Source organism: Leptopilina boulardi, unplaced genomic scaffold (assembly GCF_019393585.1).
Source record: "Leptopilina boulardi isolate dan_hultmark-lab unplaced genomic scaffold, ZJU_Lbou_2.1 LbouV2_262, whole genome shotgun sequence".
Lineage (NCBI taxonomy): Eukaryota > Metazoa > Arthropoda > Insecta > Hymenoptera > Figitidae > Leptopilina > Leptopilina boulardi.
Window position 1 is genome coordinate 123,444 of NW_026137821.1, and position 263,212 is coordinate 386,655.

General features: G+C 29.7%; 6 protein-coding genes and 1 long non-coding RNA gene across 11 annotated transcripts; 4 read left to right on the forward strand and 3 right to left on the reverse strand.

The window, feature by feature from the left end:
• The first annotated feature begins 28,285 nt into the window (after positions 1-28,285).
• LOC127281050 (uncharacterized) lies at positions 28,286-37,398 on the forward strand. Its single transcript, XM_051304534.1, has 2 exons — positions 28,286-28,646; positions 36,064-37,398. Exon 2 carries the CDS (start codon positions 36,078-36,080, stop codon positions 37,356-37,358), a length of 1,281 nt encoding a protein of 426 aa, XP_051160491.1. The 5' UTR covers positions 28,286-28,646; positions 36,064-36,077; the 3' UTR covers positions 37,359-37,398.
• Positions 37,399-99,861: 62,463 nt separating this feature from the next.
• LOC127281051 (protein kinase C-binding protein 1) lies at positions 99,862-132,089 on the reverse strand. 5 transcript variants are annotated; one of them, XM_051304539.1, is made up of 8 exons: positions 131,978-132,089; positions 131,533-131,793; positions 114,608-114,724; positions 111,094-111,457; positions 105,479-105,803; positions 104,472-104,652; positions 102,325-104,037; positions 99,862-100,943 (listed from the first exon to the last, which is right to left on the reverse strand). In XM_051304539.1, exons 3-8 carry the CDS (start codon positions 114,684-114,686, stop codon positions 100,579-100,581), a joined length of 3,027 nt encoding a protein of 1,008 aa, XP_051160496.1. In that variant the 5' UTR covers positions 114,687-114,724; positions 131,533-131,793; positions 131,978-132,089; the 3' UTR covers positions 99,862-100,578. The 5 variants fall into 5 exon arrangements, with proteins under 5 accessions (XP_051160496.1, XP_051160493.1, XP_051160492.1 ...); XM_051304536.1 differs by having other exon boundaries at positions 131,908-132,061; XM_051304535.1 differs by having other exon boundaries at positions 131,900-132,047.
• A 2,056-nt stretch (positions 132,090-134,145) lies between these two features.
• Positions 134,146-139,608, forward strand: LOC127281055 (probable Golgi SNAP receptor complex member 2). The gene is made up of 2 exons (XM_051304544.1): positions 134,146-134,455; positions 138,838-139,608. Exons 1-2 carry the CDS (start codon positions 134,316-134,318, stop codon positions 139,334-139,336), a joined length of 639 nt encoding a protein of 212 aa, XP_051160501.1. The 5' UTR covers positions 134,146-134,315; the 3' UTR covers positions 139,337-139,608.
• A 3,096-nt stretch (positions 139,609-142,704) lies between these two features.
• LOC127281053 (myotubularin-related protein 9) lies at positions 142,705-149,869 on the reverse strand. The gene is made up of 7 exons (XM_051304542.1): positions 149,432-149,869; positions 146,397-146,562; positions 145,615-145,907; positions 145,418-145,521; positions 144,644-144,948; positions 143,363-143,686; positions 142,705-143,291 (listed from the first exon to the last, which is right to left on the reverse strand). Exons 1-7 carry the CDS (start codon positions 149,591-149,593, stop codon positions 142,891-142,893), a joined length of 1,755 nt encoding a protein of 584 aa, XP_051160499.1. The 5' UTR covers positions 149,594-149,869; the 3' UTR covers positions 142,705-142,890.
• A 1,037-nt stretch (positions 149,870-150,906) lies between these two features.
• Positions 150,907-193,177, forward strand: LOC127281052 (mediator of RNA polymerase II transcription subunit 16). The gene is made up of 14 exons (XM_051304541.1): positions 150,907-151,098; positions 155,881-156,027; positions 182,839-183,037; positions 183,602-183,848; positions 184,413-184,568; positions 184,669-184,838; positions 184,958-185,282; positions 186,547-186,754; positions 186,833-187,007; positions 187,102-187,248; positions 187,348-187,561; positions 188,703-188,812; positions 189,491-189,636; positions 192,893-193,177. Exons 1-14 carry the CDS (start codon positions 151,037-151,039, stop codon positions 193,014-193,016), a joined length of 2,430 nt encoding a protein of 809 aa, XP_051160498.1. The 5' UTR covers positions 150,907-151,036; the 3' UTR covers positions 193,017-193,177.
• A 467-nt stretch (positions 193,178-193,644) lies between these two features.
• Positions 193,645-225,342, reverse strand: LOC127281054 (thioredoxin-like protein 1). The gene is made up of 4 exons (XM_051304543.1): positions 225,114-225,342; positions 202,648-202,915; positions 198,767-199,050; positions 193,645-194,412 (listed from the first exon to the last, which is right to left on the reverse strand). Exons 1-4 carry the CDS (start codon positions 225,209-225,211, stop codon positions 194,199-194,201), a joined length of 864 nt encoding a protein of 287 aa, XP_051160500.1. The 5' UTR covers positions 225,212-225,342; the 3' UTR covers positions 193,645-194,198.
• Positions 225,343-229,563: 4,221 nt separating this feature from the next.
• Positions 229,564-231,742, forward strand: LOC127281057 (uncharacterized). Its single transcript, XR_007842924.1, has 3 exons — positions 229,564-229,656; positions 230,176-230,425; positions 231,512-231,742. It is a non-coding gene; the product is annotated as an uncharacterized LOC127281057 (long non-coding RNA).
• The last annotated feature ends 31,470 nt before the right edge of the window (positions 231,743-263,212 follow it).

The following is a 263,212-nucleotide window of genomic DNA, read 5'->3' on the forward strand; positions in this document are numbered from 1 at the left end:
GATTGAATTTTTATTATCAAAGTATTGTGTTAAAATTTACGAAAGTAAATTTCAGCATAATACAAAAAAAAATTAAATTTTTAGGTACCACCGTGACAAAAAGATAACTAATTAATTACACGTTTTGACATTTAGATCATTAAACATTTTAAGTAAAAAGAACACACACATATATTACATGTAGCATATAAGAGATGTTACTAAAGAGATGATGATAAGTTTCTTATTTGTTGAAATAGAAATGTATTTAATATAAAAATCGTTCCTTCGCGAACATTCTATTCCTTTGTTTATTTAATACGTGACTTTTCAATGTTTTGTGACTCGTAGTAGCGTCTGGTCGACACATGTTTTTATTCTATTGTTATTGGAAAAGGTCCAGAACACTAGAAGTGTTCTGGATCCCATAAAATATTGACATTCTTTAGAATTAGGCTTTTCTTTTTATTGCTTTTAACGTACTTTCAGAGATATTATATTTCTATACACTCTCCAGTTAATTTACAACTCAATCTTAGAAAAAGTCTGTAGTGTCTGGTTTCCGGACCAAGAGTTTATTTCACCATTTTTTTATGTGGTCATAAATTAAGCATTTAGTTATAGTGTGACGAACTGTAATATGACCCTTTGCTGATATTTTTTGCTTTTCTGACTTTTGAATTTAATGTTTTCCACGGTTTGGAGTCTGTATTTTAATTTGTGTATTTTCCGTAATTGTAGAATGAATAGATTTATTTCAAATTATTCGAGTTGATATAAAGTGAATCGATATCTCGATTAAGAGTCGAGCGAGATAGCAGTCGCTCGTTACAATTTGTTGATTGCAGTGGAGTAGAAAATCAAGAAATTAAGTGAATATTTATTTTCTGTGAATTATCGGAATAAGTATTTATTAATTGTGAATATTTTGATAAATTTTAAATTAGATAATTAATTAATTTTAATTTTTATGAGTTTGTAATTATATTGTATATAATTTTGTTATATATTTATTGTTATGTTATAGTTATTGTAATAATAAGTAAGAATGGTAAACAAACAGATGCGTAAACTATATGTAAAATTTTGAGGTTAATTGTAATTGTTTTTATAAAATAAAAGAATAAACAGTAAATAATTTATAATATAATAAAAAAGGAAAATGTTTTATTCTGATTATTTATATTGTCAATAAATTATTAAGTCTACTTATTTAGTTTAAATGACTTACATTATCTTTTAGTGATATAAAGAAAAAAATTTCGAAAGTGCCATTAATAGAGCTCATTATAATTGCATTGTAAGGTATTTGCTTTATTAATTTGCTTTATGCACTTTTGATAATATTATAAAAATATATATATATATATATATATATAAATGTTGAATTGATCATGGTTGATAGGTGAGTCTAAATTTTTAAATATTGACATAATTAAATGTCATAATATTTATGTCAGTTTTTGGTAATTGTATTTCAAAAGAGTTGGAAACTGAAAATATATTCCTTTTAAATTTTAACCCACATCTGAGAGAAAAGTAAGTAATAATAATTAAACTTTCATAATTTTGTTTTGTAATTCCTGCGTAGTCTGATGATAATAATATACGTGGACTCGGTATAAAAACATTCAACTTTTGTAAAGTAAAAATTTTTAATTTATACGTTCTGCTGGCCTTTATATACCATTAGTTTTATGTTTTTTAGAACATAACATTTAATTCCGTTAATTTATTATTATTCGTACAAAAACAACCAGAAAATTTAAACTTATAAGAAAAATAAATTTCCTACTGTCAGATTATTATTTATAGTATAATTTATTTTTTACAGCTCATACAAGACAATTTAATTTTTAGTAATAAATTTAATTTTAATAATTTTATCATTTATTTAGTGAAATATTCGTTCCAGCGATGTCGATCAGCTAACTTCGTTAAATCCTTTGACAATTTTTTTGTAGACACTATTGCAAAGGGCTTATCGCTCGAAAAAAAATTCCCAAGATGACTATATATTTATCGTGTCCTATCTGGTCAATGGGAACGTGTCGAGAAGAGCATTGAAATCGGAGTTGAATCAAAAAAATGCTTACCAGATTAATCATTATCTAGACACAAAGAGAAATGAATTGAAAAACAACCCAAAAAATTGTTTTCAAAAATAAGACTATAAAATTGCGAATTTTATTTACCAAATTTTAATTATTTTTTTACTTACGATCAACCAAAATATTAGAATATTCTTGTTTCTTGAGAAACATTATTGATTTCCAATAACTCTTCAATCGTCCCAGACGAATATGATCTCTGCGTTCTATCTCCTAGAATATCTACTTCTTGCATTTATTGTTTTCCGCCTTCTCATCTTCTGTAAAGAAAAAATAATTTCTCAATTGTAATGTAATAAATTATAAATTTCAACTAACACATTTACCATTTTTATCTGTTCTAAAAATATATCTATTCTTATTTCCTTACGAACAAAATGTCCCACGTATCTCTTTTGCTCTCGGGATTCATTCCAGACGTTAGTTCGTCCACTATTATAGAGTCTAAAAAAGTTCAATTATAAAAAACGATCAGATGATTTAAAATTGATATATTTTAATTGAATTTTTACCTTTCTTTATACTTTTATTTTTAACTAAAAAACAAAATTTAATTATTTCAAATTGAAAAATGTAAGAAATTCAAAAATTTTGTTTTTACAATTTAAAAATTTGATAATAGTAGAGAATTGATATAGAAAGTAGTACAACCACCATTCCTTCCGTGGGACTTCCCTTACGAAAATGTATGATAGGAATTTCATGATAGGATTTATCATTATTTTCCTATCATTTTTTCGCGACGATAGAAAAATGATAGGAAAAATGACAGAAATAATGACAGAAATAATGATAGGAAAATGATAGAAATAATGAAAGGAAAATGATAGAAAACACGTTTACAAAAAGAAGGATTTGTTGAATAATATAAAAAATTAATTTGTCACAGATTAAAAGTGAATAAAATTTTTTTATTGAGGAATTTAAAACTAAATTAAAATTAAAAATGGTGAAAAATATTCTTTTTTTTAAGTTTTTAGAGTTTTGAACATTTTTAAATAAAAGTTGTTGGAAAATATTTATAATAACACAGACTATAATCTTTTATATGCGGATTGTTTAAAATTTGAATGGAAAACATTTTTTAAAAATTAGTATTGATTTTAAACAACTCGAATGCAAAAGGCCGCTTCAACCACAATAATTTTCATTTTGCATCGATTTGGGTCAACTTTTCTTTTTAAAAGAATATTTTTCACCATTTGTAAAAATTTTATTACCTTTCAATCATCGAAAAATTTATTTTTTATATTATTCAACAAATCCTTCTTTTTGTAAACGTTGTTTTCTATCATTTTCCTATCATTTTTCCTATCATTTTTCTATCATTTTTCAATTGTCGCGGAAAAATGATAGGAAAATAATGATAAATCCTATCATGAAATTCCTATCATACATTTTTGTAAGGGTTAACAATCCTGAAAACAAAATTGATATTTAATAGTGAATATTTAATTCAACAATTAATCTATAGTCTTTTGAAATCATTTTATAAAATAGTAGTTTTCATATATAACATTTATTATTCAATTAACTTTTTGATATAAACGTTTCAGTTTCTATTTGCAAATTGTTCATATCGCTTACAAGTTTCACACTGACACTAAAAAGTATTTTAAGGGAAATAGGGGATTTAAAATAAAAATATATGGGACTTTTAGTGGACATTGGAAATTATCCAAATGAAGATGAATATATATATATATATAATTTGATTATAAGGAGAGAAATTTTTTGATTTTTGTATACTCTAAAAAAAATGGCAAAATTTTTTGACAACTGAATATCAAGCAAATCCATCGAGGGAGTTTCTACTATTTTTGAAATTTCTCGAAAAAATGTCGAAAATTTAGACAAAATTCATTTACAAGCAAATTCATCCAGGGATTTTCTAGTTTTCTTTACATTTTCTTGAAAAAACTAAAAAAAATGTAGTTACAAGACAATTCATCATAGAATTTTTGAGTTTTTTATTTTTCGACAAAAAATGGCAAAAATCTTCAACAAAATTCAATTACAAGCAAATTCATCGAGGGGTTTTCAAGTATTTTTGTATTTTCTTGAAAAAATTGTCAAAAATGTACTGATTCTCAATTTTGTCAATGTTCATTGTATGAATAAAACTTTAAAAATTAGTGAATTTGTTTGGTATAGGTGTGTTTCATGGCTTAACTGACTTTTATAAACATTAAAAACTTTTTTAAAAAGTCTATAGTTTCTTCTTTCCTTACTTATGTGAGTCACAATACATTTGTGTTCAAGTTTATTGACTTGGTAAAAATTTATTTAATTTTACCTATTAATTTTTTTTCCGCAGATGTTTTTGTTTTTAAAAATTTATAATGTTTTTAACTTAATTTTAAAAAGAAATAGTTATAGTTATTTGCACTATCTAATTTCATTTTAGCAGTACACCTAAGAATTTGCTATTTATATAGCAGCTAACGTAATTTTCTTCGTGAAGCAATATATTACCAGTATTTTAATGAGATTGTAATAAAAGTCTTATTTAAAAAAAGTATAATAATTCAAATTTTTAATTATGAGAATTGAAGATTTTCAAAAATTAAATTATTGGATCCAAAAGACAGAAAATAAAATATATCGAAAGATTTTTTGAAAAATCAAAAGTATCAAGGACAAAATTTTTTTCAATTTCGTATTCCATTTGTAAACCGTAATAAAACTGAATACCTCGTTTCTGTGATTGTAAATCTCTTTTTCGCCTAAATACATAACTCCACTGCTCGAAGACTCGTCGCCGGTTATCATTTTAAAGGTCTGGCTTTTTACAGAACCGTTCACGCCTAGAGCATTTAATTGGATTAACGGAAAAATTGATTTCCTTGACGGCCAGCAAAAGACCACCGAATTTACTTAATTCATAAATCAAATAAATAGCGTCATTATCCATATCCATATTATCATTATTCCATATTACGCATTTATTCCATTGGAGTATGTAAATAATTAAAAGTAAAAATTAAATTAGATAAAATTCACACAATAATTTTAGAAATATTCTTTGAATTTAGAATCTCATTGTTATTTATTACCAATTGTTATTCTGAGATAAAAATTAACAAATTGACAACTTACTCGCGGGGGATTTAATTTACTCAGCCCAAGAAGCGACCGCCAATTTCTCCTTTTCCACCTGGTCGTCCATCTCATTCACACAACCTTTTGGCTCGTTTCTCTTGATTTTCATCAAGATTAAAGGTGTTACTTTTTGCTCGAACAATCCGAAAATTGTGAAGTACAATAACCGAGTCCAATTCATGTAAAGCAAGCTTTCTGTGAGATTTATGTCCCCCTTGAAATTATAAATTTTTCCCACTTTCCATTATGACACTTGGGGCCTGAAAATCGAAGTCCGCATATTAAAATATAGTAAATAATGCTAATTTTTTATTAGCAGAGAGATTAGTCTCACCACAACATTTGCTTTCTACCAGATAAGCAACATCCAAAAATTGCTGCGGCGATTGACGACTATGCGCGTTTTGAACCGCCGTTTTAAAGACCTGACCGCTGGCAGTAGAAGAAACTTGTGTACGGAATCATCAAGAAAATCTTCTTTTGCATTTCCTGCGTAATCTCAATATAACTATCATGTCACTTATGTTTAACATCAACATGTGGAGAATCATTTCCATTGCAACTGAAAGTCCAGTAATTAATATTTAATTTAATTCAATTTATTCTTTAAATTAATTTAATATTTAATTATTAAACTTACTATTTAATTTCATTTACCATAACAAAATAATTTTTCCAGATTTCCTTGCTCTAAGTATTTATTGCAAACAATACTAGCAATAGCACAAAATATCAAATCGTTGAAAAATCAAATTCCGTTAGATTTTAAATTTCCATTAAAACGATAATAATTAATAAAATATTATTATTAAATTTCAACTTTTTAATTAATTAATACTTAAGCAGTCTCACCTATTTCCCTTCCGTAGAACTTTCGAATATCGAATATGTGATCAATGTTGTAAAATCCAATCAAGATGAAAATGATGGACACGAAGAAAATGGCGAAATCAAATAGGAAAAGAGTTCCGACCCGGGATTCCAACTATTCCCTAAAGTTGTTTTACCTCGAACTTATCATATCTTGTGTCTCTCAGCAATCTCACTCGTTTTGTACATATTTGCGAATTTCTGACTCTAAACATTAACTTCATATAATCGTCACCGGCCTTATCGACTTCAATGTTTTTATTTATCTTGTATACTATATATAATAACAATTTTTCAGCTCAAATAGTTAAAAAAAATAATAATATTTAAAATATTCAAAAATCATTAGGTTGAAATGTATTTAATGTTGCCTGTGTCGCTTTTTTGACGATCTTCATTGTCGCTGAAAAAAGAATAATTGCTAATTATTATCGTTCAGTTGAATTAAGAATAATTAATTTTTCTAAGCGTATAATATATTGAAGTTTTACCTGTTGATCCTGACGGGGTGCGTACTTCAGTTTTTGAGTCGGCTAAAATAAGATGAGTTACATATATTCAGTATAATGTTCAAAAAATTAAATTCTTACATTAGAAGATAAAAAGGGAATGAAAGAAATCAATAATGCGCTTTATTTTATTCTTACTTGACCCTCCTTCAGGAAATTTGAGAATCAAAATTTTCTTTGCTGGAGGAACTTTAGAATACATGATTCTTTTTGACGGTTTTGTTATCTCCACGATTTTCGGACCACCTAATGACCTGGTTTTTTCTGAAATAAATGCAATTAAATCTATGACATAAAACAATTTACATAATAATATTCTTAAAACATTCACATTAGATTAAGTTTGTAAATGTTATTATATATTTAATTATATAAAGGCAACTATTAGGTTTTAAATTTTTTTTTACTTTCCTGTTTTGAAAATTATAATAAATCGACAAAATCGGACGTTTTCTTTTTTGTTAAAAAATCAATGAAATAAAATTTTTAATATGTAAGAAAAAAATTGTGTCAGGTACATTTTTCGAGAGGTAAGACCTTGCAGATTGATTTAAAAAACTAAAAAAAAATTCAAGATTTTTCATAGAATTTAGTAAATTGCGATTATCTTTCATTACGCGAAATAGTAGAATTAAATTTTTAAATTTGGAAAAAGAAATTTTATAGATATCGTACCTGAATTTTCTGAAAAAAGTTTATTTAAATAAAGCTTCGTAGCTGGCCTTCTCTCAACTACTGCTTGCTGTTTTGACGATTCAGATCTTAACGGCGTTTCAACTGCCGACGATATTGAACTGGTCGTAAGATCTGCTGCTAAAATTATTAATAGACCCTAATTAAATATCTAATATATTTTACAGATACGTTATTTGGAAAAATAATCCCTATTATATATAAAATGCACACATTAATTGATAACGTTGAAAAAAATTAAATTAATGCTCAGTTTTTTGTCGGGAAATCAGCCCGGATTGTATTCCGCTCGTATTTCCAGACGAAAAATTGTTAATGGCCCCTCGGATTTCCAGGCGAATTTTCTGGGGGTATATTTTCACCCAGGAAGGGATAATACAAAAAATGTAATTTTATATTTTTTAAGCTGTTATACTTAATTTTTCTTTCATTACCTTCTCGTGTAGAAGTAGAAGCTTCAATCCTCGCTGTTGGTAATAGCTTCTTTAGTTTCTCAGAAGTTGCCGCCCATTTTTTAAGTTTATATTCTATTTTCTTTTCTTTGCGGCTTTTTCTTGTTGTCCCTTTAAAAATTATTTTTATAAAATTTTTGATTTTTTTATATATTTAAAAAATGTTAAGGGGTCAGTCCACGATCAAGGTATTAGAAACCCGTATTTTTTTTATTTAAAAAAAAGTGAACCCTTATCACGCATATTTTATGCCTTACCCCTCATCTGCTGTAGGTTTTGGTTTGGATATAAAGTAATAAAATTTTGAAAATTTTTTAAAAATATTAAGCAAATGTGTGTCGTGTTCCTAAAAAATAAGGGACCTTGTATAATAGCAATCATTTGAAGGCTATGTTTGCAATAATTGGTATCAAAACTCGCAAGGAAGATTAAAATAACATATTCTACATTTTTACATAATGTTTCAATGTTATAGTAATAGTACTCAACTTGTAAGTGCTATTATGTTATACACTTTATTTATAATAACGGTACCAGGCATCACAGTGACCCTAAAAAGTATTTTAGGGGAAATAGGAGATTCAAAATATAAAAATAGGGGACTTTTAGGGGACATTAAAAATGCTTTAAATGAAGATGAATATATATAATTTAATCATAAGGAGAACAAATTTTTGATTTTTGTATACTCTAAAAAAGTAGCAAAAATTTTTAACAATTGAATTACAAGCAAATCCATCCATGGTGGCCACTAAAATCAGTCGAAAAAATTTCCTGATTTTACCCTGATTAATTATAAAATTCCATGACTTTTCCCAGATTTCGATGACCAGATTTTCTCCCCCTGACTTTTCTCCGACTTCCAGGTTTTCCCTGATCAGTGGCCACCATGTTCATCGCAGGATTTTCTATTGTTTTTGAAATTTCTCGAAAAAATGCCGATAATTTAGTCAAAATTCATTTACAAGCAAATTCATCCAGAGATTTTCACGTATTTTTGCATTTTTTTGGACAAACTGAAAAAATTTTTGAAAAAATTTAATGACAAGGTAAATCCTCACAGGATTTTTGAGTTTCTTATTTTCTAGAAAAAATGGCAAAAATTGTCGCCAAAATTCAATTACAATTGAATTCATCTAAGGATTTTCAAGTATTTTTGTACTTTTTCGAAAAAATGGCAAAAATGTACCAATTTTCAGTTTTATCACTGTTCAATGTATGAACAAAACCTTACAAATTAAGATTTTACAATGACTTTGTGGAAAAAAGGGGAAAGTTTCAAAATAGGGGACTTTTAGGGGACCAAAAGTAGAAAAGGGTACTTTTAGGGAAATAGGGGACAGTCTCTGAAGCCTGCGGTACTCAAAAAATGTTTCGAAAATTAGTTGTCGATTGTATGGACAGACCCCTTCAGCAAAATTTGTTTCTCTTACTTTGATATCCTGAAGGAGGTTTTTGCACTTTAGGATACTTGTCCTTCCTTCTGGCGGCTATAAGTTGTAGAATATAATAAGAAATTTAAATATAAATCTCAAAGTATTTTAACTCTGTCACGTTGTAATTAAAAGAAAATAAACAATTGACTTTTTTTATATACATTAAAGACCATACGTTTTGTAAAATTATATTTAAAGACCTTACGACGGAAACCTACTGTAAGAAAATAAACCCCCACAGCACCGAAAATTTCCTGAAAATTTCCTAAAGATTTATTTGCAAACTTCGGAAACTTTAATTGCAAAGTTGAGAGAAAATTGTATAAAGATTTAAATGTCCAAAATGAGTAAATGTTTGGCGTAAAACTTGACGGAAGATTTAAATTAAATTTTCCAGAAATTTTCGACGCGAAAATTGAGTAAAGATTTAAATTAAAGTTTCGTGAAATGTTTGGCGTAAAAGTTGACTAAAAATTTTAATTAAATATTTATTAAAAATTTATACCGAAAGTTGAGTGAAAATGTAATTTAAATATTCAGTCAATTTTTGTGACGAACATTTCCTAAAAATTTAAATTAAATTTTCAGAAAAGGTTGGACGAAAATATTTGTAAAAAATACAAAAATAATATTTAAGAAGTATTAATATTATTATTAATATTAATGTAAAATAATAATAATACATAGATAGATAGATAGATAAATAGATAAATAGATAGATAGATCTTTATTATTATTATTATTATTATTATTATTATTATTATTATTATTATTATTATTATTATTATTATCAATGAAAAAAATTTACTATCTGGGATTAAAAATAAAATAAATAATATACAAACATTGTTGCTCTGCTTTGATTCACATTGAATCAAGCACTGCATGCTTGTTGAGCAAGAACTTTTGAAAACAAATTATGGGGTGCTGGGGATTGAACCTACATTCGCCGCGCGCTAGCTAAAGACCCTAACCACTACATTACAGATATCTGGCTGAAAAAAAAAATCTTCCACACACTCTACAACTTACTGATAGACAAGTGATCCTACTTATCGACTAAAAAGTCGATAATATAAAGTTGTAGAGTGTGTGGAAGATTTTTTTTTCAGCCAGATATCTGTAGTGTAGTGGTTAGTAGTGTAGTCTTTAGCTAGCGCGCGGCGAATGTAGGTTCAATCCCCAGCACCCCATAATTTATTTTCAAAAGTTCTTGCTCAACAAGCATGCAGTGCTTGATTCAATGTGAATCAAAGCAGAGCAACAATGTTTGTATATTATTTATTTTATTTTTAATCCCAGATAGTAAATTTTTTTTATTGATAATAATAATAATAATAATAATAATAATAATAAAGATCTATCTATCTATCTATTTATCTATCTACCCAGTAAAAAAAATAATTGGAAGTCACGAAAAATAATTGGGAGTTTGGTTACTGTCTATTCGTTTTGGCGTGTAAACCGTGTAGGGACGTTACGGCCAATTATTTTTTCTTACCCTGAATTCTTTTCACCTGGATTGTTTGAGTTGATGTACATTAGCGCGATTTAACATTGTAATTGAAAAAAGTGATTGTTTTGAAGTGTCAAAATGCCGATTACGAACAGGAATGACGAAATTTTGTCTAAAAGTGAAAAAGGTAAATATGACAGGCACGAGAGATGTTACCACTGGATTGAACGTGGTACGGAATGCATCCTTACAGTCAAAATGTTACTAGGAAGAGCGGCAAATTCAAATAGTCAAATTAAATTCAAATGAATATGTAATAAAAATTTTAAATAGTGTTTTATTTTAAATCAACTATATTATTTAAAATAATTAAATATTGATATTAAATAATTAATAATAATGTTGAGAAAGTCACAAAATATTTTTTATAGAAGTTATAAATTTTCAAATAGACTGATTTTTAAAAATAGGAAATTAAAATATTGAACACAAATCACCAGTAAAAATTCGACATGTAATTCAGTAAAGAATTTATTGATGTGATATACACATAATTTTTTTTATTTAAATTAAAAATATACGTTAAATGTTTAAATGTAAAAAAACTAAAAAATATAAAACTTTAAAAATAATTTTCTTAAAGTTCTTTTATTGTCCTTCCTTCTTCTTTGTTGCATATCAAATAAGAGTGATGTTTGATCAATCATATGTCCGTCCTGAAAATCATAAATATTAAATTTTTTTAACTTTTTGTCAATACAAACAAATAATAATATTAATACATCTAAAAAATTTAAAAACATTTGTATTTTTAATTTGAATTAAATTGTAAATTAAATTAACAATAAATTTTATAAACAAAAAGTTCAATTAAAAATTTAAAAAACCTTATATTACGTAACATTTTTTGAAATTAAATTTTTATATTTTATATACAAAAAAATTAATTATATTTTTTTTTAAAAATAGTATAAAACAATCTTTGGATAATTTATATTAATAAAATTAAAATTTTGTATGTAGGTATATTGCTCAGAATTCTAAATTTTTAACATTATTCATTATTTTAAACAACAAGAATGCAAAATCAATCGCAAATGTCTTCATCGATGAAATTGAATCGTTTCATTTTTTTTATTATTTGTATAGTCTAAATTAAAATTGTAACTTTGCTATTTTAAAAAATCTTATTTTGGACGGAAGATATGACATTTTAAAAAAATTCCAGAATTCAATTTTTTTTAGTTTTGTATATAATTTTGCTAATTTTTTTTAGCTATGGTTTTAACCCTTTCGTGCCTCCGGTACATATATGTACCACTTACAAAATTTGATATAACTCTTACAAATTTAACCCAATCAGTAATTCCAATGGATAGTTTTATTGACAATCGTTATTACTATATGTTAAAAAATAGAAAACAGTATAATACAGTTATAATTATTTTAAACAATAGGTACAACATTGATAAAAAATTAACAAAAGTTATATATCAATAATGTTAAGTCATTCATTTAGGCTTCATCCGTTTTTAACAACACATTGACTCTTAATATTTTCGAGGTCGCTGATTACGAAACTGGAGTCAGATTTTCAAAATGCAAAATGGCGGATCCAATATGGCGGTCGAATATCCAAAATTTTATCTGTTCTCTTCAAATTCGTCACTCGGGGGTTTTTGGGGTCGCTGATTACGAATCTGAAGTCAGATTTTCAAAATTCAAAATGGCGGATCCAATATGGAGGAATAAATTTCAAAATTTCACCGATTTCCCTTAAAACTCATCACTCGGGGGTTATTAAAATTATTATTTTATTAAACTAATTATATTGAAATTAATAATTTTATTTTAATCACCATCTGAAAATTATATTTAATTAATTTCTTTTATATTAATTGAACAATTTTTTGTATTTTGTTATATGTAAAGCTTACATCGAATTTGAAAATTCGCGAGACTCACATGATAATGAAATTCATCCACCTTGTTAAAATAGGGTTCTTGGCGAAGGTTTACTGTAAAAAAAACCTAACGCGCCTTATTCGGAACCTCTTAGGTGGTGTGGAAGACCGTCACCGCTGCAAACAATTGATTTGAAAGTGAGAAAAATTTAAAAATTTCTAAAAATTTTTTGAACAAACTTGATCCGTCATTTAGAATTTTGAAAATCTGACTGCAGATTCGTAATCAGCGACCCCAAAAACCCCCGAGTGATAAGTTTTAAGTGAAACCGGTGAAATTTTGAAAATTAGTCCGCCATATTAGATCGGCCATTTTGAATTTTGAAAATCTGACTTCAGATTCGTAATCAGCGACCCCAAAAACCCCCGAGTGATAAGTTTGAATGGAAACCGGTGAAATTTTGAAAATTAGTCCGCCATATTGGATCCGCCATTTTGATTTTTGAAAATCTGGCTTCAGATTCGTAATCAGCGACCCCAAAAACCCCCGAGTGATGAGTTTTAAGGGGAACAGATAAAATTTTGAAAATTTGTCCGCCATATTGGATCCGCCATTTTGAATTTTCGAAATCTGACTTCAAATTCGAAATCAGCGACCCCAAAAACCCCCGAGTGATGAGTTTTAAGGGGAACAGATAAAATTTTGAAAATTTGTCCGCCATATTGGATCCGCCATTTTGAATTTTGAAAATCTGACTTCAGATTCGTAATCAGCGACCCCAAAAACCCCCGAGTGATGAGTTTTAAGGGGAACAGATAAAATTTTGAAAATTTGTCCGCCATATTGGATCCGCCATTTTGAATTTTCAAAATCTGACTTCAAATTCGAAATCAGCGACCCCAAAAACCCCCGAGTGACGAATTTCAACAAAATCTATAAGCTAGGTTGCCCGGAAGCACGAAAGGGTTAAGACAGATTAAACATATATTAACTTAATAATTGGAAAAATTAAAAAAATATTTTAAATTAAAAAAAAATTTTAATTAAAATATTTTTCTAACGTCTGATTTAATTTTAAAGTTATTATTCGAGTTATTTTTAAAAAAATTAGTAATTATTTTTAATTAATTATTTTTTAACTTCTTATGTAATGTAAATGAATTCATAACAATATACAAACAAATGTGTTATTTATAATCAAGGTATTTAGCAATTTTTTAGTTCCCAATTTCAGGTTTTTTCATAGTTTTTAAAAAAATTTACGGGAAATTTTTGAACTAAATTAATTAACATAGTAATAAAGATTTCAATGTTTTTCAAGACAACCTATTAAAAAATAAAAAATTGAACAATTAATTTAATACATACCACATTTTATTTGTCCATTTGGACTAATTTCAGTTAGCGGCAAATTTTCGCTCAGCCCATATAATTCATAATCATGCAATAGGATGATATGAAAATAATTTTTGTTTACAAAAAAAATTTTGTATTTAATTTATAATTTTAAAATATTGCACAACAATTATTACCTCTTAAACTTTTATGTTAACATAATTATTAACTGAGATTATCCTTCTGCTTCTTTCTCTTCTTCTCCTTCTTCGAAATACACCCATTCTTCTTCATATTCAAATTCTGTTCCTTCATGATTACTGTCATTCTGTTCCTCATGAACAGTATTTTCTTCTTCGGACGTGAATCCTATATTTTCGTTTGAAATTTTTTCTTCAAGATTCATATCTTCTTCGGGTTTATATTCCAAATCTTCTTTTGAATTCTGTTCCTCGTGAGTATTTTTCTCTTTCTGCATGGATCCTACGATTTCATTGGCGTCCTGGTTTTTATTAATGCTGTCTTGTACAGGCATGTATTCCGAATAGGGGTTTGAATTTAGTTCCTCATGAGTAATTTCTTGGGAATGCATGACTCCCAAAATCGGCCTTGACTTTTTGTTTCCTTTTTTGACTGTAAATTAAAATAATATAATTTTTTGCAGATATTGTCGACAAAAAAATTTGTACAGTTTCTAATAGTATACCTCTCTTTCTTGGAGGACTTTTCATATCTGCAATTTGTTTTGATATGTAGCCCAAAGTTTTATAGGCCTCCATATCTGCCGAATCTCTCGAGAATGATTTGTCCTTTTGCAATGCAAAACTGTAAAAATCTAAAGAAAAAAGATCAATTTTTATTTGCAATATACAAAAATTAACATAAATTCATTTTGTTAATGTTAAATAAAGCATATAGGTGATTTAATATGTTAAATTAAATCCGACATAAAATCACCCATATATACCTCTGATTGCAAGCAGTTTTGCAGCATTTAAAGGTTTCGTCGGTTTCCTTGTCGCTTTACTGCGATTGCTGGTGTAACCAGTAATTGTGCTAGATTGCAGAACGTCTTTTCCAAACATGTCAAGCGATAAACGCTTGACAATTTTTGGAAAAGATTTTACTGTTGACATTATTTCAGCGTAAGTTTCCGTTTTGATCCACTGTTCTCTTCCCATGTACATGTGTGAAAAGTACATATTACAGAACTATTTGTATCCGTGCATAAATTTTGATCAGGGCCAGATCCGAGGGCTTTAACTATTTATGAAACAAGGAAACAAACCGGGGCCACAGGAAAAGTCTCTGCTTTAATCTAATTAAGACTGGGGCCCGGTTGCCAGACCGGGTCCTAGCCCCTGTTTCAACCAGGTGAGGGCCAGATGTGAACATTTTTACATGGGTGTGTAAAAAATATACATTACAAAAAATATCCTTTAATTATTTTTCGATAGTAGCTCTTTTTAGGAAAATAAAATAAACAATTGGATTGAATTTTACTAACTTTTGAGTTGTCTTCATTGTACATTCCAACAAGAGCGTCGAGCGATTTCTCCTGCATTTGCATTGCCTTACTTTGAATTTTAATAGTTTCTGTAATATAAAATAAGATTAATATAAAATATATATAATATAAAATATTTTGTACTTGGTTATTAAATTTTTTAAGATTTTTTAAAAGAATGAGGTCAACTAACTTACCGTGAATAACGTCCAATTTTTGATTGACCAAATGCTGAAGATTTCTGTTAAGATTTCTTAAATCTTGGTTTTCTTCGAGCACATTGTTAAGTTGATTCGTTAATTCTCTCAACTTTTCTTTCAAGTCCAATGCATTTTCTTTGCTTTCTTTTAATTTTTGATTTGCAAATTTTAATTCTTCGTCCAAGTTTTGAAATTGTCCCTTATAATTCTTAACAATATCACTGAAGGAGCCTATTCTTGCTTTACCTCTATTATCTGAATAAATAAAAAATAGGCGTAGAATTTTATTTTAAAAAAATTTTGTTTTACGTTAAATAATTGTAAAATTTAAATTCGGTCGCCAATAAAAATAAATATAATATAAACTGAAAAATAAACATTATTTTTACCATCTTTTTTTGGTGAAAATCAATTTTTCCATTAGTATGAGTCAATGGATTGTTGCTTCGTCTTTGATGTTGCTCAATGCCTGCTCGAGATTTCGAAGACTTATTAATCATAACAGGTGTATCTACTCTCTGCATTTTTTTTTCCTTGTGAGATTCGGCTTTTCCTGCAGCGAAGTTTTCCTTAGGTTGATCATAATCTACGTCCATTAGCGGTGAAGATGTTATCAAAGAATTATCTTTTGTAGTCTGATTGTAATTCTTAGATGGCACATTGGTGTAAATTTTTATGAAAAAAAGTTTATATTTATAAGAATAATAATATAAATTTGTCTACATAATTTTTTATGTAATATTGATGTCAAGTATTTCTTGCAATATTAAAGGTAGAAATAAAAATTTTTGCTTTGAATTTCAACTACATTTACTAAGTTAAAATAAATCACGAGTTTTCAAAAATTGAGAAGTCCATATTTTGTATTTTTAATAAATTGGAACAAATGTTCAAATTTAAATATAATGTAAAAAAAATTGTTATATATTATTCAAGTAAAAATATATTTCTAATTTTAGACGTTCTGTTTTTATTTAAAATATATTATTATTGACCTCATCACAATAACACCATTATAGTTGCATTAAAATTAAAATTTTCAGTAATATACCTTGACAGAATTTTCGGGGCGGTACAAATTGCCCACAAATAAACTGTATACGAGAAAACTGCACACAGTAGAAGTGTATACAAGCTGTTAAAAAAAAATTTTTTTTAAATAAAAATTATAAACTGTATACAGTTAAAGTGTACACTGTAAAACTGTATACGGCAGAACTGTATACAAGATATTTTTAAAATAAATTAATAAAATTTAAATTAAAAACTGCATACATTTAAACTGTATACCGATAAACTGCATACATCAAAACTGCACACGAATAAAACTTATGACATTTTTATTTTTAAAAAGTTTGGAAATAATAGCATACAGTTGAACTGTATACGGTAAAACTGCACACAGATTAATTAGAAGAGAATTAATCTTAAAAATTAATCTGTGTGCAGTTTTACCGTATACAGTTCAACTGTATGCTATTATTTCCAAACTTTTTAAAAATAAAAATGTCATAAGTTTTATTCGTGTGCAGTTTTGATGTATGCAGTTTATCGGTATACAGTTTAAATGTATGCAGTTTTTAATTTAAATTTTATTAATTTATTTTAAAAATATCTTGTATACAGTTCTGCCGTATACAGTTTTACTGTGTACACTTTAACTGTATACAGTTTATAATTTTTATTTAAAAAAAATTTTTTTTTAACAGCTTGTATACACTTCTACTGTGTGCAGTTTAGTGTGTGCAGTTTTCTCGTATACAGTTTATTTGTGGGCAATTTGTACCGCCCCCAATATCTGAAATAGATTTTTCTGATTCTGTTGTCTCGCTAAATAAATCTTCTCCAAAAAAAATTTTTTCAACTACTTCCTCTTCTTGTAGATTTATCGGCGGTGCAGACGTCATCGCAGACTTTTCTTGTATATCTGAATTCATGTGGAGAGAAACCGCACTGGTGCAATTCTTTGTGCAAGAGAAATAGAAGATTTTAAATGAATTAAGTTTTTACAATTTATAAAAAAATTATATTATTTTATAAAAATAATTTTAGAAAAAAGTTGTGACTTTTTAAAATGTTGAATTTAGAATCATAAAATCATAGTTATTGCAATTATAAATTCGAATATTCATTTCATGTGTTACAATATATGCTTCCATGTTAGAACAACTTATTTTAAACAAATTTATTTTACATTTCAAATTATTGGTATAAAACACTTTTTATTAAAAGTAAAATCATTTAATAATGATTGATTCATTACTTATTTATATTACATTATCATGAAAATTAAAAAATTATTTTATAATATAATTGCATGGGGCCCCTACATTAATTATATTACAATTTAATAACCTGAGTTTCATAGAAATATAAATATCTTTTATTACCTCTAAAGACTTTTCATGATCTACGGACGATCTTACAGATTCTGGTGGCATAGGTGACTCGTTTCTTCTTACAAAAATATTTTCTGTAGGTTGCTTAACTATCACACCTCTTTTCGATTTCGATATTTGCCACAGATTTGGCTTTTTCAACTGGATTTGAATTCTTAGAATGCACATTGGTGGTAACCTTTAGACAAATAAATGTATAATTATAAGAATGATTATTATTTAATTTAATAATAATTCTGCTTATCAAATAATTTACATTCATTTCTTTGTCTTTATTTATTATTATATGATTTTGAAAAATATTTTTCATTTAAATATATTTTTAATACCTCCTTCAATGGCGTCCTGATTTCTTCATCTTCAAAGAGCGAATCATGATTCACAAATTTTAATCTTTCTAGAAGATGAGACTGTATTTGTTCTGCTGAGTAGGGACTCTATATATAAAGAAATTTTGTAATTTACTTCTCCTATCAAAATATAGACATTTAGGCAGATTTGTTAATTATCAATATTTATTTATTATTAGTCAATCAAATCAATAAAATTTGTCTAAAATAATTAAAAATTTTTTGCAAAAGAATTAAAAAATCTTTATTATTCTTTTAATAGGTTTTACCATAAAGAAAAAAATTTCGGATACATTGTATATTGAATATTGTACATATAAGTGTCTATATTATTATAATTTGAAAATTATCCAATAATGAATAAAAAGTAATAATAAATTTTCTAAAAAATTATGAATATCTTCTTTTATTATTATTTAAATTTTTAAAAAAATTGAAAAAAATGTGAAATTAAATAAAAGATATTTGTATATTGTTAGTTTCGTATATATGTGTGCCTGTACCTGTCTGCAGGAATATAATTATATTTTAATTTTGTATGGATATTTTATGCGAAAATATTACCCTCCGATTGCATTTTGGTTTAGATTTTTTCTTAGATTGCAAATCATCATCTGTGGAGTTTTCAGTTGCTGTTTGAACTAATTTTCTTGGTGGAATATGTGTTCTTTTTAATCTTTTGACTTTCAACTCATTCTCTGTTGCTGTTATACGTACGCCGAAAAAAATAATAATTTTTAACTGATGTAAAAAATGTAGCAACTTTCAAGTTGTTTTTAAATTTATCGTAAACATGTTAAGATGTATTTCTTTTAAAATAGAAGATAGAAATAAAGATAGAATGATTGCATAATATTTTGAAAAGAGGTATATGTATTTATTTTTTTATGGCAAAATTGTATAATGTATACTTTAAAAGTTAACTAAAAAATAATTTTTCAAAATAAATTTTTTTTAAATACTCAAACTCATAATTTTTTTCATAAAAAAAGTGTCAAAATAAAATACATTTTGATTTAAAAAATAAAATTAAAATTATTCTGAAACATGATTGTCCTCAAAACAAAAATTTCTTTCTATTTCTTATTTCATATAAAATAATAGATTTACAATTTTTCAATTAAGCTCATATAATTTGTCACATTTTTTTAAATAAGTATAAGATTTTCCCCTTCCCTGTTGAAAATTCCTATGTGAGAACACATATGGGATCCCATCCAGGATCTCTTGTGAGTTCTTATGTGGGTTCCCATACAGGTTCACACATAAGATCCTGTATGAAAAGGTTCCTGGGATGAACTTGCGTGAGATCAAGCGCACGATCTTATGTCTCTGTAAAAGCAATAACACAGGATCCCATGAGGTTTCCTGTGTAGGTTCCTATTGGGATCTGACATGGGGGCGGGGCCTAAAGCAATATGGCGTAAATTGGGTAACACTTTTAGTGAATTTACATGGGAATAACATGGGATGCATGTTTAAAAATCGTTTTTAAAATCGTTTAAAAAATATTGCTTAATTTAATAAATGTATAAGGGAATTTTTTTAATACAAAATTACTATTTACATTCCTATTTACAAACATGAATAAAAATATAAAAGAAATCTTATTTTTATACAAATTATTTTCTCAAATCCAGCGATACTTGTGCAAGAATAGTATTGTATTTTCCTTTATATTTCATGTAATTATATGAAAATTTATAAATGTATGTATTTCATTTTTCATTGTAAAAGTCTGTTAACAAGAAGTGAAAAAAAAATTTATTTATCCGTTTTTACAGTGATAAATTAACTTTCAAAATGTTCACATGCACGGGTAATATGAAAGATTATATAACCTCCAAATTCTAAAATATTAAACTTACATGGCAAAATGTAATCACTTCTTTTGAAATGCAGAGAACATACTCTCATAGAAGGCTTTATACTGTTTATTTTTAAAGCATTTTTCCAGGCCTTTAATTGATCGACTTTTTCAAAATTATCGAACGTATTTTTCACATCCACTACTCGTTGTTTTGGTTTCGGAAATTTATGGAAAATTACGCTTAAATTTTTCGCTACAGTACTGCCACAGCCTCTCACAGAACACTTAATTCTGCAGGGCGGTAAAAATGTAGCTTCATTCATAATGATAAAATAATTAACAATGACAGCGGAACTACAATTGCAAGTGACACAAACAGTTATCCAAAACTAGTTACATTTTTCAACACCAGATGGCATGTGTACGAATGTCAGATCCCAATATGAACAACACGATAAATAGGAACACACATGGGATCTTATCCGAGATCTTGTATGTGTTCTTACATAGGTTCTCACATAGGTTCTCACATATAAGAAGATTAATAGCAGCTTAATAAGATTTTATATAAAATCTTATTAAGCTGCTAATAATCTTCTTATATGTGAGAACCTATGTAAGAACTCATACAAGATCTCGGATAAGATCCCATGTGTGTTCCTATTTATCGTGTTGTTCATATAGGAACCTACACAGGAAACCTCATGGGATCCTGTGTTATTGCTTTTACAGAGACATAAGATCGTGCGCTTGATCTCACGCAAGTTCATCCCAGGAACCTTTTCATACAGGATCTTATGTGTGAACCTGTATGGGAACCCACATAAGAACTCACAAGAGATCCTGGATGGGATCCCATATGTGTTCTCACATAGGAATTTTCAACAGGGTTAGAATTAATTTCTTATTTTCTTCTTCAAAAATACAACATAAAAACTATTTAATCTACTTAAAAAATTGTATATAGTATTTCAACGTGGAAAAACATTTCTTAAAAAAAAATTTATACAATTTAATAACCATAATAAAAGAATAAATTTATTACTTTCATTTTAAGAATAATCACATATCCTTTAAGGATGTGTATTAAATTTAAATTTCCGTACTCTCTAAATCTGAATAAGTGAATATTCACTTATGCATGTTTCAAAAGTCTTCCACGTAAAAATAAGTGCATATACACTTCAAATAAGTGAAAATTCATTTACTCATAAGTGAAATTCCACTTATGAGTAAGAAAGTAAGTATCAATACGCCCCTTTTTTCATGGAAAAATGCTTAAAACGTAGAAAATAAGAATGTCAAAAATTTTTTGTATTTTTTTCCTGAAAGCTGATGAAATTATGAAAAAAATGACACCTCCCAGATAACAAAATGATATGAATATGCGTCGCATATTGCTTGCATTTATGACGCTTCTTTTCGCACACGTGCCTTCACTGGTGCAGACAGATGCGTCCTCAATTGAGACGCATTACGCTCGCATGCCATGAAGTTGCACACATGAGGGTGAAATGCGAGTCTCGTTTATTTTTTGCAATACATACAGTGAAAAATATAATATCAATAAATATGAAACTGTAGCTTAATTTAAAAATATTTTATTAAAACTTTTATTTTAAAAACATGTATTTTTGGTTTAGTAATACAATCGGGTGAAAGAAAAAATTGAAAACTTAGGTAACTAATAAAATCCTAATAAAGAGTTAATAATACTAATATTCTTCAAAGTTTTAGTTGTAATAATTAAATTTTTCAAAATATAAATCTTTGTCTAAAGCTCGTCATCTCCAAATGACGAGTCATTCTCTAAATTACCCTCTGAATTATCGTCCGATTCGCTTCTTTGGGTATCTTCTAACTCACTGATCATCCTTTTCAACTCTTCATTATTGAGATCATCACCATTTTCTTCGATGTCTTTTTTCTTGAAGTTGCGAAACCTTTGTTTCGTTGATCGCAGAACCTCCAACATTTCTGATTTATAATTTAATTTGTCATCTGGACCACTAAAATGCTTGCATTTTCTGGCTGCCTCTAAAAAGAAAAGAAAATTTTAATCATTTAATATATTTTAATTTGTTTATTGTTATTCGCGTAAAAAATACTTACGATACAGAGTATTTGATACCCTTGTGTCACCGAACTTTTGATACTTTTTTCCACCCAGCCATGAAAATTTGCAAACTAGTTCGTCAGTCATAGTCTCTTTTAAAACGCAGTTTAAAAATGCTCTTAGTTTTGACCCTCCCAAACAAACCAAATGGTTAAACTAAAAAAAATTTGTCTGATAAGGAAAAAAGTTCTTTCTGAGCCCAGGCGATTATATAAATGGAGATAAATTACATATATTTATTAGTTTTGGACTTCAAAAAAACAACCTCTTTCACTTTGGTCGTATTAAAAATGCAACAAATGTGCGATGAAAGTTACACATCTTTTATTATTATTAAAACTTCGATGATTTCATTCTATATGTAAATTTCATTACTAAAGTTGCACTTTCAATAAAAAATGCTTAAACAAAATATGTCGAGGTTGGAAAGTCTGGTTATTTTTAGGCGACCAAATTGAAAGAGGTTGTTATTGAGGTCCAAAGCCAGAGTGGTTTGATTAGCTGTCAGGTATCGATATTAATATGTATATTAATTTAATATATAGATAAATGAAAAAATATGTAGTTAATGAAAATAAGCATATATTGCTCAGATAAATGTATTTTGTGTAAATGAAAGAGTAAGGAATGCTTTCGAGTGTGTTTATATTTTATAAACCAAAAGTTACCAAGATTTGGCGTTTTTCAATATTGTCCTCTGCATTCAATTCTTCAAATTCTTTAATGGTTTTCAACGGGAACCCAAGCAGAGGTTGAAAAAGTCTTTCAGAAAATACATTGCCACCCATTTCCTTATTTTGTGAAAGTTCTGTTAAAATTCGACCTTGATTTGCAATTATTATTTCATTTTGTTGTTCCAAAATTCTGAAATTTAATTAGACATATAAAAATAATAATAATAATTTGACACGTTCCTAGATAAGTATATTTTTATATCTCTATAACCTATGTAACTTTAAATCTGAGAATAAAAAAGAAATATGGAATTATAATTTCTGTTCCGTTTTAATTGAAAAAATTAAATGTTATATACTAAGGAAGATATTATTTTTTATATATTTTGTTTTTAACATAAGTTAAAAATTTTAAATGAAATTATATAATTAAGTATTTTAAAATTATTTTCTACTTGACTTACTCTAATTTCTGCAGATTCAAGTCTAATTTCTGGTGCAAACTATTAATTTCCGAAGATTGGCAAAGATCAAAGACTTCGTCGAAATTATTATCGTTATCTAAAGATGGTTCTTTAGAACAATTTAATTGAAGTTGAATTTCACTGACGAAAACAGAAGAATTTACTTCTTTCGTTGCAGGATTCTTGAAATTAGTTTCAGATTCTTCCACCGACTTTTCTACAAATGCAGCAGGATTAACAACGGACTTCTCCTTGTCTATGTTACTGGAATAAAGTAAATGAAATACTTAATTTAAAACAGACTAATTGTTTAAAGTTGTATATAACATTTTGTTTTAATTTCGTTCTAATTTGTTTTTTAAATATATAAATTAAAAAATATTTTTCTTACGAATTTTCATTCAGAGTATGATTAGAAGAGACTGAAATCCGAGAACTGCAAGCTGTAATAACCGACGTCGACTTTGAATTCTCATTCTGCGTTTCTAGTAATTTATAATTTACAGTATCGACCTTTCTTTTTTGTTCAATTTCTTTAAGGCGTGCCTTCAAAATTTGCAACTGATTTTTAATATTTCCAGAAGACTTAATCTTTTTTAATTGCGGACGATCATCCTCGGAAGACGTTGGCAAATGCCGTTTTGGAGTTTTAATTTGTCTTCCTTTGCTTGTTACTTTTACTTCTTTTGTGGATTTTTTGCGAGAATTTTCCATGATGAACTTAAAAAAACGATAATTTATATTGTTAATAATTCCAAATTGCAATAAGTTTATTATAGTAATAGATACATTTTGGACCTCCAGTGGGCACGGACACACAAGCTGACTTAAAGACGTCTTTAGGACATTTTCTTTAATGGAAGATATTTTGATATGAAATAACCCTTGTTTTTTACTTTTCACAAAAATATTTGATTTCTAAGATTGGAAATATTTATCTTTAAAATCAAGTGATGAGTTTTTGTTATAAAACTAGATTTTGATCCACAAAAATCTTAATTACTTTCTTTAAAGTACTTAAAAAAGGTAATCTTCAAAAATTTTAATTTTCGAATTCATATTCTTTTTAATAAAAAATTCTATCCATGTAAATGTTAAGCACCTGCATTTACTCTCTTTGAGTCGGTAAAATTTTAGAATTTAAGGAAAACTTTGTTAAGTCAATACTTAGTTTTTTATTATTCTCAATAAACCGTCACTTCCAAAAATTCATTTTTATATTTATCTGATCTCTAGTTCGTGGAAATTTGTGTTAAATTTTTTGTTTTATTCTGATAAAATATGTTTCTAATGTAAGATTATTGAAATATAAAATTAATTTCACTTTAATTCATTACTTACTCGCTTAAGGGCGATTAATACCTTTTAGATAATTTCAATAATGAATGTCTACATTGTCGGGCACTTCCAATGGTGATAACAATGAAGCACAAATATATTGGTTTTCTAATACAATTTCTTGCCGTCCTTCTATATTACTCCATTTTGGCATTAGATATACTTTGTCTTTTACATCTGTAAATGGTACTACTTTAAGTTCAGGCATTAAGTTTGTGCATTCATACACATCAACATAATCTGACGTCAGATTAACGTCGTAGATTGCACGTTTAGATTCTATGTTCTTTATTATGCAAATTTTCGTGTTTTTCAGTTTGCAACAGCTGTCACGCAACGCAATAGCAAATGTGAATCCCTCAAATTTTAGATTTTTAAATTGCTTGCAAAGGTGGATAGGAATATTTCCAGGGACAGGTCCATCTACGTGTTTTTGTGATAAACGAAGGCCAGTTTCGCTGTTTAAAGGTTCTGGAGTGAGACCTTCTTTTTCAGAGATTCTTTTGTACACTTGTTGAAGTTTCATTTCTGGTTTTCTAATATACTTTCGTACTTCAGGCATATTATTTTCAAAACAAAATGCGCTAAATGATTCTAATGGACAAAGCGTTGCAACGTCTTGTACAATATGTGTCAGGCCATGAATATTGTATGAGAGAAATTGCTCACCATAAAGATGTGCACAGGAATCTACGAAAGTTTCTAAAGATTCTTGACAGAATGGATATATATCGCGTGGAGTATCCTTCAGAATAAGTAGACGCATTACGCTATGTAATGTCATGAAATGAAGATAATGGTCCTCTGAAAAAATATCTTTTAGAATAGGGGCTGAAGTATACAGCAAAAATTGTCGACACTCAGTTGCTTTAAACTTTCCAAACTTACTGAACGCCTGTGGACGACGATTGAACTCTGAAGAACAATAAGATTGAAGCATTACCATTCTACCGTCAAGAATGTCTAATTTTCTTCCATTCAATTTCAATAATCGAAATCCAAAGTTGCCATGGATATGTGCAGACATCACTTTTTTACAAGCTCCCACCCAGACAAGATGCATAGGTTCGAAAGGAACTTGAGTAACCAAACCCAGTAAGCGAGATAGAGGACTTCCTCCCTTATGGTGATTACACAGCCCCACAAAAAAAAAAAAGTGTCGTGCGCGGCAGACCAGACTAGTCATTTCCCATGTATTTTGACGCGCTGCACACGAATCCGAAGTCCGTTTTGCTCCATCACGTCAGGATTTTTTTCTAACCTCCAAAAACCTGTCGGATTTTGAGAGGTAGGCTATTTTTTTTAAAATTGATGGATTTACTTCAAAATTGGTATCTAGGGGTTTTTTGGGTCGCTGATGACGAATTTGAAGTTAGATTTTCAAAATTCAAAATGGCGGCTCCAATATGGCGGATGAATTTTGTAAAAATTGATGGATTTACTTCAAACTTGGTATCTAGGGGTTTTTTGGGTCGCTGATTACGAATCTAAAGTTAGATTTTCAAAATTTAAAATGGCGGCTCCAATATGGCGGACGATATCGACCCTTCAAAGGTGATAATTCCGCCCTTACACACGAAACTAGGAGCAATTAAACAGTTTGTCAAAGCCTTAGATAAAAAAGGAAACTGTTTCAAATACCTGGAACAAAAGTTTCCAGAAATCTCTGATGCGAAACTAAAAGAAGGGGTTTTCGATGGACCACGTATTCGCAAATTGTTAAAAGATGAGCAATTTATCACCAAGATGAATAAAAAGGAGAAAGCCGCATGGCTTAGTTTTAAAGCAGTTGTCGAAAATTTTCTGGGTAATCACAAGAGTGAAAATTGGGAGCAAATAGTGATATGATTAAAACCTTTGGTAAGTTAGGATGCTTAATGAGCATAAAGTTGCATTACTTAGACTCGCATCGGGATCAATTCCCTGAAAATTTGGGAGATTACAGTGAAGAACAAGGAGAACGATTCCATCAAGATCTGAAAGAATTTGAGCGTCGTTATCAAGGAAGATGGGATGTAAATATGATGGCCGACTACTGTTGGATGCTGAAAAGGGATATTGTACCTGGAGGCACCAATTTGAAAAGAAAACCATTACACAAATCCTTTGAGGACAAAAGAGTGCGCTACCATAAAAAGACGTGAATACCTTACTTATGTATATAAGAATTTTCATTTCTAGTTTTGAAAATCTAACTTCAGATTCGTAATCAGCGACCCAAAAAACCCCTAGGTACCAAGTTTGAAGTAAATCCATCAATTTTTACAAAATTCGTCCGCCATATTGGAGCCGCCATTTTAAATTTTGAAAATCTAACTTCAGATTCGTAATCAGCGACCCAAAAAACCCCTAGATACCAAGTTTGAAGTAAATCCATCAACTTTTACAAAATTCGTCCGCCATATTGGAGCCGCCATTTTGAATTTTGAAAATCTAACTTCAAATTCGTCATCAGCGACCCAAAAAACCCCTAGATACCAATTTTGAAGTAAATCCATCAATTTTAAAAAAAATAGCCTACCTCTCAAAATCCGACAGGTTTTTGGAGGTTAGAAAAAAATCCTGACGTGATGGAGCAAAACGGACTTCGGATTCGTGTTCAGCGCGTCAAAATACATGGGAAATGACTAGTCTGGTCTGCCGCGCACGACACTTTTTTTTTTTTGTGGGGCTGTGTTATCATCTAACAAATTTTTGGACTGATCATCATTTCTAAGTTCGTGTCCAACGCCTTCGAAAATTGTAGTTCTTTCAAACCCCACTTCTGTACGATGTCCTTCTACTTTGCACTTAGAACAAGCTGAAGACGAATTATGACTGTAATGATTTAGCACTAAAGCCCTTGCCGGTGCATCGGCAATTAGGGATCGTCCATAAACTACGTAGCCAGCTTAGGGGGAGGGGGGGGGTCCAGCGAAAGTCTACGGTTGACTACGTGGGGGAGGGGAGGGGTTCAAGCCATGACTACGTAGTTTTATATCTTATTTTTCTTTTTTTTAAATAGCGCGGGTAATTTTAAATTCGAACCTACCTTCCCGAAGCGAGCCAAATCTAGGGAAATTGTCTCGAATCATGTTTTTCCCTTTACCCTTAAATTGCGTTCACAGCTTTCACTAGCCAAAGGAATAAAAAACATGATTGGTCGGTTCTACAAGAAAAATTGAACTTGCTGTTAGAAAGGACAAATCATGTTTTTTATTCCTTTGGCTATAGTAAAAGCTATGATCGAACCTTTACTGTTTGTCGGCATGTTTATGTTTACATCCGAGCTCAAGTTTAAACTTGAAACGCCGGCATCTCCACGTGAACTTATTCTATTCATTATTTTGTAAAAGTGCAATTTTTATCGAAATATAAATGTCGCTATATCATAAATTATTCGAAGCGTATAAAAAGTGTTATAGTGGAGAATTTTCAAAGTTGAAAATACAGAATGATGTTAATGAGATGTGGAAATGTCTAAAACAGGATAAATTGACATTAACTGAAAATACCGAGAAAAAAATAAAAGAGTTGTTGCAATTGTAACGAACCAGTTTGTTACTAAAATAATATTCGCTGCCCTTCCGGGTGATTTTCCCAAACAATATATAATTTAAATTTGAATACTTTTCCCGCGCTATTGCCAACTTAAATATGCTTAAGTGGTACGCGTGAAAATTAGCAGACGACAAACGCACATGTGTCCGGCGACCGGAAATTAATATTCAGAGAGAGAATAGCGTTCTCCCAGTTCAGTCGTGCTAATCGAAATTATTATATTAATAGTTGTCTCTGTGAAAACTTAATAATTGTTAATGAATTTATAAGAGAAATCCAAGAATAAATAAAGAATACATAAAAATATTATAAGCGCAATATTCTTTCGACTGGGATAAAATAATAATAATTCATAAAAGAACCATAGCGCAAATTTCTATTTCCACACAAAGAAATCAAGGTAAGTCCAATTTGATTATTCCTTTTTTGAAGTGGTTATATTCTTAATTAAATACTCTCTCAACCGTCATAAATAATGATCAATAGTTACATTTGCTAGTCCCGGAAAGTTCTTAACTTTGTGCCATCCGTATAAGTCGGACTCCATTCTTAAAATTAATTCTTATATGGTTTGCCACAATTTTTGGCGCCCAACGTAGTTTTTTCTAATCAAGCCAAAAATTGTAATTTTTATTACAATTTTTGGCGCCCAACGTGTGTTAATTGGCGAATTAACATATTCACTAATTAAGCCAAAAATTGTAATTTTTATCACAATTTTTGGCGCCCAACGTGTTCAAAAAAAAAAGTTTTTTTTTGGAAAGCCAAAAATCGTGCTTTTTTGCACAATTTTTGGCACCCAACGTGTTTTTGTGAAAATTTTTCTTTCTTTGTGGAAAGCCAAAGATCGTGCCTTTTGCACAATTTTTGGCGCCCAACGTGTTCTTATAGAAAATTTTTGGAAAGTTAAGAATCGTGCCTTTTTGCCACAATTTTTGACACCCAAAATGTTTTTTTTATAAAAGAAAAATTACAAAATTAACGAAAAATCAAGTTTTAAAATAACCTAAAAATCGCCATGTGCTCGACACTTCTCTCGCGCGAAATTAATTGTGTTATAAATTAAAACTTTAAAAATAAATCATTTCCAATATTTTTTTTTATTTTCAAAAAATATATATGAAATAAAAACTCCTAAAAAGAATTTTTCTGGATTGGCAATTGTGACTATATATATATATATACTCGTACGCATTTACAAAAAGTCTCCGCGAGTTGAGAACCGCTCTCTCGCAAGGTCATAGCCTATAGAGACTACAGTATATTCGCTTCTCTCTCTCACTGCTGTAGAATTGTCGACTCTCTTTTTTATACATTTTCGCTTATTCGCCTATGCTACGCTTTGTATTTATATTATTTCTACGCATTGCTAATTGCTTCGCTTTATAATTTTTTAATTTTTATGCCAAATAACATGCTTCGCTTTATATTTTTTAATTATTTTTGCGCTTTATTTAAATAAACAAATAATGTAATTTTCATCATTATTAGCTGAACAAATTACTTCTGCTTACTGCGCATGAACATTATTTCAATTTCAAATGTCTTTTTACATGACAATTATTACAAAATGGTATTTTTACAATTTAAACAATATCTTTTGTGAACAATTTTTCTTTATTGAATGTTAATTACTCTGAAACATTGGATAATGACTACCATGGAAATAAATTCCATTATTTAATTTCCAAATATATTGAAATTTTTTTTGCTTTTCAAGTCACATTATCTCCAACTTGAATAGCAAAACCAAAACAATAATATACAAGTAGTCATACGCAATCAACGATTTTTGCTGGTTTTAATCAAAAATTTTTTTTTTATTGAATTAAATTAAATTTAATTTAATTAATTATTAAAAAAAAAAAAAACAAATTGTTATAAAAAATTTTTTTTTATTTTTTATTTTAAAAAAAAAAAAAAAAGAAAAAAGAAAAAAAGAAGATTTTTTTTTCTCTCTCTTCTTCAATAAACAATTTGTTTTATCAAAATAAAAATCAATCAATGTTTTCTTTTTATTAACAGTTAATTATGACCAGGAAAAGTCATAAAGACAAAATTACAAATAATATTCAAACTCGTTCTCAAACGGAAGCATTCAAAAAATCAAATAAAATGATCAGAACACCAGAAACTAATAAAAGCGAATCGGTTAACCCTAACCAACCCCCCTCACCAACTGAAAGTCTTAGCTCAATTGCTAACGTTTTCGAAGAAGAGAATTTCGAAAACGATAGCACAGCTATGACTCAAGATACATCTACCACATTACCTAATACAACAGGAGCAATTTTAAAAACATCATTTCAGCGCCGCGGTCGAAAACCTAAATCAGCAAAAACACCAATTACAACAACACAATTAAAAACATTTTATTCACGTTTTGAAAATTTAACGTCTACTCAAATAGACGAAAATAATAAATTTAAAAAACAGATTCAGCAATTGTTCGAACGCCATCTTGAAGATTCGCAACAACAAATGCTTAATCTATACAATGATAATCACCGCGAAATAAATGCGCTAAGATTAGAAACTAATAATTCTATGGAAAAACTTCGCGTCGAAATTGCAGATAACATTAGGGATCTCACAACAAAGGTGTCACAACTCCAAACGAAACATGCGCAATCTCCATGGCATGATTCTCGTTGGGAATATGACGTCAGTGGCGATCACATCGCGCTAAAAACTTGCTTACCTCCCACTTCAACCACTAATACGGTTACATTTACAGGTATCACCTCGAGTACAACTCAACGTGCAACAACAGTTACAGCGCAAATGTACCCCCACTCTCGTGCACAACACCTTCGCGACAAGTCCCTCCTGCTAATCGTACTTTGCAATTTTCTGAACCAACAAATTCTATATCACAAGGAAATTCTAATCCAAATTATTCAAACAATCGCGAATTAAACAACCCTCCTGTAAATATAGCCCTTAATGCTTCTTCCGCGCATCGAACACAAGTTCCAAATTTGCATAAAATTATCAAATCCTGGGAACTAAAATTTCCTGGAAAGTTAGATGCTAACGAATTTCTCGACGAATTCGAAAGAAAAATGAACGCATCAGCAATAGATCCTGATGACGCGCTTCCAATTTTTTCTCAAACCTTAAATGAAACAGCTTATTCTTGGTTTAACATGTTTCGTCACAAACGGACAACATGGACCGAATTTTCAAGATCGTTCCGCAAAACTTTCAGCGATGTAAATGATGACAATCAAATTCTCAATAAAATACACCGCGCGGTACAATTAGAAAATGAACCGGGAATGGACTTTGTTTTAAAATTAGGTGCACTTTACAGTAAATTGAGAAATAAAATTCCAGAAAGTAATCAGCTTGATAAAATTTATTTAAGCCTTCATTCTGAATTAATTTCCCTTTTCGATCGCGATAGCTTTTCGACTTACGAAGAACTCTTAGACCAGATACGCAAATATCAAGAGAAAATCGAATTCATGCAACAATCAAACAAGTTACGCGAACAAGACTCTAAACGGTCCCGTAATTCGCGCAACAAAAATCAATTAAATGCAATTGATTCGCAAACATCTCAATCTAAAACCCCTTCCGTCGAACCTATCGAAACCGAAACTAGCGTTGAAACAAAACCAAAGCAAGCGAAAAAAGGTAAACAAAAAGCGAAACCCAAACCTGAACAAAATTTAAACAAAATTGACATGTACAAAAAACAATTTGAGTCACTAAAACAAAAATTAAATATTAATGATACAGACAATTCTAAGCCATATAAATCGAAAAATGCAGTAATTGCCCCCACCACTTCTTCGTCTTCTCATCGGTCGCGCAAACGCTCAACTTCTACCTCTTCTAGCTCCTCAGGCTCCGCCTCGTCGCAGAAAGGGGGGGAAAAGCGTAGATCGCCTGCGCACAAAAAACATGACAAGCACGAAAAGTCACGAAACTATAACGGTCGTGGAAACGGTCGAGGCGGCAATAACCAAAATAATCGTGGACGCGGTTACAAAAATGGATGGAATGGTACCGGTCGCGGTTGGAACTACAACCATGATTACTACCATAACTCCCCCCACTCTTCGCAGTATTGCCAGCTTGACTGCCAGTGCAGCGCGCAACCTATGCGGCCATCTTTTCCTCCGCATGCGCCTCCACAGCAACCAATGCAGCCACCTTGGCACGGTAATTATAACCGCGACTTCCCACCAAATTTCGGTCAAAATGCGCCTAATGATTCTCAACCAAAAAACGGCAGAGATGCCAGGAGAGATTAGATCTCCCTGGCGAAATATCAATAAATTCAAGCGATAAATTACCGAAAATTATAAAAATAAATAATCCTGACGAGATTAATACACGTTCAAACTCAGAGAGCATTCCTATCGCTAAAGAATCAACGTATAATCCTCAAATAGCATCAACGCTAAATAAAGCGCATGCAAGTAGGATTGATACTAGTGATTCTGAAAACGATTACGACGATTGCTTCTATTCTGAATCCGAGACGGAGTACTACGATTCTGAGGAAGATTGCCCCTCCACAGTAGGCGCGCGCATATCTTCACTCAAATCATTGCCCTTGGCAAATCAGTCAAACAATTTATTTACATTGACTGATAAAACTAAGCCCAAAGTACACAAAGGGCCCGCATTGCCCTCACCGCCTCAGGAACGATGTACAATTTCCACTACAATTAAAATCGGTAATGAAAAAATAATCGCGCTTCTTGACACAGGTAGTGATCGTACCTTTATGTCAGGAGATCTTTATGATAAAATTAAAAATTTAGCTAACGGCGATCCGATTAAGGATGCAATAACGCGCGCTGGCGTACAACTCGCACAACGCGACCACGTAGCCGCGCCTCGTCATTCGGTAAAATTCAATATAGAGTTAGGTAATTGCCATGGTGAATTATGGTTTGCTGTTCTCGACGGCCTAACCACACCAGTAATATTAGGCATGGACTTTATAATTAGTTGGCAAGTTGTCATTGACGCATGCCAAGGTTATTGGTCCATGAAAGGGTCATCTCTTCGACACCCTTTAGGCTCCCGTTCTAATACGCGCAGCTTCCTAAATTCTGCTCAATTAATTGAATTAACTACAGAACAAAGAAAAATATTAGATGAGTTCTTAGATGATAAATTATCGAAATTTATTTCTGGGACCGGTGTTACTGATTTAACCACGCATGTGATCGAACTCACCGATCCCACACCTTTTAAATTAAAACCTTATCGCCGCAGCTTAGAAGCAAATAAAATAATAAACGATCAAATTGATAAATATTTAGATAAAAAGTTTATAATCAGAAGCAATGGACGCTTCGCTAGCCCGGTAGTGCTCACTTATCGTAAGGATGGCAGGCCCAGAGTATGCATGGATTTCCGAATGTTAAATAAAAACACAAAGAAATCAGCTTACCCTCTGCCACGCATGGATACGATACTTGACGCATTATCCGAGGCCAATGTTATTAGCACTATAGACTTGACCGATGCGTTTCACCACATTCCTATTGACCCGAAGTCGCGCGAGTATACCGCCTTCGTTGTCCCTGGTCGTGGGCAGTTCGAATGGGTCAGAATGCCCTTCGGACTCACAAACGCGCCGGCCACCTTTCAAGCGCTAACCGATCGACTAAAAGAAAAATTTATAGAGTATATTCGTGCTAATAATTTACCGGAACGTTACTCTGAACAAGTTCATGCTTATCTCGACGATTGGATCATAATATCCAAAACTTTCGAAGAACACATTCTGCTTCTTGACATAGTCCTTACTATTTTAAAAGAAGCAGGATTGTCTATTAATCGCGAAAAATCGTACTTCGCCAAATCGTCGGTAGAATATTTAGGTTTCATCCTTGACAAAGACGGATTAAAGCCTAACCCCAAGCGTGTTGAACCGATCCTCGAGCGCACAACTCCACGAAACCGTAAAGAGTTGCGCCGGTTCAATGGTTCGGTAAACTGGTATCACCGCCACTTGCGCAATATAGCAAAAGTGCAGGGACCGCTCAATAAACTAGCGAGTCCTAAGGTACCTTGGAACTGGACCGAAGAACACGAGACCGCGTTCATAGAAGTCAAAGAATCTTTGAAAAAGGCTTTGCCTTTAGTCGCGCCTAAACCTGGTTTACCATTTTTCTTATATACTGATGCAAGCGACACCGGTATTGGTGCCATTTTGACACAGCAAGATGGAGAAAAAGAATACTTAATCACATGCTTAAGCAGACCTTTAAGAGGTGCTGAATTAAATTACACCACCACAGAAAAGGAATGCTTAGCTGTGATCTTTGCTATCAAAAAGCTCCGCTGTTACCTAGAATGCGCTGAATTTACTGTGATCACAGATCATTCCAGTTTAATTTGGTTGCAAGGCCTTAAAGACCCAAAAGGTAGGCTTGCGCGATGGGCTCTCGAGTTATCCGCAAACAATGTCAAAATCGAACATAGAAAAGGTACGACCAATGAAGCGCCTGATACTCTTTCAAGACTTTACGAAGACGTTACACTTGACGAAAATTCCACAGAATTAAATCTCATTCAAAATAACGCCTGGTACAATAGTATGTTAGAAAAAGTTCAGAAAGATCCGACGCGCAATGAAAGATATAAAATTGACTCGAACAATCAATTATATTACTTTAAACCTAATCTGGTTAAAGAAACCATAGGCGATAATAACGCCTGGAAGAAAATCCTTAAGGAAAATGAAATTTTACCAATCATTACGGAGCATCATTGTACTCCTCAATCTGCGCATCAGGGAATTAATAAAACTTATCTCTCTATAATAAACCATTTTTATTGGCCCGGAATGCGTGAAGATATCAAGCGTTTTGTTAATGAATGCGAAATTTGCCTAAAGTGTAAACCGAAGAATTCTTCACCACAAGGCTTAATTTATCCGCGCAAAATTACAGAACCTTGGGAAACAGTGTCTCTCGATATTGTAGGTCCCTTACCTCGATCGAAATCAGGTAAAAATTATATTCTAGTCTGTGAAGATACATATACTCGTTATATAGACTGCTTCGCGCTTTCCAAAGCAGACGGTCCTAAAATCGTTAAATCTTTAAGCACCCTCGTTAACCGATGGGGAGCGCCTAGAATAGTCATCACCGATAACGGTACAGAATTTGTGAATCGCAATGTTACATCATTTTTACAAAAAATTGGCTCGTTACAACGAACTACACCCGTTTATCACCCTCAGGCAAACCCTGTCGAGCGCATAAACCGTAATTTAAAAACGATGTTAGCAAGTCTTCTTGGTGAGAATCAGCGCGAATGGGATATTTTACTCGAAGATATCCAATTCGCCTATAACACCACAGTCCACACCTCCCTTGGTGTCACGCCAGCTTTCTTAAATTTTGCTCGTGAACCACGACGGATAGGTGAACCGCTACGCGACACAAACACTGACATTAACCTAGATGAAACAATTCACACTTGGTTAGATCGTATGAAACACATAGACGCCTTACGCACAAAAGTTGAACAATTTATGATTAAAGCTAGCAAAAAGCAAGGTAAATTATACAATAAAAATCGAAAGAATAATATTGACTTTCAACTTGGAGATTTAGTGTTCTATCCCAATAATACATTATCCAACGCGACTCGTGGTTATAGTTCTAAGCTTGCTCCTCGTTATAAAGGACCTGCCATAATTACTGAGAAGTTATCTCCCATGGTGGTCATTATCAACGATAATAATGGTAAAAGACTTGGTAAATATCATGTCAACGACCTAAAGCCTGCACGAAAAAATTTACGATCGCGATCTACGATGTAAAATTTATTTTTAGATCTGTCAATCAACATGGACAAGGCAGAAAGAGTCATTGAGGATCCATCATCGGCAACATTGCCGAAAATTCCCGTTTTGCGCATACAGTTGACCTCTGAAAGGTCAAGCGATGCCATCATCACCAGCGAATCCAGTGACTTAGTCGCAGTCAATAGGGCAGATTTTGAGGCCCTATTGTCAGAGCGAAGCCATTTGATGGAAAAGTTGGCTGCAACGCGCAAGGAATTATCGATTCTGGAGGAGGATACTAGACCTAGTGCTACTCCTACATCAAGATTTGAGGCCGATCTCGGGGACCAATACAAAGCCCTCCTAGATCTATTAAAAGAGCGCCACGATCTCTCTGCCCAAATCGCCAAGATTACTGAGGAATCTGATGATCTTCGTGCCAATTGCGCAAGGATGAAAAAAGACTTGAAATCTTACGAAGAGGATTACCATCACTTATCGGAGGATTATTCCTACCAAGAGGATTACAGCAACCGTTTGCGTGAATTGTTCCACCGAACAGTGTCGGAGGTTTATCATGCGCATGCCAATTTACGCGAGCCAAAACTTCGACCAAAAGTGCCAGAAGGATGCCTTAATTGCGGAATACCAGGGCATAGCTTCCGCTCTTGTCACAAAAAATACTCAGGTAAATTTTGCCAAGTCTGCGCGCATCCTGATTTCACAACCAAAGAATGTCCCTGGCCACACTATCCAAACGCATTCACCAGCATCCCCGAAAATCGCAGATGCAAGTCATGCTGGCAACCTAAAAATTTGCCTAATCCACACTGCGTTGACTGTCGAAGACGGATGATCGCTGAAGGTATCATCAAGCGCAACAAATTAGCGCAAGAATTGGAAAATTCGGCACCCAAGCAGCAATCCATCGACGAACCAAATTCCAGAGACCAAGCCTCTACTTCAGCTCCAAGAAGCGCAGCAGCTTCACAAACAGGAGAAGTACATGTGTCGTCCATCGCTATTAATAATTCAAGAAGTGACATATCTATACAGTCACTTCCTTCAACATCCAAGGCTAGAGCACCTCGATCTAACCAAGAGACTGAACCGGTAGATTCAACTGCGCCATCCAAATTTGAGCCACCACTCGACCAAGAGACCGCCGCTAAATTGGCCGCTTTACCAATCAGTGGTCACTCACGTATTGCGCAAAACTTCATCTCTCCACGCGAATCAGAGGAAGATAATATCACTCTGTGGGCGAATCTCAAGGACGCCTTAGGAATTGGTTTAGACAAGGACGATGAGAAAGAACCAAATTCTTTCCCCTTTACGCGCTAGATGTTTTGTAGCATCAGTCAAGTCGCACTTAAAAAAAAAATTTTTTTATTTTATTTTCATTATTTCTATTTTTTTATATTATTAATAGTTAGACATTAGTCTTTATAGTTACAACCGTCGCTTAATCTTTTTCTTTTCATAGTTATTATGCGACAAAGTATTATGTAGAATTAAACAAAATACTCATTTTTTTATTATTATAATTATAATTTCTTTTTATTTACTTTTGAATAGCAGTATTACTATTAGTTAATCAAAGCTATCATTCCAAAGTGCCAATTGCGCCAAAAAAAAAAAAAAAAAAAATATATATATATCGTTAAAAATTTATATATTTTTGTACTTAATTGTTAAAATGTTTAAATATGAACGAAAACTACCTCAACGTTGTATGAGCAATCGCTTCGATAGAAAATAAAAATTCATGTTCAATACTTCTACTTATTATTTCATAGTATCACTGTTCGAAGAAGCGCTATGGTTCCAAAATGACAGTTGAGAGATACAATTATTTAATCTTTACCTAAAGTTTTATTTTTTAAATTTGTTTGACATAATTGTTTAATTAAAATACTTTCTTACTTTCATTTAGCATTTAAAACTTTTTAAAAAGGCTATATAACCAGATTCAGTGGAATGGTTGATTGGACCTCACAAATCGCAGAGGAAAAATTACTCGCAACGGCAGTTAAGAAAGGGGGATTGTAACGAACCAGTTTGTTACTAAAATAATATTCGCTGCCCTTCCGGGTGATTTTCCCAAACAATATATAATTTAAATTTGAATACTTTTCCCGCGCTATTGCCAACTTAAATATGCTTAAGTGGTACGCGTGAAAATTAGCAGACGACAAACGCACATGTGTCCGGCGACCGGAAATTAATATTCAGAGAGAGAATAGCGTTCTCCCAGTTCAGTCGTGCTAATCGAAATTATTATATTAATAGTTGTCTCTGTGAAAACTTAATAATTGTTAATGAATTTATAAGAGAAATCCAAGAATAAATAAAGAATACATAAAAATATTATAAGCGCAATATTCTTTCGACTGGGATAAAATAATAATAATTCATAAAAGAACCATAGCGCAAATTTCTATTTCCACACAAAGAAATCAAGGTAAGTCCAATTTGATTATTCCTTTTTTGAAGTGGTTATATTCTTAATTAAATACTCTCTCAACCGTCATAAATAATGATCAATAGTTACATTTGCTAGTCCCGGAAAGTTCTTAACTTTGTGCCATCCGTATAAGTCGGACCCCATTCTTAAAATTAATTCTTATATGGTTTGCCACACAATTAAAACTTACCGACGTTTGAATGTAAAAAATATATCTTATACTTTTCTTTTTTTTGCAATTTGTTTTTTTATATTAGATTCGAGAGGCACCAGGAAGGCCCCGGCTTGAAAATAATCAGCCAGAGTTGCTGAAGGCTATAATTGACATCGCGACATTTGGCGGAGGTGCTGACAATCGCCGACGCACAGAATTAGTAAGAAGTTGCACGACCTTGACAGACTTGCATAAGGAACTTGAAGCTCAAGGTTTTACTTTATCACGGAGTGGTGCTTATCTTAGACTTCTTCCTAGAAACTCTCGTACAGCAGAGGGAAAAAAGCATGTCATCACTGTGCCAGTGAAGCTATGCAGGGCGCAAGCAGATGCAAGAAAAGAGCATTTTGACGGGAAATTTTGTACCGCTTCAATAAAGTAATTAATCATTTACTATAAATTGATACTATTTTACATGTTTAGCTACAATACTATTTTCCTTTACAGGTCTGTAGAGCAATTAATATCAATATTAGGTGATAAACAAGTAGGCGTTATCTCCCAGGATGACAAAAGCAGGGTACCTCTTGGTCTAACTGCCGCAAAAAATCAGGCACCTATTCTAATGCATCTAGAATACAAGATAAAATTGCCAGACCACGATTGGGTGGTAGCCTCTAAACATAAACTAATACCTAGTGTTTATGCAGGTATTAAAATCAAAAATGGCAAAATTGGCGATCCTAAGACAGTGACTTATTCTGGGCCCACGTATATTTCGATTCGTAGTGCGAAACATTCATCTAGCACTGCAGAATCACATGCTTTTGATTTTCAGAAACTTATGAATTTAAAATCTTTTAACGATATTCTTTATGGTAAAATCAGTTTAAATGCAAAAATTCGTTAAATAAAAAAGTCGATTTTAGTTAAATTATTTTTTTCTTTCAGCCGGAGAACAAATTAAGCCTGTGATTGTAATACTGTGCGATGGTGGACCTGATGAAAATCCCCGCTACCAAAAAGTAATTTCACATGCGGTACACCATTTTCAAGTTTACAATCTAGATGCACTTTTTTTAATAACTAATGCTCCTGGGAGAAGTGCGTACAATCGCGTTGAAAGGCGTATGGCGCCTTTAAGCCGGGAATTATCTGGGTTAATACTCCCTCATGATCATTTTGGGACGCACCTTCATAATAATATTGTAGTTGACAAAACCTTGGAGTTAAAAAATTTCGAATTTGCTGGAGAGACACTGGCCAATGTATGGAGTAATTTGATTATCGATGGGTACCCGGTACACGCGGAGTACATCAAGCCAGAATGTAGTGCTGCTCAAAGTCCAAATACTGTATCACCTGAATGGTATAGTGTGCATGTGCAAGAGAGCCAATACTTTTTACAGGTTTAAGTCCACATATATCTTAAAATATATATTGTTTTTCATCTTTAATTAAGAAACAAAATTTATAAACTTATTTTAATAATTGCAGATCGTTAAGTGCGCTGATGAAAGCTGCTGTGGCGAGTGGAGAAGTAATATAAAAGATGTTCTTCCCATGAGTAATGGTTTTCTACCACCGCCTTTTCCTTTGCGTAGGACAGATCAAGGAAAACTCATCATTCCTCCCCCCGAAGATGTCAAGGAAAGTGATAGTTTTCCGGACCTTTGCCTACGCCAGTCTATTGGATTAAAACCTGTCACTACAACAGCTTCTCCTATTCCATACGATTTTTACTGTCCTTCAGTGCGTTATGAAATCGAAGGTATAAATTAAAGAATCATTAGACACACAGCCGAAAAAAAGTCATAACCTAAGTCCGTCATTTTGACTGTATTTATAAATATAAACAATTTGTAAATTTTTCTTAATTTTCAGGAAGAACATGTGATTTTTGTGGTGCTTATTTTGCATCCAAAAAGCAAAAAGGCATCCACAGTAAAGCCGTACATGGTCGTAGCACCAGCGCTTGTGAAAAACAGCGTGTAAACAAATTAATCACAAAGCGGGGAACAGAAGTATTATGTGAAATCGGTACTTTAGAGCCCGTAATAGAGTGGCTTGAAGAAGAAGAGATTCAAATAGGCTCGCTTGATGTTCCTAATGACGAATCAGACGAAAATGTATTTCCGGTCATAACTGACCTACATGATTGGTTGATCTCATTATTTACAGAAGATTTTTCTTAAATATTTATATTTAAATTAAAAATATTAGTCATTTAAGTGATTTTTTATGTTGATGTTGAAGATTTAACATTTTATTCAATTTTATTTCATGTTCAAACGAAAAAAAGATTAATAAAGTTCATGTTAAAAGATACGTTTGTTGCTATATGCAAAAATGAAAAAAAAATGTGTTTTAATTGACATGTTTCTATTTATACTATGTTTTTATGAATAAAAATGCATTTTTATAAAATTGAAAAAACTACGTTCTACTGGACGGGGGGGGGGGTAAACCGAAAACTACGCTGGTCTACGTGGGGGGAGGGAGGGGTCAAAAAGTGACAAATTTGAGACTACGTAGTTTATGGACGATCCCTTAAACACCGTATATTTACACACAGATTTCGACCATTTATTGTTATTCCGCCTTCTTCGCGAATTGTCACTAATTCTTGAACTAACTATTCATAAAATGCAAATATATCAGTTGATTTTTCTTTACCTTTATAAATTCCTACTATAAGAGGCTAACATTTAGAAATATTGATTATTCTGAACTGATGTGGCCAAAACTGACATTCTCCCTTGTCCACTTTTGCTCCATCAGTACTCAAATCAATTACCACCGTTTCTGGTAATTTATCTGGAGGCAAACTTTCTAATTTTTTAACGAGAGTCTTTCTGAAACCAATATGTAGGTATTCCCCTCCTTCAATTTCTGTAATTCGTGAAGTAGCAATAACTGTTGGAGTATTCAATACAGTCCTTGAGTCCTTAGGTAAAGAAATTAAATTAAAAGGAAATTTCCGTAATGTTTTTAAAATTATGTTCCCCTGCTTATGATTTATATTCGCATTTAAAATGCATTCTTCAATGCCGCCCGTTGTAAATCACTAATATTTTGTGGAACATAAATATTTGCGTCTTCATCTTCTGAACCACTTGGTTCGATGACATTTGCTTCTTCATCCGTATTCATAGAAATATTACTATCATCATTACTATCATATATACTTTCATCATCTTCTGCTGAAAAACTTTCAGAAACTTCATTATCTGATGACTGTTCCTGATATGGATTTGGTAAATTTTCTTCTGGAACATTTTCCAATATTGCTTCTTCGACTTCATATTCATCTGAAGTAGATTCCTGTTTATCTATTCTATTATTGCGAATTGTAGATAAACGTCTCCTTTTTTGTCTTGAACTTAAGTCAGAAAATCTTTTAAATTTTTCAGACATTTACTTGATTTATGATTTTTTTCCAAAGCAGGAAAATCTCTGTTAATAATAAATTTCAAAATATATGTATTTATATGAACGCTATAGATGTTTCAATTTACATCCACAAAAATCATAGGATTAAATAAATTTTTATAAGTAGTTATTTTAAAAAATATTATTAATTACAGCAATTAACTATCTTAATTACAATAAATTATTTTTTAGAGTTTTGTTAAGTAATATATATATGTAAAATATATTAAATTTGAAAAATAATCTCTTGATAATTGGAGGTTTAAGAAATGAAATACAATGTGTTTACCTTGAAATTAAATCCAAATTATAAAGACAACAATTTTATTTCAATTTTGTATTTTTTACAATTTAACTGTACTATTTTCTTTTAAGTATTATTATGTAAAGTAAAAATATTATTACCTACTTAATAAATGTTGAATTTCTGTTATATTACATACCTAACAGCATCTGAATATTTGGGATATCCTGAAATTAGGATATCCATAGAATGTTTCAGAGAAAACCATTGATATCTTAAGGATATCCTAGAGATATCCTAATTTCCGGATACGGCTAGGATGTCCATAGGATATCCTTCAATATCCATTGCTGTTAAAGATTCTCATAACATGAGAAAGTATTAATTTTCTCCTTAAGAATTGAGTAATATTGACCGTGATTCTTTAAAAATTCAATTTCATTCACAATTTTTATTATTTTACCTTGACAATTTTTGGAAAACTTGTCTCATTATTATTGACAATTATTTATAATAGATTTAAAAATTTTTTATTTGTTATTTAAATAAAAGTTTTAAAATGGTTAAAAAACATATTTTTCCATTTAAATAATATAGAATAACTTAAGATCGTAAATAGTGAAAAATATTGTCATATTTCAAGAACGTAAATTTTAAAGGTTTTTAATTTCAATAGACCCCCTCCTTAAAATATGTTAAATATAAATACGAAATAACATAAATTTTTTAAAACGTCTAAAATTGAAACCATTAAGTAAGAAAATAAAAATATATACAACTTAAAATAACTTAATTGCTGACAACGTAAATTATATTTTATTAAGGGGATTGTTGTACAATTGTTTATATTGTCTTAGAATAATTTAAATTATTCTTGAAATTTGCAATTTTTTATATGCAGAAATATTATAAGTGATGCGATAATTCGTTTTAATTTTGAGAGATCGTTTTTTTTAATGCAAAAAATAAGTTTCCTAAAATGTTGAATAGCTATTAAATAAAAATAAATGTTTCACTATCAAAGAAAATAATTAACATAAATATACGATGAATATACAATAAAACACTTGAATACAAAGCGAAATAAAATTTTTCAAATAATACTTATTTTAGCTATTAAGTTATATTTTGAATTCAATGGTGCATTCAATACTGGAGAAAAATTCTTGACAAAAGTAAGAATTTAACTGATTATAACCTCTCTAAAGTTTTAATAAAATTAGTTGCGGAAACGAAAAGTTTTTATCATTATAGAAGTATATGTATTCGAGGGTATACAATGTACAAGTGGATAAAAATTATAGGTTAAGTTAAATTATTTAGATAAAAGATTACTTACCACCACAATGTAGATGTGAACTATCAACAAAACATAGAAACCACTGAAAAAACTCAAGGTTAATCTCCTTCACTGCTAAAGAATGACTTAAAATTCAATATTTAAAACTCTAAATATAAAATCAAACGACTGACTGACTGACATCACTGTGACCGCGAATATTCAAAAATTCAAACATTATATTTTCCTGCATTTGGGATGAATGGGCTTGAAAAATCGAAATTAATTCTACTAGAGTTAAAAAATATTTAATTAATTTAAATAATTATTTAATTAATAATATTTATAACTTTCGGGGTTGCAAATAAATATGAATTTCCGAGATTTAAAAAATAAAAAGTTCAAAACTTTAAAGAATTTGAATATTTCAACGTCAATTTTTTGAAATGTTTAAACTTAAAAGTCTTTTAATAACATTGTATTAGAAGGATTCTTATTAAAATAATATTTTTTTTTCATACAATATTGTATGAAACAAAAAATTTAAGTATAGAAAATTTTTAATTAATTCAAGGTATGCAATTTATATTTTTTTGTCATCTGCATATGCGAGAGTAACTTGGCAAGTAGGAGTAAATTAAGTCCACATTTTAAATTTAGTCAAACATATTTCTTTTTTTCTTCATAAAAAAAACGTATGGAAATTTTTTTATAGGATGGACAAATTTTCGAGTTAAGAATTTTCAAAACTTTGGTTTTTTAAAAATAGACTTATTTTCAATGACACACTCTAAAATTATTGAATTTAGAATAGTATCAAAGAAGGAGAAGTGTAGTTTTTTCTCGATCTTTGAACAATGTAATTAAAAAACATATTTATTGCTATTAAAATTATAATAATAATAATATTTAAATCTCTAAATGTAATATCGCCCAGTTTTAATATTTTACAAAATAAAATTAATAATATTTAATAATATTTTACAAAAATTATATAGATTTATATACAATATAAATAAAAACGTAAATAATTAATATCTGTGTATAATTATAAAATAAATATACAACAAAATTGATAATTATATGTTTTTAAACAAAAAAATTATTTTTGTAATCTTTTAATACAATGTTATTCACAAAATTGAGTTTCTGAAACAATCAAACTTATGAAACTTGAAAATCGTTTTAAATGACAAATTTCCAATCTTAATTGAAGAACATTTTTATAATGTTAAATTTAAAAAATTATAAGGTTTTAAAAACTGTTCCTACATCAAAAATTCTGAAAAAGTTACACTTGAAAATAACTGATTTGTAGTTAGATAATATTTGAAATAAGATCATTTTAAACATTTCAATAAATTTACTTAAAAATATTTCTAAAAGTTAATTCGAAAGATGGCTTTTATAAATTATTGTTAAATAATAAATATTTTGTTTAGTATATCATGATCGCACACGTGACAGTGCAATGCGTCTCATTAAGCACGCACGACGTGACTCGCACGTTATGTGCCCAGTGTACGACGCATGATTGTTATCTGGGCTGAAAGAAGAATTTTCGTTGATTATTCTGTCAGATACAGAATAAGTGTATATATTGCATGCTTTTTGTAATTTTGTAATTTCTCGCAAACTAATTAACTTTTTTTAGCGTTATTGGTCTTGTTTTAATCTTTTTTCATTATAGAATCTCATTTATTAACTAGTATTGTGAAATAAATTTGTAAAAAAAATTGAAAAATTGAAAGTAGGATCAAAAAAATTCCAAAAATTATCATGAATATTATAAAGTGTCAAAGAAATAATTATGTAAAATATGTTCATTTAATAAATACACTGAAATTCGAAAAAGCTTTTTAATTACTTATTTATTTTATTTTTAAAAATTATTTTATATTAGAAAAGTGTCAATCTGTTTTTCAAAATTTTTTTAACCTACTTTCACTTTTTCAAATTTTTTTTTAGAAATTTATATCACAATACTATTAAATAATTCAGATTCTGCAATGAATAGAGATTAAAACAAGACCAAAAACGGTAAAAAAGTTAATTAGTTTTTGAGAAATGAATAAATTACGAAAAGCAGACAAAATCAACTTTTTTCTGCATCTGACAGATTAATCAACGAAAATTCTTCTATCAGGTGTCATTCTTTTCATAATTTCATTAGCTGTCATGAAAAAAATACGAAAAATCTTTGTAATTCTTATTTTCTACGTTTTAAGCATTTTTCCAATCATGAAAAAAGGTGCGTCCTGATACTTACGGACGGTACTGTATAAATTTATTTATTTTTCATATAAAATTAAAAAAAAATTTCCTATCAATCAACAAATTTTTTTAATGAACATTTCAAGAACAATATCCCATTTTCCAAAAGAAAAGGAAAAAAATATTAATTTTGAGGTATGCTTAAGATTATTTTTTTTTGGCCACGTGGTGGCCACAAATCTTAATCCACTTGTAATAATATTTAATGAATGATATTCAAGTATGTAAATATAATTACCAGCAACATGGACGATCATTCCCTCTTCAGTTCCACCATCATATTTTATTGTGAAAGCTCTTTTCTTGTTGAGATTAAATGTATTAGGTTTAAAGTTAACAATTTGTGTCACTGGTACAACCACATTTTTTTTAGTCGCCCACAAAGAAACACGAGCAAAGTTTACAGGACTTGGCTTTTGAGACATTATGTATAAAAATGTATTTGTCTCTTATTTAAATAGAAACATAGGTATTTCAACAATAAAAAATTGAGAAAAACAGAACAGGTTACGTAACAGTACAAAGAACTGCTTTCACTGTTTCCTGATTTCAACACTTGTTGTCTTGTTGACGGAACCAATTAAAACTATTCAGGCGCCTCTGATTTGAAGTTCCTTCCGGGAAGGAATGTATTTGATACCAGTTGGGCCCTATCCCTGTGAAACCCAATTTAAATATTTATTTTTAAAAATTTGTGAATATTGCACTCCAAGATGCTCCTATGTATTATAAAAAATTCTATACAGGTAATTGTTAATAAAATTAATAATGTACGATACAATTAAACACAACATTTTTAATAAATACCCAGTGACCATAAAGTCTAGTTACGGTACCCCCACAGCACCGAAAATTTCCTAAAGATTTATTTGCAAACTTCGGAAACTTTAATTGCAAAGTTTAGAGAAAATTGTATAAAGATTTAAATGTCCAAAATGAGTAAATGTTTGGCGTAAAACTTGACGGAAGATTTAAATTAAATTTTCCAGAAATTTTCGACACGAAAATTGAGTGAAGATTTAAATTAAAGTTTCGTGAAATGTTTGGCGTAAAAGTTGACTAAAAATTTAAATTAAATATTTATTAAAAATTTATACCGAAAGTTGAGTGAAAATGTAATTTAAATATTCAGTCAATTTTTGTGACGAACATTTCCTAAAAATTTAAATTAAATTTTCAGAAAAGGTTGGACGAAAATATTTGTAAAAAATACAAAAATAATATTTAAGAAGTATTAATATTATTATTAATATTAATAATAATAATAGATAGATAGATCTTTATTATTATTATTATTATTATCAATAAAAAAAATTTACTATCTGGGATTAAAAATAAAATAAATAATATACAAACATTGTTGCTCTGCTTTGATTCACATTGAATCAAGCACTGCATGCTTGTTGAGCAAGAACTTTTGAAAATAAATTATGGGGTGCTGGGGATTGAACCTACATTCGCCGCGCGCTAGCTAAAGACCCTAACCACTACACTACAGATATCTGGCTGAAAAAAAAAATCTTCCACACACTCTACAACTTTATATTATCGACTTTTTAGTCGATAAGTAGGATCACTTGTCTATCAGTAAGTTGTAGAGTGTGTGGAAGATTTTTTTTTTCAGCCAGATATCTGTAGTGTAGTGGTTAGGGTCTTTAGCTAGCGCGCGGCGAATGTAGGTTCAATCCCCAGCACCCCATAATTTGTTTTCAAAAGTTCTTGCTCAACAAGCATGCAGTGCTTGATTCAATGTGAATCAAAGCAGAGCAACAATGTTTGTATATTATTTATTTTATTTTTAATCCCAGATAGTAAATTTTTTTTATTGATAATAATAATAATAATAATAAAGATCTATCTATCTATCTATCTATTATTATTATTACTATTAATAATAATATTAATACTTCTTAAATATTATTTTTGTATTTTTTACAAATATTTTCGTCCAACCTTTTCTGAAAATTTAATTTAAATTTTTAGGAAATGTTCGTCACAAAAATTGACTAAATATTTAAATTACATTTTCACTCAACTTTCGGTATAAATTTTTAATAAATATTTAATTTAAATTTTTAGTCAACTTTTACGCCAAACATTTCACGAAACTTTAATTAAAATCTTCACTCAATTTTCGCGTCGAAAATTTCTGGAAAATTTAATTTAAATCTTCCGTCAAGTTTTACGCCAAACATTTATTCATTTTGGACATTTAAACCTTTATACAATTTTCTCTAAACTTTGCAATTAAAGTTTCCGAAGTTTGCAAATAAATCTTTAGGAAATTTTCAGGAAATTTTCGGTGCTGTGGGGGTACTTTAAAAGTCTAAGGCGTCAATGTATTCACTGCAGTCTAATTGTAGACGGATTATAAGACGCATCGTTTCTTATTTGACTGTCGAATTGTTAACAAATTCAAAAACTGTGTCTTGCCTACAAGTTCAATATATAATTAATTTTAAAAGTGCTGTGATGTAAAAGTGTTTTAAGTGCACAATCTATGGGAGTTATATACGAAGAATATGAAGATGCATATTTATTTTTCACTATTTGGTAAGAGCATTTTTCTTTTCATACGTAAGTAGTTATATGAGTTTCATTAAAATGAATTAGAATGGATTTTTATAATTTAAACTTATTTCTTTGAGGAAACATTGTATTTGTTGAAATGGAATTCAAAATACGTTATACTAACGTCTTTTGTTCAAACATAGATAAACACAAACACAAAACATGATTCGTTTGCATGGATTCCTCGATGGTAAATACGTCTAAAGCCGTGTATGTGATAATTTAAAAAAGAATAGATATATATTTTAACGGCTTTTGAGTAAAATGAGTTGGGCTTATTTTTCACATCTCAAAATAGGCATAATAAATGAATAAGAAAAATAAATTAAGAATAATTTTTTTCAACTTGACTAAGTATAAGCGACATTTTTTACAAAAAAATGTTTGAAACTAAAAATTTTAGTTGGTAAATAATAAGTTCCACAATGCTAATTATTAAATTGAAATTAAAATCATAAAGTGACTTGGGGCCGTTCAAAAAATACGTATCTCTCTTAGGATGACGAGGGGTCGAGCTATTTGTTACGGTTATTTTTTTTATTTAAATAAACTTTTATAATGAAGCGTAAATCAGAAAAAAAGGTCAACATTTCAGAATCGGATCATGTACAACAAAATTATTTATTTTTCAACGATAAATTTTTTTACTTAATATTAATGTGATTAAAATAAGTTTCTACAATTTTTTGTATCAAAAAATTTGTTTTGATAATGTTATTAGCAATTTCATTTTTCTATCAGTATTAAATAAAAAAATAATTTTTTGAAATGAAGTTGATTAATTTAAAAATCAAAAAAGGGTTTTTTTTCTTTAATTTTTATTTTAAAAAATTTTTTTTGTTGTAAGAAATTTTTAAACTTAATAGCTTTTTAAATTAATTATTTGTGAAATTGTAATTTAAAAAATTATGTTCTTAAAGTCTCATAAAAAATTAAAAAATTGTTTAATATTTCATATAAGGTCATTTAGGGTAAATGTAAACAGTAGATATTGCAGCTTAATTTACAGATTTAAAATTCAGTACAACCCCAATATTTTAACCTCAGGTCATCTGCAAGAGGTTCTGAGTATTGCCAATTTTTTATTTTGACAATTGTCAACGCCATACTCCAATTTGTCGCGTAATGCAAAAAAGATTTAAAAACAAAGTTTTACTGTTTCAGTACTTTGTCTCGCATTTGCATAAAAATGAACTGAAAATTCAAACAAAACTTTCTAATTCTTCCTTATTAATGCCTTAACAAAAGCTGAAATTTGACAGTTATTTGCTTTTTCTCTCGAGAAATTCTGTTTTTTTTTTGTACAAGTATAATCGAGCCGAAAATGAAATAGCATCCGCATATTGTTTATGTTTAGACACTAAGTTCTAAATTAAAAAAATATTTAATTGATAAAAGGGGCCATTCAAGTATTACATTCAAGCAAAAATGCTTACAGGGGGAGGGGGGGGGGGTAAAAAACCATGAAAATATGCTTCCGTAATACTTGAATAGCCCCTTAAAGCAATTATTCTTTGACGCAATAATTGTAACATTTTCCAAATACCAATTAATTGATAATTTTTTAAATGAAAATAATGTTTATAAAATTAATTATTAAATATTAAATTAAATATATAATTTAATATAAAATGAATAATGTAAGTGGGGGTTATTTCGATCATGAAGAGTAATTTCACTCAGTGATACTTTTTTTTTGTTAAAATTAGCTTGAAAATAAAATTGGACGATTTTTATTAGTAAATTAAATAATAATTATTCTTATTAATAAAAATATCAAATTTTATGTTATAAATATTTTGAAGAAATAAATTATTAGTCAATTTACCGTTCTACGAGAGAAATAATCCCGATTTACGATAAAAATTAATATTTAATATAAGCAGATATTTTATTGTTAACACTTTAATAACTAAATTTCTTAGCTACATAGATTTTTCATAATTGTAATTATTAATGATTTGAAATAAAAACTACTCAATGCAAGTTAATATTTATTAAAATTTTAAGTACCCATTGAAACATAATATAGCTAAGCGGATGAGTTCTGTTTCGAAAGATTAGAAGAAACAACATTTTTTGAGAGCAAGTGCGGTTCCTGAACGGTAACAGTAGTCCTACGAAGAGAGCCAAATAGTTAATATAAAAACTGTGGACATCCGAACCGAAGATATAGTGTAATCTGAACCAAACCGATTAAGCGCGATTATTCTCTGCTTAAAATTTCGTTCTCTTTCCCATATGTATTCTTTTAGATACACGCAATGTAATGCCTTTGACAAACAAATAATTATGAATAATGTATAATTTTTTTAAAATTTTTTATTTCAACAAATTCATTTTTTAAATTTATACTTTGAAAATAACTTATATCATAATTTAAATTAAAACAATTTGGTTAAATAAAAATCCATGCTAACTAAATTGTATCCCTCAACTAAAAACCTCCAAAAATTGAATTTTTACAGAATTTGTAATTAAATTATTATGCTTTATTTATAATTTTTAATAATTTTACTGCAATTTTGAGAATTTTGTAAAATTTTGCAATTCTAAATTTTAAAATTAATTTTTTTTAATCATCTTTATAAAACAGTGAATATAATATATAATTTTAGTTAAAATTTATAGCATCTGATTTTTTATATAAAGTTAATTTCTTAAATCTTAATACAATGTGTTAGATTTCATTTTATTATAACAATAAGTTTTGAATCACATAAAACCCCTCCTGATTACGCCCCTGTTTTGATTACTGTTTAAAAAAAAGAAAATTGAATGTTGAAAAATAATTATTATTTGAAAATTTTAGGTGATCATTTTAAGAAGTTCAGAAGTGAAATTAAAAATTTTTTTTTTTAAACTTGTATCATAAACCGTTAAAATGTATAGAAACAGAGTAATGAAATATGTCAATGTTAATAGTTTAAAATTGTTATTCATAACAATTATAAACATGTAATAATAATTATATTTTATAATAATAAATCAAATTTTTGAAAAATTCATTTGTATTTTAGGTATTGATAGTTAGAGCTGAACGAAGGAACATCAAGAGAATTATTTTCTTATAAACCAAGATCTTTCACACATAAGGCGATTGTAGTCTAAAATTCTGACACTAGATTTAATTTTGGCCATAATGGATAAATCCTTTTTTATATAAAATATGAAAGGATAGCTGAAATCTTCGTCCGTAAAATTGCATTTTAGAAGCAAAAGGTACCAGAAAAAAAATTATGATTCTTAGTAAATTATAATATACGAATTAAACGAAAACTCAAATTTGACCTGATATATAAAGTTTTAAATTTTACTTGATATTTAGTTTTTACGATTTTTATTTCATTTTTGAAATAATATATTATCGCTAAGATAAGCTTCCTTTAAACATTGCAATTAGTTTCATTCATCAAATTTGTTGTTAGGAAAATTAGTTTTTTCTATCTGTAAACAGACCTTTACTGGGGAAACTGAAACAGCAAATATGGGAGACGACAATGATAATAGCAAGAGGACAAAAAGCAATCCTAAAACAAAAGTCGAAAAAAAAATTAAATTACTACAACTGCAGAACGGTATGTACATTGCAAATAGTAAAAAATTATCTAAAGGTAAAACTTATATGATGTATTCAGCTATTTTGAGAAATTTTAATTAAAATTATGTACAATATAATTTTTTTATTATTCTTTTGTAAGGAATTTAATGTTCTTAAAAAAACAAATCAAAAAATTTTTTTCCCATTTAAATGAAGTTTTTCTAAATCCTTAATTTTTTAGCAAATGTATTTTTTTATTTAAAACAAAATTAACTTAAAATTATTATTTTATTAATTTTAAACTTTTCTTTTTATTAAAAATTATTTTTTTTATTAAAATATGAATCTTTAAAAATTATTATTAAAAGATGTTTGAGGGGACCAGTTTTTTACGGTTTTTTCTAACACATATTTCATTTAAAGAAATTTATTCATAATACTGGAAATTATTTTCATTCAATAAATTTTTAATTTTTTTAATTATTTAATGACTGCAAATTTCTTAGTTATTTTTTAATTTTAGTATATTACAATATGACTTACTGACTTAAAAACTGTACATATAAAGAATGTTTTATTCATTTTGCGAAAAAATTGAAAATTAAAGATTTTTCGATTTTTTTTGTAAAAATGGCACAACTTTTTTTCAAATTAATATTTTTTAATCAATTATACATGTAAATTTGATTTACGCTTAAACATAAAATCCTACAAAAGTTGATTTTGATCCATTCAGCCTATTTTGAGTATTATTAATATATATTCATACGTAAATTATTTTCGCAAAATTTTTGAAATTCTTACTATCTAAAACGAAAAAGTAAACATCTATTTTACAATTATGAAGAATGTACATATAAAAATCTGATATTATTAATATAAAAAAAGATAACAAAAATGTTAAATGCAAGTTTTAAAATATTAAATTAATATAAAAGAATTTTATACAACAAAAAAATTATATTTTTTCTTATTATTAGTCCAGTAAATTTTTTGTTACTGATGTAAACAAAAAATATTTGTCATAAATATGTATTGAAATGAAAATAAATTTCATAATCTACATTTGTAAATAATCTGATTCAAAAACACAGCAATTAACAATATCTTAAAAAATTAACATAAATTATAACATTTTTTTCAAGAAATTATCTTTTTTATCTATCAGTATTGTGATTATATGTTAAATATGCATAATCATTTTTTGTCAATTTCCATACATAATAAATTATAAATTAAAAAATTAATTAATTAATTTAACTAATAAATTAAAAAATTATAAAAAAATTTTTTTAATTGCATATAAAAATAGTTCAATAAATACAAGAAGAAATTAAAAAAATCTTTGTTATTTTTTAATTCAGTTTTTGTTTACTTCTTAATTATTTTAATTTATTTATATTTTATTATTATTTATGTATTTATTTATTCTTTAATTTAATTTTTAATAAAACTGTTAATGAATTCTTTTAATTAATAAAATTACATGCGGCATGGAAATATTTAATTTTTATTTATTAATTGCTGTATTAGCAGCAGACAAATGGCAGTCATTATTCAATTTCTTTATCATTGACCGGTACTGCAATGTACATTTGATTATCCAGCTCCATAAATATACAAACATTGATAAGTTTTTCTACAGGGATAGCTTTTAAATTGTTTGTAGAATGACACTTTTGCAAATATTTGCAACTATTGTAATTGAAATTTTGATCGCCTATAGCCAAAAACACGTTGTCGCTTACAATTCTTTCAATAATTGCATAGTGGTAAACTACACAATTACATTCATTATAACAATTGCACATTAGCACTTTTACAAAGCATCTAATCGTACCGAAATTACGTTCTTCATCTTCGATAAATTGAGCGACAGAAGATTGAGTTTGTAAATCGCGTCTATACATTGAAGAAACGTACAATTTGTCATTTTTTAACAATCGTAAATATTTATAAATGCGAGTTACCAGATAAATAAGTATTTCACTTTCTCTTAGTGTGTTTGCTATCATATGCGGTATTTCTTGAAATTGTTTATATGTACCAACACTGTACCCTCCGTTGCATACATTTTCTATAATTTTGACTTGCTTTTTTCCTGAAATACAAAAGTCCCGTATTTTCCCTTCTGGTAACTCTTCAATTAATCCCATCATTTTTATTAATTGACTATGTGAGTTAGCAATTTGAGTATCTATGTGCCATGTCCCGTGTATCAAATTGATTAATTTGCCGTTTATGTTTTCGTATTCATAACAAAAATAGGCCCACAATGGTCCTAGGTTCCTAACACAATTGCATAAGTGCAATAGCAAATGGATATTTATTGTACAGAATTCAATTCCATAGAGGGTTTCAAATTCTCGGACAAATCTATGCAATAGATGATCGGCTATTACAATTTCACCTTCGATTATTTTGTCAGAACTTAAAATCGTAATGGCTGTAACCAAGCGTAAATAATGTTCAAAATAATCTAAACGCATCACTCCTTCAAATACTGGAATAGAGTAATAAAAAAAGAACATTTTTAGTTCTGATGCTTTCCAGTGTATTAAATCTGTTACAGAGCGTGGCATGCGATGCACAAATTTCGGCGGTTTTATACTTTTTAATTTTTCATCGATGGTATCAATGACATTATACAAGGAAAAAGGATAATTACGGTAGGTTTTGTCAAAAAATAAAGTAAATAATTTTTTTGCGACTCCTCCATCTACGCCATGCATTCTATCAATTGCCATGCCTCTAATAAAATCTGGCATAATTCTTGAGAATGTTGTATGACCTTTTACCTCTCTGACAGGCACCCCTGGTCGCGCCTGATAAGCATCCTGGACAGTTTGATCCGTTGTTCGCAAAATTATATTATTTTCATACGGATACACATGTACATGACTTGTCGGTCCTAATTCGACTCTAAACCCTTACATAAGCAAGCAGAGCAACCATAATGACCATTATATTGCATCATATTTAGGCACTGGCATTTTGCTGGTAAATCACAAGTTCCCATAAGGATAACTCCTTTGACTGTTATTCTATTTCTGTCCGGTAGAATAATTTCAATTCCATTAAATAATTTTTCTATCTGTGGTCGAAATTTATAAATGACAGTATTCATATTTGGCTTTCGGTTGCCATACCAAAAACCAACAAGTAATGTATTATGACGTTTTTTTCTATCTTTGAATGGTAATTCATTGATTGTTAAATATACCGGCCATATTGAAACATGAGAGGATTTAAAAACTGGAATGCCATCAGTATACCAGCTTAAGGAAATGTTATTAGGATTACTTAAAAACCCATTATCAAACCACATTCTATACAAGCTTCCATCGTAAATATCCGAAATAATATTAGGGATATACGGTCTTTGAATTCTTAATTGAAGAGAATTGAAAAATCCAGGTCTTAAATACATTTCTTGTAATTGATTTAGAAATGGCAATTCGACAAAGTAGGAATACTTACTTCTTGGACAAGTACTAAAGTAAAGAAAGTTTCACGCAACTTCACGCAGTCGCGCAACTTCTCAACTCTGAAGACTTAAACTGTTTTTCGTGATAAAGAGTGTAACATGCCGAGAGGAAAAAAAAAAGTTTGCTCTTATTTGGTGGGTAGAATCCCATGAAAAAGACGTTGTGCCATTATCAATGGTTCCTAAAAAGCAACAAAAATTGGAAACAGTCATTAAACTCACATGGAGAAATTTCCAAACAAAACTGGATGTAAAAGCGGATGCAAAGTTGCTTGCAATAGGTGGTATGTATTATTATCATATTTATATACAAGAAAAATTGCTGTACGTAATAATTAAAAAACCTCGTTAAAAAATAAGAAGTGATTTAATGTAAATAATTACAAAATTAACTTTAGAATGACATATTATATTTAGTACACTGTAAAAAAAGTTTTCTTAAAAAATTAATATTTTCCAATTTTTACTTGTAATTAAAAAGTCATGTTCAAAATAAAAAGTACAATAATCAAAATGCTGGCTTTACAAACATTTATGAAAATCATATAATAAAATAAACTTACCACATTCAGTGTTTTTATTACTATTATTATTGTTAGTCTATAAAATTCAGTGTCAAATATAGGTATTACTCAAAAAATCACGAAAAAGGGTTTTAAATTTTATAACAATTTACACTAAACATTTTTTAGTGAGAAGTTTTCAAGAAAATGTTAAAGTATAAATATACTTTCACCTTGATTAAAGGTTGATTTTTATTCATTTAAAAGGAAAATCTATTTTTGTTGAATATTTTTAAAGTAATGAAGAATAAAAAATAAAAAATTAGAGATATTGCGAGTATTGAGAGATGATTTTCATTGTGTATTTTCATTTAAATAATAGCAAACATAACCTAATTTTTTTCTTAGGTCCTTTTTCTGATTTCGCGTGACATATACTTTTTTTACTTTTACTTCATTTTTTCTGATATTTCTTAATTCAATTAATTATTCTGCATGGGACTTAAAAAAATAAAAACTAAAAATCTTGGATAAAATTTTTTTATTTAGATGATGAAGTGGAATTACATAAAATAATTGTAACGGATTCTGGAGAGTTACATAATTCAACACAGAAAATTTTTCTCGGGAAGTGACAAAACACCAAAAATCTCTTAAGGAATCAACGAAAATAAACAATGATTTTAAACGGTCGAATTTAAGAAAGCAGGAGGAACAAATCGGATTGGACAAGACAATTTTTTCTTCAACGTCTGGGACATCGAAGAGTCAAAATTCTAACATTCATTCTCCATTTCTCCAAAGTACAATGAATAATCCAATTGCATCTACATCTAAAGTATTGGATAATCAGACATTTGATTCATATTCGTTTTCAAATTTAAATTACGATTATCATCGCTCAGCCTGTGAATTATCTGCGGAACAACCAATATCGTACCAGCCATATTTTGCGCCATCACAGTCATCTTACAAGACATTTCATCAAACAGCAACATCACCATCACTTTCCTCTATCGTAAACGACATGCCAAATTTTTCTAATGATGTTTCTCTAATAAGTCCAGTCAAATCGTTTGAAGCAACACTGCCAACCTCTTCAGCTTCATTACATATTATGGAGAATGTTAATCCACCATCGACATCTTACACTACTTCAAATCATATAAATAGATCAGGAACATTAAATGAATTAAATATTGTATCATTACAACCAGAAAAGAATGTTAATCCACCGTCGACATCTTACACTACTTCAAATCATATAAATAGATCAGGAACATTAAATGAATTAAATATTGTATCATTACAACCAGAAAAGCCATCGGATACAGAACTTTCAACAATATCAACATTTCAACAAACTTTAACAAACGAAAACTCAATATCAACATTTTCACAAGCTTTAACAATTGAAAACCCAATATCAACAGCTCAAGAAGGACTTGAGCAATCAGAACAAATTCCTGAGAGAGGAAAATCAACCAATATAGGGCCTGGAACTATTTTTTATGGCATTAAATTAGGAACAGGTAAGTAAATTGTACATGCTCTCCGAGATTGATGCTTTGAACTTTTGATAAATTATTTATTGAATATTTATATGAATATTTATTGAATAATAAATTGATCTCTAATAATAATGTAATTTTTTTACACTAACTGAAAATGATATTTTTCGCCAAGAGCATCTATTGGAAGCCATGAAAAATGGATATTAATTCTGTTAAATTGTTTCCGGTAAATATGATAATTATTTTAAATTACTTTTTTTGGTTAATATAATTAAAGTTACAAACAAATCAATAGTTTGATTCTATATTAGGTTACTAAGGGAATTTCAAAACAAAAGATTTTTTAAAAATATTAATAGAATAATTTATTGTTCACTTTTTACCGATGTTTTGCGTAATGATCAAACAGATTTTAATGAAACAATAATACCGGATGATTTTTATGTTCCGGGCTCCAACATTTTTTTAATTTAATTTTTTATCGTTTTTTAAACAAAAATAATAGAAAAAAGATATTTTTTATCATCCTGTATATGATTTTAAATAATAGTAGGTGTAGATTCTTGTAATTAAGTATATAGCAAAAGTCTGAATTGTCGAATTCGTCTAATCATGAGGAATTATTTCTTATTACTAAATTTATAAAACTAATTCGTTTCAAAAAAATGTGTAAAATAGTATAACGTAATATGGGAACGACCCCTAAATAAAAAAATTAGTACTTTAAACAATCAAAACATATTTTTAAAATGAAGTGAATTTAATTATCAAAACCTATTGTTGTTTGCCACTAAGTCAATTTTTAAATTATTAGTTGAATAATTTCTAATATTATCAAATTAAAAATTTGAACATCTCTTCTATGATTGATTTTTTTTTATTAAATTTATTTTGTTTGTTTTTATTACAGTAAATTTGCTTTTTAATACATTTGTTTCATTAAAATGAAACCAACAGTTACAAATAAATAAATATATATAAATGACAACAATTTCAAGAAACATAATAATAATAAATATTTTTTAATGATTCAAAAAATCATTTAGGTTAGAACTAATATCCTTAATAGTTAACTATAAATTATGATTAATTTGTGTTTTAATCTTTTTGTAATTAGTAATAATTTCGTTTACTTTTTGTACATACAGATATCCAAATCATTTATGGAAGCAAATGAAAATAAAGTAAGACAACTAAATCTTTTTTTAATAATAATTAAAACCTAATTGTAACAGTGATTTATGTTTTACATTTTTTCTATTCTAGGTGGAAATAGCTCCAAACTGTGGAATATACTTATCTAAAAGTCGAAAGGAATTTATTGAAAAATGTGCTATATTTAAAGAGGATTGGAAAATTATTCCAAGAGAAACGCTCTTGGAAATTTATGGCCAAAGTATTGCTAATTATTCGGCAACAGGAAAACGGACGGAAAGACAGGGGATTGATTTCAGATTATTTAAAGGACTACTAGGTAATTACATTTTTATATATTCAGGCTTCACAGGGCCCTATTCCCCTATTTTAAAAAATTCCCCTTTTTCTCTTTTTTTATGAATATTTCCCCTATTTTATGTTAAAACTTGAATATTATTTAATAAATATTTATATTATATATATTTAATACAAAATATTTAATAATATTTAATAAAACTCCAAATTTGAACCAAAATATTACAAGCCTCGGATTGAAAACTTTTTTTCATCAGAAAATTTATTAAAAATTTTTTTTTAAATTTAATTTAAATAAATTAAAAATTTCAGTTTCTTTGAAAATACGAATAAAATAAGGTTTTATATATTTTACAAGACGGTTTTCGGTTTGATAAAATACAAAATTTCTTTGTATTTTTCAAGAAAAAATTAGTTTAGAAGTAATTTTCATTCTGTGAAAAATTAATTTTAAAATAAGTTTAAAAAATAAAAAGCGTTTATTTATTCTATGTATGTAATTCAAATTTTTATAAAACATTGAAAATAACATAAAAATAAATAAATTACTATACTGGGAAAATCTCTCCTTTAAATCTCACTTTTCTCTATAAATTTATCATCATTTGGAAAAAAATGTTGGTTTCTATACTTTCTATATTTTAAGATATTGTTTATTTATAAAAAAACGGGTGGTTTCCAAATTTTCACCGGTAGTGTAAATTAAGACAACTTTAAAGGATTTTGGTTAAGGAAAATATACATTTATATTTTATATTATTTTTCCCCTTTTTTCAAACAAAATTTCCCCTATTCCCCTTTTTTTAGTCAATTTTATGTTATGAAGCCTGTATATTTTAACATATAAATATTATTTACATTCACAATTCAACAAAATCCACTATCTACTTTAGAATTACATGAAATCTTGTTACTTACTTTATAGATTGGATAAATGTTGCAACAAAGCAACCAATTTTAAAGTCGGATTTAATTGAGTTCATAAATAAGTTGGCGTCCAATAAAAGGAAGTATCAATTGGAAAAAAATGCCAAAAACTCCCCGATAAAAAAAGTCATTAAAAATAATTATTATTAAATTATTATTATTTATTATTAAATTTATTCGCATTACCCAGCGTAAGGCTTGTAAAATTCAATTACCATTAACATATTTTTGTTTTAATTAAATTAAATTTATTCCTTCTTTTGTAATAATAAATCAAAGTTTTCTATTATCTCAATTGTTTACACTAAATGTATATATTCCTCTGCCTTGTTTTACATTGTCATTTGGATCTATTTTTAAAAAAATCGAATACTTTTTTGAAAAACTATACTTTTATATGGATTGTTTTAGACTAAATATGTATTTTTAAAATATTTTAAATAAATTGATAATATTATAAATATAATTAATGTAATATAAAAGTTTTTAAATTAATGTATTCGATTTTTAAAATACGTCTAAATGACAATGAAATTATTTTTTTTTATATTTTAGATTTTTTCTGCGTACACCTTTTTAAGGTTTTTACGCTTTCTATCCCCCATCTTAACAATGAAATTATATTTAATCCTAATTATTATTATTAATATTATTATTATTGTATTTGTAGAATAAGGTAGTTTAACTTGTAACGTAAAGTAATGTCATTGTTTAAAATGAAGGATTACGTGAAGACAAGCTATGCATTGAAGTCAAAGGAGAGAATCATTTTCGTTAAAAAAGTTTTTAAAACTAATTTTTGAACAGAATTTTAATGGTAAAATATTTTTTATTTGTCGAAATCTATTTCTTAAAACAATAAAAAATAATTTTTTTATTTTATTGTTTTAAAAAATAGATTTCGACAAAGAAAAAAATATTTTACCACTACACTTAGGTTCAAAAAGTAGTTTTTAAAAAGTCATTTTAAGAAAACTGATTCGCTCCATTGACTAAATACATTGCTTATCTTTTCGAAATCCTCCATTTTGAAAAATGACGTAACGCTTCGTCACAAGTTGGACTACCTTACAGGATCAGTAGGTTGAAAGTAGGGTACAGGAGGATTGAATATATAGGGTTTCTAGCGTGAATGTAGAGTTCACAAAGTGTATAACTAGACTCTACTTTGACGATTTTCATGGAAGATAGGTAAATTTACTCTATCGTTTGGACTCAAAGTAGGTCCTAAATTGTATTAAAGTTAAAACCTACTTTACTGCTCCTGAAACTTAATAGAATCTGAAAATTCAGGTTGAAAGTAGTGTTTAAATTTCGACTCGGGTTAGAAAAAAGTGTTTTCCTCGCCTCCCATACTCCACCATACTTGGCCCATACTTCGCCCATAGTTCAGAAATTTGGAAAAAAGTGTTTTCCTCGCCTCCCATACTCCACCATACTTGGCCCATACTTCGCCCATAGTTCAGAAATTTGGAAAAAAGTGTTTTCTTCCCCTCCCATATTTTGCCATACTTGACGCATAGTTCGCCCATAGTTCAAAAAGTTCGATAAAATTGTTTTTCTCGCCGCCCATACTTCCCTATACTTCGCCATACTTTGCCCATAGTTCGCCCATAGTTGGAGAATTGGATTAAAAATGATATATTTGATAGAAATAAAAAATTTCATACATAAACTTACCAAACTTTCGGTAATTTTTCTTTTCGTTTTTCAATTATAACCACTGTTAGCAATGTTCCGGCAATTTTTATAAAATTTAAAAAAAGCAATTTAATCCGTAACAAAATTGATTTATATTTAGCCCATTGTTCAAGAGAGATTACCATAGTTTGCCTATATTTCAGATTTTTAAAAATTTTTCTAGAGTTTTATTGTATAAAAATTATATTTTTTGCCCATAGTTCAAAAGAGTTTGGAGAACTTCGCCCATAGTTCAGTTTTGTTGTCTTGGTTAAATTGTCTAAAAATTTTATTTCTACTTTGTCCATAGCTCGGCAAGAGCTCGCCCATAGTTTGAATTATTTTAATTTCATTAAGTTTCGATTCCTGAAAATTATATTTTTATTCTGCCCATAGTTCAAGAGATACTCATGCACGATAAGTATCTTTCTTGTGAAATCGAGTTCACGAAGGGTGAATGAATTTTTCCTGAAATTGATCACATTAAAAATAAAATCAAAAAATAAATAAAAAAAGTAAAAAATGAAATAAATACTTAGAAGGCAAAAAAAGAAAACAGTGAAAATTTGAAAGTATCATATAAAAAATAATAAATTAAAAAATAAAAATTATTTAAAATGAAAAATGTAGTAACTTTTAAATGATCAAATAAAAATGATATAAATAAAAGTAAATTGATAAATTTAAATAGTTTAATTTTAATTTTGAATCCGGTATTAAGGAATTTTTTTGTACTCAAAAAATGTTTGGATTTCATTTAAATTCTGTAATATTTGACATTTTTCTAAAGAGGCGTTTCATTTTTCATAGATACGCTGTACATTTTGTAGCAGATTGGCTTGTATTTTTTGTTAAATAAATTTCCAAAAAGCATAGATGAGGATAAAGTGAACAATTAAAATATTGATTATAAATATGAATGCGCGTGAAGACTTGGCGATCGGAATTTATTGGAGCAAACATCTTCGCAGACTTCTGTTAATTCCGTAATGAATGAGGGAAATCAAAATTACTATTAATGTCACTATGAGGCTCCTAAATGCCTCAATGATAATAACAAAGAGAGGGTGAAACATGCCATTGACAATGCTCGTTCTTGTGTCGTAAAATGCATTCAAAACATCAGCCTTGGTAAGTGAAAATAGTAAATTAAATTATGAAAAAAATAGAAAATTTAACTTTTATAGAAAATGTGATTACAACTCCAAAAAATATTTAAAACCAAAACTATGAAAAAATGGGGGGCTAACTCTGCTGGGGATCGAAACCTAGGCCCCATCAATTGCCGGTTGATTGCTCTTCCACTGAGGTACAGAGGTCCACATCCAACACATTTTTATAGCTTTACCGACTTATACTCAAGATGTTTACCTTCTTCGGTTTTAGTGTTTTTTAAATTTTCCCGGAACTTGCTATGATTGGCAATTCTGTTTGTGAATAATTCCGGGAAAATTTAAAAAACTCCAAAAAAATTATTTTTTAACAAAACATTTATTTTCAAAATTTTCATTTTTCAAATTTAATATTAAAAATTTTCATTTTTCAATATTTTAAATCATTTTTTCAAAATTTAAGAAAGTTGCCCATGAAGCAATTAAATTATTTAAAAAAAAATTTTGAAAAGAAATTGAGTTAAAAATTGCTAGAATATACGCAATTCAGGGAATGTTCTTCATTATGAAAAAAAAGCATCATGTGCTCACTTTGCGGAACAGAGGAGAATTAAGTGTTGCAGATAAAAACTGTAAACTATTCTTAGAGAAGATCACTTTCAGCAGCCATTTTCTAAAATTCTATTAAAAATCATTATTTCTAATTATTGTGAGTAATGTATTTGATTATAAAAAAATGTTATGTAATAAATATTTTTCTTTCTTTAAAAAAAATCTCTGAAATAAACCTTAAATTCAGTAGAACCCAGATAACAAAGGTCTCCGGCCCGACCGGCACGCTGTGGCCGAGACACCGAGTGTAAGCTGTGACGCTGCGATTTAACTAGCACTTGCTGGTGCACTTGTTGTAGATCAAGCGGGCTAGCAATGGGCTAGAGAATTCGCTTACACATTATCTAGACCGTGAGCTCGCTGAGACCCAGCAAATGGCTAGATTTTATTAATCCCAATTTATTAATTAAATTACATGTACTTACAAATAAAATAAATATATAATAGGAAATAAAGTTAAAATAATAAAATTTCAATGTTCACATAAAAATGCGTTAGTCAAAGAAATGTTTTGTATTTGTTCTAGAATTTTTATTATAAAAGAATTTTTTTCGTTATGAAACACACTATACAAAAATAATTACTGTTTAAAAAATTTTTTGCTTTTAATAATTTTTCAAATTCATTATTTATAAAATGTTAATATAAAATTATATTCCTTATGTCCCATTAAAAATTTGTTTTATATTTCACGTACATTTTTAAGTATAAAACACCCAAGAAAAAATTTTACCGAATAAGAAATAGATTACACTGTGTTACAAAAAATAAAAAAGTAAAATTACTTTGAATCAGACCTACCTCAACTTGTTCGCCTTGAAAAACTGAAAAAAATGGTGTATATTAAATTGCTGAAACACCCCCAAAATTTCATTTTAGAGCCAAAAAACCGATTTTTTGTAGTTTATGTATAAAATATCTTGTAACTTGGTCATTTTTGGTCCGATTTCAATGATTTTTTTTCATTTTAAAGCTGAAAATCCGCACTTTCCACTACTGGTAGGTGTTTTTTTTATAATTAAAAATTAAGACATAAAATTTAAAAAAAGATCGAAAATTGTAATTTTTAAAGGAATTTTTTAACTTTAACACCAATTTTTGGCCCAAAATAGTATTTGAACTATTTTTTGTTAATTATACGTTTAAAGTGTATTTAATTCTGCGTCGAATGCGATGTTTTCGAAGAGAATTCGTTAAAAATTGACTAAGTTATTCAATTTTTTGTTTTCGCAGTCATATTATTAAATTTATGCCTGATGCAGTATTTTCTTTTTTTCTGCCATTAGTTGTTACTGTTGCTTTGTTATTAATTTCTAACAACTTTTTTTGTGTTTTAACAATACAGAGAATTATTTTTTTAATTTAAATATTAAGCATTAACGATAAAACACAAGAAGATAAAATCTAAAAATTTAAATATTACACATTAATGATTAATTATTTTTCATAGTTTTGTTAAAACAACTTTTTTCCTAAAATTATATTACATACAATTTTTTTTAAAAAGCAATGCATTGTTTTATTTGCATTTTTCACAAGTTGCCTATTAGCCGTATAATGTTGAAACAAATGCAAATGACATTTGTGACAGATCGTGCTTTGGTTACTGGTTACTCTTTGACTCGGGTTATAGTTTGAATTTATTAAATTTCATTCGTTTATTGGAATTGTTTTAATATACATGTAGTTTTTTCATAAAATTTGGTGCCCCTTGTCGATTTGAAGAAGACAAAATGTGTGATAAACGTAATAGTTTTTGTTATATATGTGGTTCTTTTGTGGACAGTAGCCATCGGTACAAATTCGAAAATAGCAAAGTTGCCGTTGAAGAATATAATAAATTATTTAAGACTTCCTATGACGGCAGTTCATGGTATGAGCCGGAGTACATCTGTCAACTTTGCTTAACAATACTTAAAATAGGAAAATCCAAAAGTAACGAAAAGCACACTTCACTGCCTTTCTCGGTTCCAATGACATGGCATTATCAAGTTTATCATAAATCGGATGACTGTTACTTTTGTCAAACAAATATTGTAGGCCATCAATATAAAACTCGTAAGTTGATAAAATACGCCGATGTTTTGACTGTCACAAAACCAGTACCTCTCGAGTCTGCTAAGACTAAAAAAGCAGAAAAAGCGGAATCGCCTGATGATCTTGATTACAAGATAAATAATCTAAAGATTTATGATGATCCAGATTATGTTCTACCCTCATGTTCAGAGGAACCACATTTTGTTTCAAATCTAGATTTTATCGATCTTTTACGCGATCTAAAATTATCTGGAAGACAGTCTGAAGTCCTTGGTTCTAGATTAAAACAATGGAATCTTGTTGAAAGAGATTTTAAAGTTACTGCCTGCAGAAATAATGATAAAAATATGTTTAAAGAAGTTTTTAAAACTGACAATGAATGTAGCAAACTTGTGTATTGTTCGAACATTCCAGAGTTGTTTTCAATTTTAAATCACGATTATTGTTGGTCTCTCAAACGAGACACTGATGATTCATTGTACAGAAGAAGTCGAAAAAATAAGCATTTTTAAATCGAAATTGTAATTTTTTTATGATTAAAATATTGAGTTCAAAATTCATTAAATTGTTAAACTTTATAAATGTTTCAGAATATATCAAAACATTGTTATAAGTAATTCCATTTACTTCATTTACTCTATTTTAAATTTTTTATTTTAAACAAAAAAATAATAATGCAACGATTTTACCAGTCCTTGTCAGAAATACTTCATATTTAAATTACAATTCATAAACTTCAATTTTAAAGAAGTAAAAAGTTGTCAGAAATGAATAACAAAGCAACAGGAACAACTAAAGTAAAAAAGAAAGAAAATACTGACTTAAGTATAAACTTAATAATATGGCTGTGAAAGCAAAAAATTGAATAACTCAGTCAATTTTTAACGAATTCTCTTCGAAAACATCGCATTCGACGCAGAATTAAATACACTTTAAACGTATAATTAACAGAAAATAGTTCAAATACTATTTTGGGTCAAAAATTGGTGTTAAAGTTAAAAAATTCATTTAAAAATTACAATTTTCGATCTTTTTTTAAATTTTATGTCTTAATTTTTAATTATAACAAAAAACACCTACCAGTAGTGGAAAGTGCGGATTTTCAGCTTTAAAATGAAAAAAAAATCATTGAAATCGGACCAAAAATGACCAAGTTACAAGATATTTTATACATAAACTACAAAAAATCGGTTTTTTGGCTCTAAAATGAAATTTTGGGGGTGTTTCAACAATTTAATATATACCATTTTTTTCAGTTTTTCAAGACGAACAAGTTGTGGTAGGTCTGATTCGAAGTAATTTTTCACTGTCGCACAGTGTAATTCTTGTGAATAAACTTTTAAGAATCATTGCAGTAACTTTTCGTAACCTATCAAAAATTTTTTTATACCTTTGCTTTCTGAATACCTTTTAGAATTCTAATAGAACAAAGGTTTTCTGACTAAGAAAAAACAAACCTTCCCTTGAAGTTTCTATTCAATATTACAATTTTTTTAGTAAATAAGTTTTATAATAATAAGTAAATTAATTAATGAATAAATTCTAAAATAAATTAAAATATTAACTACAAACTCCTATGTTAAAACACACCTGGGAAATTCCTGGTTAATTCTTGCGATTGAATATTCTGTATATAAAACTATTGATAATTCTATAATCATTTTTCTGAAAGTCTATTTGAAATCAAATTTTGAGTTTCTTGGGAATATTTTCTCATAGGTTAATAGTGTTGTCAATTTTCATAAATAAAATATATTTTACATTAGTGATAATACCAGATGCGATTGACTCGATGGGCAACGACACACTTAATGTGACTGCTGGCGAATCAATTTCTGGCACTGCAAACGAACCAGCTTCTGCTGCAAATGACATAGTTAGTTATAAATTAAATATTTATTCATGTTTTTTATTCATTATTCATGTGAAAATATTTTCATAAAATTTTCATTTTTTTTATTGACATTCAAGGATATAATATAGCAGTTTTACCATCTCTGTATATTTGAATTGATAAAAGTTTTGTTGTTTCAAATAACGAATCAAGTTTTAAATGAAAAATTTGTGAAGATCGCTGTTATATCATTGCAATTTTCTTCATAAGAAAAAGACATCCTAAAACATTCATAGGGTTTCCATAAGATATAGAAACCTACCACCGTGTGTAGAATATCAGCATAATATAAATAGGACAAAAGTAAGATATCGATAGAATACCCATAAGATATTCCTGCGATATCTCAGAGATATTCACAGGATATATCAAGGTTATACCAAGGTTATCACGTAGATATTTTAAAGGTCATCATTGTTTACTAACTCGGTATTACGCCGGCAAAAATATTGGTACCTGGGGGTCGATTATGTAATTTCACTTTCACTTCACTTTCACTTTCACACCATTTTCACTCGACTTTCAATTTCACACCATTTTCACTCGACTTTCACTTTTACACCATTTTCACACCATTTCCACTCCACTTTCACTTTCACACCATTTTCACTCGACTTTCAATTTCACACCATTTTCACTCCACTTTCACTTTCACACCATTTTCAACCCACTTTCACTTTTACACCATTTTCACACCATTTCCACTCCACTTTCACTTTCACATCATTTTTACTCGACCCAGATAACAAAATGCCTGCATAATTGCAGGCCGTGTGCCGGACCTCAGTCCGATTGATCGGACCAACGTGCCGGCACATAAGCAGCGCAATGTACGCGCCATTGCTGGCGATATCGCCCGCCCGCGGTCCGATCCATTAAAGTACAGAAAATGTTTTTTACTAAAATAAAACTTGAAACTGCGTCTATGTAGATACGTTTAATGATTATTTAAACAATTTCAGTAAAAAAATTACACGTGCTGATTAACATTTTGAAAATGTGCTCTGGTAACTTTTTTTATCAGATAATCAACCATCTCATTGATTAAATAGTTAAAAAAATAGTGTTCAAAAATATTTCGTTAGTAAAAAATGAGCTGTTTTCGGAATTTAATCACGGAAATGCATATATTTAATTCAGTATGATTATTTACAATACTTATCTTAAAGTTAAATTATCTCACGCACGCAAGGGGAATCGAAACCGCGACCTAATGCAAACTAAACCTAATGCCTAACCAACTGATCTATCAACGCACTTGCTTTTATTTACAAGAATTCTGTCCTAAAAATGAACTATAAAATACTTTTATTTAAAATTATTGTTTTTCAAAATTTCATTTATTCAAATATTCTTCTTAGAATTAATTATTTTTATTATAAATAGATCAAACATTTTGAATATTATTATATAGATTGTAATAATTTTCAAGATATTCTATGATTATTTTTTGTGTTATTAAGAATATTCGTATAATCGCATGATTGTTAAATGCAATATATATTATATTCATTAAAATAATAAATTTTTCACTAATGATTAATTATATTTACGAATTCATCAAACTTAAGTAGCAAACAAGTTACAAAAGAAATTCTAAAATTATTCTTGTAAATTATATCGATGGCCCCTAAATGAAAACACGTTTTTCGCGAGTGCAGATAGAAAACACTTTATTAAGAAAAACAAATAGAAAACATCTTATTCAAAATGACAGTTGTTTGAAGGCTATGTTACAATTTTAATTAATGGTTATTTTTAAAGTATGAATGATACATTAAAATTTAAATTAATTTAAACGTTTATATTGTGTCAAACTAACGTTGTATCCTTAAATTATTTTATTTAGACATTTGATATTGGCTTAAAATAAAAACATAGCAAAAGTTAAGAAAAATAGGTTACAAAATTTTCAGATGAGTTTTCTATTTTTTTTCGTAAATAAGGGTGTTTTTTGTTTGCTCTCGCGAATAACGTGTTTTCATTTAGAAGCCATCGATATAAATTCTCAATGTAACATTAATAATTAAATCTATCTTTATTTTATTAATTCATTAATTTATTTCTTTGTTAAAGTAAGACAAAATAAATATTTCGAAGTCAAACTTATTAGCTTTATTAAAAGTTTTCATAGTTTTTTTTAAATTTATTCCATCCAATTTTCAATTTATTATTCAATTAATTCAATTCGTTTTATGAATTTTTATTTGTTTAATATTTAGTACAATTTTTAAAAAACTTTTCAGTTAATGGTTAATTTTTTTAAGGATTTTCTTTTTTTCCCACACATCACATTATATTTCATAAACATTTCATGAATATTTCATTAAAAGATTTGAAATATTTCAATGCAAGGTTCATGAAATGTTGATGAAAACAGGAAAATGTCCGCCTATAAGAAATATTGCCGTGAAATTTTGCTGAAATATTAGGGGAAAGTGGGGCAAGGATAGTTAGTGGCTCTAATACAGAAACGGCTGGTCAAAAAAACGGGTCATTTATCATGTACACTCGTCTTAACACCAAAAGACGACAGTAAAAATTTGAACTTGCGGGGACACTATTTGTAGAAGCTACGTGCCCATTTGTGTTAAATCTCAGTTTTGCTAAAATATTTTCACCTTATTTTTATTATTCAATCTTATTTTTGCGGATATAATTTATTAAATATATTTGGTGGCGTAAATGTTTTATGGTGTAAAATTTTGTGCTAAAAACGAATATCATATTCGTTATTTTAAAAAAAATTTTTTTGTACTAAAAATTTGTGATAATTCGAAAAAAGCGCTCACGGGGCAAAACTAGTTAGTGCCTTGTTGTAATACTTATGACAAGGTAATGTCTGGCTAACACAATTTTTTAATTGCAAACGAAATGCTAATTGCTTTTTATGGATCGCGATTTAATAATTTTTTTGTTTTTCAAAAAATTCACAAAAAACATGTTTTTTTGATAAAAATGCTCATCCTTAACTGTTAAGTTGTATTAAACATGATTCGATTTAATTAGAACAATAATTTTTATTGTTAAGTCTTGACAAATATAATTCGATAACTTGAAACAATGGAAAATCAAATTTCATGATTTTTTGTATCATTCTTAGTAAAAACAAATTTTCAACTATCTTTGCCCCACTAGTGGGGCAAGGATAGTTAAAATTTTTTTTTTACTTTTCCAATATTATCTCGAAGGCATTGCAATCTATAAGAAAACAATGTATAGCAAAATTGTAGCTAAATAAACAGGCTTTCGAACGATACTATTCTTTATCCGATGCCAGTTTAAATTTCACGGCTAGATCCAAAAATATCTTACCTAACTATCCTTGCCCCATCCTCCCCTACACATTAAGACTCCTGCAATATTACAAATGAAGACTCTGCAATATTCAAAAAATATTTCAAAGTTAGAAACTTTTTTAAAATATGAAATCAATCGTTATTTTCTAACATGTTCAACACCTTAGGATCCTTAGCATCATTTAAGTTGGAATTTTTCTATAATATTTTAATGAAATATTTCAGCAAAATTACACGGCAATATTACTTATAGGCGGACATTTCCCTAATTTCAGCAATATTTCAAGGACTTTACATTGGAATATTTCAAAATTTCAATGAAATATTTCAGAAATATTTAGAAAATATCATGTGCTGTGTGTGTTTATACGTTATTTTCTCATTTTGTTGTTAAGTTCCTTTATAATTTTTTATCATTCTTTGCTCATTTAATAAATTTTATAGTTTTTCATAATTTTTTCATTTCTTAGAAATGTTGTCCCTTCTCTAAACTGAATAACTTTTTCCTTATATTATTCTTTTTTAATAGATTCTAGTCAGTTTTTTTTGCATTTTTTCCTGTATTTTTACAAATTTCCCAATCGTTCCTATATTTCAATAGTTTTTCGTTCTGTTATAACATTTTCTTTAATTTTTAAAAAATATTTATGTAAATCATTTCAATTTTTTTTAATTTTCAGATTCTTTTTATATTCGTTTATAAATTCTTCTATTTTCTTACAACATTTTATTTTATACAATTTTTAACATTTCATAATTTTTTTAAAATTTAAAGCTGCTTAGTTTTTGTTTTGGGCATTTTTAAATATTTTAAGCTTTTTTCGTTCTTACATTTTTTAAACTCCTTCATTTTATGAATAATCTCCTTAACTTTCTTATATTTTAAGAATTTTCTTTTCTTAACATTTCTGTAGTGTGTTTTACAAAACTTAAGTTATTAGGATTTTTATACTTATTAAACTGCTTAATTTATTAAAAATTTGTTGGCTTATATTTTTCTCATCTTTTTGATAATTTACTTTACTTTTTAAATTTTTTATTCATGATTTTTTAGATATTTTAAAAAGTATTCTACATTTTTAAAAATTTGTGAATTATTTTTTAATAAATCTTGTTATTTTCTCTTATCCCTAGATTTATTCTTTTATTTATATTTTTATATATTTTGAACCATAAAAAAAATTATTGCAAACTTGTTTTGCTTATCACTACAAAAAAATAAAATATCAATAAAAATTAATTTATTTATAAATTATTTAATTTTATTAGTGAAAGTAATACTTTTTTTATTTATAATGAAGATTCAAAAACAGAAATTTAAACAAGCCTATTGGCAGATATATCCTGGACAAAAGATCCGGATAATATGTCAGGAATATTGCGAGCACGATGCTGGCACAGTCGGTCTTGTCATAAAGTAGGTGGCACAAAAGGTGCGTTACAGCAGGGACACGGTCCGCCGCTCGTTGTGCCTGTAACGTGCCAGACACGTTTGTTATCTGGGTGATAAAAATACAAATCATTTAAAAATAAATTTTATTATGATTATTTACTTAATGGTTTTTATAACAATTTTTAAAGACAATAAATTTATTTTTTATTGATTAGTGAATTCATAGATTGCTATAATGAATCATGGAAATTGTTTAGTATTAATATTCCCGAACGAAATATGAACTATAAGACCTAATTTTTCAAAATTTATTTTAAAGATGATGCAAGTGAAAATAATGCTAATTAAAATAATTTATACTTTAGAAAGAAGGAACAAAAGCGAAAGGAAACTGAATCCGCCATGCAGCTTGAATTAGAAGACGAGGAAAATGATAATGATGGTGGAGTAGAAGATAATCTGGACTCAGATCCCGAAAACCGCGATTAAACATAATTAAATTCAATAATATTCACTTCATGAAAAATTCTGCAACTATCCGATATTCATTTTCTTTGGAGGATGTAGCTGTTAAAGTGTGTCAATACCGTGTGAAAAAGTCGAATTCAAATTCCTCTAGCACATTCCTTTTACTAGTTTTGACTAGTTTTAACATTTTTTTTTTACTATACTTGCCGCAGATTGTGGGAGAATTTCGATGTACGCCGCGGTTGTCGCTGCATCTAAAGTTAAAAAGAAATATCAATTTTCTTATTTTCTCTACCGTTACATATTTAATGAAAGAGAATGTTGATGAGTGAAATGACTGTTGTGTATTATTGTATTAAATTCCGATTTATAAATTTTGCCAAATACTTACCATAAACTCAGTAAATTTTAATTATCCCTGCGAAGTGAATGATTTCCAAAAAGCGTATACACTATGTACATTATCCAAGAACTTTTATAAAATAAACAATTGTATTTGAATTTCTTTAAAAGGATTTCACAATAAATTTAAAAATAACTTCATCAAAATTGAATTTTTTCTCACCTTCGGGTCTATTTTTCAGTTAAAATAAGGATTTTTTAAATAGTAAAATTAATAGAATCGTTTTATTTACTTTTATCTTTAAAAGGCGTAAAATCGTTATTTGAAATTTAAACTCATCCAACATGAAATTAATTTGGTCGATTGATTAATTTTCAGCTTTTAACTAACTACAATTGATAATAAAAAAAACTTTTAAAAATATATTTTATAAGCCTTTCTGAGACATATTTTACAAGTTTTTGTCAAAAAAATTTCTATTGCATCCTCAACAAATAGGTTTCCAGGGAACAATTTGAGCAAAAATTTCCTACGCAGTTTCTCTGCATGATCCTATTAAGTATTCCGCAGAGAAAATTTCTAAATATTCCTGGAAGAAAACTATTAATTCTTCCCGGATGAATACTTTGGAATATTTCTGAAATATTCCTATTACTTCTTCCAGTCAAATTCTCAAGGGATATTCCAGGAACCTTCCTTTGGAACATTCAAAGTCAAGTGGACATTTCCTATATTCCCAGTATCTTCCAGCGGAATATTCCAAATATTCCAGCGGAACATTCCTGGAATATGTTGTGCTATCTGGGTCTTCGTTGACGTTAAATTTCAAAAAATCATAACTTCCATCATTTTCATCAAATAAAAAAATACGTATTTCCTTATTTTTCATATAGATTTCGAAAAAAAATGTTTCGGACAAAAAAAATTTTCAATGAAAATTTCCCATAGAATGCCCCATATGAATTCTAAATTGTATTCATTTTTTTCAATACATTTTTTAAATTTAAATTTTTTATAAATTAAAAATAATTGTTAATAATAATTTTTCTTAAATTTCGAGTATTGTGCTTGTTTTGGTTTGTATTCTGTCTGCGGTGGTGGGTAGTGTGCCTGTGGAGGTGGCGGGTATTGTGTTTGTGGTATTGGATAGCGTCCCTGTGGTGGACACTAATGTTAATGCTTTCTACACGAGGAAGCAAATTTTTTGCTGATCGTAAAGAGGAAGCAAACTGTTCATGTAATGAACATCTGAATTTACAACTTGTTTTTTATTTTAATTCATTTTTTTGTTTGTTTTAAGTTTGTTATACATAACAATACTAGTTCTTCCGACCCTGCGAAAAGTTTGCGACACTGACATAATTTATGCCATATTTTAAAAAAAATTAATTAAACAGAATTTATATTATTTTTGTATTGAGAAAAGATTATTACCTATTTTTACACCTTATTTAAACTTATTTTTCTATTTATAATGTAAATAAATGAATATTTCAATAAAAAATAAGAGGAAGATATTTTTTTTGTAAACTTGCAAACTTTTACATGAAGATAATAGGAACAATTGCCTTATTCCACACCACATCCGTGTGTTAAAGTAGAATTCGGAGAATTCTATGCTATTTAATCTCTATAATTCGAACGTATTGTCGTGTACTTTAACTAACGTGTCCTTCGGACAAAATTGTAATAGGTAGTGGATTCCCCCTCTAATTAGCTATTGTTTCAGCCAATAGGTTGAGAACCTTATTCTTACAAAAGGAAGGAGAGGATATCTTCAGATGTATTTAAATTAATTGAAACACAAAGATAAATTTATACAATTATATATTTTCCCCCAAAAAAAAGAAACCCTAATACAACCTCATCTAATTCTGTTTATATTTGCGAAACTCTAACTCTGAGCTGTGTGTATGTGTTGGTATACTGTGTGTGTAAGGTGAGATGCTATGTAATACTCACAAGTGATATGCTTTTCTTTTCGCTTTTAACCAATTTGCTGAATCTTCGAAGGAATTCTTGCTTCTCACAATTTCAGGAGAAAGAACTTTTAATTTTTTTATATATGTAAATCTCAATTTCTTTAAATATTTCTTAAACTTTCCTCTAATTTCCACCACAGAGTATTGATTCTTCTTTTTCTTTATATTCACGGCTAACTGCCGAACTTTAAAATAAAACAGGCTCTTTGCCTGATTAAAAAAACGCTTGATAAACTCTCGGCTTGAAACTGCCGAATTACAACCACCGGCTACGAAGGCCCGGTTCAAAACTCCTGGCTAAACTGCCTCGATTTCCCGATGTCAATCCGTTTTATTGAAAGACATTTTGATGGGGAAATCGTACTGCAAGTTCAATGCACTTGGTTGTTGCTAAGTACATTTCTACAATCTTGCAAATTTAGGTAGTGGTGTGATCCGAGTTCAGTGACTTGGATTCACCACTCCTTATATTGAGAAATATACATTCTTATATGTTTCTCAATATTTCTAAAGAAGGTCAATAATTCTGTGGTCAAAATCAAAGAAACGTATTAAACAACCCTGTTTTTTTTGTTCTTCAGTCCCTTCAGCCCAAATTGTGAAAACCGAGGAATATTATCTAATTATTTTAATATTTTAAGACATTAGAATAAAAATCAAACAGACTAGATTATCTTTTATCAATTTTACATTTGAAGGTGTTTTGTGTAATTATGTTTTCGATATTGATAAATAATTGCATAATTTTTTAGAAAACAATTTGATAATTTGTTTTTTACAATTATTTAAAAGGTTACGGAGTTTGATCGTAACAAATGCCCCCCTTTTATTAGGCTGACGTCCCTTGTCAGCTGCTAGAAATGTGCGTGTTGTTTATGTTGTGGTCCAGGTGTATCTTCCGCGTAAGTTGTGATAGATAACTCCTTCGAGTTTTACAATTTGTGTCCATTTTATTATTTTTTTTTTTACATAATTGGTTCTCTGTAAGGTAAGTATTTATTAGAAGAGAAAAACAAAGAAACAGCAAACCAAAAAAAACTAAAATTCCACTTTTTATTAAATAAAATAAAGTAATAATAAAAAAATGCGATGTGTCAAAAAAAACTATTCGTTTTGTTTTGATTTGCTGCGTTTGCAAATTTGGGCTTTTTGTGTCAGTATAACGTCAAGGTAAATGTAAGGTCGGAATGTAACTTGATGATTTACCGGTAGCTCGTGTGAGATATAAAAAGGAAAGAAAAAAAATTATATATAATTATGCTTTTTATTTTACTATTTTTTTTTCTTTTATTATTTTTTTCTTTAAATTCATAAAATTTTGTATAATTTTATAAAAAAAATCAAAACAAATGAGTGACTTGTAAAAATTGTTAATATTTTCAGTTTTCTTTTTTTTTTTGAATATATGAATGTGACGACATAATTGTTGTTACTGCCCCCCTTTTATTTGAACTGTCGTCCCTTGACAGCTTCTATTTTGCGTGATAAAGAAAAAAAAATATGTGGATTGTTAATCGTTGCTTTTTGAAAACAGTCAATACGGGAAGTGTTCATTTAGCAAGTAATGGGATACTGAGTAAAAGATCATTTGTCGGCGTAAATTGAGTGTCTTTGTCGTATTTTATTTGATATTTCCTTTTGTTTGCTTCTCACGGTATGAGTTGCTGATTTATGATTTTTTTTTCACTTCTTATGGGACTTTTGATTTCGGTATTCATTAGTTCTCGTTCGTGTGTTGAATTGTTCGGTTGTTAATTTTTGTGAAGTGTATAACATGATGTCTGGAAATTGTTTCGATTTCTCTGTCCTAAAAATGTCGTTGGAATACGTCAGTAGGGATGGTTTTAACGTTGAGGTGTTCCTTTCGAGAAAAAGGGAGGAGTTAATTGAAAGGCAGCGCATTGCGAATCGCATTGGGAAACGAGGGTAAATATAGTAAAATTCCTTTTTCGTTTTTTTTTTCTTTTTATATTTTTTTTTTAAATTTTAAACGATTCTTTTTAGTGTTTATTAAATATTTTTCTATTTCTTTTTTTTTTTTTTTTTTAGGGTTGTTTTGGCCTTTCCAAAGTGGGAAGATGCTCCTAGCCGTACTGGCAATGGGCATCGTTGGGTGTGTCTAAAGGATTCCACTGATTTTGAGTCGTTTGGTGTGTGTTCTCGCTGGGTCCAAGAGTACCGCTGGAACTGGGGGCGTAAGGTTTACGAAGTACGTGGCTATTGGGATTTTGAGGGTTTTGTTTTTCCCACTGTCGTGGCTGTGCCGGAAGAGGAGCCTGTGGAGGTGATAGAGGGTTGTCTAGGCGTAAATGTTTATGTGTAGTGAGTTAAGAATTGTTTTATTTTATTACTCTTTTGGTTTTATTAGAAAAAAAATTTTATATTAATTGTAATATTTATATGCTCATATATTTTGTTATATCTTTTTTTTAAAATGTTATTTACAATTACAGCCCTAGACGCCAGTTGCCTTTTGTACCTCCCGCTAGTGGGTATAGGATGCAGAACGAAGCCTTGGAACTAGTTTGGGTGCAGCGATATCAATGTAGTTGGGATGAGGTGGAGTTGGTCAGTTCCGATTGGGAAATTGTAAGTTTGTGTTTTTTTTTTTTTTTAAATTGGTTTTTGTAAAATTTTGAGTTATTTTTTCAATATTTACCTTTGTTTTGTACATAAACTGTGTTTTTTTTTGTTTCAGCGTTGGCGTATTGTTTTAAAGCATTTTTGGGTGGAGACATAGGTTTAGTATCATATTTGACGTGATAGATATATTGTAATGGGAGAAAAGGAGAGGGAGAAAAAAAGGAAAGAGGAAAGACAAAAAAAACAATAAATGAATTTAAAAAAAAAATTGAAGAGAGAAAAAAAAATATTTATTCCTTATCCTGCTTTCTTTTTTAGGGAAGTTGGGGTTTCAAATTCTTCTTGTTGATGTCATTTTTTATTAATCTCTTTTTTTTTATTTAACTTAAGATAATGCGTTGTTCTGTATTTTCTTGGGGTTTTGAATTGTTCTTTTGTTGAATTATTTATTAATTTATTATGGAGCTTTCTGTTTTTGAGGATGACAGGTAAGTATTGATTTTTGTGTTTAAGAAATAAAGTAAGAAAAAAAAAATACAAATTTTAGTGGTGATTTTAGAAGTTTTTTTTTTTTTTTGCTTTTGTTGTTTAGTATACGGTAAGAGTGGTGGTCGATTATGCTGACGTTTGGAGACTGCATCTTATGAGTAAATGGTTTCATATTTCCCTCTCGCCCCGCGCTGTTTCGTATCACCTATGTTTCGTTAGTTGTTCGTGGTCATTATAGAGTGCTGCGTGTGGTGTGAGGTTAAAAATTACTTTGAAGTAATTGTAATATTTAGTATTGTTTTTTTTTTTTTTTTTACAAAAAAATATTATAGGTATTTATAGTAATGAGTGTAAAATAATAATGTTATAAGTTTCTTATTTTTTGTGTAATTTTTGTGATTAATTCAAGGTATTGGAGACTTTAATAAAGTGTGAGTTTGTGTAATTTTTTGTAATTGTGTTGATAATTAATTCTTTAAACTTTTTATTTGCATTACGTTTTGTTCTTGTTTTTTTTTTATTATTCTGTTAGGTAATATTTTGAAAATTTATTGAAGGTGTAGGTCTAGGTTTATGTGTCGGGTCCAATTTCAAATTCCTGTTCCTCAGGGGCGTAATATTTGTGTTTCATATATAACCTCTTTTGATGGCTGTAAGGGTAGGTAATATAGTTCGTTCCCCATATATATTTTCTTTATTTGTAGGAAAATTAATTTTGTGGGTTTTGTTTTGTTTGTATATTGTAATAATTTATTTGAATTTTATTGTTAAACAAAAATCGTTATTAATATTATTTTTTTTTTTTTTTAAATTTAAAATAGGTTTCATTTTCTTAATTTTATCTACGGATTTTAATAAAGGATTAATCGGGTTTTTGTAAGAATTACGCTTGTAAAAAAAAGTAAAAATTTATGAAATCTTTTGTATTGGAAAGATTTAAAATATATTTTTTGTGAAAATTATTATCTAAATATTCTCTATTTACCTCCCCTTCTGTGAATTGACTTTACTTTTTTTTTTCTCAGTAAGGTACCTTTCCCTCGTCTTCTGGGGTATTTCGTGTTTTGTCGGTGTGTATGCCTTCAAGTGCTTCTATAGGTTGGTTTTTATTAAATTTATTTAGTGTTTATGCTTCTTATATAAGTTTTATTTATTTATTTAATTTTTTTAGCATCTGCTCCTGTCAATCACAGGATTGTTTTTTGCCTTGGTTGAGGAGTCGGGGTGGGTAGGGGGTAATTGTCCACCATATGGATATTACTGGATGTATGGTGGGGACGGTTCATATCCTAGGATTTGGTTAGTATTATTAATTATGTTTTTATTTATATTTTGTACAGTTGGTTAATATTTCCTCTTCTTTTGTTTGTTTTAGATGTTCGTCGTTGAATATATTTTGTATATTTATATACAACATTTTTTTATATATATGTGTAAAAAAAAAATTTTTTTTTTTTAATTTTTTTGTATATTTCTATTTTTTTATTAGTGTTCTGTTCTTCTTTTTAAGGTAAGATCTGAGTAATGTTTCCCCTTTTTTTTATGTTTAAAAAAAATGTTTTCCTAACATTTAGTTTATTATTAATACTTAATAACTTATTATAAATATCTGTGTTTAAAAAAAAATTTTTTTTTTTTTAAATATGAAATTGACCTTTTAGTTAATTCTTTATTTTTTTTATTTAATGCTATTATTTCATTTTTGTAATTATCAGATATATTTTTGTTTATTTATATAGTTATATTTATATAGTTTATTTATATAATTATATTTTTGTTATATTTTTGTTTCACTTTATACTATATTACGTGTTAATACTAAAATTTTGTTCCCCATTTTATTGTTATTTATTCTTAATTGTTAGTTATCATTTGTTTACATATACATACTGTTATGTTTCCCCTTTGTTTATTATTATCGATATATTACAGTGAACTGTGGTGGTACATTTCGATGTCTGGATATGGATTGGCTTTTATGGAATTATTTTGGCTTTCCGGTACTTTCATGGTCTCAACGTGTTCGAATGTTATCCTAAAAAGGAGGATTTTTGAATTTCTGAAGATGGAATTGGATATCAAAGGAAACAAACACATACATAAAAAAATGGCTGCCTTGTTGCCGCTTCACCCTAGTGACGATGGTTGATTTGTTGACCGGAGTTACATTTTTTTGTTTGTATTTTCACCCGCTATTATTTTGTTAATTTATTAGTATTTCTTTATGCGTATATATATGTATATTAGTGCGTATATATTCATATAAGGCTTAGTAGTGAATTATCAAATTAAAGCATATTTTAGTTGAAGTATATATGGGTAGTTTTAGTTATTTATGTTTTTATCCATTTTTATTCCTTAACTTATTCTTTTTGTGAGTAGACTACTCTCATTCAGTTTACGGTTTTCCCTTTAAAAAAAAAAATCACAATTATTAAGAACGAGTGAAAGAGAGTTTTTTTTTATAGATTGTTGTCTCCCGTTTTTGTTATTCGTATTTTAGTTTTTTTGTAGTTTTTTCTTTTCTATATATTTTTTTTTTAGTTAATGTTTCCCAAAAAAAAATGTTATATTTAGTTTGAAGCGTTCAATATGTACATATATATGTATAGGTTGTGGATCCAGTTTTGTGTCTTCCCTCTTTATTCTTGAATTTAGGCCACATCGATATATCTGATTTTTGGTGCTTTCTTAGACTGAAAAATAGGGCTTAGGTTTTCTCGTTCTCTTTTTTCCGTTTGTGGCATATTGCTGGTTGTCGGTTCAACTTCTTTCTCATTTTCACTTAGTAGGAATATTTCTCGTTTCTTGGTCAAAGGGGGTGAACATTCTTCTTGTTTTTTTGTTAAGTCTCTCATACTTATTCTGTCGATTTTCTTTTGTACTGCGTGAGAAGGTGTAGCATATATGTGTAGTGATTCTGCTTCGTTGTTCTTTCTTTTTTTGTTTTTACAGCATATGACTTTCACGTTGTGTTTTGTGCAGTATTTTATTGTTAGGTAAAATATTACGATTAGAAGGATGGTTGCTAGTATTCCTATTATCGAGTTAGTGTATTGGTATTGTTTCTGTTTACTGAGCGTGTGCAAGCTTTGTGTTTTTAGTTCTTTTTCTATATCTTGTAATTTCTCATCTGTTTCTGTTTTTCTCCAAATAGGGCGAACATCATTAGGTGTTATAGTTTCTTCCCGTGGTTTAGCCGTTTTTAAAATGGGTGATATTTCTTCTAATTTCAATTCTATTTTTGGTGTGTAAATATATTCCTTAGGGTTATTTATGATTTGTAGCGTGGGTAATTTTATGGTGTCGGTTTTTAAATTACATTTACTCGACAATTTTATTATTCCTATTCCTTTTAGTTGGAATGTTCTTACCTTTTGCTTAGGGCAAATTAAGTAAGCTGTTTCTTCTGTTGTTAATGAATATAACCAACTTCCGGTTGTTATTATGGGCTCCCATAGTGGTTGTTGATTGTTGGTGATCCTTATGTCACAACTCCTCAGGGTATTATTGTTCGGTTCTCTCAATAGCTCTGACTCGCAACTGGGGGCTAAAATTATGTCATATATCCCTTGTGTAGGATAACATATGTATTTTCTTTCAATTGATTGACAGGTATTTAGTTCCTCTTCTTTTAGGTAAAAATAATGTCTTCCTTCGATACTAGTTGCAATATATTTAGTGTGAGGTGTGATATAAGCTCTGTTCATGGTTGGGCCCATTGTTTGTAGAACTGGTAGCTCATGCATTTTATATAGTAGGTATTTTTCTTTTTCTAGAAGTGGAATGTCTAACGTTACCATAAGATTTTCATCTTTTATTAATAAACTTACTTTGGAAATTTCAGCTATTGTTGCTACATTTAGGTTGTCTATGTGCATAGGGTATTCTTGATTTTCCAAATATTTGTGTGCTTCCGTTGCTATTGTTTTTATTTGTTGGTTGTTTAATAATTTGGGATGTAGTTTTCCTTCCATAACTTTGTATATGACATTCAGAGTTTCTTCTAAACCGTGTTTAAAGGTTTCTATTTGTTCGTTCCATTTTCGAGCCGTTTTTTGTAGTTGTAATATAAAGTCAGTTGTGCTTATTTTGGATCCTACACGGAATATACTTTCTTCTAATTCATATAATTTCTTTCTTTCTTCTTCGGATCTGTTATGTTGTTGTTGTGCTATGTCGTACAAATTCTGCAATTCTGCGCGCACCAAATGCGTTTGTTCTCCCACTAGATGTGATATATTCCTTTGGGCTTCGTTTAGTTCTGTGAATAGTTGTTCATATCTTTCTCCGTCGTCGTAAGTTAATACTCCTACGATGGGTCCTGCGATTTTTCCTATAAATCCTAGTAGTGGTACGTTTCGTTTTTTCTGTTTGAGAACGAAGTCATTTGGTTCGCTGAAGTTTGTTGTCTTAGTTCTGTCATGACGTTTATTAATTGTTCTTGGAGTAATTTGGCAACTGAAATTTTCTTGTTCAACGTTTGATATTCTAGAAAGTCTTCGCAACTTATTCCCATTGATTTCTCACAAAGTGGTTCCATTTTTTTGTATTCCGTTTCTAAGTTTGGTAGGTGTGTTTTGAATGTATCAGTGTCTAATAGTATTATTGTTCTCCATGTCCCTGCTACACGCTGTAAATTTGGCATCAATTCATAAAAAAGTCCTGTGTTTTTATTCATGGGTGTTATTTTGATAGTAGCGTCATCATCGTTTGTTTTTATTTGTCCAGCCAATCCTAGCAATACAATGCCTATTTTTAGGTAGTTGTTCATTTTATTTATTCTGTAAATTAAATTGAACAATAGATTTAAAATTCTTTTTTTATTTTTGTATGTTTATGGGTTAGTTTCTATTGCTAATTTTGCTAATCTATCTGCTTCTTCATTTCCTAAAATACCGCTATGCCCTGGTTTGTAAATTAATTCTATTTCTAGGTTTTCTATGCTATTTTTCATTTTTATAAAGTCCTTTTTACTGATTACTTCTCGTTTTCGGCTCGTTTTCCAGCCATTATTTTCCCATTTTGGTACCCATTCTTTTATCCCATCTACTACAAACTTAGAGTCTGTATGTATTCGAATTTTTCTATATTTACGTTTCTTAAGAATTTCGATAGTTTTCTGTATGGCTTCTATTTCCGCACTATTATTAGTTTGCCTATTACAAGCTTTTGCGCTGATATTCAAGGGGTGATCTTGGTTGAACCAGATTCCTATTCCGGCTTGAGCGTTTGGTTTTCCATTTGCTTTACAAGCTCCATCAGTATATGCGTGTACATAGCCTTCTTCATCTAATTTCAAGCCGTTTTTGTCATTATGTCAAGAGTATGCCTTTTTAACCTGATCTTTGTGTTTACGAAATCTCTTCTTCTCTGCATCGCTTAATACCAAATTATTCTTTTCCGTAATTCCTACCACTTCGTAAGGCCCATGGTAATAAGGTGTGAATTTTCCTGCTCTTACCTCTTCTTTCACATCTACTAAATCTCCTATTTTTATATTTAATGGTCTTGATTTGTTGTCAAATTTTTCTTTAATTTTTTCTTTCGACTGGATCAGATTCCTGGCTACTATTCTTCGAATCTCGATGAGTCGTGTTACTAATTCTCTCAAATAAGTTTCATATGTCTCCATTTCTTTTTCTGTAGGAAAATTGTTAGGAGTTCTAGCTGTTTTTCCGAAAACTACTTCATAGGGCGTGAATTTTGTGGCTTCATGTACCGAAGTATTATAGGCGAACATGGCGTAGGGTAACAATCTGTCCCAGTCATCAAACGTTTCTGCGTAATGTCGAATAAATTCAGCCAGCACGGCATGGCTGCGTTCTAACGCTCCGTTCGTTTGAGGCCTATATGCTGTGGTAGTAACCTGGGCTGTTCTGAATAATTTTGCGAGTTTTCTTAATAATTTACTTGTGAAAGATCTTCCATTGTCTGTTAATATGCATTTAGGTGCTCCATATAAAGAAATTAAATGCGTCGCTATCGCATTTGCTATCGTCGTGGCATTAATATCGGGTATAGCTACAAAAATGCAGTATTTACTGAGTTGGTCTTGCATCGTTAAAATATGGCAATTCCCGTTAGTAGTAGTTGGAAGTTTTCCCACTGTGTCTAGGGAAACTTTATCCCATACGTCCAATGGTGTGTCAGTTATCACCATGGGTTCCTTATTTTTTGTTCGTACTATTTTCTTCTCGGCACAACTTCTGCATTTTCTAATGTACTCTGTTATTTCTTGTCTTAAGCCTGGCCATGTGAATTTTTCTCTTATTCTTCTATATGTTTTATTCACTCCTTTATGTCCTGCAATTAAACTATCATGATAATTTGCGATGATTTGTGCCCTATTTTCTTCTGGGGGTATTATCGTTTTTCCGTAACATATAGCTATCCTAATATCCTGTTTCAGAAAGGTCTTCACTAATTCTTCTACCCAATCGAAATTTGATTCCTCTAATATTTCTACAAATCTTGGTATTCGTATTTGTTTAATTTCGTCTTTAACAAGTGTATTTTTCAAATTAGTAAGGGCGTTTGTTAAATCATCTTTTTCTACTATGTCATCATATTTTTTAGAAACTATTACAGTATACACTTTGTTTTTTCCAAAATTGGTCACTAATATTTGCCCTTTTTGAGGTTTTTTGGATTTCATTTCTAACAAGTCTATTGCTCCTATAGCGATCATTAATTTGGATGTTGATTCATTTGGTTCTAAGTCTGATGACATAAAATGTACATAATTATCCCTTGTTGCAGTGATCGATTCTCGACTATATTGTAGCACCTCTAATCTATTTAACGTTCTTTCCGTGGTCGAATCCAAAGAATTTTTTATTTTTGGATAATTTTCTTCAACGTACGGCATGTTGAATCCTAATCCTAATTTCATATGGGGTGGGGTTTTTTCTGTTGTTTTATTTATTTCTGTCTCCGTTAATCTTCTTGGAATTAAACGTTTCTTTTTGTTCTCTACTTCTTCTTCAGTGTCTGATTCTTCTGTAATGGTTTCTTTTAAGTAAGGGGTTGATCGAGCTTTAGGTAATTCGAGCCGTAAAGGGGTGTCGAAGGTTACGGATTTTCTTTTCTTTTCTTCCCTTAATTGTTCTTCCCCGGTTTGTTTTTCAGTATTAAGTTTTGGGAGATTTTGCGCTATATCTCGTAATTCTTCCATGATCTCTTCGATGTCCTTTGGTTCTTCGTCCAGTTTGTCTTCTGTAGTGAGAATTTCTTGTGAGTTTTCAATTTCCGTCTCTTTTTCGAACATTTGGTTATCCCAGAAATACGATTGATGTTCTGCCATTGAATTGTCGAATCTTCTTATGGATTCCAATATACCTTCTAATGTATCTTGGTTTACACCTTCCGGTTGTAGAGTATCTTCCTTCATTGTATCTAATTGGTTATTTTCTGAATTTTCATTTATGGGATTTTCAGTTTCCGTTTCTACAGCTTCCTGAAAAACTTCTTCTTCACTGTCGGAGCTATTTACAGGAGGGTCAACTTGTATGACTATTTTATTTTCTTCTATCTCTTCTCTCTTCTTTTCTCTCTCTATCGGTTCCTCGTCACTTTCTGATGAATAATCTCTCGAGGTAGATGGTCCATCAGCTAATGAGGGTAGCACACTATATTGTTTTCTTAATATAGGAATCAGTTCCGGAGGCTCTGTCCTTTCTTCGTCTGAACTCGATTCAATTTCTACTTCTTCACACTGTTTGTCATTTAATTTTTCCGCCTCGTAATTTGTTACTGTAGATTTTGGAATTTGACTTCTGAGTCTTGTAGCAATTGGACGATCATCTGTATCTATTGTCGTCATTTTTGGTTCCGTTTTTCCGGGGGGTCTTCCTTTTTTTCTTTTCTCAATCTTATTACCTTTTAGCGTTGAATCTGATTTTGATCTATTTCTCATAGGATTGTATTTTCTTGCGGCGCTACTTATAGGGAATGTTCTGTTTTCCTTCATTTTCGGTTTTTCTTCTTCGTCTTCTGTATTTTCTGGAGTCAACCTTTCATTAGAATCTGTATCTGTAGTTTCATTCTCTTCTGTTTCACTTTCTATTTTTCCTACGGGATTTTCCGATAATGCTGGTAACCAACGGTTTATTTTTCCGGGTTTACATACAAACTCGTATTGATAGTCTTGCAATCTTAATAACCATTTTGTCATTCTTGTGGTTGGTTTGTTCGCGTTGTTAATAATTTTTAAAGGTTCATGATCGCATGATAATATGAATTTCGTACCGTATAAAAATGGTCTGAAATGTTCTAAGGCTTGTATCACTGCTAGACACTCTTTTTCCGTGGGATCATAATTTACTTCTGCGCCAATAAGAGTTTTTGAAAAATAGGCTATTGGCAAATCTATTCCATCTTTATCTTGTGTGAGTACAGCACTGACTGCATGTTCTGAGGCATCTGTAGTAACTCTAAATATGTTTTTAAAATCTGGGTGCAACAAAATGGGGTTTTCGCACAAGGCTTTTTTTAGTCTTTTGAAACTTCGTTTTTCTTCAGTGTCCCATTTGAATATTTTTTCTTTTTTTAATAGACTATATAGGGGTTTTGCGATTTTAGCGTAATCTTTTATGAATCTTCTATAATAACCAGTTATACCCAAAAATCCTTTGACTGCTTTCGGTTTTCGTGGGGTGGGAAAAGCCTGTATAGCCTCTATTTTCTTAGGGTCTGCTTTGACTCCCTCTGCACTTACAATGTGTCCTAAATAGGCCACTTCCTTTCGTAAAAATTCGCATTTTTCGGGTTGTAACGCTAATTTGGCTTTTCTAAGTCGTTCAAATAATCGAGTTATTGTTTTGTCATGTTCTTCGAGAGTGTTAGAAAATACGATTATATCATCTAGGTAAACAAATAACTCGGCTCCTTGCAGTCCTGATAGAACATTGTCCATGAGTCTTTGAAATGTAGAAGCAGCGTTTTTTATTCCCATCGGCATTCTTTTATATTGATAATGCCCTCTACCGCAGGAAAATGCTGTTTTATGTTGGTCCTCTTCTGCTGTCCCTATTTGATGGTAACCCATCGCTAAATCGAAAACTGAAAAATATTGTGCCCCTCCTAACCTCTCTAGAATATGATTGATCAAAGGTATGGGGTAGCTTTCTCCCACCATCTTTTCGTTAAGGGCTCTGAAATCAATTACTAATCTCCATTTTTTATTACCATCTGCGTCGGCCTTTTTAGGTACTATCAGTACCGGTGAATTATAGTTGGATTTGGAATGTTTTATTAAGTCGTTTTCTTCCATTTTATTGATTAACTTTTTTCCTGCTTCTTCGTACTCGGGAGGTTGCCTATACTGCTTGCGTTTGACGGGGTTCTCGTCTGAAGTGGGGATATAATGTTTTACTAATGGGGTAACTGGTAGCTTGTCACCTGGTAAATAAAATCTGTCCTGACCCATTCTTATCCATTTTCTTACATAATTATGTTCCTCGGGATTTAAATAGTCTAATTTTATTGTATCTAAGATTGTTTTAGTCCTACTTTCGGCAATCTTTGCGTTATGTGTAATTTCTGATTCCGTATTGTTTGCTATTTCAAAAGGCAATAGTTCTTGTGGGGAAATAGATACGGTGATGTCTCTTTCTGTGGTATTTATGGCCATTATTTTACATTTTCCTTGTTTTTGAGTTACTAAGGCTTCTCCCAAAAATAATCCTTTTTGTGTTTCTATCTTTTGTAAATACCCTTCCTTCAAATCTGTTTTTTCGACTGGAATTTCCACGATTTGTCTACTTCTGGCTTTAATACGTAAAATTTTTGGTTTTAATTTTATTTCCCTTTTTGATTCTGGTACTGTTTTTATTGACTTGGGGCAGGGTGTCCTAGGTACGGGTTTCACTTCTTTTTTTAAGTCTTCATTAGCTTGAGTAGATTCGAGGTCAATAAACGGTATAGGTTCAGTAGGTTTGGATGCTGTTATCAAGCTGTTATAAAAGAAATTTACACTAGATCTTTCCTCTCTTAAAAACGGTCTTCCTAAAATTCCTTGGGCTTCTATAGGGAAACTATCTTCAACCACATGAAAAACATGCTTTTTATCCATAATTTCTATTTCAAGGGTTCCCAACGTGTATACTTTGTCTGGGGTAATCCCTGTTATATGGGATGTATCTGTAGTCGTGACAGGTGCATTTCCTTTCAATGCGGTTACTTTAATTACGTTGATATCGGCTCCTGTATCTATAAAGAAATTTGCTTCCCCATTATATAAATGATTCCCTTTTAATCTCGTTACAGGTGACTCTTTTAATGGTTTATTTAATTTGTAAAGTTTGTGTTCTCTTGTTGTCGTAAAATTCCTGGACGCATTGAGTTGTGAGGGTTCATCGGTGCGTCCGTATGACGAACCTCTTGCCAGTTTAAATTATCGGTTCTGCCATTCGCTTGTCCTGATCTGTATCCCCCTTGGTTATACTCATTGTTCCCGAAATTTCTATTATTTCCAGATTGTCGTTCCCTCCAACTTCCTTGCGTGTAATTTGTTGCATTCTGTCGGTTTTCTCGGTAGTTGGAATTTCCATATACGTTCTGCGTGTGATTCCTGCCATCGAATAGTTCTCGGTTCCTTAGATTTCTAGACCCCCACCCGGTTTCTCTTGATTGTTCCTGTCTATTGTAGTTATTCGTTTGTTTATTATCATAATTGTGTTTTGTATAGTATGAGAAATGTCCTTGTCTACTAGTTATACCTCTTTCTTCTTGAGTTTGTTTTGCGAAGAGGAAAGCTTGTTCTAAACTTTGAGGGCGTCTGGCTTCTATCACGTTTGTAATTTCGTCCGGAAGTGCTCTAATAAATTGTTGTCGAGCTACGTCTTCTACTATCACCATTGATGCGTCAGCAACATTTGCATATTTGGACTGCGCGGCCGCTCTTGCTCCACTCACTAATCCTTGGAGTCTGTCATATAATCCATGTATATCTTCCTCTCTAAACATGCGTAGTTTTGTAATTTCTACGAAATAGTGTTGGAAAGGTAATCCAGGGGCAAATCTTTCTTTTAGTAAGTCCATTAGCTGCGGTATGGTGTCGAACTGTTTATTAATAGTGCATTCCCTTGCACTGCCCTTTAATTTACTTAAGACTCCTGTTATGAAAGAGGGTTGACAAGCTAGGGGTAAGTGGGTAGACGCGAATGCTACATCTTGAATAAAATCCCGAACTCGCATGTTTTGTCCTGTAAAGTAGGGCACGCAATTTACTGCTTGTTGTATTGTCAATGAGTGTGCTATGGCCTGTTGGACTAAAAGGGTTCCGTCTGCTGGTTCTTCCCCCATCATGTCCCTCAAATTTGTTGGGTTTGCAGCATAACCTAAATCTGTTCTATTTCTAAATAGTTCGCCTAAAGTTGACGCGTTTAAAGCTCCAGCTCCTCTCTGTTCAGGTCCAACTTGTCTCTCGTTTCCTGGAGGGGGGTCTTGACCTTCGTTCTCCATGGCTTACTCTCTTTTCTAATCTAGTTCTTTTTTTTTTATTTGGGGATGTTTTCGTTAACTAGTTTAAATGTGAAATTCCCTAAGTAAGAATATAATTTGTCCCCCCCTTTTTTTTTTTTTTATTAAGAGAAGAGATTTTAAAAAAAATGAATATAGTATGATCCTGACCTTTCCTACATATGTCTAAACGCTCGTCTTTTGGACTTGCTGTCTAAGCGAAATTTGATCTAATCTCTGTATTTGTTTTACATCGAGTTCATTAATCCCATTATGACTCAATTTTTATGAAATTTGCTATCTCACCAAGAAAACTCTTCTAGTAACACGGTATAATTCTAAAACCTCTTTTTTCCTTTTTAAATATTATCCTGCCTTCCTTTTTATATGTATGTCTATATTATTCTCGAAAAATAAAACTCTTTTTAGTCTATCTATTCTGTTGGACTTTTGTATATTTTTTTTTTTTAAATTCTATTCCTATGCTATCCGATGCAAAATTCTATTCTCTGTTAAAATACTCCAAACTATAGGGTTGAATTTAAGGCCGATATTTAAAATTTGTATTTTATTCCCGTAAGCTAACTCGTGATTATTATTTTTGTAATTTATACATGTATTTTTTTTTTTTTTTTTTTTTAATCCTCTCACTTGCCCAAGTGCCTACCCACTTCCGGCAAGGTTAAGTCAAGGAATTGGTCGCGGTTTATTAGAGAAACCAGAGCTTGCCGACGCAAGGTTGGTTACTGTTCCCCTGAAGCTTAACGTAAATAAGCTTAAAAAAAATCTACTACCCGCACTTTTGATATTTATATATTTCCTGTGAAGAAACAGATAGACAAAGTATTTTAAAACATGAAATCAATGTATCCATATAATTTTCCACAGTACAATAATTTTGTATGGGTGTGTATAGTGTATACCATATGTATCTTTTTTACTCAAAAATGAAATTAAAAAAGAAAATTTTCTCTCCTCTCTAGAAAAGAATATAGAGAAAGAATCCCACCGCTGCCACCAGTTTGTTAAAGTAGAATTCGGAGAATTCTATGCTATTTAATCTCTATAATTCGAACGTATTGTCGTGTACTTTAACTAACGTGTCCTTCGGACAAAATTGTAATAGGTAGTGGATTCCCCCTCTAATTAGCTATTGTTTCAGCCAATAGGTTGAGAACCTTATTCTTACAAAAGGAAGGAGAGGATATCTTCAGATGTATTTAAATTAATTGAAACACAAAGATAAATTTATACAATTATATATTTTCCCCCAAAAAAAAGAAACCCTAATACAACCTCATCTAATTCTGTTTATATTTGCGAAACTCTAACTCTGAGCTGTGTGTATGTGTTGGTATACTGTGTGTGTAAGGTGAGATGCTATGTAATACTCACAAGTGATATGCTTTTCTTTTCGCTTTTAACCAATTTGCTGAATCTTCGAAGGAATTCTTGCTTCTCACAATTTCAGGAGAAAGAACTTTTAATTTTTTTATATATGTAAATCTCAATTTCTTTAAATATTTCTTAAACTTTCCTCTAATTTCCACCACAGAGTATTGATTCTTCTTTTTCTTTATATTCACGGCTAACTGCCGAACTTTAAAATAAAACAGGCTCTTTGCCTGATTAAAAAAACGCTTGATAAACTCTCGGCTTGAAACTGCCGAATTACAACCACCGGCTACGAAGGCCCGGTTCAAAACTCCTGGCTAAACTGCCTCGATTTCCCGATGTCAATCCGTTTTATTGAAAGACATTTTGATGGGGAAATCGTACTGCAAGTTCAATGCACTTGGTTGTTGCTAAGTACATTTCTACAATCTTGCAAATTTAGGTAGTGGTGTGATCCGAGTTCAGTGACTTGGATTCACCACTCCTTATATTGAGAAATATACATTCTTATATGTTTCTCAATATTTCTAAAGAAGGTCAATAATTCTGTGGTCAAAATCAAAGAAACGTATTAAACAACCCTGTTTTTTTTGTTCTTCAGTCCCTTCAGCCCAAATTGTGAAAACCGAGGAATATTATCTAATTATTTTAATATTTTAAGACATTAGAATAAAAATCAAACAGACTAGATTATCTTTTATCAATTTTACATTTGAAGGTGTTTTGTGTAATTATGTTTTCGATATTGATAAATAATTGCATAATTTTTTAGAAAACAATTTGATAATTTGTTTTTTACAATTATTTAAAAGGTTACGGAGTTTGATCGTAACACCGTGACAATCCTTAAGGGGGTTGACCGTGTGATGGGTTCAAAATATCAAAAAAAAAGTTTTTCATAAATTGCATCTATAACTTATGTAAAATATGTGGTTAAAAGGATTTTTCGATATTCGTTTTCGTTAGAAAGTTACAGCGCTTCGGTTTCTAATCAGCGACCGTTTTACACACGTGTAATATAATTATAATAATAAATATATAATATTATAATATATATACATATACTACCGTCGAAAATTGTCGGTACGGCGACACTGAGCACCATCGAAAACATACCTATTTTCAAACTAAGCTATAACTCAATCAATAATAATTAAGATAGAGACGTGATTCGTACTTGAACTTTTAAACGCGTTTTTCTCGAAATCATTTTTTTTCAACTGGTAGCCATGATATCTCAAAAACGACATGACCGATCGCCTTAAAATTTATAGGGTATGTTCAGCACATGTGGAGAACAACTTGAACTAGAATAATTAAAAAAGGTCGTGTTGTTTTTATTTTATACAACAAAACAGGACCAAAATTAAGTTTTTTTTTATAAATAAAAATTAAAAGTCGCGTAACATTTTTATTTTTCAATATTTTAAAATAATCCTAGTTCACCTTGTAGCTACAGTAACACATATTAAAATGCTTTTTTGCTTATTGATTTCTGATCATTCAGTTGGCCGGAATCGGGGCGACCAGTGCAGTGCTTTTTTTACATAAAGTACTTTGCCGCGCGGTATCACGGAAAGTTTTCATTATTTTGACTTCAAAAAATTTGTAAATGTTCTTCAATAGTTATTAAATATATGGTAAAAAAAATTCAAAGTTTTAAGTTTTAATTCCCTGGCGAATCTCGAAATCGGAATGTACGCTGAATTCGTTGTACATTCGTTACACATTGGTTAAACATTTAGTTGCCCTGCCGGAAGGGTGGTACTGGATTGGTACTGGAAAATTGGAACTGAGGGCTCAGTACCAACTCAGTACTAATTTGGTGCATTTCGGTACTGAAATGGAACTGGGAAATTTACCTGCGAAAAGGATCGAGTTACCGTTAATACCCTCATAAAAGTGAAAAGCGACTAGCTTTTTCAATATGTTTAAACTAATACTTTATATTTATTTCAATATTATATTTGATTTTCCTGGATTTATATTATTTTCATATATTATTATGCATATGATATGTCCTTTGGCAGCTAAATTCAAAAATGTGTCCATTTTTTTGTCAAACTTAAGGTATACGAGATAAATTATAACTTTTTTAAATGTAATTATTTTTTGATAAATTTTAGATATTCATAATCTGGAAATATTAACGAATCTCAATATATATTTTTTAAAGTTGAGTTATTAAAATTATAAATTTTTTAAGCAATAAAACTCGGGTTAAAATTTTAATCCTTTAAGGGGGGGGTATAGTTAATTCGGTGAAAATAATGCATACTTTTAAGAATTTTTTTTGGCGATACAAAGAAAGTTAATATATTTATTAAATTTTTATATAATAGTACAACATTTGAACAGTATTTCACCAAATTTTCATTGCGAATTGAGCGAGTAAGAGCAAATCTCCTCAGGCGCTTGCAAAAAAAGTTATTTTACGGTGTACACTCTAACTCGCAACAGAATCATCTAAAACAAAAAAACCAAGATGCATTAGTCAAAGGAGATGTTTCTCGAGGTAACCCTGGGAGCTTTTTTTGTTTTTTAAAAAATTACTCATTTTACAATAACAAATTCGTCGATTTTTTATAGAAAAAATCGGTTTTTTGGCTTTTATGTGTTACGAAAAATCGAAAAATGAAAAAAAAAAAAATCCTCCCAGCGTTACCTCGAGAAACATCTCCTTTGACTAATGCATCTTGGTTTTTTTGTTTTAGATGATTCTGTTGCGAGTTAGAGTGTACACCGTAAAATAACTTTTTTTGCAAGCGCCTGAGGAGATTTGCTCTTACTCGCTCAATTCGCAATATTTTGCAATGAAAATTTGGTGAAATACTGTTCAAATGTTGTACTATTATATAAAAATTTAATAAATATATTAACTTTCTTTGTATCGCCAAAAAAAATTCTTAAAAGTATGCATTATTTTCACCGAATTAACTATACCCCCCCCCTTAACAAAGGACCTAGGGGTCTATTGTTCAAGGAGGGATTGCAATATAATTTCCAAACTTAACAGAAATTTTCTACAAACTATTATGTTTTTTTTGCTGTTTTACACGTATATCGTGAGAGACGGTTTGTTGATCTTATATACCTTTAAAACTATTGTTAAAGTACTTTAAAAATGTCTTCTTATGGGTTATCAGGTAGTGGTACTGAAGTGGAACTCAAGCCAAGTCCAATTCAGTACCATTCCAGTACCACTCTTTCGGTAGGGTGGAGTGAAAATTGTGTAGAAACTGAGTGGAAACTGTGGAAAAGTGTAATTGAATTGAATAATAAAAGTATATAGTAACAGATTTGTGCTGTATTTGTGATAAATTAACGTGTTATTATTAAATAAATAAAGTTTAAAGTGTAAAATGTTCGCGTAAGTGAGTTTGACAGGCTAAGGAATTTTCTAGTGACATCCAAATTGATAGTCGATAAAGAAGTTGAGCCGCCGACTTTGCACGGTAGGTGGCAGCATTCATACTTTCTCCTTTTTAAAAATTCTCTTTTTCAATTGTAAATAGAAAAATTAATTAATTAATAAGTTATATAGTTTCTATGTAGTCATTTTTTTTAACAATTGGATTTTTGAAGATCGTTTAATGAGATAAATTAAACTTGTATAATCGATACAAATTGTTGTTTTTAAAATACTTTTAAATAAATCTTTTCTTTTAATTACATTTGAAGGGTAGAATGACAAAAGGGGTCAAGCGCCAATTCACTGTTTTTACAGGAAGTAAAAAAACATTTTTAAAAATTTTGCAGGTCATTTAAAAAAAACTGAGAAAACCGTTTCGATATATTAGTATGTTTTAATAAATAAACAACAATTTGTTGAAATAAACCTACATATTAACGATAAAATTAAAAAAAACTGTGGTGCCTTGAGGTTATATCAACTGCGCACATTTTCTTTAAGCATTAATTATAAAAAAAATATACAGTTTAAAGAAAAACTGGAAAATTAGTTTCTTTCTATGGAATCGACGAAATGAATAGAAAAACAAATTCCTTTAAAAAATTGTTTGTTTTCAAGAAATTTACGAATTAATTGCTTGCTTTGGAATTGAGCTATACTTTCATCTTTAAATTCAATTGTTCACTTAGTATAATCATAAAAATATTTAAAAATTAATAACAAAATGATTTTAAAATTGTTTAAAATTGAAAATATATTATTATTATTATTAATTTTATTAATTAAAATATTATTATCCCACATAGCACCATATTTTGCAGGAAGCTAACAGATAACTAACAGTGTTAAGTTCGGAAATTAAGACGGTTAGTTTCCCGTTAGCTTCCCTGTAGCTCTATATGTCCCCCGCTATTAACTTATCCGTGATAGCTTCCAAAAAGTTATCGTAGTAAGTTTTCTAAAAGAGTGCAAAGAAAAGTTTGTGAAATATTGAATTGTTATTTAACAAGAAGTTTGCTTATTAAGTTTCTTTAAAACTATTTCCGGTAAGTATTCTAAAGATTTTAATGCAAATTTCCATGTAATTAAAAAAGAAAGTTTCTATTGAATTTCATTCAGTATAATTAAAAAAAAATATTTATTTCTACATCTGTGCTTCTGTCACCCTGCTTTTATTAAATCTCTAATAATAATGGAGAAATTTTTGGAAATAAATTTGGAGGAACTGGGGATTGAACCCGGGTTCGCCGCGCAGAAACTCAGACCCTAACCACTAACCTAATCGACCAACTGAGGAGAAATAAGTTTTGTGTCCTCTTGAGGTGCAAGTGATCTCATTGTTTGACACATGGTTGCCAACCTAAATGGCGGGTGAATTTAAATTTTTTAAAAAAATGAAAAAACAACTCAATTTATTAAAAAAATATTAATTATTGAAATTTTATTTCTATTTATTAAATTACCAATTTAATAAAATTTAATAATATTTCTCGACAAAAATTTAAAATTTCTATTTTTAAAAAATTATTTAACTTCTTAAACATGGTTTATTATTTAAAAATATTAAAGTGTGTTTAATAATTCTGTGTTATATTCGTTTAAAAATTTTTTAAATAAATTTCTTTTCTACCAAAAATTGTTTGTTCACCTTGAAACTGTTGAATAATTTTTGTTAACCTTTATTTTAAACATGCGAGAAAATTTAAAAAAAAGAATCTCGAAAATAATTTTTCAATTTCTATGTCTATATGACGAAATATGTATAAATTAAACATGATTGTTGAAATTAAACAAATCACGGAAGTTATCGAAAATAATATAAGAACAATTAATTTTTTCGAGTTTTATTATAAAATACAAATTAAAATTGTTAATTAAGTAATTAATTCTATTATTCGGCTTCAAAAATTACTTATTTTTTTTCGCTTTAAATATATAATAATATATAGTTTTTACTGTATTTTTGTTATTAATATTAATTTTATTATTCATTTTAAATAATAATTATAATAATAATAAAATTAATTTATTATTATTAATAATATTGGGGGCGGTACAAATTGCCCACAAATAAACTGTATACGAGAAAACTGCACACACTAAACTGCACACAGTAGAAGTGTATACAAGCTGTTAAAAAAAAATTTTTTTTAAATAAAAATTATAAACTGTATGTGTACACAGTAAAACTGTATACGGCAGAACTGTATACAAGATATTTTTAAAATAAATTAATAAAATTTAAATTAAAAACTGCATACATTTAAACTGTATACCGATAAACTGCATACATCAAAACTGCACACGAATAAAACTTATGACATTTTTATTTTTAAAAAGTTTGGAAATAATAGCATACAGTTCAACTGTATGCTATTATTTCCAAACTTTTTAAAAATAAAAATGTCATAAGTTTTATTCGTGTGCAGTTTTGATGTATGCAGTTTATCGGTATACAGTTTAAATGTATGCAGTTTTTAATTTAAATTTTATTAATTTATTTTAAAAATATCTTGTATACAGTTCTGCCGTATACAGTTTTACTGTGTACACTTTAACTGTATACAGTTTATAATTTTTATTTAAAAAAAATTTTTTTTTAACAGCTTGTATACACTTCTACTGTGTGCAGTTTAGTGTGTGCAGTTTTCTCGTATACAGTTTATTTGTGGGCAATTTGTACCGCCCCTAATATTGATATTAACAATAAACAATAATATTATTATTATAAACTAAATTTATTATTAATATTTTTTTAATAATGAAAAGTTTTAAAATTAATTTTTTTTAATCATTAATTTTTAAATAATAAACCATGTTTAAGAAGTTAAATAATTTTTTAAAAATAGAAATTTTAAATTTTTGTCGAGAAATATTATTTAATTTTATTAAATTGGTAATTTAATAAATAGAAATAAAATTTCAATAATTAATATTTTTTTAATAAATTGAGTTGTTTTTTCATTTTTTTAAAAAATTTAAATTCACCCGCCATTTAGGTTGGCAACCATGTGTCAAACAATGAGATCACTTGCACCTCAAGAGGACACAAAACTTATTTCTCCTCAGTTGGTCGATTAGGTTAGTGGTTAGGGTCTGAGTTTCTGCGCGGCGAACCCGGGTTCAATCCCCAGTTCCTCCAAATTTATTTCCAAAAATTTCTCCATTATTATTAGAGATTTAATAAAAGCAGGGTGACAGAAGCACAGATGTAGAAATAAATATTTTTTTTTAATTATACTGAATGAAATTCAATAGAAACTTTCTTTTTTAATTACATGGAAATTTGCATTAAAATCTTTAGAATACTTACCGGAAATAGTTTTAAAGAAACTTAATAAGCAAACTTCTTGTTAAATAACAATTCAATATTTCACAAACTTTTCTTTGCACTCTTTTAGAAAACTTACTACGATAACTTTTTGGAAGCTATCACGGATAAGTTAATAGCGGGGGACATATAGAGCTACAGGGAAGCTAACGGGAAACTAACCGTCTTAATTTCCGAACTTAACACTGTTAGTTATCTGTTAGCTTCCTGCAAAATATGGTGCTATGTGGGTAAAATAAAATTAAAATTAAATTAAAATAAAATATTAAAATAAAACCTAAAAAAATAATATTTTTGATCAAAATTGAACAGATGGATAAAAATGTGAAGAATGAAATTCATAAAAACATTTCACCTTCATATCGTTTCTTTTTAACAATATCTTTTTTATTAATAGATTTTTTCCGCATCTGCAAGGCATTTTCGATTTGTAAAAAGTAATGTTTTTAAATTTGTTAAGTTATGCATAATATTATTGACTCACCACTTTCTTTTGTTTTTCAATCAGGTTGCAATAAAGTAAATTTGAGGCTATTTTATTAATTTAATTTTTATTAAAAACTGATTTAAATACGCAATAAAAAAGGAAATCCTTCTACAGAAATGTGTAAATGAATTTTCTTGTTTTTTTTATGCAAAAACCTCATTTTCGATAAATTGGCGCTTGACCCCTTTTGTCATTCTACTCTTCATTTATATTAAAAATAAATAATAATAAAATAAAGAAAGACAAAAAAAGTTTTCTTTATTAAAATTGTGATTAAATTAATTTAATTGAATTTAATTAAAACTCAACAATTTGCATCGATTATACAAGTTTAATTTATCTCATTAAACAATCTTAAAAAATTCAATTGTTAAAAAAAATGACAACATAGAAACTATATAACTTATTAATTAATTTTTCTATTTACAATTGAAAAAGAGAATTTTTAAAAAGGAGAAAGTATGAATGCTGCCACCTACCGTGCAAAGTCGGCGGCTCAACTTCTTTATCGACTATCAATTTGGATGTCACTAGAAAATTCCTTAGCCTGTCAAACTCACTTACGCGAACATTTTACACTTTAAACTTTATTTATTTAATAATAAGACGTTAATTTACCACAAATACAGCACAAATCTATCACTAAATACTTTTATTATGCAATTATAGAATACAAGTCAGAAAATGTTTATTTATACCTACTAGAAGTGGTACCAAAATCTAGATATCTGAAGATTGTACATAAAAACCTTTAAAAGTTTATAATAAATGATTAACAAATAATAGTAAATCATATATTGGCAATAATTATTTTATTTCTTACGCGTAAAATCATTTGCTATAACTTAAACAACTAAAAAATCTGAGCGGCACAACCGACCCTGGCGTCGGCACAACTCTCCCCAGCGCAGAGTGTGATGTGCCGCGTCGCCTTGCTGCACAAAATCATTTTTTACAAAAAAACTGTTCAAAATTATCAAAAAATAATAATGGATTTAAAAACTACATTAAATTTTACAATAGGTAAACTATAAATTAAAACAAAAAGTTGTCATTTTACTACCATTTTCGTTAGTTTTCTCAGAATCGGCACTTTCAGCCCCGGTCTCCCCTATATATAATTACAAATAATGAATCAAAAATAAAAAAAATACGTCAACTTTTTTATTTTTTATTTGTAATAAAATTTTAACCGGGAATGATGAAAATTCGAAAACTGTTTAAATAAGGACCACCTTATCACCTTACTTAAAATTATAAATAGCTTTTAAAACAAATTTTTAATGTATAAATTCGTTTACATAAATTTATTCCATGTAATGTCGCTTATAAAATAAAGCTATTTTATTCAAAAGTAGGTACTTGCATAGTATAATAATAAATAAATCAATTTAAATTCACAAATAAACAAAGAATAGTAAACATGAGTTTCGATAAGCTTCTGAGTAAATTGAAATCACATTGCATTATAATGTAAAATAGAATAAAATTACAATACTTTGAATACGAATATCAGAATAAAAAAATGAATCTATATTCTTGTATTTATTCTATACATAATAAAACAATGAGTAATTGAAAATAATTGAACGCAAAGCTCATTGATTCTCTGAAAACACTATAAATCGATCACCCCCTTCTTTAAAAAGAGTAATATTAAAAATCACGATTAATAATTGAAATAAAGTTATTAGTTCTTAATCATGACTAGTAATACTTACTTAAGTTATATTTTTCTGAGTGTAACAAAAATTCTCAATATTGCCAATTGTTAAAAAATACCTATTTCACATAGGTATAGCCATCAAAATTTGCATCTTATTAGACATTAGTGGCAGTGTTCTCGATAAATAAATTAGCGTCTAAAATCATCAGTACTATCGATTTTTACGAATAGTTTTTACCATGTGTCTTCTCCGTAATCTGTGCTTTTTACAATAATTTGTTTTCATTATTTTTCCCTCAATGCAAAATACTAAGATAGATATATTGTTTATTAAGGGCAGGCAACAAAAATAGACATTCATTTAGAAAAGCATTTTTTGATCCACATTTCACTGTTATACAATAATGAAAATACAATAAATAAACATATATATTGCTGATTCTGTTAATTCTAGACGTTAGTGACTCGTATTTTATTGAGAAAATTATATTAATTTTTCAAGAAAATCATTTAAAAAATAAACTTTTCAGATGTATTTTGCAGTAAATGACAGGTCCCAAAATCATACTTTTTCCAATAATAATAACACAAATGTAAAATTTAATTTACAATTTTCAACTGTAAAAATATTATAACATAAGAACAAAAAAATAAGAAAGACATTGCCAGTAGTTTGACGACTACTGATATAGTTGTTTTAATTTTTACTAATACTTCATGTCTAGAGTAATAAAATAAGATATAATAATTGGAGCATATTAAGTCGATGATTAACGATTTGTCCAATAAGACAAAAAAAGATACATAATGTTATAATGCGTTTTTTATTTTCATAGAAAATAAATTTCCATTCTAATTTAAATGCTAGCGCTTGAGCGATCATCGGAAACAGTACAACAAATGTACTCTATGTAAAGAGACGTCAAGTTATTTTTTCCGCGATTAATACAGAAATTATAATCTAATTGAATTAAAAAGTTTTTTGTTTTTTTTAACCCCATACACGAAATCTTTACAATAAACTGATTTTGTAAATTGATTAAAACCGCAGTTACTAAAACACTATTTCTACTTTAGGTAACCCAAGAATTAGTAGACACATTTTGAGAACTAATCTGCAGCCTGGGCATCACCTGCGACTGATCATTAATACTAACATTCACCGGAGTACTGGACACAGCAGTTGAACTTGAAGGTGGATTTTGAGCGCACGAAGTCATGTGTGCTGGCCAGTGTTTTTGTTGACAGGGATAATCGCAGTACGCTGTATTCCAACAACAATAAAAAAGTGCTTCACGACCACACATTGCACACCACTGCTTTTTCTTAATTTCTTCGACGCACCTCTGTTTTTCCTCTTCTGCATGTTTACGCGTCTCTGCAACTGCTCTCAATCTCTCTGCTTCTAAACTTGCCCTCATCTCTTTTAAAGTGCGATCTACGTAGAAACAATCATTTTCAGGTTTAATTGCATTCACTATCGATCAAAATTGTGCGATCATTTATTTTCGAATGTATGAAATATATTTTAAAACTTAAAATGTAGGGGAATTGAATTTTTTTCATTTTATATCTTAACCCTCAAGTTTAATCTTAAATAACTTTTACAAATTTTAAAAAATTTAGATCCTGACATTCGCGACAACAATTTCTATAAGTTTCAATCGAGCTAAACCATTATAACGACCAGGAGAAATTTTTTTTTTTTAATTTTTTTTCGAGATTTGAAATTGTTGGTATGAACATTTATAAACAAATGAAGTGTTGTGAATTTAACTGAAGTGAGTCGTTTTATAACCAACAATTATTACTTATGCACGCAAAATCACTGCAAAGTAACTTGTACTAAACATTATAAACATAAATACATGTCAAATTTTACAATTTAAATATCGGTAGATCCAAATAATTAATAATAAGATTCAAAAGGAATCTTTTTGTTTTTAAATATTGTAATTTTTTCAGGAGCATGATCTAAAAATTTTATTCAAATTTAAATTATCGTTTAAAAATTTTTCAAAAGTATTGCAACAAGTTTTTGACAACTGATAATATTTTTAAATTAATATGTATTTGCGAATTTAATATTGAGTTAAATTATATAAATACCTACAAATTTTAATAAATAAGAAATAAAAAATTTACATTTAAGGTTAAATTAACCTTAAATATTTTCGGAAAATCATCTCTAGTTTCGTTATTTTTAAGCTTTTTGCAAATTTGAAACGAGATTTTAAAGAAGACAAGACCACCAACAACATCCAAAAAAACTTTTTTGATTACACTAAAAAGAAAAAAAATACAAGCAAAATAATTTTTCAAAAGTGTACTGATCGTGTAGTGTAGTTTTCCGACTTTTGATTTATGCAGACAACTTAAAAATAATTATGATTTGCAAACTGTACTACTGACTGATACACATTAAAAGTTGTGGCAGTTTCTTTTTTCATAAAATAAAAAATTTTATGGGAATTCTTCCCATTAAGATTAGGGAATATCATCTATATTTATGTTAAAAATTTTTACTGGAAAGTTGAGAAACTCGTGTTTAGATTGATTTCTTGAACAAAAAAATGTTAAATTATGAATTAGTAAAAAATATTAGCAAATGTGAGAGAAAAATTCTCTTTTGTCTAGAACCGAGTTTCCTGTATTTGCCAATTAAACTATCCGCTTTGATTACAAAATAAGGAACGATAAATGCAACAATTTGCATAGTCAAGTTATATTCGAAATTTAATTAATAATTAATTTATTAATCGAGTCGATACCATTTTCAAAAACAAAATAATTAGAAAAAATAAATATTTTTATTATACCTGTATTATATCGTAATTCATCCAGCTGTTGTTGATGTTGCCATCTCATGCGTTCAATTTCAAGTTTTAAAAAGTGAATCTTTGCTTGGCAACCGTCACTAGACGTTTGCTCAATTTCAGAATTTTCTAAGACTGTTTCCCTAAGGGCTTCCTCCATCATTTGTGCCATTCGCTTAGCTAGTTCTAATGATCGTTGATGCAATTTCGAAGAAAATGGCCCGGCTTCTGGAGGTGGTAGCTGCTGATGAGAAATTGGATTTTCAGTGCTTTGAGGAGGAATGTAAACCATAGCATCAACAGGTGGAGCTGTCGACGTTTTCGACGGAAATGAAAAATTCGGTGGCCTATTAGGAAATGATTTCTTTGCTTTACTTTGTTTTTTCTTAGAAACTGACATATCACGCGGTTCTTGTTTAACAGGAGAAACAATTTTATTACTTGTTTGATTACAGCTACCTACTTCTGTAGGTAATTTTTTAACTTCCATTGATTTATCCCCTGATGACGCATAAAGCCTTGTTGAAGAATTCGAACCAACTGAAGATGATGTACTTTTATTTTGCGATTCAGATTCCAACACAGAGACGGATTCTTCACTAGATTTAGATTCGCTTACAGCATTAAGTTTATCAATAATCGTCTTTTTAGGATTGTACAATTTATTAGCATTAGATTTAATTGGTTTGAGGGCAATTTTCGGAGTACTCGTTGCAAGAAACGATGAAATTACTTTAGGTGCAATTTTTGGTGTACAGCTCTTTAAATCTTTTGGAGGTGACTTTTGAACTGTTTCTTCTGCAGGCTTGTCATTTGGTAAACTATTTTTCAAATTGCCACTACTTTTATTTAAATGAATAGTTAATTTTGGACACGTTATGACCTCAGTTTCATCCTTTTTCTGTGACTTTAATTTTGGTTTTAGTTTGCTATCATTCACTTTAGATAAATTCAAACTTTCTGCCTTCTTGGTAGATTCAGAGGAATCTTCTTTTTCTATAACAGGAGAACTACCTATAGAAACTGACTTTCGTTGCACCTTTTTTTTCGTGAGACCAGGCGTAGTTGGTCTAGATTTAACAAGATTAGAGTTATTTTGTTCGACTGAAGAATTAGTGTCTTCACGTGAAGAACCTTCTACTTCCCAACGATTTCTAAATGAAGGCCTCTTCTTTAAAGCCAACGTTTGTGATTTAGATATGTGAGACGATGAATCGTAATTTGGCAGCATAATTTGTATTTGTGTTTGATCGTTGGGATTATATTGAATTCGAGGCGGAGCAAACTTAAACTGTCCAAAAACCATTTCCAATTTTCGACAGTGACGAGCAACTTCTCTGACGCACTCGTCCATTTCATTCTTTTTCTTTCGAGGCAAAGGCTGTGGAGGCTCTTCAGAATACAAGAATACATCTTTAGGAACAACCCAAGCGCGATCATGTTCCCCAAAGAAACGTACATCAATATATCCTGCTCCATTTATGCGAGGTAAAGCTTTTGCTGGCCAAAATGGAAATCCCTTCAGCTTTGCCCAGACAATTGGATGAGGGCGACGACAAGGTTCAATGAACCAACTTGGTAATGGACGCGGTAAATTACGACCGTGCATATAACAATCTGGACATGCTTCCAATTCTGACACCTCTTGTCTTGCAACTTTCACTATTTGTTTTGCAGCGCTTGTCAACTTTGACGGATCGGCGTAGACTCCTCCACCTTTTTTGTTAAAAGCAAAATAATGTTATTTACAAATATCAGATACATTAATAATAAAAAATGTTTATTAATATTATAAACCTGTACTGAATTCAACTAGTATCGAATTTCATTCGGAATTTGATTTAATGAAATAGCCGATATTTCTCGTGATGTTAAAATAAAAAAAAATTACAACAGACAATATGCATATGATACTAAACTGTATATTTTTAAAAGGATGGTATTTAAATATAATAGTCCTTAAGAAGTATAAATAAATTATTATTATTTTAAATATATGATAATTTGTGTTATTTTTATGTTAAACTTTGTGCTTTTTTAAAAAATAGTGCCTGAAGATGTTAAGAAATGATTCAATTAAACGTAGCTACAATTTAAAACGAATTTATTGTCTATTAAAATGTGATTAAAATTTTCTTTAACAAACTTACATGTATTAAAAACAATACAATTATGTTGAATCCACTTTGCATCTGCCATGAATGCGTCTGTACTGCCGTATAATTTGGATTTGACATTATTTTCCAATAAACACAAATCCATTGGCTTTACAACGTATTCCATATAATTACTAACTTCTTTAGTGTCAACTTCCTTCCAAAATGGTTCTGACTACACAAATGGAAAAATATTTATTTTATTAAATAAAATATTGTAACTGGGAATATTATTTTAAAATATTAAACAAAACTTTTCCTATTGTCAACTAAAATTAGAAGACTGGGGCGAATTTTGTTAAGGGTTGATCCCTGAATGTTATGGCAACAAGGTGTGCGCAACAATAAATCTATATTTTACAAGAAGTAAATTTCCGATTATTAATTTAAAACCAAATGTCGACAACGCTTAGTTATTATTATTTGGGTCATTCACATTTTACCCCCCCCCCATTTTTTCTTGTTAAAATACTAAAGTGAATGTTAAAAATTAATCTTATTTAAAGTAATTAAATGTCGACAAAAGTCGTAAAAATTACTCGTTTCAATATCCATAAAGTTTTGATATCGTTAAATCATATTGTGTGACCTGGACAGCAAGTCTGATAACCAGGCCTAAAATATCAATGTGTACCCCTAGTTCACCAAATTCAATGAGACTTGGTAAAATGGTAAAAAAATACATATATAATGATAATTCCATGACTTTATCATAGTTTTACACAGCAATTTCACAAAAAGATAAAAATTGTAAACTCAGGAAGAATATAAAGTTTAAGTGCCCGATTGAAAATCTATTTATCTTCTAAGTCATGCTCTTTTCATAGCATTAAACCGAGTAATCGCACCGTCATGGGACTACAACCTCATTCTCTTTGTATGCACACCGATCAGGTCAAATAAATTTGTAATAACATCTTTATAGGTAATGCATTCTTATATCTATAATAAGAAAAAAATTGGTTTTGTAGAAACTAAAAAACATAAATTGTTCTGCTTACCCCAGGATAATCACGCATTCTGTCAATTATATGTTTTAGCAGCATGCAAAGTTGATCAACAGAGAGCTGAGACATTGCTTCCGATCGAGTTTCTGCATTCTCAGCCTTTAAGATAGTTGCACATTCTCCACAAATCCAATTTTGAACGTTGGTTAGCTGTGCTCCACCAATGCATTTTCGATGCCAAGAACGTGGACACGCACTACATTGAACATCCACTGTTTCTTTATGACAACGCCAACAATATTTGTCGCTAGTATTTTGCAACTTTTTCTTTTTTGTCTTGCCGGCACTATCTTCAGAAGTGGAATCTCTTTCCTGAGTACTAAAAATAATGTATTACTGAAACTCCATTGTCTTTAATAATAATCTATTCGATTTCTTAGTCCTATAAATTTATACTTCTTTTTTCCGAATAAGATATAGTAATATAAAAAAGTTATTCGTTACAATATGTTTGAAACTTGGTGTAACTATCTCTTATTCAGTTAGAGTCGGATAAATTTTAAATGTAGCTAATTCTGGTGATGGGGCGTTTTTGTTTTAAACTATTACAAACTCATGGTTTACAATGAATATAGTGTTTTTTTAATCCATTAAGTTTTATATTGTTATTGTGTCATTATATTATAAAAGTATAATTTTTCTTATGTTTAAATTTGAAATAATATTACACATCTTTAGGGTTGAATTTAGGGGTTATATTAGTCAAAAAGGCCAAAAAATGTATGTTTACTTATAATTTTTTTTTTTTCATATGCCTAATAAATATATTATTTTATTTGAGCACTTAGTTACCTTAAAGTACACTATAAAATAAGTCAGTTATAAAATTTTTGTTGATAAATATTAGAAATTAAGCCAATGGCAACAGGTTCTTTGAGAGCTCTTACAAAATAAATGATTTTGCGGTAGTCACGATATCCAATGACTGCTTCATCAAAAATAAAAAAACCAAATATTTTCTAGTAGTAGATGAGTATACCTCGTGATTGAACGAAGAGTTTTTAAAAAATTGAAATTTGAATTTTTGGCAGTTTTTTTGTCACAAATTACGATTTTTGGGACCATTTAGACCATGTAAAATCGGTTGTAATCAAGAGAAAAAAAATCCTTCGTTCAATCACTAGTCAATACTACGTAGAAGAAGTGTGTCAAATTTCAGAAAAATCGGTTCATTAGTTTTTGAGAAATCGTGGCTACCGACTTCAAAAATAGAGTTTTTAGAAATAGAGTTCAAAGTTGAATGATATAAACGTCTAACTTTCATTTTTACTTCATCCGATTCGTTTAAAAATCTTTACTCTGGTGTTTTTGGGGTCGCTGATTACGAATCTGGTGTCAGTTTTCTAAAATTAAAAAAAGGAGTTGAATTTCAACTCCCTAGGGGATGCTATAAAAGTCCCACCCTTTTGGAGTTGAAGCGAAGGGAGTTAATGCTTTTCGAGTTAATTTTATGCCTAGGGAGTTGGTTTTAAGGAGTTAATTTCATTATTAACTCCTTTTTTGAGTTGATTTTTAACTCGTAAAATTTAACTCCCAACTGCCAGTAACGTTAACTCCCTAATTTTTTTACAGTGTACAAAAAGGCGGACTAAGTAGTTAAAAATCAATTGCACTAGGTGCCGGTCGAATCAAAAAAGCGTTTTCGAAAATTCTCTCTTTTTCCAAGAGTTTTACTCATATTATTTTAAAACTTTGTGAAAATATTCTTGAAATGTTATACTATCAAATAAAAAAAAAAAAATTTTTTTTATTTGTTTTCACCCATGTAACCCCTTTATCATATAATATCCCATATTTATCACGTGTTCCAATAGAGTTCTAAAACTATAAAAAAATGGAGTTTTCTTACGTCCTTTTTCAGAATGCTTCAAAAAACGCGAAACACTGCGATTTAGATTTTGTCAAATTCATTTTCTTACATAATTTTAAATGATAAAAAATATGGCACTAACAAATTTTGTAACCAACCTTGCATCAAAAACAGCGTCGCTTCAATGGACCACAGCACTAAACAGTCCATTGTATCGACGCTTCAAGTAGATTTGGGTTTTGCAAAAATGGTGCCAAAATCGAATAGTGGCATTTTATTTCTGTTTATTTAGAGTTTTAAAAATCGGGAACACTAAAATCGTAGCTGATCCTTTTTTCGTGTTATTGGAAAATTAATTTTTTTTCTTTTATACGAAATTTATGTAATAAAGTAAAAATACAAGATTAATTATTTCATATATCAGTTTAATTGGAAAATTGAATGTTACAGTTACATAAACAACTCTATTTAAACGAGCAGTTATTAAATTACTTTTAAAACACATTTGAGAACATTTTCAATGATTGCAATGAGTGCAGGAAACACTAATTTGTTAATTAAGAAAAAAATAGTTCATTAAAATGTAAATGTTATTATTTCCCTATTGAAATAGTTTATTGTAACTGTAACAATCAATTTTCTAATTAAACTGGTATGAAATAATTAATCTTGTATTTTCACTTCCATACATAAATTTCATTTACCTAAAAGAAAAAATGTAAATTGATAATAACTAAAAAATGGATCAACTACGATTTTAATGTTAGCGATTTAAAAGATTTAAGATGGTATACAGTATAGTTTTAATGTATATTTATACATTCATTTAACTCTAAATAAACAGGAATGAAATGCCATTACCCGATTTTGTCACCATTTTCGCAAAACCCAAATCTACTGGAAGCGAGGTGTGTCAACGTAACTAGAAATTTTAAATTAATTCATACGTGAAAGTTATATTTAAAATTTCATCTAGAAAAGCTGAAAAAAACTTGGAATTTGAATTTTTTTTTGACTAGATTCGTAATCAGATTCTTAAAACAATTCGGTCGACTGCAATTTTTATTGTATCTGGGTGTCGATTATGTAATTTTATTTGATTCTGACGTCAAATTCAAATTTTTTTGACGTCAGAGTCAAATTTCATTCGAGAAATTCATTTTTTGAATTTGACGTCAAAATCAAATCAAGAAATGAATTTCTCGAATTAAATTTGACTTTGACGTCGAGATAAATTTGAATTTGAGGTCAAAATCAAATCAAAAAAAGAATTTCTCGAATTGACTTTGACGTCAGAATCCAATCAAATTACATATTCGACACCCTGGCCTTAACCAAGTAAAAATAAGTACTTTATCCAAATTCGTATTTAGCACGAAAAATTCATTCAGGAACAATAAGTAATAATAATAATTGTTTCTCTCGGCGTTAATAGTAATAAAATTATTATAATATGAATGTAATCACAAGTTCATGACAACTGTACTTTCTGTTTTTATAAGTAAGGGAGACCGGAGTTACTTGGCGCACTTTTCACTCTTTGTTGTGTAACTCACTCATTTTTGCTTTTTTAAAAAATTTATTGTATAGAAAACTTCTTGTAACATATCAGCTTTAATTTTAAAAAAATAAAATTGCAATATATTTAATACTTTTCTTTTTATACTACTTCATTTAAAACTGTGCAAAGCGCGCCAAGCAACCCCGGCCCGGAGTTGCATGGCGCAGGAGTGAAATTTATTAAATTATATGATTTGAAGTTTAAACAATATAGGACTTAAAAAAATAAGTCTTGTACTGTAATTTTACAATAAAATTATTTTAAAAATTAGAAAATTTTATTTAAATTATTAATTAAAAGCATTTTCTATAAAATCGTAAAATTATCAAAAAATATTTTTTTTTTTAATAATTACGCTGTGAATATTTAAAAACTCATTTTTCGGTTACATTTTTTGAAAAGGATTGTTATTGGTGCTTATTAATGTGCAAATTTCATATAGGGTCATTTGGGGTAAATGTAAACGGATTTGCTTAGTTTCGACAATAACGTAAGTTTTTTATTTTAAAAAGCAATACTTCCGGTTTTCTACTGCATGAACTTGTTACTTCACTTCCCTAGAAACATTTTATGAGGTACAAAAAAATATTGATCAACTTGAATCGCTTAAAACTGACTGTTTACATTTACCCCGAGATTTTGAAATTTTCCCAAAATTCGGGGTAAATGTAAACACCCCTGTAGTTTAAAGAGGTTTAAGAAAAAAGTTATCCCAAGTATACTACTGTGTAAAGGGATGTAAAAACTGAAAAAAAATTCTTGATAGATGTAAAATAATTGAACCAATTGATTGATATGCAACATATAAAATAAGCAATCATTACCATAACAAAACTTGTAATGTAAAAACTTGAATAACTTCAATGAATTTTAATAGATTTTCATTCAACTTGGTGAAAATAAGTTTTTAAGGTTGCTGAATAAGATTCTAAAATCCAATTTTTAAATTTCAAAATGGCGGATCCAAAATGGCGGACAAACATACAAATATTGTTAAAAATTGATCAAATTTGCTTGAATCTCGCTAATCGGGGGTTTTTGAGGTCACTGAATTCGAATTTGAAGACAAATTTAAAATTTTCAAAATGGCGGATCAATCAACCAATCAATCCACCAATCAATCACTCAATCAACCAATCTATAAATCAATCATCCAAGCAACCAATCAATCCACCAATCAATTCACCAATTACTCAATCAACCAATCCATAAATCAATCAACCAATCAATCCATCAATCCATCAATCCATCAATCCATCAATCCATCAATCCATCAATCAATCAATCAACCAATCAATCATTTACTCTTATTCTAGGATTCCTACGTACCTGAGTTTTATTCACCAATCGTGAAGAATCGCATTCCTATATTTTAAACACGTAAATGCACTATGCAATACTATGCAGGTCTATACCTGCAACTGACTAACACGAAGGAGATATAAAAGAAGATCCAATTTCGTTTTTTATGTAATTTTACAGGGCCAAAATAATGTAATTGTGAAATAGAAGCAAATTTATTCAATTATTTTCTTTTAAAATGCAGCAGAAATTCTGTTTACATTTACCCCGAGTTTTCGAATTCTCGGGGTAAATGTAAACACTTAATTATCTATTAACTGAATTGACGAAATTAAAAAATCAAAGTCAGCTTTTGTTAAGGGATTCATAAGGAATAATTAGAAATTTTAGTTTGAATTTTTAGTTCATTTTTATTCAAATGCGAGACAAAATACTGAAACAGTAAAACTTTGATTTTCAATCTTTCATGCATTAAGCGACAAATTGGAGTATGGCTTTGACAATTGTCGAAAAAAAAAATTGGCAATACTCAGAACCTGTTGCAGGTGAGCTGAGGTTAAAATATTGGGGTCGAACTTAATTTTAAATCTGTAAATTAAGCTGCAATATCTGCTGTTTACATTTACCCCTTGTTTACATTTTCCCAAATGACCCTAATCAACTTGATTTAATCATTTTATTAATATTTAACGAAATTTTTAGATAACCGCGCCACCTAACCCTGAATGTACTTTTGAAATATTTATTAATTTTTTATAAAAACTGTTAATATAAATCAAAAATTTTTTTTTGTTTCTTAATAACAAATGTATAGAGATCAAAACTTGATATTTGAGCTCTTCTAAAATTCATTTTTTAAATAAACTCAAGTGCGTCAAGCAACCCCTGCACCAAACAGGCCCGGTCTCCCCTAAACGAAGGAGAAAATTATTTTACCTTATACTTTTGCGTTTTCTTCTTCCTTCCTTTTGCTCTTTTGCGTCTTTCTCCACTTCAATTGTCTGTACATCACTTTTAACATTATCTTTCACAAGTGCCCTCTCTGCACCATTTGTGTCTTTGTCCTCTGTACTTACATAATTTCGTTGATCTGTTTGAATTTCAGAAGTGGACGATATCTTTAAATCTTTTTCAACTTCTGTTGATATTTCCTTTTCTCTATTAAGCACCAGGTCCAAATCACTTGTAGTAGATTTTGATTCATTTTGTATTAACTCAGTTGACAGAGTGGAAGTCGATATACCATCTGTACCGCAATTCAATGAATCCATATTCGATTGACCTTTACACCAAGCAACACCTAAAACAATAATATTACAATTTTTTATTCATTAAAATTCATTTTATATTTTGTATATTAACCCTTTCATACCCAGAAAAAACTGGAAATTTGGGAAAAGAAAGCTGCAGTTGTTTTTATAGTTTTTCAATATGACGGTCGAAAAAATTTTTAAATTGTTTGAATTTGATTAAAACTTGTTTTTTTGTGTTTTTCGGGATCGTTGATTAGAAATCTAATAATTTTCTAAAATTCAAAAGGCGCATCCTATATGGCGGACAATTTTTTGAAAATTATTGTATTTGCTTGAAACTTGTTACTCGGAAGTTTTTTTAAATATAAGATTTATAATTAGTGACCCGGAAAACCCTTTAGTAACAAGTTTCAAGCGAATCGGATGAATTTAAAAAATTCGCCATTTTGAATTTTGAAAAACGGACATCGGATTCGTAATCAGCAACCCCAAAAACTCTCAAGTAACTAGTTTTAGACAAATCTTGTAAAATTTAAAAATTTTTGGTCACCACACTGGATTCACCATTTTGAATTTTTGGAATCAGACTTCAAATTCGTAATCAGCGACCCCAAAAACCTCCAAGTTATGCGTTTTCACTAATTATTTAGATTCTTTTATAAATAATAAACAGTATTATGCAAAATCTGTTCATATATTTTGAAAGTACTATCCTTTTTGAAGAAAATGCGCTAAAATTGACTAAAAAACATTAATTTTTGTTAAAGTTATTAAGATTTTTGTAAGTCAAACATACATGTCCCATGGGCGTGGAAGGGTTAATATAAAATTATTTCATTATTTTCTCTCTCCCTTTGTTTTTTTAAGATCCCAAAAGCATGCGAACGATTCTATTAGCTAGAAATTAAAGCTTTTTTATGATTTCCATTCAGGATTACAGAAGCTATTTGATTAATCTTTGAGGGGATTCTATCAAAACATTCTGGTTTTATTATTTCATCGACTAATCGAGGAAACGTGCCACTTCATACTAATTATAAAAAAGATACTGTTTCGAAAAATAAGTTAAAAATAATAAAATTCCAGCAAAGATTTGGAATTGTGCCGTTTCAGAAATTAAATCTATCCAATTTCATCTTGGGTTATCAGCACTGAAAATTTATTAAAATTTTATTAAAAATTCATTAAATGAAGGAAAATAGATGTGAATTTTGTAGTAAATTTAATGTTATTTGACATCTTGGTATTAATTTTGAAGATTATATTAATTTTAATTACAAAAATTGAAAAACAAATTTTAAATCAATTTTTAATAGACTTCGACCATTTTTTAAATATTTAAAAATATCTTAAACGAAATAAGTTAAATTAATTATGTCAAACAACATTAAATTTACTACAAAATCTTCACCTATTTTTCTTCATTTAATGGATTTTTAATAAAATTGTATTATTGAAAAACAAACCAAGATCGGAGTTGTCCGTTTCACGTAGAATAACCCATTAAAGATTTGTAAATAAAATATATGATTTTACATAGAAAAGACATTGTCAAATTTCAAAAGCTTTCTTCTCGAAACGACGTTTTCAAACACGGCTAGTAGCAGAAATCGAGTAATTTTTATCAGATTGACTAGAAATTTTAACTGTAGCATGGTTATTTTAATTGATGTACAATTTTGATTTTCGAAAAATTAGCATTGAATTGGTGTTCAATAACTCCAAAAATCCCCGAGTAACAAATCGCAAGCAAATACAACCAAGTTTTAAAAACCTCGTTCGCTATATTTAATCCGCCATCTTGAATTTTGTAATTCTGACTTTAAATTCGTATCAGTTATATCGAAAATCTAAAGAACTATTTAAAATTTAGATGTTTGTAGTTATATTCTTCTCTATTATCAAAGTTTTATCTGTTCCTACTCAGTTTTCGAATACCAAAGAATTCACCAAACTCAGAAAATGAAATTAACGATTACTCAGAGACAAATAAAGATTTTTTAATTTTCAAAATGGATTTTAAAGGATACAATATTGACATTTTAAAAAAAAATTATCTCTTGATGTTACATTACCTCAAATGTAGCTAAAAAAACATGGTTTTTTTGCACTTAGAATATCTGAAAAAACCTGACGTGCAGGGTTAATTCTGTGGCTGAATTCGGATTCAGCACGTCGAAAACCTTCGGGAAAGTATTGTCTGATTCTCGGTTAGAAAATCTGGTTGGCCTGTGTTATCAACAGAAGTACGCATGATTATTAAGATTGATATTAAGCAATTACGGTTGTTACAAACAAATAAAGATCGTGTTTTTTAGTCAAAAAACCAACTATTTTTAAAATAAAACGCATGATCGTTGGAGCCTGCTACTGATAGTCCAGGGATGCCTAAAAAAATATTTGCGCGACCTGTCAAGCCGTCCTAAAAATTTCACATTGATCGATTCATAGCAAAGTCATAAAAAATTCCCAAAAAAACGTCTAATTTTTGGCTATCAACTGGGTATTACCCCTGAATACATCTCTTTTGATAAGAATTCATAACCTATTTTAATTTTTTCCAACACTGGAAACTCAAAGTAAATAACAAAATCTGAATAGGAATAGTAATATTTTCAACTTTCTTTCGAAACGGTACGTTGTTTAAAAAGGTCCGAAATTGTATATTTCGTCACGAAGATAATGATTTGTATATATTGGATTTTTGGTATTGTACTAATTAGCTAAGATTTCTAATTAATGATATTTCTTCAGTTTAATGAATCACAGGATCCTGATTTAAAATTTTTTTTTCACAACTTTCATTGAGCATCCATGCAATAGAACAGAATTGGACCATTCACTGTAAATTAAATTTAAGATACATTGTATCTTTGATTTCAATAACTGTAAATCATATACTTAAATATTACATTTAATAAAGATTTTCCTGGGTGGTAAAATATTCAAGAACCAAGAAACACGTAAACGGTACGTACGACACATCCAAATTACTGCTTACTTAAAAACCAAATGTTAGTGAGGAATAATATTAAGTCTAAAACTTGAAGTTACATTGATTTAATGAGAATCGTAAGAAAATATTTTGATAAAAGTATTTAAATTATTATTACTGACTATTCATCGAATAATAATCTTTTTGAATTTAAAAAATTTTTAATGTGTGAATTCTATGAGGATTCCACACACGTACAAACCTCCGAAAGTTTTGTTGCCCGCTTGTTTACAAATGGTCAATGAAGATGTGTCGAAAAATCTGCTGGAGACGCGCGCCATATCGTAAATGGAGATACATAGATTGAATCACCTGGTACCTGAACAGAAAAAAGGAAAACATTCTCACCTTTCATGTGCTCTAATTTTTAAGATAAGATCACGTAACGACATTTATTGTAAACAACTTTCATTTTTTAATAGTTAGCAAGAATGAATTCATTTTTAAAATTACATAAACTTACATCTCCTTGAAAATGTCTTGAAAAAACAAAATTGTTAAATTTTCTTTAGCTCTTGTATCAACTTTATTTTTTTATTTTAATTATCACAAAAACTTTTGAAGAATTCTGCCAAATAATTGAATAAAAAAATCTTCTATCATTTAATAGTGTAACGTAGTCAAAGTCAAACTTACGCGAGTATGTTTTGGAAAAATCTAATGAATTCACCAGGTTGTACTCACATCCCTGATTTAATTCAATTTATGTATCACGTCTCTGGACATGTCCAAAATTTATCGCACATCGCGATTCTCTACTAAAATCATTTTTTGTTTTTATTTAAAAACTTTAATCTCTATGAGATTTACAAAGTGAAAATTGACGTATAAGGAAGCAATACGCATGACTGATAACAAAACATTTAGTATGTGCTATAACTTGGCAACGCTTTTATATTAATTGTGATTTTCTTTTGTAATTTTTTGATATACCTTGTCTATCTCATTATGTCTTATTTATTATTATTGTAGTCCCTAAAGAGAACTTTATAAATTTTGACCCGTTGAACAATTGATTGTAACTATAAATCTTGTTGCAATTTATATTAACATATCAGAAAAAAAATCTCGAAGAGAGAAGCTCTTGCAGGTCAGGCGAAACATTTGCGTATGTTCAATGCAATTTTTGAATGAAAGTTCTGATGACATTAATAAATTCAGAAAATCAGGGTAGAGTCAGTTGGGGTAAATGGGAACAAGACTTAAAAATCATACAAAATTTTTTTCTTATTCCTTATGATTTCCATAACAGAAATTTCTTTTGAATTTTTTAATTTTGTCAATCTAGTTAATAATAACAAGCTGTCCTCATTTACCCTAAGGAATTGAAAACTCGGTGTAAATGGGGACAGCTTGTTATTATTAACCAAATTGACAAAAATCAAAAATTCAAGTGAATTTCTGTTATGGAAATCATAAGGAACAAGAAAAATTTTTGTATGATTTTTAAGTATGTTTTTTTCAAATGCGAGACAAAATACTGAAATAAAAAAAATAAAATAAAAGACATGAACCAAGCAAATTTAATCAATTTATAAGAAAATTTTTAAGTTAGTCCGCCACATTACAAATTTTTTTCAAGTTTTTTCATCCATAATACAGTAATATACTTAAGGAAACTTTTTTCTTAAACCTTTCTTAGGAACTATGCTGTCCCCATTTACCCCAAATTTTGGGAAATTTTCTAAATCTTGGGGTAAATGGTGATCAGTCAGTTTCATGAGTTTAAAGCTTATCTAAATTTTTTTCTTCTGCATAAAATTAATCCTGCGAATGTAAATAACAACTTAAAAAAAGCAAATATTACCTTTAAAGAAAGAAACTTGCGTAATTTGTGAAAAATAGCGATTTTGTCCCCATTTACCCCAACTGACTCTAATCAAGTCCGAAATTGAATATAATTGATTTTTAAAACAAGATATACAATAAAATGTTCTCAAATGAAAATAATAATGGTTTAAAATTCTTTTATAGTTTATTACTATTTTAAAAATAATTAGTGAAATAAATTTTATTAAAAAAAAGTTCTCAGTTTAAAAATATTTCTTTTACCTTAAAATAAAATACCTCTTATAACCTTTAACCTTAAAGCTAAAAAATATAGTATATTTACACTGAGTCGTATAGAAACACACTCTAATGTTGATGAAATCAGAAAGGCTCTTTCACAATTTTACATCTAATGTATTAAGGTCAACACACAATTGCTTCGTGAACGTAAGGCATTAGATAGAAAAGGAAAGCGATATATTTGCATCACTTGTGATTAATTGAGTGACAAAATCGAATACTGTCGATTTTTAATATTTGAAAATCGATTATTATTAGTCAAACTGAAATGCGACAATGACAATTTTCACTTAATATTCAAGAGATAGGGTGAATGAACTTCATTCGAAATATATTTATATATTTAACACAAAATTACGATTCCATTGAAAAAAAATTTTGTTGTACTAAAAAAATATATCTGGCGAAAAAATTACTGGAATTTCCAGTAATTAATCTAGTAGTTATTCCACTAATAATTCCAGTAGTTATCCCAATAATTATGCCAGTAATTATTTTTCATAAGGGACTGTCACAATTAATTCCACAATTTGAGTTTGATTAATCACTTACAATAACCATGTCTGTGATTTTCAAAATTCAAAAGAAAGATTTTTTACAATAGAGAGATTTAAAAAACTAGTCAATTTTTATTTTCCGTTAATAAAACCTCAGATTATATTCTATTTGGTACTTCAACCAATTGATATTCTTCGATTAGCAATATTATTTTTTCATCTTAAGAGTTTTTACGTTTTTCAGTTTAAATTACATTAAAAGAAAAGGAAATTTTTTAAAGGAAGTTTTAATTAGATGTAAATAATAAAAAAAAATTAATTTGTACTGCTTCGTTGTAAATGACTGCAAAATAATGTTGATGTAAGTTAAAAACATTTATAAATGATAAATAAAATAAAATCTGACTTTAATTACACAAGCCTGCAAAAAAAAACATTTCCGTTGTCAGAGATCGAGAAGTCATTTCCCGTAGTTTTTGGTGAGCTGAATCCGAATCTAACATCGAAAACCTCCCATCAAGTCAGGATTTTGAAAAAAGTGGGGGTAAAAATCCCAAAAATCACGTTTTTGGCAGTTTTTGAAAAATTTCTACTGGGTAAATCCGACGTGTTAGAGACTTGGTATAGGAGTCAAATTAAAGCTCGAACCCTGTACTTTACGACAATATAGCGATATTGGCAACAACAAAATAAATTAGCTGTAAAAAATGGTATTTTTAAGTTGTCAAGCATAAAAATTGACTCACAACTGTTCGTAAATGGGCAAATCCACGAAACTTTTAACTTTCAAGAAAAAAAATTTCTTTTTTTAATTTGCAGGCACATTGATGTCACTTTCTATACACGTTTAAGTACATTTTAGCACTACAAATTCATATGCGTGATTCATTTTTAGCTCACGCCTTCAATGTTTAACTCTTTAAACTCTTTAATGTTAATAAATTACATATAAAATTGAAAAATTCAACTTTTTTTATTTTTGTTTTAAGAGTGGTTTCCAAAGTATTTTTGTCCTCTGAACACGATTCTGGCACCCAAATTTGCTTAGCACGTCAGGATTTTGAGAAAAGAGGGGGTTAAGACTCCAAAAAAGTGTTTTCAGCATACTCTTAACTTAATAAAATTTATTTCACTCAAAATCCTTAAGCGGTGTTTTTGTGTTGAAATATATGTATGAAAATGTTCCTTTGTATATAATTTAGCAAAAAAAAATTATACCCATAGTTTTAATTAAAAATAATTCAGATTTTTAAGTATCCGATTCGAGAATCACAAAAGTTAAAAGTTTCGTGGATTTGCCGAAATAAAACTATTTTAAAAAATACTTGGATTCGCTTGAAATTTTTCACTCTGGGGTTTTTGGGGTTGCGGATTACTAACCACTTGAGCGTCATGGCGTTCCAACTGGCGTCGTGCGTGGCAGTGACAGAAGCGTCAAAAATGCATAAATGGCGTTCCTACTTGAATTCAATTTGTAAAGTCTGTAGACATAATTAACTAACTATAACTTACTTTTTATATTTTTTGAGATTAAGCAAGACGTATGTGACACGAAAAAATTATTTTTTTAAACATTCAAACAGTTTTTTCAAAATTTAAAGTCGACAATTTTTGGTACTTTTTTGCGAATGGCGTTCTAACATTTGCTCAATAAAATTATATTTCTGCTTCCAAAAACTGTGCAAAACACCCAAATCTTGTTACTCGGGGATTTTCGGGATCGCTGAACATGAATTTGATGCCAAATTGACAATTTGACAGTTGACAGCTGTCAATTCAACTGTCAACTTCTATAAAAGACAATTATTTTTTATGAAAATAACTGTATAAGGGTTTTTGGGGTCACTGATTACGAATATGAGATCAAATGGACAATTTGACAGTTGACAACTGTCAATTCAACTGTCAACTTCTATAAAAGACAATTATTTTTTATGAAAATATCTGTATAAGAGTTTTTGGGGTCACTGATTACGAATATGAGATCAAATTGACAATTTGACAGTTGACAGCTGTCAATTCAACTGTCAACTTCTATAAAAGACAATTATTTTTTATGAAAATAACTGTATAAGGGTTTTGGGGTCACTGATTACGAATATGAGATCAAATTGACAATTTGACAGTTGACAGCTGTCAATTCAACTGTCAACTTCTTTAAAAGACAATTATTTTTTTTGAAAATAACTGTATAAAGGTTTTTGGGGTCGCTGATTACGAATATGAGATCATATTGACAATTTGACAGTTGACAGTTAAATTGACAGCTGTCAATTCTCAAATTGTCAATTTGACCACATATTCGTATTCAGCGACCTCGAAAACCCTTATACTATTACTTTCATTAAAATTAATCACTTTTTATAAATTTGACAGTTGATTTGACAGCTGTCGAATTGTCAATTTGATCTCATATTCGTATTCAGCGACCTCGAAAACCCTTATACTATTACTTTCATTAAAATTAATCACTTTTTATAAATTTGACAGTTGATTTGACAGCTGTCGAATTGTCAATTTGATCTCATATTCGTAATCAGCGACCCCGAAAACCCTTATACAGTCATTTTCATAAAAAATAATTGTTTTTTATAGAAGTTGACAGCTGAATTGACAGCTGTCAAATTGTCAATTTGATCTCATATTCGTAATCAGTGACCCCAAAAACTCTTATACAGATATTTTCATAAAAAATAATTGTCTTTTATAGAAGTTGACAGTTGAATTGACAGCTGTCAACTGTCAAATTGTCAATTTGATCTCATATTCGTAATCAGTGACCCCAAAAACTCTTATACAGATATTTTCATAAAAAATAATTGTCTTTTATAGAAGTTGACAGTTGAATTGACAGCTGTCAACTGTCAAATTGTCAATTTGATCTCATATTCGTAAACAGCGACCCCAAAAACCTTTATACAGTTATTTTCATAAAAAATAATTGTCTTTTATAGAAGTTGACAGTTGAATTGACAGCTGTCAACTGTCAAATTGTCAATTTGATCTCATATTCGTAATCAGCGACCCCAAAAACCTTTATACAGTAATTTTCATAAAAAATTATTGTCTTTTATAGAAGTTGACAGTTGAATTGACAGCTGTCAACTGTCAAATTGTCAATTTGATCTCATATTCGTAATCAGCGACCCCGAAAACCCTTATACAGTTATTTTCATGAAAAATAATCTTTTTTTATAGAATTTGACAGTTGAATTGACAGCTGTCAACTGTCAAATTGTCAATTTGGCATCAAATTCATGTTCAGCGATCCCGAAAATCCCCGAGTAACAAGATTTGGGTGTTTTGCACAGTTTTTGGAAGCAGAAATATAATTTTATTGAGCAAATGTTAGAACGCCATTCGCAAAAAAGTACCAAAAATTGTCGACTTTAAATTTTGAAAAAACTGTTTGAATGTTTAAAAAAATAATTTTTTCGTGTCACATACGTCTTGCTTAATCTCAAAAAATATAAAAAGTAAGTTATAGTTAGTTAATTATGTCTACAGACTTTACAAATTGAATTCAAGTAGGAACGCCATTTATGCATTTTTGACGCTTCTGACACTGCCACGCACGACGCCAGTTGGAACGCCATGACGCTCAAGTGGCTCATAGAATGTCAGATTTTTAAAATTAAAAATAGTGGATCCAATATGTCGAATTGTATCGATTTTTAAAAAAGTCGTCCGCTATATTGGATCCACCATTTTGAATTTTGAAAAACTGACATCATATCCGCAATCCGCGACCCCAAAAACCCCCGGGTGAAGAATTCCAAGCGAATCCAAGTATTTTTAAAAATAGTTGTGCGTCAATTTCTATGCTTGACAACTTAAAAAAAACATTTTTTACAGCTAATTTATTTTGTTGTTGTCAATATCGCTAGATTGTCGTAAAGTACAGGGTTCGAGCTTTAATTTGACTCCTATGCCAAGTCTCTAGCACGTCGGATTTACCAGGTAGAAATTTTTCAAAAACTGCCAAAAACGTGATTTTTGGGACTTTTACTCCAACTTTTCTCAAAATTCTGACTTGATGGGAGGTTTTCGATGTTAGATTCAGATTCAGCGCACCAAAAACTACGGGAAATGACTTCTCGATCTCTGACAACGGAAATGTTTTTTTTTGCAGGCTTGTGTAATTAATATCCTTGAAATTTTTTATCACATTTATTCCTATTGACATTCAAATATACAAATTAATATGAAACAATAATTTTGTGAGAAACAGAATATTAAAGTAGGCGGTGCCTACCTAATTCCTCGAAGATGATCTCCAGGTATACCCTTTGTCGACACCGCCTACTTTAATATTCTGTTTCTCACAAAATTATTGTTGTCCCACTTTCATATTAACATAGCTCATGGTAAAAAAACCTCAGCTTTCCAATGAAAATAAAAATAAAAAAAAATACCCGAAGGGGTGAAAATCGAAAAATAAGGGTTGATTTTGAAAAAAGGGGTCAAAATTTTTTTTTTAATTTCGTATACATTTTTGAAAAGTACCTGAAAAATGCATTAAAATTCATTATAGATAAATGAAAATCCATTAACTTTTGTCATAGTTATACGGATTTGAAAATGACAATGTTACCCTTAACGTCAAAACTTCAACCCCCTCTACTTTCTACAAATATTTTTTTAATGAGTTTATATTTTAGGGATTTATTACTATCATATAGGACAACAATTTACCAAAGTATGAAGCCAATCCCAGAACATTCACTTTTTGGGCTGGGGCGATTGAAAAAGAATCTCTCATTTTCGTTTTGCTTCCTCGTGGAGGAAGCTTTGTAGTCCTTTCGTTTATAAAACTTTTCAAAGTGGTGGAAACAAATTTTTTTCTTCATAGAATCATGTTATATGAGATCCTGATCAATTGTCCGGATGTATGTATGGATTAAATTCGAGAACTTTTAATTTTTTGTTCGGACATTTCAGGAATTTTGCCTCATATGTGACTCGATATATAAAACGCAATGTAACCTAAAATTTTTTGCTTATTACATTCCTTTTTTCATATCTCGTCACACACATATTAATATATTATTATATAGTAACTCAAATAATAACTTTTTGCAAATAAATGTTTATACACCCAAGTAGCACGGAATATTGCTTGAATGTCAAGGTGATATCAAGCGAGAAAATTCTTATGACATTCAGGCGATATCATAATGTCCGCTTCATGGGGACATTCCACGGTGATATTCCTGTGACATTCGCGTGATATTCGTATGATACCGAGGGAATATTCCCGTGAAATTCATGTAATTGTTAGGATAAAATTTATTTATTCAACATAAGGAACTTTATTTAGAATTGTAAAAAATAAAACTCCGAATTATAGTTCAAGAGAAATATAAAGTAATTTATTAAATGTAAATTTTAAGAAAAGGGGTTAACATAACATATAGCAAATTTAATAACGCACCAAATAAATCGCTCACACTTTAGATCTTTCACCATTCGCACGTAGATCCAGATCGATACTACTCGTTACGTTCATATTCGCATAGACATCATTATCATTCCAAAATCACGCTTGCGTATTACGCTATTAACCCGCCGTGACTAAGGTAGGGTAAATTGTACCCTATGAAACTTTTAGTCCTCGATAGTTTGAACTAGGAATGCTGAATTTTACTGCGATTTTTAAATAAATGCAAATTTTGTTGTGACACTAATAAATTACATTACTAGACAATATAAAACAAATTTGTTAAACAATTTCTATGATTTTAAGCTTTTCTTAAATATAGAAACAGAAAATCATTAAAGGGTAAAATTTACCCTACCTTAGTCACGGTGTTACAAAATTGAACCTTAGTCTCGCCGGGTTAAATTTTGTGTTCTCTAACATAATATTGAAAGGGATATCCCTGTGATATTGAGCGAAATATTCCTGTGATATGGAGGGAATGTTCCTCTGATATTGAGGGAATATTCCAGTGATATTGATAAGATAATTTAAAAAATTCTAAAAAAAATTTCTATTTTTTTTCCATTTATTTATTTTTTTATTTAAATATTGAAAACAATTAGAACAAACAACATTTTAGAATTGTATAAATAACAGGAATATTCTTTCAATATCACAGGGATATTCCCTCAATATCAGAGGAACATTCCCTCAATATCACAGGAATATTCCACTCAATATTACATGAATTTCACGGGAATATTCCCTCGGTATCATACGAATATCACGCGAATGTCACAGAAATGTTCCCATGAAGCGGACATTATGATTGCGCCTGAATGTCAGAAGAATATTCTTGCTTGATAGCACCTTGACATTCAAGCAATATTCCATTTACTACTGCAAGTGGATTAACGAAAAATTAATGAAGGATATAAATATTAAATAATAAATATTATTATTAAATACTTAAAAATAATTCACGTCAAGTTTTCATAACTGCGCGTACGATAGAAATTTCTTTTAATCAAAAAATTAATTTCAATTAATTATTTTGATAATTATTAACTGTAATTCATATTTAGACCAAAGCTATTCTTTTTTTCTACATAGCACGCATATTTTAAAATTGTAATTTGTATAGTTTCCTATTTTTAAATTTAATTATTTATATTAAAAGAATTAATTAAAACTTAACATAATCCTAAAATTTACTTGGCTAACATTCATTTCACGAATTGGTTCGATGGTTAAGATAATTTTTGCTAGACGTAACTTTTTGCATCGAAGATGTTTTTGTTGGAATTTCAAAACTTTTTGTAAGTATCATTCAATGTCATGATTCAGTGATAAATCAGCTAAGAAGTATGTCTTTATCAGATGTATATTTTTATGAATTTCATATTTAAATAGTCGGATCAGGTCCCGCATATAACATTTTAATAAGTTAGTAAGGAAAACAAAAAAATTAAAAAAAAACATTTTTAACAAACATAATATTATCGAAGAGAATAAAAATTTACTTACAAAAAATTACCATAAAAAATTAAAAATTTCAAAATTTGTTGAGTGTTTTTAAATATCCACAATTAGGTACATATCGAGATTTTAACCTAATTAATATTACTAGTAAGTTTCATGCGAATCGGTCAAGAATTATGGGCTCCATGTGTGTCTAATTATCAAAAAAATCAATTTTTTAACGTAAAAAATTGAAAATTTCTAAAATTTTCGAATATGTTAAAATGTTATTGATTATATATCGAGATTTTAACATTATTGATATTATTGGCAAGTTTCATGCAAATTGGTAAAGAATTATGACACCCAAGTCTACCTACGAATCAAGTAAAAAAATGTTTTTCATAAAAAATTGAAAATTTCAAAAATTCTTGAGCATATTCAGGTGTCATTGATTACATATCGAGATTTTAATATAATTGATATAATTGGTAAGTTTTATGCAAATCGGTAAAGAATTATGAGCTCCACGTCTACCTAAAAATCAAGCAAAAAATATTTTTTTCATAAAAAATTGAAAATTTAAAAAAATTTTGAGTGTATTGAAATTCCCTGAAATGTATATCGAGATTATAACCTAATTAATATAATTTTTAAGTTTCATGCGAATCCGTTAAACTGTATAGGCTCCAGGCGTGGCTAAAAATAAAAAAATCATAAATTTTTCAGTTTTTTAAACCTAATTTTCATACCCAGGTGCGAATTGTCGGTCGGCCCATGGTCGGGCCGACCATGTGCATGGTCGGCCCACCTCGGGCAGCCAGAGGTCGGGCCAACTAGCGAATTGATAACGTCGGCCGACCTATGGTCGACTAAGTTGGACCGACTATGGGTACCATAGTCGGGCCGACCAAGGCTGCCCTAGTTGGGCCGACCATCCTTGCCGACGGTCGGCAGCCATAGTCGGGCCGACCATGGCAGCCATAGTTGGGCCAACCTTGGCTGCCGACCATCCAACTTGACGGTCGGCAGCCATAGTCGGCCCGACTAAGGCAGCCGAGGTCGGCCCAACTATGGCTGCCATGGTCGGCCCGACTATGGCTGCCGACCGTCGGCTATGATAGTCGGCCCAACTATGGCAGCCTTGGTCGGCCCGACTATGGCTGCCGATGGTCGGGCCAACTAGCGAATTGATAACGTCGGCCGACCTATGGTCGACTAAGTCGGGCCAACTATGGGTACCATAGTTGGGCCGACCTTGGCTGCCGACCATCCAACTTGACGGTCGGCAGCCATAGTCGGCCCGACTATGGCTGCCATGGTTGGGCCAACCTTGGCAGCTAAAATTTTGCCGACCATAAACATTAAAATATAAAAATTTGTTATACAAATAACATATATTAGTAATCATTTTAAATTCATTATACATTTATTTTATATACTTAAACACTAAACGCAATCGTAAACATACATATATACAAATTAAAATTTTTAACGCTCGCAGGGATCGAACTCGCAACCTAACGCACCGCAGTCTAATACGCTAACCACTACACTACGCAATGACATATGAGTCACGGAGAAAAATAAATGTTATAAGCTACAGCTTGAAAAAAATTAAAGTTAGTAATTCAAAATAATAAATTAATCACATATAACCTTTTTTCTTTTTAAATTAATCAATTACAAGTAAATTAACAAAAACATTTTACATTTGTCAATGGTAGGAGAGAAATTTACTTTATGATGGTCGGCCCAACTATGGCAGCCAAGGTTGGACCGACCTTGGCTGCCAAGGTCGTACCGACCATTGTCCCCCATGGTCGGCCCAACTATGGCAGCCAAGGTTGGCCCAACTATGGCTGCCAAGGTTGTGCCAACCATTTTCCCCTTAGTCGGCCCAACTGTGGCTGCCATAGTTGGACCGACTATGGGGAAGAATGGTCGGCCCAACTATGGCAGCCACAGTTGGGCCAACCATGGCTGCCAAGGTTGTGCCGACCATTACCCCCATGGTCGGCCCAACTATGGCAGCCATGGTTGGCCCAACTGTGGCTGCCATAGTTGGACCGACCATTACCCCCCCTGGTCGGCCCAACTATGGCAGCCAAGGTTGGCCCAACTATGGCTGCCAAGGTTGTGCCGACCATAATCCCCCATAGTCGGCCCAACTATGGCTGCAATGGTCGGCCCAACTGTGACTGCCGACGTCGGCAGCCATAGTCGGCCCAACTTTGGGTGCAAATATTTACCATGGTCGGCCCAACTCTGGCTGCCGACCGGTCGGCAGCCAGAGTTGGGCCGACCATGGGCCGACGAACCAACTCTGGCGGCCGACCGAAATTCGCACCTGGGATCGTGTTTCTTTTGAGAAAAATAATTCTGTAATCCTTGATATACCGACCATCGATATACTCGGCTGCCAGTCATGCTGACTACATTCCCCGTAGTCGGCCCAACTGCGGTTTTCAAAGTCATGCCGACCATTCTCCCCCTAGTCGGCCCAACTGTGGCTGCCATAGTTTGGCCGACTATGGGGAAGAATGGTCGGCCCAACTATGGCAGCCAAGGTTGGACCGACCTTGGCTGCCAAGGTCGTACCGACCATTGTCCCCCATGGTCGGCCCAACTATGGCAGCCAAGGTTGGCCCAACTATGGCTGCCAAGGTTGTGCCAACCATTTTCCCCTTAGTCGGCCCAACTGTGGCTGCCAAGGTTGTGCCGACCATTACCCCCATGGTCGGCCCAACTATGGCAGCCATGGTTGGCCCAACTGTGGCTGCCATAGTTGGACCGACCATTACCCCCCCTGGTCGGCCCAACTATGGCAGCCAAGGTTGGCCCAACTATGGCTGCCAAGGTTGTGCCGACCATAATCCCCCATAGTCGGCCCAACTATGGCTGCAATGGTCGGCCCAACTGTGACTGCCGACGTCGGCAGCCATAGTCGGCCCAACTTTGGGTGCAAATATTTACCATGGTCGGCCCAACTCTGGCGGCCGACCGAAATTCGCACCTGGGTAATTCTTTGGGAATCCTCCCATTTTCACCACAGAAATAAATTTTTTTACATTTTTTACCCGGCTAAAAAGGTTTGAACAAAATCGGTAAAGAACTTTTCGAGATATCCAATTTTGATCGAAAAATGCCAATATTTTGAGAAAATATATTCGTGGAAAATTTTTTTTTACTTGGCGTCGATTCTCTACCGCGAATCTGGATGATATAATTTTATTAAATTAAAAAAATCCTGTAATCTGTTTTCTTAATTTTCTAAGAATGAAATAAATTTTGGCCGCAGAAAAAAAATGACATGTTTTAAAAAAACTTTTTTTGTTTTTAATTATCAACAAGTATAATATGCAGCTAACATTTTATAGGAGGTTTCTTTGAAACCTCCTATGTACATGTCTCAAAGATAATTCTCTAATTTTCTGCTTCTTAGTTATCTTTAATTTGTTTATTTAAAGTTTGAGTAAAAAGATCCAATGAGGACATTATTATATCGAAACATGTAGTCAATAAATTTCTGACTTTGAAAACTTAACAACGAATTCGATAATTATTCTGAAAAAGACCTCGTAAAATTAAATTAAACATAAACATTTTTCGTTTTTTTATTTAATAAATTTGTAGTTTCTGAGCAGCTGTGAGTGAGGAAAACTGATAATTTTTGTGTAAAAATCGTAGAACTTTAATTTAACACATTTCACTAATGAAATTGTAACTTAGCAAAACTTTTTTATTGGTTACAAGGGTTTCTCCGTATTTTTCTTCCAATCTTTCGAGATTAAGTGTGCATTTCCAATTTTTTTTATTATATTATAATATTAACTGTGTTAAAAGTTCTATAATTTTTACACAAAAATGAACAGATTTCCTCACTGTACAGTGGTGCTACTGAAAAGTAAAACAGAATTGTTCTTCTTTTCTTTACCTTGAATTGGAGTAATCATTATTTTCATATTTTGTAGATCTGGTTTACTGGGGTAAATCATTTTACCCGCCAGTGTGGTTAAATGATACAAAATCTTCTTTTTAAAAATCAGAAGAAATTGACTTTTTTGATGACACAATGTTATTTGAGGGAAATATTTAGGTACCTAAATTTCCTATCAAATAAATCATTACAAAGGATTTTTTCTCGGATTTTTTTTATCTATTTACTGTCGCATTTCCCTTAAAAAAAAAAATTTTTTGAATCTTGAATGATATGGGAAAAAAATATGTCATTCGCTGTCGGATTCATTCATCGACGTTGATTTGGCGCACTTGCAGCAACGATTTTCAGTTACCTTAAACCTACAGTTTGTCAATTCCACAAAATATTGTCGTCGACAAAGTATCTTGTCCATTCGTACCGATAAAATGTTTTAACACCAATGTGGCATCATTTACAATTGGAATATGCAAACTGTAAAAGTATTCGGATGTATTTTTGGTAAATTTAAAAGAATTTTTAGGATTAACTTCTTTTTTGATAACCATTCGGAGAAATTAAAAAAATAGATACTTGCAGGGTCCAATGGACCTGCTTGCCCGCCCAAGGGTTAACAAGCGATAATTTCTAAGATAGATTAAATTGTTATCGTAAGATGAAAGGATGAAAAAAGTTTCAAGTATTTTTGAATACTGTGTTTTTGAAACAATTAATAGAGTAAAGGAACAAATTGTCAAGAAGATACAATTTGTTAAATTACAAAGGATAATTTTCAATATAATTGACGGAATATGGATCTGAAGTCTGAAGCATCAGAAAACACGAAAAACAAACTCTCGTTTAAATAATAACGAAGAAAATATTGAAAATATCAAAAAATATCCCTAACTCAGAGTCAGGATTAAAAAATATTAACTAAGAAATATTCTTTATTTTATGTTTCAAAAACAGAAAATTTTTTATCACAAACATTTTTAACATAAAAGTATTTTTCACAAAAAAATAACGTTAAAATGGAAACCAAGAAAGGAATATTAAAATATATAATCATCAATCGGTAAAATAATAAAATTAAAATTATGTTAACATTTTTGTTAGAATATTAACGATCTAACGTCAACGTCGGACAAAGTATGTGAAATCATAAACTAAACACAGTATAAAAATTCAAATTTAATATTAGGATCATAACGTTTTTCAAAATATTTCTAACTATTCCAATAGAAAAATTTCCAAAAATTTTTACAGTGTAATAAAGGAAAACAATATCACTGTCTTTATTACGATCAAGGGAGAGAATAAGAGAATTTTTAAAGTGTAATCAAACAATATAATATGAATCTATAAATATTTTCTTTAATATGATTATGTTCTAAAAAACATCAAAACGATTTTCTATATTACAGAATTTTTATATAACCGAAAATTCACTTCACAGAATTTTTATTTGTCAGAATTTTTAATTGCTCGAATTTTCTTTTAACATAATAGGCATTTTAAAAAAATTTTATTGGATAGAATTTTCTTTCAGATGAATTTTTATTTGTTCGAATTATTTGATATAATTTCCATATAATCTCTATTTTTCACACTACAGAATTTTTACTTAACCGAAAAATTATTTAACAAAATTTCTAATTAATATAATTTTTATTTGTCCGAAATTGCAAATGGCCAAACAAGCAATCGACAGAAAGATTTCGGCGCGACTTTTAAAATCAACCGACCACAATTTTATTGATAATTTTTGATTGGTTGATTTTAGAGGTCGTGCCGAAATCTTTCTGTCGATTATTTGTATCGATTTTTGTCGATTTTTCGATTAAGTAAAAATTCTGTAGTATGAAAAATCGGTTATATGGACATTATATCAAATATAAGATAATATCTAATTATCTAAAATTAATCTTTTATTATCTTATCTATTACTTTATTTTATTTAAGTTATCTTACTTTTTCATATTTCATAATTTAAATAAAGAATATTTTAAAAAATATGTCTTTTTCTTCAATTTTTAACGGTGAAACACAACTCCCCACTGTTTTTGAAAAGTCATAAAACAAGTATTTTCGAAAAACAAGCAAAATTTCTATTTCCGTTTTGAATTTTAATTAATCAATCATGCCAAAAGTTGTGTTTGTACGTGTACTAAAAGTTCTATATAATAGAATAGTCAAAAAAAATTTATGTAATAGTTCTGATCGAAAAACAAAACCTGGAGCACAAATCCCTTATCTCCCCTATATTTAAACTTTTTGATATACATACATAGTTGAATACTGTTTGACGATGCAATCATGTACATGTTTTAATTCAACATTATAGTTAATAAAGATTTAACATAATAAATGTTAAGAGATGAAATGTGATCGATATCATCTTCGTTATTATTTAAAATACGACCAAGTGATAAATTCTCAATTCATGCTGTCGTTTAATTCTCAAAGAAGAGAAAAAAACTTGTTCACTTTTCTACTACACATACCACTTTAATTTTTCATTTTGAAAAGTTTAGTAATAGAATTTATTTTAAGTCGGTAAAGTTATCTAAATTTTTTATTTCAAATAGGTACGTATCGTTAAAATCTTATTTATATATATCGTATTATTCTAAACTGATTTTATCGATATTATGTTTATACACATTTTTTAACTGGTTCTCGAAAAATGATATTATTTACAAGTTAGACACTTTTCCTCAATTTATTTATTCTTGTTTTAAATTTTACACTTGATTAAATAATATTGTTAGTCTCGTCATTTACATACTTGATTTTTCCGCAATGAAACAGTGGAGTTATCGAAAGAAAATTGAAAACGAATTAAGATGCAGACAATTCTGATTAAAATTACTTTTAATTGTCAATTTATTTTAATTAAATGATTAAAATAATTATTTATTGAAATTTATGTGTTATTTTACTTAATAAATATAACAAAGATGTAGAAAATCAGTTTAAAAATTCTTTCATCATGTTTATTTTTGATTATACACATTTCTCACTTCCTTTCAATAAGGTGTTCATCCTTTTTTTAAAATCGAAATTTGCAACATTTTAAAAAAAATGGTGCTAAAATTTGTTGCGTGCAAAATAAAAATCTATCTCTACGACTAAAAGATACCTAAGTCTCTGTGTTTTCATGTGCTATATAATATTTTAAGATACCTTATACAGTTTGATTTCTAGAGCATAAAAAAAATTACATCCACCTTGGGACCCTCTACCCTATTGAAAATATAAAATATATTTTACATTTACAAATAAACTATTTATAGACAATATTTCAGGTTATTACCAGGCCAGCTCGACAATTAAAACCGTCTGGGTAATTGGTTCCTTTACTTTATTAATGATTTCACTGGCTTCTATTTTTAGGGATTTTTGGGGATAAAGTAAACTCTGTAATATGTGAGCGAGCAAATAATCGCAGTCCATTCTTCATGTTATTCATTTTAAGCAATAATGAGAAGATTAGTTTATTTTAAATATTTACATATAGAAAAGTAATGATTGAGAGAAAATGTTTTGATCCCATTTATCTAAACGTTTTCCTCTCAAAACAAAAGTGAAATTAGGTTATTTAAAAGCCTATAATATTTCTAATGAAAAATCCAAGTTTTAAATAATTTTCCTTGTATTCCAACCAGTTGATAATGAGCAATAATTATTAACAAATGGAGCTAGCGTTTTTAGAAAGCGAAAGCAGTAGTGATGTGAAAATGAAAAAAAATTACCTTTACGTCGTAGAAATGTACAACTTTTCACATTCATCAGTATTTAAACTATTGTTATGAGAAACGTTGTTTATTAAAAGCATGGGAATCCATTAAAAATCGACTTGAAATTAAACTTGAGCTTATGAAAATCCAGAAAATATGAGCATATATATTTTTTTTCCTAAAAATGTTATGCTACGAACTTGAGAACACCATCGACCATCATGCCATCTTCTGATGATGCGCTCAATTATCCACATCACGTGACCATTGTGTATTCTATACAAATAAATATACAATTAAATATGAGTAGATTCGTGAAAACAAAAATGTCATATTATTACTTAAAAAGTTGAAGGAACTTGTTTTACGAACTTGTACATACAGAAATACCTTTAGTAGAATGATATTGAAAGAAATTTGTTTTATTCTTTTCTACATTATGTTAAAAACTCTGCTTTACCTCCTCAGTTTTGAGCAGTGATGACATGATTCAACTAACAAGGTCTAGCCTTAAGACAGACTGAAATGGAAACTACTCTGCGCTGGTTATAACAGCAACCATCTTGACTGAGTCAGCTGGCTGGTTTATGTGGACGGTCATTGGTTGTTGTGATTAACGCGCCAGTTTTCTAAATATTTCAAATAATGTGACAATTATTATGAATATATTATTAGAAATTTAAGTTATATAATTTAAATATTTATAAATAATATATTATATAGGTAAGAATACATCAAATATCTTGAATTGCACATGTAGTCTTCGAATTAATTTGCAACTTGTCGAAATTAAAGTATTGGGATTGTTTAAACTGCAATACGCCATCTAGTGTTTACCTACTTTGGACAACTATTTTCCTTTTGGCCGTTTCCGAATTGGGATTTTTGTCGCACTTTTGTTAAAGTGTATACTCGGGAAGTATGCAGTGTCCTTGTTTGCGCACGGAAAAATAAGGACACTGCATACTTCCCGAGTATACACTTTATCAAAAGTGCGCTAAAAATCCCAATTCGGAAACGGCCCATTTGTCATAACTCTCATCAAATACCTGTAACGAGCGACTATATTCTCGCTCGAATAACTTTTCGATATCTCGAATTAACGATACTTACGCGCTAAATAATAAATATTCAAAATATTAAATAATTAATATTTTGTATTCTAGAATTTATTCTCACATAAATTTAGCAATTGAGGAAACTATAAAAAGTTAACTTAATTGTAAAATAATATCTTCACGCTTTAAGTATTTTCAAGTCTTATTCTCAAATCAAAGAATATAAACAGTTCTAAGAAAAGTCATAAATTAAGTAAAATAGCAAAAGGAAATATGATTCTAACTTTCCTTTAATCCCAACCATGAAATAAAAACCCTTAAAGATCATAAAAAATCCACTTGAAAAAGTTGTGGTCCTTTCTCTACAGGACACCAAACACATGTTGACCAGACACACATGTAGACTCGCTAAATCGAGAAAAGTCACGTATTGATCAAACAAAGAATAAAATATTTGTAAAGAAATATTTTATATCAACTAGATTTTTACATTAAAAATATAAATTAAAAATCATCATCTTCTCTATAAAACATTATTAAATATATAATCGTGGTGTGTGTGTGTGTGTGTGTTATTTACACAATAACAATATAATAATTAATTATTACATTAATACGTATGAGTATGTTATATTGTTAATTATAATATTTATAATATAATAAATATTATGTATAAGATATACCTTGAAATATATAATTAGTAAAGTGTATATAGTAAATAAGATACGTAGTGTTGTGCAGTGCAGTGTTGCTGGAAACAGCATAGAATAAGAAAATATAAAGAGCATGCGCAAAGAAGCCACATGGACTCACAGCTGAGCGCTTCTCCACTACTTGTACTTTATGCTTTACGTCAGATCTTATCTTGCCTTCGACTTGTCGAGTTCGCTCCAAGTCAACTTTGTATTTGTCTCTTTCTATATTTAATAAAAGCTTGGGTTTTAATCTAGAAGTCGGAACAATTAATAATTGGTTAATTCGTTATCTAATTATTATTGTTCGTCTTCAAGAGGATTTTCCCTCCGTTTAACGGAAATTAATTGTGTAATTATTTAAACTTTCCCGGTTCATCTTAATGATTAACACTAAGGCTGAATCCACAAAATAACCAAGTGAAATTGCGCTTGCGCAATTAAATATACAACTTGGCTCGTAACATACCGCATGCTGCTCTAGTAAAATTAGTGACTTTATTGTTAAGGCCTAAGCAGAATAGCTTCGCGAACGTGAAACATGAGTTAGAAAAGGACAGAGATATATTTGTATCCTTTTCTATCTCATGCATCTCGTTCGCGAACCTATTGTGCGTTGGCCTTTAAAATTAAAAGTTACTATAAAGTTACTAAATTTTCACTAGAGTAGGGTGCAGTAGTTTAAGGCTGCAGTCCCATGGCAGCGTTTTGCGTTGCGTTTTGTCACTAGACCCTGAGTGTAAACATAGCAAACATATATCTGCATCTCTTTTACACTCATGGTCTAGTGACAAAACGCAACGCAAAACGCTGCCATGGGACTGCAGCCTAAGAGATTTATGACAAATGGCGAGTGGGGATTTTGGCTCTAATCAGCTGATTATCAAATATTTAGGCTTAAAGCGACCCCACCATGGATTTGTTCCACGTTTGCCATTTAAACTCCAAGTTTGTGTTTGTTTAAACCACGTGACACGTCAATTCTTTGTATTATCAGCGAAATTTTAAACATTTATGTAGAAGTGAAGTAAAAACATTTATTTAAAATATGGAGACTTTATATCATCAAACTAATAAAGTAGTTCAGGAAACACAACATTTGTTTTTACAATTAGAAAGAAATTCGCTGAATGGAAACACTCAGGAAGTGGAAAATGATATTGAAGCAAAGATTAACCTTATTAATAGGTAATTGTTTTTAATTATGTCAGCTAAGTATAATACATAATAGCAAAAAATTATTATCTATCATAATTAGTTCATTAACCTATTCCTTTCGTAAATTTAAAGCATATTCAAAGATCTTTTTATTGAGAAAGAAAAATGGAACTATTATTTTATTATACTGAAAATATGACAATTCATTTGTTTACTACATTAAAAATGGTACTAGATACAAAATTATGTTAATCAAAATTGAAAATTGAATAAATCATTTTAAATTAAGACATGTATAATAATTCCAATTTTTTGTGCATATATAAATCAGGCTTGAATATTTATTTTACTATAACTACTAGTATATGAAACTTAGTAATTTCTGCACCTAGAAGTTATTATAAGCAATCACAAATAATACAACATATGGTCCGATATTGCGAATATTCCTGCAACATTTATGTCCACCTGGGGACAATATTGTTTTAGTATTACTTAAAAGTTCTATCATTTAAAGTTTCTCTACAGAAATCTGTTCACTCATGAAAATGGATCAAATAACTCGGCCGACGCTCAGACGATCGCTCTAATGGTAGTCAAGTCCGTTTAAAAATGAAAATAAAAGTTGGAAATTAAATTTTTTTAAACGTACTACCATGTAGAAAACAGAAATGCATAACTTAATAATAATGAAGAAAACTTGAATTTTTTTCTTTCTCTATTTCATTGAAATTTATAGGGGAGAACGAAAAAAATAAAAGTTAAGGATTCTAATTCTCATCAATGAAATTTGATTATTTTCAACCCTCTAAAACCTGAAATAAAAAAAAACAGTATTTATCATTGTTTTGTCACAGATTTTTCGAGAATCTCGAAATATCAAGTAAATTGCCATTTCCTCAACTCGGAAGCAATTTTTCTCGTTTGATAATTATTTATTTCAATGCTAGAAGCCTTTAAAAAAAAGGAAAATTGCTTCTGAGGCGAGGAAATAGCAATTTACTTGAAAATTCGAGATTTTCGGTAAATCCGTGATAAAACAATTATAAATAGGGGAGTGCTGTTTGGCGCAGAGGTTGCTTGGCGCACTTGAGTTTATTCAAAAGTGTTAAGTTAAATTAATTTTTCACTTCATTCAAGTTAAAGTACTTGATGAACTGTAAGTTTGTACAAAATTTCATTAATATTCATAAATTATTGTGGAGCATAGATTTTGGAACTGATTTTGGAACTTCAAATTAATTTTTTAACTTCTTCATTTTTTTGTGATATCTCTTTAAAAAATGAATTTTAGAAGAGCTCAAATATTAAGTTTTGAGTTCTATATATTTGTTATTAAGAAACAAAAAAAAATTTTGATTTAGGTATATTAACAGTTTTTATGAAAAAATTAATAAATATTTGAAAAGTACATTCGAGGTTAGGTGGCGCGGTTATCTGAAAATTTCCTTAAATATTAATAAAATGATTAAATGCAGTTGATTATATGAAATTTACACATTAATAAGCACCAATAACAATCCTTTTCAAAAAATTTAACCGAATAATGAGTTTTTAAATATTCACAGCGTAATTACCCAAAAAAAATATATATTTTTTGATAATTTTACGATTGCATAGAAAATGCTTTTAATTTAAATGAAATTTTCTAATTTTTAAAATAATTTTATTGTAAAATTACAGTACAAGATTTATTTTGTTAAATCTTATATTGTTTAAACTTTAAATCACATAATTTAATTAATTTCACTCCTGCGCCACGCAACCCCGGGCTGGGGTCGCTTGGCGCGCTTTACACATCTTCAAATAAAGTGGTATAAAAACAAAAGTATTAAATGTATTGCAATTTTATTTTTTTTAAATTAAAGCTGAGATGTTACAACAAGTTTTCTATACAATAACTTTTTTAAAAAAGCAAAAAAGAGTGAGTTACACAACAAAGAGTAAAAAGTGCGCCAACCCTGTTGAAAATTCCTATGTGAGAACACATATGGGATCCCATGCAGGATCTCTTGTGAGTTCTTATGTGGGTTCCCATACAGGTTCACACATAAGATCCTGTATGAAAAGGTTCCTGGGATGAACTTGCGTGAGATCAAGCGCACGATCTTATGTCTCTGTAAAAGCAATAACACAGGATCCCATGAGGTTTCCTGTGTAGGTTCCTATATGAACAACACGATAAATAGGAACACACATGGGATCTTATCCGAGATCTTGTATGAGTTCTTACATAGGTTCTCACATATAAGAAGATTAATAGCAGCTTAATAAGATTTCATATAAAATCTGAGAACCTATGTAAGAACTCATACAAGATCTCGGATAAGATCCCATGTGTGTTCCTATTTATCGTGTTGTTCATATAGGAACCTACACAGGAAACCTCATGGGATCCTGTGTTATTGCTTTTACAGAGACATAAGATCGTGCGCTTGAGAAGATTAATAGCAGCTTAATAAGATTTTATATGAAATCTTATTAAGCTGCTATTAATCTTCTTATATGTGAGAACCTATGTAAGAACTCATACAAGATCTCGGATAAGATCCCATGTGTGTTCCTATTTATCGTGTTGTTCATATAGGAACCTACACAGGAAACCTCATGGGATCCTGTGTTATTGCTTTTACAGAGACATAAGATCGTGCGCTTGATCTCACGCAAGTTCATCCCAGGAACCTTTTCATACAGGATCTTATGTGTGAACCTGTATGGGAACCCACATAAGAACTCACAAGAGATCCTGGATGGGATCCCATATGTGTTCTCACATAGGAATTTTCAACAGGGAAGTAACCCCGGTCTCCCCTACTGTTTTTTTTATTTCAGGTTTTGGAGGGTTGAAAATAATCAAATTTCATTGATGAGAATTAGAATCCTTAACTTTTATTTTTTTCGTTGAATCATCGTTGGTAACTTCAGTTTCATTTATCTGAGCACTATGTGAAAAAACACTGCAATGATTTGTCCCGTTTTGTAACAAACTAATTTTTTTACTTGTTTCTCAAGCAAAGCTAACGAGCTTAAAAAATATTTACAACATGTAGAAATTCAACTTTAGTCCTCTACTTTATGTTGCAAAAGGAATTTTTGTAAAATAATTGAATCGAAAAAAATTATGAGGTCATTTGCAAATTTGTCCTAGACCCGGTTATGCAGCACCCCAAAAAATATATTTTTTTTTGTAGTTTTATGATCAAATATCGACTTTATTTTGATATTTAAGTAATTTAAAAAGCATCTGATTAAATGTTACTAATATTAAAGTAGTTTTGTATTTCACATTATTGGCACTATTAAAGGTCTAAGTAGAATAGCTTCGCCAAAGTCGTCAACGAACAAAACACATATAAAATATAATATATGTATAAAATCTGTAAATATTAAAGCCATTTTTAATAATTAAATAATATAAAAATTTACTTTTATATTTGTATTTCTTCGTATTTTTACATTTTTAAGTAATTTTTGGAAGTGCACAACCGAGGTCAAATTTTATTTGGTCCGAAAACACTACCTTTTGAAATTCTTTCATAATTCTTCTGTTTTAAAATAAAAATAACCTAGTTTCTTAAAACAAAGTTAGGTATTTACTCTAGCTTTAAAATGGAACCTCAACAATCAAAATTGGATAATACAATTAAAAGTTATAGATAAAAAACGAAACCTGCTGTACAACCGGGGACACTCCCCTATATATTTTATTTATATATTTGATATGAAATGCATTCATACTTCATAGAAAACTTCTTTATATATTAATAAACAAATCTCTCACTGGAAGTTCTTTCAATTTAAAAGTTCCCCGCATACTTTTTGTCGCTGAAGTTGAGAAACCATAAATATTGACACGTCTCAATTTTTATTAAAAAATAATTAAACAATTCACTTTGTTTTAATTTGTAATATTTTTAATATAGGACGATTTATGTTTTAAATTTTAATGAAATTGAGAAAGTCATTAAAAATAATACTTAATCCTACAAAAAATTCCAAAGACAAAAAAATTGCGCTTTTCTGTTCTTTACATGGTAGTACGTTTAAAAAAATTTAATTTCTAATTTTTTTTTTCACTTTTGAACGGACTTGACTACCATTAGAGCGATTGTCTGAGCGTTGGGCAAGTTATTTGATCCGGAGCCACAGTTTTCTATAAGTATGTAGAAAGAACTTTTTCTTGTTACTCTTCGTTTAAATTGAAATACTTCAATTTTAATTACTATAAACAAACTCAAGTACTATAATGTTTAATTTATTTTATACATTATATATAAATAATTATTATTTTCTACATTTTTTGTTATAAAAATAAACACTCTATTTTGTCTGCTTTAAAAATATTCAACTTTGTGAAGTCTGACATCGTATATATATATTGAAAAATAATATTTTATAATTTTTTTATGCAGAAATTGCGAACGACTTGAAATTTTATGCATGAAAGGTCCTATTTCTCAAAGGCAGAATGCCAAAATGAGGGTGGACCAGTTAAAATACGACAGTCGCCACCTGACAGCTGCATTAAGTTCATGGAGAAACCAAATATTACGTCGACAACAAGAGGAAGAAGAAAGGGAGGCACTATTGTCACGAAAATTCAAACCAAACGATCATATCGATATAATGATAGATCACAATTCACAACACAACAATAGTTTAAATAATGCTACACGTGGTGTGGATGATCTCATTTCTCATGGCTCCGGTATTTTAGAGAATTTGAGGACTCAGAGAATGACATTGAAGGGAGCACATAAAAGGTTAATAGACATTGGAAATACTTTAGGTTTATCAAATACAACAATGAGATTGATAGAACAAAGAGCTCGGCAAGATGGCTTTATCTTGATCGGCGGTATGCTCTTTACAGTTCTTGTGATAGTTTTGGTTATAGTCTATCTCGCGTAGGATAGGAGACATGGTTTTTTATACTCTATGTATATTGTCCGTTACATTTTCAAAAGTTTCTAATATATATGCTGCTATTTAATTGTAATTAATTTATTTATTATTTTTGTACATAGTTGACAAATTCCATTTTACTTATATTTAGGTTTTTTGTATAGAAAAATGCATTAAATTACAGAATATTACACATTAATGTTAATGTTTTAATTTTTCACTATTTGTTATCTTGTAAAAAAAAACTTATTTCTCAATAAATATTGTAATAAGAGAAATTGACGCATTAATTACTTTAAGAGTAGCAAGATCATAGAACCCTTAAACACAAAAATCTCCAAATTTTTTAACACGATAGTTCTCAAGATTTAAACTTCCTTTTTCAAACATTTTTTTATTTTCGTAAGCTTAAGGGAGGATATCAATGTGAGTTCCTTTAAAAAAGCACATTTTCAAGAATATTTTTTTTACCGAAGATGTCCTTGCTATCGCCCGTACCTCGATTTTTAAATTTCACCCAAAATTAATAAAATGGAGGCAATTTTTGTAAAAGTGAACAAAAATTACCCTTTTCTGTCAATAAGAGGTCAAAATAATTAGTTAAAATTGAAAATACATTGAAAACTACTTCTATATCGAAAATAAAAAAAACTATAGAGACCTGTGTTTTCGTCTATTTTTAAATATTTTATTGGTTTTTATATATTTGAAATATTTTTAATTTTTTTTAATAGGCTCACAAAGAAGGAGTATTTTTCAATCACCTTATAATTAAGATAGATTTAATTCCGCACTAAATTGTAAGTCATACACATTTTTAAGTCGATTATAACCAAATAAAGATTATATGTTGATAAAAATGAAATTTATTTTGGTCCAAGAAATAATACTACAAATAGATACATTTTTATGTACATAAATAAAATTTTAAAACTTCTAATTCAAATGCAGGGCTCAGAGTTTTTTTGACTTTCTTTTAAATTCGATTTGTCTAACATCTGACAATGAGAGAATAACTTTGTTAAATTTGAGTAGCATTTTTATGTTTTATACATATAATAAAGCATATTTTGGTTTAAATTTTCTTCTTTTATATAAAATTAATAATCAAAAGGAGGTTCCGGACCATATTAGTTACAAACTCCGCAAAATTTCAAATTGCGAATATTATTTAAAGAAAAAATATTTCTGCATCAATTTTATTATTTTTCAGTACAGAATTAAGAATTTTAAACTTTTGGTAAGTGTCAGTACCGAATATTAAATACTCTTTGAATAATAACGTTTTTTAAAAAGTACGAAATTTAAGATTAAAAAATAGATTCCAAACTTCCTACTTCTGATTATTAATTTCATACAAAAAAAAAGAAAAATTAAGTCATAATATTATGATTAATGAACTAAGAAAGTGTTCAATTTTAACATATTTCAAAATTTGATTTTTTTAAAAATTTCATTAATTTTCATAAATCAGACTGGATAAACTTTTTTTCTAAAAAAAGGCTAAATGTCAATCCGAGGCCTGCAAATGTTAAGATAACTAATTAATGAGAAAAATCTAAGTTATTAATATCATAAATATCTTACATAAAATAACCAATAGATCCAAATAGAAATTCAACACAAAGTTTTCTACGTGTGTGACAAGTTAAACAAATATGACAAGTAGAAAATCTACTTGGTACCTACTATTAAGAATCTGCAAAAACTTTAATATATCAATCATTTGCCCCCATCAATCTTGACCATTATGGGAACCATATACAAATGCAGAAGCAATCGATGTATGAAGTTAATAATAATAATAATAATAATAGTGACAAGAACTTTATGCTTTTCATAAAAACGATTCATGCTCTCAAAAGAATTGTAGTTAAACTGCAATTTACAGCCTTTTAAGAATTTTTGAAATTAGCAATAATTTTTTTCAAGATTCACCTTTAATTCATAATATAATACTTTTAAATCAGAATTTTTTTATATCAAGAAATCATGATTTTTATAGATATACAATCCAATTATTTACATATTTTTCCATAACTATTCTTCGAAAATTTAAGTATATATTTTCAAAAAATTTAATACAATTCCTTAATAAATTCAATTATTTAAGGGTCAAAGATAAAAATACATATTTAACCTAAAAATAAAGTACATTTTTAAATGAGTTATAATTTCTGAAAATAATGAAAAAAAACAACGCGAAACTTTTAGTGCGTGTAAATTATGATGTGATTTAAATATTCTAAAAGTGACAATTTTTTTTACTCTTTATTAACAGAGACATTCAGTGGTGAAAATCGCGAAAATTCAAAAAGTGTTTGTTTTAAACATAGAATCTTATTAACTGTTCCAGAGAAAAAGTGTGACAAACTTAAAGTGTGCCACTTTCGGTAGCAATTTGTTAATAGATTATTTGTAAAAAAAATTGTTTTCTACTCTTTAATATGTATATTTTATTATAAAAAAATTGTAACTAATAAATATTTTTTTTACTATAAAAAAAAACTTTGAAAAAACCTAAAAATCACCATAATCTCCCCTTAAACTTATATTAAAAGAGACATATTAGAAATTTTAACATTATTCTTTTTATTTTGTATTATAGATAGCTTCGATTCATTTCTGAAGATATCAAATTTTTTAAAATTGGTACGCAACGACCTTAGTCGAAACATAATGGTTTGACTCTTAAAAATTAAAAAAAAATTTAAGATATTAAAAACTTTAATTGCATCTCTTCGAAATATCAAATCATTTTTTAAAATCTGAATTAAATTCTTTTAGAAATTTGTATACAGTTTTTCATGTATTCAAATAATAAAATTTTCAAGTTATTTAATTTTTAATTAAATATATTCTAAAACTTAATTATTGTATCCCCTGGAATACAATTTTTCTAAATAAAATATTAAAAAATTCAATATTTAGAAAAATACTTGAATATTATGAGAATTATGCAAATATTTTAGTTAATTAATACTTTTTAATACATATTTTAAAACTACAAAACATTTTTTTTTTGAAATTTATGCTCGTATACTCAAGCATAAAGTTCCTGTCTCTACTTAAAAAACACCAAAGAGTTTTTCACCGTTGCTTATACTTTCTACACTAAATTGTTCTCCTTGCCGGATGTGACGTTACCGAATCAGTATATTTTCGCACTCTTTCTACTTATGGATGGTGTAAAAAATGCACTCATTTCTAGGGAAACAAAACAATGTTTAGTTTCTTTCTTCGTTTTAATAACTGTTTTCTATAAGAAGGTAGAATTTTTATGAAATTAACATATATCATTCCAACATTTTAAATCGTCAGTAGTAGTATTATAGATTAGAATTTAAAAATGCATTAAAAATTGAAACCAACAATTTACTTAGATCCACTGATTTTTATGTAACACTTTTATTGAGCCACTCCATAACTCATACGTAGAAAAATTAATACATTACGATATGCTCTTTTCATTCCCATTTCTCTGATTTAAGAATATTTTTGGAAATATATATACTCAAGTAAAACTATTAATAATAATAGGTTCCAGTATCTATGTATTATCAAGTGCTTTGGGATTCGAGATTCAATTGCGCCAATCGAGTGTGTTCCTCCTGATTATCAGAATCAACAGAAACACTTGAGTCAGACTTAATCTCTTCTAAAATACGCTTAATTTGATTTTGTAATTGTCCTGCAATTTTGCGAACACCAGTATGATTCTGTTTTACGTCCTTAACACATTGTAACATTCCCGTCCAAGGCGCAGCACTTGTATGAGCTAAATACAATTCTTTCCAAAGTTGGATACTGATTGGAGCAATGCTCGGCCAAATTACTCCGGCGTTTGGTTCATAAAGTGGATTTAACCATTTTTCTAGAATGTCTGGTTGATTTATGTGAGACCAAAAGCTACAAGTACGTTCCGAAAGTCTTAAACGATATCTTTCTGCTTCAGAATCACCTAATAATTCAATCCAATCAGTTAAAATAAAGTATTGTCATTCTCATATAAATATAAATAAAAACTCTTACCAAGAAAAGTGCCATAATTAGAATAATAAGCGTTCTTAAAAAGTTCTACGAGTAGATCAGTCGTGTATTCAAAACTAAATTGAAATTGATAGTGAAGTTGATAAAGGCAATCGAGAAAGAGTAGAAATGTTGGCGCGTGTTGTACATTTTGTCCATGAGAATTAAAATAGGCTCCATGACGAGTGCGAGTATAAAATTGATGACCCGCTTGAAGCCACTCTCGTTCGATTAAAGCTTCCAAACCTCTTACGGTCCGACAGTCCGGATTTAATATCACTTGTGTTAAACTTGTTACAACTAATGTGGAATCACGTCCACTACTGCCTGTAAAAATAAAGAAATAATTCTAACTTAATTACTTTTAAAATTAAACGAATCTACTTAAATTTTTCAAGTAATTCTACAGGGATTCCACGCGTAACGCACAAAATTGATTTCGCTCATAGTTTTTGGGCGTATTCTATCTAGAAAAATAATAAGAACACTCACAATCGTTAATTTCGTTAAAAATTACATTTTTCAAAAAGAAGACTGAAAAATCCATTTTTACTTGAAAAAATGTAAATTTTGGTGAATAAAAAAAAATTGAAAAGTACTAGTCGATTTCAAAGAATCAAATGCCGTAGGAATTTTTGGGCTATCTCCAGATATATGTGCAGTAGATTCAAAAACTGTTTTTTTTTTAAATTCATAACTCAAAAATACCTATTTCGATTTGGCTCAAATTTCCAGAAAAAATAGTTGAAATGGTAAATTCATCGAAATTGTTATATCTGAAATCTGGGTATTTTAAGTTTTTAACCATGTTTTTGCAAAATAGTGTGATAATTCGATTTTTTCAATGTTTCCTTACTTTTTTAATCTTTTGTGCGCATGCGCAGCTATATTGAAAAAATATGAGCACGAAATCAAAATCCTCGGAAAATTTCCAATTTTTGGAGGTAGAATACGCCTAAAAACTATGAGTGAAATCGACGACTTGTCACCGACAATTGTGTGTTTTACCCGTGGAATGCCTCTCTAATTAAAAATGTTAAATCTCAATCTTTCTAATCTTTTGCCTTTTATGTTCGAGTTTTTAATTTTGTTGTAGTGTGTTCCAGAAAGGACTGGTACACTTCGATTAATTTTGAATATTAAATTTAATTTAGAAGAAATTTAATAGTCTTTGGTCTCCTTTTGAATAAATAATAAGTAACTGTAAAATTGCCTTTCAGTTTCGCTCTTTAAGTACAATTAAACTATTTAATCCCATGATAATTACAAGATTTAATTGCTTACCGTGGACCAAAACTGCCGCAATTTCGTGGTGAAGGCACTGCGCAGCTACACAGGCGGCATTTAGAGCACTTTGAATTCCTGATAGCCAAGAGCTGTTGTCTAATCGAGAAAGCCACTGAGAAGTAGAACATCCAGTATCTGTGCACGCTTCGATTAATTTACTTAAACTATCCATTAAATCACTTGGTCGTTGAACAGGTTTGTGGACTTTCCGCCACTGTGCATAGGCAGCATCAATTTCAGTTCCTCCACCTCTAGCCCTTGCACTTTGGGCTTGGGTAGAAGACCTTGTGTCTACTATATACCTATGGGAAAACATTAGACAAAGCGAAAAGTTACATTTTTTTTACTACAACATGAAAAATAAAAATTAATTTCATGAGTAAGAATTTCTGAAACGTGCCACCTAAAACTGAAAAAATTTATTTTTTGTTGAAATGTTATTTTTCTTATAGTGTTTTATATGCACAATCACCCGCTAAAACGATTTTGTAAAAAATATTAAATTGTTAATAACAAAAAATTTTCTTTTACAAAATCCTTTTAGGGCGTGATTGTGCATATAAAACACTATAGGAAAAATAACATTTCAACAAAAAATAATTTTTTTCAGTTTTAGGTGGCACGTTTCAGAAATGCTTACTCCCATACAAAAAACTCATTCTGTAAAAGTATGCAGTAAAAACATCTGCATTTTTTTTTGCAAAAGTACAATTCTAAAAATTCAATATCAATTGAAAGAACCCACGGAACCAAAAAAGAAAATTAGATTACCCGCGTCTGCCAGGACCCAAAACTGCATTCAAAAGTCTTTCATCTTCTTTACACCTTTTCCCACTAGCTCCACACATTGGTTGACCACTTCTGATTAAAATACTCTACAATATATTATTAAGTATATACAAAATATAAAATACATCTACTTTTTATCAAGTGGGATAAAAGAAATTAGAAAAATATTTAAACATTACCCCTCCATCGTGTCTGTAGCAAAGAACAGGAAATCTGCCACCATCTCTAAAATTGGCAGACGCAATAATAACATTGTCTTCTACATGACGAGGTACAATAACTGACGATGGATATGAGCTACAAACATTGTAATCTCGATTTAAATAGCTGATACGCCATTCATCGGCGTGAGCGGCTAACAATCTAGACCATTCGGAAACGGGCACAAAAGCAGTCCATCCATCTTCAACTTGTACCTTTGAATTATTAATCATTTGCGGTCTATAGAAAAAAGGATATTGCGATGTTTGTCCTGAAATTGAAAATACTCTTCTTCATAAAACTGCAAATTTTTGGGTCTAATTTTAGACCTATAGAAATTACGATTTTAACAATTAAACTCTTTTTTTTAAATCTAATTTGACTTTAAAAAGTTTCTGATTGAGCAATTCCACATAAACTAATCCTATTTATTTAATTATAAGTGTTTACTAACCAATTTTAAAACTCGTGAACAATCCTCTTAATAATTTTTTTTTTCAAAAATGAAAATTTAACCACTTAAACCATCCTAAATTTTAAGAACAATTTAAAAACTCTTTAAAAAAAATTTATATTGTATTCGCAAAATCTAAGATATATATTTTTTTCAATTGTAAAAAACGTTTTTTGGTATTTTATGCGATTCATGTAAAAGAAAATATTTAGTGTATTATTACAATTGCAAAGAGTTTTAAAAATTACTTGAATCAATTCACGTGGCATTACTTAATTGAGTTTTAATTCAAATGACTAATATTACCTAATAATAGAAGTTTTTCTAAAGATTGTACTACGTTGTTTAAGTCATCACTAGAACCTATTTCCAATTGAAAGATGCGAAAATCTTTGCATTTAAAAATAATACTTCCTCCCCCTATTTGATTGTATGTTTTCTTTTCCATTACATCGATGTTCCGGTAGAGTAACTATTGGGCATAATTATAAAACAATTAATTTAAAGGAGAAAGAAAAGAAAAATCTTTTTGATTTTTAATTGATTCTATCACTTTAATGATTATTGTTGATAATAATAATAAGTTATTTCTCTATTATTATGTTTTAATGTCTTCCATTTATTACAAGACTGTTAAATTTATTTTTTTAAACTAGATTAATTATCTATATGTAAATAATAAATTCGGTAAATTGTAGTGATACTGGTGCAAAATAAGTGTACAAACTTTTAATTCGTAATTTTTAATATTTTTGCAGATAATTTACAATAACAAATTTTAACAATATTTTTTAGCTTTACTTATAACTTTTTCTCTACTAAAAATAGAGAAAAATGATAAGAATATTTTTTTACGCAAAAAACCTTAAATTTTTAGATAAAATTTTTTTTTAAATATTAATTTTTAAACAATTTGTTTATAATTTTTAAACATGTTTTTCCTCTTTTTGAAGCGCGAAAAAATTATGAATATTATTAAACTAATAGTTAAATTTTTGAGATGGCAATATTTTGGATTGGAATTTTTAAAATTATTCTAATTTTATTTCTTCGAAAAATATTATATTTTTTATTGACTTTTATTAGTTAATTAATTAATATCTCGAAAACAAAAAATAATGCTATTTCAAAAATTTCACTATCGATTTATTATGATTTAAACAATATTCATGATTTTTTTCGCGCTTCAAAAAGAGGGAGAACATGTTTAAGGGGACATTCCAGTAACTTATTCAAGAATATGAAAAAATTATTTTTTTTTCACTTGTAGTCCAAGATGGCGGCGATGTACAACATTTTCAAAAAATGTTCATTTTTTCATGGGGGGAACGATTCCAAGATTTCTACAACAGATAGAGACATAAAATAAAAAGTATTTTCTTCGTTAGATATTTCTCTATGGATGGAACTTCAAAAAAAGTGGAATTTTCGTCCTCTTCTTTTTTTTATGGTAAGTTTTTCTCAAAACTTGAAAAAAACACATGTTTTTATTCAGAATTTCTGTTATAGAAAAAAGAGGAAAAAGAAAATTATAAATAAATTTTATTTTTTAAACAAATTGTTAAAAAAGTAATATTTAAAAAAAAAATTTATCTAAAAGTTTAAGGTCTTTTGCGTAAAAAACATTTTTCTTTATTTTAAGTAGAAAAAAAGTTACAAGTAAAGCAAAAAAATAATTGTTAAAATTTGTTATTGTAAATATCTGCAAAGATATTAAAAATGTCAAATTCAAAAGTACAATAATTTAGCACCAGTATCACTACAATTTACCGAATTTTAAGAAAAATCAAAGATTTGGTTAATTTTAAGTTCTAAATCGGGGCGCATGATTATCCTATAAAATCATTAGTTAAAATTTTCATTTTAAAGAATTTTATTACATATAATTATTTTTTAGACGAATTTTTTTTTCCAATTAACATTTGACAGAATTACTTTTTAAACAAATTTTTACTTAACATAATTCTTATATATCGAATTTTTATTTGGCAGAATTCTTAAAACGCCGAATTTTCATTTGTGCGAAATTGCAAATGGCCGAACAAACAATCGACAGAAAGATTTCGGTGCGATTTTTAAAATCAACCAATCACAATTTTATGGATAATTTTTAATTGGTTGATTTTAAAAATCGCGCCGAAATCTTTCTGTCGATTATTTGTTCGGCCATTTGAAATTTCGGTCAAATGAAAGTTCTATCAATTAGAAATTCTGTTAAATGATTTTTTTTCGTTAAATAAAAATTTGACTTAAAAATAATTATGACAAATAAAATTCCATAAAATGAAAATTTTAACTAATGATTTTTAGAACATAATCATGCGTCCCTTAATTTCCTATTCTTAATTTTTACAGAAGATTTTTATTGCCAGCGCTGACATTAGAAACCAATCACAATTTTATGGATAATTTTTGATTAGTTTATTTTAAAACTCGCGCCGAAATCTTTCTGTCAATTGTTTGTTCGATTTTTCTTGGCATATTTCTAATCAGGGACTTTCACGAAATCAAAACAAAAGTCAAAACACTTTTGCTTTTGATTCTGATCAGGATATCGGAATCAGAAGTCAAGTTTGTTTTGATTCCGAAATCAGAATCTAAAGTTAACTTTGTTTTGATTCTTTTTTGTGAGCGAAACGAAAATAGAATCTACTTTTAATTCTGTTTGGTGAACAAAACGAAAGTAGAATATACTTTTAATTTCATTTGTTGAACGAAACGAAAGAGAAATGTACCTTTGATTCCGTTCGGTGAACAAAATGAAAATCTGTTAGATTACTTCTGGTTTTCTGATTGAAACAAGTGAATTCGAATTTTTTATTATGAAAAGTAATCTGACGGATTTTAGTTTCGTTCACCGAAAGGAATCAAAAGTATATTCTCCTTTTGTTTCGTTCAATAAACTGAATCAAAAGTACATTCTTTTTTCATAAAAGTCAGGGAATTTCCATATTTTTCTGGTTAATTAATTAAAATAACTTACTTCCGGTTCTCTAATTGAATCAAGTCATATGTTTTAAGTTATTACGTTTTAAGTCTCAAGTTTAGAGTCACATAGCGACTACATATTCGAATTCAGGAGCAAATTTTACATAAGAAATGACAGTGAAATGCCGCAGACCAAAATCTTTATAAATAAATAAATTTAATAAAAAAAATGTTTGACAGATTTTTTATTTTCCACCACTGTGCCACCGTGAGACAGAAGAAATTTTTTGAGGTTATTTATCCGTCTAGTCGGACCTTTAGTCATTTCGCTGAATTTGTTAAATTTTCCTGACATTTTATTAACTTGTGGCTATCATTGAAAAATGAGAAAAATGACAGCAGCCGATACCCACCCAAAGTTCCTGATGATCTTCCTGTCTGGATGACAAGATAAAATGATGTCCAGTAATGCATAATGTGCCTTCTAAACTACATCCTTTTCTATTCTCGTCAGTTTTATCTGTCAAGATGACATTGTCGACTTGATGAACTAAAATAATCTCGGCAAACTCCATTCTTTTTATATATCTCAAATATTATTTTGACAGTTTAAAATAACCTCACTGTATTCAATAGCTGGTTAAATATTGTATATATATATATATTTTTTTTTTTTTATTGACAATGAATACAACACTTTAACGAGGCTCTAAAAATTTCAATAATTTTAAACTGACGTATTCAAAACACATTTTTATAAAAATTAATTAATTATTAAAAATGTTAATTTTACAGAACTTTGTGGTTAATTATTTTGATAATATTTATGTCAAGCACAATTGTCAGTTTCTTAAGGTCTAAACACAATAACATAACTCACTGACATAAAGGAGCCTTCACAACTGGGTCAGGACAAAATTCACAAATATTGCTAGTCCGCAATCCGCATCGTGGTCCGCATTTAGATTTAAGGTTGTGTTCACAATAGACCAAAAACATGAACGAAAAAGTAATATGTATCCATTCTATCGCTTTTCTAACAATAAGTTGAAAGTGAGTTTTCTAACCTGGAAACCATGTTAGAAAATTGTTTTTTCGCCATTGACATGAAAAAGTGTCTTTTTTATGCCTGTTTTGGGCATATAAAGTAGCACTTTTTAAGGCAGTTTGGGCCAACTGCCAAAAAAAGACTTTTTTAGGCAGAAAACTGCCCTATAAAGTCTTTTTTAGGCAGTTGTTAATTTTTGCATAATTTTTGTTTTGCTTTTATTTTATTTATCAATTTTTATTATTATATACTATTTCATATATATTATATTATATATTATATATATATATATATATATATATAAATATGTCAACAAGCGTTTTCCATGTTTAAAATATGAATAAAATTGATGAAAGTGGAAACAAATTTTCTTCCCCATAATGGAGCGGTCACACCTCGCCAGCAGGAGCAGTTGCCAATGGCAACCGTGTAAGAGTATGAGAGATGGAAAATCTTCTATCTCTCTTACTCTTACACGGTTGCCATGGGCAACTGCTCCTGCAGCCGAGGTGTGACCGCTCTATAAGAATAACATTGTGTCGTCTGTTTGTTGTCCCCCAGGCCACTGACGTCATGTCTTGAACTCGAAATATCTCGATGAACTGACACAGCCTAATGGAGCGGTCACACCTCGGCTGCAGGAGCAGTTGCCCATGGCAACCGTGTAAGAGTAAGAGAGATAGAAGATTTTCCATCTCTCTTACTCTTACACGGTTGCCATTGGCAACTGCTCCTGCAGGCGAGGTGTGACCGCTCCATAATCCCAATACTGTCCCTCTATGCGACGCTCCCTGAACTTGGAAGCGGCCGCAGTATCTGATTTGAATGTCCATTAGTGACCATTCTTATATCTTTATAGTTAATGTAGAAAATGTCATGTTTTATTATGAATATATAAATATAAATAATTCAAATTTTTATATAAATTTATTTCAACGTAAATAAATATCAACAAAAAGTACGTTAAATAATGGATTTATTTTATACAGTTAATAGAAGATCTCTAACAAAATCACTTTCGCAGCATGAAAGGTAATAGTAAAATTTTCTTATTGCATATTGTAATTTTATATTATTATTACGAATAAAACTTTATGTACGCCAGTTCTTCAAGCTTTATATTTTTAAATTTTTATAAAAATATCATTAGTCTAAGCTTTCAAAATTAAATATCAAAACCGGATGTTCATATTAAGAAATTTTTTTTTATATATTGTTCCCAAAACAGCTTTTTATATTTATTATTATTATTATTATTATGAGAGCAAAATATAAACATTAGAAGCAAAAATGAGTTAAAATTTTGAATATTTCTTCTGTTTAGAATAGATGCTGTTTAAGAAATAAATGTCAATTAAATGAATATCTTTGGGAATCAAGAGGTTTTTTATAATGTTAATTGATTAAATATTTAATCAATTAATAACTGCAATTAACATTGCCGTCTATTTTCTAACAAAATATAATAATCTATCAACATTGATATTCGTATAATATATTTTTTGTAATTAATTTATAAAGTTTTCTATATTTATCTTGGAAATTGAATTTTAAAGTTTAGGTATACACAGAAAACATATTGTTTTTTCATCTGGGTCAAACTATAGCTAAAAAATCAAAGTTGTTCCCTTGTTCTTTGATTCTGATGAAACTGTGAGAAATGGTAGATGAACACACTTTTGAAGTAGAAAATTTGACATTTCTATTGTAAAATGTCAATTTAAGACTTATTAAACTAAAATAATATGTTATGTAGATGATAAAAAAATTTTAACTTTATAAAAATCGATTATTTAAACAAATATAAGAAATTGAAACTAACAATTCTATTACGGCGCGTTTGAATCAGTTTCTGTGCGTCAATTACGGTGACCAAAATTACGGGCTTTTCGAAGATACTTTGAAGCCAATTGAAATCTTAAAAATATTTCAATTACGGTGAGGGGGAACATTTATCTCAAATAATTAAATTAATAATAATTACACAGGCACACAAAAATAAGTGTTTTGGCCGAGACACTACACTAGTGTATTCCCATGTATTTTTCGCCGGTGAATCCGAATCCGAAGTCAGAATAGTCAGATTGACTCTTGTTCTTGAGTTATACTGAAAAAAACGACTCAAAAAAATTAATAAAAATAAAAAAAAAATTTTTTTGTCACTACAATAGTATATTTTCATGTATTATTTCCCGCTGAATCCGAATATGAATTCAGAATTGTCCAATGGGCTCGAAATTTTGAGATAAACTCAGAAAAACTGCTCAAAAAAAAGAATTAAAATCAAAAATCGGTCAAGGGCGAGTTGCACTCGCATTAAAAGCGAGGGTTCCGTACCGTTCCGTTCCCCTCCTAAAATTTGAGAGGATTAAAGTGTGAAGGGCGATGGAAAAATTCCAATTTTGCTTAATTTTTTCTGTACTGTGAGCATGAAAACACATAGATCGAAAATTATCAGTTTTTCCTTGAAAACGCAATGGTAATCAACTCTCTAAATTTGAATCAGCGATAAGTATACCACTGGTACCAATCAGCGGATATACGCTGAAAAATCAGTGAAATTACACTAATTCATCAGTGCATATAAGCTGATTAGAATCAGTGGTATACTTATAGCTGAGAATCAGCGAGATTCCGCTGATTCAAATTTAGAGAGAACTTCAATCGTTTTCGCTATATTTTTTTTGTAATCTACACGTAAAAATGTATAAATTTTAATCCCATAATATAAAATTTTCTTCTTTTTAGGGTTCCGTACCCGAAGGGGGAATCCTATTAATGAGACTAGTGAAGCAAGGCATATACCCCCCCCCCTCTAGCGGCCACATGAATTTATCTAGAGGGCTGAAATTTGGTACACATATGTATTTTGGCGTGTAGATTACAGGAAAAATATAGCGAATCTCATAGGATTTGATTATCATAGCGTTGTCAAGGAAAAACCATGAATTTTTACGAAAAATCCCTAAAAATGACTATGTACCACCCTCCCGGAGGCCACATCTTTATACATAGAGAGCTAAAATTTAGTTTTTTTTACTTATGTATTTTTACGTGAAAATTACAGGAAAAATATAGCGAACATGGTTCGGATCGATTTACATAGCGTTGTCAAGGAAAATCAAAAATTTTGAAAAAAAGCGTTTAATCCTCCTACTCTCTAAATTTGAATCAGCGAAATCTCGCTGATTCTCAGCTATAAGTATACCACTGATTCCAATCAGCGTATATGCACTGATAAATTAGTGAAAATTCACTGATTTTTCAGCGTATATACGCTAATTGGTAACAGTGGTATACTTATCGCTGATTCAAATTTAGAGAGTAATACACACACTATTTGAGGTCGGTAATCCTGGAAGTACCACTTGAACAAAAAAAGTTTTTACATATGCCAACAATTAGGGCTCAATTAGGGCTAATTTAGTACCACCTGCAAAAATTTAGGGCTCTTTACCTATTTAAAATAACCCTTGGTACTGCTAGCTTGACGTCAAGCTGGAAGTACCACACTATAGAACCTAAATATTTTAAAAAAAAACTACCCCAGAGTAGTTCAAACTTAATTATTTCAAAAAATAAATACTTAAGAATTTAGGGCTATTAAATAGAACTATATTGGGTGTTTAAAAACGATTCACCAACTTTGAAAACTACCCCAGAGTAGTTCAAACTTAATTTTTTTAAAAAATAAATACTTAGGAATTTAGGGCTAATTTAGGGCTCTTAAATGGAACTATTTAAAATCATACAGGAATTAAGAGCTAAATTATTTAATTTGAAAAAACTAAGTTTGAACTTCTCTGGGGTAGTTTTTAAAGTTGGTGTATCTTTTTTGAATGACCAATTTAATTATATTTTAGAGCCCTAAATTAGCTTTAAATGCGTATGTGTTTGTTTTTGAAAATATTGAGTTTTAACTAGTTGAGGGTAGTTTTTGTGGTTGACTATCTATCAGTTACTTGGCTGGGGTGGTTGGGGTGCACTTTTAAAAAGTGAATTTAGTGCTATTAAAGAACCCTAATTTAGCTCTTAATTCCTATATGATTATTGTTTGATTAAATCGAGTTTAAATAATTGTGGATGTTTTTTTGTAATTGGGGGTGGTTTTTAAAAATTTTAAATAGTCCCAGTTGAGAGCTCTAAATGAGCCCTAAATTCCTATGGAAGAAATTTTGAAAAATATTTAGGTTCTATAGTGTGGTACTTCCCAAAAATATTTATGAATAATTTGAATGTTTTATGCAATTTAAATATTGTTCTTTAGTGAAATGGGACTTTTTACATCTATATTCACTGCAAATGAAATTAATTACCTAGTTTATTTCAATTATTTTTAAAATAATTTAATTTTATCTCAATTATCTAAAGTTAATCTTTTATTATCTTATCTATTACTTTATTTTATGTAAATTATCTTACTTTTTCACATTTCATAATTTAAATAAAAAATATTCTGAAAAATATGTTTTTTCTTCAATTTTGAACCGAGGAGCACAACTCATAACATTTTTTGAAAAGTGATAAAACCAGTATTTTCGAAAAACAAGCAAAATTTCTATTTCCGTTTTGAATTTTAATTAATTGATCATGCCAAAAGTTGTATTTGTAGTATTTGTACGTGTACTAAAAGTTCTATGTAATACAATAGTCAAAAAAATTTATAGAATAGAATTGATCTAAAAACAAAACCCGGTACACAACTCGCCACTCTCCCCTAGCAATAAGAGTTATTTTTTAAAACGCGCCGTAATTGATGCACTTACTCTATGGCCTTCAAAAAATTTTGGTTTTCCAAATTTTGAAAACACTATATCTCTCTGATAAAAAATAAATGCAGTTTAATTATATTTTTTAGAAATTTTTTTGTAATGTATTGGAATAAATGAACCTGAATGTTTTAAAAACAGTCCTCGGATTGTACGTGACTTTTTTAGTACAAGCTATAGCTTTTGCAAAATTCAATTATTTTGAAAATTTTAATCTAAAAAGTCTTAGCAAAATTAATTATTTTCAATAATTTTAATGAAATTCATCGAAAACCCAATTATTAAAAAAAACTTTTAATTAGAAATTCTTTAAAATTCAAGTATTGCCTAAAATTTTTTAAACCCGTTTTTAGAAATTAAAACATATTTCAATTCAAAATCTTCTGAAATTTGATTAATTCTAAAAATCTTGACTGTAGCTCTTCTGAAATATAATTATTTTTTAAATTCTTCTCCCAGTTAAGGAAAAGCACCACCTCCAATTTTGCCCCACTTAAATTTAAGTTATTAATAAACGAGGTTATATTTTTTTTCTTACACCATTTGGGTCCTAAAAACATATAAGGTGGTCAATAAAAGAAAATTTTAATTTTTGACCATTTTAGAATTTTTACTTTTTTGAAAATCCATGCGAGAGATTCTTAAGAATCATTAGAAAAGCGTGGAAAAAAATTGTCGATAGAAAATAGTAACCATTGTGAAAGAAAATAGATACCTATTTAAAATATTAATTTTTTTAAGACTTTAATTTCTAAAATGGTTAAAAATTAAAATTGTATTTTTTTGACTATCCTGTATATTTTTAGGACACAAATGATTAAATAAAAAAAATATAACCTTCCTTATAAATTTAAATTAAAATCCGAGAAACGTCAAGTCTCTCAATTGTCATAAACACTTTTTATGGGGTATCTATTTATATTTTTCCTTTTAATTATTAAAAGTGAGAATATTTTTAAAAAAATTTCCAAAGTATTAAGAAGTTTATCTAGTTTTAGGAAAAGATAAAAATTGCAACAGTTTAATGAAAAGTTTTAAATTTTAGTTTGTACGAAGGTCAATCTTTGTGCACAATATCAAGTCGCAATGTCATTGCATTTACATCAACTACAGAACTAGAGGATACAATTGGAAAAACATGGGGATCTCATGTATATGTATGCGACATCAATATGCCATGGCATACACATAAGTGAGTATCTGAACATGATAATTTCTTTATATTTAATGATATTTAAATTTACATGCTGCAATAAACATTAAATTATTATATAAGAACAAGTTTTTTAAGGACCAGAAACTTTCTATTATATCAAGATGATAATAATAACATAAATTTGTTTAATTAATTATAAAAAATTTTTTCTTATATGTGATTAAGTATCAGCAAATTTTTTAAAGACGCATGAATAAGTTCTACAAATTAATTTATTGCAATTTTCATTTGTCAGAATTTCATTTTCCAGAATTTACTTTTAGCCGAATTTTTATTTTTACGAATTATTTAACAGAAACTACATATATTTTTTTAAATTTTTATTTAAATGAATTTTTATATTACAGACTTTATTTCACTGAATTTTAATTCATCAGAATTATTATATGTTTAAATTTTTATTTGACAAAATATAGTTGAATTAAAAAAATTTTTATTTTACACAAAAGACTTTTAGAAATAATTAATTTTCTAGTAGTGTGATTCCAGGTGAGATTTTGACTTTTTCGAAGTAGGTTAACCGATTGCAATGAAACTTTGGAATTTTGTTATATATAGTAAGAATAATCTTTAACGTAAATTGCAGCTTAAAATATTTGTTAGTTTACGAGATTTGCAATAATAACAAAAAATTTTAAACTGTTATATCTTCCGTTCTAATAATCGGATTGAGGTATACTTTTTTTTAAATTGTCAAGGAAAATGAGAGGAATAAATCTCTTTCAGAACATTTTTTTATAATTTTACAACTAAAAAAATTATTAAATAATAATTGAATAAATTTCACGCGACAATCTAAAATTCAATCACTTAAACGCTAAAATAATCTTACCTTTGTTTTCTTTAATGTTCCAAAGAAATCCAATTGTAAATGCAAGTTTAACTTGGTTAATTTTAATAATTTACGAGTTTAAACAATTGCGATTTCTGCTAGTTGACGTGCAGACGACATTGCGCACGCAGCATTCTCACGTAGCCAATTTAGTCCACGAATCACGTCAGCAGGTTACGTGAGAATAATCGAGGTTCCACTGTAGACCTCAATCCGATTATTAGAACGGAAGATATAGCAGTGGGAATTTGTTCCGGCACTCCATGCATTTAACATTGATTTTGTTCTACCTTTGATTTGTTCAAACAAGTTTAAGTTCATTTTTAGCCAAGTTCTATGCTGTGAATATATATGATTTGTTCTGCTTTTAAAAGCAACTTTTTAACCTTTTTTTTGAACCGTTCGTTCTACCACGTGCTCTCCGAGGTGTTCTTCGAAGTTTGTTCTAATCCTGATTTTTCTGAGTTTTGTTTTATAAGCGAGTGTGACTTCTACCCTCGCACATCGTAACCTTTTTGTGAAATATCCAAATTTTTTGTGTCACCCTGAGGACCCATTTTATTATTTTATTCTGTTCCGTGTGACTTTTCATGAATTTTACTGGTTGTATCTGAGTTTGAAGTGACTCACTGTTATCGTGCTGTGACCTCTGCTGTTTATAATGCTTTGTGGAACTATATAAACATCTTTTGTATATCTGCGGTGTCACCTTGCAGTGTTGTGGTCTTCGACAGTTTAATATCTTAACTGTATACCCCTTGTTCAAGGTTTAAGTATATTTATGGTGTTTGAAACCCGGTGTGAACATTTTCCCGCCTTACAACTACAATTGATGTTTCTCACTCAATCTGAGTTTGTGTCTCATTGTTTTACCCAGAGGGAGGTCAACTTCAGTAGTCTTACTTTAACCTTCCATTGTTTTATTTTTCTGATAGAAAGTTAGAAATTGTTATTGAGATCAATTATATATATATATATATCAATGTATGCCCTATACGTTTTGAATTCAATTCTCGCATGTATTCTTCTCATGGGAATTTATTATGATTCATGAATGAATTCAACGTATGGCAAATTCATTTTTCTTGTACTCGACTTATCAGTTTCCAAACGAACAATATATTTGATTCAATCTCAAATTTCCTATAAGCTGGATTTACTTTGCTGTTGTCTAACCTGTATTACCAACAGTGTAGCATATAGTGTATTCTAGAACTTTTTCGTCTTCTAACTTTATTGTTCTGACAGTTGGCTAAGCCTCAAGTCATTTAAGAAGAAGAAGAAGATATATCAGTTTAAAATGTTTTGTTATTATATATAACAAAATTCCAAAGTTTCATTGCAATCGGTTAATCTACTCCGAAAAAGTCAAAATCTCACCTGGAATCGCACTGTAGAATTTTTTTTTCTTCGAATTTATATTCTTGAACTGATTGTAACTGATTGTCCATTCAATTCCAACCAGTTAGCATCTCTACTGACCTTAGTTTGTCTGGTAAAAATCGCAAATTGTGTTTTGGGGATTGAAATTTCCAGTCCGTATTTCAGGAGCCAAGTTTCAATACAGCAAAACGATTCCTCCAAAAGAGTTTTAGATTCATTCAAATCTTTCCCCTTAACATATAATAATATATCATCGGCATACATAATAATCAAAACGTTTTGAGGTAGACAATTTTTAATGTTTCTCAGGGCTCAACTAACTAGGAGCGGTGAGAGAACTCGCTCTGAGGAACACCTATGCCTCAAATTTTATCTCTGTTCCTGTTTAGATTGAAATGTAAATATCTCTTGAGTATAAGACATCTAACAAAATTAACCAGACGTCCAGGAGCGTTAAGGTAGACAAGTTCTTCCAATATCTTGATAGACTTGATCGCTCCCTTTATATCAAGGGCTATGGCTGCGAGATGACCTTTTTGACCTATAGATAGGTCAAAACCCTCTGCTCCCCTTTGGGAAAAACTTTACTAGAGTATCTCTCCACTTCTCGGGGTACACTCCAGACATGAACATATCGTTCTAGACTTCAAGTAACTTTTTTTAAGTGTTGTAAGGAATTTTCTGATTATGTCATAGGTTATAAAATCGAGGCTGGGTGCCCATGTAACATTTGAAGAGTTCAAGGCAGTATTAAATTTGTTAAATGAAAAAGGATCATTTAAAGGATGCTGCTCATCCACATCCAAAAGTGGCTCAAAAGCAGTAAGCTTAAGTCTAGGGAACTAAATAAACAATAAACCTCCAAAATCAATTACTGTGCACCACTTTGTTTTATAATTGTTTATATCATTTATTGCAAAAATCCGTATGTATCCACAAACAAGCTAAAGTTAAAGCAAGAACAAATGCACCTGTGTGAATATAGGGCAAACAAGGCTCAAGCACATAAAACCAAAAAGAGAAAAAATCTCCCTGTTAATTCAATTTAAATTTGTATCTTACCGTTTTCAAGTTATTATTAAATGCAGTATTGAATTGTACTTAGGAAAGATGAATATTAAGGAAATTAGATGGAATGATCCTTAGATTTCAATCGAATGTTAATTCTCCGTTCCGGTAATTTTGCGCTGTATAGATACTTTATCAAGCACGTTCTGCCGGCTCCTATTTAAGTCCACAGCTCCTCCGTTTAACCTCTTTCCGACTAAACACACAGATTTCAACGTATATATTGCAAAAATAATGTCAATTAGGTACTTCAATTAATTAACTAAGATCATCAAATTAGATGTTACACTCAGAGTTAAAGTTTTAAAACAAGTTTAATAGGTTATAGCGAGAGTTTTTCCCGCCTCATATATACAAGTATGTAGCTCAAAGGTTCACATAAAACTCAGGTTTAGGTATATACCAAAAATTTGGCTATAACACCAGCATGGAAATAAAACAAACTTTAGATATACAGGGCGTCGCGTCCACGGTATGCAAAGGCAAAGTCATCACATAGAGCATCCAGTATTAATCAACCAGGCATGCGTTGTATGCAGTTTTCTCGTTACACCTTGTCGACAGGTCAGCCATATGTAATTGCGTGCAGCACTGCTTCGGGCGGGAAGATTCAAATTGGGATAAGGTTGGGATTTAAAGCTCATTAAAAGATCCCCTCAGGCTAAAACGAATCAGGGTAATCAATACCTGCACCCCTCCATTAACAATTGTATATCAATTAATTATTCAAAATATGCCTTTTAATACTCAAACTTCACATTATTCATAAGTAGAAGATGTATTATCCCCATTTCGCTCTTCTCATCCTTTGTGCTCTTTTTATTATCTATATTTCTGGTCTTTACCTATAATTATCCAAACCAAGTTAAGAATCAGAAGCCCCCTTCTGAATTCACACTGGTCCGGCCAAAAATGAACAACACAAATCAGCAAATCCAATCACACACTCCACACACATCCCTCACAAGACCATTCCCTGTATTTGTCTAAAAAATCTGTGCGGACATGACAAATAATTCTGCCGTAGTAGAGAAGACAAAACCAGGAAGAGAACATCCAAAAGAAACATCAATCTCTGGAATCACAATCCCGCTCCAGCAGTATTGATACTACCCATGATAGATCCATCCGTATAGGCGACCGTAGCATCAGGAAAAAACTCTCAAGATGCATACCAAGATCGTTTTCTGGAGAATCAGAGGACTTTAACTCATTACCCAATTTCAACTCAACTGTAATGTGGAAGGAGACAGCTGCCCACTCAAGATCGAAATATAGTGGTTTTCTTGTGGTGAAACAATATTCTAATGTTGGAATCATATAGGAGTAAGGCTGATATAGTCCAGCCTTCACTACGTGCTTTTTAGGGTTGCGTTGTTGACCAATTCTCCTTTGAAGCACTTTCAATTTTGGGTAAAGAGGGTTTTCGGTCCACACACAATTACGGGCAATAAATCTTCTGGATAAATGTCTTCTTCTTATACTCAAAGGGAGTTCACCCGACTCAATTAATAAAAAATATATAGGTGTGCTTGATATGCATCCGTGAACCACTCTAAGACCAGAATTTTGGATCCTATTGTGGGTGGCAAGAAGACTCTTAATCGCGCTCAGGAACAGAACCGCCCCCCACTCAAGTGCTGAAATACACCCAGAAGAACTTCAGAAGAGACACCCCACGAGACACATGTAAGCACCTTGATAACGTTTATAGCTTTTAGGGCAAGAGTTTGATGTGGTTATTACATCTAATCTCCAAGTTCTCAATGCGAAGAACCACATCTTCGTAATTGTGTCTCTCTCTCGTGAAAAGACATAACTGACATTTCGGGATTGAAATCTGCAGGCCAAGGTCATTTAACCAGGCCTCGATCATATATATCTCTGTTGCATTTTTTAAGTGTTAAATTTAAGTCATGGTCAGGAAAAGGGAGGTTGAAGAGATCATCCTCTCGGATTTCTGTTGTCATTGGAACATGTTCTTCAAGGGCCTCCGCATTATAAGTTCCACTTGAAGTTTTTCAATTAAAACAGAGAATGGATCACCATAGATATTGGTAGACATTGCCAAATCTCTGGCTCTAAATCCTCTAATGATGGCCCAGATCTTTTTCGTCCCCATACCAGGATTAATTTCCGAACAGAACCTACGGAAAGAATCACCTTTCTGTTATCTATTTAATGTATTTTGTTTTATTTTATTTATTTTTATTTATTTATTTACTTATTCATTTATTTTATAATCTATTCATTAAACTCATGCTTAATTAATTTATATATAATTATTTCCTGTAATTAAAAGTGGAAAATGTTCTCCACCTACTGGTTCTATCTAGCTAAACCGTATACATACTCACAAATGTTAGCATCTCATAATCTTTTTCTCTCTTTCTTTAAAATTAATATGGGATCAAATCAAAGATTTTTATAATTAAGATAATTTTCTAAAACTAATTTATTACCTACCTTACAGAATTGATAGCCTTATGCCTTTTGTACTTCAAATAATTATTCCCTTTCCATATAGGAAATTTCCTATTTTTGTAATAATCTCTAAGTTTGGGAATAATATTAGAAAATTAAAATTCTCGAAAAGCCTTGCTGAGCCCCCCCAGAATCTTCTGTAGGAACTCGAGAAATTCATTTCTGCCTTCAGCAAAGATCTCACATTCATGTATAAAATGCTTTAAAGAACTACAATTATATCCACACTTACAAGTTGGAGAAATATTCCATCCCATCCTTAGGAAATGTGTCCCGACCTAAGCCTAGTGATTAAATTTATATAACCTCTGGGAGCGTCAAAACCTGAAAACCATGGTTTAGGAGTTTTACAATTAATACTAGACGCAGATTGCGCGCGCAAGCGCGCGCCTTTAATATTTCCTGTTTATTATTATTGAATAAAAATTTTTAATAAAAGATTTACGGTAATAAAATATTAAATAAAAATATGTATTTTATATTTCAAAAACTTTATTTTATTATAGAAATATATTTTAAGAAAATATAAGAAAATTGCATAATGGAATGTATCATTAATTTTTTTTTACTTAAATAGTTTTATTGAATTTTGATGAAACTGCATCATTTTCATCAGATTGTTCTAATTTTCTTTTTTCTAAGCTTTTATTTCCAGATATTACTTCCTTAATTGTAATAGGAGCATTATTATTTTCTACGATGTTTTCTATGCTACCTATAGAAAGATAAATTTTATTTCCTGAAAAAATAAATTTAATTTAAAAAATTTATATTCATTAATGAATAAATTTAATAAAAAAAGTAAATAATAAAGATAACTTACCCATTCTTGTTTTTACATATCCAGTAATTGTAACTGGACATCCTCTTTTAAATGATTTCATATTCTGTGTGTTTTCTAATCTTATTTCCAGAGAATATTCACCATCCGTAATGGATCCTAAACCATACTCCTTGTTATCATTTTTAAATTGTTCTGCTTTAGTCAACGGTGATCGAATATAACCTTCTACCTCTATAATTTTTAAAAATATTACAGTTATTTAACTATGTTATTGATTTATATAATCTTTTAATTAATGTAAATATAAAAATACCAAAAAGAAATGAAACAATCTAACCTATTGATTGTGCATAAAGTTTATTTTAAAGTTGTGGTATTATAAATGTCTAATTTTCTAATTTATAAAAATTATAATTCTGCTTTAACTGAAGGGAAATGCTAAAGTATTATAATTTAGAAATATATTATATCAGAGAAAATGAATACGATATATTCTGGTAAATTGCATTTTTAACGTAGAAAAATATAAACAAAATATATGCCCATTAACTCTTGCGAATTTTTAATGTTTTATTTTATATATATTTAAATATCTAATTAAAAATATGAATTATAAAATAATATTTTTATGTTTTAATTTATGTTATTATTAAAATAATATGAAATGAATTAAAATAATTATTTTAGAGAACAAGATATACATAAATAATTAAAATTGAATTGAAAAATTTTATTGTATTTGTTATAATTAATTAATTAATATATCTACGTAATATTAAAAATACTAACTTATAAATCCATTCGTGGAAACAATGTCCGAAAATTCTACCAATTCTGCTTCCCTTTTTACTATTACTCCATTTGATAGCATTGGTACGCAAATAACCTTTGTAGTTTTTTGAATCACCAATTCAAATTGTGTTGTACCCAAGTTCCATGTCTTATTTAATTGCACCTTTGCGTATGCTCCATCAATCATTATTTTCTGAAAGAAGTTAATTATTTAATTTAAAATTAAAAATTTAATATAAATATTTAATTTAAAATTAAAAATGTAATTTAAATATTTAATTTAAAATCAAAGAAACAAAAATTTATAAATGTAATTTAGCAATATATAAATGAATGAAATGAATCAACAGCAATTTAATATTAATTTTTTTATAAAAAATAAATGTATTTTTCAATAAAAATTTTTTTTTATATTACATATAACGGGATTTTCACAAATTACTTAATTTTTTTAAATTTCAACCCCCCCCCCCCCCTTCATCCATGTAACGCTTAGTTACATACAGTAGTGCCATTTTTTTTGTCTTTACGTAACAAATAGCTTAACCCCCCTGGAAGCGTTACGTATCTTGTAAATAGTCCCTAATTTACATTTCTTTTATTAAAAATGAAGAAACGGAAAAATAAATTGTATAATATGTACAACGTTATGTAAAAAATTAATTAAATTTACTTACGTAATCCAAAAATATTTTATTTTTTAATTTTTCAATTTCGTCATTCCAAACAACAATTTGTATTCTCTGACCATCATTGTTATTCACAAAATATCTCCATCTCAGCTTACGTTTTCCAACCTCCCCCATTGAACGCGGATCTTCAATTGCGTCAACGATTCCAACTACAATACTAAAAACAAAATGTAATGGAATATTAATAATGAAAAGTTTCATATAAATATATTAAAATTTAATTATTCTGTAATGCATATGAAATATGTTTAGAACTTACACGGTGCAATCATTATTTTTTATATTATTTAATTCCTCTGTTGTTGTAAAAGGAATATCTAAAATGTCCTCATCATCATCAGAAAGTACATCATGTTGATGTACGTTATCTTGATAAAAGAAAGGTATAAAATGCTTTTATTTAAAGTTAAACATAAAAAACATAGAGTATGTAATTTTTTTGAAATAAATATTAATTATTTATATTATTGTAAGTAATTTAAATTTATATGATATTTGCCATAAAAAAAGAAATTCTACATAAATAATATTATGAATAAATAATTGAAAAGTAAAATTTTAAATATACATATATTGATATACTTTTATATTGTTAAATGACCAAAGAATAATATAAATTACATTTGTAAAATAATACTACTGTCAGTAATTAATATTGCAGCTGCATCATGACCCTTATATATATATTTGTACAAATACTTGACAGATTGAATGCCTACAACTACCTCAACATTTATATGACAATCAAAGAGTAAAGTAAGATAAGGGCAGAAAGGTACAACGTATCTATTGTCAACTACATAGCCATTAGGTCTTGTATATTTTTTGTGTGTGTCTCTTCTACGGTAATTTACAAAACCATTCTCAGTGAATGTAGTTTCTTCATTTAACTCTTTGGGGAAATGTTTTGAACACTTATTATCAACAATACACCAATCTCCGCAAGGCCCGTGAATATTATGTTTCATTACAAGTGCATTCAATGTGGGTTTTAAATTTTCATCAGGAATTTCAGCAGATATATAGCGATCAACACTATCTGCTGTTAATAATTTAGAACTTTGTTTCAATATAACTAATAAATGAATATGTGGAAGGCCTCTCTTTTGAAACTCTATAACAGACACATATGATAATACTTCACCAAACAATTTCTTTTTAACAATAACGTCTAATAAACTATCAACTTTTAAAGCAAATACTCTTCCAACAATATCTGGCCTATCAGACGCTGTTTGATTTGGTAAAAGATTTTCAAGAATTTCTCTTCATTGCGGATTACATGTCATAGTTATAAACAAGTCTGGTTTTCCATGTTTACCAACAATTGCCATGGAATCTTGATATAACTGTGTCATATTTCTCGGTGAGCCAATAAATGTTGAAGAAAGAACAATTAATTTTCCAACATGAGCATCAGTTGCGTTTGCTCTATATTGCAAATAATCAACTAACCCTTTATAAGATTCTGATCTAATTTTTAATTGGTTGTTGCGAAAATAGTGCAACCTATCTTTTTCAACTTTAACATAATTATCTACTAACCATTGTTGAAATAACCTTCCCCCTAATAAAAACGGATTAAATTCATCTCTAATAGCTATACGAAACTTCAAGTAGTCTGCCCTACTAATTTTATGTTTTTTTAATCTTTTATCTTTGTCTGTTCTAACCATATTTATATCGTATCCCATAGAACCTGTTGGATAAAATATAGGATATGTCCAAGGTTCAACATTTGGATCAAGGCTATTTACTAATTGCAGTGACTTTGAACAATTATTGTAAACTGTTACATAAGATTCTGGAATTTCGCCTTCAGAATTTGTATTGAAAATAGCTGCAACCTCATTTGTTCTTTGAAAATTATAACGTCTCTTATCCATTCCCTTCTTTAAAGTAAAAAGTAATTGTAATTCAGGAATATTGTCATTTCTTTCTTTAGCTAATTCTTTTTCCATATTTACGACATCTAACATCATTTTATAAGATTTTGCAAAAACGTTATAATTTCTCATTGTCGTCTCAATAATAGTAACAATTTCAAGATCAAGCTTATTATTGCCATTTAATCTATGTTCTATTGCTTCATTAGCATCATAGATAAACAATTGTCCAAAAGATGGATTTTTTCCTTCTTCAGGATATAATGCATTATTAAATTGATAATAAATTTGACCTTGAATTTTGTAACAATAAGGACCTGTTCTTCTTCCATTAAATTTAACAACATTAGCATTTAAAGAAGCAAATGAAAAATTATTATTTAAAACTCTTACATCTTGTTTAAAAATTTTTGACTTTATATGTGATCCATCTAATAAACATTTTAATTCATAAGGAAAATTTGATATAGATTCAAGGGATACTCCACCATGACCACAACAATCATTAAATGAATTCATTCCCTTATAAACTCCTTTCTCTCCTGCAAAATGTTTGGCATTACAGTGAATACATAATTCATTCATGTCACCTAAATAATTTTTTTTAATTTCTTTTTCTAAATTTTGGTATAAATTATTTTGAAGATTTACAGTTGTATTTTCAGAATGTGCATACTGTTCACTATTATTAGTATTATTTACGTTAACAATGCGTACTGTTTGAAAAGAGTTAGAACTTTCACCAGCTATTTGCACTAATTCAGAATTTTCAGAAGAATTTTTTAAAATCTCAGCATTCTTTGCTTTAACATTTAAACGATAACGACGTTGTCTTTCAGCATTTTTTCTTTTTTTACTTAATTGAAATTGTTTTTCTTCCTCTTTTGAACGTAGAGCTTTACGCGGCATATTTTACCTGATAGTAAAATATACCTAAAAATTTTTTTGACTTTTTTGAAATTTTGGGGAAGATAAAGAGGGGTCAATTTTATCAGTTTTCCCTGACACGGCCTACTATTTGAATTTTTGCTGTCTATAAATGCAGTCAAAAAATTTTTGTCAGGTATGTTTTTTGAAGGTTTTTTCATGCTCGTTCCAATGGTGAATTTTGTTTTTAAAAATATTTGAATTTTGACCTTGATTTTCTATAATTAAACATAAATTTGCTATTTTCACTAAAATCGGTGCGGTTTTTTTAAAATAAATAATTGCAAACGAAAGCTGAGGTTTTTTCCGATCTGTATATAAATTTTTGGAATGCCGATTTGTTTTGTTTTCGAGATATTAAATATCATAGATTTGATTTCGGTGCGCGCGTAGAGGCGGTCGACTCATACAGCGCTGCGGTAGCAATTTACACTGGCGCAATAAAGCAAGGGAATAATGGACTAGAAACTTTATTTTCCTGCAAAATTTTAAATATTATTTTGAAAATATGTTATTTGTGGTCAATAGAAATGTTAAATAATAATTTTTATTGTTCATATTGAAAACACAATTAAAGTTTAATTAAAGTTAATTAACAATGATGCTAAGTTTTATTGATGTTTATTATGCAGATATCATTTAAATATATAATAATAAAAGAGTCAATGAATAATATGAAATTTTTGCTATTGACGTCATCAGAAATATGTATATTTAAAAATTCTTAATTTAATACAGATATTTTTAAAAGATGTATACTAACCTCTCCTAGGATGATAAAGTTGTCATTAACTTGTTTACATTTCACTTTTTGAACGAATCCAGCTTCGTAATATTTATAGTCTTCTAAGCTTTTGAAAGCTTTGAATTGTTTAAGGCTGTAAAAGCTTTGAGTGAAAATGAAGTAGCTGAGAATATCCAAGTGATGTAGTTCAGGTATTTTTGACACATTTAAACAACATTCATTATCGCTCAAACTATACGGATCAATATTATTCACACATCGAATCTTTTCTTTATATCTATCTTTCACATCTGGTGCGAGATTACTTAGATAATTATTCGAATTCATTTTTGCACTCATAAACAATTTCAAATTCAGTGAAAAATGTACAGTGCTTGTCCTCCAGTAAAACAGCTGAGAGCAGCCATATTGGATTCCCCCACCCAACTTGAACTACCTTACTGAATATTAGGATAGGATATCCAGCCATATTGTACAAGCGCGCAAATTCAAACTTATTACTAGAACGCTTACCAAAATATTAGATTTATATTTAATATAATTCAATAATAATAACAATGATTATTATTAATATAAATTTATTTAAAAGAAGTATTGCCAAAAACAAAACAACAAAATCAATTAATACAATGCTTACAAAATATATAACAAATGATTCTATTGAAAAAAATTAAATTTTTGAAAACTGCAAAGATACGAATATTTTATTAACATTATATTATAACATTATATTATTATTACTATTATTATTATTTATTATTATTTATAACATCCTTGACTCCTACTACTAAAAAGTAGTAATATTTTAATATTTAGTACCCAAGTCTCAAATAGTAATTATTTTTTCAACAATTCTCAGTTTATTAATGCAATAAGAATTGTTTTTTTAAACTAATTTTTTTAAATTCACACTTCACCCCTGATGTTTGGTAGTAAGGTTTCAGCGTTTGGTATCCAAACCTCTATTATTTATTAATTTTGCAATTAACAATTTTTTATTTTTTAACTAGTGCCGCAATAAAAATTAAAATTTTCGGACAGGTGATTCTAGAAAAATAGTTGTTTTATACTTTTCAGCGAATATATAAAATATATTTAACTCTGTACGTTAATATATGTAATGGAATTTTTATTAATTTCTATTAAATACTATTATCGCAGAATAGCTTTTTTAATTGCCGTATGTTGGTTTTTACTTTGTACTTAATATAATACTAAAGAGTTCTTTTAAATATACAATGATCTATATAGAAAAGAGGATTACAATTATTTTATGTTTGATTTCAGTCTCTTCTTTTTTTACAAAATACGACTGTAAAGGAACATTCCTTGTAGACTTTCCAGGGAATACAAAACACATATATTCAACTATTCTTCTGTCTTTATATATATTGCTCCTGCCGGATAAAAGATCTGTTTTTCGTTACAAAAGGTGACTGCAGAAGAACAATCGTTATAGACTTCCCAGCGATTGTTCAATCTCCTGCACCTTCCAATGTAGTGATTTTTGTGATGCGTTATTATTCCTCCCAACCTAAAATAATATTTTTTTAGTTAATTAATTTATTTCATATGTGAATCTTTAACTTAATTTTTGATTTATTTTGATTTCCCTTGTTTAATTTTGTTTGTCTTAAGTAGAAGTAATTCATGCAAAATTGAGATAAGTTAAGTAAGAAATGTTTATGTCTAGTGAACATATATATTACAATAATATTGACCCTTTATAAAAAAATTTATTTACAATATTTGATTAAATTTTGCGTTCAATATTTTAGAGTTTACCATTTATATTTATATTGAATATTAATATATAAGTAAAACATACCTCAGAGTTTCTCCACGTACACTTATTTGCAGGGGAAAATCTTCCAGTTTGCACGTTATTGAATTTCTTATGTCATGTGATGATCTTATGTCTAATTCAATAAAGACGTGAGCATTGACAATAATCTTCGTGGAAACGCTAAATCCGCAACGATCTTTTTCGCATATAATTAAATTGTGGTCTAGTTGATTGATAATTGCGTTTTGTAAACTTTTGAATCCTTCATTCTGAATAGATGTATGGTTTACAAAAAGCGATGTGACAGCTTCTATTTTGAAATAACCGCAGGCATAGATGTTCTTTTTATATAAGCTGGGTTCCGATTCCATTAAGAGTTGCCACATTTCAGTTACATTACCATAAACATTTATGGTTTGTAATGAAAGTGGTAATCTGTTCAGTTCGGAATTTGCATGAATTTCATTATTTCTTATAGGCAAGTCTTTTAACAGACAGCAACGAAGGGTATAGACATGATTAGCAGCTCCGTGTTCAAGAAATACCAAGATAAATCCACATGTTTCATTTGTTGATTATTCAATGTGATGTAAGTACTTCTGACTGTCAATTAAAAGGGATGTTAGGATTTGTACAATTGAATCGAACGGACAAGTATTATGCAGCATATATTTCTGTCCATCAATTACAATTGGTTTAGTAAATCCATTACCATTTTTCGATAATTTCCCTTTTACTTTTCCTTTTGCAGCAGCTACAGCTGCATCCTGAGTCATCTTTATGCTTGGACATTTCTTGAAAAACTTGGATGGCTTTCTTTCAGAATTTTAGAGTGTCCTTTTTTTTCGATAATTGCTGCTGTAGTTTTTTTGAATTTTCTAAATCTTTTTCTTGATTCAATTCCTGGGTGTCATTTTTTCTGCAATCTTCGAATGTGTTTCATTAAATAATTTTTCATACAGCAAGTTCGTAATTTTCAAATCTGAAATTATTTCAAAACTTGATTCTGGAATATTAGTTACCTTATTTTTCCAGTTCTCAACTGCAAATAGGTCTTCATTAATTAAATCTGAATGTTCTAATACAAGATCATTTTTCGAATTAACTGCAGTGCTATGAGATTCTGGATCCTTCGTATATATACCAACACTTGCAATTTCCTTGTCTTTACTCGAAGAGCTTGTATGAATTTTAAAGCCAGAAGAAACATTTGCAGATCGAATCTTGGTGATTTCTGCGGAAGCGATTGAACATTGTGCCCTTGAAAATTCAAAATCTAATTTAAAAAATTTGTCACTCCTAATAGGTCCATGAACATTTTTTAAAATGTTGCTTTTAATTTCCCCAAATGAACCTTCGATGTAACTACTCGTGGGCCTAATGCATAACGACGAAAAGCATCTTCTATTAACTGCAGTCCACAAAGGAAATTCTTTCGCTAAATTGTAAATTTTTGTGTGAAATTGTGGCATATAGTAAGCGTTAGCTGTTTCGTATTTGATGTTCTTGTTAACATTAGCTTTTGCATGTATCCTATCTAACCAATCCACAATTTCACCTTCGACGTCAGACTCCTGGTTAATGAAACACTTTGGATCATCTGGATCAAATCCAGATGCAGATAGTTTTTAAGTCATTTTCATAATTTTCGTCTTCTACAGGAACAAGTTTCATAGCATGATGCTCTTCGGTTGCCATCAATTCCAATAGCATATTTCTGGCAATTTTAGCTGGAGATGGTTCGGTGCTATCTACTTTGTTTCCATCGTATTGATGAATCGACATTACAAATGTGGAATAAAGAATCTCCTCGAATTTGTGTACTTCTTCACATGACACCATTAATGCAACGCATCTTATAAAAAAATCTTTTACAGCTTTGTTGCATTTTGAAAAGCATTTACAGCGGCAAAAAATTTGGATAAGATGCGCTACATCGACTCGAATGTATGTTTTTATAACATGTCGATTATTGAGTTTATTCGATGTTAATAAGTCAAAACAGATTCGGATATATTCATTAAGAGTCATCGTATTGAATGATAGCATCATTGCTCCCAAAAGTGCTTTGGAATAATCTGCAACTGCTTCTTTGGGAATAATTTTTATTTTCTTGACCCAGCTGAGCAACCAGTGAGAAATGTTAATTGTGTCATGGGCTGCTGACAGCATCTGAGCTACTCCAAGTGTAATTTTGTTAAAATTGATGACAATTTTGTATAAAAATATGACTGGCGACTTTATATTCTCCGTTAATTCTATCGCTTTAACAAGGCTACCTGTAGCGTCAACGCAAATAGTGCATATATCCGGAAATAAACGACAATATTCTTTAAATACATAAATCTGCTCTGGCAGAAGATATTGCAGCTGAAATTTACTAGCGGATATATGCCTAATTGATCCAAAATATGGTGTTCTGTATTGAAATTTTATTAAAATCAAGATAGGATCAGTACCATCAGCAGGATCTACATTCAGTTCTTTGTCCTTCAATTCTTGCATTAGTTTTCTCAAAACTTCATTTTTATATAAATTTGGGGCCGGAATGTCACCAATATTTTGCATTTCTAGTGCAATTTTTCGTCGACTGTTTGCTGCACCATCTTTTAATACTATTTTCCCAATCTCCTGACGTTTGTGGGCTCGTAATTGACGCTTTATTTCTTCGTGCTCCTTCATTCTCGTGTCACGGCATTTGACTTGAAACCATAAGTCTGATCCATTGATTGGTTTCTCTCGAGCAATGACATAAAATTTATTTTTGCATTCATCACTTTTACAGTATCCATATATAGCAATGAATGGCGCACTAGTATTTTCAGATGGTTCTGTCACTTCATGTTTTTTGAAAGAGAATGCACATGGCATTCTGTACTGTTTCCAGAATTCATCAGCGATAATATCTGGCCACACCCCGGGTGGAAGAACTAATTTTTCTTTTCCATCATAATTTTTCACGATAGGATTAATCTTTTCCCACAATTCTTGACGAATAACGAAATCAAAAACTTCTTCTCCATTTAACAATGGCATTGAAGACGAAGACAACCAAGAGGAATTATTGTTGTCATCAATAGATTCATAATGTTCCGAAGGTGAAGTTGTTTCTAACAGATCAGAATATGAACAAGAATCTTCTTCTTTTTTGTCAGAAATACTTATTTTAATTTCTAGAACTTCGCAAACTTTTGACAGAAGGTTGCTTCTGTTTTCTCGTAAGTTTATATAAACCTTGTGACGATTCCATTTATTATCGAGGGCCTTAGCGACGTTTGTATAAAAGTTGTGAGTGTACGGTGGTAGAATGCCACTTTTTAAATCTTCTTTATAAATACAAACAGCATCCAATGCAGCGGAGATTTCAACCTTGCACTTCTGTGGCATCTATACAAAAAATTTATATTATAAATACATGTAAATAGATAAATTTTTGAATTTATTCATCCCAACATTATTCCGTAAATTTTAATTTGATTTTATTTAGTTACAAGTTACTTTCAATCACAAATGAGGGGTTCACTACCTGAATTCATAATCTTAAATTTTCTCAAAAAAAATATTCAAAAACTATTTAAAATAAAATTATAGTTGAACAAATTTCCCAATATTTTGATGCTTGTAACTTTTTCATAAAAACTTTTAAACATTCCAGTTTTTGCTGATATTTTATTACTAATATACCTAGAATTTATCTGATATAAAAATTTGACAAAGTTATTTTTGTTATTTTTGTTACCTTCAAGTCTTAGAATTTAACATTTAAATAAAAAATTTCAAATTTATTATCCCCGAAATGAAGCAAAATACCTTTGTCAAATTTTTATATCAAATAAATTACACTAGTAATAAAATATTTGCAAAACCATAAAATAAAATATTATATATATCGAAGTTATCACTTATTGTTAGTGAAGATGTTAGATGATAATCATTTCCATGTGCAGAATAAACTGATTAATGTTTCTGGTAATTAATAATTATTGAAATTTAAATAGTTTTTAAATATTAACGTTTTAAAAATGGGATTATAATTTATATTTCTGGTAAATAATAATAATATATTAAATCAAATAATTTTTAATAGTATCGTCGAAACGTCAAAAAAAATGCAGTGTTTTTTATTCTAACACTTTGACTTGGAAGATTGATAAATTCACACCAGATATTTGTCTCAATGTTTAATAGTGATTATAAGAAGTGTTAAAGTTAGGAATCAAAGTTGTAAACCTACCTTCTACTTTTGAGTAATAATAATTTTAAACAAAACTTAATGACATTGCGATCAATAAATTCAGAAATTCTTCCAGTATCACATTTATTAAAACTAAATATTTTTTAAAAATAAGCCAGCAACTACTTCCAGGTGATTATTTTCAGTTGTTTAACTTAGCCGTATTTTTTAACAGTGGTTTTAAAATTAATACATATAATTAGCTTACCTTAAAAATTTTAAAGTATTCTCAGTGTAGTTCTAGTCGTGAAATTCAGAAAGATAACCAATTGCTTTCGCCTATAAATTGAAAAGAATAAATAAAAATTTGCCAAAGAGTCAGTGTATTATATTTCATCAAAACTAATTGACAGATAACTTTTAAGAAGTAAGAGACTTTGTGGGAATGAGTATTTTTTACCTATCTGTTATTCAACAATACAAGCTTTTTGGTTGAAAGAAATAGCAATTTAAAACTTTCCTAATATAAAGTAGTTGAAAAGAACTCTCAGAGTTTTTTGCACTTTTCATCTTCTTAGTTTATAAATATAAATATCCTGGGTTGAAAATGGTAAATTAGTTAATTTCTTAGATTTAAAAACGTTCATCACTCTTTTGGCAAAGCATACACATTTTTTTAAATATTCGAATTACTACTAAATGAAGACAAACTCAATTTTTTCAGTGGGTGATTGTATTAGAGTTTCAGATATTGAAACTTAAAAATTGGATATTTATTTTTAGATTAATAATCACTAGAATAGCAAAAATTTTAATTGTTCCATTTGAATTTCCCACTATTCTAGTGAATCCTTTTGTTGTTCCAGATAATTTTTTTTTCGGTGAGAAGTACAATTTTTATTTAATATCTCAAACACCATTGTTCTGATCCACTTTAAATTTCTTATTATTCAGTAGTAGTTAAAATATTCCCCAAATTTAGAATTCTTTCATTTTTCGGTAAAAGAATAACAATTTTTTATTTCAGATATTTTATATTTGTAAACTAACAAGATGAAACTGCTAAGAAAATCTGATAGTTCATCTCTACTATTTATTTATATTTAGTACTTTGGAAGTATATTTCATTGATAATTCTATATCTTTAAATAGTTTTACGGTTTAAGAATAATAATAAAGTTAATTTGAACAGACATGAATAATTTTTCAGAATTTTAAGCCTAACTTCATGTTTTTTGAAAATGTTTTCTACTGAACAAAAAATTACAGATTTTCATAACTACTCTATTTTTAAATAGCTATTTCATTACAAATAATAAAAATTTCAACCAAATTGTAATACTTTCAAATTACAGATAGGTATGTACACAGTTTCCTTGAAAGTATCAAATTGATACTTTTAAGTTAACAGTGCATATAATTATTCCTACAAAGCATCACTCTTTGACAAATTAACCTACAATTACTTTAGATGAAATTTAATAACCTGCCATCAAAACGTACATGAAAAATTAAATTTAACTTAATAATTTATTATACTTACATTGAAAAAACGTAATAAAAATCAAAAGTGAAACCAAAACAAACGATAGACATAAAATAGCACATGGCCGGCAATGTACTGCGGCAAAGAAACCAAAATAAACCTCATAATCACATAATGACCACTTGATTTATTATAAAAAACAATATATTGATGATGAATATCGCCTTTGAAACAAAATATTTTGGAAAAATGAATAAATAAAATCAGTAATCAAAATGTTTGAAAGATAAAAAACGGTTATAGGCAACGGGAAGCACAAAAAACAAGAGTTATTAAAGGTTGTTTCACAAACACTTTTTCTTCATAAAACCCTCTTTTCAAGGAAGGCTACATAGATAATATACTGAATGTGACACTGGACAAATTACTTTTCGTAGTGATGTCTGATTCTAGTGACATCGATCTTTGCAGGTACATGTGATAAAAAAGGACACGATTATATCTATCGCAAAACGCTGCCATGGGACCAGGTTTGGGAAGTTACGCGTAACTCAGGGTTTTTCATAATAGGTGGAAAAGACATTTCACAATAAACGGAAAAAGGAAATAATTAGTTTTAGTTTTAGCCTAGAAGACACATATGAAGCATTTACACATACGGTAAAAATTGTCCAGAATGAAAATTCCATGTTGAAATAACAGAGACAGACTGTGTATCTGTCTCTCACACTCTAATGTAGATTTTCCATTCTGGACAATTTTTACCGAAGGTGTAAATGCTCCATTAACGCCACTTATGTTATTGGTTGACATTAATAACACTTTCAAATCAACAGAATATATGGAGTAGACTGATATAATATATATCTTGATTTTTTTACTTAGACCTCCCATAAAAAAATTTTTAAAAAAATATTGATTATAATGCCTTAATTTTTATTGCGGCACTTCTTAAAAAATAAATATTATTAATATCAAAAATTAGTAAGTAATAGAGATTTGGGTACCAAACGCTGAAACGTTACTACCAAATATCAGGGGTGATTTAGGAGTTATGGGAAAAAAGAATTTTTAAAAATGATCAATTTTTATAGCAGCAGTAGTTAAAAAATAAAAAATTGTTAATTGCAAAATTAATAAATAATAGAGGTTTGGGTACCAAACGCTGAAACCTTACTACCAAACATCAGGGGTGAAGTGTGAATTTAAAAAAATTAGTTTAAAAAAACAATTCTTATTGCATTAATAAACTGAGAATTGTTTGATGAAAAAATAATTACTATTTGAGACTTTGGTACTAAACATTAAAATATTACTACTTTTTAGAAGTAGGAGTCAAGGATGTTATAAATAATAAATAATAATAATAATAGTAATAATAATATAATGTTATAATATAATGTTAATAAAATATTCGTATCATTGCAGTTTTCAAAAATTTAATTTTTTTCAATAGAATCATTTGTTATATATTTTGTAAGCATTGTATTAATTGATTTTGTTGTTTTTTGTTTTGTTTTTGGCAATACTTCTTTTAAATAAATTTATATTAATAATAATCATTGTTATTATTATTGAATTATATTAAATATAAATCTAATATTTTGGTAAGCGTTCTAGTAATAAGTTTGAATTTGCGGGCTTGTACAATATGTCTGGATATTTTGCGCATGCGCATTATCCCAATATTCAGTTTCGTCCACCTTTGTTGTGTTATTCTTTTTGAATATTTTTGAGTAAATATTTTTACTACAAAACGTTAGAAAGTGATTACCAAACGCTACTAAACGATTACCAAACAATTCCAAATGAAATATCCTGATTCAATTTACTTGTTGTGCTAACTTCACACCGGTGCTGTCAACTCATTGTGTGCGTCGCTAATGACACGCTCTCTAAATACCGCTGGCACTACTAACTTTCAATCCTTTTCATTGTTCGAAAAGGGCGACAAAATCGGACAAGCTTTGTGGCGATACAACTTATCACCCTCTACCGTCCACCCGGAAAATGTTGTGGAAATTACTCGACTAATTCTTACGCTTTAAATACCATTGGTCGCTGACTGTTTTGAACGCTGACAGATCCTCGCTTTCTTCGAACATTCTCGATAACGCATCCGGAACATGATGGTGAATTCCCCTTCTATGATCGATATCGAAGTCCCACTGCTGTAACTCTAGGGCCATCTAGCTAGCCTACCTGTAGGGTCTTTGAGGTTACGTAACCACCTAAGCTCGCTGTAATCCGTAATTATCGTAAACTGATAACCCTCAATGTACGGTCTAAACTTTTTTATGCCCCAAAGCAGTGCGAGACACTCTTTCTCGGTCACGTTATAATTCTTCTCAGACGCTGACAACGCTTTACTGATAAACACTATAGGGTGTTCACCATCCGCTGACTCTTGGGTAAGATCTGCCTCAATCGCGAAATCGCTCGCGTCGTATTCAATCGTAGACGGTTTACTAAAATCCGGTCGAGCTAAAACCGGCGCTGATATCAGTTTAGTCAATGTTTAGTAACAATGGGACCGTTAATTCGCTATCGTTTTCAATGAAACACACCATCATTCATTATAATCAAATTTCATTTCTCTAGAATTTCCTGTAAAACTCTTTCTGAGGCATTGCTCCCGAATGGAAAAAAATATAGAGTGTGTGCATTCATGTCACCCAATATGACTAGCCTTCCCCAGGCGGAATGACCACCCATACATGCAACCAGTGTTGTGGTACCATTCTCCTTACTGGAGGAATATATACAAAAATGAAGTAGATTGATCCTTCTGAAGATTTTAATTTCACACAAGTCGCATCCATAGCATCAGACCAGAAGCCCTTGAGTTGAATACAATCCACGTTGAACGATTTTCTTACCAGTCACATCTAGATGTACAATGAATCCTTTCAGATTCCAACCGGGATTAGAGGCTGTAAGCCAAGTTTCCGTTATTGTCATTAGATCCAAGTTTCCTTTATAAGCTAACGTTTCCAAATTCACCTTTTTAATTAAGATACTCCTAGCGTTCCACATTGCGCATCTAAAAATTGTTTTTGAATGAGAACTCATTTTAAACATCTTTAATTAAATTCAAATTAAACTTACACAAACAATAATCTGCTACTTAAATAAGATTTATTATCTTTTTTTTCCTATAATTTCAATTACAAAATTATTAATATATTATGTTGTCAAGATACTTTAATTTGAACCAACTTGACTTAACTCATAACAGCCAAACTTATCATTCAAAGTTATTTGAATTAATGAAACAGATTAAAAAACAGAACTTAATGTTCGAAAATACCTAAACTAGAGATACCAAATCAACTGCATCATTATACCCTCAATAACTCATACCAATCAAACTTAAAATTATCTGAATTAATGCAACAAATTATCAAGTAAACATAATCTACAAAAATATCTCAAACAATAATAACAGATCAACTATCTAAATCAGGAAAATTAGTTCTAAGAACAGAAAACAAGACACTTTCCTTTTTTTACAAGTATAGTTAATTATCTTTTAATTGCCAAACAGAAAACACTAAACTCTTTCGTTCTCCTGCTCCCCGATGTGTGCTGTCAACGAATCAAACGATGATGTCTGTTTGTCATCATCCATTTTATTCTGGTCTTGTTCTTGTTGTTGGGTAGACTCCAGATGCAGTTTGCTTTTAATCCCGTCGAATATCAAATTATCATTTTCCATTTCTCCTAGCCGCCGAAGACCCAGATTTGCTCTAGATGCTGAGTCCAAATCTTTCAAACTTCGTTCGTCATCCTCTTGTTCACTCCGAATAGGATGCAGTTCCGAGAGATGGTCTGAGCCCGAATTCTGAGAATATACTGGGGAATTAAATACTCTTGGATTGATCCATCCTTGCTGTACAAATTATTACGTGCTTCACTCTCAGATATATTGTACAAATATCTTTCCTTCATCACATCGAATTCGAATTTATAAACCGGGAAATCTCTCGATGAAGATTTGTGGTTTCTCGCACAATTGAAACATTTACTAGAAGAACGAGGATCATTACAATCATTCGTAGAGTGTTTGCCTGCGCAATGCTTACAATTGGGTGAAGATGTCCTGCATTGATCCTTAACATGCCCGAAATGTTGGCATATAAAACACCTCTTTGGAATCGGGATGGAAGGCGGAATGAAGATTCTCACACTCAAAGCGAAAATGTATCTGGGTACATAAGTTGTCCCGAATACTAAGTCTATGATATTTGAGGGTTGACCATCTGATCGGCTTATCCTTCTGCGTGCTGAAATTATCAGGCCTTTCTGTTCTTCATCTAAATTTTCCATAATTTCCGAAACAGAGTGATCCGGAAGTATCCTGATGAAGCCCTTTTTATATAGCATATATTCAGGTATGAACGTTTTATAACCTTTTTGCAATAATACCTCAGACGAGAGTAACAAATTAGCATCTTCCTTATTTTGACACACTATTTTTATGTGATTACGGCCACTTATAAATATTCTTCTGCTGCCTTGGATTATGCCAGCAATGAGCTTTCCTACAGCAACGGGATCATATCTTCCTATGTTTCTGTTACTGGTTGACGATTCCATTAAAACCAAAAATCCTCTACAATAATCCTGACGGATTTACCAATTAATTAAACCTTAGTTTTATCATTATTTCCTGATTCTATCAGAATCTAATTTGTGGTTGAGGGGATCTGGTGTTTGAATTTAAATCTTCCCGCCTCCTTTGGTCCTAGCTAAACCTTTCCTTTCCAGCCTCCCTGCCTCTATGAAGCTAGGTACGCATTGTGCCGCTTACGCATGCGCTTTAAAACACTAAACGGAACAATTAACTGCTGAACATTATAACCTATACTGTAGTATTTGGAGCATTTATATGAAGATTAATGTGATTTAGTAACAAAATTTTACAAAGTGAATTGAATTGTCCTGAATATTTCGAAGCCACAACATCCCTACCGATCTTTGGAAAGGTAGAAGAAGAAGAAGCAGAAGAATTCTTACTGTATATTACTTTCGACATTTTACTTTTGTTGTTTATCGTTATTCCTTGTCAGTGATTCATGTTTGTCAGTTAGAAGATTACTCTTATATATTCGAATTTATTAATACAGATATACTATTAATACGACATAAGATATAGAGTGAAAGAACTAAATGATGAGTGGATAATAGACAAATTATTATGGGTAAGTATATTATAGATATTTTTACAAACTACTTTTTAAATATTTCCTTCACAGATTGCTAAGTTACGATGTCTCCTAAATCAAGTTCTACATCATATCGTCAAGAGTACGAAAATGAATTTGAGTGGGTTAAAAAATATCCTACATTTAAAAATAAAGCAATATGTGTATGGTGTAAAAAAGATTTGGACCTTTCATCAATGGGAAAGTCTGCTCTTAAAAGTCACCAATCGAAATCGAGAACACATATTTCACAGGTTGAAAACAGAAAAAAATGTCTTCAGCTAAATATGATTATTAAAAACCCTCAATCTAAGTTTAATCAAGACCTTACTCAAGAGACAGTAGCAGCAGTTAATATAATAGGTGTACTTTTCTTTTCAATTTTTTTGTTCGAATGTAGAGAGTATATTTTTACAAAATATTGTCAAGGTGATATTTTTTCAGATTCTTGGAAATGTTATGAATCACACATCATTTCGAAGTGCAGCTAGTTCTGCTTCCATGTTTCAAATTATGTTTCCGGATAGCGTAATTACTGTAAATTAAAATTGCAAAGAACAAAATTAGCATATAGCATTGTATACGGTATAGCTCCATATCTCACGCAGTGTCTGCAAAATTTGTTGGAAAAATGTAACCAAATAGTAGTCGGATTTGACGAATATTTCAGAAAACGTTAAAAAAATAATCCAACTTTCAATGGACGGCTGAAATGTTAATTTGAGACTTCAGTCTGATTTATCTCAACATATTAAGGAAAAGGATGAAAACAAGGATCTTTTGGAATTAGGTACTTGCAGATTACACACACTTCACGGATCTTTGAAGACTTACATAAAATTAGTTAACTGGATTGTAGTACAATTTTTACGTTCTGCCTACAATCTGTTCAAAAGTGTACCAGCACGCAGAACCGACTATTCAAATTATACAAAAAGCAGTATTTTTCCAAGCAAATTTTGTGATACTCGGTGGGTTGAAAGTGCTTCAGTTGCAGAAACAGCTCAAAGTATTTTACCTCAACTGACTGAGTATGTAAAGTGTGCGATCAAAGAAAAAAAAGCTCCAAAAAAGGAGAGTTTCGAAATTGTATCAGAAGCTTTAAAGGATCCATTTCTTGTACCTAAATTAACTTTTTTCCGTTCATTATCTTTAATTTTAGAACCTTTTCTTTTGCACTTTCAATCTAAATCGCCGTTGGTTTACTCCATTTTGATCCGCTGTGTGAAAAACGAAGTCATTTTAAAAGCTGAAATATTTAAATACTGATAAGAAAAGAATGAATTCTTGTCTTAAGATTTTGGTCGAAAAAAAAGCTGAAGAAGATTTTGAAAATGTCTCTGAAATAATGAGGATTGTGCTCCTTCTTTCGCATCACAGAAAAAACCTTGTTTCATTTTTGATGCAAATCAAAATGAGCCAATGCTAAACGACATAGACAGTGGCGCCACCAACCTGGTTCATTTTTGTTGCACATCAAAATGAGCCGCCTACACGGCTCATTCTGAGTTAAGTTTTTTTCTGTGATGGTAATGTGGCTTTTCAGTTAATAAAGAATGCTTAATTGAAAATCAACAAAAAGAAAGTCTTGTAGCGATCAGAAAAGTTTACGATGCAGTTAAGGAAGCAGGTAATATAGAGTCATTCGATCTATAAAAAAACTTAATCCATCATTTTCGAGTTGCACATTCAGTTTACCAAAATAATCTAAAAAGAAAACGCGAAGAAGAAGAGTCTGCACTCGCAGCAGAAGAAAGAGAAAACGCATTGCTAAAGAAAAAAAAGAGTTGAAGGCCAAGCGGATAAAATTTTGAGCAGAAGCACAGAAAGAAGTTGATTTAATTGACAAGGAGATTGATTCTTTAGGAAAATAATCATACCATTTTCAGCATCAAAATTTCTTTTAAGATAGTTTCATAAAGACTGATTGCCATAAAAATTTGTGTTTAAATATTTTAAATATGAATAATATATTAAATATTATATTTAATGCGCAGATTTGAGCTTTACAAGTATATATATTAATAAGTAAAATAATATAAACTGTTATACAGTTCACTTACTGGGAGTTCTTTTTTAAAAAAATTTATTGTACTCGATGTTTTGTGATATGACGATTGGAGAATAAGAAATAGTATTTACATTCCTAAAATTTAAAATGTATTTCTTAAAGACTGAAAAATATTTTCTGAAGTATATTATTTTTTGTTTAAATATTTCCCATTTTTACACGTTTTCCCTAAATTGAAAAATATTTATTAAAATGTCTACTATACTTAATAAAATTTGTTACATATTTTATTTCAATGTAGTTCATAAAACTTAAATTTGATAAATTTTCATAGAGTGTTTTTAGTGATCATTATTTTATACAATTGCATATTACATAAACATAATAGATTTGTGTAAAGAAAAAATGTATTTTAAAACCGGGAGAAATCTCTAATTTCTACCGGGAGAAAACCGGGAGTCAAAATTTCTAAAAATAGTGGCCACCCTGCATTAGTTAAAAAATAAATTTTTTGCAACATATGTTATCAGGGTTCTTTCTAATAAGTACAACGTTACCGCTTTGGAGTGGGATTTACCAGGAGATAAACTAGTAATCGCCGATTCAGCTGGATATGTTCAACTGTGGGTTTTTAAAGACCATGTTTTAAATGAATGGGTTCCTATTGGTTCTACTTATTTTCCCGGAGAACACATTTTAGGCGCCGCATGGTTTCACAATGGCAAAAAGGTATTTTACCTCTTTACTTTATTAAAATTTTCAACCTTACAGTAATTAAAAATTGTTTTGTCGTTTATATTATATTTGATAAAAATGTCTCTTTCAGAATATTCTTTTATTTAAAATTTTGATTCTTACCTTTTATTTACCAACAAGTTGGAAGTAATGTTTATTAATAATGTCGAGAACCTTAATCGTTTATAATAATTCTAAAACAATATTTTTCATTAAATTTAAAAAATTTTATGAAAGGAATGATTAGAAAGTAGGTACGTTTTAGTAATTTCTGATAAATCAAATACAATTCTTTGGGGGAAATTTATTAAAGTTTTAAAAATAAATTGATCAGAATGCTGAATATGGGGATATATTTGTCTCACTGATAACTTTTGTCAAAGAAACTAGAAAAGTTTATTATAGTTACCATATAACTGTGGTAAATATTTTATTTTTAACAATAGTTATCAGTGGCACAGATGTAGCCTCAAATTACTCGTCACCATAGAAAATTCTTACAAGGAAAAGTTTTTCAGTGTATGAAATATTAAAGTTTTTGACATTAAACATTTTCAGACTGGTCTCATAGTCGAGAAAAAAGATAGTCTGCAGTACAGTGAGAAATTCAATCATTTACTCTTCGCACCTTCGGTGAGACAGTTCGGTGGCAGAGCTGCGGAAGGAGTTATAGTTGTGTCCACTACTGGAATGGTTGGCGCTGTAATGATTACAAAAGATATTCAGAATCCAGTATCATTTGCCACCGAAAGTCTTGGAAGTATTCGCCAACGTATAATGGCAGTTGACATCTGTTATGGAAAAAGTAAGTTACGTAATAATAAATTTAACCGCTTTTGACTTCAAAAATTAAAATATTTTTATTTTTTAAATTCTCACGACCCATAAATTTATTCAACTTTATGAAAAAATGTATACTGCAATAAATACTAAGTTAACGATTTTGTAATTACAATAATAAAAAAGTATGTTTGTGGCAAGATTAACAACAAAATTACAAATGACTACTCGGGGATTTTCGGGGTCCCTGATTACGAATCCGATTTCAGTTTTTTCAAAATTGAAAATGGCGGATCCAATATGTCGGACAACTTTTTTAAATGTTGGTCCAAATTGCCTGAGAATTAAACAACTATGATCAAATGCCTAATGCAGAAATGAAGTTGTTCGACATTTTGAATTTTGTAAAACTGAAATCGTATTCGTAATCAGCGACCCTGAAAACCTCTATATGCGATTCATTAAAAACTCGATGGATATAATAACCCCTGGAATGGCATAAGAAACCCGTTAATGATATTTAAATTATTACTAAAACTAATAAAACACGTGAGACCGAGAGAAATTTATAAACATTTTTCTTACCTAGACGGTCATTTTGTCGTGGCTGTAAGTAGTGGAAACATTGGACATCCTATTAGATGCTACAGAGTTCTTGTGCGCAAAACTGATGAAAAATGTGTAATATCCTCTCTAGCTTTGCCTAGTTTTTTTCTGCAAGATGGTGCACCTAAGGATAACTTCTGTAAGTTGCTAATTTAAAAATATTCGAAAATAGCGACAACATTTTTTTAATAATAAACTATGTAGCTGAATTGGAAATTCTTTGTATTTTCTCCATTTAGCAACTACAGTGATGCGTTTGAAGTTTGTAGTACGTGAAGCACCTGACACTCTAGTTGTGGCAGCAAATACCGAAAACAGCGGTTTCGTTGAACTGTGGGAATTGAGAGAAAAATCACAACCAGTTCATAATTTGTTTCAACTAAAAACGCTCGATCCCTATAAGACTGTGGTATCTATTTTTTAATAAAATTAACTTTATTCACCTGATTCTATTACTTATTTAATGGCTGAATAATAAGATTTGCTTTAAATTTTGATTGTGAATTTTTGTTACGTTAAAAAAACTAGGTTTGGCAACATCAAGCACATTACAAAAGTCATTCTCCTATTACTGCAATCGCAACTAGCAAACTTTCAATTTCGACGTCACTTCCGCCTTCAAGTTATATTTTTGTTGCTTTGGCTGATTCGTCCATTCGTTGCTTAAATCATGAATCTCTGAAAGAACTAACTGTTTCGTCTGTAAACATGGCTCGCTATCAAGACGAACCGAGTAATAAATATTTGAAGACGAATGTGTCCATTTCACACATTGATATTTCATGGCTTGGCTGCGTACTTACTACTTGTGATACTCATGGAAACTTATATTTATACAAATTGCTACCTGAAGGTATGAATTTATATTTATGGATTGGTAAAAAGTCTTATTTTTGCTTGGATTATTTTTTTATAAAAAGTAATTTTATTATTGAGTCATTCCATCAATTATTTTGACTGCAGTAGTTGTCGGCTAATTTTAAAAAATTATAATACTTTGCAGGAATTAATTTAAAGATATCAGAATCACGAAATAAAAAGAATTAAAAATTTTTTTTATTATAAACTATGAATTTAGGGGAAGGTGGGTGAATTAGAGACCCTTAAGGAAAATGATTAAAAAAAACCAATTTATTCTAATAATAAAATATTGTTTTGGTCCTTTTTTTAATCCTTTTGTTATTTATCTTTAATTATAATTAATTAGAAATTCAGAAAAAAAAGTAAATTTGCAAAAAAAAAATTTTTTCTAAAAAATTGCATTTCTCACAATATCCCACTTGTGGGGCTCTTATCTGAAATTCTAATAAAATGATATAATTTCTATTTTCTTTAAATATTTCTTTATTTTGTCAATAGTTCTCAACATATGAACATTTAACAAAGTATTTAAGACAAAAAAAGACTTACAGCTTCTTTAGTTTTAAAATATCCAATAATAACACATTTTATACAATAAAATACAAATATGGACTTTTAGCAATTAAATATGCAACAATATCAAATTTTATAAATGAATCTTTTTCAATTTTCAAAGAAATAAGAAAAGCCATATCGAGGTAGCGAGACTCTACTGGCTGACTCAATTTTCCCATTGCCTACTCCAAAAAATTTTCACAGGTTAAAACCGTTAAAAATTATGTCTGCTTTGTTGCAAAAAAAAGTAAAAAAATGCTTAAAATTCAAAATAATATTCAAACGAAGCTAAAGGTTTTACTGGATCAATTTGATTTTTCTGATAAAAGTGTTCCTGATGTGATATATTTTGCCTGCAATTTATCTGTGGATAAGGCACTAAATTATAAAAAACGGTTTGATGTTCCTGATGAAGAAAAGAACGCGTTCTTTCTTTTATTGATGTAAATATACTAATATATTACATTAATATATTACTTTGTTTTGTTCTACATGGTGAATTTATAGATTGACGACGACTCTTTTCGTAACTATCGACACGAACACAAACATACTCCATGCATCATTGACAGAACCACAACAATATTTTATAATAAATAAAAAAAATTATTAAAATTGTTTTCATTTCGTGATTCTGATTCTCAATATTGCTAATGTTTGAATAAATCAAGATTATTATAAGGTAAAAAATGAATTTTTAGGCCCCACTGTGTCATTAAATCACGCGTGCGTTTTATTAGAGTATTGTTTACTTACTGGTTTCGATTGGATGGATTTGCTTTTCTGCCTAAGACCGGCTATGATCGAAACACTCTGCGAGCGATTGGATGCCTCCTATAATAGGCAACCACCAGCTATACAACAGTATTATTACATACAATTTTTATGTATTAAAATTTCACTCTACAGGCAAGTAAAGTTAATTGTTTGCAATAAAAATGTTTTTGATGTAAAATAAAACATGAATTATATTTTTATGATCCACAGAATGCTCGCAAATGGACAAGATAAGGCGGCTGATTTATCTTCTTTACTGATGATAAATTCAATATCAGCAGCATTCAAGTCGTTACTTAGGCCATCAGAACTTATTTCTCAGGACAAGGGCCCTGCAGAAAGTTTAGCAGTGGTAATTAATGATGCTATTGCTGATGTGGACAAGGTTTGTGAATTAACAGTTGTAATGTAATTTTATGTAAAAATTGTTTTAATAAGAGGAATAAAAAAAATACTTGAATAATTTTGATTTTACACAGATATTGCTGCATCTGGATCCTAAGGAATTTACGGTAGAACCCAGTACTCTTCAGTCATTACAACAGTTAATTCAGTGGGTTGCTGATTTAGCGCTGAATTTACTAGTTCGACTTCCCGAACAACGTATGCAAACAAAGACTACTGGAGTAAGTTTCCTGCTAAGAATTTATATTTTTCACTGAGATTATTTGACAAAATCAATGAAAAGTACCGTTTCTGTTTTATTTATTTTAATTTTATTGCAGTATGAACTATTGAGAGATCATAAGGCTTTAAATACAGTTCGCGAATTATTAGTAATTATTCGCATATGGGGCTTACTACGTTCATCGTGTTTGCCTGTCTTTCTAAGGAGTGTTGACAATTTGGATGTTTTGGCATTACTGTTTCGTCTCTTGTCAAAACTTGTTCCTCCCAACGGTAATGGAGAATCTCAACAAATCGATGATGGCTTAATAGGTAAGTTAGTATTTATTTAGTCATTTCCTGACTTCTTTTTACTTTTTTGCCTCAAAAAAATAGAAATTTCATTAAAATTATTGTAAATACTAATTGAGTCTCCATTAACACTAGAACTACCGAAGATCTTGCATACCTAGAACTACCACCCGGGACGTTTTGTCCCATGATTCATTTATGTTTTTCTTATTAATATTTACAAGTTAGAAAAATAAAATGATACATGATTTTAATTGGTTTTTTTGTGTAGATTACGAACTTGAAGTCGGAAATACTCCAGCATTTTAATTTTTCACTAAAAAATAGGTTTGAGTGATAAAAAACGGCCTTTTTTATGTTAACTTTAGAGCAATATAGAAAATTATCCCGAAAAGTTACAAACTTTTGGTAGGCCTTGAAATAATAAATAAACCTTCAACAATAAATTATGTATATGGAAAACCCAAAACTTTAACTAATATTTTGCCAAAAACTATTTTTTGATAAGCGCGTTTCACCAGCAGTTTTGTACACTAACCGTCCGCTGCGCTGCTTCCCATGTAGATTTGTATCAAAAACGCTTGTCTTGTAAATATTAATATAGGCAATTACAATACAAAATAACCATAATTCCACATATATTATCATTGTTTATACTTTCTAATAACTGTACACAATGATTATTTTTCAATTTTGTAATAATAATTGTTTTTAACAATATTAATTAACTAATTATGTCGGTAGTTCTAGGTATGCCGGTTCAGATCTAAGGTTGTAATAATGATAAAAATCTGAAATTTTGTATACTGATTAAACTCAACAAAAAAATAAAAGTCAGAAAATTTCAGCCCTCTAGCTAGTCATTAACGTAAGATACACTAGAACAAACATGCGCGCTTGGACAATTTTTACAGTCGGTAGTTCTAGTGTTAACCATAGAATAGGAAAGTCAATTTTTCCAACTGTAAATAACACTTTCGGGTCCTAAACAATTTTGTCATTCTTATGAAATTTGAATAAGTCATAAATATATTTTTAATAACAGGAAAGCTGTTATTTGAAGACTCTAAAACAATTTAAAACAAATATTCTACAAAAAATATAATTCCTGAATAAGCATTTACTTGTTTTTCTTCTAAATTGGTGCACTTCTTTTTTTCAGATGAATGTTGTTTGCTGCCGAATCAAATACTTGTGCCACAGTTACACCAGCCTAATAACATTATCGAAATTGCGTCACCTTCACTATCTTATCAAAACTTTCCTCTTCAGGTAGGGTTTTTATTTTTTATTACTTTGACAAAAATTGTTAAATATAGTTTTAAATACGTTGTCAATCGGATTTTTTCTTTAAGAATTGCAAAATGAAACATATTTCCTCAATTTTTTTTATAAATTATTCTTTTTGGGCAATATTATACATAAGGCAAAAATTTCTCAAGTTATTCAACTTTTTGACAAAATAATGTCAATAACTTTTTAGAATATCATTTTTTTTTGTAATTTAAAGATCAGATTCTGAAAGAGCGATTGAAAAGCCATAAATAAAATTACTTCTAAAATTTTTTTAATATGCAAAATCATAGAGGACGATGGCCTTACAAATTTTTTTAAAAAACTTGTCCTAGGCGTTAAAGGGTTAAAAAAATTTCTTAGCCGTCTGTAAAAGTGCACTAATCTTCTCATAGAATACCAAATCTAATTTAAATAATGTCTTATTATTATATTTTGATGAAACTGTCGTGAACTCGTTTATGGTAAGCAGGAAATTCATAAATTCCAATTTGTCGATCTCAGTTATATAAATATTTCTTGGGAGAATTGCATTTGTTTGTTCTATAATAATATTTGCCAGATAACTTGCTTAATAATTAGTATCATATGAAATTTTTACAATTAGTGTTATTTATTTGTTATGTATGTATATTTACTTTTGATTTTTAATATTAGTTGGAATACGGAATGGAACCCGATATGTTATTATTCGTTCCTGAGCTAAGTCCAGTTGAAGGATGCGTGCAAAGTGGACAGACTGTTGATATAATAAGGCATCTTTACCTTGGAAAGAAACCTCTTTTTGAAAAGCAGTGCACAAGGTAAACTAACATTAAGTAACTCTTAATTTTTCCAACATTTTATTGTTTTATGTTATTTTGGGTAACTCCTGCAAGAAAAGCGTCACTTTACTTTAATGTAAATGCAGTACAAAGTTGTTGATTTCTGCACTTTTAGACACTTTTCTGCATTCAAATCAATACTTTGTTGGACTTTCTCAGCTTTATTCAGATATTATTTCCATATTATTTTCTGAGTAATTTGCACCTAAGATGAAAAAAATCGGTAGAGAGATTTTCGAATAAAGTCAATTTTTGTGTATTTTTAACTTTTTATAGTAGGGGAGAGTCCCCTGTTATGCAGCACTTGTCATTTTGTTCGTGTTTCTTTATCTATTTATATGAAACTTATGTCTACTTTTGGTCACGTTATAAGAATGTTTTTGAGCAAACACCAATCCGCCAAATATTGTTTAACCTTTTGTGAGCACTATGTGAAAAAAACGCTTCAATGATTTTTCCCGTTTTATAACAAACTGATTCTTTTACTTGTTTATCAAGCAAAACTAACGAGGTTAAAAAATATTTACAAAATGTAGAAACTCAACTTTAGTCCTATACTTCATGATGCAAAATAAATTTTTGAAAAAAATAATTGAATCGAAAAAAATTATGAGGTCATTTGCAAAATTGTCCCAGACCCGGTTATGCAGCACCCCAAATAATTTTTTTTTTTTTTGTAGTTTTATGATCAAATATTGACTTTAATTTTATATTTAAGTAATTTAAAAAGCATCTGATTGAATGTTACGGATATAAAAGTAATAATCAAATTATTAAAATAACGTCAATATAGAGAATTTCATGTCTAATTTTATGTGCCTTTAAAGCTTTATATAATATTAAACACTTATAAAATATAAATTTATAAAATCTGTAAATGTTAAAGGCTTTTATACTAATTAAATAATATAAAAATTTACATTTATATTTGCATTTCTTCATATTTTTACATTTTTGGAAGTGCACAACAGGGGTCATATTTTATTTGGTCCGAAAACACAACTTTTTGAAATTCTTTCATAATTCTTCTGTTTTAAAATAAAAAAATCTTGTTTCTTAAACAAAAGTTAGGTATTTACTCTAGCTTTAAAATGGAACCTCAACAATCAAAATTTGATCATCAAATTTTGGTTTTTTTCCTTGTTGCAATTTTGCTGAATCTAAAAAAACACATTTTCGAAGTGTGGCATCACTTAAATTCACCTGTAGGAAAATCAGCTAGTCCAAATATAATAAATAATATACCGTTGGAAACGTCATTAAATTACCTTTTGAGCCGTTGGTCGTAGAATAAAATCCAATAAAAATTGACCGACTTATATTTGATCAAAGTTCAAATTTCATGCAAATTTTGATGATTTTTAGATACTTGTCTAACTTCTGCTAATTTTTTCTAATTCAAACAATAAAAAAAGTTCATGTTTTAAATTTTTTATCGATAGTCTATTTTACTACGAAAATGTTGAGCTCAAGTAAAGCACAATCGGACGAAAAATAAAAATTCTATACTAGGTTCAATGAACAAAACAATTTTTTCATTTTTAGTAACCTCTCAAGTGATTCTTTGATAAAACTTTAAATATTTTTTAGTATCATGTGACATGGTCCACAAATTTATTCTACTTTGTAAAAAAATGTTTTGTGCAATAAATCAATACCAATTTCATAATCATTGAAATAAAAAAGAAAAACGTTTGCACACGGAGAAGAAAATCAAGCGAATGTAGTAGCGACAGTAACTATACTACTTTCGTGTGTGTGCTTTCTACGATATTTGCAGGGATCTATACTCTTTTGGTATAGGATCATGCAAATTGGGTATGTTTTTCTACGAATATCGTAGAAAGCGCACGCGCGAAAGTAGTATAGTTACTGTCGCTACTACATTCGCTTGATTTTTTTCTCCGTGCAGTGATATTTGCAGCAAAAATGCAAACTATAAAATAAAGTTGAGCTAAGGTTTTAAAAATCTCTAATTTAGAGTTTTTGGGTGGATAATTACGAGTCCAGGTGTCAGTTTTAAAAATTTTTAGATTTTGTCTGCCAAAAAAACGAATTTTTAATTTTTTGAATTTTCAAAAACTGAAACCTGGACTCGTAATCAGCCACTCCAAAAACCCTAGTTTAGATATTTTTAAAACCTTAGCTTAACTTTATTTTATAGTTCGCCTTTTTGCTGCAAATATCACCGCAAACGTTTGTTCTTTTTTAATATTATCATTACGAAATTGGACGAGTGACAGTGAATCTCTGCAGGAGCCTCTTAAAAAATGAATTTGCAGTGTTCAATGTAACTCGCAACAGAATCATGTAAAACATAAAAAAAAATTCTTTTGTTAAACGAGATGTTTTTCAAGGTAACTACGGGAGGATTTTTTTTTTATTTTTCGCAGCACTTAAAAAAAAGCTCCCGCAGATGACTGGGGAAGTAACGGGGAAGCACTGACCTTAAAAAAGTCATTTCGAGAAAAACGTCATTTTAAATTTTGAAAATTTTTAAATCTGACTTTAGATTTATAATCAGCGACCCCAAAAACATATATACAACGGACACTTGAATGCTCATAAATTCGTTAATTTTTCTTCGATCGATTTAAAATTTTCATACAATATTCTTGAAATATTATACATTCATTTAAAAAAAACAAAAATAATGCAAAAAAAAATTAAATAACATAACCCCCCCTTAAAAGTTTACTAAAAATGAACAGGTTGTTTAGTTCACTAAATCTAGAGTTGAATTTTTATTTTTCATCCGATTGTGCTCTATTAGGGCTCAAAATTTTTGTAATAAAATAGACTATCGATAAAAAATTTAAAACATGAACTTTTTCTATTGGATTGATAAAAATTAGGTGAATTTGTACAAGTGTCTAAAAATCTTAAAAATTTGCATAAAGAACTGTGATACGTCTGTCAATTTTTTTTGGATTTTATTACATGATCCACGGTTCGAAAGGTAATTCAATTACATTTTCAATGGTATATTATTTACTATATTTGTACTAGCCGATTTTCCTACAGGTGAGTTAAAGTGACGCCACACCTCGAAAATGAATAATTAACAGATTTATCAAAACTGCACAAAGGAAAAAAATTGAAAATATGTTTTTCTTCCTCCTTATGTTCCCCTTTCCTATCCATTTTCATGGAATAATCATACGTGCCAATAATTTTTTTGAATAGAAAGAATTTTTATATGTTTTTTTAATAATAGTTTTATTTTGTGGCATAGATGTGGAGGCAAAGCACAAGTTTACAATATGACGAGGACGGCTGCCATAAGAGCTTGGGACCAAAGATGGGCATGTTCCTGTAGATGTGGTGGTTTATGGCGCATACATAAAAATAAAATTTAAAAAGTACATTTTTCTCATTATAGCTATTGTTTTTTTCTATTCACCAATGTACATATTTATGCAAATATTAATAATGTAAAATTGTTTTATTTATAAACATTTATATGACTCACTTCATTATATTTATTTCAAATTTATACAATAAAAAGACACTAAAATAATTTAGAAAATATAAATTTCTTTACATACATTAAGAAATGTAAAATATTGCGTGAAGTTTGAATTTTAAACTTATTTATAAAATGACAAAATTCAACAACGGTTAATTATAAAAAGAATTAATTTTAAAAAATTTTTCAGGGTCTTTTTTTACGGAACTCTAACAACTGTTAAATCATTCTTTTCTCCATACAACTAAACTTTAAAATTAAAATAGTAAAATAAATGCAACAAATTTTATTTTTAAGTAAATATACAATTAACATTTTAATTAATTTATATAAATTATTTAAATTAATCAAAAGTTGCTAAAAATAAGTCTCATATCAACATTTTGGATGAAATATAAATTGAGTGATTCATATAAATCATTTTTCTAAAATTAAATTAAAATTATTAATTAAATTAAATTAAAACTAAATTATAATTTATAGGGAAATAATAACTAATGTTCTTTTCGAAAGATAAATAATTTTACAAATAATATTCTATATTTATTTCCAAACTATTGGTACAAATTAATTGTTATTCAGAATATTTTGAAATATTTTTTTAGGGCAAAACATGAAACTCATGGCTGATAAATTAAAAAAAAATGAGTAGGTTTTTACAAATTAAATAGAAGAATATTTTTCGCATATATTTAGAAAAATTCTGTGTTATAAGATTTTTTCTAGAAGAGGTTTCACTTTTAAGAAACTGCAATCTTTCTTTCATTTCAATCGAATGAATCGGCACACTTTTTACAAACATTTAGAATATTTTTCTTTACTTACAAACAGAAGTAGCGGAACCATTTTTCGTCTCTCTCATTTATTAAAAGATTTAAATTTATTTAAGTAAGAGTAAGGAAGACACGCATAAATAATTGACTGTTCGCAACCTGCATTCATCTTGCTAAATCTAATTTACTTAAATTTATATCTTTTAATAATATTAACATGCAAACAACTTTTATGCCATAATTCAAAATTTCGTTTTAGAAAGAAAAATAACTTTAAAATTATAATGGTCTAGAGGAAATCAGTGACTCTCTCCTTTCTTTCCTGCAACTCGTTTAAATTCGCCCATGTTAGTAGTATTGATTGGTGTTCCAATAATGGCTAAATGATCGATTTGAGTCGTTTCTGAACCGCTTTGATTGTCCTTTACGAAAATCTGCAGGTTCTGCACATTTTGGAATTTTACGTAACGCAGTTGAACAGGATTGCCTTCTTCCACTTCTTTCATTGTAAATCTGAAATTTTAATTTAATTCAATTATAAAAAATTGCATTACAAACCAGTTCACTTTGTGGAGACAATAAATTAATAACATAAATAACAAAATTCATCTCATTAACGCCTAAAATTAGTGAAATTGAGAATTACATTGAAGGTAGAATTTTAATTTTTTTAAGTATCTCTAAGCATTTAAATAAGTCAATCAATACTTTACTCATCGAGTAAACTACAAAAAGTGACTGTTGGATTTATTTCAATAAATAAAAATAAATAAAAAGTAAAAATGTATGCAACGCTTTTAAAAAATTAGTAATTATAAAAAATTTACAAAAACCGTTGCCGAGTTATAGTACTGATGATTTTCCTTTAGGAGTACGATTTATATTTTTTTTCATGAACAATTTGCTTCCTCAGAGATTAAAGTCAATTAAAATTAATAATATTTCCATCATAATTAATTAATTATGAATTTTGAAAATCTGACATCAGATTAATAATCAGCGACCCCGAAAATCCCCAGATACCAAGTTTTATAAAATATTAATAATTTTGCTTCCTCGTGGAGGAAGCTTTGTAGTCCTTTTGTTTATAAAATTTTTAAAAATGGTGAAAACAAATTTTCCTCTATATAGAAACATGATATATGAGATCCTGCTCAATTGTCCGGATGTATGTATGTGTGGATCTTTTTTGTGAACCACGATATCTTTAACAGGTTTCAATGGATTTGGGTAAAATTTGTGAGGCTTAATTATCACATTAACCTCTCAAAAATGACGAGAGGATTTTTAAAAATACCCAAAAAAAAAATTTTATCATCTTTTTTCCAACAAATTTTTTTTAATTGAAAAAATTTTTAAATAGAAAAATTTAAGGTGGTATATAATAAAATCGTCCTCTTTACGTCGAGACGAATCGATTGATATATATAAAGTATAGATTTAATTTAAATTTTAAGAATTAATGAAAATTGAAAAAACAAAAATTCATATTTTAGCTAAAAAAAATTATGTTTATTTAAATTCAAGTTAATACATAAAATAGTTGTATTTCTTGCATTAAAACGAATCGATTCTACACCCAAAATTAATTAAAATTTTCTTAGTTTTTCAAAAAATTTAAGAAATTTAAAACAGTTTTTAACTCAAAATGTTTTAAATCAATCAATTGAATTGGAGAAATTCATTGCTTCCTCCACGAGGAAGCAAATTTTTTGTTCCACATAATGAGGAAACAAAATGTTTATGAAATAAACATAAAGTACCCTCTCCTTGTTCTTAAAGTTATGGGCAAAAAACGTTTTTTGAAAATTTTAAAATTAAAAAAAAATAGTTATACTTGATTAATCGCGGTCAAAATACTTCTATGACATGTTTCTCCAATGAGATCTACAATTTAAAAAAATCAAGTCAGTATCTTTTGTGCACAAAATCTTTAGAGCATAAATAACTGAATATTTATACAAAAAACTGTTCTTGAATATAATCACTGGAAATAAATATCTTCGAAATATGGCCAAAAATCGCACTTTAATTTTTTCCTCTATGAGGAAGCAAAAAATAAAACAAAACTCTAAAAGTTTAACAAGTCTGTTCCAGTTTAACCCATTTCGTTGAAGAAATCAATCGAAGATCAGGAAAAATATCATTAGGCAGTAGTGTATAAATTTAAAAGTAAAGTTCTTTTTTTAATTTTGTGGTTTTGTATGGTCTAAAACAATCCTTATATTATGTGAGAAAAATTTCGGCGCGTACAGTAAATTTCAGTGCGTAAAGTAATATTTCAGTGCGTAAAGTAAAATTCAGTGCGTAAAGTGAATCACTTTACACACCGTTTTAAAAAGAGCTTCTTTACACACACTTTTCGGTGTGTAAAATTTAACTTTAGAGGTTAGTATTGAAAAAAAATATATTAACGTGGAGAGAATTACATAACGCTCAAGTTTTCTTAGTAATATTTTATTTAATTTTCAGCAGGTTTTGCAAAAAAAAAAATAAAAACTGCAAAATCGTGACAACCTGAAATCAATAAATTTTTGAAACATATATCACTATATCTCCCTTTTTGTAAATGAAATTTTTTGTTACTTTGTGCTTAAATAAATTTTGAGTTGACGAAACCGTTGGATTTAACAAAATTCAAAATATTTTACTCCTTTATATTATTTTTTAATACAAAATGTTTTATTTTGGGCTTTTATTATTTCGCCAAGAAAAAGTAAGAGAGAAAGTTTTACCAACGAAAAACTTCCAGCGACAAAGTTGTTCCTTATGGTATGGAGAAGTTTTTCCTGAACTTTCAGATCGTTAAGTCAAAAACTGTAAAAATTATAAATATTTTTATTCGAGCATTCGTTACATGAAAAGTAACCTGTAAAATGAAATGTGAGCGAACAGAATAATGAACGAAGAGAAGTATTCACATAATGAAAATCAAAAAATAAGCGTCACAGAATTAGTTTTCAAATAATTTTGATTAAAAATTGTAAAAAATAATTAATGAGAAAACAATATTTAAAAATAAAAATGTCGAAATAGTAAAAGCAGTTTTTATTTTTTTTGCAAAACCTGCTGAAAATTAAATAAAATATTATTAAGAAAACTTGAGCGTTATGTAATTCTCTACACGTTAATTTTTTTTTCTCTTTTGAGACATTTTATTTTTCAGATAACTTTTCCGTTATCTCTCAACATTTTCAAAATGTACGGATTAAAAAAATTGGCATAAGATGTTCTTATGTATTTTTTAGTCCTCTTTCAGAATCTACTAGAAAATTTAACTTTTGACTTAAGGATAAAAAGTTATAATTGTTTTAAAAAAAAGACGAATTTTTATGGTTGTTTTCATTAAAACTATATTTTTGATTCGAAGTCGCGTCATGAAAAATTTGGAATGGCAAAATATCGCGTCCAAAATGTCTGCCAATTGAAAATGGACACCAAAATGTCTGAAATTAAATCTTGCAGTTCCACTATTAAAAGACTAGACAAACATCTACGAAATTTGTTACTCGGGCGTTTTCGAGTTTGCTGATTCCGAATTTGAATTCAGTTTTTCAAAATTCAAAATGTCGGACGAAAAAATAGTGCGACCGCCAAAATGACTGAAATTTAAAAAAGACTTTAATGGAAACTGTTAGCTGTGTGATAAATTTATTTTTAAATTATTTAAAACGTTTATTAGTTGTCGAAAATGTCGCCGTTGAGTTGCCCAATTATCAAATGTCATCAATAATGTTAATTTTATAATGAATTCAGTCATTTGCAATAGAAAATGAGCTTAGTATTTACTTTGTCTGTCATTTTAGTGACCGTACTATTTTTTCATCAACCATATTGGATCCGCCATTTTGAATTTTGAAAATCTGACTTCAAATTCGGAATCAGCAATCTCAAAAAACCCCCGAGTAACAAGTTTCATCGATATTTGTCTAGTCTTTTAATAGTGGGGCTGAAAGATTTAATTTCAGACATTTTGGAGAAGCCATTTTGAATTTTGAGAATATAAAAAGTTTTTTATAATCACGAAATGAAATGGCAGACATTTTTGACGCGATATTTTGTCATCCAAATTTTTCCAGACGCGACTTCGAATCAAAAATATAGTTTTAATGAAAAAAACCCAAAAAATTCGTCTTTTTTTTGTTTAAACGTTTTCATTTTTTTTAATTGACTTTAGAAAAACATCTAATTTCTTGGTACTTTGACCCATAAAAGTTGCTATACTTAATTTCCACGTGGATAAAAACACATTTTAACTAAGAAATTTTTGTACAGCTTACTTCAAAAACATTCCAGGCAGTTTTTTTTATTAAAAATTCTACATTCAATGTAATTCTAAATTTCAGTGATTATAGGCGTTAATAGATTAATAGGACACCTTGAGACACAATTTTCTAGCATTTTTTTTGAATGAACTACAAAAAAAAATTATCGAAAGAGTATATTTTATATAAAGAGTATAAAATTACTAAATTAGCGAAAGAGTTGATAAAAAATTCTGAAAAAATTTCATGAAGCTGGTCTTTAATGCATTTCCGGTCATGTTTGTCAACAAAATTCCCGAAAAAATAAAAAACTTTTTTTTATTAAAAAACTCTCAAAATTTCTGCGGCTACTAAATACTATGACTTTCCTTCCATTGTCTGCCAAGAAAACAAAAAATAAAAATATTTCTCCTACGCTACCAGTGAATTGTGATATTGCTCGGAAATTTCTTGTAACTCGAAAAGTGACTTAGGGTTCACAACACTTCCACAAATTATAATGAAAAGGAATTTTGAGGGAACATTACATTTTTATTTAAACTTCTTTTTGGCGCACCTTGTCTTGGACTACACAAATTAAATTATAAAAAAAGAACACTTACGTAATATCTTGAGTGCTGGTGTTGGAATCTGCCATATCAAAGTCAATTGTCCTAGGTTGATTAATAAACAACTTTACGATTTTGGGACCTTTGTCCGACGGAGCCTTAATTTTTAAAGAATGCACTTTAACAGCTTGCGTAAAAGTAAAAGACATGATAAGTTGTTCATCGCAGTCACTTTCCAAGTAGCCATCGTCTGCCGATAAACATTGAATTAAGGGATGCTCGTCAGATTCGTTTAAACACTCACACTGTGTCTTTACTATAAAACTGCTCAAGTCCATCTATAAAGCAAAACGTTGCAACTTATGACAGAATAACATTTTTCCCGAAAAACAAATAAACACAAGAAAAATATTTTGTTTATTCACAATTAAAATTAGGCCATCTCTTTAATAATGTCAACAAGGAGATTAAATAGTGAAAATGATTTTAATGTTATAAAATTAATTAACTTAAATATATATGTTTAATTTAAAATGTAGAATTTAAATTTTACAGATTTAAAGGATTTAATTCTTGGTCTTTTATTATTATTTGTTTTTTTATTTTTAATAATGTATTACATTTCTTCTTTGACCCCCTTCACCATACGTTCTATATAAAAAAAATTGATGTAATACAGCAAACTTTTATTCTTAAAAGGAAAAAACTATTCTTAGTAACGTGATAAGAGACCTTCCTCTTCAAAAAACATTGTTTTGAAAGTCTTAGAGGACTTCGAGGCTCTGGGGTTTTATCAAGTACTAATGTAGTGTTAGTAACGTCACTAATTATTGTGATAACAAAATTATTCTTAAAGTCGAGATACTGGATATTGGAAGTTTATATTTGAAATTGCAAAAGTATTAAATTTATAAAACATTTTGCAAATAATAAAACGTTTGGTAGGTACTTTTTAATACCCACTGCCTACTGTATAGACTTAAGAAAAGTTTAAAATGAGTTTAAAATGTCAGTAATATAAAAAACTTATACCTTAAGATTGTGGTATTCTTATTGGTATTGGCTAAACTTCAATACGCCATCTGGTGTTAACCTACTTCTGACAACCATTTACTTTTTTGTCTTTCTTTAATTAACACGATAGAAAGAGAAATAAAAACCAAAATGTCTGAAGAAGTAGGTAAAAGTCACTAGACTGTCAATTCCAAGTTTTTTAGAAAACTATTTCTCTTTTATTATAATTTTTTCCTTTAGGTATAAACGAGCATTTTGAAAAACGTTGATTTGTTTCTAAAATTAGAGAGTTTAAAAACCAGTTACGAGTGTTTTAAAGATATGTGACCTGGATCACAGATCTCTAACTTCAATCTGAAATTCGATTTTTAAAATTCGCTTGTAATTCATTATTATATTCAGGGGTTTTTGAGGTTGCTTCTTACGAATCTGACAGTAGTTTTTAAAAATTCAAAATAGCAAATCCAATGTCGGAAAAATTTAAAAAATTAATGCGATTCGCTTAAAATTTGTTACTAGTTTTTGGGAGCCTTTAATTAAGTAAGATCAAAATAAGGAGTGAGGACAAACAAAATTCCTAATAGTAGGGGAGCCCAATGTGTTTTATGGGATTAACTCAAGCGCGCAGATGAACACAGAGGGGGATACCTTGCATGTTGTTGAGTACCTCTTCCAAGTATTAACTCTTTTTATCAAGACGTGCGTTTAGGATAGTCCATCAGATTAGTAAAAAAAATCGATGGTTGGAGATATTGAAACGCATCAGATTAAGGTAAGGTGGATTAATTACTAGCTAAAAAATGTACATTTAAAAATCTGACGATTTGAGCGTAACGTAAGGGAGCGAGAGGGTTATAAATTTGCAAAAAAAATGTTGTCTTGACATTCTCGAGCGCGGTTAAATTTTTTTTTTAATTTGAAGGAAATAATACAAGAATCACGAATAAAATATAATCTAACGATTTCCAAAAGGTAAAGTAATGAAAATCGTCTATGGAGAGTAGAGCGCGAAACTGGAATACAACACGTATTCCCCACTCCGTACCTCACCTTCCTTTTCCCTATTTCTGACTCTCTCGCACAATCCCGATTCCTGAACTGCTTTCCGTCGCCATAACACCATTACAGCTGATCACAAAACAGCTGTCAGATTAACAATATTCCTCAAAATAATAGTCAGATTTTGGGCTATCATGACTGCAGCATCAAGCTAAACCATTTGTATAAAAATCTGACACGCTCAAGTATGGTGGTTTTTTTTGCATTTTCAAAAATTCGCTACGAGCTTGCGTCACTTCGGAAACGTCAGTCTTTTGAATGGGGGCATTTTTAGGGTTCATTTAACATTCTTCCTAAATATCTGACGCGCTCGAACAAGATTTTTTTTATATTTTGTATCCATCCGAATAGCCACCAGCACCACGCAAACCGCCAGATGAACATACCTTTGGTATCAGAGACACGTTGGAGTATCAAAACTATTAATATCGGACACGCTCAAGTATTTCCATGTAATTGTTTTTCTTAAATTTTTAAAAATTTGTATACGCATAACGCACCACTGAAAGGGAAAACTTTATAGAACCTTTTATTTTCCTGATCATCTAAACTACAAAATATCATCGTCCCGACGACGCTCGAGTAAATCCTTATTTAGCATCATGGGCTCCCCTACTATAAGTAGTTAGGTATTGAGTCTAATAAAATGTGCATAAAGTATATGAATTTAAGCTCTGTAAAATCACTGTAAAACGGACATATTAAATTCATTTTAAACTTAGCTTAATTTCACAGAATAAGCTTACGAATACGACATGAGCTTAATATGACATGTAAGCGTAAGAGGGGTACACCAGATGTAACTTTCGAAAAATCGATCTTTTTTGCATTTTCTTAAACTATGTGTTTTTAGAAGTGTGTCTGTAAATTTTTATGATGACCCAAGTAGCACGGAATATTGCTTGAATGTCAAGGTGATATCAAGCGAGAATATTCTTGTGACATTCAGGCGCAATCATAATGTCCGCTTCATGGGAACATTCCTGTGACATTCGCGTGATATTCGTATGATACCGAGGGAATATTCCTGTGAAATTCATGTAATATTGAGAAGATATTCCTGTGATATTGAAGAAATATTCCTCTGATATTGAGGGAATATCCCTGCGATATTGAAAGAATATTCCTGTTATTTATAAAATTCTAAAATGTTATTTGTTTTGATTGTTTTGAATATTTAAATAAAAAAATAAATAAATGTCTCCATGAAGCGGGCATTATGATATTGCCTGAATGTCACAGGAATGTTCCCACTTGATATCACCGTGACATTCAATCAATATTTCGTGTTACTTGGGGATCTGGTGAAAAATTGATTTTGAGGCGCGCAAGATAGCTACAGATCAGACGGCAGACACACCAAGCACCAAATACAATAGCAGTCCCCATTTTATCATCCACATCGTGAGAAAAGAATTGAAAGAATTGTTATATGGTCCAGGAATTGACAACTCATTGTAAAATCAAAAAAAATTCTTTTGAAAAAAAAGTTAAATCTTTAAATATATTTTTCTCAAAATGACATTTTTAAGGTCAACGATTTCTCGAACACCATTAATCCGATTTACTTAAAATTTATTATGCATTATTTACACATATATTTAAAAAAATCATGGTTTATTAAGAAAACATTCTTAAAAAAGGTAATGCCTAACTCTTGAACAACAAAATGATAAAAAAAATATTAAAAGAAATCTATTAATGTGGTTTTTGTTTTGAAGTCGGTAAAAATAAATTAAACCGTAGAAATAAATTGAAATCTATCGAGTATCTCCCTTTAAGAATGTATTCCAAAAATATAACACCGCGACAATAGACAGCATGCCAAAGATGTGAAGGTAGACATTGTCAGAAGAGCGTACATGTCCAGCAACGGATCCCTCGGTGTCGTCGGCATCGCCGTTTCCATAACATTCTTTGATTTTTGATTCTAGATCAATTTCATTAGCTCCTTGGCAAATTCCTACTCTAGTTCGATTTTTGAAGAAAATAAAAGTAGGCATTGCAGTGACACCCTGATTCATGGCAGTGTTAGGACACTTGTCAACGTCAATCTTTAAAAATATGGCATTTGGATACTTCACCGATAACCGATCGTAGATTGGAGCCATTCTTTGACATGGACCGCACCTAGAAAAAAAATATAAATAGATCATTTTACTATGTTTAACCTAAAGTCATTGCGGTCTTTTTTTATATAATTTTGATATGTTGTAGATGTAGAGGAGAGTGCTTAACAATGAGACATCTTTTCCCAAGTTTAAACTCTTTTCCAGACAAAGCATACATTCTATTAAAATTATATTGTGATTAAATAGAAAATTTTTAAGTTTTTAGAACTTGATACATTTTTCTTGTTTTGTTGATACCTGATCATTCAACCCAATTGACTCACTTCTAGTTTTTCTTGGAGTCAATTTACTTCTGAGAACACGCCCTAGTTTTCGTTTTCCGTGATATAAATAACATGCACATCTAAGATAATTTATTGGAAAAACCTCCGGGTGAACACGATAGCGATATTTTAAAAGTACCTACGTATTCGAGAGCCAAGGTTTGACGAATTTCCTTCGTGGAAAGAATGGTTGTTAAATGTCGCCAATGAAGATACAAAATTTTATTTTAAGTTTGCCGTAAAACCATGATATGTAGAAAATCATAAATTCATAATCATGAATCAAAGGGCCATCAACATTTTTTTTAACTTTTTTGAAAGATTTAAAGTATTTAATACATATCCAAGTCAAGAAGAAGCGGCGACTTTAACAACCCATTCTGATGATAATCTAGAAGTTGCAGCAACTAATTCTAGTAGCATAGATTTTAAATGAAATCGGAGAAAATAATTCTTTTAAAAATAACACTGGGTAACAAAAAAATGGCCATGTTGTGTTTATTTCAAAATTCCTGTGTTTATCGAATATTTGGGTGTCAATGAACAAAAAAATATAAAATAGTTATTTATGATACAAGTGCGTAAAGTGAGTGATTATACGAGTGTGACGTTTGCAGCACGAGTATAATCAGATTTACGCACGTGTATCATACAACATTTTTTGCAACATCCACCTCTAAAGTTAAGTACCTATTATGAGGAATTCCAACTCTCTATTAGAATATTTTCGATTGTATAGAATTAAATAAATCAATCGAAGATCAGGAAAAATATCATTAAGCAGGAGTGTATAAATTTAAAAGTAAAGTTCTTTTTTTAATTTTGTGGTTTTGTATGGTCTAAAACAATCCTTATATTATGTGAGGAAAATTTCGGTGCGTACAGTAAATTTCAGTGCGTAAAGTAATATTTCAGTGCGTAAAGTAAAATTCAGTGCGTAAAGTGAATCACTTTACACACCGTTTGAAAAAGAGCATCTTTACACACACTTTTCGGTGTGTAAAATTTAATTTTAGAGGTTAGTGTTGCAAAAAAAATTTAATTTATTCAGTTCCCTAAAAATGAGGGTTAAAGTGTCGAAAAATGACTTTTTGGGCACTTTTTGAAATACTATAAAATGAAAACGTGAGGGCATAGAAAGCTTTAATAGGGCTGAAAAGAAAGCTTAAACCTTCAACTTTAAAACCCAAAACTGAAATGTCATGTAATAATTGTTGGGAGCCAACATCAAATAAATAATATAATTGATCAAATATCTTATTATAATAGAAACCAATTATATTAATACATTAAAAATAATCAAAAGAAAATTGAAATATCAAAATTAAGTAAGAAAATATAAATTCATAAAATTGTAGTGTACAAACTGTCATTTAGTTGATTCAGTGCTGTTTCGTGATTATCAAAAGAAATTGTGTTTGTGATTAGCTAAATTTTGAGGTATGCTACAGTGCTAATACTTATTATAAAATTAGTATTTTAATAATTATTATAGATTAAAATAAAATAAATCTTAAATTAGTAAAATAAGCATGCATTAATAAAAATTAGAGATATTTTTTTTTATATATAGCCAAAAGAAAATTTTTTTTTAAATTTTTTTTCTATAGATGGCATTAATAATAAAAAAAAGTCAGGCGACGAGTACTGTGTACGATGGCGCAACAGAAGAGGCAGGTCCTCTAGCAATCTCTGCCAGCGACTACTATATAACAAATAGAGTTATAACAATTGAAGTAGCCAATATGGCTACACAAACAAAAAAAGAAGAAAATAGCAACAGAAAAAAAAATTTAATGAAAAGAAATAAACTAAAAAAAAATAAAATGTTAAAAATAAAAAAAAAACCATGAATTACTAAAATTGAAAAAGTTAACCTTAATGTACAACAATATCTGTTCTACAATAAAAAAAACAATAATGTAGAGGAGGAGGAACCTTTTTCTCTATTTGTAAAAATTAATGGGGTGATATATCCCAATATAATCCGCTTAACGGATTATAACGAATAAAAAATTTTTTTTTATATACTTTATTTTTTTTTATGATTATTATTTTTTTTGTCCTTTATTTTTTTTCAAGATGCAACAACAAAACATAAATGAACACGACATTGTAACAGAATATGAACAATATCCCGATATGGTCCTAAATAAAGAAAAGTATAAAATGAGAATAATAAACGCAATTAACCCATCTGCCATCAAAGCTAAATTAATGGATTGAGAGGAAACACAAATTGAAATGAAGAAGGAGATTTTCAACTTTTACAAAGACAAGGAAGACCAATATAGGATTACAAATTTAAACGATAGAATTTTGGCGGTCCCTATTATATACAAAAAAGAGTTAGAAATTTATGAAAAAGGTTATGTTATTTTAATAAATACCGGTATTTAAGATCTAGTGCTAGTATATAACATTGACGAGCATTTGCATACACATATAAAAAAAATAACATTTTTCATATAATATACAAATTTTTGACAATCCCTAAATTCACACTTAATATCGCATTAAGTGATATTTGTCCACCACGACGTGAAATTTGGGAGTCTGGATCAAATTCCAGATTCCAAGACTTTATAAAAAATATTGTGGTAGATTTCCATATAAAAAAATTTGTAAATCACCATTACGTGGGATGGGCAAAAATGAATCAATTATTCTCACCTGATGATTGGCTAGTGGAAAATGAACTAGCTATAATCAAACCAGACTCTTACGATTTATATATTAGTCACGAAGAGGTGGAAGAGGATTATGATGAGGACGAATTTGAGGATGTACCCATAAGAGCCCCAGGAGCATAATAGCTCAGTAGTGTAAACATCATAAATAAAATTTTTTTTTCTCTTTATAAGCGAATGAATTTATTCATAAACTAAGAAATTCAATCGTTTAGAGGGGCATTTTGGAGTCAAATTTTGTAAATTTTTCTTTAAAAAAAATTTTTTTTTCTCTTTTTTTGCCAATTGAAATTAATTTTTTTTTAAAAACAAATAAAATTCCTTTTATGTTAAAAGAATTCATTTGTTTAAGGGGGCATTGAAATGGTATTTTAATAGTCAAAAATTTTATTACAAAATAATTATAAATTATTTAAAAATTATAAATTAATAAATATTAAAAATAAAATTATACAAAGAAATGAAATTAAAACTAGATAAATTGAATTTCTGAAAATAATAGAAAGAGAGAGAAGATATCTATAGATAACACAATGAAAACATAAACAGGAAAAATAATAGAAAGAGAAGGTAGATATAAATACGAATTAAGAGAATTATTAATTTAATTTAAATTTAAAGTTTTTTTACAAATAAGAATTTTTATAGATTATTATTTAAAGAGTAAATTTATTTTATATTTCTTTCTTTAAATTATTTAGAAAGTGAAATAATAAAAATTATTTTTAAAAATTGCTGAAATTAATAATAATTAAATAAAATTATATGTTATATTAAAGTAAAAATTATTTTAAAATTATTTAACTTTTACCATTAATTTTTAAATAATTTTTACTTTAATATAACATATAATTTTATTTAATTATTATTAATTTCAGCAATTTTTAAAAATAATTTTTATTATTTCACTTTCTAAATAATTTAAAGAAAGAAATATAAAATAAATTTATTCTTTAAATAATAATCTATAAAAATTCTTATTTGTAAAAAAAAACTTTAAATTTAAATTAAATTAATAATTCTTTTAATTCGTATTTATATCTACCTTCTCTTTCTATTATTTTTCCTGTTTATGTTTTCATTGTGTTATCTATAGATATCTTCTCTCTATTTCTATTATTTTCAGAAATTCAATTTATCTAGTTTTAATTTCATTTCTTTGTATAATTTTATTTTTAATATTTATTAATTTATGATTTTTAAATAATTTATAATTATTTTGTAATAAAATTTTTGACTATTGAAATACCATTTCACTGTATTTAACGCATAACCCCTTAACGTATAATTGAATTTATAGTTCAAAGCTTTGAGAATGTATGCTTGATAAAAACAATCGGATTTGCTTCAAAATTGTCACTTAGAAGTTTTTTGGGTTGCTGATTACAAATTTGAGGTTAGGTTTTAAAAATTAAAAATAGCGGATTTAAAATGGCGGACAATATTTTTAAAAACCGTTTAAATTGTCTTGAGCATTGTTACTCGGTGGTTTTTGGGGTCCCTGATTACGAATTTGAAGTCAGATTTTCGAAATTCAAAATGGTGGATCCAATATGGCTCTCGAAAGTCTTTCGACAAATTCATTGAAATTTTTTTGAGATGTATGAAATTCAACAAGTAACCCCTGTATTGGTGTTAAGACGCAAATATACCATGAATGACGCAATTTTTGAGCAAGTCGTCTAAGCATAACCGCAACTAACTATACTTGCCCCATCCTCCCCTACTAATTTATTTTAGATCACATTATTTCCATATAAGAAAATTCTATTAAAAATGAGTTATAATTTAAGTATTAGCATTATATAAATTATATTAGTTTGTTAAAATAAATTTGCTATATCAACATTTTTATTTAATTTATTTTTAAAAAAATTGGAATGTATAAAAAGTTCACTTGATTAAAATTTAAGTTCATGTCATTCTAAATTAAAATGTCGAAGTTAATAGACTTCAAATATAAAATTAGGTATTAAAATTCATATAGCATTGGAAAATTTTGTAATTTTTATTCATTGACACTATTAATCATTTAAAACTCTTTAAATTGACAAAATTATTAATTGATATCATTAATATTCACAAAAGTATGCGATAATATACTCTTTGTAATAATAAACATCTGAAAAACTGTTTGACGACTTTACAAAATAAGATAAGTATCTGTTTAATATATTTTCGTTATAAGAGACATTTTGTCAAAAAATTTCATAGTCTCCCATGAGACGCGTTAAGGCGCTCCCAGTGCGGTTGAGAGCTATATGATGGTCAAGACTTCGAGTCACAGAGTCAACGCGTCGGAAGAATATATATATATTTATTTATATTATTGACGTTAAATAAAAACAAAATGTAACGAAATCTAATTTTATTACAATAATTGAAGAAAAATTGATATTTTTTGTAACAAGAGATCTAGATTTGTTACATATGTATAATCGGGAACTCATTTATAAATGCTCTTTAAAAACTTAATAATTTATTGAATTATAATTTACATTAAGAAAATTGCTTAAGGGGGCAATCGCAGTTGTAACTTTAAAAAAATCGAATTTTTTGTATTTTTTAAAATATATGTTTTCAGAAATATGTCTACAAATTTTTATAATGATTTAGTGATAATTGAATAAGATATACAGGCTAACGGCCATGTGGGTCCTTATACCTTTATATTTGAATTGGGATTTTGGAAGCAGCTTCATCTGCGGAAGAATTATTATGTAGTCCAAGAATTGATGATACTATCTGATTTCAAAAAAAAATCCCATTTTCATGAAAAAGTAAGTTAAAACTTTAAACACCTTTTTCTTAAAACTACATTTTTGAAGTCGGTGACCACTCTCATTTGAAAACTACTGAACCGATTGTCATGAAATTTAACATACTTTTTCAATACATAATAATCTGGTCCTTGATCGAAGGATTTATTTTTTTATGCAAAACTTTTCTTTTTACAGCACTGAGAAAACTGGAGGTTTGAAGTGAACATTTGGAGGGATAAAGAGTTTATATTTGAGAGTTAGCTATTGGAAAATAATCTAAATAATGAAATAAACCATTCACAGATATTTAAGCCATTTCTTCTTGAGGGAAAATGAGTTTATAGCAGAGGGACACATTATCAATCTTAAGAATCCCTTCCTTATCGTACGCGGAACGAATAAATATGTCAACCTAACCCCAAAATTCAGTCTATTCGATTGGGAAATAAATACGTTCGCGCATCAGCTAGTTCACACTTTCTGCGCAGCATTTAACCCTCTAAATATAATAAAAACAGAATATACAAGCAGATTTCTTTTATCTATTCAAAAATCATTCTAGAAGAACTATTAAACTCTCTTTAATAATAAAGGGAAACATACACTTTTTGAACCTCTGAATTTGAACCTCCAGTTTTCTCAGTGAGCTGAAAAACGACCGATTTTTTGACGAAAATTGAAAGTTAAACTTTGACAGGTCGACATTTTGTCAAAAAAAATTTTTTTTTAAATCCCTCCGTCAAGGACTAGATAATCTTTCAATAAATATATGTAAATTCCTTCGAATTTTTGATTTCAGAGGAGCCAGATTTCCATAGTCGTGGTCACCGCAAATTATGTTTTTTAAAAGGACATCACTTTGACAGGATATAACTTTAAAAATATTAAATATTTTTAACTTTTTTTTTAAATTCATGTTCAATATATGTACATTGAAAAAATAAATCGATATTTTCAAAAAATTTAATGGTGTAAGAGAAAAAAATTCATAAAAAAGGTCTATTTTTTGGCGCTACAACTACGATTGCCCCCTTAATAAACAAAATTAAATTTTTAAAATAAATATCCGACGTCGGATCCGACGCCAAAAACAATCCCAAATCCCGGCTATGGATCCGGTGTCGTTTCCGACTGCACATCCCATGTCGAATCAGACGTCGGATCCGAAGCCGAAAACGGCGTAGATTACGATGTCATATCCGACGTAGGAAACGGCGTCGGAATTTTCAAAAGGGTCACGTTTTCTTTTTATAGTACTTCAAAAAGTTCCAAAAAAGCTATTTTTCGACACTTTAAATCACATTTTTAGGAAACTGAAAAAATTAAATTTTTTTTTGATATTTTCTTGTTCATTGACACCTAAAAATTCAATAAACACAGGGATTTTGAAATAAACACAACATGGCCATTTTTTTGTTACCCAGTGTAACTAAAGTGTAGATTCTTCTCAATCTTGTTTTAATTTTGAAGAAAAAGTCAAAGCAAGTGAACTTAGAATAACAGCTTTTTTGTTGATCATAATATTCCATTTAGAGTGTCCTCAGACATTATACAACTTTTTCAAAATATCGATCCTCTTGTCTTAAAAGCTGTTACATTTGGCCGGACGAAAATGATTTTAGTTGTGAATAATGTTCCTTGCACGGTTGAAGAAAACGCATTACCGAGATCATACAAAAAAATCTCTTCTTAATTTAAGTAAATGAGGCAAATGATATAAGTCATCAAAAATGGTTACCGGTATTAGTTAGGTATGTTAAACCCGAAAAATTGAAAATCATAGTAGAGTTGCTGCATCAAATTAATTTAGATGCAACTGATTGTTTTTCTGCATTAATGTTTACCAATTATAAAAAAGTTTTAGTAAATAGGCAGGTTCCTTTAAAAAATATCGTGGGTTTGGCTACAGATAATGCTACATAGTCATGACATGTGAACGCAATTTTTTTCGAAGTAGATTAAAGGAAAAAAACCGTATTCAAATTTTTTTCCATGCTTAGACCATTCTATAAACCACATTGTTCAACACCCATCTTCAAAAATTCCTATAGTCGATAAATTACATTTATCATTGCCAGCTTTTTTAAACGTAAGTCTAAGAAGATATGTAATTTATTGGAGAATTGTTGAAGAATTAAGTGAATCATTTAAGAAAATACCTAGTCATTCAGATACTCCTTGGCTTGTTCGTCATCAGTATATTATAGTCCGGGAGCCAGCGACGAAATTTACTATCTCATTTCATACCGGCTGAAAATTTGTACATATCTTACTAAAGATATGCTAATTACAAAAACCTACGTCTGGCAGGCTGGTCGTGGTACAGGGGGTAGCGCCACGGGGGTAAAGTGGTGAAAATAAGTGAAACTTTTTCTCATTTCATACCGGTCAAAACCTTTAAAAGTTGAAAGTTTACATTCACACAAATGTAAAAATGCACGTCTGGCAGTCTTAGGCTGGGACAAAGGTCGTCTGGCAAGGGGTTAAAGGGGTAAAAAAATCGGATTCGCTTATCTCATTTCATACCGGTTGAAACCTTCAAAAGTTGAAAGTTTACATTCACACAAATGTAAAAATGCACGTCTGGCAGTCTTGGGCTGGGACAAAGGTCGTCTGGCAGCCCTTTGAAGATGCTCCGCGCCAGCCCGAGATTTCACAGGGGGCTGATAAACAGTGTGACCTAATCTCATTTCATACCGGTTGAAACCTTCAAAAGTTGAAAGTTTACATTCATACAAATGTAAAAATGCACATCTGGCAGTCTTGGGCTGGGACAAAGGTCGTCTGGCAAGGGGTGAAATGGGTAAAAAATCGGATTCGCCTATCTCATTTCATACCGGTTGAAACCTTCAAAAGTTGAAAGTTTACATTCACACAAATGTAAAAATGCACGTCTGGCAGTCTTGGGCTGGGACAAAGGTCGTCTGGCAGCCCTTTAAAGATGCCCCGCGCCAGCCCGAGGTTTGATAGAGGGTTGATAAACAGTGTGAGTTCATCTCAGTAATGTAAGTAAAGTTGCGTAACTCGCCGCTTTTTTCATAGTAATATATAACATTTTTTTTATTTGCATTTTGTTTATAAACATTTTTTTAATGACATTTTTATGTTTTAACATAAAATTATACGTTGCATAAATAATATTTATTTATATGACTTAAGATCACATTTTTTGTTTATATAAACAAAAAATGTGATCTTAAGTCATATAAATAAATATTATTATTTAATTTTAATATTATTTTAATATTATTATTGTTTATATAAACAAAAAATGTGATCTTAAGTCATATAAATAAATATTATTTATGCAACGTATAATTTTATGTTAAAACATAAAAATGTCATTAAAAAAATGTTTATAAACAAAATGCAAATAAAAAATATGTTATATATTACTATGAAAAAAGCGGCGAGTTACGCAACTTTACTTACATTACTGAGATGAACTCACACTGTTTATCAACCCTCTATCAAACCTCGGGCTGGCGCGGGGCATCTTTAAAGGGCTGCCAGACGACCTTTGTCCCAGCCCAAGACTGCCAGACGTGCATTTTTACATTTGTGTGAATGTAAACTTTCAACTTTTGAAGGTTTCAACCGGTATGAAATGAGATAGGCGAATCCGATTTTTTACCCATTTCACCCCTTGCCAGACGACCTTTGTCCCAGCCCAAGACTGCCAGATGTGCATTTTTACATTTGTATGAATGTAAACTTTCAACTTTTGAAGGTTTCAACCGGTATGAAATGAGATAAGCGAATCCGATTTTTTTACCCCTTTAACCCCTTGCCAGACGACCTTTGTCCCAGCCTAAGACTGCCAGACGTGCATTTTTACATTTGTGTGAATGTAAACTTTCAACTTTTAAAGGTTTTAACCGGTATGAAATGAGATTAGGTCACACTGTTTATCAGCCCCCTGTGAAATCTCGGGCTGGCGCGGAGCATCTTCAAAGGGCTGCCAGACGACCTTTGTCCCAGCCCAAGACTGCCAGACGTGCATTTTTACATTTGTGTGAATGTAAACTTTCAACTTTTGAAGGTTTCAACCGGTATGAAATGAGATAAGCGAATCCGATTTTTTTACCCCTTTAACCCCTTGCCAGACGACCTTTGTCCCAGCCTAAGACTGCCAGACGTGCATTTTTACATTTGTGTGAATGTAAACTTTCAACTTTTAAAGGTTTTAACCGGTATGAAATGAGAAAAAGTTTCACTTATTTTCACCACTTTACCCCCGTGGCGCTACCCCCTGTACCACAACCAGCCTGCCAGACGTAGGTTTTTGTAATTAGCATATCTTTAGTAAGATATGTACAAATTTTCAGCCGGTATGAAATGAGATAGTAAATTTCGTCGCTGGCTCCCGGACTATTACTGTGATTCTTAAATATTGGGAATTGATTGTTGAATTTTAAATGCTTGCTGTATTAGAAGATAAAACCCTGAAGGCTGAAAATTTACGAGGTTTAAGGCAAGAACCATTAACTTTGGCGTGTTTTCGTTTATTGCAGTCCACGCTGTATAAATTTAATATTTTAAATACTTCTTTTCAAAACCGTGAAACAATGACTCAAAAACTTCAGCCTCAATCAGCCTGTTTTTTATATTGGATTTTACAAAAATATTTAAAAAATGTATTTTTTCAAACCCCCACAATATTCTTCCCATCAGCAAGGGGTATAAAATTAGGTCTGTTAAGCTGTCACCACAAGTTTGATATTTTTAAATATTTCCTATGTGAGAATTTAGGGCTCAATTAGGGCTAATTACCGCTCAAAATGAAAAATTTACCGCTCTTTATTTTTTTTTAAAAAGACGGTTGGTGCTACCTTAACGTTAAGCTGGCACCAACCGCTTAAAAAAAATAAATAAAGAGATAATTAAAATTCTACCATGCCATAATTTAGGGCTTTCAAATGGACATAGAAAGAATTTTCAAAAAAAAATTCAAAATCAAAGAACACACTCCACCAAATAGTTCTTTTTAGACAGGAGTTGGTGCTACCTTAACTCTTAGCTGGCACAACTCACTTCAAAACCATAATAAAAAATCGGATATTTAAAATTTGACTTTTCCATAATTTAGGGCTTTCAAATGGACGTAGAAAGAAATTTAAAAAAAATTTCTAAATCAAAAAAAATCTTTATATTTTTTTTGAAAAAGGAGTAGGTGCTACCTTAACTCTTAGCTGGCAGAACTTACTTGAACACCCCAATAAAAAATCAGATATTTATAATTTGACTTTGCCATAATTTAGGGCTCATTTAGGGCTTTCAAATGGACGCATAAAGAACTTTAAAAAAAAATTTAAATTAAAAAAAAATCTTTATATTTGTTTTAAAAAAGGAGTTGGTGCTACCTTAACTCTTAGCTGGCACAACTCACTTCAAAACCCTAATAAAAAATCAGATTTTTATAATCTGACTTTGCCATAATTTAGGGCTCATTTAGGGCTTTCAAATGGACTAAATTTACAAAGTGCAATTTAGAAATAAAATATTTGGACGATGTAATAGGAGCGACGATTCCCAACTTCTCGATTCCATGGAAATATCTAGCACCGACAATGACGCTTCTATTTCGGAAAAAAATAAAAAATTAGACTTTGTTATTATCTCAGATAAAATAAAATTTGAAAAATTATTAATAATGAAAGAATTTAATAAAAAAAAAGGGCCTAAGAATTCTTATAGTTTAGAACCTGGTAGATGGGAAGACTGTATTTCAAACAAAATTTGGGAAGTATCCAAATTAAAGTGTGGCTTTATTTTTTATAAGCAACGACGCTAGTTTAGTAGGGGAATAGTGTCAGGGTTGGACACAGTTTTGGTTTTTTGTTTATAAATATTTTGTTTAGATAAATTCAGTCAATTGTGGTATATGGGTGGAAAGATCTACAAAAGAGGAACACTTTTGCTGTGGACCGTAAATTGATTGGTCCAAAATTAAAAAAGTTATAAACATTTAAAAAAAAAAAAATCTAGTCAGGGTTGGACACTTTTTGAAAATCGAAACGCATTATTGGTAAAAACGTAAAATAACATTTGTAATGTTTTTTATTCTTATTTTTTCATGTTTATCTTTACTTATTGTTTACAAATTGTAAAGCTTCATGGGTTTAAAAAAGGAATGAACTCAAATTATAAAAAATAACGCTTTATTGTTCCAAATAACTCAATGAAATGATGAACAAAATCTATACAATTTAAGTATTATTTTTCTAATATCTTTGGCACAATTTTGCACTGAAATATCAATAAAATAAAATTTATTTATAAATTGTGTCAAATTCATAATTAATATGGGTGTCCAACCCTAACTGTATAAAGTGTCCAACCCTAACTAGAAGCATCATTTTCGAATTGTGCTAACCATAACTAGACATGTGTCGCGATTCGATTTTTCACTTTTTTTCTTCTTAAATTATGTACCCCACAATACATTCAATAAGCTTATCTTGCCGAATTCTTGCTTTTTTTACACATTTTTTAGGTTTATTCACAAGTCAAACAAAACTTTTTTTGTCTCTTCGATTGCACCGAAGTCACAAGAGACGCTACTTTTGATTCTCCAAAAATGTAATGCCACAAAAAGTTAGGTTATACTACTAGAAGATTCGTCACGTACGCACACAGGTGGCGCTAGTGTTCTTATTTAAAAAAAGCCAAGTGTCCAACCCTGACAAGTGTCCAACCCTGACACTATTCCCCTACTATTAAAGGTATACATTGAATTATATTTAATAATATTTATTGTTTAATATGTGACGCGTCGCAAAGAAAGGTACCTTAGAAGCAAATTAAATATAGGTTATGTTTACGACAGTTTTACCTTGAATACAGAAAAGACTTAAATTTGATTGGTTTACATTGAAATTTAATCCTCTTTGTGTATTTTCATTTTAAAATTACAAAATATAACCAGGGAGTAGTATAGTATAACATATAATTTTTTGCTTCTAAGGTCTTAACGATTTAAATTACTTTTTTATTCTTTTAACAAAATTGTTTACAAGCTAATATACCATTAATAATGTACTATTAATATTACTAAGGTTACTGCAAATGCGGCAGTACACTAGACTGCAAAATTGATAATGCAACATACGCACACGAAGTTCATATAAACTGCATTGTAGATACAGAAGAAAAAGATGGAAAGTGCAATAAAAGATTTTTACCGAAAACATCAACTCTTAGAGTTGCAAAACACGAATTACAAAATGCAACATATCTTCATAAAAACCCACGAGATGTAATTGAAATAATGAAGAATACTTGTTGGAGTGGCGCTATTCGAACTATCGTGCGACAAACGTCACCCTCGTCGAAAAAGAGTGCGTTTCTCCCCTTGGCACGCAATATACTATTTTTTTTCATGGCATATTTATTACCTATAAAAATAAAAAAAAAAAATTTTATTTTTTATTTTTTAGGCTGTTAAGATAGGTCATATATTATTTTCATTAAGTAATACTTGCGCATTTGATGCAATAATGCAAACTTTTATCGTTGGAGTTGACAATCCCGGAGTAGAAACTTTAATGAAGAGTCTTAAGAGGAATAATAAAAGTATTGAATTTGCTCTTTACGTCAGAAAAAGAGGAACTCAATTTAACTACAAAAAAAGAGCCATTATTTTGGTAGAAATATACGGAAACGATAAAGAAAATGAAGAAACTGGGAACGGAATAGTACATCTCAATTGTTTAACAAATGCTTTCCACTTATCTCGACAATTATTTCAAGATTTACCTACATGTGTGATTAATTTTGATTGAAAGCAGTGTCATAGAAAGACAGTGCAAAAAACGAATCATTTTTTCCTTGAGAATTCCTCGATAAACAAAAACATTGGAGATTTACTAAAAGCAGACCAGCCATGTAGGAGAAGAGGGTGTACAGGCAGTGCCCAAACGACCTTCATTGCGAGCGGTAAATTAATTGTTTGAAATTAAGAAACTATTAATCATACTTGTGCAGAGAATGAACTATGTGACCTTGATTGGGTACTTACAGTTTTCACTAACTCTAGCGTACACTGATAGAAATTTTAGTATGTAAGAGTTTGATATGCATGTTCTGAAGTAACAGAGGTCTTTTGTTATAAACATATTATAGTACTTATAATAAAAAAATATTTATTTTTTCACATGTCCAATAATCTTTATAGAAATGTCGAACATTACAGAGCCAATTTTTTTGGACAATGTAACAAACACTTTTTCTGAAAATGATAGGAAATGCAAACAGTTACAAGCTTCTAGGCCTTATAAAATATATCAATGCAAATTTAACAAAAAATTGTGATGTCAAAAAATTTGGATTAGGTCATTATACTTGTATTTGTCAACGAAACAAAACGTGGTATCAATTTAACGACTTGAGAGGAGGAAGAGTTAATATTTTAAGAAAAAAAACATAAAACGGTTCACTGCGAATTTTTAATTTACGTAAAATCCAACAAATAATTACCTATGCTAATAATGGTGAAGAAAAGATTTTATGTCTACGTCTTGTAATATATATTTTATGGTACATCAGCTAGATAAATAATATATAACATATATCTAGGTTCATAAAATTAATTAAAAAGAATTCGTTTATAACATTAAAAATAAATTTTTTTTATAAAAATATACATATAAATATATAAGTTACGTGTACATTAAAAAATAAAATGCTTATATTCATAATAAATCTTTGAATATCCTTATGTACTAAAAAAGAAATTGTGATAAGATGTGAACATTTGTTTGTGCACTTGAGATAAAAATTTTGTTTTATATTATCGACAAAAAAATTTTAATTTACCACACAGCACTGAAAGTTTAGTAAACATTTATTAAAGCTTTAACTGCAATGTTCGGAATGTTTTTTGCACACTTGAGTAAAGGTTGCATAAATATTAAAATGTCCGCTATGAATAAATGTTTATCAGGAAAGTTGAGTAAACATTTAAATTAAATGTTCGTTTAATGTTTAGTTCGAAAGTTGAATAAACATTGAAATTAAATGTTCGCTAAATGTTTAGTTTGAAAGTTAAATAAACATTGAAATTAAATGTTCATTAAATGTTTAGTTCTAAAGTTGAGTAAACATTTAAATTAAATGTTTAGCAGGTAAGTTGACTAAATAATTAAATTAAACATTCGTTTAAGTTTTATCGCAAAGGTAGACTGAAAATTTAATTTAAATATTCAGTCAATTTTTGCGACGAACATTTCCTGAAAATTTAAATTACATTTTCAGAAAATAAAAATAAATAATATTTAAGAAGTATTATTAATAATAATAATAATAATAATAGATCATTATTATTATTGTTGTATTAATTTATATTAATAGTTATTAATTATTATTATTATTAATTATTAGTTATTAATTATCAGAGGACAATAAAAAAAAATTATTTTTTGGGAATAAAAATAAAATAAATAAGTTTCAACATCGTTGCTCTGCTTTGATGCTTTGTTTCACATTGAATCAAGTATTGCATGCTTGATAAACAACAATTTTTGAAAACAAATTGGGGTGTGCTGGGGATTGAACCTACGTTCGCCACGCGCTAGCTAAAGACCCTAACCACTACACTACAGATATCTGGCTGAAAAAAAAAATCTTCCACACACTCTACAACTTACTGATAGACAAGTTATCCTACTTATCGACTCAAAAGGGCGGGCTAATTTAAAAAGGTTTTCACGGAGATATTTGAATATTCCAAATATTTACATTGTAGGTGAATATAAAATTTGAAAGTGTATCGAAATAATACTGTAAAATATTTTTATATAACTGAAGGTCATATGAAAGGGTTATTATAAAATTAATTAATTTTTTAAATATTATTTACTAATTAAAAATTTACAAATTGGTGGAAATTAATTTCAAAATTTTTTATTTATCAATAAACAATTCTATTAGTTTTTTATAGCCAAAAAAGGCTTTTTAAAAATAATTAAGGAAACAATTTCAATATATTAAAATAAAAAATGAAAGTAAACATAAAAATTCTATTTTCTAAACATTTAAATCAAAATTATTATTTTCAATTTATTTATTTATTATTACTGAAAAATTTATTAATTAATTAAACATTAATTTTTAAATTTTTTTCGTTTTGCAAAAGATTTAATTTAATATTTAATTTAATTTAAATGTTTACTCAACTTTCCTGATAAACATTTATTCATGCAGGACATTTTAATATTTATGCAACCTTTACTCAAGTTTGCAATCAAACATTCCGAACATTGCAGTTAAAGCTTTAATAAATGTTTAATAAACTTTCAGTGCTGTGTGGGTTAAATCGCGTGGTGCACAAAATTTAAAATCTATGAAGCAGTGTTTTTTTAATTACGAAGTATTCTTAAAATTTTGAAAGCCCTAAATTATGCCAAGGTAGAATTTTAAATATCTGATTTTTTATTTGGGTTTTGAAGTGGGTTATGCCAGCTTAGAGTTAAGGTAGCATTTTTTTCAGATTTAGAAATTTTTTTAAAATTTTTTTCTACGTCCATTTAAAAGCCCTAAATGGGCCCTAAATTATGGCAAGGTCAAATTTTAAATATCCGATTTTTTATTATGGTTTTGAAGTGAGTTGTGCCAGCTAAGAGTTACGGTAGCACCAACTCCTTTCTAAAATAAACTATTTGGTGGAGTGTGTTTTTTGATTTTGATTTTTTTTTTGAAAATTCTTTCTATGTCCATTTGAAAGCCCTAAAAGAGCCCTAAATTATGGCATGGTAGAATTTTAATTATCTCTTTATTTATTTTTTGCTTCCTCGTGGAGGAAGCTTTGTAGTCCTTTCGTTTATAAAACTTTTCAAAGTGGCGGAAACAAATTTTTTTCTTTATAGAAACATGTTATATGAGATCCTGATCAATTGTCCGGATGAATGTGTGTGTGTGGATCCCTTTTTTGTTTAGAAGATAACTTTAACAGGTTTTAATGGATTTAGATAAAATTTGAAAGGCTCATTTATCAATTAATATCTCAAAAATCAAAAATTCACATTTTGGCAATAAAATTTTGTGATTTTTTAAATTGAAGTTTATATATGAAATAATTGTATTCCTTACGTCAAGACGAATCGATCGATATATATAAAGTATACATTAGAGGTAAATTTAAAGAATTAATGAAAGTTAAACAATCAAAAATTCACATTTTGGCAATAAAATTTTGCTTTGTTTTTTTGCTGATCGTAAAGAGGAAGCAAAATGTTCATGTAATGAACATCTGAATTTACAACTTGTTTTAAGCGGTTGGTGCCAGCTTAACGTTAAGGTAGCACCAACCGCCTTTTTTAAAAAAAAATAAAGAGCGGTAAATTTTTCATTTTGAGCGGTAATTAGCCCTAAATTCTCACATAGGAGATATTTAAAAATATCGAACTTATGGTGCCAGCTTAACAGACCTTATAAAATTTGAAAAATTAATTAATTTTGATTAATTACATTAATTAATAATAATATTATAATAATAAATAATATTATAATTAATTAATAATTAATTAGTAATCATTTCCTCCTCGAGATTAAATCCATGTATATTTATTAAAGATAATATATACATACGTTCAACACGATATTTACCCTTAAAATTATTATTTACAGTTTATTCTTTTCAACTTTAATAAAAATCAGAAATTCTACATTGATTCTTTTTTCTTTGTCTTGCGTCAAATTTGTTTCTGTCCCAACATTAAAATCGTTAAACTCTGTCTATTGATTATTTCGTCGACAGATAGTTGTATAAAGACCCATTCCTACTTCTCCTAATTTAATGTTCGTTGATAAGTTTTGGTTAATATAATGGATTACTCCAATAAGCAGATACTCGTCTGTTGTTCTAAGTAAAAATGTAATTTTTAGACTTTTTTAATAAAACAAATATTACCAAAGTGATCAAGTCCACGACAAGTCGGATACTGACTTCAGGGTGAGAAAAATGGGGCCGGAAAAAGTGAGGGAAATTTTTTATATATGTAATTTTTTCAGAAAGGGTTTTGACATATTTACACTGAAAAAAAAGTTATGGTTAAAGTTACTAGATGCGTCTGGTTAAAAAATTTCTAGTTATTTTAACAAGAAAATATAGTTAAAAAGACTAAACAGTTCTAGTTAAATAAGTATGGTTAAATTATTCTGGTTAAAAACGCGCGTTCGCGGACACTGCATAGCGTCTGATGTTCTTTTTCGAATAGTTTATCGTGCGGATCGCAAGAATGGATGAAAAAGTTAACCAAGCTCTGGAAAATTGGGGTTTGGGAGAATTAAAAGATCTGTTTAAAGGTAGGTTAATTAATTTTATAATATAAGTGAAAAAATTGTTGACGAACATTCTTTGCAATTTTTAGGAAACTAAGAAGACCTATTTTAGTAAAGGCTAGGCGTGACAATGAACTGTTTACTATATGTACATTGAAGGTATATTTGACGCATAGACCTGCCTTTTAATACAAAGGCTTATGATGTTTACGAACATTAAATGGTTTTATATATGGGCTATTCCATGTGAGATTTACCTATGACCTTTTAAATTCGTCTAAATATAATTTTTTTATTCTTTGTAGAAAAAAAAGGTTTACGTATTTTTTTATAAGTGCTCAAATTTTCGAGTTATAAATTTTTAAAAATCTGATTTTTTCAAGTTTTTTTTAACCTTTATGGGACTGAGGAAAAAAACACCTTCTATGGGCGGACGAGCCACCCGGGTACCTATGTTAAATTTATTGAAGATTTTGTATCAAAATGAGCAGTTCAATTAACTTTAAGTGTAGTGGACATTTCAATAAAAGTAATAATCACATAATATGAATATACTGTAAAAAGAAAGTCTTATTTTAAGGCCGAAAAGAGGTCTTATTTTATGAGGCAACATTTTTATAGCAGTTTTGATGAATTTACGCAATGCAATTTCCATTATAACTACTAGCGCTGATTTTAAGACTCATCTTAAATAATAAAATAAGATTTTCTTCTTGCTAATAAAAAATTATCATTATTAGTTGATTATTAAAAAACTGCCCATTACGTATGAAGTATTACGTATATATTCACAATTTCATTGATTTTTCACTTAATAGTATCCGTGTATATATACTATTTGATAGATTGCAAAAGGCGAGGGGGAATTTACTAGTAAAAATTGTGTACACTTGACTACAACTACGCATATTACCATTATTACCTTAGTATTACACTTTTTACAAGTATTACATACTACTACCAAAATATTACTGTATTACAAAATATTACACATGTATTACTGAGTACCACCCACACCACAATATTACAAGTATTACACAGTATTACATGATATTACACAATAATACTTATTATTACAAGACATTACAAAATATTACAGATATTACCGAGTATTACCAGACAAGTGTACACTTGACTATCAGAGTAAATTCCCCCTCGGTTCTGATGCTCCGATTTGGATTAAATTTTAGGGAAACATTCTCGAGAGTACACGGAGAGAAAAAAAAAGGCTACGATAACCGGAGACCCAAGTAGTAACTGCCTGAGTGACTCAAGTAATAGCATTAAAGTCAACACAACTTGGGTCCCAAGTAGTTTTTACCTGGCAAACGCAAGATCTATTAAAAGCCTGGTTAAAACTCAAATGATAAGGTAGGAAATGCTTGAATTAAGCTGGGAAATTCAAACATTTCCTACCTTATCATTTGAGTTTTAACCAGGCTTTTAATAGATCTTGCGTTTGCCAGGTAAAAACTACTTGGGACCCAAGTTGTGTTGACTTTAATGCTATTACTTGAGTCACTCAGGCAGTTACTACTTGGGTCTCCGGTTATCGTAGCTTTTTTTTCTCTCCATGTATGTACTTTTGATGTAGGCTCAAAATTTCTAAAGTAAGCCATTAATTTTTCGATGACGAGATTTTTATGTATCACATCAATAATTTTATAGTATTTTTAAATAAAAATAAGATCCTAAAGTTGTTTTGCAAAATTTTTATTTTTTTAAGTTATTGATTAAAAAATTTTTAAGCATCCAATTAGTAAAGAAAGCTCTTCTACTGTTCTATTTGATGGATTTTGCTAAAATTTGGTATGAGTAACATACAATAATCATGCTTTCAAACAAAAAAAATTGGTTTGATTTTGTCCATAATTTGTTTAAAATAGCAACAATTATTATAAACAAATGAAAATAAAATAATCTTTTGCGCCTATTTTCGTATTTTTTCTTGTCAATTATGATTCCCTACTTTATCATCACAAGTATTTCAAAAAAAGAAAAGTCAGTCAAAAGTGATTAATATATTTGTGATCGCGCTCCGCCAACTAAGTGCTACGCCGCCACAGTGGGACGAAAAACACGGCCGTAGACAAATTAACATAGAGCCTACAAATTTCAACCGATTTTGACGTTCTTGGTCTTGTTTTAAAGATCATAAAATTCTGCATAACGTCTATTATTTTATTTAAAAAAAAAAAATTTTCAATTGTTTATTTAATGTTAAAATTGAAAAATTTTTTTTTCCTCCTTAAAAGTAGCGTAATTTTATAGAAAAGGCGATTATTTCCCATTTTTTTGTATTTGAGATGCTAAAGTAATTATCAGTTCAATAGTTATTATAAATTAATTATTTGTAATTGATTAAACAATTTTTATGAACAATTTTGTTGATTTAAGTTCCTAATTACGAAATTGATGACATATTGAGCGAAATGTGCAATATTATTAGTCAAGGTAAACAACTATTACTTGCTTTATTTAATTTTTACACATAGCATTGTTTAAACAACCCTTAATTAACAAATACACAGTACCGCTGTTTTTACATGTTTCACATTTGGTGTTTTTAAAAGTTTCTTTAAATATAATGTATTTTTATAATGGTTTAAAAGTTATAAATCTTCAAAAATTGACTGATTACATTTTTCAAAAAAATTCAACACTCTATCCCTCCTAAAGTTTTCGATACAACCTAACATTACTTCGTACTTAAACTGCGGTTTTTAATAACTTTATTAACTACCAGAATATATTTCTATAGGTGAATACGTTAAAATTTTTCGCCCTTGTTGACGGAATAATCGCCTTTTCTAAAAAGTTTCGCTAGTTTTAAAAAGGAAAAAAAAACTTTTTCAACATTAACATTAAATAAAGAATTGAAAATTTTTTCTTTCCAAAATAAAATTAAAGACGTTATGCAGAATTTCATGATCTTTAAAAAAGACCAAGAACGTCAAAATCGGTTGAAATTGGTTGGCTCGATGTTAATTTGTCCACGGACGTGTTTTTCGTCCCACTGTGGCGGCGTAGCACGTAGTTGGCGGAGCGCGTTCACAAATATATTAATAACTTTTGACCTAATGCGATATACTGACTTTTCTTTTTTTGAAATACTTGTGATGATAAAATAGGGAATCATAATTGACAAGAAAAAATACGAAATTAGGTGCAGAAGTTTATTTTATTTTCATTTGTTTATAATAATTGTTGCTGTTTTAAACAAATTATGGACAAAATCAAACCAATTTTTTTTGTTTGAAAGCATGGTTATTGTATGTTACTCATACCAAATTTTAGCAAAATCCATCAAATAGAACAGTAGAAGAGCTTTCTTTACTAATTGGATGCTTAAAAATTTTTTAAACAATAACTAAAAAAATAAAAATTTTGCAAAACATCTTTAGGATCTTATTTTTATTCAAAAATACTATAAAATTATTGACATGACACATAAAAATCTCGTCATCGAAAAATTAATGGCTTACTTCTGAAATTTTGAGCCTGATTTGGAAAACTAAAATTATGAAAAAAATCGATTGTTTAGTCGGTGTAAAGTGAAATAGTACCTTAAAAAACTTAATTTCGACGTGTCCTCTTTTAAAAAAAAAATCATGACGTGTCATTTTTTTCCACTAAACCAGCGATAAGCTATGTCTTCGTTATTTTGATTCAAAATAAGAATAAAAAAATGTTTTTCCTACTTCAATATGTATAAAACAAACCCGTTGAAAAAAGTCGTCTGGAAACTTTCAAAGAAAAACATAAAGATAAATACTTTTAAGTGATTTAAATGTTACAAAAAATAATAGTTAAAAGAAGCCCAAGAATGTTGAAAAACATTGATAATATCTCAAGAAATTTATATATTAAAACACCGTTAAAAAATAGTCTCTTCTCAGATAAATCTCATAGAATGATTACTAAAAATCTTTGCGATAAGGAAATATTCTTTTCCAAATTACATGAGAATATAAACATCTTAACTTTATGATTTTTCCACGTAGTTTTTTTCTATTGATGAAAAATGTGGATTGACAAACCCTCTTTCAGAGTGGTAAAATTATAAGTAAAATTTCCATAGTGTGGAATTAACAAATTTAAAACCTATTTTTTATAACACGTCTTGCACTTTTTTGAATTTTGATATTTTGTTTAATTTAAATTTCTAAATTAACATAACCTGACAATTTTTTGACACTTACCATGTTGCAGTAAAATCAACAACAACCAGTTTTGTTCCTGCACTCCGTAATTCTCCTTGTAATTGATTGTCATCATTAATAGTTCGTACACTTCCCATATTTACTATATTATTGCTATTTTAAATTTATTTCTTGTCAATAATCAAGCACACAACAATTAAATGCTCTATGGATGACTTGATGAATAGCAAAATTTAAGATTTGACGGATAGTCATGATCTAACTAACAAGGTTTAAGCGTAAGGTAGACCAAAATAAGAACTGTTCTGCGCTGCTATCAACAGGAGCCATTTTGTATTAAGGCACTTCTCTAATAGGCTCCAGGGATGGGTAAATGTAACAAACTCGAGGTTTTTTATGTATGTTACCTGACTAATGTAAAGGTGCTTTTATACCTCAAATTTCGATCGGATGAACATTATTTCTGGACCGTGAAAATGCGTGAAAAGTCATTTTCACGGTGGGTATTTTTGAATTGTTTTATACAAAAAATGTTTTTTTTAAGAAATATAATATTAAATAATTGTTTTAATATGTAAGAACACTATAAAATAGTGATAGAGAGATGATTTTATTAAAAAATTTAGCAAATTTTGCTTTAAAACGTTTTCTGCTACAAGAAAGTGTAAAATGACGATGTTTGTGAAATGGTTTGTACAGTGCTTCTTCCTTGTGAGTGTCTCTCAGAGTTTTGTTTATGTTATGTCGGTTCTTTTTAACTTGTAATAAATAATGAGTGCTGAAAATAAATCGGTAAGTTGAAATGTTTATCAAATAAATTTAAATTCAACTAATTGTTTCGAATAACTAAAAGAAACATGTACACATGTACACTGTACAAACCATTTCACAAACATCGTCATTTTACACTTTCTTGTAGCAGAAACGTTTTAAAACAAAATTTGCTAAATTTTTCAATCAAATCATCTTTCTATCACTATTTTAAAGTGTTCTTACATATTAAAACAATTATTTAATATCATATTTCTTAAAAAAACATTTTTTGTTTAAAACAATTCAAAAATACCCACCGTGAAAATGAATTTTCACGCATTTTCACGGTCCAGAAATAAAGTTCATCTGATCGAAATTTGAGGTATATAAGCACCTTAATATATGTGTCACGTCCTAGAGGGTGTTTTCGAGAGTTGCTGTGAGTATACTGTCAGTATGTTGTGATTGGCTGATCCATCAGCATGTTTATTCTGATTGGGTAATTTTTTACTGTCAGCAACTCCCGAAAACACCCGAATTTATTAACTGGATTTCCGTCAGCTCCAAACAGCAAGACCAATCACAGACTGGATCCTTGGACCGCGAACTTCGTTTGAAAACGAATACTGAATTTGATTTCAAATTCCAATATATTTGAAATTTATTTAGTCTTTATTGAATAATTATTCTTTTGGGATAATTAATAAATAAAACACTCAATTCAATTGGAAAAAACCATTTTTAGATAAAAAACCAATTTTATTTAAACTTGCGAAATGTTTAAGTAATTGAATTAATCATAATTATTAATTAGTCTTTTCTTTAAATATTCACAATTGTTGATTAGTCTTTTCCTAAAAATTCACATTTGTTAATTAGTCTTTTCTTTAAAATTCACAATTGTTAAATAATCAAACACTTTTTGTAAAACTCAAAAGTTCGAATGCATTATGGCGCACTCACACCTTTTTTGGCTGCCTGCCTGCCTGCAGGTTACCATGGCAACGCACGAGTGTGAGTGAGACAGAAAATTTGAATATTCAAATTTTTAAATTTTCTGTCGCACTCACTTTCATGCGTTGCCATGGTAACCTGCAGGCAGCCAAAAAGCTGTGAGAGCGCCTTAACATTTCACTTTAACAATTTGAAAAATTGTTAAAGTCTTTTATTTGTAGTCACAAGCAATTTATTTTCGCGGAGAAATCTTGTAAAATTCAGAACAAGATTTGAATTAAATCTAAAAATCTAGGCTCAAAAATAGTCCTTATATACCCGGTAAAATAGAAAGAATTTATTCTCTCTATTATTTTTCAACCAATCAGATTGCCGGTGATGCATTTTCCAACCAATAGGAAAAAAGAGTTTAAAAACTATAGATAAAAAATTATATTTCTCTGGAATATGGCTATTTTTAGAATAATGTTTCCTATATGTATGAGTCATTTTTACCTCTATTTTAAAATAAAATATAATATTTAATTTTAACGATTTATGTTTTAAGTCATTTTCTATTTTTAACTTATGACTCATCATTTGAAACATACAACCTTATTTTACTACTATGTATTTGATCGATTTTTAAATATTTTTAAGAATATTTTCTTATCCTATATTTTAAATTAATAATTTCAAATAATAAATTCTATTTTCAAAAGGGAAAAGAAATTTTATATATATTTTATCAAAAAGAGAAATTCCCTAGATAATTTACTAGAAAAAGACTCCAGATGTCACAATATGTACCAAATTCTCGCAAACGCAGCAAATGTCACAAACACGAAGTAATAATAAGGAGACTCAACTTTGTATTTGCCATCTGTCAAGGTCACTGTACCATAAGTGACCTGTTCGCTAAATGGAATTGACTCTCGAACGAGAGCGTATGTGCAGTGTAATATACGTATCTCTTTCTAACTAATAGGAAAAGTGCGACTGAGAAAGTTGCCGGCATTAAGGCAATAGAGTATACAAGTGCTTTTATGGAGGTTCTATAATAGGTGCAAAAGCCAAGTCCAAATGCAAATCCCATGAGTGCAAGAGAGATAGATAGACTACCCATTCCTTTATGGAGCGGTCACACCTCGCCAGCAGGAGCAGTTGCCAATGGCAACCGTGTAAGAGTAAGAGAGATAGAAGATTTTCCATCTCTCTTACTCTTACACGGTTGCCATTGGCAACTGCTCCTGCTGGCGAGGTGTGACCGCTCCATTAGACTGATGACGGCAACTTTCTCACTCGTACTTTTTTCATTAGTTGGAGAGAGACACATATATATGACACTGCACATGCGCTCTCGTTCGAGAGTCAATTCCATTTAGCGAACAGGTCACTTATGGTCCACTCACCCTAGTTGGATTCCGATAATTTACACAAAAAAATTTATAATAATTATAAATAATAATAATAATTTATAAATAATAAATAATAATAATTAATATAATTATTAATTATAATAATTAATAATAATAATAAATTATAAATAATTTATAAATTTATAATTTAATTTATAGTTGAGTCCCCTTATTATTACTTCGTGGTCACAAACATCAAAGAAATGTCATAACCTCACATTTTGTAGAACATAAGTTGTTATGTTTAGCTGAAACAAGAAGACTACACGGAGAGAAAAATCTGCCTTTTATAGTATAGAAAGGTTTACATTTAATGCACAGAAATTTTCTATGCTATATAGACATGAAATTTGAGTAATTATAGTACAATCGTATGTCTTTTTAGCATGAAACTTGTCTATGCTAATAAAGTTTGTCATATAGCCTCTTATTACATACTTATTATACTTTTAATCCAACGGCGCCATGCGAAGATCGCACATAACATCATCCTACTATGTTTGCATAAGTTCTATGCTTTTTCGGGGATAGACTCTTGCAACTGGCGATTAGGCATTTGTGTGAGTATTCACACAGTTACTTCCAATTCAGTAAAGGTGGGCGTGGCCTAATCGCCAGTTGCAAGAGTCTATCCCCGAAAAAGCATAGAACTTATGCAAACATAGTAGGATGATGTTATGTGCGATCTTCGCATGGCGTTGTTGCTATTAAACTACATGTTTTGTACTATAGAAGCATATATACTATGCTTTTTTAGTACGGACAAATACTATCCTAAAAATTCTCAAATCTTTGCTCTATTAGTATGAAAAGTTTAAAGAAAAATAGCAGCAATCTATTTCATACTATAAAAGGCAGATTTTTCTCTCCGTGTAGAGACAGGAGAGATAACTCAAGTGGTGGGGGTAAGGTAGAAAGTAAGGGCAGGGTAGGAGTTTCTGTCTGCAAGTAGTTCGTGTGGTAGTCACAGAATGGGTTTCTGCGCATGTATACCCTACCGGGAGGGTGCTACTCGATTGGTACTGGGAAATTGGAACTGAAATCTCAGTACCAACTCAGTACTAATTTGGTGCATTTTGGTACTGAAATGGAACTGGGAAATTTACCTGCGAAAAGGGTCGAGTTACCGTTAATACCCTCATAAAAGTGAAAAGCAACTAGCTTTTTCAATATGTTTAAGGGGGGAACACCAGTTGTAACTTTCGAAAAATCGATTTTTTTTTTGGTGCATTTTCTTAAAGTATACATATTTAGAAATGTGTCTGTAAATTTCAAAGTTGATCCGGTGAAAAATAAATGAGATATACAGAACACTGCAGCGGCGCGTCCCGTGGCTTCATACAAGGTGGCCAGCCCCCTACCGAAAGAGTGGTACTGGAATGGTACTGAATTGGACTTGGCTTGAGTTCCACTTCAGTACCACTACCTGATAACCCATAAGAAGACATTTTTAAAGTACTTTAACAATAGTTTTAAAGGTATATAAGATCAACAAACCGTCTCTCATGATATACGTGTAAAACAGCAAAAAAAAACATAATAGTTTGTAGAAAATTTCTGTTAAGTTTGGAAATTATATTGCAATCCCTCCTTGAACAATAGATCCCTAGGTCCTTTGTTGGAGGATTAAAATTTTAACCCGAGTTTTATTGCTTAAAAAATTTGTAATTTTAATAACTCAACTTTAAAAAATATATATTCAGATCCGTTAATATTTCCAGATTATGAATATCTAAAATTTATCATAAAATAATTACATTTAAAAAAGTTATAATTTATCTCGTATACCTTAAGTTTGATAAAAAAATGGACATCATTTTTGAATTTAGCTGACAAAGGAAATATCATATGCATAATAATGTATGAAAATAATATAAATCCATGAAAAACAAATATAATATTGAAATAAATATAAAGTTTTAGTTTAAACATATTGAAAAAGCTAGTCGCTTTTCACTTTTATGAGGGTATTAACGGTAACTCGACCCTTTTCGCAGGTAAATTTCCCAGTTCCATTTCAGTACCAAAATGCACCAAATTAGTACTGAGTTGGTACTGAGATCTCAGTTCCAATTTTCCAGTACCGATCCAGTACCACCCTTCCGGTAGGGCCATACCTGACCCTAACGACAGATGGCCTTTTCCTATGATTTAGAAACGGCAACCACTGCGGAAGAGTTATTATATGGTCCAGGAATCGATGACTCTTTGTAACTTAGAAACAAAATTTCTTCTGAACAAAAAAAAGTAAGTTGAAACTTTTAATGCGTTTTTCTCAAAATGACATTTTCCAAGTCGGTGACCACGATTACTCGAATACCACCCTACCGAAAGAGTGGTACTGGAACGGTACTGAATTGGACTTGGCTTGAGTTCCACTTCAGTACCACTACCTGATAACCCATAAGAAGACATTTTTAAAGTACTTTAACAATAGTTTTAAAGGTATATAAGATCAACAAACCGTCTTTCACGATATACGTGTAAAACAGCAAAAAAAAAACATAATAGTTTGTAGAAAATTTCTGTTAAGTTTGGAAATTATATTGCAATCCCTCCTTGAACAATAGACCCCTAGGTCCTTTGTTGAAGGATTAAAATTTTAACCCGAGTTTTATTGCTTAAAAAATTTGTAATTTTAATAACTCAACTTTAAAAAATATATATTCAGATTCGTTAATATTTCCAGATTATGAATATCTAAAATTTATCATAAAATAATTACATTTAAAAAAGTTATAATTTATCTCGTATACCTTAAGTTTGATAAAAAAATGGACATCATTTTTGAATTTAGCTGACAAAGGAAATATCATATGCATAATAATGTATGAAAATAATATAAATCCATGAAAAACAAATATAATATTGAAATAAATATAAAGTTTTAGTTTAAACATATTGAAAAAGCTAGTCGCTTTTCACTTTTATGAGGGTATTAACGGTAACTCGACCCTTTTCGCAGGTAAATTTCCCAGTTCCATTTCAGTACCAAAATGCACCAAATTAGTACTGAGTTGGTACTGAGATCTCAGTTCCAATTTCCCAGTACCAATCCAGTACCACCCTTCCGGCAGGGCATTAAACCGATTTATTTAAAATTTAGTGTGCTTCATTTACACATATAAGTCTAGTTCGTGATCGAAGGATTTTTTTTTTTAATCAAAACTTTTTTTTATATAGCTGAAAATCGACCGTATTTTTTTAACGAAAATCATACTTTTGACTTTGACAGGTCGCCATTTTGTCAAATTTTTTTTTTTTTTAAATCCTTCGATCACGAACTAGATAATCTTATAATAAATGTAAATCAATTTCATTTTTGTATTTCAGACGAAGTATACTTGCAGAATGCTGGTCACCGCAATTCGCCTTTTTTCTTAAGACGCCACTTCAATGGCTCATATCTCCAAAAGTTTTTGTTAAAAAAATTTTTTTTTTCTTTTAAATTACAGCTTTTTACATGTACTTTTAACTAATAAATAGTATTCTTTAAAAAGATTCATTGTTCTTTTGGAAAATATTCTTGAAAAAAGCATTATTTTTTGAGTTACAACTGGTGTTCCCCCCTTAAACTAAAACTTTATATTTATTTCAATATTATATTTGTTTTTCATGGATTTATATTATTTTCATACATTATTATGCATATGATATTTCCTCCCTACCGAAAGAGTGGTACTGAATTGGACTTGGCTTGAGTTCCACTTCAGTACCACTACCTGATAACCCATAAGAAGACATTTTTAAAGTACTTTAACAATAGTTTTAAAGGTATATAAGATCAACAAACCGTCTCTCACGATATACGTGTAAAACAGCAAAAAAAAACATAATAGTTTGTAGAAAATTTCTGTTAAGTTTGGAAATTATATTGCAATCCCTCCTTGAACAATAGACCACTAGGTCCTTTGTTGAAGGATTAAAATTTTAACCCGAGTTTTATTGCTTAAAAAATTTGTAATTTTAATAACTCAACTTTAAAAAATATATATTCAGATTCGTTAATATTTCCAGATTATGAATATCTAAAATTTATCATAAAATAATTACTTTTAAAAAAGTTCCCTGGCGGATTGGGAAAACCGAGTTGTAACCGAATTGGGTTACGATTCGGTTACGATTCGGTTACGTTTCGGTTCATTGTGAAATATTATCGTTAATCGACGAAATATGTAGTAAATAACTATTAGGAATGGTTAATATACATTTAGAGAGCTTATTTATGCAATAATAATAATAAATTAAGATATAATTAATTAATTAATAATAAGTGTTTTAAGTGTACAGTGCATACAGTTGTTGAATTACCATATATATGTATATTACCATTAACGGCAGCTGTGATACGCGCGTTAAACCCTAGATGGCGTTAAGGATCACTTTTTCGAATGAATTTCTAAAATTAAGCCCTTGAGTGTCAAATGTGTAAGTGAATATATAAGTTTTAAAAAAATAGATCAATTTATTAAAACAACTTTTTTGATTTGTACAAATATAAAAAATAAATTTTTATAACGAACAAAAATTTTTTTAATGAGAAAAAGTTTTTTTCAAAATTAATCTTTTTTATTTTATTGATGAAAAAAAAATTTTATTAAGAAAAAAATGTTTATTTTTGTTATTTGTTTAATTATTATTATTATTATTGTAATTATTATTTAAAATTATTTTTGTTATTTGTTTAATAATTATTATTTTTATTTTCATCAATAAAATGAGAAAGATTAATTTTGACACAAAAAAAACTTTTTCTTATTAAAAAAATTTTTGTTCGTTATAAAAATTTATTTTTTATATTTGTACAAATCAAAAAAGTTGTTATAATAAATTGATCTATTTTTTTTAAAACTTATATATTCACTTACACATTTGACACTCAAGGGCTTAATTTTAGAAATTCATTCGAAAAAGTGATCCTTAAAGCCATCTAGGGTTAAACGCGCGTATCACAGCTGCCGTTAATGGTAATATACATATGAGGTATTCCATGCCAAATCGGAGACCATTTGGCTTTTGCACCTCAGATCTTTTTGAAAATTTTTTTCCTTTTAGTACTCATGAAGACTAGCTTTCATGATTTTTTTCAAATTTTTTCATCAAGCCCTTTAGGAGATATCAATTTTTGAAAAATTACGTAACTTTTTTTTGAAATGCTTGTAATTTCGCTAAAAATTGACCAAATTGGATCAATCTTATATCAAAATTTTTGTTTTTAAACGTACTTTCCAAAAAAAATATTGAAAGGTATTTTCGAAAAAAATTTCTATTAGATTTTTGAGATTTAAGACTAAAAATTCATTTTTGAACCTGTGTGTATCGATCGATTTTTTTCAAAATTTTTTTATAAAAACTGCTCTAAATTTGACGAATTTTGAGCCTAGTCCGATAATGGGAAAACGATAGGAACTATTTTTTTCGAATTTTCAAATTTTACGTTTTTAATTATTCACGTTAAAAAGTATTTAAAATTATTCTTAGAACTATTTTACTATATATATATATATATATATATCATTACTATATTATAAAAAGATTTCGCCGCCGCCGCTGTTTCAGCAAATTTTGACCAAGGAGGGGGGATATCCCCCCTCCTTTCCCCTCCCCCGCCAGAAATGACCTAAATTTTGAGGTTATGTTCGTTTCGAGGCTCTAAATATAGCCCAAGTCCCCCCTCCCTCCTCTCATTTCCCCTCCTCCGCCAAAAACTACTAACCATATCAAAAACATGGGTTGGTTACACTTCATGTAGAATGACCCATATTATAAAAAGATTTCGCCGCCGCCGCTGTTTCAGAAATGTTGACAAGGATGGGTCATTCCGTGTCAAGTGTACCCAACACATGTTTTTGACAAGGTTAGGTAAGGGTGAGCCAACCCATGTTTTTTACATGGATAGTACAATATTTGGTTACATTTGATATGGAATGACCCATCTGAATATAGGTGCAAGTCCCCCCCTCTCCTCCCCCTTCCGCGCAAAAAATGACCTAAATTTTAAGGTTACGTTCGTTACAAGACTCTGAATAGGGCCGCAAGTCCTCCCCCCTCCCTTACCCTCTCTCCGTATTTCCCACCAAAAATCACCTAAATTTTGAAGTTATGTTCGTTTCAAGCCTCTAAATATAGCCGCAAGTCCCCCCTCTCCCGCCAAAAATGACCTGAATTTAAAGGTTATGTTCGTTTCAAGACTGTGAATATAGACGCAAGCCCCCCCTCCTTTCTTACGTTGAAGGAGAGGTGGATTTTCCGCCGAAATTGATATAAATTTTAAGGTTAAGTTATTTTGTCGGGAAACGACCAAGAAACAAACATAACCTCAAAATTTAGGCGAAAATTTGGTGCAAAAAGACAAAGAAGCAAACATAACTTCAAAATGTAGGTCAAACTTTGAAGGAAAATTACCAAAAAACGAACATAACCTTAAATGTAGGTCAAATTTTAGCTGGAAAATTTAAAAAATTAGATAAATTTTGTTTTAAAAATTAAAAATAATAAAAATTATTGCTAATAAAAATCGTAAATAACATTTGAAGAAATAAATAATAAAATATTAATAATAGTTTTAAATTCCAGAAATTATTTAAACATTAACTCAAACATCTACAAAACCAATAAAAAATAAAAAATAGGGGGTTGGCGCGCGAAGCGCGCAGGGGGGCGAAGCCCCCCTAGTATATATATATATATAATTAATAATGTGTAATTATTTGATGCCTAGAGATTAATTATTTTAGATTGATTAAAGGAAAAAGATATAAACAAAAAAAGTATTAAACATGCTCAATGAAGTTTTTTCATCGAGACTATTCTTTACTCTATGATTCTGTAGTTTAAAAGGGTTGCAGCAGAAATTAAATGCTCCTAAATTTGACATGGCATAAGAACGTAGAATTGTTTTTTTACATGACACGCTATAAAGACTAATAAAATATGTTTTAAGGTTAAATTTGATTGCAATATTTTCGCACTTGTTCCCATGGTGAATATTAATCAGGAGTAACAGTGCGCAAGTCGCGTTTTCGTACTCTTCTGCTCACGCTATTACTCCGCCATTTTGAAAATAATTTCGGTTTTAAAATAGGAATCTATCGTTTTTTTCAGGTTTTTATCTTCCTAGTCTGCAAATTTATTTTTTAATTCTTAATTTGTGATTAAAGATTTCATTCATATTTATTAATTATCGAGTTATCTGGTATTATTTTGAAAATGTTTATGCATGTTTAATACTTTTTTTGTTTATATCTTTTTCCTTTAATCAATCTAAAATAATTAATCTCTAGGCATCAAATAATTACACATTATTAATTATATATATATATATATAGTAAAATAGTTCTAAGAATAATTTTAAATACTTTTTAACGTGAATAATTAAAAACGTAAAATTTGAAAATTCGAAAAAAATAGTTCCCATCGTTTTCCCATTATCGGACTAGGCTCAAAATTCGTCAAATTTAGAGCAGTTTTTGTAAAAAAATTTTGAAAAAAATCGATCGATACACACAGGTTCAAAAATGAATTTTTAGTCTTAAATCTCAAAAATCTAATAGAAATTTTTTTCGAAAATACCTTTCAATATTTTTTTTGGAAAGTACGTTTAAAAACAAAAATTTTGATATAAGATTGATCCAATTTGGTCAATTTTTAGCGAAATTACAAGCATTTCAAAAAAAAGTGACGTAATTTTTCAAAAATTGATATCTCCTAAAGGGCTTGATGAAAAAATTTGAAAAAAATCATGAAAGCTAGTCTTCATGAGTACTAAAAGGAAAAAAATTTTCAAAAAGATCTGAGGTGCAAAAGCCAAATGGTCTCCGATTTGGCATGGAATACCTCATATATATGGTAATTCAACAACTGTATGCACTGTACACTTAAAACACTTATTATTAATTAATTAATTATATCTTAATTTATTATTATTATTGCATAAATAAGCTCTCTAAATGTATATTAACCATTCCTAATAGTTATTTACTACATATTTCGTCGATTAACGATAATATTTCACAATGAACCGAAACGTAACCGAATCGTAACCGAATCGTAACCCAATTCGGTTACAACTCGGTTTTCACAATCCGCCAGGGTTATAATTTATCTCGTATACCTTAAGTTTGATAAAAAAAATGGACATTATTTTTGAATTTAGCTGACAAAGGAAATATCATATGCATAATAATGTATGAAAATCATATTAATCCATGAAAAACAAATATAATATTGAAATAAATATAAAGTTTTAGTTTAAACATATTGAAAAAGCTAGTCGCTTTTCACTTTTATGAGGGTATTAACGGTAACTCGACCCTTTTCGCAGGTAAATTTCCCAGTTCCATTTCAGTACCAAAATGCACCAAATTAGTACTGAGTTGGTACTGAGATCTCAGTTCCAATTTCACAGTACCAATCCAGTACCACCCTTCCGGTAGGGCTTTGTCAGCTAAATTCAAAAATGATGTCCATTTTTTTATCAAACTTAAGGGGGGAACACCAGTTGTAACTTTTGAAAAATCGATTTTTTTTGTGCATTTTCTTAAAGTATACATATTTAGAAATGTGTCTGTAAATTTCAAAGTTGATCCGGTGAAAAATAAATGAGATATACAGAACACTGCAGCGGCGCGTCCCGTGGCTTCATACAAGGTGGCCAGCCATACCTGACCCTAACGACAGATGGCCTTTTCCTATGATTTAGAAACGGCAACCACTGCGAAAGAGTTATTATATGGTCCAAGAATCGATGACTCTTTGTAACTTGGAAACAAAATTTCTTCTGAACAAAAAAAAGTAAGTTGAAACTTTGAATGCGTTTTTCTCAAAATGACATTTTCCAAGTCGGTGACCACGATTACTCGAATACTATTAAACCGATTTATTTAAAATTTAGTGTGCTTCATTTACACATACAAGTCTAGTTCGTGATCGAAGGATTTTTTTTTATGCAAAACTTTTTTTTATATAGCTGAAAATCGACCGTATTTTTTTAACGAAAATCATACTTTTGACTTTGACAGGTCGCCATTTTGTCAAATTTTTTTTTTTTTTTAATCCTTCGATCACGAACTAGATAATCTTATAATAAATGTAAATCAATTTCATTTTTGTATTTCAGACAAAGTATACTTGCAGAATGCTGGTCACCGCAATTCGCCTTTTTTCTTAAGACGCCACTTCAATGGCTCATATCTCCAAAAGTTTTTGTTAAAAAAATTTTTTTTTCTTTTAAATTACAGTTTTTTACATGTACTTTTAACTAATAAATAGTATTCTTTAAAAAGATTTATTGTTCTTTTGGAAAATATTCTTGAAAAAAGCATTATTTTTTGAGTTACAACTGGTGTTCCCCCCTTAAGGTATACGAGATAAATTATAACTTTTTTAAATGTAATTATTTTATGATAAATTTTAGATATTCATAATCTGGAAATATTAACGAATCTGAATATATATTTTTTAAAGTTGAGTTATTAAAATTACAAATTTTTTAAGCAATAAAACTCGGGTTAAAATTTTAATCCTTCAACAAAGGACCTAGGGGTCTATTGTTCAAGGAGGGATTGCAATATAATTTCCAAACTTAACAGAAATTTTCTACAAACTATTATGTTTTTTTTGCTGTTTTACACGTATATCGTGAGAGACGGTTTGTTGATCTTATATACCTTTAAAACTATTGTTAAAGTACTTTAAAAATGTCTTCTTATGGGTTATCAGGTAGTGGTACTGAAGTGGAACTCAAGCCAAGTCCAATTCAGTACCATTCCAGTACCACTCTTTCGGTAGGGTATAGAGATATTGTGTATGTAATATAATGTTTTTCAGAAGGTGAAAATAAACTAAACAAAATGCAATTAGTTTTGGAGCATAAATTACAGGAATGCCAAAAATGTCTCCCTTCCATGAAGTGTTCAACATGTTTATATAAAATTATAAGAAAATACTTGCATCGTTTGAAGCTACCTACAGGACAGTGGATGTCAATAATTGATGAAAATAACATAAAATTTGCAAGAATTGAAGGCGATTTAAGTTGCTATTTGGTGGTTTTTCTGGATTCTGAATTAAACATAAGAGTTTATCATCATAATTCATTAATTGATTGGATGGAATGGAATAAACCTAGATCAGAAAGTGATATTGAAAATATGTTAGACATTGTGAATGATTGCTTTAACAGAAGTTTAATGTTTGTTTCAAAGGATTGAAATATTTATATTTGTTTTAAGTATGAAAGTAGCGTGTTTGAGATAATATGTTTATTTAGTATGGCTGCATACTTGAAATTAATTTATACTTTTCTGATTTATACAAATATTTGATTTTTTCAATTATAATTTACACGTTTATAATTAATTTATGTACATATGTGATGCGATATGAGGAAAAGGACCTAAGAAGGAAAAAATAGGAGGTTATGTTTGGTAATAGTTTTACTTTGATTAAACGTTCATTTTTAATTGTTTTGAAAAAAATTTATTTTCATTGAATATTTTGGATGTAATGAAGACTTAAACATGAATGTTTTGTATTAAAAGTTTATTCTCTCTATGTATTTTTACTTCAAAAATGGCAAACATAACCTCAAATTTTTTGCTTCTTAGGTCCCATTCCTCATATCGCAACACATATTAATAACAGAAATTTAATGTGTGAATGATGGGTGTATTATATTTATATTTTGCGGAAATTGCATTTTATAGTTAAGGATCAATTCATATATTTATATATATTTTTAACATTATTTAATTTTTGACTATTATCTGCACAGATAGATTTTACTAATCAATGTATGTAAATATTAATGAAAACAAATTTTTGTATTTTTGAAATATTTAATTGTATTCTCCGAATTTAATTGTGCATAACCAATTTTTTATGTAAATACTAAAAAAAATAGTTATACTATTGTTTATTTCTGATTAAAATCTGTGCAGATGAAATGTTACAATCAATTTATGTACTATAACGTGTATTTTAATTGATTTTATTTATTTAAATGAATTTACTAAAAGTTTAATTGTTAATTAATTAATTGATAATGTGGATTTGAGTAAAATACCCGTTATATTTGGTTTATTTTAATTAAATGCCCGAGACGCCAGGTTATTTTGTGGAAAATAACCAAACCATTTATTTAACGATTTTAATACGCTAGCCCAGCTGTAAACAAGGAGAGCGGGTGGGTAAGGAAAATCACCAATATAATTTAAACACCACACTTTAATTATAATAAGAAACAGGTCCAAAAGGGACCTGTGAAAATCACAAGTTTTCGTAGAACAATGTTTATAATTATTAATATTTTTGGCGATCAACTCCGCCGAAAGTTCACTTAGAGACACTTTAATTGATGAGAGACTCACCAGATATACGCCGTCGTCCACGTAGAAGTCCCCGTCTCATTTTTTATTTATATAAAACACAAATTTAATTTTAAATACAAAATTCACAATGACACTCCTGTCAACACCAAAACGAGAATGATCAAAAATGGCTGTTCGTCCGCGTCATCGCGTCCGTTCGTCGCGCTTCGTCTACATGGTGAGTCTCGCCCGAGTTACAAAAGATCCACAATTGGTAATCGATGCGCGTCAGATGGTAATTTCATTAATTATCGACGGTCGAAAGAAAGTTCGATAAATGACCGATAGGGGCGCTGCACAATAACATGTGTCTGGAAGATGGCGATGACCAGTGTTTTGACAGGTCTCTGTTATTAAAAGTGGATCTTCGTTTTCCTGGCAATGTTGAATAATTGGGACTCACATCCAATTATATATGCCAGAAAATACTTCCCTTGATGTCTTCCTTCAAGGATGTTTAAGTCGATGACCGACCCAATAATTGTGAAATCGGGGACTTAACCCCGAGTGTCATTTTATGTAAAGTAAGAGAGAGAAAAGTGTTAGTTTTATTCTTAATTTTTATATAATCGGTGAACAATAATCTGACGGTTCGCTCATTGACAAAATTATAGAATTTTATGTGAATGAAGGTAAAGTAAAGGTGATATAATTGAAGTGAAATAAGTGTGATTCCCGCTCTGGCGTTAATTTGACGATAAATTAATTATTTTTATTTATATGGAACGCAGGCAATAAAATGCCGCGTTACAGTACATATATTAACAAGAACAGATCGATTTCATCTCTTAATCAATTTATTACTGGTAAGAAGGATATATCTTACTGTAGTTGTAATTATATTTTTATAATTTACTTAAATATTCATAATTTGTATTGCATTTTTCATTAACATCTACGTAAATGAACTTCTAGAACAATCAACATTTTACATTGAAAATGATAATTATACCATTTTGTGTAAATTTTTATGATATTTATGAAAAGTGAAATCTACATTGAAAAATTTAGTGTGCAAATCATAGCCATTTCAACAATAGTATTTGTATTATTTTAATATAATTTGTTTTTACCTAATCCAAAATATATTAAAATTTTTTGTCTCCTTATAATTTGTGAGTATAAGATTGCATAATTATGATTAACATGACATTTTTTATTAATTGAACATGCACTTGTAAGACTGTATTTAGTGTATTATTAGGCTTTATTGTTAGTTAAAGCATAGAAATTGTTTGTATGAATGGTTAAAAATAAGAAAACTTTTATATAAATTTCACATATTAAAAATTTTGTATTCATAAACTGGAATAAACATTTTTTACATTAGACACATATATCTTTTGCCACAGGACTTATGTTTTTCTTTAGACAATATATTCTAAGATAAAAAATACATATTTAAATAAGTAATAAATATATAATATATCAACAAACTATAAGATTAAAACTTTGCTTATAATCACATTTTTTAGGCTATACTTTAATGTTTATTGCAAAAAAATAATTACATTTTTATCTGAATAGAAATTTCACTTATTGTTTCATTTGGTTTTGCAAAATGTTTTTTATTTTTGAAGCCGTGTCCATAACTGTTCTTGTCTTCTCTGTTTTTCTTGATGTTGGTGCTATTCTAGGTTTCTTCGCACATGGTTGTCGTCTCTCAATACAGTTCGTTTCATTCAATCCTGTCTTCCCCTTCCCTACTTTCACTAAATTATTAATTCCAATCTTTCCTCCCTTAGTAATTTCGTTTTTTTTCTTGCCCTTCTTTGATTCCTTTGAATTCGTTGAGTTATCTGTTTCACTTTTTTTCCCAACAAGCTTGGATAATTTTCGAAGTTTTTGTTCTTCTTTTCTGGCGTCGTTATATACTTTATTATGCTCTTTACATAGTATTTTTGTTCTTACTACGGCATAATATTGTATAACACTGTGCGTTAACCTTTTCGCATGTTCTTGACATCCGGCAAATGTTATTGTTTCAGGAAAAATGTTTTTTATTATATGCTGGAAGGTGTAAAAGTTTAATTGCTCTTCGCCAACAGTTTGCAATATAGTGTTCTCAAGTGCAGAAATTAAATTGAAGAGAGAATCAGAAGGATACTTTAAATAACCTCTGTTCAAATTATTAATGTGTTCATCTCTAGGCAAGTTACCTTCAGCTTTTGTGACTGATAAAATGCACTCCCCACAGGTGTTCCACTTCTCAACTTTACGTGCAATGAAACCAGAAAAATACGCTTGAACGACTTCATTAACTCCTTGCACATTATAATTATGTGAGTGTCTAACTCCGTACTCTGGAGGATTCCCTTCACCTCGTTCTATTATTCTATCAAGAACTTCTTTATTTTCATTTATGCTTGTATCTTTCTCTGATGGAAGTGTTTCAAAGATCTCAATACCTTCAACGTTAGATCCTCTTGGTGGCTTTACTAACGAATAAAAGGTGAGGAGGCGGTATACTTGAATGAATAATAGTGGATCTGGTTTATCGAATGAACCACAACATGAACGGATCATTCCAAACATACCCTGTAAAAAGACAAATATGACCTTACTTTCTATACAATTTCACATAACTCCCCCACAAAAAATTTAAATTCCGTAAGAAGTTTTACCTCAAGAGCATCTTGATTTAGTCTTGATGTCATCAAGAATTCATATCCGCATTTTTGCAATAAGAATTCCATTACTTCCATGGCGCATGTCAGGGTCACTTGGAAACCTACATAGGTATTATCTGACATAAATATAAAGTCAGAAGCAGAAGTATGTTGCTTCCACTCTAGCAAGTACTTGCGGAAATCTACAATCACCTGCAATATGAAAAATAATGCATAAAATAATGCAAAAATAATAACTGTAATAATTAATATAATTATGATAATATCAAACTTAAAACACACTTTCAAAGCATTACTCTCAGGTTTTAAACAGTTTTGAGAGCTTCTAGATGTCATTGCCGCAATTAGAGCTCCTACATTTTCTAAAACTGCAATTGTTGAATGACAATCCTGTAACTCTTGATCACTTCTTTATAAATTTTCATAGCACTAATGACATTGACAGAAAAGAGCTGAAAAACATGAAGACATGAAATCATTATATAACAAAATACTGAAAAATGTATTATTATTTAAGAAGCAAATTTGCAAAAGCTGATAAATCCATATCTTCTAATTTCTAAAAATGTAAAAAATGATATTGAAGTCATTATAGTTAACTTTAATGTTAAAAATTGTAATAAATTATTCATATTTGAATGTTTTTTCGGATTTAATACGTTTTGTTTGTAATTGGAGTCTTGTGTTTATCTAAATTTTTTTAAAAAATAAATTTATCAGCTTTTGAAAAATTGTTCCTCATTTGATATAAAGTGAAAAAATTACATCGAAAGCCTTGTTGACATTCATCTTTTGAAAAAATTTGGGATCAATGTGGTCCGGAGTCAGTTTATACGCTATTTTCAGTCCCAAACCTTTTGCTCCACCATCATTTCTAATAACTGCACGAAAATGTTGTTTCTTAAAAATACCATCAGGGGTCTGCAATATAGTATCAAAGTAATTTTAACAAAATCTGACGTAAGTGATGCTGTATTCATATAATATAAGTATTCTTACACTTATTTCCTCTCTGCTCATCAAGAAATTCCTCAAATTTTTGACCAGATGTGAAAAATCTGAGCAGAACCAAAGTCGTCTAACTTGAGAAGAATCTTCTTCATGGTCAAATGAAGAAACATGAGTGCAGCTGGCTTCCAAGTCTTTTAATCCAAATCTTTTCCACATATTGCGATTCCACGTTCCACCATCGGAAGTTACGACATCAACGTAGAACCCATGGTTTTCGAGAAGAACAATGCACTCAGTCACCAAGTGACTGAGAACTTCTCCTTTTGCAGCACCTTTACTTAGGAAAGCTGCAATATTTTGTATCCATGAACCGCGAAAAGGTTGGAATAAGAAAACTATGTTCATTACACATAGCTAAACGTACGTATAAGGACTCACCTCAACAGACATATCTTTTTTAATCATAATGGAACGTGTAACGCTACATGAAACATCTCCCATATATGCTAAAAACAGACCATCAGGGACTTCATTCATTCCCCAAGAAAAAGGAAATTTTTCAATTTCCCGTGAATTCCAATCGCTCAGGAGATCTGATAAGCAATAATTTCGTAAGCCAGTTTCAGGTATATCTTTGACCTTTCCTTCACAATTTGTTTCCTCCAAGACGACTGAATTTCCCAAAGACATAATCTTGTTGGCAGTGTTAACTTTATTTTTGGAAGACGGAGACAATTCTCTTTTATAATTGGTTTTACCAACTGCAGGAGAGCTAACCGATGCATTGACATTCTCCTTGAGTATTACACAGGAATTCACAGGGTTATTCTGTAAACAATTTTAACATTTAAGTATCAAGTACTGATGGACTTTCAGTACATTTTATATCTTTCATGAACAAAAATTATGTTTAAAAAAATTATGAATTCAATTCAATCTGCTGAACTTTAGTAAGAAACTTTTAAAATTAATCAATTATGAGTTTATGCACTTCAAAAAATGTAGTAATCTATTAGTAATTAAAACCACTAACACCATAGTCACACTTCAAGTCAAGTATCAAGTTAAAATGTTTTATAGGAACTTTTCATGAAATTAGAAGTAATTAGTAATTCAGGTTTAGTAAGCAAATTTGAATATTTGTGAAATAAAAACTGAGAATAATTTTTAAGTTAATATTCGTTGATAATAGTTAAAAAATTTGTGTATTTATAACAAAATTTACCACTACCGTATGTAATATTTATTTGAAAAAGAAACTACTTATGAATACACATTTAAAAATAATAATTACAAAAATTTTAATTAAATAAGAAAAACAGCTTCAAATAAAACAAATCTGATTTTCTCCAGTTCTGATTCAAGTTATTCCTGAACGTTTATTATAGATGAGAAAGAACTTTTTTAAAATATAAACCATGAGTTTCAAATAAATAATCCTGTACCATTTTTCAAAAACATATACATTTACATGATTAACCATACCTTGAAAATGGAAGGAACACTTCCTTTTTTTAATTCTACACGTTTTCTTGGAATATCCACTTCTAGTCCATCTCTCAATACTTTAATAGGATCCTTATTAAAGCAATTTGCAGTAAAGTGGTCACTGCAAATGAAAATATTTTTTCGACCAGGTTTTCCTTTTCTCATACAACGCTCTGTGGAAATGCGCCACAGTTACTTCTCCTTGAGCTGAAATGTCTTTTTAAAAGAGAATACAAATAAACAATTTATTACAATCGGAGACTATACTTATGAGAAGAAAAAACATATTAGATATTTACACAGTGTTACATAAAATGAAAAAATAAAAATTACTTTGAATAGGACCTACCCTAACTTGTGTGACGAAGTAAATCGTCGAAAGTCATATTATTATTATTATTTGCCATTTCTCTCCGGTCGAATATTAGTAACCGTTAGGGTAGGGTCAATAGTCCTTTTTGATTGGCCCGGGTGCCGACCCCGACCGAAGGGAGTCGACCCCCCACGAACAGAAAGAGGATGAAAGGAAGAGGATCCAAATCAGTTCGTAAATCGATGTGTATAGAGCGACACGCATAATTATTATCGTACGCGATCACCACAAATTATTATTTAGTTCATTAGTGTTAATCAGTTAATTATATTTCTTTTGATTAATAAAGACATAGTGTAATTTTGGAATTACTGTTCTTTTATTGTTGTTCATCACTACACCTGTTTGTTCAGCAGAAGTCATTAGTAAGTATAATATTGATTGTCGTCCAGTCTCACATAAAAACGTGGTAAGCATCGCCCCGGAATGTTCGATGAAGGTTCCCCCCTTTGTGTAGAAATTAGTTATGAAATATTGATAGCGTGGAGATGCAATTAATTATCTAAATTAATATCCACCGTTATAATTGGCATCCCTTGTGAATTTTTTTTTGTCGAGACGTTTTTTTGCAAAAAATGCAAATTTTATTGCAAAATCTCTAACAGGATTAGTGATCGTGAACTGTTAAGAGCTCTACCAAGTGTCCTGCGGCGTGCAGCCGGTAGTTGGTTTCGAACCCGTAGAGCAGAAATTGAGTCGTGGAAAACTTTTAAGAAACTTTTTCTCCGAGAATTCATGACGAAGTTAGATACAGAAGATATTTGGGATGAAGTTAAGGCTCGTACTCAAGCTAAAGGAGAGAGAATTTCAGCGTACTTGACAAGTTTGAGAATGATAATGGATCATTTTAAACATCCAATTTCGTCAGAGAAAATGTTGAAAGTAGTGTATCGTGGGTTAAGTCCAGAATATAGACGTTACTTGTCATCATACGAAGTAATGTCAGTGTACGAGTTGGAAACTATTTTGCGTAAATACGAGCGTATTAAGGATTTGGATCGACGCTATGTGCCTCCGCCACCAAAAGATAAGATGAGAATACCATTAGCAGCACCAAAAGGAGTTCAACGAGGAACCAAAGTGGATGCACTTTTTGAAAACTCAGCACCAGAGTCGGCGGACGAGTCGAGTAGCGTCAAGTCCAAAAAGAAGAAGTCGCCTAAGAAGCAAAAGAGTAAGAGTAAAAAAGAGCCTAAGGTGGAAGATCCAGCGGTAGATGCTTTCAAGCCATCAGATGTCAGACCAGGTGCTCCTCATGGAGGACAACATGTTTCAGTGTCAAGGGCGCCAGTACAGTTCCAACAAGCGTCTTCCAAAAAGGTGCCACCTCAGTCCCAATTCAATCAAGCAGTATCAGGACCACAATGGGCCCCTAAACGAGCAGCGGCGCCAGTAATGCCTGACCAACGCCAGTTTGTAGGAACGTGTAAGATTTGCAATGTGGTAGGACATAGGGCGTCCGAATGTCCTCTGCGAGTGTGTTTTAGCTGCCAGAGGCAGGGACATTTTTCGTCACAGTATCCAGAAAAACAAGTGACGACATCGAACAATTATTGTCAAGTCTGTGGGACACTTAATACAGTGTTTGCCAGATGTCCTAATTGTGTCCAGTTTCGGGAGATTTTGGGAAACTCGATAGGGGGGGGGACCGAACCAGAATCCCCCCCGATCGCAATAGATGGGTCAATGAGTATTGTCCCTACAGAGACTGAAGAAATTTTTCTTCAAGTAAAACCTATGGAATACACGTTTTTGAGAGAAGAGGAATCAAAGAGTTGTCAAGGTTCCATGGGTATATTCAACGTGGTTGAAAACAGTGTGAAAGAAGTGGAGAATCCGAGTCTTGAAAGAGATGTCACTCGCGGAGCGACTATTACGACCCGTGACCCTTCTAAAGTGAGTGTTAGCGTGAAAGAAGTGGAGAAGCCGAGTCTTGAAAGAGATGTCACTCGCGGAGCGACTATTACGACCGGTGACCCTTCTAAAGTTTGCGTCTGTGAAAACGAAAGGGAGGATACGAGTCTTATAAGAAAGGCCACTTGTGAAGTGACTAGGACAATCGTGGATCCTTTAAAAATGTCTAGAGAGACAGAGTTGTGTGATAAAATTGTGAATCAGTCAGATTCACCTCAAGCTGAGAGTTCAGCAGAAGGAGGTGTGTCAGCGACCGTCTTAGAGTCCATACCCCTAGTTAATGGTGCTAGTAGTGCAGATTGTGAATCAGCACGTATAGACCAGGGAGGGGGGAATGCTGCAAGAGATGCAGTTCACAATTTTAGTACTGAGGAAGCCATTGGTGGCGCGGCCACTGAGAATCGGTATTTCCTCAAAGTGTTTATCGCGGATCGACCTTACTTAGCGTTATTCGATCCCGGTGCAATGGTGTCAGTAATCGGTCCAAGACTCGCTGAAAAGTTCAAAGATAGACTTGTTGCAACGGAGTCAGCGATCCAAAGTGCAATTGGAGGATCGACGAAAACATTGGGAAAATTAAGGTTGTGGTTAACAGTGGATGGATATTCACAATCTTTTGAGTTAAGAGCGTTAGATTCTTTGACACATGATTTGATCCTGGGTGTTGACTTTTGTCGTGATATGGATATAGATGTCCAATTGGGCAAAGGTTTGTGGAGAATCAGTGGTCAGGAATGGCACGAATTTGTGACTAAACTGGATCAGCGCAAGGATGGTTCAATTTCTGCAGAGTGTGCAGGAATTTGCGAATTAACGCAAGATCAGCGTCAAGAAATCCAGGCAATAGTGGATGAATTAGTGTTACCTCAAGGTGAGGAGCATGGAATGACAACCATGACAGAGCATAATATTAGTCTAAGTGATCATACACCAATTAAACATCGGTCAAGAAGAATGTCGCCGATGATTTTGGAATGGCTCATTCAGGAGGTTAAAAGACTTTTGGAACAAGGTATAGTCGAGAGAGCAACAAGTGAATGGAGTACAGCTCCAGTGGTAGTGAAGAAGTCAGATGGATCGTTGCGTCTTTGTTTTGATTTTCGAGATTTGAATAAAGTGACCAAAAAGGATACTTATATGATTCCTAGCGTCGATGCAATTCTCGATAAGCTTAGAAAAGCTCGGTTCATTTCCAAGATAGATTTGAAGTTAGCGTACCATCAGGTACCAATGGCAGCGTCCAGTAAAAAGTACACTGCGTTTTCAGTCCCTGGTCTTGGTCTTTTTCAATTCAAAAGAATGCCATTTGGACTTACAAATGCCCCAATGACATTTCAGCGTCTCATAGATTCCTTGTTTGGACCAAAGTTTGAACCAGTTGTTTTTGGATATCTAGACGATATAATAATTGTCACGAATACCTTCGTAGAGCATGTGGATTGGTTGAAAAAAGTGTTGACAATATTGGCAAATGCTGGTCTGGTTGTAAATCCTGCAAAGTGTGAATTTGGATGTTCTCGAGTGACATATTTAGGTTATGTACTCGATCATGAGGGTCTGCGTCCTGACCCGGAACGAATTGCCCCGGTACTTAATTACCCCGCCCCCAAGGATATCAAACAGTTAAGAAGATTTCTCGGGATGATTGGGTGGTATGCCCGTTTCATTGAGAATGACAGCGAGATAAAGGTACCACTTTTGCGACTTTTGCATAAGGATCGAAAATGGGAGTGGACTGGAGAACAGGAAGAAGCGTTCCGAAATTTGAAGTCAAAACTCGTTTCAGCGCCTGTCTTGGCTCGGCCAGACTTTACGAAAGAGTTTACCATACAGTGCGACGCGAGCGATTACGCCGTAGGAGCAGTCCTGACCCAAGAGTCCGAGGATGGGGAACATCCTATCGTGTATGTCAGTAAGACATTGTCAGCGTCTGAAAGGAACTACAACGTCACAGAAAAAGAGTGTTTGACACTCTTGTGAGCCATTAAGAAATTTCGTCCATACATTGAGGGATACAAGTTCAAGGTCATAACCGACCACAGTGCATTAAAATGGCTGAGGAACTTGAAAGATCCAACTGGACGTTTGGCACGTTGGGCTCTCGAGATGCAACAATGGAATTTTGATATTCAACACCGAAGAGGAGTTCATCATTACGTCCCTGATGCGTTGTCCAGGATGTTTGAGAACGATGAAGTCTCAGCATTTGAAAACATCAGTGATCCATGGTATCTGAAACGTAAAGACTCCGTCGAGAAGTTTCCTGAAAGATTTCCAGGTTGGCGAATTATAGAGGGTAAGCTGTATAAGCAGAAATCCTGTCCTTTATTGCTGCCCTTTGTTGGTGCCGAGCAAGAGTGGAAATTGGTCGTTCCGGAGGAATTCAGAGAAAGAGTGATAAGAGATGCACATGATGACCGAGCAGCGGGACATTTAGGGGTCGAGAAGACCTATGGTCGTGTAGCCAGCGAGTATTACTGGCAGGGTATCTGGTTCGATATCCATAATTACGTGGTAACGTGTCCCGAATGTCAGCGTCACAAGGCGTCCCAAGAAGGACCTAAAGGCCTTATGGGCCAGCGTGTGGTCGAACAGCCTTGGATAGTCGTGGCTGCGGATTGTATGGAGTTTCCGCCAAGCAAAAGTCAGAACAAATATTTGGTCGTGTTTCAAGATTTGTTCTCCCGGTGGATCGAGTTGAAACCTCTACGAAATGCTGACGGAAAGTCAATCACGCGAGCCTTTGAGGAATTAGTGTTGTTCAGGTGGGAAACTCCCAAATTCTTGCTTACCGATAATGGAAAGGAATTTGATAACAAGTTTTTGAAAAAGACTCTAGAAGAGTATGGTGTCCAGCACCTGACAACTCCTCCTTACCACCCCCAGGCGAATCCTGTTGAAAGAACGAATCGTGTGTTAAAGACAATGATTTCGACTTTTGTTGGTGCGGATCATAGGGATTGGGATAAGCACATCCATAAATTCCGACATGCAGTCAACACGGCTATTAGGTCAACAACAAAGGTGTCTTCGGCGTTCTTAAATTATGGACGTCAGCCCCAACAAGTAAAGAGTTTGCGTCGTGAAGTGGAAGCAACGACTTCAGTTCATCGTGTTGATCCTGAATTATGGATTGATAGAATGAAGCGATTGGATGCACTGCATGATCTTGTTGCCCGATTTATAGATACAGCGCGAGAGAAACAGACGAAGTATTATAATCGTGGTAGGAAAGATGCGTCTTTTAATGTCGGTGATAGAGTCTGGCGTTTGACTCATAAATTGTCAAGTGCAGCCCAGAGATTTTCTGGTAAATTGGCACCGAAATACGAAGGTCCTTACGAAATTGTTGAAAAACGGTCGGATAATACGTATTTGTTAAAGTCGGACGGTAATCGTTGGGTTCCGAAAGTTCATGTTACGCATCTTAAACGCTACATTCCCCCTCGTGGTAGGCAAACCTAATTTTCTTGTACTCATGATTATTGTTTTCAGATTGGTCGATGCCATCGCAATTATCAGCGTCCAGGTCCAGTAGAGTGAAGTCTACGGTTCACCGTGTAAGTAGGCGGCTAGTAGAAAATAAGATGAGGAAGGGAAGCATTGCACGCCAGAGAGGGAGTTTCGGACGAAATTCACCGGCCCGTCGAGATTCGACTGAATTCCCGCCACCCTTAGCCGAAGTCCAGAAGCCTGATGAGTTCGGTAAGGTTTTCGAGGAGACCATTAAAATGCTTAATGAAGCAAAGGCTCGAAGAGAACGGAGAGACGAAAGGCCTCTCGTCCCCGCTATTGAATTAGCGTCAATTGTGGAAGAGCCTGAAGTAGCTCTTATCGAAGTCCAGGAGGCCACTGCTGAAGTGCCTTAACCCTCGTCTAGTTTGGGAGCAATCCGTAAATCAGTGCCTCCGCCGAAGTCCAAGTCTGAGAAAAGTGCGCGCAAGTCAAAAAAAGGTCGGTCAGAGTCGGTGAGTATGGAAAGACGAGCAAACGAGATTATCGAGGAGTGGGAGAGTCGTTGCGCTGTTGCGGAATTGGAGGAAGCAACCGGCGAACAAATAAAGGCCAATTTAGTCCTGAAGGACTTACGAGAGAAATTGCGTCGGGCGAAGGAGTATAGAGACAAGAATCCACTCCAGTCCTGGGATTATGTGGTATCACGTTCTCCAGTAGTTCAGCCATCGCCGAATGCCTCAACGCCATCGGTACTGCCTGACAATTGCCCGCCGCCGAGTTTGTTCAAGGTAATAGGACAACCCGCCATTATTGTTCATCGCCCGACGTCTCCAGTTGGAAATGATCCTCAACCCTCTGGATCAGCATCGTCGCAACCTAATAAGAAGGAGAAAGTTTTGCCCGTTAAACGAGGTGGCCGTATGTTTGACGGAGTTGATTTGATCCCTACAGATCGAAGAGTTGACCCTCCTCCAGGCAAATGTCACAATTGCTGGAAGAAAGGTCATACCGTCAATCGTTGTCCAGAACCATGGGGAGTTTTCTGTGGCAACTGTGGTCGAAAGGGAGTGGTGCTAAAGGATTGTCCTAGATGTGGCAGAGTCCATCGAGAGCAGATGCTTCGTAAGCACGAGGAGAAAGCGTACCATAGGCATTTGAGCCATCGAGAACAACGTCTCGAAAAGAAATTTGGTCCAGATTCGACCTTGGTTACCCAAACGTCGAATAACTCAGCGAGCGAGTCCAGTGATCGAGGCTCAATGGGTCCTCGTGTAGATGAAACCATCTGTCAGCGTCCGGAGTTGAATGAGATTCATTCGAACTCCACCGCCGCAATCGGTGCCTTAGTCGAGACACCGATGGACTTGAGCAGTCCTCGTGAAGTGCCTGTAGAAGCAGTATCAGCGTCCGTCTCACAAGGAGACATATTATCGGAATTGAGGGAATTGCACCGTCTATTGGAGGGCGTGTCCCCTGAAATGATGCAGGAAGCAAAGAGGCAGTTCATGCAGTCTCGTCAATCCCGTTCTTAAATTTATTAACAAATGTCACGGTCATTGTCCAATTGTCTAGAGCGTGATTTCTATTTTTATTTTTTGTTACAATTGGATAATTGACCGAACTTAGTCCCTGCACAGTATTATTCTTTTTTTTAAGTTACAAGTTTAGTTTTTCTTTTTGTTACGGTAAGGTGCAGTTACCCAAAATGTTGACCGAGAAATGGAGGTTCGCATTTAATTTTTGTGATCGGCGATATTTTAGATTATAATATCGGCCTAGGGAGGGAGTTTGTGACGAAGTAAATCGTCGAAAGTCATATTATTATTATTATTTGCCATTTCTCTCCGATCGAATATTAGTAACCGTTAGGGTAGGGTCAATAGTCCTTTTTGATTGGCCCGGGTGCCGACCCCGACCGAAGGGAGTCGACCCCCCACGAACAGAAAGAGGATGAAAGGAAGAGGATCCAAATCAGTTCGTAAATCGATGTGTATAGAGCGACACGCATAATTATTATCGTACGCGATCACCACAAATTATTATTTAGTTCATTAGTGTTAATCAGTTAATTATATTTCTTTTGATTAATAAGGACATAGTGTAATTTTGGAATTACTGTTCTTTTATTGTTGTTCATCACTACACCTGTTTGTTCAGCAGAAGTCATTAGTAAGTATAATATTGATTGTCGTCCAGTCTCACATAAAAACGTGGTAAGCATCGCCCCGGAATGTTCGATGAAGGTTCCCCCCTTTGTGTAGAAATTAGTTATGAAATATTGATAGCGTGGAGATGCAATTAATTATCTAAATTAATATCCACCGTTATACTTGTTTATCTTGAAAAATTGAAAAGAGTGGTGTATATAAATTCACTCAAACACCCCCAAAATTTAATTTTACAGCACACTGTAAAAAAAAATTTTGTCTTATTTTACGGATTGAACTTGTAATTTTACCAAAATCTGTAACTGAACTGAATATCTGATTTAAACTTTATACTTTTAAAGTAGCACATTCGTAATTTTCTGTAAATTTACTACTTTTAGAGTAGTACCAGTTATTACCTACTTTCAATGTGACATAATTACTACCGTATTTGTAATTTTACAGTTTTTTGTAAAAATGCTAACATAACCTAGTCAATTTGCCACATTTAATTAAGTAAAATCACTGCTTTAAAAGAAGGTAATAGTAGGTACTACTCTGAAAGTAGTAAATTTACAGGAAATTTTTTTTAGTGTAGAAAACCGGTTTTTTTTGGTAGTTTTTGTATAAAATAGCTTGTGTAATTTACGGTCACAATTTCATTTAAAATAATTCTTTTCTGTTTATGCTTTTAAAGATGAGTATTTAATTCTGCGTTCACATAACTGAAAAGTCGTTAAAAATAAATAAAAATTACACCTGTAATAATTAAAAGTAGAAAAGAATAGAATTTAATCGTAGATTAAATCTCAGAGTGTGAATATGAAAACAAAAACTGCAATAACTCAGCTAATTTTTAACTAATCCTGTTCAAAAAAATCTCATTCGACGCTGAATTAAATACTCTTTAAAAGCATAAACAGAAAAAATATTATTCTAAATGAAATTGTGACCGTAAATTATTGTTTAACCCTTTGAGTGTCATACTAAATACAAAAATCTGACCACGAGTGTCGAGAAAAATGAAGATTTCAAAAATCAGACAAATTCACTTGAAATATATTGGATCCGCCATTTTGAATTTTAAAATACTAACACCGGATTCATAATCAGCGACCTGGAAAACCCCCTAGTCAGCACCCTACTGAAAATTCTTATGTAGGATCTTATATACACTGAAAAAGAATTTGTTTGGATCAAATAAAAAGCATTTGATCCAAATACATCATTTACTTGTCTATTATCCAATAAATATGTATTTGAACCAAATACACATTTACTAAACCTAAATATTTTATTTTATCGTATTAAATAAATAATTATTTGAATCAAGTACAAAGTATTCAAATCAAATAAATGGAATATTCAAAGATAATAAATATAATTATTTGAATCAATTATGAAAATTATTTCATTCAATACTGCATGTTTTTTATTCAAATAAATATTTCTTTGCAATAATAAAATATTTTTCTTAAAACAACTAAAAATTTTCTTGAATCAAATATACGATTATTTGTCATAAGTAATTTTTTTAATTGAAACTAAAACCTCTTTAATTGCGGTAATTATTATTTTATTTGATCCAAATACATAATTTATTTGCATAAAATGTAAGAATTTTTTTATTCAAATAAATCAAAATTTGAATTGAATAAATAACATATTTATTTACTAATTCTTCCATTTGTAAATTAAATTCTTACTCAAATAAATAAATTAAAAAATATGTCATTTATGTCATTGACTACGACTATATTATTAAAGTACCTACTTCAAATTTGTATTTATTATTTTATAGTCAGCTAGTTTCCTTACATTTAGTTATAAGAAAGCAACTTATGTTGAAAACCTATTTTTCCCACTGTGCCTAATGTTATTTCGGAGATAGGTCCCTTCTCTCGTGGAGCGTCACATATATATATATTTTTGAAAAAATTAGAAATCGCTTGCTATTTCACATAAAAGTTCATTTTTTTATAACTAGATGAGCAAAAAACTTCTGGTCTCTTGTAAAATAGAATATATGAATTGATCGCACAATCAATCTCTGAGCGAATTTGATCAAGTTTTCACTCAATGTCAGAGATCCTGACTAATTTTTTGACGTTCTGTGATTTTATTTTTAGCAGGGTCAAAAAATTTTTTTTTCAAAATGGACTACGCCACCCTGCTAAAATCACAGAATGTCAAAAAATTAGTCAGGATCTCTGACGTTTTGAGACTGTTTTTGTTACGATTGCAGTCACAGAACACCACAATAAGTGAGGTTTAACCAGAGAATCGTCAATAGTAGTCAGATTTTTTATGAGGGTCGGAGCTGACCCTTTTTTTGGCCATACCATAAATCATTAAACCCTGTGACTATTTGTGATGTTAAATGCCATTTCTTTCTATAAAATAGTTTTAAAGATTCCTGACTTACTTCTGATGAATTCTGACTACAAATACCCACACAGCACCGAAAGTTTCCTAAACCTGTATTAAAGCTGTGCGTGCCAAGTTGGAAAAATTTACCGTAAAGCTTAGCACAGGTTGTGTAAATATGTAAATGTCCGCAATTGAGTAAATGTTTAGCGTAAAACTGTACTGAATCTTTAAATTACGTATTTAGTACAGGTTTAGCGTAAAACTGTACTGAATCTTTAAATTACGTATTTAGTACAGGTTTAGCGTAAAACTGTACTGAATCTTTAAATTACATATTTAGTACAGTTTTAGCGCAAAACTGTACTGAATCTTTAAATTACATATTTGGTACCCCTATCGAAAATTCCGATATCGAAACCTATATAGGAAACTATATGGGAAACTATATTGTTTCCCATATAGTTTCCTATATAGGAAGCTATATATAGCTATATATAGCGTCAATAATATAAAAAAAAAAATTCTTCCGACGTGTTGACTCTGAGACGCGAACCCTCGACCATCATAGCTCTCAACCACACTGGGAGCGCCTTAACGGGCTCGACCAGGGGAGGCTATGAAATATCTTGAGAAAATGTCTCTTATAACGAAAATACTTTAAACAGATACTTATATTATTTTGTAAAGTCATCAAACAGTTTTTCAGATGTTTATTATTACAAAGAGTATATTATTGTATACATATATTTTTTTCCAATGGTATATGCGTTTTAATACCCAATTTTATATTCGGAGTTTATTAACTTCAACATTTTAATTTAAAATGACATGAATTTAAATTTTAATCAAGTGTACTCTGCATAAATTTCAATTTTTTTGGAAATAAATTAAGTAACAATGTTCGTATAGCAAATTTTTTTTAATAAACTAATGTAATTTGTATAATGCTAATACTTAATTACAACTCACTTTAAACCAGAATTTTCTTATATGAAATTAATGTGATCAAACATAAATTATTACATAACTACAATTCAATAATTATTTTTTTTTAAACAAGGAAAATAAGTTACATTGACAGAATTCTCAAGTTTTTAAAAGTTCCAAAAAAAAGTTATCAAGCAACAAAAATTTACGCACAATTTTATTAAACATTTCGTCGGTTTTTACCATAATAATAAAATTTGCTTCAATTTTCATTAACATTTTCATAATTAACGCACCAAAATACGTTAGTATACCAAGTTTTATTAAAATTGGAGGTACCCCTAATATTATAGTGTTTAAAAATAATAAAATTGTGCGTAAATTTTTGTTGCTTGATAACTTTTTTTTGGAACTTTTAAAAACTTGAGAATTCTGTCAATGTAACTTATTTTCCTTGTTTAAAAAAAATAATTATTGAATTGTAGTTATGTAATAATTTATGTTTGATCACATTAATTTCATATAAGAAAATTCTGGTTTAAAGTGAGTTGTAATTAAGTATTAGCATTATACAAATTACATTAGTTTATTAAAAAATTTGCTATACGAACATTGTTACTTAATTTATTTCCAAAAAAATTGAAATTTATGCAGAGTTCACTTGATTAAAATTTAAATTCATGTCATTCTAAATTAAAATGTTGAAGTTAATAAACTCCGAATATAAAATTGGGTATTAAAACGCATATACCATTGGAAAAAAATATATGTATACAATAATATACTCTTTGTAATAATAAACATCTGAAAAACTGTTTGATGACTTTACAAAATAATATAAGTATCTGTTTAAAGTATTTTCGTTATAAGAGACATTTTCTCAAGATATTTCATAGCCTCCCCTGGTCGAGCCCGTTAAGGCGCTCCCAGTGCGGTTGAGAGCTATGATGGTCGAGGGTTCGCGTCTCAGAGTCAACACGTCGGAAGAATTTTTTTTTTTTTATATTATTGACGCTATATATAGCTATATATAGTTTCCTATATAGTTTTCGATATCGGAATTTTCGATAGGGGTACCAAATATGTAATTTAAAGATTCAGTACAGTTTTGCGCTAAACCTGTACTAAATATGTAATTTAAAGATTCAGTACAGTTTTACGCTAAACCTGTACTAAATACGTAATTTAAAGATTCAGTACAGTTTTACGCTAAACCTGTACTAAATACGTAATTTAAAGATTCAGTACAGTTTTACGCTAAACATTTACTCAATTGCGGACATTTACATATTTACACAACCTGTGCTAAGCTTTACGGTAAATTTTTCCAACTTGGCACGCACAGCTTTAATACAGGTTTAGGAAACTTTCGGTGCTGTGTGGGTATTTAAAAATTAAAAAAAAATCAATATTTTATAATTAAAAAAATAAATAAAAATCATTTATCGTACAACATTTTTTTATCTTTACGTTACACATACTCAATTATTATTTTTACAATTTATTATATTTATTTACCCCTATCGAAGAAAATCTCGCAAACGCAGGGAATCGAACTCACAACCTAACGAACGCAAACCAATACCTAACCCGTGAGCTAACTAACCTAACTGAGATCGTAAAAGCAGAATTCGAGTTTATGAAAATAAAAGATCTTATTACTTTTTTTCAATTTTATCAACATATTTTTTGTTGATGATTATTATGATTATTTTAAAAAATTTTATAATTTTTAAAAATTAACAAGTAAAGTTATAATAAGTATATTGTTATATTGATCAAAAAACATTTTTAGTCAAATTATCATATATTAATGTATTCAAATAATAAAATTTGCATTAGCAAATATTTAATTAAACAAAAAATTTGTATGTAAATATTATTAGAATTCGAATTTAAAAGAATATGTGTAATAGAAATAAAATAGTCTAGATTAATAAGATACTGTCGGATTGTCTTAAGTAAACTCTGAGCGAATTTTATCAGGTTATTCACTCAAGTTTGAGCACAGTCATTACTATTATAATTAATTATAATGATAAGAATTAATTAATATGCATATATTAATTACTACATTATTAAAATTCAATTTAACATAATTCTTCCACAAATCAACTAAATAATTACTCATTTTAATTTCTCTTTTTAGCATACTGAACTATAATTAAATCCAATATTTGTTTCAAATCAAACTTATATTGATATATACAAAAGGTAAATTGTAGTGGGTAAAAGTAAATAAGAGGTTTGAAAGGAATAAAAAAAAATTATCCTGAGGATTTCAAATACATATTTAAAATTTTCATAGAAATTAACTATTCAATTTTTTAATTTTTAACTATTTATAGAATTTTTTATATGTCTAGAATCCTGAAAAATTTAATCTTCCAAATATCTCATTTTCATCTATTGGAAAAAGGGAATATATAAAAACAAGGAGGGGGTCCTTTATGTTTATTTCATAAACATTATGCTTCCTCATTGTGTGAAGCAAAAAATTCGCTTCCTCGTGAAGGAAGCAATGAATTTGTCCAATTCAATTGATTGATTAAAAAAATTTCGAGTTAAAAATGTTTTAAATTAATTAATTTTTTGAAAAATAAGGAAAATTTTAATTAATTTTGAGTGTAACATAAACTCAAGAAGACTAGAGACAGGAGAGTAAAGTAGAGTAGTGGGGGTAAGACAAATCTGGTAGGTATATGAGGGCGACCCTAGAAGGCGTCAAGTATCTATTTTTTGATTCTGCGCATAATATATATATGCATGTATGACGTATATATCTTACATGTGATTTGTTTTTGTTATGGCCGTCAAGTCAAAAAAGCCTGTTTTAGTTTACAAAATTAGCAATTTTTAAATGTTAAGTTAATTTATATTTGATCAATAATGAGTGGAAAGTGTTGTGTAACTAATTGCTGTGATAATGATGAAGATAAAGAAAATCATCGAACATTATTTCCCTTTCCGAAGGACGAGGTATGTCATATTGGACTTGTATTAGTTTATATTATTTATGTTTTTATTATAGTAATAATGTCTAATAATAATTATTAAAAAATGAAAATGTTAAATAAAAATATTCAAAAATTTTAATTTACTGTTTATTTATTTATTATAACCATTTTTTGTTGTAGAAGTCTAGAAAAGAATGGTTAAATGCTATTGGACATAACCTGAAAAAATACCGGCTTGATGTAAAGCAATTATATATTTGCAACCATCATTTTAACGAAGATTGCTTTTATTCAAATGGTTTTTTTATTCACTGGTTCTTGTAAAAGACAATTAAAAAGATTAAATTTTTTTTCTTTACGATAAATATAATCTATTTACTTTTTCGTCTTTGAGCAACAGCTGATCAGCTGTGCATTCACGCGAATTTTACTACGCCCATGACTATGCCCAATACAAATATCTTTGACTATACACATTTTCTCGGTAAATGTGTGTGAAAGATGCGCAGAATCGAAAAGAGTAGTTGACGCAATCAAGGGTCGCCCTCATATACCTACCACTGTTGATTCAATGCTCTGCATGAGAAAACGGTCGAGTTTACTCTCCTGTCTCTAGTCTTCTTGCATAAACTTTATATATACGAATCGATTCGTTTTAATGCAAGGAATACAATTATTTTATTCATCAACTTGAATTTTAAAAAAACACTACATTTTTAAGCTAAAATATGAATTTTCGATTTTTCAATTTTTATTAATTCTCAAATTTTAAATCAAATATATACTTTATATATACCAACCAATTCGTTTCAATGCAGGGAATAAAATTATTTCATATATAACATGAATTTAAATAAACACATCATTTTTTAGCTAAAATGAGAATTTTTGATTTTTTAACTTTCATTAATTCTTTAAATTTCAATCAAATCTATAGTTTATATATATCAATCGATTCATCTTGACATAAAGAAGATGATTATATTATATATTACCTTAAATTTTTCGATTTAAAAATTTTTTCAATTAAAAAAAAATTTTTGGAAAAAAGACGATAAAATTTTTTTTTGGGGTATTTTTAAAAATCCTCTCGTCATTTTTGAGAGATTAATGTGTTAAATAAGCCTACCAAATTTTACCCAAATCCATTAAAACCTGTTAAAGATATCGTGTTCACAAAAACGATCCACACACACATACACACACACATATATACATCCGGACAATTGATCAGGATCTCATATAACATGTTTCTATATAGAGGAAAATTTGTTTTCACCATTTTTAAAAATTTTATAAACGAAAGGACTACATAGCTTCCTCCACGAGGAAGCAAAATGTAAATTGTAGTAGGTAAAAGTAAATAAGCGGTTTGAAAAAAATAAAAAAAATTGTCCTGAGGATTTCAAATACATATTTAAAAATTTTTCATAGAAATTAACTATTTAATTTTTAAATATTTATAGAATTTTTTTGGATGTCTAGAATCCTGAAAAATTGAATCTTCCAAAGATCTCATTTTCATATCAATAATACCAAAAGTATTAAAAAATTTTTTTTTCAAATTTAATGGCTTTCTTAAAAAGTCGTAAAAACTATACACAAAATCGAATCAGAATATAAAAAAACACGTATTTCTTTATTTTTCAAGTAGAATAACATACTTTATTCTGAAATTAATTCGCAATATATCATCGAACTGCCTGCATGATTTGACATGGATTCGGTCATTTACACTCAGATTTGAAAGTAAACATACTTTTTTTAAAAGAGCGATGAGAATTTTGAAATGTTTCAAAAATGTGACTTTAACATTATCTAAAAAGCATGAACTTCTTCAAAGTATGCTTCGTTCAGGTGTGGGGCTAAGATTTGAACTAAATCTCTCAAACGAAGTTGAATTTTTTTCTCAACGTTACTCAAAAGGAATTCAAGTAGCTATAAATAATGTGAATTTGGAAGGGAAATTTACAGAAGCATCTGCTGCCATATTTAGGGGAAACCATTATAAAAAAGGAGATGTCATTGTAATACGTCAAACAGCTTATTAGACGAAGTTCAAATGGGAAGGATAATAATTATATTATGCAATGGAGAAGATTGTTTATATTTTGTCGTAGAAATGGTGAAAAGAACATTTTTTCCGAATTTAAGATTATATGTATTTAAGAGTATATGCATTTCCTTATAATCTCACTGCTTATACATTATTAAATTAAACTCATTTTTATGTATTTATGTATAAAATTAATTACCAACCGCTGTGCAATGTACATATATATTCCTTTCAATTATATAATTAACCAAAGAGGAAATACTGTAAATATTTTTGATAATTTCATTTTTTATGTACAAAAATTTTAATTTAATTTTTTCAAAACTAATTTCATATATTTCATTTTTTACAGTTAACATTCGAATATGGCTTCTCGTTTATTAAAAATTACTACTGCCAACCGAAAAGAAAAATGTTTGGCTAGTGGAACTGACTTGCAGGAATTAATAAATGATGCCTGTGATAATTTTGATATTGATTTCAATCCATCTTGCAAGGTTTACTTTTTTAAGCCACTTTATTTATTAAAACATGTCTAAGTTATATATTTCATAGATTTTGTACAAAAATTTTAATTTTATTTCATACAAATAGATTGTACTTGAAGAAGATGGTACATCAATTAAAAAGTTTGAGCTTCTTGAGAAATTGTCTGCTTTGTATCCAAACTCACCATTATTACTAATGTTATTAGTAGGAAACGAAACATGGCAAAAAAATCTGTTGAAAGAGATTTGAATTCAACTTCAACATTAGTATTAGGTATTTTTAAAGAATCTAAAATCAAAAGCTACTTTAAATACTTTCAGTACTTGCATTTTCTTTCATAAAAAATCTTTTTTTTAAGAACAAGAGGTTCCGAGTACCAGCAGAAGCTCACAAAACCTTGTTCACCCTGGGACGAAATTATTCCATATGGAATGAAAAATGAATCATCGCAGCCTGTTTCTTATGAGTTGGAGCTAATAAGAAAATTGGGAGATTATCAATTTCACAGTTCAAAAGATACTTCCTTTAGGACCTGTAAAAAATTAGCCGAGATAGTGGTAAATAAATATCCGAAGGTATTTGGCTATCAAACTTGGACTGATACCACGGTTTCTTGCACAGGGATTTCCCAATTACAGGTTCGACTTTATGATCGAATTAGAAAATTAGCTCCCATAAGAAAGCGCAAACATGCCAATGATACCGATAAAACATCCCTTACTTATTTAAGTATCACAAGGTACGGGAAGGATCAGGATACGTACGAATGCGTGGCATTTGAACCGGCTTTGCCTGAAGGAGAAACAAAAGAAGATCAAATGAGGAAAAAACTGTATTGCTTGAATCCTTTAATTTACAAAAAATTATGCCCATTGAAGAAGAAGTCCGCCTTTTAGCAGAAACTTTTCCTTCTCAAAGGGCATGTATAAATAAAAGAGAAATTTTTAGTCTATCATTAAGCGACATTTTAAAAGAACATTGGCCTCATTTATATAAGAAAACTTACTTCTTGGCACATTGCTCCACATTGATTGGGAAAAGTGTCCTAAATGTGTGGGAAGAAAACACGACTAAAAAAATTGTATCATCCATGACTATTTTCTCTCCTACGTTCACAAACATAAAAAATCAAAGTATGTTCCAGAAAAAGTAAAAGAATTACAAAGAATTTTGAGCGCAATTAGGATAAATTGTGAAAATTCAAAAAGTGATCTTCCCAAGGCATTAGCGTTCATTGAATTATTACCAAAATTCTTCAATGAATCTAATTTGTACCAACTGATTGTAAGTTATAAAAGATTAACTTATATCGAAAAACATATTTTTATATAATAGTTTTTAATTAATTTTGTTAATTTTACTTAAAAAAATAATATAAAAATTGTTTTTTAATAATTTTTTTAAACTTAAAATTCTTTTCATGGCAGTATCTTTTCGTAATGCTTATATATGCGTTAATCGCTGAGATACGAAGTGGACTTTGGAAAGCATCAAATTTCTAAACAAAACTGCGAGCCAACTAAAAAACACATGTTCAAGTTTTTCCAAGTAAAAGCAGTTGTATATGGGACCTTTGTCACCAAGCTTTAATGATTTCATTTCAATTCAATTCTCTTTCGACTTTTAGCAAGTCAACATTACTGAAAATTTTTACATCTTTAAAGACAAAGTTCGTGTAAAGTTTCTAAAAAAGTTAAATTTTCATTTAAATCGAATATTTTTTGAGTAAATTTTCTTGTAATTTGCTTTGGGTAGTTTCTTCTTATTTTATTTATGGGTATTTAAATACGTGAATTAAACGTAATGTGGAACTTTTTTAAAATAGTGAATTTATACAATGAATTGAAATTATTTCAAGTAAAAACTCAGTGTTTATTTCGTACAAATTTATTGTTAGTTCTATTATT

Bases quoted from the DNA above. Each gene is read 5' to 3' on its own strand.
- LOC127281050 (XM_051304534.1), top strand. From the start codon at position 36,078: ATGGACAAGGCAGAAAGAGTCATTGAGGATCCATCATCGGCAACATTG.
- LOC127281051 (XM_051304539.1), bottom strand. From the start codon at position 114,686: ATGGCGCGCGTCTCCAGCAGATTTTTCGACACATCTTCATTGACCATT. The intron at 104,653-105,478 runs GTAAGCAGAACA...CCATTTGTGTAG, and splicing joins GAATGCGTGATTATCCTGGG to TCAGAACCATTTTGGAAGGA. The intron at 100,944-102,324 runs GTATAATAAAAA...GTTTCTACGTAG, and splicing joins TGAATTACGATATAATACAG to ATCGCACTTTAAAAGAGATG.
- LOC127281053 (XM_051304542.1), bottom strand. From the start codon at position 149,593: ATGGAGTTTGCCGAGATTATTTTAGTTCATCAAGTCGACAATGTCATC. The intron at 146,563-149,431 runs GTGGGTATCGGC...TATGCCCAATAG, and splicing joins AAGATCATCAGGAACTTTGG to TTACTCTACCGGAACATCGA. The intron at 144,949-145,417 runs GTAATCTAATTT...GTTTTCCCATAG, and splicing joins TTGGGTCCTGGCAGACGCGG to GTATATAGTAGACACAAGGT.
- LOC127281055 (XM_051304544.1), top strand. From the start codon at position 134,316: ATGGAGACTTTATATCATCAAACTAATAAAGTAGTTCAGGAAACACAA. The intron at 134,456-138,837 runs GTAATTGTTTTT...TTTTTTATGCAG, and splicing joins AAGATTAACCTTATTAATAG to AAATTGCGAACGACTTGAAA.
- LOC127281054 (XM_051304543.1), bottom strand. From the start codon at position 225,211: ATGGGAAGTGTACGAACTATTAATGATGACAATCAATTACAAGGAGAA. The intron at 199,051-202,647 runs GTACGCTCTTCT...TTTGCTTTATAG, and splicing joins AGGGATCCGTTGCTGGACAT to ATGGACTTGAGCAGTTTTAT. The intron at 194,413-198,766 runs GTAAGTGTTCTT...TTAAAATTTCAG, and splicing joins ACCAGCACTCAAGATATTAC to ATTTACAATGAAAGAAGTGG.
- LOC127281052 (XM_051304541.1), top strand. From the start codon at position 151,037: ATGGATTTATTTTATACAGTTAATAGAAGATCTCTAACAAAATCACTT. The intron at 151,099-155,880 runs GTAATAGTAAAA...TTTAAATTTTAG, and splicing joins TCACTTTCGCAGCATGAAAG to TTTGTACGAAGGTCAATCTT. The intron at 183,038-183,601 runs GTATTTTACCTC...AAACATTTTCAG, and splicing joins GGTTTCACAATGGCAAAAAG to ACTGGTCTCATAGTCGAGAA.